Source organism: Macrosteles quadrilineatus, unplaced genomic scaffold (genome assembly GCF_028750875.1).
Source record: "Macrosteles quadrilineatus isolate MER2022 unplaced genomic scaffold, UCM_ALF_1.0 Scaffold_4__1_contigs__length_99947679, whole genome shotgun sequence".
NCBI lineage: Eukaryota > Metazoa > Arthropoda > Insecta > Hemiptera > Cicadellidae > Macrosteles > Macrosteles quadrilineatus.
The window spans coordinates 39256197-39474015 of NW_026542597.1; the positions used below are offsets into that span (position 1 = coordinate 39256197).

Genomic DNA, 217819 nt, shown 5'->3' on the forward strand with positions numbered 1-217819 from the left:
TGTTGACATTTTGTTTTAACAATCACACCATTATGATATTTAAACTTACATTACTGCTATTTAAAAAAACTGTTCTATGTCAATTAATATTATTTTATTGATTTGTTTATGGTAAGTGTATTCAAGCTTGCCAGCAGACAATAACTATAAGGATATTGCTCATATTTTTTTAATCTTGTTCAATTTCCAAATTTTATTTGATTAATTTGTGGAGTTTTCCCCTGTGATGTTTAGCATAACTATTTATTTGTTATGGTGAACTTGGTGTATTATTCGGTACTGTTCAGTGTATGGTGCTTTCGCCTGTTGTATGTTCAAATAAAGTATTATAAATATTTTTTTAAATTTAGTCAAGTCACTTCAAAGTTTCTTATTTATTTAGATTTTTAATGAATATTGACTTATTTATTAATCTTTTGTTTCTTGTATTATCCATCACATTAATATCATCAACACATCTATAGAGGGATAATTTTTAACAATTATAACATGTAACATGTCATGTATTTTATAATTTTTATTCAGAACTAAGAAAGGTAAGATATTAGACGATTTACTAACATTTTACATTAACAACTGAGTAACTATTGTAGATTATTACACATTTAAAAATTGTAATCGTATATCATATAGCATTTCAATTAAGACCCTATCAGAGTAATTAACATATCAGCAATCCAAAATATTTTTTTACAAAACTGTAGTCATGAAGTTTTTAAAATTATAAATCGGAAATAGTCCAGTTTACAATTAGGTACCCTATAGTTACTTGGTGTATGATTCGGTTTAGTTCGTAATAGTTATTGACTACTGTATATAACTTGTGATATTCATTTAAAGGTGTATTTCAGAAATGTTGATGAAAGGAAATCACCCGAAAACCTTTATAGGTATTCAGTTTAAACCTGTGAGTCTAGAGAATGTCACAAAACTTTACCAGTCTTCCTCCAAATCCATTCTGTTCAGATGCATTTAAATTACATTCAATGAATACATTTTCCAATTCATCACATTTTACAACCTTAAACATAAATTATACACAAACAGAATTGTCTGTAAAAATACATACACATGTAATAAATTGTACACATACTTATATTACAAGGCAATAGGGGAATTTCACTTTGTACCTTTTTCTAAACTCCATATTTGTTCATACCACTCAAAAGACTGGTTTAGTCCAGACACTTCCGCAGTTCCTTCAGCTGTTCAAATATTTAACAAAAAAATTATTCAAAAACTTTAATGAAATCATGATAATGTTTTGTAGGAAAAATTTTCGCACACTTAACATTAATTTTTTAAATATAAAATAAAACATTTTGCAAACAAAAACTTAAATATAGCACAATTAAAAAAATAATTGCAAATTCAATACCAGGAACTTTAAAATAAAATCCTCCTCTCATTGTTATATCTTATGAACACTTGATTATGTCTAGATATAATCTCTTCTGAAATAGTAGAGTCAATATAGGTACTTTTACTGTGTACCGTACACATACATATCCTTAACTTATAATATTTGGCTAAATTTTCATATTTTAGAAACTGATTACTTAATCGTTTACTTGGGCTTCTCAAAAATAAAAATGCTATATTAGGTATTATTACAATCACAAATTCAAACAATGTGTATTATTTTTATTTAATTACTCCCCACTCAAACCTAATTTGAGAAAGTGAAAACCAAAGTTTATGCGAGATTCTAGGGTTTTTAATTTGCATTAATTATACTACACATAATAAACTCCTAGTAACGTCTGTTTGATGTTGGATGAAAACTGTTATACAGTATTGTAAACATCAAAATGTACAGTATTTTATTCCATAGCTATATGTTGACCGTAATTTTTTTTGCTGTAAATTTGTACCGGTTTTATTTCTAATGATGATGACTATAAAGAAAAGTCCCCTCCTAATATTCAATTACTATTATTAATAATTTTAAAGTTAACTTTAACTGCTATTTTGCCATGGTAGTGATGTAACAACGCTTATCTAGTTTTATCAGAATTGTGTACTTAAATACAGAGCTTTAGTCTGTATCATCCGTAGTTACCATAAGTGTATTTAAATATTATCATAACAGAATATATGTTTTCTTTATGAGAATATTTAACCTGTGTTGAATATCTTTCTACGTTGGTACTTGTAAAAGAAACAGTATTCCTTGTAAAAAAAGAAATGTAAATATAATTTGGAATTTTTTTCTATTCCTGTTTTTTCTTACTGTACTTCCTTTAATACCTTTAGATGTAAGATGTAGATTCAATGACCTCAAAACTGGTCAAGCGCTGGTTTTATTTCGGAAATGTTGTGAACAACTGGAAAGGAAAGTTTGATTGAGATTAACAATCTAAGCATGAATCGTTTACCCTAATGATCAGACCATAACCTTATTTTAAATTCTGGAAAAACTTTAACTTTATAACATTTAAAACACCACAAAACCGAAAATCGCAGATCCTACACTAGTATATAACTCACAAAACATCAATCAGGAAAGTATACGATAAATTTTCTAGGTCTAACAATAGATAAGCTCCATTGGTGATCGTCACTCAAATCCTGGGATCTTCATGAGATAAACATACAGACAAATGCTTGGACAATTTTTTGTTACAGATTTGTATTACCTTGATGGCACAATGTCCCATGTTGTTTGATGCATTTACAATACAACAGAACAGTGGTTCTATATATTTTTTGTAACAGCAATATTATCAGACATGAAAGAAGATATGAAGATGTGAACTGAGTGGCTGTTGAATCCGCAAGTCACCATTCATTAAAGAGCTGAAGTAATAAGCAAACAACTGCTTGGATAGCGAAGTATTCTGAAAATAACCGGAACAAACATAGAAAAGTCTACATTTTTTGTCAAGATAATGAGTACTTTTTTTAATACTTTTCAATGAAATGGCGACCATACAAAGTAGGTATTTTAAGCCAAGTATGAATGGAGATGAGTGGCGCGATCTTGTAGTCTTGTTAGTGACTAAGGCCAGCATATGCCTTAGACACAGCTGTTAATTAATAGCCCATACAGCTAATGGTAACTAAGGAACCTACAGTTTATAGTGGAATCCGAACCACATTTTTGCCTTTGGTATATACGAATTGGTCTAATTATAAGGATAGTACTGCGGATAGTCGTAGTACTCACCCGTGCGGACATTAATCCACACCGGGGAGTATCGCATCCACAGTGCATACCTATAAATGTCCACAATTCGTGACCTCCTAGCTGGATTACAGGACGACTCCACCCGTCCCAGTAGTAATAAGTAGAGCTGAAGTAATAAGCAAACAACTGTTTCGATAGCGAAGTATTCTGAAAATCACCAGAACAAACATAATAATTTATAAATAAAAAACCTTTTTAAAACAAAACGTTTTTAAACACACTAAAAAGTAGAAAATAATGTATAAATATGTGGAGAGTATAAATACTTGTAAGATTTAAAACGAAAAACGTGGGGTGCATGCAATAGATAATGTATAATTACCTTCACCTATTAAACTAATGTATTATTAGCCTACCAATTGCATGCACCCCACAGTTTTCGTTTTAAATCTTACAAGTATTTATACTCTCCACATATTTATAAATTATTTTCTACTTTTTAGTAAAAAGGTTTTTTATTTATAAATGAATTTCTTCTTTTTAGTATTTAATGTGTGTGGATGTTAAATCTATTTCAAGCATCTATATCAGATTAAGACAGAGGCATGTGGGAAATCTAAGGTTTATTTGAGTTTCTTTTCATATAATTATGTATTAGATTGAATGTATGGCCTACCTACTAACTATAAACGTTTTATCTATGCTATAAATATATCAATCTATTTAATTTATTGTTTACTTTATAGAATACTAAATAAATAACAATTGACATTATTAACAAACACCTTTATATATGCAATCAGATTGTTTATCTTTATTTTGAAACTAACTGTACCCGCGGGCTTTGCCCCGTTTAACTTCACAAGTGAGCTCGTTCGTATGGCTCAAACACGTCCTGGTTCGTACGCTCACTCACCTTTAGATTGGAGCTCGTTCGCTCCGCTCACTTGCCTTCAGGTTAGCTCGTTAGCTACGCTAACTCGCTTCCAGGTTGAAGTTTGTTCGCTACGCTTACTCACCTTTTGGTTGCAAATTGGCTGTAGTCATAAATTAAAAAAAATAATAGTGCTGCACCCTGTTGGTAATCCTTGTAACTTTAATTCTATTGAACATCATAGAACAGAACCAACTTGTTTAATTGAAACAGCTGTGAAGAAAATCCTTTTAAATATGAAAAATCATAAGGTTAACATGGGAAACTCCAGAGCCACTGGGGCGGAGCCCGAAAGCCTGATCAGAATAAAAACTACTTAGTTTTCCTATTTAATGCCCAAAGAATCGGTGTACCGAATTTCAGCCTCCTAGGTAAATGGGAAGTGGGAGAATTAGTGATGAGTGAGTGAGTGAGTCAGTCAGTGAGGGCTTTGCCTTTTATATATTTTGATGTTTGTATAAAGAATATCTTGGGAGCATAACCTGTACCTCTTAACCTCTGCTCTTCGAACTGTCAAATTTAAGTATTTACAGCTGACTTAAATTAATTGATATATTTACATTCTTTTGAAATGTAAACAAGGAAAATTTGGAAGTCCATGGGGCGTAGCCCAAGGGAAATATGAAAATTAAATGATATAATATTGCATTGTCAACCATTTGTGAGCTATGTTTCAAATTTCAAGTCTCTAGCTCGTCGGTAACTTCGTTTAAAATTGATATCAAAATTTGTAGGAAAGCGAGCTATTAAAAACAATCCCATGGGGCGAAGCCCAAGGGAAATATGAAAATTAAATGAGAAAATATCGCATTGTCTTCCATTTGTGAGCTATGTTTCAAGTTTCAAGTCTCTAGCTCATCGGGAAATTAGTATAAAATTGATTGAAAAGTTTGTACCGGACAAGAAAGCAAGCTAATAAAAGAGTGAAAATTTGAAAACGTACGTTTTCATGTCCCTGGCCTTTTACTTCGTAGATACTGGATTTGTAGTTTATTATTATGTAATTTAATATTTTTTGGGACGGGGGCAACATGTTACACACATTTATTTGGTTTTAAATAGGTTCTAGGTATTTTTTTCGTATTTTTAAAGTCTCGAAATTCACGACCATGACGTGTCCCTAGGGTACATTTTCCAACTTTCACGCTGTTTTTAGACTAATTATTCATGCCGAAATATATAAAGCCATATTTTTATGTCATCAATGGTTATTAAACTTACAAAAAAGGAGCATATTATAATTTTATTGTCATTGCAAACTGACTACCATGACAAAATAAGTCTGTCCCTCGATTTGACGTCACGACCATTTGGGAAAAATTTTCAACTTTGGAGCACAACAGTGGCAAGCCTGGCGTCGATGGAGTCAGTTGGTTTTAGAGACTAGTTCGGGGTGTACGTCAGGATTGTAGTGCCGGTCGTTTCGAGTTGAAAGGAGGAATTACAAGATTAATAAAGGAAAGATTGTGTTTTTTGTAATTTTGGTGTGTCCATGACCGTACGTAGTCATTCGATGAAGTATACATGGTGTTAATTTTTGTTTATAAGATATTTCAATTGCTAGATTAACCTAGAAGTCCACTTTGTATCCTCGAACATGAGGTGCAGGGCTACCGCCAGAACAGAGCCAAATAACACGTAATTTCACGACCAAAGTTTCACGACCATCGCGGGGTTTTTCACGACCATCGCGGGGTTTTTCACGACCAATCCAGCCTTATGGATTATAGTGTGTTTGGTCGTGACAATAACTTTTTTTTTTTTTTTTTTTTTTTTTTTTTTTGGGGGCTGGGGTAATGGCATACCCCTGGCTACTTCGGCCTGGAGACCTTTTGTAGCACCCTTTAATTCATTCTGACAGCCCTAGGCTCCTCAAGTAGCCCAGGAGCTGAGAGACACCCAGCTTCCTTATCTCTGTTGGTTCCAGGAATAACCTCCCCAGAGATATAAGCCTTCTATGGGCCAACGCTGGACAGTCCAGCCATAAATGTTCTGAGGTTTCTACCTCGTTCTCACAGAACCTGCAGAGGTCTGTTTGTGACCTCCCTATGGTCCTGAGATGTTTCCTGATAGGACCGTGCCCTGTTAACACTCCTACTAGCAGACTAATGTCCCCTTTCTTAAGGCTCAGCAAGTCTTTCCAGCCTTTATCAGTGGGGTCGATTAGTAATTTGGACGTCCTCATACCTGGGTGGTTCATCCAGGCCAGAGCCTTTTGAACCTTGACCCAGTCTTGGACTTTGGCTACTCCTGAGCTTATGGGGGTACCACAGTAGGGTTCTGGTCCTGACAGTTGGTCTTCCGCACCCTTCCTGGCCAATGCATCGGCTTTTTCGTTCCCCTCATGCCCCGAATGTCCAGGAACCCAAGACAATTTGACTTGGTTTCGCTCTGCTAACTTTTTGAGGGTGTTTTTACACCCTTTTACTGTTCGTGACTGTGTCACACATGACCCCAGCGCCTTCAGTGCTGCCTGGCTGTCAGAGAGAATAAGGATTTTACCCTTTCTTAGATTCTTGCTAATAATATTATTAGCACAGCACTCAATCGCCAGGACCTCTGATTGAAAAACTGTTGTTGTTCTGCCCAAGGCCAGAGATATTTTGGTTTTGTTACCATACACTCCCAGCCCTGATCTCTCATCCTTCCGACTTCCATCGGTGTAATAGACCAAGCATGCTCTGTCATTGCTGAAGTTGCACTGTTGCCAGTTGTCTCTTCCCCCTATTGCAACTTGGTAAGGAATCTCGAAGTCGTATTGACAATAACTTTAATATAATTGTAATTTGAACAGTTTAGTTCAATTGAAACACATATTTTTATTATAACTAACAGTATAATTGAAGGATTGTTTAGAAAGATTTAGATTATTTCAGAAAATTCACGACCGTGCCGCTTGTCCCTGACCATCACGTTTATGATTTCTATCATAAAAATTTCAAAAATTAAAACATCGTCATATTTCAATGTTTTATACACAAAAGAAACACACCTCTGTACAAACATAACGATTTTTCGGGTCTCAGGTAAGTTTTTTCGGAGTTATACAAACTTAAAAAGATTTTATTGGCTTTTTTTCAATTTTTTGAGTTTTTTTATTTTTTTCTAGAAAGACCAAATATACCAAAAGCTCAGTGACCTTTTTATGGTATAATGGTCATAAAAGTAAATTAGTTTATAGCAAAACATAGTTATAAAAATAATATTAACTATTTTTAATATTCATTTAAGCGTCTGTTATGGTCGTGACAGGATTTTGTGTTTTTCCACTAAAGATGCTCTATTAAAAAAAAAACTACCAACGATATTGCGTTACCATGGACATTTTTTGAAACTTCAAATGTTAATGAAATAAAAATAATAATAAAAGTTTTGAAAAAAGGGAAAAAAATTTTGCAAAGTGCTTTTCCTGAAAACGTACGTTTTTAAATTTTCACTCAAAAACGTTTTAAAAAAGTATACATTTTTTGTCAAGATTGTTATGAATCTAGTTGCTAACATATTCATTAAATTTGTATTTTCCTACAGCATTAGCAATTTTTATCTAACTATTCATAATTTTTTCTGATACACCATTGACTTAAGATACACTTGCAGTACACTTTTCATCTTATAAAATCATAGCTATGATTTGATTTTAAAAGCAATACAAGCAAACATATTAAAGAAACTATTCTTAGCTAATTTGTGATATAGTTGCAGAACAGTTTGAAATATTACGAACTAACGTCTGAAAAAAATCCCAGATGTTTAACTATATCCAGACCAACAGTAAAGTTCCTTTTAGTAAAATTATTTTCATTTGCAAAATTTAAATGATCTCTTCATTTTGTAAACGCTAGTTGAGAGATTTTCAAAGCTTCGAGTCTGTAGAGTAAAAGAACTAACTTACATCGATGAAATTTCTGCATCTTTAATACCTTTGATGAGAGCAACAAATTTGATACTTGATATCTGTGTGGTGAGCTGTTGTGATGTGACATTTGTGATTGAGTGGGTGTGACTCGACCTTGAGCTCAGAGTGTTAACAACCCAACCACACAGCTCATGCTCATCACATCACAACATACAGTGCATTTCACAGCTGACTTGTGTATACATTGTTAAAAACTTTTAGATTGTTTGTTTGGTTTTTAAGTGATATGTGTGTGGAACCTAAGTATACGTTGTGTTTATACAAGGTAAGTTGTTTTTGTATATAATTTTTGTTGAACAGATTATAAATTTTTACCCCTAAGAAACTATTTGGTAAACTGAGATATTTCAGTGTATATACAACTCGACATAGGCTTTATTTCATGACATTTTCCTGACTTTTCAGAATGTCTCTTATACTATAGAAATGTATAGACACATAAGAATAAGAATAAGAATCCATTTATTGTCATTTGTCAATTTACATTGCTATAGACAACGTCAAAGAAATACATTAAAGTGCAGTATAAAAGGAGATGAGTACAATGTACTTGTCAGGATAACAGATAAAACATCACAATTAACAATTAGCAACAAATCAATATAAACTATGAAAATTAACAACCAATAAATTACAACTATTCACCAAAGCATCACTGGATCAAAACTCAATAATATTAAGTTAAAATCTATATGCTAAAAACTCATCAAGAGAATAAAACGCTTTATTTATAAACCAGCTTGACAGTTTTGATTTGAATGGTTGGATATCAAGGTTTCTGATCTCTGGTGGCAATTTATTGAAGCACTTGATTTGTAGGTATTTGTGGCTGATTATTGTTTTCCGCAATCTAAAAGAGGGTGGGACAATATCTTGTGCTCTTCTAGTGTTATAATTATGAACTTTCTCAAAACATACATAATCACTCTGGTTTTCCTTTATATATATAAGATTTTGAAATATGAAAATGCAAGGGACAGTCATTATATTGTAATCAATAAAACATTGCTTACAGTCATCTTGATAAGGTAAATTGGCTAAAACCCTTACTGCTTTTCTTTGCCAAGCAAAAACATGGATAGCACCTTTACTATTTCCCCAGAGCATTGTGGCATACAGCAAATGGGAATGAAAATCACTAAAATAAGTATTTAATAACATATTTCTACCAACACATTGTTGTAGCTTACGTAGCAAAAAACAAGCCCTTGAAAGTTTTGAAACTACTGAGTTGGTGTGAGATTCCCATGTAAGCTTCTGATCTAAAGTGACCCCTAGTAATCTAACAGGCTTACAATCTTCCTCTGAGTCTATTTTTTCAAAGTAAAACAGATTGTTTCAGTCTTGTTGGCATTGACTGTAAGGTGGTTAGCATTAAACCAAGAACTGGCTAATTCCATTACTCTGTCACTGTGTGCTTTTACATTTTTTAACACTTTATCGGTAACTACAAAAGAAGTGTCATCCGCATATAGAATGGTTTTACAAGGAATATTGCTAGGCAGATCGTTTATATAGATAAGAAATAAAAGTGGACCCAGAACTGACCCCTGTGGAACCCCTGCAAGGACCTCCTGAAAATAGGACTCAATGCCTGCCGATGAAACCTTGTATAGGAGCATCAGATACACATGTATAGGAGCATCTGTGTCAAGTTACCTTCCTGTATTTTTTTCAATTATGGCTTCAAAAAATGTTTCCAGCATAATTACCATCCTGTATTTATGTACTTTTATTTAGCTTGAAGAAAATTTTCTTACTAAATGATTTGTTATTCTTTTACACAGTGTAGGCTCTATTACAAATAACGTAAAATTTGTTACGATACATCCTTAGTCCTAGATATGATCAAAATTTAGTAAACAAAACACCTTTCAGGTTAAGTGTTTAAGATAACACAGCCTGATTTGTATATCTTTATGCCTCTTGGGAAGGGAACCATCTTAGTACCTATTGAAAATAGATTGCAAAGTTAAATTTTACAATATAGATTACACTAATAGATGATGATGAATGAAGATTTGAGGTTATTTTTTTAAACAAAAAAAAACGACAAGATAAAACTATTTCTAAGAAACAATAGTATATATTTTTACTCTATTAGAAAAATATGAAATGTAAAATTTTTATTGGAAAGATCCCAACTTGTATAATGATTTTGCGCTTTTTCTCATAAAAAATGTCCTCGATAGTTCAGTTCAGCTAATCACTGATCCAGTAATAAAAACTGTTGTCTTCAAGTTTTGTCCCTGGTAACTCGGTAGCTTCATAGAGAATTTGTATTGTTTACTCTACTGTAATTTTGATGTCTGTGCAATAAATGCATACTGTATTGCAATGTACCAATTTTAGAATAAATATTTTAAATGTCTTAACTTAACCCTTCCCAGACGTCCTATAGTATGTATACACACAGCAAAATTATTTTATTTAAATAATAATTTCAATAACTAGCCTTAATTGAACCAGTGGTCCTGGGTGAAGAAAGATTTGCTCATTCTCAGTAATTTTTTTACAAGGTGTTTCACCCATCCAACAACAATTTTGGAATTTTGTTCATTTTTGCGTTGAAATATCCCTTACTGCATCTCATATAACATTCACTTATAAATTCAAATGTGTTTTTCTTGTCTGTGTGCAACTTAATATCTTTCACTATTTGTTAAATTTTGTTCTAGGTTTTCTTTTTGAACTGAAAACCCTTGGATACAAACATGTCATTCCTTACTGGGTCTGTACTGTTTGACATCCTGCTGGGTGTTCTATCGGTATGCTGTGGACTCTACTGGTATATCTGCAGCAACGATGACTATTGGGAGAAGCGGGGAGTCCCGCATTCCAAATATGGGCTACTGAAAGAAACCTTACTGGGCAGAAAGTCAATGGCAGATGCAGTGAAGGAGCTGTACTTCAAACACTGTGACAAACCTTACTATGGAACGTTTCAAATTAACAGACCTTTACTATTTATAAATGATGAAGAGTTAATAAACAAAGTTTTAATAAAAGATTTTACATATTTCCAAGACAGAGGGCAACCAAAGAACGACAAAGAACTTTTATCAAAGAATTTGTTTAATTTGACTGGACAAGGTTGGCGAATAATGCGATACAAACTTACCCCGACTTTTACCACAGGAAAACTAAAGAGTATGCTCCAACAGGTCTCAGCGTGTGGAGAGAACATGGTGAAAAACATCGCGGCCCAGTCTGAAAAAGATACGGATTTGGATTGTAAAGACGTTGTCTTTGAGTACACCACTGAGGTGATCTGCACTTGTGCTTTCGGACTACAGTTTGCTCCGGGTAGTAAAGAATTCAACTTTTTCAAAACAGTTGCTCAAAAAATGTTCCGTACGTCTTTCTCAATGGTTGTGAAATTTTTTGTCCTCATATTATTCCCCAAGTTGGCCGAAATGTTGAATCTTTCGGTGTTTATTAGTAAATCAGCTGGGGACTACTTTTTAAATATTATTAAGACTACTATGAGCTACCGCAAGGAGCATAACATCAAGCGTAATGATTACCTCCAGCTGCTGATGGCTTTGAAGGATCAAGAAGATAACAACCAACTCTCATCACATGCTCTCTTGGCTACAGACACAACAGAAGATGATGCTGTGATCACAGAACAGCTGAAGTACACTGACCACTCGGATCAGCTTCCAGCAGCTGATGTCAAGTGTGAGTTTGATTTGGATTATTTATTTACTGCTTTTAGAATTGGTACAATGGCTAGAGGCAATACATACACTGTTTTCGATCCCCTGTTCAACACAGATGATTCATTTTGGAGCTTTATCAGCAAAAATTGCTCCATTTTCAGATCTGTTTACCGGAGCTTACTTATCACGAATTTATAATATTTAATAAATGAGCAGTTTATGATCAACATTTCATGTTACATGCAAAAAAAAGCTGAAACACTAAATTAGATTGACGAAGAAATGGTTAATACATTACCAATTTTATGCTATTTGTTTGATATTGAAGTTTCTAATACAAATAGCTTATATTTATCTAGTACTTATATTATTTAATTTTCAAAATTGTTCAATCAATCATCCCTTGTAAAATATTATATTTCATACCTGAGGGCTCCCTAATAATATTTGCCCTCCGAATGATTACCAAATGATGTGTAGCCTTATATGTGAAAAGGTTTTGCCGGCAAGTTCGCGAAGAAGTTGAGAACTTAAAACAATCGAGAGCTACAAAGCCCTTTCTTTCAACCCGTGGTAAGAACGCTTTTTTTCACCACACTATACAAAATTGAGAAAATATATACAATATGCACACTAGCAGCCAACACAACTGCAACTTTAAGCTTATGTGGAGACTGGAGAGATCAGTAAAAATATTAATAATAAATAATAAAATAATGATAAATTATTGTTAAGCGGTGGTGACAATAAAACAAGTCTATTGCAATGCATATGGATACAGCTTGTGTATACATTAATGTTTTAAGTAAATAAGAGAACAGCTGATTTTCGGGCCTAGGGCTGCAAAAACCTGCTCGGTCCCCAAATTATGTTAACAGCTGGCATGGACAGCAATACGTAGCTTTCATCCTCCAATCAACGATTGTAAAATGGCTAAAACATTGTAGGTGAAAAATAGTTTACAAAAGGGTACAATGTAATATAAACTGAATTTATAATTTCTTTCTTTCATAAATGCCCTCTTCTAGAAATACCTCTGTATTGTATCAATGAAACATTTAAATTTTGTACACTTAGTCCTTTTTTAGGGAGAGAGAAGGACAAAATGTGTCTACTCAAACATAACTGTTGAAAATGACTGTCTCTAGATGATTATTTACCTATGTATTAATTTAATTCATCAGATGTTTTATTTGTTTACTTTTTGCAGTTTATGTTTTTCCTTTTGATTGATTGTTAGAAATGGTCTTGAATAGTTATGTCTGATTAAAATTGAAGTTCTTTTTGTACTATGTTTTCTTGAGATTATTTAAAAAGTATACCCCTTTTAGAAGAATCAGTATCGCGTTTTAACATTTGGCGACCGTGACAGGACACTAAGATGATGAGTGAAACTGATGTTAGGGAATTTAATAAGAACAAGAAACATAGAACTGTTGTTAGGGCAAACTTTTCAAGACTAGTGAACCATTTAAAGGATGAACTAACACAGGAAACAGATGAATTGAAAGGTAGGTTTCAAACTGTAAGTATCATTTATGAAGAGTTAAAGAATTTAGACACAAAGATATCTGACCATTTATTTCAATTTGAGGAAAGTGAAGCAATTCTTGAAGAAGAAGTGTCTAAAGCTTATAGTTATTTGGAAACCTACAATCAAGTAAATGTTTTGGTACAAAGTAAGTTGAATGAGTCTAGAGATTATGATTTTGTCAGTAGTAATTCAGCTAAGAGTGAAAGTTCAAATTTAAAGACTAAGCTTAGACTTCCCAAGATTGAACTAGTACAATTTAGTGGGAATCTTAAAGAATGGCTTCCTTTTTGGGGAATTTTTAAGAGGATAGATGAAGATCCCTCTATTGATGATGTTGATAGGCCTAAGTTCCACTATTTAGTTCAGGCCACTATTCCAAATTCTAAAGCGAGACAAATTGTAGATAGCTATCCTGCTACATCAGAGAATTATAGAGATGCTATTCAGAGTTTAAAAAGTAGTTTTGGAAGGGATGATCTTTTGATAGAAGTCTATGTTAGAGAACTTTTAAAGCTGCTACTCAATAACTTGAGCCAAAAGGTAGCGATTTCGACTTTATTTGACAAATTAGAATGTCAAATCAGAGCTCTTGACACATTAGGAGTAACTACTGATAAATGTGCGGCTATTCTTTACCCATTAGTTGAGTCATGTTTGCCAGAGGATCTTTTAAGGGCGTGGCAACGTCATTCCGACTTTGATCCAGAAGCTGATTTGAAGAATAGACTCGATGCGCTTTTGAAGTTTCTGCGAATTGAAGTAACAAATGAGGAAAGAATTTCACTTGCTACCTCAGGTTTTGGGGACACGAAGAGGCAATTGGGTAAGTCATCCAAACCATTCTTAAGTAACAAAACAGAATCAATTCCCACTGCAACCGATCTTGTCAACCAAAAGGTCGATAAAACCCCTATGAAATGTGTTTTTTGTGGTGCAAAACATTTGATGGAAAACTGTAAGAGCCATAGTAATCTGACACATTTAGAAAAAGTAAACCTATTGTCAAGTAATAAATGTTGTTATCTTTGCACAAAGTATGGCCATGTCAGTAAGAAGTGTCATGTTCGATTAAACTGTTCTCTTTGCAATGGTCGAAATGCAACAGTAATGTGTAACAAGTCTCAAGAAAAATCTGATGTAAATAATGTTAATGATAACACTTTAGTATCTTGTGAACGTAATTTAGCTAATAATGCACACACTGAAGTATTTTTACAAACTGTACGTGTGAATATTAGAGGAGGTAATAAAGAACGAGCAGCACGTGTCATTTTTGACTCTGGTTCTCAAAGGTCCTACATTTTGAAGAAAACTGCAGAAGAAATGGGGTATGTATCATTTGGTAAGGAAAGCCTTAATCATGCATTGTTTGGTGGATCAACAACAAATGCTGTTGAACACAATCGACATAAAGTAAGGTTAAGTGATTTGGGTAATACTTACTTTTGCAACTTTGAGGTATTAGATCAAGATGTGATATGTAATAACATTTCAACAATCAAAGCGGGTCCTTGGTTAAACGAATTACAGTCTTTTGGTATTAATGTTTCTGACACTGTAGATGGGCCGGTTGAAGTTTTGATTGGATCTGATATTGGTGGAAAATTGTTTAGGTACAGGGAAACGTTGTGTTTTGAAAAATGATTTAGTTGCAATGGAAACCTTACTTGGTTGGGTTTTAAAGGGGAAAGTAAATGTAAAAGGAGCCAACAGTAAAACAAATTCAATGACTGTTACATCTTTGTTAACACCTAACATGTCTATATCTGACATGTGGAGTCTAGATGTTTTGGGGATAAAGGATCCTATATGTGTTAAGTCAGAATCTGATACAAAGTCAGCTGTAATGAATCAGTTCTTAGACACTGTTTCAGTGAACAGTGAAGGGAGGTATGAAGTAAAATTGCCATGGGTTGAAGATCATCCACCACTTCCAACTAATCTGGACATGGCTAAAAAAAGGCTCGATTCACTACTTGTTAAGCTTAATAAAAGTGATAACTATGATAGGTACCAAAATGTTTTGACTGATTGGGAAAATTTAGGCATAATTGAAAAGGTTCCTGGGGCCAATCTTGAAGTAGGACACTACTTACCACATCGTCATGTTTTAAAAGAAAGTAGTGCCACAACTAAACTAAGACCAGTTTTTGATGCCTCTGCAAAGGAGAAGTCTCAACCTTCTCTCAATGATTGTTTGTGGAAAGGTGATAATTTAATAGAATGTATTCCGTCCATTCTGAATCGGTTTAGGTTAAAGAAACTTGGCGTTGTCTCTGACATTGAAAAGACATTTCTACAAATAAGTTTGGATAGTAGTGAAAGAGATTTTCTCCGTTTCTTATGGGTCAATCAACATGGAGAACCAATAGTATATCGTCATGCGAGAGTTGTTTTTGGAGTCAACTGTAGTCCTTTTTTATTAGGTGCAGTGATCAAACTACACTTAGAGAAAACTCTTTGTCTAGCAGAGAGTGGTTTGTCTGACTACTCAATGGACATTATACTACAGCTGATGAAAAGTTTTTATGTTGACAACTGTATGGCTAGTTTTGATTATGTGTCAGACCTTGAGATTTTCATTCATCAGTCAACAAATATTATGAGAGATGCTAAATTTTGTTTAAGAGGCTGGGAATATACTGACAGAAATATTTCTGAGGGAGAAAATGTTGTGACGCCAGTGCTAGGTCTTAACTGGGACAGGAAGACAGATACACTTGAGATAAACACAGACAATTTGAATTTTGATAACCTTAGCCGTGTAACAAAGCGTGTAATTTTGTCTTTTGCACATAAACTGTTTGACCCAATCGGTTTTACCTGTCCTGTAGCACTTATACCTAAGATTCTTCTACAAAAGACATGGAAAGATAACATTTCTTGGGACGAAGAGGTATCTGAAGAAATCAAAGATGATTTCATTAAATGGGCAAAAAGTCTCGATTGTTTGAAACATCTAAAAATACCGAGACATCTTTCACCTCAGATCCAGGGTAATGTTTCTTGGTCCATTCATTGTTTTTGTGATGCCAGTCAAAATGCATATGCAACAGCAGTATATTTAAGAGGTGAGTTGAATGGCCATGTATCTGTACAATTAGTTCAAGCTAAAAGTAGAGTGTCACCTGTAAAGAAAATGAGTATCCCACGCTTGGAGCTAATGGGAGCGACTATAGGAGTTAGACTGACCAAAGCTGTAATCGAAAGTATTGATTTAAAGAATGTAGAAGTATTTTATTGGACTGATTCAACAACAGTATTGTCATGGATCAGACGCGAAAACAATTGGGCTGTCTTTGTCTGGAACCGTGTAAAAGAAATTAGAGAGTTGTCACCGATTGAATCATGGAAATATGTTCCGGGTCCCATGAATCCAGCTGATCCACCATCAAGAGGTTGTTCTCCAAAACAGCTTACAGAGTCACAATGGTGGGAAGGTCCAACATGGCTTATAAAATCATGTGATAACTGGCCTCAGCAGACTTATGCATGTGATGAAGAAGCTGATGGAAAAGAATTGAAGAAATCTACATCATCATGTATAACAATGTTGAATTCGGAAAGATTTGTGGATTGGTATCTTTATTTCTCAAGATATGATAAACTTCTCCGAATGGTTGGGTGGATTATAAGGTTTACAAATAACTCAAGAAGTCAAGAAGATCGAATTATTGGACCACTTGTCAAAGATGAAATAGCAAATGCAGAAAAGACGGTTTTTAAGCTCATACAGAGGGAGTCATTTTCAGGCTTAAAGGATGACAGATTGAAGTCATTTTGTGTTTTTGAGGACTTAGATGGTTTAATAAAGCTCAAGACCAAACTTGTTGAAAGACCTGATACACAAAATTTTCGCTATCCTGTAGTTCTGCCAAGTGATCATCCAGTTGTGCAAAGATTGATTCGTTACAAGCATGAAGAAAACTGTCATATTGGAGTTCAAGGTTTGCTGTCTATGTTACGAGAAGATGTTTGGATAATTTGTGGAAGAAAAACGGTTAAATCAGTAGTAGAAAAATGTGTTACATGTAAAAGATATAGCCGCAAGAGGCTTGATTCTGTTCCAGTACAACTACCTTTACTTAGAGTACGTGATGCAACTGTATTTGAGGTATGTGGAATTGATTTTGCTGGTCCTGTGTTCTTGAAAGGTGGTCAAAAGGCGTGGATTGTACTATTGTGCTGTTTACCGCGCAGTTCATTTAGAATTGGTAACATCATTATCAACTGATACGTTTCTGCAAAGTCTCAGGAGATTTGTTTCAAGAAGAGGTTGACCTTCTGTCATATGTACTGATAATGGAACAAACTTCCAAGGTGCAGCCAACTCACTCAATAAACTGAATTGGGATAGCATTTTGAAGTATAGTTCCATAAAACAGATTGAGTGGAAATTCAATCCACCAGCATCACCCTGGTGGGGAGGATGGTGGGAGAGACTTATAAGACTTTTAAAACAACTTCTTAGGAAAGTACTGGGAAGATCTTGTTTAAATTATGAACAATTGTTAACAGTATTATGCGACTGTGAATCTGTGATTAATGCAAGACCACTTACTTATGTGTCCGAAGATAGTGGTGATATGGAAGTGTTGACTCCAGCAATGTTCCTTCTTGAAGCAAAAGAACATGGAGTAATAGATATTGATTGTGTTGAAAGAACAGATTTATGTCATCGTATGAAACATCAACTAAAATTGAAAGAAGATTTAAGGAAGAGATTTCGAAATGAATATTTAAGCCAGTTGATTCTTCATTCAAATAAAAGTAAAAATCGTCAAGTTAAAGTAGGAGAAATTGTGCTGATGGGAAGTGACAATGTAAAACGTATGGACTGGCCTATGGCGAGGGTTCAGAAAACTTTCAAAGGAAAAGATGGTAATGTGCGTTTGGTGGAGCTGAAGACATCCAAAGGAACCCTGCTACGACCTATTCAACACATTTATACCATAGAAGTTATTAATAACCAGGCAGAAGAAGTTCAAGATAAAGAAAGTTTAGATGAAAAAGTTATAAAGAAAGACAAATTTACAAAAAGAGGAAGACTAATCAAGTTACCAAAAAGACTGGAAGTATGATAATTGTTTTGAGTATTTAAATAATGAAAATTAAGACTCAAAAGGTGGGAGTATGTTGAAAATGACTGTCTCTAGATGATTATTTACCTATGTATTAATTTAATTCATCAGATGTTTTATTTGTTTACTTTTTGCAGTTTATGTTTTTCCTTTTGATTGATTGTTAGAAATGGTCTTGAATAGTTATGTCTGATTAAAATTGAAGTTCTTTTTGTACTATGTTTTCTTGAGATTATTTAAAAAGTATACCCCTTTTAGAAGAATCAGTATCGCGTTTTAACAATAACAAAACTCACCCTGCAGGCTGCCCTCCGTGTGCAAAAAAAAAAACACTTGATCTAATCTAAAAAAAGAGTTTACAGTCTTAAGACCAAAAAAAAGTTTGACATGTCTCTGATTGTGTCGTCTGCAGTGTTCACAGAGGAGGCGGTGGCAGCCAACAGTGTGATTTTCCTAGTGGCAGGCTCAGAGTCAACTTCCAACACTACGTCCCTGGCACTGTTCATGATAGCTAGACACCCTCATGTCCAGGAGAAGCTACAGAAAGAGGTTTACAATACATTTTCTATCCATTTTTAGTTTAGATCATCATTTCAAACAGATGTTCTATATTTCTAAGTTAAATATTATTAAATTTATAGAATCTGCGTACAGGTATTTACTTTGGATATTGGATTAGGCCGGGGCCACACTTGTAATTTTTAACCAGCGAGACTGTTTTTTCCGTTTTCACGTGCGACGCACGTGAAACAGTTTGACCGTGGCCACACTCGTCTTACGAGATAGGTTTTTCGGGAAAACCAGTGGAGACTGATAGAGCATGCCACACTGGCAATAAAAATCGTCCGTGTCCGTGTTCGCCCCCCTCCCCTCCACGCTCACTGTACAGTATAGAAACGTCCGTGGAAAAAATTCAGCGAGATAAGATGAGTGTGGCCCCGGCCTTAGACGTACACCTAGTTATATTCAAACCTTAGACATGTGAAACCAAAACCCAAATGTAAAACTCGGACATGATAACATTTGAACCAGCAGTTATGAATCCTGTGAATGTAATTATTTGACCTAATTCCAGGTAGACAGTGTTCTCTCTGTGCATGGAGAATTGTCCTATCAAGCTCTGAAGGAGATGACTTATCTGGACCAAGTCATACAAGGTCTGTTTAAATTAGATCGGTGTAGTTTATTGAAATCCAGTGCTATTTACAGGCTGTAAATAGTAAAGCACTTTTTTCAAATTTGTCGTTAAGTAAAAATGTGGTTTGTTTCTACTATGGTAACTAAATCCTATTTTTGAATTTTTGCCCATGGATTACTCAGCAACAGGGCCGTATATAGAATCTATGAGGCCCCTGGCGGCTCTCACCAGAGAAGCCCTCTATATTCTGATTCTTCGAAGGTTGAAACTTAAGGGTTTAGAAATACACGTGGTATTGCTTCAATTAGAGAAATTCACCTTTTATTTCAACAATCCGATCGGCAAAAAGGACTAGGAGACTAAATAAGTCTATTATTTTTTTAAATAATAATATTAGAGGTCTTAGGTCGGGGCCTGACACTTTTAATTCCTTTTGGGTTGGGTAAAAAATGTTGACCACCAAGCATTCGATCAAAATCTGGTGGTTTTGGAAATAATTTATGTAAAATATATTAATTGATATACTATAATCATTTCATACAACATCTGTAATAGCGGTCATATTGTAAGCGTCTTCTGCAGTCACAGTAAAATCGTGGATATCTTGCGCGGTCACGGAGAGATCATGAAATCTTCTACATTCATTGCTAATTAGTGTACATCATGCGCGATCACGGAGACATAATCATCGTCTCCTCCGATCATGTTGAAATCATGAATGTCTCCTATGGCCACGGAGAAATAGTTAACATTTTGCGTTAGTCAGAGACGTCATCTTCGTTTCCTACAATCACGGCAAAAACAAAACAACTAGTGTGGAATAGGAAAAATCTTGCACTTGTGCGGAAACATCATCTTCACCTCCTACGATAGCTGCAAAATCATGAAGAACTCCTGTGATCGCGGATAAATAGTTAACATCTTGCGCGAGTGCGGAGATATCATACTCATCTCCTTTGTTCATGACAAAATTGTGAAGATATTCCGAGTTTGCAGGGATATCATCTTCGACTCCCTCGGTAGCGATAAAATCCTGGACATCTTCCGCGATCGGGAATGAACTACAACATGAATGGCAACTCCTATGTTGGTGGCAAAATAGTTAAGATCTCTTGCGATCGCGGAAATTTCATCATCATCTCCCGTGATCCAGATTCCAGATTATCAGTAAAATAAATTCAGCGAATTAATTTTGCCTATTTTAAAATAGGTATTGCTCACTCATCTTATGACATATCATTTCCAATAATTTAAAACATTTTTTTGGTGCAGACTCAGTGAGCACAAGCAAAAGTAGCAAAATGCCTGATTTTAGGTGAATTTACAACTAATTTGCCTGCCCGTTCATCTTCTAAATGAGCCGCCCACTGTTTATTTAACATGGGCCTCTCTCACCAGGCTCTGAACACCATGGCTGACTTGATTGATGAGATTTGAACCCATAATCTCCTAACCAGAGAGACCACTTAGTAATCAGTACAGTTATGATAGTTATCCTACTTGTACTAATCCTACTTATACTGATTACTGACCACTGACCAGTAATCAGTACAATTATACTGATCAAACACAAGCCTAAGCAAAAGTATATAACTTGTGTCAGGTAATAGCTCTCAGCCGTTTTTATTGAGTTAAACCAAAGTCACTAATAAATAGTTGTAAGTGGAAGTTTGATTGTGTTAGTTTTGTGATGTATTGCTGTTGAGGCTCAAAGGGTTAATCTAAAAAGCAAAATCATCAAATCTTTCAGCAGTCGCCATCAATATCCCTGGTATTTGTTCTCATCTACACCCCCTCTTCTGATAGGCTTTTCCTTCATTTCTGCCAAATGTAATTACTTGTTCACTTTTCCAGAAACACAAAGATTCTACCCTCTAATTCCGATATTGCAGAGGGAATGCACCAAATCCTACAAAGTACCCGGTTCTGACCTAGTGATTGAGAAGGGAGTTTTGATATCAATTCCAGTGATCGGACTACAACAAGACCCCCGGGTTTATCCTGATCCGGACTCTTTCAAGCCGGAAAGATTTGAAGGGAACAACTTCAAACCAAACCCACATTTCCTACCTTTCGGTGATGGACCTAGAATATGTATTGGTAAGTATTTAATTTATATAATCAAATTATTAACCTTGGGATGAAGTCTTTGGCTATTCTTAGTAAATTGAACAAACTCAATTGTTTTTAATTGAGAATAAACCCAGGTAAACATAATATCTATATATTAATTATGTAAGCCGATTCTTTGCATCAAAATTGTGGGCGACTGGGAAGTTGTAGAACGACGGGGAGAGGGCTCAAAAAGTTTCGATCCCATGACGGCGGGGAAAATAGTGAAATTCCCAAAATTTTAACACCAAATTAGATATAACCATTGACTATTGGATACAGAAGTAGTATTAATAGTCAAAGATATAACGTAAAATTTTCTCCGTAAGTATAGCATTAGAAGCCATTTACTGCTGATTTTTTTACTTCAATTCACCTGATCGAGATTTATCACTAAGCCAGTGAGCAATACTACATTTGAATTACTCATTTGCCAGTCAATTCTGCAACGTACTGTATACTATATAAAACCAGGGATAATGTTACCTATAATAATTAATCCTTAACTGCACGACAGGGGCATGACATACCCCCACGTACGTTAAGTACGTTAATTTTGTAATAATTTTACAAATATGGTGGCAACCCTGGTGAGCATAACAGTAGTAACTTCCTAAAACGGCATATGCTATCATCTGGCCGCAGGGTTGTTAGTCTTGGACAATCATTGACCTGTTATCACCCCCGTGCGTCTGACATACCCCCGCGCGCGTGCTTGTGTTACCAGTACAGTGTTCATTGGGGTGTCTAGTGTAACCCCGCGCGCGTAGTAATGTCTCAGATTAAATATTATCATAATTAGTATTAATAACTTTATCATTATAATTTTGATAGTATTGACAGTGTACTTTACACTAATGTTGTTAAACCTTAACAAAAGGAGCATAAACAGAGAAATAATAACTGGGTCGGGGTGCTAATTTAGCGGTTTTGACCAAGAAATAATCTTATCTTAACACATCTTTATTTGCCTTTTCATATTTGACGAAGACAATTTCCAATATTTCAATCAGGGAAGCCTTTTTATCATCATTAACCAAAAGACCAAAGCTACCTTAGTTTTTTTTTTTTTTTTTCCTAACGCTAGGCACGAGCCTGGGATTGTTTTTCACATTACTTCAGGCTAGACCTAGGGGTTGCAGCATTATCACTTAGATAAAATCCATTGGTGACTTGGCGGGGATCGAACACAGGACCTCACGGACTGAAGTCCTGCACTCTAACCACTACGCCAGCTCGCTCCCCAAAGCTACCTTAGTAAGCCAATATTTATTCACAAACATGCTTGCTGCCTTTAGCAGAGCAACCTCTGAAGTAATTCATATTATTTATTGAAAATAACATCATCAAAAGCAAACAAAGACAAACAAAAATCTGTTTTTTACACAAAAGATATGTTGTAATGGGATATCAATCCTGACACATAGATAATAATTTGATTCCGAGTTTGTTTAAATATTACAATAATTTGTTTTACATTTGAGCTTTTTAGGGTCTTTTGTCCCTACAAGCCACTAGTTATTATCAAATACATTGATATCTCTTAAATTTGCAGCCAGATGTTAAATTGTTGTCCCATGTTTTACATGTCTAGTGTTTTATAAACTCAAATTATTCAACTGTATAGCTTTATCTTGATGATGTGAAATATTAATAATGGATGGTGACTTATCTAGCAAGGATATTACTTTTGAAAAATATAACCAAAGTCTTTTTCAGCTATGCGTTTCGCAGTGATGGAAATGAAAGCGGCAATTTCAAGGGTTGTGGCTAACTACAACATGACTTTAAGTCCAAAAACCAAGCTTCCCCTCAAGCTAAGCCCTCGATCTTTTGTGCCCACGCCTGAAGGTGGGATTTGGATTAACTTTGAGAAAAGAGTAAAATAAAAGACATGAGCCAACACATTTGAAAACACTCTATGTATTGTATATTTCAAATATGCATATTGAAGTTGTTAAATTAGATGTTTAGCAGCATGATGTAGTAAGGCTATCTTTAGAACCTACTAATAAGAATGTATTCACTTATACAAAACAAGAGTTATCTGTTCTGAAATTCGATCAATACACACTATCTGTGGGTATTAAACTGGTTTTTGCTTCGATATCACTTACAATCAATACTAATTAATGTTTACAAAACTAATACCCATTGTGTAGGAGAAATACGTTGAGGAGTTTTAAATGTTAAACGCTTAGTGATGATGCTTGAAACCACATTAGCATTGGCATTTACACATAAGAGCTCACAGTTGAGTATAGCTAGCCCCTAGTGCTAGTGATGGGCAAGGCAAAAACTAGTCCACAACCAGGCAAGGCTGTAAGCCATCTTGCTGTTTTGGTTGCTGCAGAACAAACCTCTCGCATGTCGTATTTCCAGTATTTTCATTCCATATAATTAAAACTCATAACTCATGTTTGGTTACTTGACCCCATTATTATATTTCAAATTAAAATTCATAAAGGTGGCTTGTTTACTTCTATGGTCATTGTGCTTTTATAATATGTATTAGTCTTTCGCATGCAATGAATATTTTGTAATTGTATTGTATAACAATATACTATTTTTAACAAAAGGTTTGTATTCTATATTTTTATCCTTTTCCTGTCATGGTCTGGTTATATTTCTTTCCAATTTGTTCTTTCAACAAATTAAAAGAACTGAAAAGAAGAATAAACTAAAAGAACGAAAATAATAAAGATTTATATTTAAACTTAAATTAAAAAAAAAAATACTTCATGGTAATAATTTATTATGTTTAAAAAAATCATAAAAATTACACCAAATAAAGTATACGATACTTAGACAATAAATGCACACTTATGTGTTCAACTACTATAAAAATTACTCACAACAACATGTGTTAGCACAATAATGGTAATGACTGTGGCATTATTAACACTTGAATGAGCTTATGAACATCATTACCATTGGCACTTGTTCACATTATCTGTGTTGAGGTAAGTAATTAAAAAACAAATTTAAAATTGCATTTACTTCAAGTTTTAATATGGGTTTCATTGTTTTGTTATTGACCCTTAGAATATCATTCCCTGCAAAACTGAGAGCTGTTTTATTTTCAACTCAAATGATGTTTGGTGAACTTCAAATATTTTACATGATTTCCTTTTGATTATTATTGTTCAAACACGACATTCGTGACATGGAAAGAATTTTTGTCAACAACTTGTCTTCATCAAAAATGTTACTATTTATTACATTAGACTTCCTCTTATCAAGACACCTTTTAACTGGACAACACTCGACAGAAGTGATGCCTTTTTAACCAGACAATTTTTGGTTTAATTAATCGGCACATCGGTTTAACTGGACTGGATTGGCAGGAAGTGGGTGGTATTGAAGCGACTTTTCTCTCGGGAAAGATTTGAGACCAGTGATCACGTGTCTAAATACAATGCTCTCCCAAGTTTCAGTAAAATATTTGGATTGGTTTTCACTATACGTTCCTGATTTAATGAGTTTTAGGAGACGCCGGTTCAAACAGAAAAACCATCACTGTAACCAGTAGGGAGTCTACTGTAGCCTTGCAGTGGTGGAAAAAATGGTCCACTAGTAATTTGGTTTTATATAAATTTAGGATACTTGTGTTCAAATTAATAAAAACTGCATTCTGGATCTGTTCTTATCATATACTGTAATTATAAAACCTGTTCTTAATTATACATATTTTCACAGCTATTGAATGGATACTATTTTAAAAGTATTGACTATTTATTTCAGCCATGAGTTTTGTTACCGGCTCTACACTAATAGATGTTACGTTGGTAGTTTTACTCCTGTCCTATCTCTTACACCGGTTCATCACCAGCAATGATGACTACTGGTACAAGAGGGGGGTTCCTCACATAAAAACTGGCCTGATTTGGACAAACTTCATAGGAAAGAAATCCCAAGCTGACGCAGTTAACAACATATACAAACAGTTTTCCCGAGAAAAATATTTCGGCTACTTCCAGCTTAGGCAACCGATACTAATGGTAAACGATTTAAGTTTGATCAGGAAAGTTTTGGTTGAAGACTTTAGACATTTTGAGAATAGAGGACATCCTCAGAATGAAAAGGAACTTTTATCAAGAAATTTATTTAACTTGAAAGGTCAAGAATGGCGAATCATGCGTTACAGATTGACACCGACTTTCACATCCGGAAAACTCAAGGGTTTACTTGAACAAATCTTGAACTGCAGTGAAAACATGCTCATGAAGATCGAAGAGTTGTCAGAAGCAAATACCGATTTAGACTGTAAAGAGTTTCTCTTTGAATACACTTCTGAGGTAGTTTCAAGCTGCGCTTTCGGCCTCCAATTTCAGCCTAAGAGTAAAGAGTTTGCTATGTTCAAATTCATTGCAAGAAAAATGTTTATACCGACTAACGCAGTTATATTGAAATTCGTATTGCTCATTCTACTACCAAAAGTAGCAAAATGGTTCAACTTTAAGGTGTTTGTTTCCAAACACGATGGTGACTATTTCCTTAATTTGGTTAAGTCAACTTTGAAATACCGGAAAGAAAACAATATAAAACGGAACGATTATCTTCAGCTGCTTCTGACTATGCAAGAGCAGGAAGAGAAAGGGGTTAGCATTGCACTGCCTGCTAGTGGTGTTAGTGAAGAGGATGTGGTCTTGGACCAGATGAAATACACTGACACCAACAATCTCTACCAGTCTCTGGCGATGACAACTAAATGTGAGTATAAACTATATGGTCTAACTTCATATTCCTAACAGTAAGACAGAATGTTAACCTGCCCAACCACATATGGTATGTACCTAAAGCAAGGGTCACACTTCTCTGGTTTTGTACTAATTATGATTTATATGATGGCTCTTTTACTCTTTATCATGTCAAGTCATATAAATTACACATAATATAAACTATTATTATAAAACCCTAGATTATAAACATTTTAAAATGAAAAGTATCAATGTGTCAGCCAATTGAATAAAGGTTACACCGTCTTCAACAATTTGTCCCTTACAATACTAATAGCTATTTATCTTACAAGTGTAGTAAGAGTGTTTTTACATCACGCATAATTCACCTAAGTGATGTAAACACGCTCTTGCGTAACGCACAAGATTTTATCTGACCCGACAATATACAGGGGGTTACGTACAATATTTTTCATTATCCATTTCACTCATCTTCTAACAGTAACGTTCTTTTACAAACAAAAGCTAGGATAGGAAAATACTTTTATGCATAACAATAAAATTCAAGCTCACAGCTGATTTCTAGCGTTGAACATCGTTGGCTCCATAGAGGTATATTTTTTAAAGTTGAGCACTCAATGTTATTTAAATGGGTTTCATTACTTCACCGAGTGAGTTTTTGAAACTTTATTTCACTCATGAAGTAAAGAAGTTGTATACATCACGCTTGGGATAGGGAAGTTTAACATGGCGGGATAGGTAAAATTATTAATTATTCAACAAGCAGGCCATCCTGGCACAATGCTTACAAACATATAATATTTCACTGTCACTGGCAGCATTTTTAAACAACTTAAACCTTCCTTGATTTAAGATGATTTCAGTGACTGAAATATTCTAATTGTTGTGTAGAGTGTAAATATTTGTGTTTTTGTACCAGCATAGACTCTTTCCCATTTATGTAAGCCCACCCATTTATCTTAACTATACAATTAGATAAATGTTATAATTTACCTCAATATTCCAAAGGTACTGTTTTTAAACAAGGACCACTGCAGGAATTTTCTTCAGGAGGGGCAAACCAGTATGTTCCACATGTTGGAAGAAAAGTCCCTCCTCAACAAAAAATTGTAAACCGCTCTAAAATATGATAATTGGTTGTCTAAAAGCCAATCTTTAAAAAATGTTTGTCGCTAAAGTCTATTATTAAAACCTCAGTAAAACCTCAGGAGGGCCATGGCCCCCACTGCCAAAGTTTTTGTTACCACTGCCGGTATTCGGTGTTACCACCTATGCTTTTCAATCAACTTCCGCACAAATTTATTATTTGTTACAGTGTTTACAGATGAAGCAGTTGCAGCCAACAGTATAATCTTCATGGTAGCCGGGTCAGAGTCAACCTCAAATACTATCAGTCTGGCTCTCCTGCAGCTCACTCAGAATCCTCAAGTTATGCTCAAACTGAGAAAAGAGGTATACAGGAGAGCAGAATAAATAAACTCTCAGCTATGAACAACAATATTGACCAAACTGATTATTAATTGTATTTCTTGGACAAAATGAAAAATTATTAACTATTCTTATCAACGGTTTTGTTCAAGGAAAGGCTCTAGGCCAGGATTTTGAATTGTAGAATGAGGATAGCAGCTAGCTTGCCTCAATTGTAGGTAGACCATAGAACACACAGAAGAGAGTGAACAAACAATATTTCATCCCCTGGGGGATTTTGTAAAGTGTAGGATAGAGAAAGTGATAAAGTTTACAAAATGGCTGCTGTCATATCTGTTATCAACTAACTACTTAAAGTCGGGACCACGTGTTTGCAGTTGAGGGAGGAGCCTATTTACCATATGGTTTTGAATGAACCAATGAGAACCGTGCAGTGTTGCCTAATCTAATAATACCAGCTGATTTAAAATATTGCTTAGTATATTTTAATTAGTGTGGTCAACAGGCGATGTGGCAACGTCGCACTAGCCTTGTCTTGTGATTGGCTGCCACCAACTGCAAACTTAAGTGGTTCCGACTATAACACTGCTGTTACTACTGTCTTAACACTTCACTATTCTATTTACAACTAAGTACAAAACATACACACACACACACACATATACGCTACATGACACTTTGTGATCGATAAGGCTTTTTTGTTTTAAGATTTAACCCCACATATTATATACCAAAATGTTCGTCTAGGTGTGTAGATTTGCAAACTGACCTTATATTTTATTAAAGTCCCTTGGTCTCTGTCTTTTAGTGGCTTTTAAAGTTCCCATGTTATTCTTATTAAGAACAAACAAGCAAACCTGGCACACGTAATTGTGCGCAATCTAGACATAGGAGAAGGATTTGTATTGATCTTTTTTATTTGGCGTTTTCTGGTTTTTTGGTTCTATTTTTTAAGGTGGAGGTGGTAAAAGGCCTAATATTGAGTTCGCAGTTCACGTGATTTTGCAGTTTGTTGTTGTTGTGAAAATCACAAAATGAAAAGATTTTTTTAAAATTAATCGATGATAACCTAAATTATAAACCAAAGCCCCTCGTTCTCACCACAACCTCTGGCTTAAGTCTGGGACTTATTTCCTTATTTGCCAGGCCGATTCCCTGTGGAAAATCTTCTTTATTAGGCTTCGGCCACTTTCAATCCTCGTCCAGATACACTATGTGTCCAAAACCCTAACAGTATGTCTCCCCCCCCCCACCAACAACTCAGAGCGATTGGTATCATTGGGATTTGCTCTAACCTTTCCTCTCCACTTCATGGGGAAGTTTTCATTCCTTTTCTTTCTTTGTTTTTGTTTGTTTCTTTTTTTCAATTTATAAGCCTGTATGTATACTTGGTCCTTCCTATTTCCCTAGCTACTTTCCTAATTGTCTCAATTGATTCCTTGTCTCAAATCATGTTTTATTTTCTCATATCTAGACCTTTCCTATCCAAGACTGCTTCCTGTTCTCTCCTGTTTGCCTCATGAAGTGGACAATTCATCAATACTTGACTCGTGGTCAAAACTTTGGGATCCATCCATCCTACCTTCTGAAATAATATTCATTTCGGAGATGAAAAATTTGTTTCAACTTATATCAATAACTTCTTATCATTATTATAGTTCACCTATCATAAATAAATATACTATACCGTAGGCCTACAGAAGAATGCAGGTGCCATCCCTTAAAATAGATAAAATTGGATAAAAAATTATTGTTCCTTCGATATTGATATTCTCCACTCATTAAATAATATCCTGTTATTTAGTTTCAGTAATACAAAGATCTTAAAAATCACAACAAATAGCGTAACTGCTGCAATGTCAGTTGACTTTTTAATTCATTGAACCTTTATGAACGTGTTTTGCAGTGAAACACCAATTTTTAAACCGCAAAAACAGATTTTAGCTAATTTCCCTATAGGGAAGTAGCTATTACCGTAGGTGACACGATAAGACCTGGAGCCTGGACCGATATACTTTTTAATTTTGATGTCCCTAGAGGCCAAACGGACTAGGTACTTGTTAAACCTAATGTTATTTAAATAGATTTAATCTAAAATCAATTCAGGCAAATAGTAATTCGCTTAGTCTGCCCTTATTCTACAATTCAAAACATTCTTAAACAATTTATCAGTCATTTTTGTCATTAGCTAAAAGAATTCTAAGATTCCTCTGAACACTAATGTAGCTGTGAGGTGTCCTCGTTAGAGGATTAAAATCATTATAGAGCCCAACAATCCTTGACTGTGTTTTACGACTAAAATACCAAAATGTGTCATTTCAGGTAGACAGTGTGCTAGCATTTCATGGGGAGTGGTCAAACCAAGCATTGAAAGAGATGGTTTACATGGATCAAGTAATTCAAGGTGTCAAATGATATCATTTATACAAATAATTTTTTACCACGTCTTTTGTTAAACAGGTGCTTTTGGTTTTTTAAACCATGAAGTGAAACAATCACTAAGCAAACTAAAAGACAAGCAATTCAACACACAAAGGAATGTCAGTTTCACTAGGTCTTAAGTACCATTGAGTCTAAAGACAAAATAATAGTGGCACTATGTCCAGAATATCATTTTTTCTGTTGCATTCTCTTCAAAACAGTCAAATTACTCTAGTTCCTAATGTATTGTTTCATTGTAATTTTTTTGTAGGGAACAAACTTAATTTATTCATACCTATGCCTAAAATAACATTTTTACCTTTGCACTCAGTCCAAAGTCCATTGCGTCTAAATAAGGGTCATAAACAATTACATAATTTTTATGATTATCTTTGAAAAGAGCTGGTTTAGCTACTTCACCTGAGACAATTAAGAGTCCAGGACTTTGTAGGTGGTGAGTTGGTGCTCAATGTTAGCGCCAGACTTCAGGCCCAAGACACACTTCACCCTTGTACTGTACCTGCTCACCTCATGCTTTTGCTTGATTCGTTCCTCACACAGATCTGTAGTCCATGAGGACGGGCAAATACAAGGTTAAAAGAGGCCGCCAACCACTTTTGTTTGAATAAAAAAATAGAGATGAAAAAATCATCAATATTGTTATCCGTACCAACTACCAATATTGCTCTAATTGCAGAGACTCTCAGACTGTACCCACTATTACCATTTCTGCTGAGAGAATGCACCAGAGACTACCAAGTGCCAGGTTCAGCTCTAGTTATACAGCAGGGGGTGCTGGTAGCCGTGCCAGTGATTGGACTACACATGGACGTGAGATACTACCCGGACCCTCAACAGTTCAAACCAGAGAGGTTCCAGGGGAACAACTTCAAACCTAACTAGGGGTGTGCGAGTACTCGAACCTTCGAGCTTTTTGGTCGAGCTTTTCATTATTCGGCTCGGCTCGAGGCATTTTGAAAAAGCTCGAAGTTCGAGCCGAGCTTTTAATACTAAGTCAAAACTTAAAAAAAACACTTAATTTGGGTCGTAATTGGAAACAATGTTATCACAATTCTACGTTGTTCAAGCATTCAAGGTTTGATAAGCACGAACTCGTAATTTTGAGGGGATAGTAAAGAGACAAACTACCACCTATCGCGATGTCTTTCTAACACAGCTATTCGTATCGTAATATACAACGCAGTGCGAGTGCGTGATTGGCTCGTCGCTATGACGACACACGGTTGCCGTGGCAACCTACAGTGCGCACTGAGCACTGCGCCTTGTGTGGGAGGGGAGATTATACCAACAAACAATTTCAGGAATTCTATTTTGGGACGGATGAAAGATAAGGAAGAAACAAAAAGTGGTCACGTGTGCAAATGTAGTGGGCGACACAATAAGGCTGTAAACAAGTATCAATCGTCGTGTCGTGTCGTTGTTCCTTGTTTGTTTACTTTTTCAGATTCCTTATCAAACGCCCCTATCTGCTATCTCTCTTTCTCTCTCTGCTCTCTCTAACAATGTACTGATTAAACAGATTGTGGTTGAACACTTTTCTACTTATAAGTTTCCCTGCGGTTATTTTAGTTCAATCAATCCCATAACCTTTCTAATGTTTATCAAAATAATTAATTATCTGTTTTGTATTTTATTTCCTTTAAACCAACCCCTATTTACCATCTGTATTTTATAGAATAAAATGTTTGTTTATAAAGTTTGACTGGCCACACAATTTTGTACCTATTTTATTTTGTATAAAGTAACAGTTACTTTGATGATTATTTAAATATCAATAAGTGGTGCCTGGTGCGTGCTGTAATGAATGCTTTTAATTATCAAAATAAGTAATGGATTATTAATTTTTGATAATACATGGGTCATTGAATACCATAATGTGATGTAGTTTCCTATTTGTAACTTGCAAATAATAATAATTGATAGTTAATTCTGGAAAATGAAAAATAGTGATCGCATTCATAAACCTGTTGTCAAAACAGCAACGCGGGTGTAAGGGTTTATTGTTTCAGAGGCTAGGGTGTTTCAAGGACAAAGTGCTGGGCCTCCCGGCTCAGGGGGGGAGGGGTGGTGGTGAGACTGAGAGAGAAATGGGGGAGGAAACTGGTTTTGGCTATTTATTGATTAGTTCACCGACCCTTCTAGATAACAGAATTTAGTGACAGTGTTAAATCATCGTGTTCATTATTTTATTTCTTGTTTACTTTGTGTGTTATTCTATTAATTTTAGTGTTTTGGCCTATTTCCTCTATATGTCAATTATATATTTTTTAATATATAATTTTACTTTTTACTTTGTCTCTTCACCTTTTTGGATCCAAACCAATCATTGTTCTTTTTTGATTAATACGATTCATAAAACAAAAATATTTTGTGCATGGAAAACAACAAGAATAATCACGTGTTTTTTATATTTATTTATACAAAATGGAATAAAGTATTCATAGTAGTTACAATATACATATTTAATCGACTTGCTAGTTGTTTTGTTGTCATTCAAGATAGCGCTGTTCTGTTATGAAAGACAATCTGATTGGCTCAGTCTGCACTGCATATCTTGTCAGGCCTTCAATCATATCCTTTTATTTCTTGCATCTTAATTTAGTTCAGTTCAGTTCTTATCGTGATTATCTACTATTTGATGTCTTGACAATTCTCAATGTTTTTAGACATATTAAAATAATATTGTGTTTATTTAAAAATTGACTGAACATTATTATTATTATGCACTTTTTGAAGAAAAATGTTTAATAATTTATTTTTTTGATAATGTTCAGAATTCAGAATTATGTTTGAAATTCCAGATAGGGTTAGTTGCAAAACATTTTTTGCTGAAAATAAAATCATGACACTCTCTAATATTTTCATTTTTTACAATTAAGTTTCCGTTAAAGATAATCTGAATAAATTTGTTCCTTGCAACTCAATCCATGGGTATATCACCAGACAATCAAAAGATTTATATATTCCTCAAGCCAGGCTATCAAAATTTATCAAAAGTTATAAATATTTGCAAATAAAACTATTTAATAAACTTCCAATACATTTTAGAAATCAGGAAAGTATTAATTTGTATAGGTCAAAATTATCAGATTGGCTTACAACTTACAAGTCGTGCTTTTTATTCAGTTGATGAGTTTTTGCAGAATGAAGATTTTTTAACGCTTAAATGTGAGGCCAAGCAGTCTTGATGATTCTTTGTTCTTGTTATGGTCTTTTCCCTGTTAATTTTAAAGTTTTTATTATTACTGATGCTTTATCCTTTTAAGATTCTTTTAACTTTATTTTAACATTTTCTGTAGAATATTTAATATTTTATTTAACATATGTAACAAAACATGTTGACCTTGTCTATTGTAATGTTTATATTACCAAACGACAATAAAGATTTATTATTATTATTATTATAAGGTGACGCTAGGAAAAGCTCGGCTCGAAAAAGCTCGAGCTCGAAAATATTTTAAAAAGCTCGGCTCGGCTCGGCTCGAGGTTGAAAATCACTATTCGCACACCCCTAAACCTAACCCGACTTACTTACCTTTTGGCGACGGTCCTCGGATTTGTATAGGTACAATTGTTTTTGTTGTTGATGAGCTATAGATGATCATTCATGTAGTCACTAGGGGAAGTTTTACATGTAGCATGTAAACAATTATTACCCAGCAATGACTGAGAATAACTATGGAGTTTCATAATGTTTTTTAAATTCAGAAACCGGGTAAGTTTTTTTGCGATCTGAAGTTTACCCAACCGGGGTAAAGACATGATTGTGACATTTCAATGTGTGTAGAGATCACTGATGCTGTTCAGGGTTTGCACCCTCTTCAGTCTTGTAGGTTAGGTGTGCACTGTGATTGTTGATACTGTTATTGTGGCTTCAGTTTGACAAGCTGTTTTATGAAATGGTGAAGAGGCTTGGATTGTTTGTGGTGAAAGGGTTGGAGAACTGATAGAGCATTTATGAGGTTCTGGCACGGTCAAGGCTTTTACACAGACAAATAGCTAAATATCAAATAATTGAATCCTACAACAGAAAATGTTTCAATTAAAAAATGTTCACCATTTCAGGATAAAGTATTAAGGTATTAAGAACGAAGAAAAAATTAATTGAAGATCATTACTAGATATTTATAAGTTTTTAGAAACTCAGGAGTCAAAAGGTTTTAAAATCTTTTACAGATACCAGAATGTTGAACAGATTAATTTAGCAACCAAAAAATTAAAAAAAAGTTTGCAAAAGATATCGCTACACCATTTCACAAACCATTGAACTGAACACTATCTTAACAGTTTTAAATTTGTTTAATGTTTCAGCTATGAGGTTTGCTGTAATGGAAATTAAAACTGCCATTGCTGGAATCCTTGCTAACTATGACATAAACCTGAGCTCGAAAACTCAACTACCACTCAAGATGAACAATCGCTCTTTTGTACCTGTCCCAGAAAACGGAATATGGCTGACTTTTAAAAAACGAGAGAAATAAAATCAATTATTGACACAATTTTGTTGTATTTTCCTTGATCTTTCAAATTGTGAACACAACTCCATCGGGTCAATCCAATGATATTCAAATCCAATAACACCAGAAAATTGAATTCAAATAGGCTACAAACAGTTGAAGGTCAATGAATGAAGGTATATTATAAGTATATACCTCATTAATTTTGTGTCATTTTATCAAGATAATAGAACTGTACACATTATTATTTAACTATGAAAATAATATCTTTAGTAAAGTGTGAACCAAGGTTTAAAAAATAGCTTGCAGAAACCAAGCTATTGCTTCACCAACCAAGCTTGTAAACAAGATCTGTCTTTCAGAAATTGTTAACATAATAAACTTTAACTTATTTTACTTTAGTTTTTTTCGTTATAACTGGTTTTACAGCCATCTCCACTGGTTGTTTGAAATAATAATATCAATCAATCGATAAAAGGTTAAGAATTGAAAAAGGGAATATAAGGAATGGAAGCTTTCAGTTTCAGAAAACATGACACAAACCTGTTTCAGGCATAAATTATAAAAGCTTTATTAAATAACCGGGGTTTTAAACCTAAATAAATACTTTAGTTGTTTACCCAGATTGGGTAGTTTGTTGTTGTTCGAACCTGGGGAACTTCTTCTCAACGTCTTCCCAGGAACTTTCTCCCATGGACAACGACCTCAAGAGAGGGGCAATGTCTGTCACCTGGAACATCCCAACATTGATCAGTTTAAACACTTCCACAAGAAAATGTCTTATTGTAGGACCTTGAGCTAAATACTGTAATGGGAAACAGGAATGGGCTGGTACAATACTAAGCTTACAACGGTAAGGTCAAAAGAAGATGAAAATTGGTCTCTCTTTACTGACTTTTTGTCTTATAGAATTATTTTCAAGAATCTGTAATATGTCTTCCTTATTCGTCCAAAATTTCAGGAACCTGAGTTATATTCACAGCAAAATATCATGTTTGTTTTTAAATTTGGGTGGGAGGAGGGTAAAAAAATTAACTGTTTTAGCAGTTAAATTTACGGTCGCTCGGACAAAGCTCCCCAAGATTATATGAAAATCATGCTCAGCATGTCTGACAGAGAATTGCAGAGCAACCATACGAGGGGGTACAAAAAAAACCCCGAAAATATATATATATATATATATATATTTACACTTTAATCAAATCCCCTTCAAAGTAAGACTACTCTCCACTGGAAGCTTTGCACTTGTACCAAACAGTTTTTCCACTATTCAAAACAATTTTTGTTTGAATTCATATTTTGAGATGGCTGCAATCTTCTCCCTCGTTTTCTTCTTTAAATCTTTATTGGTATAGAATCGTTGTTCTTTAAGGCCTCTTTTCATGTGTGTAAATAGATAAAAGACACCTGAAACCAGGTGAAGTCAGGTGAACAAGAAGCGTGGGGTGGCACAACCATTTCGTTTTTAGCCAAAAACTAGCAATCATTAGGGGCTGTGTGTGCAGGTTCATTTTCATGGTGTCCAGTCTCTTGTCTGCTACAGATCGGGACTCTTTTGTAAAACACGTTGCACAATCTTCATAATACTTCAATAGACAAATAGATCTTGTACATGGTCTGACCTAGGGGACCACATTCTGAGTGAACATTACCTTTGGCATAAAAAAATCAGCATTATTTTGATGTTTGATTGGAACTGACAAAATTTGTATTACAGGATGACAATTGTGTCTCCTATTTCCTTGACTTTGTTTTTGTTGTAACCATAGTCATCTTTGTAAGCTGTTCTCGACATTAAAACAGTTTCAGCAGCATTTTTATTCAGTAGAAAACAAAACTTCACAGTCGTTTGTTCACTTTTTTATTTGCCATCGCAAAAACAAAACACTAGAAAAATAGTGCCGATAAAAACTGTCACTACATACGAACACAACTAGCTGAACTGGCAGTGTGTTGCGCTATACACACCTGGCGGCTGAAACTTATAGTAGGTTAGCTCCACCCATGGCAACATTATTCCTGTTATTTTTGGGTAGGCCCTCGTAGGATACCATAATCTTATTTTGAGATTAGTTCATCATCTGACCTTCTACATCGGCTTTAGCGAGGGATAGAACGTTTTTGAGTAAGTTAGTCTGGAGAGTGAAAAGGTTACCGAGTTCGGACAGCGGAATTCGGATTTCAGAGAGGGTGCATTTTTGACAGAGTAAATTAAAAGTGCTTTCAATTAAATGATTGTAAGATTTAACAATGTATAAGATTTTGTAAAACGAGTATATTTATATTAGTATAATATTTTTACTGAATTGAATTATACCTTCCAAAAACCAATTCATAACTATTTCTTACTCTTGTACTTACGTTGGCCCTGATTTGAGTCATCGTATCTCTGTTGCGAACAGTTACGGAAGGAACTTGTTCTGACAAACTGTCAAAGTCTACTGTGATTCCAAAGGGAACGCCGATCTCATCTGTCCTAGCATAGCGTCGCCCAATCGACCCACTGGAGTCGTCCACCTTGTGGGCAATACCTTCTTTGGTCAGGAGCACCGCTGAAATTATAACATTTTACTGATAAACACTTTTAAATATTGATGATTAAAAAATAGTAACAGATTTACATTAATCACTCACATTACATATTTATCTTGCATTACAAACTACTTACAAAGTGTCCTGACAAGCTCGTCAAACTTTTCGTTTGAGCTGAGAGGGAAGATTGCGACCTTCAGAGGAGCAACAACTGGGGGTAGACTCAGGTACTGAAACACAACAGAATGTAAAAACCCGCAGAAGAAATCACTCTCACTATGGCTAGACCAATATGTGCTATGATACTTACTGTTATTGGGGCTCAAAGAATAATAGAATCAAAATCTTTATTGGCATTAACTATACAAGATATCTTTAATTGTCAACCAGTTACCAGATTTTCTTAAGAACTTCTACAATATTTAAGTTTAGGTCACCTCAAAGTAGTGTATCAATAATGAGAGGTTTGACAGATGTTAATTTAGTCAGGTTGGGTAGCAGGAAAATATTTCAGTTCTGGCGGAGAGGCTGCAATTTTAGGTGGTTATAGTATACAAGTTTCTGAACCTAAAACCGCCCAGACCCCAATTTTTAAGGACCTCGGTCGTCCGTAATGACGTCATCAAAATGGCGGCCGTAAGAGGATGCTGGGTCCCCATGAATTGGCTATAACAACCGAACGCCTGAACCGATTTTCATGAAATTTGGCACACAAGTGCTTGAATACATTATCTTGGCCTGGGTTGAAAATGGTCAAGTTTCATCAAGTCATTTCAAAATGGCAGCCGTTAAAAGCTAAAATAAAAAATAATCTTTCAATGTTTTGTGTTCTCAACTCCCTCCAGAGATCTGCAGCAACCTATTCACTTTCCTTGCAATCAAAGGTACGCACTTACGTTTCTTTGTTCATCATCAGGTCTGATATGGAAGTTGTGTTCGAAGACGGAGTACATGATTCTGCCAATGCCAAAGGACGGCTCTATCACGTTGGGAATGATCTCCTCCACGTGTACAAGTTTTTCACCAGAGTTAACAGCGACCAGATCAGAAGTCAGTTTGAACTCACTCCCCCCTACATTTAACAAGTATTCCCTGAAAAAAAACATAACACTGTGACCTAATAGCTCAGGAGTTTGATGAAAGAATTTTCAATATTGTTATATTATGACGTTTTGATAGGTCGTTCAGGAAATTGTAATGACTGATTTTTCATGCACTCTATTATGCCTACTGAATTATGCTGCGGTTGAGGAGAATCTACTACCAAGCTATTTAGGTTTTTATACTAACCAGTAACTAGGTATATTTTCTCTATTGGGTTTAGTAATTTTTGTTTCAGAGCAAACACAACTAGTACAGAAATGCGTATAAAAACTATAAAGCGAAAAAAAATTTTAATTTTGAAGAATTGATATTAAGTTTGGACAAACGGATATAGAAAATAACAACACTTAATGTGACCAACTTGTTTAAATTGAATTGACATTCACGACTAATACGGTAATTAATATTCCAAAACTAACATACATGTATCTAAAGCTGTGAATCAATTATTTAAAATGTTTTGTTTCTATCTATAGTAGAAACAGGCATTTTAAAAGTATTATTATGGTTAAATTCTAATTCTTACCCAGCCTTTTCCAACTGTTGTTTCATGGATGAAAGGGCGTTCTCATCCATAGCTGCTATCGCTTCATTTATAATTTTTGCATCCTTCTTGAAAAGTTTACCGATTGCTGGTTTGTTTGGAACTGCCTCTGAAATAATATATTTTACTTTTAACTTCAAGGCTATCTATATGTTGTCCTATCATAATTAGAGCTAAATGTTTAGGTTTAAGATACATCAGACTAAAATAGCTGAACAAATTAAAAACAATTTGGCACAGAGTTAGATAACAGTCTGGAATAAGGCATAGATTTATTCTTGTTTTGATACCTTGATTTATTATTCCGCTTCAAGCCTTTTGAGTTAACAATAAGTATAATACAGTATTATGTTATGAGCACCAAGGCAAAAAAAAAGAAAAGTGTTAATCAAAGCAATTATATCCTTATATTATTTGATAATGCCTCATTAAAAACACTGGAAGAGCTACTAGTTATAAATTATTTTCAGAGTTATATTTGTTTTTTATGTTATTATGTGTCTCTACACAATTGACATTTTCAAAATTTCTCTGAGTAGTCCACATAAGATAACTTACCAGTAAAATTAATTTTTTTCGGTTCAGCAAGTTTCTTTTCGGCGACCAGTTTTGTTCCGGTGGCTTTGAAGTGTTGGTTCAAGTCATAAGCAGACCTGTCCGCACACCCAACACATTCTATCCATCCCTGAAACACAGCAGTTTGGTGTCTACATCCAAGTACAGTTCACCAGATAAATATTTTTTTATCAGCTACATTTTTCTTGTTTTATGGTATGATCTCAAACAGCATAAATAATTCCAGATAAAATAAAAACAAACACCTCTACTGTAACTGTGAAAAATAAGGTTAAGCAATTGAATCCTGTATTGATATGTAGTACTTAAATGAATATAAAGTTATATTAATTGAATTGAATTGAATGCTCGTCTATTCAGCCACAGGTATACGCTGGGACTGCAACTAGCAGAGAAGTATGCAGGTATAAGGAGTAGGCCTAGACACAGCAACAATCTGAAAGTATAGAGAAGAGCAGGTGCCTAAATTCTTGGCATTAAAGATATTCTGAGAACAATCAAGGGTGGGAAAGGAGTTGTTTCTTGAAACTGTTACTTTTAACAGTTGTGCCACAGAATAATAACACAAGATTTCTTGGTAGGTCAACTCGATTGGCTACAAGAGGATTGGATGGCATGAAAGGTCATACAAATGAGACTGTAATGTGCTGTATCAGTTGTAATTAATCAAAATAAAAAAAAATAAAAAACACACTTCAATACTTTCCCTGTAGCAGCAAACCTAAGTACTCATTAAAACTAATGTTATTTAAATAGGGATTAAATCTGATAATTTTAAGGGAATATTTTAGCAGAAAATCCTCCAGGTAAATGGAAATTTGCTTAGTCTGCAGGTTTGCTGCGGCGGGGGTATTTATTTCTTTAACAGTTTTTTATCCAAACCAGGTCCAGAGCGATTGACTCACATAGGAGGTGAAGCACTCCGCGTCCCAGCAGTCGCAAGCGTAGTGAGCCATCTCGTTGCCCATGTGTTGTCTGAACCTCAGTCTACCCTCGTCCACACCAACTTGTACTAGGAACTGATGTATCCTCGCCATGAAGTAGCCCAAGGTTTCATTGGCCACCAGCCCCTGTAGAAAAAAAGGCAATTGCTATACCATCATTTCCCAAGGCAGTGCAGATCTTGTAATGTAAGACAATAAGACAATCCAACACTGTAAGGTAGCAGGGGGAATGGGGATTGGGTGAGCTCACCACGCTGAGGGACACATAGTTCTGATGCACTACACACACTTTGAAAGGGAGAATTTAGTATTTTTAATCACTGATACAAGAGAAAGAGGTTTTAATGAGGGAACATTTAACCACAAGGTGATCAAAGACCGAGATTGCCAGAAAAATGGCGTGGCACAGCACATTTTGATCGAGGAGGGTTTTAGACGCTAACTGAATAAAATCGTGGTGGGGAAATTTGAGTTTTCCATGAGAGGGAAAGAGACAGAGATATATGAGGGAGGGGAGTTGCCGTGGTGTGTGTGTGTGTGTGTGTGAGTAGAGTGGAAGACTTAAAATAAATAACTAATATACAAATAAATGTTGGAAACCTATGCACACCGTTAATTAAATTAAATGTTAATAAAATTAATGATTATTTATGAAATTACTAATTACCATATTTACAAAACCATACCGAACAGGCAGCATCTTTCTATGAAGAGGGTATAGAAAAGTTGGTTTTTTGCTACAACAAATGTCTAAACTAAACTAATGGTGGAAATTATGTAGAAAAATAGTTAAAAATATCCTCTTTCTTGTAGAAATAAATTTTGTTTAAAAAAATCATCTGAATGTTTTTTTCTAAAACAATACTTACTTTCTGGACAAGTCTCGTATAAACAGAAAATCAAAACAAATGGAAGAAATTTTAATCACCTGTTTTATTTACAGGGTGGGGTGAAAATAAAATATAGAAGTCTGAAGTCAAAAACTCAACCAAAAATATGTAATGTACGTACAGTACATACACACACACACAAAACAATGTAATATGATGGCTAAACAGACCAACTAATTTATACCTAAAAGCAACAAATTGTGGTCCCTTTGAAGCAAATTTACGTGTCCTTCATAACTTGATTAAACTACGAGCTAAATATGGTACCTCTTAATAATAATATATTGTAGTGCTTCCTTTCCTACACATTTCTTTTAGAAAATATAACTAAATCCTACCATTATTTAATACTTTATATTGCGACACATCTTTCATTGTTCAAAACCATTTTGTTTCTAAAAGGGCAACATTAGGCCTACATCTAAAACCATCACTGTCCTAATAATGCACTTTATTTATAATAGGCATTTCATTTTCTTATTTTTATATGTCCTAAAATTGTTGAGAAAGATTGAGTAGGCCTAATATAAAGAATGCTGAGCCAATCTAAATACAAACAGGGCCCATCCCTAGATAATAAGCATAACAACGGTATTGTACATCTTTAATTTAGAGATATTGTTGGTTATTTACCGTAGCCACAGCTTCACCAATCGTGATAGACTCGGCAGACTTCCCATCCATCTGATTGCAAGCAGAATAAAGCATCATCACTGTATCCTTGATACTGGAGAACTTTGGGTGAGATTTGTCTCTCGGGTCACAAAAATGCTCAATCTCAGCCATCGTAAACTCTCTGAAACAGCATAGAAAAAAATATAAATCAAATTGTGTATTACGCATAAAAATTTGTCCATGTTTGTCTCCTCGATTGATAATGAGTAATTATTATTATTATTATTATACAAATTTGCTTACGTTTGAGAATAACTTCATTTCCAGAATACAAGATTTTTTACCCACAGACTTAAATGTTTTAGAACTAAGGTATGTTCTGATTTTGACTAAATGAAATTGCTAAAACAAACAATAAAATGGTTTTTTATAATTTAAAACTGCAGTAAAACAGCATTGAACAATTTTTTCCCTATTTTAGCCTGAACCAGTTGTTCCTTTGGCTATGGCTATTTATTAAAACATTTAAGAGTCCAACGATCACAGACAACCAAGTTCTGTTTCAAACATAAAATATATGCTGACTTAGTTTAGGATAAAAGAGGTGTCCAACCTTTTAAATGCCAAATCTTTTTATGTATTTGGATCAGTGTAATTAAAATTAAACCAATATTTAACTTGTGCTTTTACTATCGCATTACTGACATTGTCAATTGCATTATATAAACCTTAAGCTCAATAAAAATCTTGAATCAAAATAGCACTGTAACTTCTCAGCTGCACAACTATAATCTAACAACATAATGTTCGATTTCTCATAAATTGTAACTTACCTGACTCTTATAAGGCCAGATCTCGGTGAGATTTCGTTCCGGAAAGCGTTGCCGATCTGAGCAGCTGAGAAAGGCAGTCGACCTTGGTTGAACTCCAGCAGCCGTTTAAAGTTGACAAATATACCTTGTGCTGTCTCCGGCCTCAGAAATCTACAGAAAAATTTGTTAACATCTTGTTAGCCACAGATAACATTTGCTAACAAGATTAAATTTGTGATTAATTGTTAATATAACTTAGTAGACCTAAACCACAATATTAGAGTGTATTAGTCTTGCGCCTAACGCCTAAATGTAATTAATACCACAGTAGAGTAACCCCTAGACACAACTTAAATGTAAATATTATAACCTACCCTTTAATAAGCCCAGACGGTCCAATTTGAGTTTGGAACATTAAATTGAACTCGATAGGTTCAGTCAGCTCATTGTTGGTGAGAGGAGAAAGAATATTGAACTTCTTCAAAATTGCTGCCATCTCATCCTTGGTCATGCCATCCAACTAGAGAAAAAACTGAATTACAAAATTGACATAAATATATTTTACTAATTGACATCATAGTTAATTTTATTTATTAGCTCCAGTTTTATTTTTAATCATGTTCAGTGGGGAATTCCTATTTTTAAATCTTACACTGAATATTGACTACAACTTCAAAACCTGAAGAGATCAAACAATTGTGCAATAGCTAAAACTTACCTAAATTTAGTACCTACATTGAATCATCTAGGCTTGACTGAGAAAGATAACTATCCACTTATCATGAATTCTTATCAGTCTTTCATGACAGAAAACTTTATGACTTTGTTCAAGAAATCTACAACTGCGTTCCGATCGATTAACCCTCCCACTTAATCCTGGGCTCCTAAGTCCCTAATGATGGGCGTTTTTGGAAATTGTGTGACATATTTTTTTTTAACAGCATTAAAAAGAGTAACTAAAACCTACTTCTACACTTGGCCACTTTTTTCTCGCGACCTGGTCTCTAGAGGTGGCCACACTAGGTGACAATTTCAACCTGTAATGTGTATAATTCCCAGTTTTCCTGGTTTCCAGATCTAAATAAATGAATTAAATTGCATTTTATGGAAACAAGGGCTTAAAGTTAAGCCCTTTGTGACATTTTCCAAAATTATGTGTCAAAATTAGACTTATGTAGTACCGTACCTTTAAATAAATGAAATAAGATAAATGAAAGACTTTGGTAAGTCCTATGATTCATAACAACAGGTGATGCCAGATCAGAACAGGTGATTGACTGATCATATACTAATGTAAACACAGTCATCTGAAAAACAGCAACACATTTTTCTTTTAAACACAAGTAGTTTTAGTAAAATTTAAACGTGTAGGATGATAGGCCTACCTTTATCAATATATCAGAAATTTCATCCCTCAATTCATTTGTTGTTTTCTTGTCATGAGAGATTTTCTCCAAAGCAGCTTTAATCAGATGATCGAGTCGAAAACATTCACCAGTCTTTGTGTCTTTTACCATCAAATCAGCAAATCGATCAACATGGCCTGAAGCTCTGCAAACATAAACATTGACATTAGGAGTAAGCCACTGCCTTAAGTATCAGGTACACAGCTGTGAAAGGAATGGCGGTAGGTAGGCCTAAGGTTATGCTAAGTCATGACTAAACGTGATACACCCTAATTTTGTAAAACAATTTTGTAAAACCAATTTTGTAAAAAATCTCCAAACAATATTGTTTTCCCTCCCATTAGAACTTGTCGTCGTCTGCAACATGGCCCCAAGTAAAGACAAGTTACTTTGTGGTCAATGCAATGTTAAAGTTAAAAATGACTGTTTTGGTCTACGATGTGATGGATTTTGTGGTAAATTGTTTCATATAAACTGTGTGAATGTTTCCTGTGAAGACTATGAAAAAATTTCGGAACTTCAACAAATTGTAAGGTGGTTTTGTAAACCCTGTGATGATAGGGTTAGAATCAACTTGAAAACTCAGCCTTTAATGGAAGACGTGTGTAGTCTAAACAAAAATATGGACAGATTAATGGGAATCGTCAATGAATTGAAGAATGAAAATAAAACATTGACTGATCGAATAAATTCAGTTACCGTGGAACAAGAAAAGTTTGGTAGCATTATGGAACAGTTGCAACCTAACCTCACTGAGTGCTTAGGTCTAGGAACTGGCAATGTTTACTCTACTACTGTATCTAAGCCTAATGACTCAACCCTTAATGATGTTTGTCAAGTTAAGGCTAATACCAGTAACTTAAACTCTCATAGTACCATGACTCATGCTGCACCCAACTCAAATACTCATAGGCCTAGGCCTACCCCAGACAACGAGAACATTGAACACTCCGCATTGGGTTATGCAGATGTTGTAAAGCGGAATAGGACTGCTGGTAAACCTAAGCCTTTACTTCTTGACAATCGTGCAAGGCCTAAACGACAAGACAATGTTATCATTGGTACCAAGGACTCCAGTGCTGCTTCTAGCCTTAAAGTGGTTACAAAAAAATCTTGGATTTTCATCTCTAGATTATCACCTGATACAACCTGCCAATCAATGAAAGACTATCTTAAGGAGAATGGTGTTTCAAATGTGGAATGTGACGAACTGAAAACCCGGTACACATCTTACCGCTCGTTTAAAATAGGCCTATCCAGTGTAGATCAGCAGAAAGTGCTTTCAAGTGAATTTTGGCCTGAAGGAGTACTAATTGCTGACTTTGTGCATCGTAAAAATAAACACTATGGACAGTCTAAAAGTGAAAGTCTTGAAGAGTCTGTTTTTTTAGGGTTTCCGAGCCCAGCAAAGTGAGTAACCTAGTCAACCGTACCAGTATTATTAGTTCTGAAACTGTTTTATCGTTAATGTTTTTGAATATTCAGTCTATAAGGGACAAAACCCTGGAATTAGATGTAGTCTTAAGTGATATTAAAAATGATATCCTATGCATATCCGAACATCCGAACATTGGCTTAACACTGAAGAGATAGGCTTTTATAGACTAAAAGATTATCATTTGGCCACATACTATGCGCGGGACGATATGGTGCATGGTGGATCAGCTATCTATGTAAAAAATGGACTAAAATATAGGGTCATTCCATATGAAATCAACAAATAAAAAATTATTTTCAACCTGACCATCTTGGATTTTGATGAAATTTTGCATACTTGTAGTATTTTGATTCCTGAATCCAAATATGCTTTTTAAAAAAATCTATCTTTTATAGTTTTTGTGATATAAATATTTGAAAACGGTAAAAATTGGCGTTTTTTACCGTGCGCACAAATCTAAAATGTTGTCTAGGATGAGTTCTATTGGTCCTATCAAGTTGTACAATGGCTCATTTTAAAGAGGATTCAAATGCCTTTAATCTGATACCAAACTCAACCTACTTTAATAAAAAATAATCTTTTTTGAAAATTTCAAAATATGTTTTTGAAAAAAAATTTAAGATAGTGTTTTTTGAAAAAATTGAAAATTACATATGTTAAAGAATGTAATCTAGTAAGTACATTATAAAAATTTCAAAATGGGATGATAATGGGATCAGTAGTTATGATAAAAATACTTGACTATAGTTCGCTGTTTCCAAGCATTTTGGCGCATACAGCGTGTAACTAACATAAATGTATCATTAAATAAGAGTCTATTAATTATATGATTAAAATTAAAAATATCTGCCTATATTTGAATTATGTATGTCATATTTTGCTATATATAAACTAAATCTAGCAAGTAAACAACATTATTCAAGTTAACAAAGTTATTTAAATCCACAAATTAGTTTTCACTATAAATATTTAAATTGTTAAAGTGATAATACATTATTTATACTTATGAGCAGACATTCCTCAAAACTAAATAAATATCATGGAATATTATGTATATGTATCAATAATAAGGTTTCTACAGGATTTAAATAGATTGATCACAGTATATTGTGTGACAAAATTATCAATGCTTTTTTGACATGTCTCTCTCTTGTCCCAAGAGGAAAGACAGACAAACATGGACCAATGGGTTTTGGTCCAGGTTCCTCAGTCTTTTCCAGTTAGTTGTGTTGCAACGATTTACTGTAATCAATCTTTAAGTCTCCCTTTTCACTAGGCTGGAGACTCTAGGCAGCCACTAGATCTGTGCAAAATCACATTGTGAAGCACTTTACGTTTACACTATCAGGTTGCAGCGACCCGGTCTTGAGACAAGAGGAAAGACTGACAAACATAAGTTAGACCTGTGTACCTGTCAAACAAATTACAACTTCTCAAGACCGGGTCGCTACTGCCGAGGTGGGTCGCTGCGACCTGATAGTGTAAACGTAAAGTGCTTCACAATGTGATTTTGCACAGATCTAGTGGCTGACTAGTGTCTCCAGCCTAGTGAAAAGGCAGACTTAAAGATTAATTACAGTAAATCGTTGCAACACAACTGGAAAATACTGAGGAACCTGAGCCAAAACCCATAGGTCCATGTTTGTCTGTCTTTCCTCTCGTGACAAGAGAGAGAGACAAACAAGCATTGATAATTTTGTCACACAATATACTGTGATCAATCTATTTAAATCCTGTAATAACCTTATTATTGATAGCCTACATAGATAATATTCCATGATAATTATTTAGTTTTGGGGAAATGTCTGCTCATAAGTATAAATAACGTATTATCACTTTAACAATTAAAATTGTTATAGTGAAAACTAATTTGTGGATTTAAATACCACAAACCACATACCACATTTCTGTATAACTTCTATTTTGATATGTCAAAAATTAATAAAAGTTACGGAGAATTTTCAAAATGTCCGTCCGGTTATTTTTTAACTTTGCAAGGGTATTTTTTAAATATCATAGCAGTCAAATAAAGGAATTGGATTATGGCTGCTAATAATAACTAAAGCTCAAAACATCTGTTTTCATTAGAAAAATCATTTAAAAAAATAACACTTAAAACCCAAGTATTTTTTTTTCATGTCCGGGAAATTTTGCTCCAGAACTAATGGTCATAAGTAAGGGTCAGCAAATCGGGTAATTTTTTCCTTCTTTTTTTTAAGTTATTCCTGCTTATAAAGTAATCAAAGCAGGTATTTTCTTAATCCCAGTAAGTCATAAATCATAAACTTACTGGGTTTGCTGTAGACATGGAAGTTTGGACGACTTTTTTTTACTAAAAAATTTCAGTGAAAAATAAGTATTTTTAATTTTTTGTAGAACCATAGTATGCACTATTAAATATTTTTTTTAAGTAGAGTATTTATCTGGGAATAGAAAATTATAATAAACATTATCATTTAAAGATAAAATTAATATGAAAAAAAATTAAATATGAAAAGTGGAAAGTTTGTTCAAAGTAGCCCCCATGTTCAAAGGTTGACGGAAACTCTGTTAACTTGAATAATGTTGTTTATTTGCTAGATTTAGTTTATATTATAGCAAAATATGACATACATTATTCAAATATAGGCAGATATTTTTAATTTTAATCATATAATTAATAGACTCTTATTTAATGATACATGTAGGTTAGTACTTACACGCTGTATGCGCCAAAATGCTTGGAAACAGTGAACCATAGTCAAGTATTTTTATCATAACTGGTGATCCCATTATCATCCCATTTTGAAATTTTTATAATGTACTTACTAGATTACATTCTTTAACATATGTAATTTTCAAATTTTTCAAAAAACACTATCTTAAATTTTTTTTCAAAAACATATTTTGAAATTAAAAAAAATAATTATTTTTTATTTAAGTAGGTTGAGTTTGGTATCAGATTAAAGGCATTTGAATCCTCTTTAAAATGAGCCATTGTACAACTTGATAGGACCAATAGAACTCATCCTAGACAACATTTTAGATTTGCGCGCACGGTAAAAAACGCCAATTTTTACCGTTTTCAAATATTTATATCACAAAAACTATAAAAGATAGATTTTTTTAAAAAGCATATTTGGATTCAGGACTCAAAATATTACAAGTATGCAAAATTTCATCAAAATCCAAGATGGTCAGGTTGAGAGCCTAGTTGATTTGATATGGAATGACCCTATAAGGTTATGGATGTTGCTCGTTTTTGCTGAACTCAACATTTGGAAGTTGCTGCCATCAAACTCGAATGCAATATCATTGTAGTCAGTGTGTATAAATCACCTAATGGTGATGTAAATATATTCCTCAATCAGTTTGAAAGGTTATTATGTCTTCTAAGTCTTAAATCGTCTTCCCTTGTCATCGGAGGGGACTACAATGTAGATTTGGTGGCTGATTTTACCAAACCAATCCAGCGTGAACTTGCAAGACTTATGAGGCAGTTCAACTTACATCCAACCAACTCTACGCCTACAAGAGGTAATGCAGTTCTCGACAATATCTTGACTGATCTCAATTATTCAAGTTATATTAATACAGTTATGGATTATGGCCTTTCTGACCATGCTGCAGTTAACTTAGACATACGCCTAGCCTATTCCGAGAAAACTTATCTTGAACAGTCCAACTCCCTTGTATACCATAGGCCCATAACAGAAGCCCGAATAAATACCTTCTTCCAGTTTTTAAGCAGTGTTGACTGGTCTGTACTAGCCTTAGGTACAAACTCTGAAGAAATTTTTAATTTATTTTTTGACCAAATATTGCTTGGTTTCCATGAGTCCTTTCCGCTGCAGAAGAAGCGGGACCCAAATTGCAACTCCGGTGGACAGTTCTCTGGTGGTAAAGCCTGGTACAATGAAGACCTGAAGAAGAGTAGAAGTATCCTCATGGCTCTCCTTGATCGCCACAATGTTCTTAAAACCTCAGCATCCCTTCAAGCTCTAACTGAATATAGAAAGACATACAAACAAGAACTGAGGACTGCCAAAAAACAGTTTGTTGCCGACTGTATTGAAAAATCCGACAACAAGTGTAGAGCAGCTTGGCAGGCCATTCGGAAAGAATCTTCGAGCAAACATCAACCCAATACTTCTGTGGAACCAAACGACTTCAACGACTTCTTCATTGACTCGGTGTTGGAGGTGGCGGAGAAATCTGGTGGCGTTCCTTCGGCTGCAGTGGATCTTCTCAAAACCAAGAGCATTGCAGCACCCGGTTTGGAATGGAAGTTAGTGTCATGTGAGGAGGTAGCGCGGCATGTGCGGCTTCTAAAAAGTTCTAAAAGTCGTGATATTTATGGCCTGTCTAGTGATGTGCTAAAGTCTATTTTACCTGTGATTGTAGAGCCTTTAACCTATTGTATAAATAGTTGTCTTATTGAAGGTGTATTTCCTGCAAAGCTTAAGTTATCTAAGGTTGTTCCTGTTTTTAAGAAAGGGTGCAGAGATCTCCCAGCTAGTTATAGGCCAATAGCTTTAATTCCAGTCTTTGCCAAAGTTTTTGAACGAATTTTACATGACCAGCTGTACAATTATTTTGAAGATAATTCCTTGTTTTCAACTATACAGTATGGTCTCAGAACTGGGAAATCTACAATTCAAGCTGTGACCTATCTTGTAGATGCAATCCTAGCAAACCTTGAAAGCAGAGCCGATACTGGTGTCACCTTATGTGACCTCAGTAAAGCCTTTGATTGTGTTTGTCATGAGACATTGCTGGCTAAGTTAAAGTACTACAAGGTGACTGATACAACTCTGTCACTTCTTAGCTCCTAGATAATAGAGAACAAATAGTCTGTGTCAATAATCAGTATTCATGTAAGAGACTTGTACCCTTTGGCGTGCCGCAAGGTTCGGTTCTTGGACCTCTTTTATTCCTTGTCATGGTTAATGACATTGATGTTAATGTACCATTTGAGACTGTATGTTTTGCTGATGACACTACTTTGTTTAATGCTGGTTCTGATATAAAAACTGTCAATTTGAATTCTGAAAGTGCCCTTAAAAGTGTATCCAACTGGTTCAGTACCAATGGTTTCATACTTAACAATGACAAAACTCAAACCATAGTTTTTAGTAATAAAAATGTCAAGGCTAGTGATTCTCCCTCCTGTGATCAATTAGGGTTAAGTAGGTAATGTTAAACTATTAGGCTTAGTTCTTGATAGAAAATTGACATGGCAATTTCATACAGATTATATTTGTAACAAACTTTCAAGAGTTGTATATTTACTAAGATCTTTAGATAAAAATGTCCCGAAGTCATATCTCAAGCTTGCTTACAATAGTTTCTTTCAAAGTAATTTACTGTATGGCATATGTTTATGGGGAAATGCAGCTGGAGTACATGATGTCTTACTGGTTCAGAAAAAAGCTGTCAGAATACTAGCTTCAGCTGACTACTCAGAGCACTGTAGGCCTATTTTTATCCATGAAAAAGTGTTAACTGTCTTTAGTTTATATGTTTTGTATGTTCTATTAGAAGTAAAAAAACAATCTGTATTCTTGTTGAAACGGCTAAATGTACATAGCCACAACACAAGGCTCAAGCATGAAATTGACATTCCCTTTTGTAGATTGACCAAAGCAGCCAAAAGCTCTAAAGTTATAGGGCTTAAACTGTACAATATTCTACCTCATCATGTCAAGAATATTGAATCCTTTGCTAATTTTAAAACTGTTGTAACAAATGGTCTTCTAAAGCACCCACTTTATTCTGTTAATGAGTTTTTGCATTTGAGTGCTACTGATTTTACAGATTTTAAGTAACATGCATTGTTATTCAACAATTTTTATTTTATGATATTTAATCTCAATTGACAACTGTGATCTCTTATGTGATATAGGCTAAGTTTTACATGTATGTTATATAAGGTCTACTGTGATAATGTTCATGACTCTCTGTTACATTTTCTAGTTTATAGTTTTCTTTGACAATGTCTATTGCACAACTGTGTCTAATGACAATAAAGGATTCTTATTCTTATTCATAGTATTTACTTAATTAACAAATATTTTCTGCTCCCATGGAGACCAATTAATATTTATTTTTGAAAACCTCACCTCAAAACGTTGGACATCCAAGGGTAGTAGCCCGAGAGGAACTCAGGGAAGTAAATAGGTCTATGACATTCCTAGATATGTGGACCATCTTTGCGCTTAATTTTAGCGTTATCGGTTTAGTATTTTAGTTGTGACAGCTGCCCAGACAGACAGACAGACACCACCTCAATTATATAAAGGTAATAGTTTCTTTAGATGAATAAAAATACAGAGTTGCTACAACAACTTTTTATATCTGTGCTAACTACAACAAGAGGTCTACTTACTTGAGAACAGGTTCGGGTGTCAAAATGGAACAGTCTACCTCCAGCATTTGCTCCTCAATTATGAAGAACCTTCGCCAAAAATTGAGCATGTTTACTTTAAAGGCTGTTCCCATTGGTCCAAAATCAAACTGTCCAGTGATACCTGCAATAACGACAGAGAATCAGTAGCAATAAAATTTTTGCCACATTTATTAAGATTTGTTGATCATTACCATATGAAAAATAGAAAGGTGTTTGTAAATATTTAAGGCAAGACTTGAACTAAAACATATTTGACTTTTGAAAATGTCGTATGCTTCATGTTGGCTTACCAGTAACACTTAATTGCGGTTGTCTATGAAAAATCTATGTTGCTACATAAAAAATTACTATAGGCCCTATTATACCCTATCAGCGGAATTTTTATGGTTAGCAGGTAAACCCTACCAAATACTTTACCCAGCCCCCTGGGTATAATACTATAATACTATAATAGCTATTATTATAGTAGCTATTAGGTACCGTAGATGGCACAGTAAGACCTAGTTATCTGAACTTGATCTTCGCTACAATTAACTTACCAACTAAAAACCGTTAGAGGAACAGTTCTTGACTAGCTGATTTTCGAATTGATTTGAATTTTTTATATGGTTTCAGTTCATCGGAGTGTGGTTAAAACGAGTTTTACTGTAATACCACAGAAATGTCTATACAGATAAATAGGCCTAATAATAACCTACCTCCATAAATTGCAAATGATTGATCATAGAAAAATCTTCTCTTGAGAAGATCCTCCATCTTAGATCTGTCAAATGTAGCTGCCGCAGGAGCCAGTTGAAGTTCTTTATCTTCAAGAATCTTTTTTCGAACTTTGAGTTCGGCTACAGCTTTTTTCACATCTAGTTCTGGGGCGCCACTGGCTTTCAAGGATCGTACTAAATCCCCCTGTAAAGTTTAGTAAGGTGGTTAACTTCAATCACGCAATGATGATTCATTTCAGTTTGAACTGTCTGAGTTCTGAAAAGTCAGAACTTTGAACTGCAAGAGGCTTGTTAAACTTTACAGCAAATTTTACACTTTTGCCCAGGAGTCAATGAGCAGTAAGGTTTGATGCAACAAGGAACAACAAATAATAAGCCTAGTCCTGTTAAAGGGAACATTCACTATTATCAATGTTTTATTCAATATATCGATATTTTATTTTTCGATCCGATAACTTATGTCGATATTAACGAATTGAAACATACTAGCTTACAACTACGATTAATAAATATTGTTCAGTAAAAAAAAAATTAAAAAATTAAAAATTATACTGAAATGAAACTGTTCTAAACTAACCTAAATAACCAAACTTGCTGTAACATTTTAAAACTCTGTTTAATATGCCCACATGCCTAGTCTGTTATCAAACGGAATAATGAAATGGTACAGCAAGTTTCGTTAGCTAGGTACGTTCAATATGTTATTTTAGAACAGTTTCATTTCTTAATCCATAGGATAGGCTAGGCCTATATAATATTTTTGCCTAAACAAGATCAGTTTTCAACGTGTAATTTAAAGCAAGGTTTTTATTTGGCTTTAGAATTTCTAATAAAGCTGGGGTTTCTGTTTCCCCTAGCGGAGGTTCACCAAAAAAGTTTATAATTCCAGGACCGTTTGAGAGATTTTGATAGCCTAAATAAAAAATAAAAATTAAGTTATTTTTCCCTCTACTTTCACCAACATCAAGTAATATGCAGTGGAAAGAATTTGAAGGGGGGGGATGTACACTTACCCCAGATCAAGGGGAAGTGTACACCCCAACATCATTTTACAAATACAATTCTCAAAAAGGTAAATATGCATTTTAGGGTTTGCAAGAGATTTTTGAAATTTTTTTTCATTCTACTAGAAATTTAACGCTGATTCGCGTCAGATATATTTTTGTCACTCCTAAACCCATATTGATTTTCCCGTAAAATGTTGCACTGGTGGAGGTAAGAAACAAGTTGGTCTTTAACAATTGTCTCTAAAATCTTAGCGATTACACTTAATAAAGATATCGGACGATAATTATTCATGTCTGTGAAATCATTAGATTTATGTAATGGAATAATTTTTGCTAACTTTAGCATGTTTGGGAATATACCAGATGCCAGGCTAAGATTAACAATGTGCAGGAGAGGAGCACATAGAGCGTGGATGTTTTCCTTAAGAACAAAGGCCGAGATGCCATCATGGCCAGGCGCAGACCCTCCGCGCAGACCCTGGACGTAATGTAATATGTCGGTGTGTGTAATAGTGTTGAACGTAAAGTGTGTGTCAGCATTAAAAATACTGTAAGTAGACATATAAAAATTACATCATATCCCAGTGTAAATACAGTAAATATTTGCCGTTTGTTATTTATAGTTGTTATTTATCTGTTTATGTCTTGTTATTGAAGTCTTGTTTTCCAGTTTTTTTCACTACTTTTGTACTGGCCTGTGATTTTTTTCTGTAAGATAATTAAGTATGTTCTTGTAAAAATAGTGTAACCGTTTACAAATAAATAAATAAGTGTCAGAATAACGTTAGTTTAGTTTAGGCGCATTGACTATTAGATACCAAAGTAGACATCCCATCTATATGGACCAGCTGTAGCCAACTTTTTGTTAAAAAAAGAACGTTTAAGCTTGGGTCTGGGTCCTAAATAAGTAGGCCTACCATAATGAATGTTCCCCTTGACAGGAAAGTATTTAGGGCCTTATATAATTAAAACTTAAATGTTGTTAAAACTATATTGTTATTCATCCGATAATATAGGCCTATCGTTGGCTCTATACGGAACTGAAGCCAAAGTTTCAGTGGAATTTAAATTTATTATGATGGGAATTTTTTCTTGGCAATCCACAACACATTAAGTTAACTTAGGCATAATTTATTTTAGTTGATAGTAAAAACCACTTGTTTAACTTATAATTGACAGTAAGATTACTTGCATAAATTATTGTTTTGACAGTTTGTTTAAATTAAAACAGCTGATAGAAAATTGGACCTCTATGTAAAGTAATGAAAAAATTACATAGGCCTAGGCCCTAATGTAAATGCCTACCCTACATGCCTAATGTTTGGATAAAATGTAGAATTATTACAAGTAGTTTAAGTAAATACAAAATTCTATAGGACAGCAATCATCCATGTTATCATACCTGTTCCTTAACTTTTTCTCTCAAAGGAGCAAGAGCCGCTTCAATTTGTGGATCGCCCATAGTGTGCCAGTCTAGGTTAATCTTCACGTTCCTGTACTTCTTTTTTGATCCCCAATCTGCAAATGATCGTTTTTGGGAGATGGATTTGTTTAATCTCGCAGAACTGGGACGTGTAATATGGCAATTTGCTTTCACTAGCTGACGACACACGAGTGGCGTAAGCAACAACGTGGATAATATCCCTAACCTCACTTCCATTAATTCACGCCGAGACGATCCTTTCGCTTTCACTTTGACACTTCGACTTCTTCCGCCCCAGGGGGAGTCAGTCAGCTGATAGCAGGTACTGATACCAGGCACTGTACGGTGTTCATTACGCTTTTGCTAGAACATAAAAGTTAAAATACCAATAATTTGGTTACAAAAGTGTCTAAACTCTGCTTATAACATCAAGCAAACACTTGTCATGCAAACAAACGTTAATGATCTAATGCTATTGATGATAATTAGTAAATTATTAAAGATTGATTCATGACATGCAAATTAAAAACCCAAATATTTAAAAACACGTGATAAAAATGCATTATTTAGAGGCGATAAATCGAATTTGTTATTCATAGCGATATACACAACAATCGTAGATAAAAGTATGCCATATTTTAAACGTAGTCAGTCTATAAAAATGATAAATACTGTCAATTTTCCTAGAAAAGTAGGAAAAATTCCTGTCTATACTAAATAACAATTTACAAAAGTACAACTATTTAAGAAAATCATTAGGAAAAAAATTTTATTTTTAATCCAAACCGTTTGGAAGCTTTGTCTGACACACAGAAAAAAAATAACGCTGAATAAAGTAACATAAGGGCAGATTTTAATGAGTTTAAAAAAAAACTTATTTTAGGCTAACTCAGAGAAATCCCTTTAAGCTGGGTTTTCCTAGACGCGGAGTCGGCCAGCGGAGAGCGGACAACGGAGAGCGGAATTGAAATTAACATGGCATTCCGCTCCGCTGCTAGGAAAACAGTAACATTAAGTTACCTAAGACAAGCTGAGTCCGCTCTCCGTTGTCCGTTCTCCGCTGGCCGACTCCGCGTCTAGGAAAACCCAGCTTACACGTTTATTTATTTATTTATTCACACATACACACACATTTATTATCACACATTTATTTATTGTCGACGTTATATCACCGAACAAATTCCATTAAACTCTTTAAGTATAAAATATAGAAGATAGTTTTTGCAAACATTAAAATATAATGAAATGTTGTTATGTGAAATATAATTATTTATAATTATTATTTATTATTGTTAGTCAGTGCATTATTGTTAACAATTTGATAATTTATAATTGCTAATCATTTCATTTTATTATTAATTATCATGTTATTATTGATTATATGTTATTGTTAATTGTTATTCATTTCCTTATCTATATAAATAAAATTGGAGTTTTGTCTGTACTTTGCTCAGAATTATATACTTTTAGGTTATTTTTACGTTTTATACATTAAAGAAGCAGAAACGAGTCTTATCTCTATTTCTGTCTGTCTGTCTTTCCCTTTGTCTGTAACACTCAAGATGGCATTTTACGCAATCTTCTCCGTGAAAACCAGAGTACCTATCAAAATCCAAGTCATTTTAATGTATTCACTGGATTGGCGAGAGTGTCTTTAGTGATTTAAATATAAACTCACTACTTTGTAAATAAAATTACGGACGTTCAAAAATGCAGTTTTGTGCGATTTTTGTCAAATTTTCGTTCAATTTTTATCACACAATCGTCTATGAAATAACGAACAGCTGTTCGGATCAAGATTATTTTTTCTAGCTGTCAATGATATGTTTACAAATGTTGTTTACAAATACCGCAACCATTTCGAATCACGTTTTGAAAGCAAATCCCAACCAAGTGAGATTAAAAACGTTTTTCTTACATAACGGATTTAATTAAACGCAAGTGCAATAATATAGTCTAATAGTGTAACCGTAAATGAAATTAAATAACTAGACATCGTCCAAATCGGAACCAGAAATTCTTTGAGTATAAAATGTTTCTTGAGTTTTGACAACCAGAAAGAAGACCTTGAATCAGTGCTGTATAGGGCTGGGACACTGAAATGATAGTCGCCATGCAATAGCTTACAAAAAAGGTTTCCACTCATTGACGGCGCTTCAATGGCGGTTGTGTAAAGTGTAAAGTAAAAAATCACAACTGCAGTGGGTGATTGTAACAGAGGTTTAACAGAGGAAGTGCTAAACTCGCTTTTCCAATGTGTCACTTTCTGTTTCTACTCACCGTGTGATGCAATCGCTGGACCATACAGCCAATAGGCCCATAGCTCATATCTTGGGTACGTAAGCCTACATATTTATTCATAACAACCTTTTTGACGACGATCCTTGATACCGGTACTTTTCCATAGAATACATGGCCTACCTACTTAAGAAATATAATTACAAATGACCAAAACCCCAACATTGTGTGATTTTCGTCACATTTCCTTCTAATGTTAATAGATATACTATGCCTAATCATTGTTTAGAGAATGCGTAATCTATTAAATAACAAAAAGTTGTTTGGGTAAGGTTGCTTTTTTTTTCAAACTGACACCGTTAAGTTTACGCTATAACCTTTTACGAGAAAATCCAAAAGCAAGAGATCTATAACCTCGGGACTAGATATTAATGTATTTTATTGGTCGGATGTACTATAGTTCTTAGGTAGGTTCTTACGTGGGTACTGGTTCTTTTCCTTAGAACCGTTGGTAGCTGCTAGAATCATTTTTACGTAGGTACCAACACATCACTGTAGTTTACAAATTAGTTATCGTTGGTGTTGCACCTTATTTATTAGAGCCGTCCGTATTCAATTTAAGTGATGTCTTAACTCTGTATAAGTTTTGCTTTTTCTGTCTGGATTCCAAATCTTAGCTTACTCGGTATGCTAAGAAAATGATAACCTATTTGAGTAAAACATTTGTTGGGCTAACCATCATGAATTGTTTACGCCTTTATATTGTTTATGTATCAATAGTTCGTGGCCTTTTTTGGATTGTTGTGTGTATGTCTGTTGGTAACGCATTAAGCTGGGTTTTCCTAGACGCGGAGTCGGCCAGCGGAGAGCGGACAACGGAGAGCGGAATTGAAATTAACATGGCATTCCGCTCCGCTGCTAGGAAAACAGTAACATTAAGTTACCTAAGACAAGCTGAGTCCGCTCTCCGTTGTCCGCTCTCCGCTGGCCGACTCCGCGTCTAGGAAAACCCAGCTTTAATGTCCTTATTTCTCAGTGTTTCACGGAATGGACAAGAGCACCTTTGATACTGAAAATGTCAACCGAAATAAAGTGTTAAATGGTGAGGTTGAAGTAGTACTTTAAATACGTTTAAGTTAACCGATGTGGAATGTAACTTTCAATTATAGGCCTACTTTAGGGCTACGCTTCATGGATCTATAAAACATTTTTTAGTTTTAATCATTGGACATATGGACCATAACGATCCGGGTGACATTTAATTGCGATGCATTTATTTTGAATTGAACTGTCAGATACTGTATTTGCGAAGGTTTATATATAATAGTTTTGCCAGCATATCTGCAAATATGCAAACTAACTGCTGTTCTTAATCTTAATATAAGAAGGTTTCAACTGACTACTATACGATCCCCGTGCGTAGAACGGGCACACAGCTAGTTATTATTGTAAACTCAGACACAAAACACTAGCATTGTTCTGTTGTTAGCTGTCAAACAATTATCTATGTAAATTGGTGTATTGCCGTTTGTAAATAACATAAATAAATTAAACTTCACAAATGTCAACAGCTACTGTTTTTATATGTTTTGTTGAAATGGGGTGTACATGTATAGTGTATAGTATGGAACCCTATGGGGCGATAGTTTTCTTTGTTTGAGTTGGCAGTTGGCTGCAGTACTAAGTGAGTTTCTTTTCCACTGCAAAATTTCCAGTCTGTCTGTCTGTCAAAGTTTTGTTTTGTTCATCGTTCATCGTCATATGATGTTCATAGTCAGTCATATTACTCATATGAGTTCAGTCTATTGTTGTGTTGAGTTGAGGGTTGAGGTTAGGGTTGGTACTCTAGTGTTATTGTTTTTATTATTAATTGAACAAGTAAGTGTATTCTTGATCTTTACTTAAATATAAACGTATTACACATAAAAATGAATCTGAAGGCGTTTTTGTAGGTAATCTTGATTAACGAGATATTTTCAGGACTGTGAATCTCAAGTTTTGAAATACTCCCAATTTCATACAGCAAAATTACAATGAATGAATACAATGTAAAATTACATAGCCTAGACGCTTATAATGTCAACAATACTTATAACCAGGATTTTGTAACTTTACCTCTTAACAATTGAACTCATAAAAAAAAATATGACGTTTCACAAAAATGAATGCCTAAATAACTTATATCTCAGGGATTGTTACTGACCTACCAGTTGTCAGTCTATACCTACTAGGGACCACGGTGAGATTCTGCAGTTGGCGGCAGCCAATAGGAAAACTGGACAAGTATAGCGAGTTGCAACATCGCCTGTTCACTAATTCTCAACACTAATTAAAATATAAGTTAGGCCTAAGTTTACTAAACAATATTTTCAAATCAGCTGGTATTATTAGATTTGGCAACACCACACTGTCCTCATTGGCTCCTTCGAAAACACGTGGTAAATAGGCTCCTCCCTCAACTGCAGACTCTCGTGGACCGTACTGTAGTTAACTTACTTAGGCCAAACAATTTATGGAGCGAGTTGCAAATGCGGGTTTGAGGCCTACTAAATTCGCCTGATCGATATGCCAGTAGATTGAGCACAGAAACCAACGAACCAGGTTACTGGAAGTGAAAAAAGTCAAGGAGTCTCGGTTGGAATAGGACAATTAGTATAGGTTAAGTTATTGAAAACTGTTGTTTACATTTAGACCTAGATCCAAAATCCTATATCAAACACTTTGTACAGATTTTGGAGGCAGTTGTACAGGCCAGAATGGAAGTCTTGGCCTTCATTACAACATACTATGTGTCCAATTTTCACACAAAAATCTGTGTGACATGATAACTAGACTACTTGCTATATTAGGTTCCAATGCATACAATCTAAAAGTTAAACGTCCTTTTTCAGAATGTATACACAAAGAATAATCAGTAAAGTACCTGGAAATATACCATCCGAACCAAAAAAAGAGAAACAAGGCTACATTGGCGATTTAGCGCAGCAAACAATTGTGCAGTTGAATGAATTATTAGGCAGGCAGCTTAAACTTCTGGCAAATAAGTAAGTAACTTTATTTATACTGTAGGCTACGTAAGTAGGCCTATTAATACTCTCGCTGTAGCAAACCTGCAGGCTCAGCGAATTTCCATTTACCTGGCTGGATTTCTACTAAAATATTCCCTAAAAATTGTCAGATTTATTTCCTGTTTAATTAACATTAATTTTAGTGAGTACTTAGGTTTGCTGCTACAGGAAAGATATTGAGATGTGTTTTTTTATTGCAATGTTGATAGCTTAGCCTAGTATTAAATAAACAAAAATATCCAAATTTGGTTAAAATATATCCATGAAAAAGCAAACTACAACAAATACAAAAATCTTAACAAATTGTATTTTTGGCCTCTCGAGACATCAAAATGAAAATGTTAATTGGTCCCTGGTCCTGGTCTTACCGTGCCACCTAGGGTAATAGATTCTTCCCTATAAGAAAATTTGCTTATTGGCAAAATAGGCTACATTATTTTACTTTTTCCTGTTTGTTAATTATCAATTATAGATGTGAACGCCATTATGTGCATATTTTAACCCAAATATGAGTGAATGATGATGTGGATGAGTGGCGCGATCTTGTAGTCTTGTTAGTGACTAAGGCCGACATATTCATTAGAAACAGCTGTTAATTAATAGACATTGTATTGTAATAAGGACCACAACTTTTAAGAAAACCGCAACCTAAATTCAAACTGCTAATGGCAACTAAGGAACCAACAGTTTATAGTGGAATTCGCACCACATTCTTGCCTTGGTATAAACGAATTGGTCTAATTATCAGGATAGTACTGACGGATAGTCATAGTACTCACTAGTGCAGACGTTAATCCACACCATGGAGTATCGCCTCCACAGTGCATCTGTATAAATATCCACAATTCAAGACCTCCTAGTAGCTGGATTACAGGACGACGCCAGCTTCCCAATCATCAAATGTCAAAACTTTTGTATTAATGCACCTATGTCTTGTCTTTTCAAATATCTTAAGAGTAGACCAGTATTCAAACTATGTAGGCCTATCTTTCTGACACCTAAAGACATTTATGTTACGGTACCAAATTTTAAACACAGGCTAGTTAGATAAATTTTAAACTATGTCTTTAGATTGGTTTTAATACAACTTTAAGCAGTACAACAACACAACAATTGAAAACATGCTATTTTAAAATGCTAACACTGATTAAAATATGTTTACAAACCTCCCTCCTTAAAACATTAAAATAGCTCAATGGCCAAAATACATTTTTTTTTGTTCGATAGTAAAACTTTAGCAACAAAATTAAAAAGGTGAATAAAACTATATTTACTAACAGAATACTTTACGTACCGTAACTATTTTTCAGAGCATTCATCAACAAACTCGCAGATAAGGGTGAAAAAATAACAGCACTGAAGGAGTCGATCGAGGCGGAGCTGAAGAAGCGTAATGAGAGCGAGAATCTGTCTCGGATGATGTCGGCTCTGTCGGTGAACGGCAAGGAAGACTTGGACGCGTTGGAGTGGACAGGTCGGTGCGCGCCAGGCCATGTTGCTACAACTGAGGAAAACAACGATAGTGATGACGAGACAGATCCCTTCAAGATACTTGCTAATCACTCAGGTGCAGGCTTTCACAAGAAGAAACACAGGTAATTAAATTATTACTTTACTTACTTACTTACTTTATGGGGTGTCACAAATCTCAGTTGACTTTTTGCCTCGTAGATTAGCCTCCTCCACTCTTCTCTATCCTCTGCCATTTAGATTTCTCCTCCACATTGGATCACATCCTTCTTGACTTGGTCATACCATCTTAATTTAGGCGCCTACCCAACGGACGTCGTCTTGTAGGTACAACCTCACAAACCTCCTTCAGTCTTGTGCCATCCTGTCTCCTAAGTAACCTATCCAACTAATTCTTTTGGCTTTTATAAGCGCTATTATATTAGGCTCTTTGTATAGGACCAAGGCCCCACTAGAAAAAACAGGCCATGCTGCAGGATCCATGACGTCACACTATAGTTCAGCCGCTTAGAAAGCGACCTGCGTGCTAATGCTAATCTAATGCTGGAGGACGTCGCTTTCTAAGGGGCCGAACTATAGTGGATGGATTTCATTGATAAATTCATTGCCATCGCCATATGTTTTAGGTAAATAAACATTACCTAGCTGGCTGTTTGTAGGATTTTAATGGTAAGAGTTTTAGTTCAACTATCCACCACTGTGATGTAGTGTTGCGCTGCCCGTGCTGCAGCATGGCCTGTTTTTCTAGTGGGGCCTTGATAGGGCATACAGCTCTCTATTTTTTCTTAAGCGCCAAACTCTTTCTTCATAAACTGGGCCAAATATTTTTCAAAGTACCTTATTTTCAAACACCATAAAAAGATCTTAATTTCTTTTGGAGAGGACCCATGTTTCACTTCCATACAATAACACTGGCTGTATAATGGTCTTGTATAGGCCTAATCTTAATTTTAAGCATCTTGATAAAAGTTTGGATGATAAAAGTTTTGTACAGGCCCCAACACTCTTATTGGCATTTTGCTAGTTTATTTTTTATCTCTAAATCTTCATAATTCAAACTATTAACGGTAACTCCTAAATATTTAAAGCTCTCCACACAATTTATTGAATAGTAGGTCAAAACGCTAACAATAGAGATGTAAATAAAGTAATTTTTCTTTAACAAAATCGGTATTTGTTTTTAGAGTTTACCTATGCCTAAAATTAATTAATGGCTTGCTATAAATGGTTAAAATTTGACTGTTGATTTTAGGAGTTAGTTGTTGCTGTATTAATCTATAAAGCTAATAAGGACCACAACTTTTAAGAAAACCGCAACCTAAACTACCTCATACTTGAATGAAAGGTCTTTATGTAAAACTTCCCCATAAATTAACAGTTTTTCGATAAACTCTCCTAAGGGCACGAACTTCAATGAAAGGGTTGTACCTAATCACAATAAACATTTTGAAGATGCAAAAGCTGTTGTATTTGTTTTATTTTTAATTGTTTGTTTACATTTTCCTGAGTTTACATTTAATTCACCTTATAGCTGTTTACATTAGGATAAAGTCATTAGTTTAGATTCTGCCACCCAATATTTGCAAATACACAAGATATTTCCTATAAAATAAGCAATAGGTACTACTGCTCGTATAATCCATAGTAAGTGTGTTACTGTGTTACATTTATATTATTATACTTTTAGTAGGTCTCAGAAGTGGTCCTGTTAGAAATAATAGCTGGCAGTGGCAGTGTATCAACAAACATTATTTTAAATTTTTCGTCTCATTCACTTAGCATCTTGAGGGAAAACTTATTACCTTCATAATATTTTTACTCAGAACTGATAAGTATTTAATATTAATCAAATTTGGTACAGTTGAACCTCGTTTGTACGAACCTCGATAAAACGAATTCCTCGATAAAACGACATTTTTTTAATCCCCTTGACACTTTCATATAGGTCAATGCTAAAAACACCTCTATAAAACGTAGTAATTAAGTTAAAAACCTCCATAAGACGATTTGTTTGTGACATGGGCTAGGACTGATTAACCTCTATACAACGAATATTCTTAGCACAAAACCTCTACAAGACGAACATGACCTCTATAAGACGAATTTATCATAATCTTAACCTCCATAGTACGTAGTTTTCAAAACAAACAGAAGCTTGTCTCAACATTAAACCCCCACCCATCCCTCCTCCTTCCTCAGTCATTGTTTGGAGAAACCTTGGAGCGAGGAGAAACCTCTATAAGAAGAATAACAGCAGCATTAAACCTCGATAAAACGAACCTCTTTATTAAGAATACCTCTATAGTACGAATTTTTCCCGTACCCCTTGAAATTCGTCTTATAGAGGTTCAACTGTAAATATTTCACATTTATAAAATGAACAAAATTGATTACGTTAATCATATATTTTGTTTATTTGTTTAGAATATTAAAACCTGAAGAGCCTCTGATCAAACCTTCCGATGTGGAGGACATGAAGAATGTTCATCCTATGGATCAAGTTGAAAACCAACCTGAAGAGACAGAAGACGAAGTGCTTGATGAATATGCCAAACACATTTGTGAAAAAATGGACTCGGTGAACGCTAATGATCAGAAAACCAAGTTTATGCCTTACAGAACTCTAAAAGGATCTGTGGAACGCAAGGAGGGGGAACCCAAGAAGGGGAGGGGCAAATGGGAGGTGACAGCGGCCACTCCTCCCCCTCCCGTGCACGGAGATGTCAAGATGGTCAGCCTTCAAGAGTCAATCAAGCTGCAGCTTGATCAACAACACAAGTTCAAGGTAATCACGTTTTCATAGCTAAGGTATCTCCGATGCCACTAAAACTTGGTATTTTGGGTACAACCTCTTTACAAACATCAACTTGAAATTTATTATCCAGCCCCCTTAGTTATAAGTCCAAATATGTCTACCAGTTTTTAAATGCTAAGATTAATTATCTCTCCAAACTACCTTCTTCCGATAAACCTATTTATTCACACTATCGCAGGAGGTGCAGATGAGACATGCAGCAGAGCGGTTGGCGGCCACGGCTGCAAGTTATAGTCGTAGTATAGGCCGACCACCTCAGCAATTGGGCGACTATCGCGACCCCGCCTCTGGGAGCAGCTCTGAGGATGAGGGTAGCGAACATGAGGTGAGGTGAAAATTGTAATGTTTGCCTTAATGATCAAAATAAGAAGGTTACAATACCTGCAGACTGCCTTTAGTGGTCCTTGAATATCCAACAGGATTACGCGTTTCAGGGGCCCTATTTTTGAAATGGTTGACTGTTGAGTTGAGTGTCGAGTCATTCTATTTCCAATCGTTTCGTATTTTTGAAACGGTTGACGGTGGACTTATACAACCAAAACTACTCAACACCTATCGAGCTGTTGAGTGGAGGTTGACTGCACTTTCTTCTTCCTCTCTTTCGGCAAAAAATTACTCTTTTTGAGACGACGCCATATTGTTTTGTTATTGCTTTAATTTACTAATTGCGATTTAGAGGTTATGTATTTGTTGTCAATGTATTAGCACCCAATTATGCGATTGTTTTCTGTAGAAATCGCATTTTAATTTTATTTACTGTGTCAATACTAGACTATTTAATCAAGGGTTTTAATCTTGTTGGAATGTTTGAAATAGACTAGGCATACTAATTGAACTTATTATAAGATAATTATTGTTATTAGACCTATGATTTAAGGTATTAAAGATTGTGGTAGAGAGAAACAATATCATAGTTTGTTTCAATACCATTCACCTAATAAAGGGATCAAATTAATTTAAGTTACGATATGCTTCCAGTGCAATGGCAAATGGCCGCTTTAACCTAAATAAAAAACAATTAAAAATAACATAAAACAAACCGATGAAGGAAACTAAAATAAGGTGATGTGTTCCGAAATAGAGACGAAGAAAGCAATTAATAATGTATTTAGGATGAGTGTAGGACCTAAAGTAAAGTGCAGCCTATGCCTAAACTTATAATTAGCTACACCCTAAAACAAACATCCATAGTAAAATTTATTTTTAATACTTAAGTTTAGCCTATATAAGTTAAGGTACTTTGCAATCACTAAGATTAAATTAAGCAAGACATAACCCATTATAACCTCAATCTCTCAAGAACGGAGTTGACAGTTTACCTCAGTGTCTCGAAATATGGCAGATTGGATTGAGATTAGCTGCCAGATTTTAGAGTAAGAAGAGGTTAAATCGAAGTCCGCAAGAACTCTGCATTGTGATTGGTTCAAAATGACGTCATCTGAATTTTTGACGGTCGTATGCTCTACATTTCCACCACGAGTCTCTCAACTAGTGATTCCCAACTCGCTTCCCAACTGTTGGGTTTCAAAAATACCAAATCATGTTGTTGGTTGAGTTGAGTGCTGACGATTGACTCAACTGTCAACCATTTCAAAAATAGGGCCCCAGTATATTGTCATACCATCATCAGATCCTAAATACAAAACTTGAAGTTTTTCAACTTGATGTCACGTCTCAGTTTTAAAACACAGTTACAAAACATTTAATCACAAAAAAAACTATTTACCGTAGGCCTACTAATTAAAAACGAGAGACAAAAGTGAAGCAATGCATGCATTTTAAGTGTCAAGTCTCGACTCACATATGGATGTTCACATGTTGGATATTCAAGGACCACTATAGGCAGTCTGCAGGTATTGTAACCTTCTTATTTTGATTTGCATGAAGTGGCCTAGAAAAACAACTAGAACATGAAATTTACCTTAATGTTTTCTATGATTGCTATTTCACTACAGCTCTGAATATTTTTTAGGCTGCTCTAGCTAGTTTATCTCCTTTGGTTGTATGGTACAAAATTCATATAGGCCTACCCCTGTATCAGTTTATGATAAGTCTTGCCAGAAGACCTCCCATTCCATGTCAAAGCTGTAGCCAGTTATGAAAATGAATGTAGTTGAATTAGTCACTGTCAGTGTGTATGCTGATAAAAATGAATGATTTCTGGTGTATGTGCTGAACTTCAGAATCATTTACGTCAGTCACTTTAACTATCACAGACATGATAACTAAGGAATAAAATGGAGCCTTAGACAGTAGAACACTTTGTGAGTTGACCTAGGTTCTTTTATAATTAACATTTGACTACATTTAGTTCTTTATGTCTACTTTAGAATTTATAAGTTAATGGTCCTACTCAACACAAAGCCTTGTTGTATGACACAGTGAGATTCCTTGCTTTGAAGCTTTGTTCTAACCTATTGTATTGAGTTTTGACCACATCTAACTAATGCCCAATTTATTAGCTACAAATCCCATCTGTACATTGCCTTACTTTTTATTGATGTAAGTAAATGCAATGAACATGTTAACATTCACATGATGCCTCAATCATGCAAGATACCAGATAATCACTTAATAAGAATGCCGTGTTGAAATTCCACGATTTTGGTGAAAGTCCAAGTGCCATTAACAATAAGCATCAAAAGTTAAAACCACACTGACCAACAAATTTTTTGTCTCGATTTGATTGTCTCGAACTACACCTACCTAAAAATAAAACCATAATATCCAATACCCCTGCCACAGCAAACCTGCAGATTAATTAAATTTCTATTTTGTCTGATTGGAATTAACTAAATTCCAAATTTAACTAAAATACTTCCATAAACAAGTAATTTATTCCCTATTTATATAACATTGGATTCAACTAGTACAGTACTTAGATTTGCTGCTACGAAGAAGGGAAAAGTGTTTTTGTTTAAATGTTAATAGTATGAGATGGAATAAATAAATTTTGTCAAAATACTTCCGGATAAACAAGCAAACTACAACAGTTTTATTTTTCTCCATACTGGTTCGTGATCTTATTCAAGTATATCCCGCTCTACACATTATTGCCAAATTTTATCAAGATTGGATCAAAACTACTTGAGTTATGCATAAAAGAATTAAACCAATAGTATTTTCAGCCTGTGGGGACATAAAAATGAAAAAGTTGATCTTTCCCGGGTCTAGATCTTACCTACAGTAATAGTTTCTTCCCTGTGTATATAATATATAATTTACCCTGAGGTTGTCAAACAAAACATCCATCAGATGCAACATGAACAAAAAAAAGTAATGGGGGAACTTCCTCCCAAACACATAAATTTTTTGAACAGATTGTTATAAGTTGACCGAATGCAAAGTTTCTAATAGGTATTAGAATAGAAAATGTTTTATTAGCTTTAGTTCTTATCCATCTTCTAAGCTTATTTCAATACTGGTTTTATTTAGGTTCACGATGAGGAAGAGCCAGATGGAGGAGGAGTTGTTATATACAATCTTGTTGATGATCATGAAAACACCTGAGCTCATAGATATTCTTCTTATAAGTTATTTATTTCCATGTATATTTCTGTAAATATAAGTTTTTATTTTCTATCTGCCGTGTTGTCCATTGATTTATTTCCAAGAACAATTTATTTAAACTCTACAAACCGTGCTAGTCTTGTGAAAGCTTAAAAGATAAAATGATAAGGTAGATTGTTTGTTTTAATAAATAAGACTTACCTCTAAATTCTTGGTATGCCTTTTGTTTATGCCATTAATGCAAGGCTACGCTAATATTTGTTAAACGTTTGGTATCTATTTAGGTTGTGCAAATCACTGCAACTCAGTTTCTCAGTGAGCAATGGCAAATCTTGGGTTGATGGTCATGTTCTTAGGTATGAAAAGATATCATTATAATTGCAATAGATATTTTTTACATAAAATTATAAAAATAAAATAATCATTCTGATTTGTTCACAGGTTTATTACTGTAAAAAACTTGTTCAAATAATTGAATTTTACTTATGATATTTTTATAATCAATCATAAGTAATAAATATTAGTAGGCGTATCCAGTATAAAAATTAATTACATTTATAACTATGTTGAACATTTTTCCACAGCTCTAGATTTTGAAACTACAAACAACTTAGCATTTCCTCTGTGCATTTGGAAACATGTGGTGAATAAATGTGACCACAGACTAATTTAGGATTTGACTATTAATCAATACAACTAGAGATCCCATCCCCATGTTAAATTTGTAGCCTTATTTTTAGCACAAACCATGTATAATTTAATTTGTTCATCTTCTATGCAAAGATAATAGTAGATATTAAAATTTACTTAATGAACAACACCACCATCAACATATTTTTCAAACCTTGCTCCATATTACACTTATCTGCATTACATGCAGACGTCGATCATGATGGAATCATCATTTAATTTCCATATCATGACCAATAACCAAATGGCTGCCTGTTTTAAGTGGTGATTGGTCCAAACATCTGCCAAGGTTGCGGGGGATATTGTCCCTCTTACTCTTCTCCTGTCTGTTGCTACGACGATGACTTCGGCTTCTACCAGTTCCAGAACATCTGCTTCATGCGACTCGCAAACAAATGCAGAGGCACAGGTTGGTAAACTTATTAGTAATTACACTATGTTTTAAGCCGTGTGCAAAAAGGTAATAAACATTGAAAAAAATACTAAAGAATTATTTTGAAGAATAAGTTATTTTTTTTACCAAGCTCAACTGATTTTTCATTTTTTAAGCAGTGTAGGAGGCTGTAGCAAGATATTTTATATGAAGATATTATAGAGTTTTTATATCTCTTAGCTGAGGAAATCAAGTCCAAAAGACAATTAATACATGTAGGCTTTTTGCTAGAATTTTTTAATTAGAATTTAAAATGTACACTAAACAATGAAACTGCATAAAAAAGTACTTATCCTTTACATAACTATCATTGTTGAAATAAAAAAAAAACACCACAGAATATCACATTGACTACTACAGAAATAAAAATATACTCTTTAACAACATCATTGTGTATGGATTACTTTTGAGTTTGTTCCTCTAGGTAAATGTTTGGCGTAGTCCTTCATAAATAATAGTTAGTTGTCTTTAAAGTTGTTGGTAAAATGTGACATTTAATTGAAGGACTTGTGTGGCATGTAAGATTTTAACCTTAAAATAACACCAAAAACACAAGAAAACAGCATATTATTTATTATTCCCTAATAAGTTACAATTAGGTACCTATCTAGTGCAATCATCTTTCCTAGACTTTAACGGCTATGGTGTTGTCACTATTTTTTTTTTCTGTTGAGCCAGATCAAATCAGTATTTCTACACCATGTACAAAACCAGACGTTACACCCATTCTATGAGCTGAGACTCATAGTGTGGGTGAAATGTCTGGTTTTGTACATAGTGTAAAAAAAAATACTGATTTGACCTTGCTCTAAAGAAACCCGAGAATTTATCCAGTGCAATACTGATTACAGCAATGGTTTAGCTCCAAACCTAGTTATTAAGCCCTTAGTTTGCATGCGACACGCCATGGGCCCAAGAGATAGTTGTACCCTCTCCCCCTCCCATGTGCACCCGGGAAAACCTAAACCTTCTTGTGGGCCCAGGCGCATTTACTAAAGCGGCCCTGCTAGCTATGCAATACATCTTTTTGAGTGTCAATAATTCTATTATTCCAGGATTTTACGTCGTCGATCCCTCTTACTGCGGCTGGTGAAACCACATGTAAATTAATTGTAAATAAAAATATCATCCCATATTTCCTTTGTTACAATTCATTACTTTCAACGTTTCCTACTTCCTACAATATTAGGTAGAATTTATGGTCAAGGAATAGACAATTTCTAAGATAACTGTACAAAAATAAATTTAATTCTGTACAAAAGATATTTACAGTAGTCACCGAGTTAAGGTTAAAATGCTATTTGTTTGGTAAGATCCCGAGAGCTTTCAAACACACTTCCGCGGCCTCGGCTCGAGCTTGCTTCTTCTTGGGGCTGCCGACGGCTGGTTTGTATTCCACCCCATTCACTCGCACCTAGTTAACACCATGTTTCTATAACACATCTATACTTTATAGTTTATTTATTACGGTTGCAAAATGTTGTATGATACAAATACAAGTTGCTAACACTATTCGAATGAAATACTAACTAAAAAACCAGAATATAGTAAAATCTTAAAAAATGTTATTTGAAGTTTAATGAGCTTATCAAACAAATAAACATTTTTATACGCTAAAAACATTTAAAATAAACACATTTTACCTTAAACAAAAAGTTCTTCTTGTGATCTGGCCCTGCCTCGTCCACCAACTCAAACATCGGAGCTCCATACTTCCGTCGAGAACAATACTCGTTCAGCAGTGACACAGGGTGTTTACCTGCATTTGGAAAAACATACATTTAAGTATACTAGACTAGAGGTTGCTCCGAGGTCATAAACTTAACCGAAAATATGTATTGTGCAAACTTCTCTATTTTCATCCTACGCTGTAAATAAAACATGTGATTGGAATATCTTCCATTTGTTGCTGGAGCCACCTCATGAGAGAGAGACTGGGATGAAAGACTGGAATTGACAGGCATAGCAGCATACCATTTTCAAAGTTACTTTAAAGTGGGTTTAAACTTATTTTACTATAAATAAATAATAAAAGTGCTTCTTAATAGTGCTCAAAAGTTTTTTATACAGATAAATAAAAAAAAAAAATAGTGTTTAATACCTGTTAAAAAACTGTTTTAAGGTACTGGTCAAAGTTAACCTATATTGTGCTTTAAAAGCGTCAAAAAGCATTTAGAGTGAAGAAATTAAAAAACCACAATTCTATTAAAGGACTTGTATGAAACAACAATGATACAGAACAGGCAAATAACATATGAATTCAACTAGAAGCATAGTGGACTTACCATTGCATTTTATACACAATTAACTAAAAGAAGTTTTTCTGGTAATAAACAACAATATGAACATCACAATTAGGTAAACTGAAATAAACTGCAATAGGTATCAGAGATAACCACACAACTGCCTAGGTGGTGTATCATAAACTGATAAGCCTCTAGCGCTCAGCCTAGGTCAAAGATCCAGAACTTTATCAGTGATAAGACACTGGTTCTCTTTTGAATCATAGTGGTAATATATCCTTTTTAAAACACATAGCCAAAATAATTTATCTATCCGATTATCAGTATAATTTATTAAATTTATTCATAAAAAAAATGGTAAATAAAAAACAATATCCCTGTGGAAATTGTCGTAAGAATGTTGGAAAGTGTAAAGCTTTGTTATGTAAAGGAATTTGTTGTAAATGGTTCCACTTTAAATGTACTACACTTACAGTAGATGAATTTAATAAAATATCTACTGGTCATAAAAAATGGGTATGTGAACCATGCAAGTCCCATGATGTCACTTTAGGAATTGATCAAGAAACAGACGAGTTAAATGCAGATATAAGTCAAGAATTGGAAACTCAAATTGAAATTATTAAAACGTTGAATGAGGATCTAAACCAGGCAAATAAGGAAATACAGGAACTAAAGTCTCAAAAGGCAGTGCTTGAAAATCTAGTGTTAAAAAAGAAGAGACCATTATAACACTGGAGGAAAAAATCAAGGAATTGAATACTGTTATTAGGAAACCAGTTTGGCCAGCATTAAAAAACAATAATAATGTTTCTAAATCAAAACAGATTTTTCCAGTAAGTCAATCTACACCTAGAAGTATAAATAAACCGAATGTCCTAGCTCAACCATCAATTAGTTTTACAAGTAACTCAATTGTACATGAAGATGTCGAAACCCAAAATCGCTTTGCAAGTCTTGCCGTGGAAGATGAGGCTATTAAAGATGCTGCAAATACTACAAATCTCAAAAAGCACTCTACTAAAAAAATACTTGTTTGCGCTGACAGCCATGGGAGAGATTTAGCATGGCACTTAAAAAAATCCCAAAAGCTGTATGAAACACTAGGATTTATTAGACCAGGTGGTCGAACAAATCAAATTTTAAATACAAATAATATTGAGGGTGAAAATCTTAGAAAAGAAGATGCTCTAGTGATCATTTGTGGTACAAACGATGTGGCTAGAAATGAAGCAGATGAATGTGTTGAGGGTATATCAACTTTCTTGGACAAGTGGAAACAACAAACTGTGTGTATTGTGGATTTGCCAATGAGATATGACTTGCCAAATTGGTCATGCGTGAATAATGAATTACGAAAAACCAACCTACGACTCAAAGAACTTTGTCAAAAACACAACAATGTATTTTTTGTGGAAGCTAGCAAAGCGGAAAGACATTTGCATACACGCCAAGGTCTCCATCTCAACAACAAGGGAAAGAAATGGCTTGCGGATAGGATAGCTGAGGCGGTTGCTGCTAAGGAGTACGACCGTCCAGTGAGTAGGCCTACACACGATGAACAACCTCCCCCACCAGGCACTGAGTCTCAATCGGGAAACGTCTCTCCACCAACGCAAGGCAACGTACCCTAGGTCTATCTAATGAATGTCTTAGTATTTATCATTGTAATGTTCAATCTATTAGAAATAAGTTAAATTTAATTGATGCCTTTTTGACAAATCTTAACTGTGATATTTTAACTATTAATGAACATTGGATGTTCGAAGAAGAATTTGCTTTTTACATTCCTTACGGGTATAACTTAGGTAGTATTTGTGGTAGAAATAATTCTCTTACAAGAGGTGGTGGAAGTGCTATATATTATAAGAGAGGCATTGAGGCTCAAGCGTTAGATGTAACACAGTTTTACCAGGACAATATTTTTGAGGTAACTGCAATTAATTTGCCAGGAATTAATGTCATTATATCCACCTTGTACAGAACTCCAGATTCAAATATCAACCAGTTTCTTAAAATACTAGACACTTTTTTATTACACTTAAATACAAAATATGTTGGTTCAAGACATATTATAACTGCAGATTTTAACATTAATATATTAATTAAATCAAAAGAAAGAGATTTCTTCCAAAATGTATTACGATCCCATAACATTTACTGGTTAAATGAAAATCCAACTAGGGGTGATAAGTGTTTAGATAATATAATAACCAACATTGATAGAAAGAAAGTAAATTGTTCTGTAATTGAACCACACTTATCAGATCATGCAGGAGTGTTTGCAAAATTTAATGAAATGAATGTCAACAGGACAAAGTCCAATAATATCACAACTAAAACAATAAGGGATACAACTCCTAGAGCACTCTCTAACTTAAGGAATGAACTGTCACAAATTAATTGGATGCAATTAGCACAGTTTAACAATGTAGATGAAGCGTTTAACCATTTTAATTTATTATTGACAAATTCTTTTAATGAAAGCTGTAGGTTTAAGGAAGTTAAAATAAACAATCATGGCAAGCCCAAGTTGAAGTGGTATACACCAGAGTTACAGAGGTTTAAGATATATGTCACAACTTTTTATGACAGGTATAGAAGTTCTATGGGTACAACAAACGAAGGAGTCCATAAACTAGGTTACTTGAAATTAAAGAAAATGTATAAAAAAAGGATTAGTTATTTTAAGAAAATTGCAAATGATAGGTATATTGAAAATTCTTCAAACAAATGTAAGGCAGCATGGAGTTTGATAAAAGCTGAATCAAATTGCAGAAAAAATAACCAAGATGTAGTTTTAGACTCAAATACTTAAAATGCTTATTTTGTTAATGTAGTCAATGAATTAAATAAATGCAATGTTAGTGATATGTCTAGTAGTCGTGCAGTAGATTTAGTTAATAATTTTGTCTCAAATAGAAACTTAGGCAATGAGTTTTTCAAGTGGCGAAAAATCAATACTGTTGATGTAATAAGGTGTGTAACTAGCTTAAGTTCCTCACGAAGTGAAGATTATTATGGTTTTTCTAATAGGGTTATCAAAGAAATTATTAATGAAATAGTGGAGCCATTAACATTTCTCTTCAATAAAATGATGGATCAGGGTATATACCCTAAAAAACTTAAACTTTGTAAGGTAATGCCAATTTATAAAAAAGGTGAGAAACAAAACCCATCCAGTTACCGGCCAATCTCTCTTGTACCCATAATAAGTAAGATCTTTGAAACATGCATTAAAGCACAGCTCAATACATATTTTATCAATAATGATCTATTTTGTGATGAACAGTTTGGTTTTATGCAAGGTAGAAGTACATGCAAAGCAGTAGAAAGTATTGTCAGTAAACTTTTAATGAACTTTGAAAATAAACTTCTTTTGTCTGCATTACTAATTGATTTAACAAAAGCTTTTGACTGTATGCAACATGAGCTTCTTATTAAGAAACTGTACAGCTATGGTATAAGGGACCAAGAGTTGAATTTGTTAGCTTCTTATTTAAGTGACAGAGAGCAAATGGTAATTCAGGGCAAAGACAAATCTAGCTTTAAGAAAATTGAAAATGGTGTACCCCAGGGGTCAGTGCTTGGGCCACTACTATTTATCATTGCAGTTAATGATTTCTCTTTCAATATTCCTTGTACCTCTGTTCTTTATGCAGATGATACAACACTCCTAAACAGCCATAAAGATTTAAAGGAACTTAAAAAAATTGAGAGTCAGACTTTACAAGTTGCACAAGAATGGTTCCAATCCAATCATTTAATTGTAAATAACCAGAAAACTGAAAATATCATTTTTACTCTTAACTACTCTATTTATAAGGATATTAAATCTGTGAAATTGTTAGGCATATATTTAGACAGCAGATTAAGTTGGGATAGTCACTTAGAGCAATTGTGTAAGAAACTGGCCAGGGTGGTTTGTCTTCTCAGAAAACTAAGACACTGTGTTACTGCAGATATGCTGATTACTGCATACTATGCTTTTTTTCATTCCCATCTACGATATGGTATAACCTTATGGGGCAACTCTTGCAATGCACAGACTGCTCTTGGATGGCAAAAAAAGGCACTGAGAGCAATCAAGAATATACCACAAAGACAGTCTTGTAAACCAATATTCAAAGAATTACAAATAATGACTTTGCCTAATCTATATATTTACTGTTGTCTAATAGATGTCTATTGTAATACTTGTATTGCTTAATGACAAATAAAGATCTTGAATCGTGAATCTTGTTTTGATTTTCTGTTTTTATTTCGTTGTTAATTTTGTCACCTCATAAGGCCCATGTACCTTTTTTTTAACTTTAAATTCTTTTTTTGTGCATATTTTTAAACCTGTTTTAATTTATTAAGGGATTCTGCATATCTACAGGCTATTATCCTTCAAACAGTATGCGTAGATTACCCCTGCGATACACACAAGATGAGAAAAAACGTTTTCAAGAAACATGCTTGCCTATTAATATATAGGATAAGTTGTGTGATTTTCTTGTACTTAGCAATAACATAAACCTAAGATGAAAAATGTTATACGACTTTTGATGGCTTTATTTGAAGGGAACAAACGTATAACAGCATTTTCCCTAAATGAATCCAGTGGTATATATGTATGTTTATCAATAGGCCTACCATTGGTAAAGTGTATTGCTAGACCCTTGTTTAACTAAGAAATTTGACAGTCCTTAGAATACCTTCCAAGCTGCGAGGTTTGCCTCTCATGACCTGATGAGGCTGTCTAACAGGTAATTCTTCTTGAGCGACCAAACCTACAAAAACAAACATGGTATTATACAACTAGATCAACATTCAACGAATGTGGTGAAACATCTTGGTGGTACAATGTTTCTAAATTTAGTCCACAACCACTAGTGCCCCATCCCCTACCCTATCACTGTCCTACAATCTATGCAAACTGTGCAAGAACATAAAGATTTACATTATGTTCTGTAACTAGACCAGCACGGACCCGATTATATTTTTTTACTCCAAGAAGTATTGGGAATAGAAGTCTCTGATTCCCACGAATGGTCAGCTAAATAAGCCAATTCAAAAATTTAGGGCTGATAATTCAACCTCTATTTTTCCTGTGCAGGGTGGTTAATCTTAACGAATAGAGTACTGTACTGATTCCTTTAGTATTTTACCTTTCTTGTCCATTTTGACCTCCAGCAGCAGGGGTTGCAATGTGCCCTCCTTGTTCTTGCCGAGCCCCTCGCCCGGCCGCCAGCCCATCTTCTGCAGCAGAGTCATTCCTACACCATTGTTGACTGGTGCTGCCACCTGTAGTTGGTCCTGCACACAATCAACACCATACAACACTTCTGACTTTACCAGTGAATCTTTACATAGCAATGATACCCAGAACCATTCACTTTGATTTGAATGCTAGACTTCTCCTATGTAAAATCTGAAGTTATGACGAGCATTTCATGTTAGTTAGGTTTGAGCGGGTTGATGACTAGGACTCCATATTTCTCTTGTGTGGAGATTTTAAAATGTATACTTTGGTTATAATAAGATATGCATTAGGGATTAGTTTATTTAGTTTAAATAGTTTTAACACTGGAACAAGAAATTAATTGTAAACAACAGAAAATTTCAATTTAGAATGGACAAAAACATATGTCTTGACAGCTGATCGATAAGGATGATAAATCTGTAAGGTAATATGTTTCATCAATGCTAGCTATGTCGGGTATAGCTTTGAAAGGGAAATACATTTGACGTACCTTGGTACCTTATAAAAATGACTTATTGAAATAAAATGGAGCATACAAACTATTTTTTTTTTATTTTAATGAAAATAATTCTACTTTATCAATTAAGTTTTTACATATAGGCTTAGTTTGCAAAATTCATGAATGATAGAGAAATTTTAATTTTCAATATCAAATTATTGAATAGTATCTTTAATAATCTCAGTCCTACTATAATTTTACCAGCCAAACCAGCCCACTTTCACTGTGGTTTCATTTTATACAAATAGGACTTATCATTCACTGATTCCCTCAGGTAAAAAATTATTGTTTATGTGAAAAATGTGTCATTGCTCTTAAAAAATGTGATAGAATTAGTGGTAAGTCTCTATACTTCAGCTCAACGTGGAACAATTTAGTATTAATGCAGTTACATGTAACCTTTACCTATTTTATTTATCCCTCCATGAAATCATATAATTAAGATATAAATTATTGAGTTGAAACATTAAAGATGAGATGCATTAATTTTTGCTAACACTTTAACTTATATAACACTATTTTTCAAGAAGTTATTTTAATTGTTTGAACAGACCAAATGCAAAAAAAAAAACATTCCACAGTAATCCTGTATATGATGAGTAATTTTTCAATTACTCTTTGAATGAATTAGAGTTATAAGTGGAAACTGTTTACATGCAAACATGATGCATGTAGGCCTATACCAGAGTTACCTAAATTATTTTTTAAAACTTTAAAAGTATAGAATTTTACAGTTGAATTTTGATGACTTTGACAATTCATTACAAATAGAAATGTAATGTCCTATTTAAGAACATGTTTTGCAAGCGAACAGTATTTTGTTGATAAATAGCCACATTGATATACAAGGGTTTTCTAGAAACTTTAAATAGGGGTTTAAATATAAGTTTGGTTTGAGAGAATAAGATTGGCAATGATTTATTTTCCCATTCATAGCAGCCGGTAAGTACTTTTATTACTTAAACATGCATCAATATGTAACGTATACAAAGGGGAACCTAATTTAGTAAAAAGGAAAAATATACCCTACAGATATTCTGGATTCTTAGAAAATACTACTATTAACTATACTACAGCTGGAAAGAGAAAATGTAAATTTCCTAATGAAAAACATCTTTTCACTACTCACGATACATGGTTGTAGATACTGAGTCAGCTGACGGTGGGAAGGATTCTCTGAAGTCTACTAGCCTGTAACAAATTCTCAGGTGTGGTCCCTAATTGGATCTAGGCTACAAACAGTGCTGTTGTACGTATTCAGGGAGTGACCTATTAAATCATCAAATACCTACACCAGAGCCCTAAAATCAAAACCAAGCTGATCAGAATGACTGGCTAATACAACCCAACGTTTGGGAAAGTTCTGCCAATTGCCTATGGTCAAGTATCTATTCAGTAATGATCCCATTGATTTTCAGTTTGTTGTTCATTACGAAGAATGCGAACGTGAGATGATCACGGGAAATACTGACGGTGTAGTCAAGATTGTGGGAACTATTCACGGGTTATCGTGACTGCGGGAAATCACAGTGTTGCAATGATTGCGGAAGAGCATCAGAGTGAGCAATATTTTGCCCTTAATAGTCATAAAAATTCACTTCTTTCCAGCTAATTCAAACAATTTGGTAATCTGAAAAGGTTCCGTCCCAATTAGTTCTGATCACACTCACAACTATGCATCCGATAATTGAGTATCAGCTTAAGGTTTATTCCCAATGATAAGCCATCCCACATTATGAAAACATTACAACAGCTGTAACGCTCCGCAACTTCAGCTCAGTTTGTGTGCGTTGGCTGAGAGAAAGTGTACTTGTCCCTGATAACAAATTACATTAGAACACGGGAAAATGGCCAAATACTTGTAGTATTGATTCTTTGTACTTTTTAGTGGTGATTTCATCATTCTCACAATCACAACAATTTTTAGATGGCGCTCAGAAATCCCGCACTGCCGGAGTCCTGAATGTACGGATTAGTGACAGTCTATGCTTTCTGTGAGAATTATTCATTAGGCCTAGTTCTATTTTAACTTCCAGGGAAAATTGCAGGTTTAAAGGCTTGAGCGATATCTGGCCTTTATCAGAAGTATGTAACAGCGGCTAGAGAAGAGTTTGAATGTCCAGTGATTAAAACTGTTTTGTTAGTAGTTAACTGTTATGTTAAGCGACAATAGCAAAATTTACATTAAAATCCCTTAATGTACACAATCTCTTACAAAATTATGTATATTTAAAACCTAATCAACAGCACTGGTTGTAGATGAATCAGACAGAACTTCAGAACTATTGGTTGTCTACTAAAACGAGCAATCCTATTGAACAAGATTACTGATTTCAAGTAAAAACAGCTTTTTTTAGAAATCATTTTGCAATTTCTTCAATATATTTCGGTTTCAATGTAACAGTAGACCTCAAATTATCTTGTAAATGTGAATTTGTAACAACTGTTGAAAATTATTGTTTGTTAAAATTTTAATTTTGGATATTTGTTATGAAAGTGTCCCACAAAAAATTGTTTAATAGTGTGTCTTTCGTACAACACGTTGTGGTTGCTTATTGAGTAGTTCAATAAAGGAATAATTAAGGGTTTAAGGAAAAGGAAGGTTGTGAGATTTTGAATTGAAATATATTTTCTAAAACCACAAAGCAACAAAATAATATAAAATGTTCTATTTATTGCTTGGTTAGGCTTATATGTATAAAAAAAATAGTAAAAAACAAATAACTAGGGGTACTGTACTTTTAAAGTTGATTATAACAACCAATTTGACATAAAATACTAAAATTTGTAATTTCAACACTAACGTACAAAACAAAGAGGGGATTAAAAAAAGATTTACCATGGACATAACAGTTCACACATAGGATTACACCATTGATACAGTGGTGTATACTTTGTATTGCACTATTGATACAATGTTGTATGTATACATTGTCTTACACCATTGATACAACAGTGTATACATTGTATTGCACCATGATACAACGTGCATACATTGTATTGCAAAGTGCCACACTCAATTTATAACAAGGTATAGCATGAAAGGAATTGTAAAATGATTTTTTCTCATGAAATATGTGTGTATATACAGTATTTCAAATTTTCAAATTTTGTGGCAGGTTTATTGTCTTACAAATATTTGAACGTCTGTCATCACAGGCCACAATTAAGGTAATTTGAGGACTACTATTTAAAAATTATAATCGCATGCTTTTTGGACCTTGGTCTAAAAAGCATGTCCACCTGAAAATTTGTTACCCAGCATTGTAAATGAAGAGTCTTTAGGAAAAGGCTTTATGTCAACTTCAACAAATATGAGGAAACCAGAAACTAATTACTTTGAGCAAAATTTGTAACTATTTAAAAAAATATTTTTTTTATGTACATTTAAAGATAACTATATCACCATTGTTACACTTAACATTATCAGTAAAATTAATTACTAATTTTGTAAATTTATAAATATAGTGTAACTGTAAAACAAATATGATGTGTTTATAGCTAATGTATATTACTTTCTTATTTACACGTTAAGTAAATGAATAACTCTGAAATGAACTTAATAAACTTAACAAATGAGTGGCCAATATTAATCTAAGATACACAACACAAATTGTTAAGCTTACGTAAATCAACTAAAGTACAAAATCTTCACTGACTCAACTATAACATAATCCAATTAAATTTTCTTACTCTGATGTTCAGATCATAAAAGGTATAAACAAAATGCGAGTGACACAAGCCATTTTCCCTAAGACTCTCAAGTGAGATGTTTTGTAAACCTTAGTCACCGAGTGGCCCCGGGTCACAGCGCCGTGTGGCTCGAGGCCACCCAGCTGGCGCCACACGGTGCTCATCATGTGTCGTCCACGTGCTCTTCCTGTGGTACCTGCTGTTGTGATACAAACAATTTAACTCGGTGCCGACTGAGTTGAGACCAGACAATGTGCGACAACTGCTCAAAACTGACCAACTCTGCAGCCTAGCAGATCGATCTATATTTTGTGTCAAGTTCACCTTTCAGTCTATGAGAATTTGTTTTGGACATGTTACTGAAATTGCAGTTGTCAAGATTTATTCTTAGGTTATGATGGTGTTAGCACACCAGCTTGTGAACTGTATATGTCTCTGTTAGTATCGTTTGTACATTTGTTTTTTGTTATTTACTTTATAAACTTTTGTTATTATTAGTTATTTGACAGCATACCTTGGCTTAATAGGAAGATTATTCCCAGTGCTGAGACTATAACACAAATATGTTGACCGATGGCAACCAATAAGTTACCTTATTGTTGAGGTAGACATTGAAGTACATAAACCCCTTATTAGTTTCCGGTTGCACAATGTAGCTGAAGTCAGCTCTAACTTTTAATTTCCCCCCAAAATATTTTTTTTTAGTTCACATTGCCAGCTGATTAAACTTGTTTATTAGCATTGTTGGTTGTTTATATTGTCAATTCCTGGACAATAATGAGGGCTAGTGTTTCAATTAAGAGTTAAAAAGAGACCAAAAAGTATCAAAACGAAGTGTGAAAGTCTGTTGTCCACGAGCCAATGACTGCAGAATTGGGTTTATAAAACGTACTTTTGGATTTTAAACTTTCTTTCTCAGGCACGAAAAGTAAAACTACAACTGAAAGATTAGTAAAATTTGTTTCCAAAGCAGTTTCATACGTAGCGGTCTTATATATTGTAAGTATGGTATGAATAGTATCAACATATGTTGAAATTCTTGTTTTGGTTTGGTTTCTACAGAGAATGTTATGATAATACTTATATAGAAATTGACTTTTCAGCCATCAGATTGGCCGTCTTTTACAAGACATGAACTGAATGGTAAACAAGAAACAAACTATAGACAATCAAAATACAACAAAACTAAATGCAATTTGAGATCAATACAAAATACAACACATGATCAAATATTACAAGATTGGCCAGTTTTAAGTAATTTGAGTCTCACTGTAAACTAAACTGTCTGAAATCAACTCAGCCACTCAGAAACACACCTTATCATTGTTATTGAAAAAAAGTCTCGCTACAAAATTTGAAACAGTAATAATTGCCAATTTAGAAAAAAACTCTAATTGAGGTAATTATTTAGGTAATTATATTTTAAACAGTAGTCAATAATTAAATTAAAGTAATGTGATTTGGGAACATCACACTTAATTAGTTTAAAAAACAATTTTTGTAAAAATTCCAACATATTTTAAACACATTGTAAAAGTTAGAATAAATTATTTTAAAGTAAACATTTTTAGGATCCAACAAACTTTTTTCAGAATGACAAGTGACTTGATAATGATGTCAACACCTCAAACCTGAGGCGTTATAACCACTTCTCGAGATTTCCAAAATTATAATTGAATAAATTCTACGTGAACGTTCATTCTAACACAAACATTTACAAAACGTATGACTCGTGACAAGTTTACAACAGATTGGTGTATACGCTATGTAAGGTGACGTAAGACTTACTCTCCGAGCCCAGGCCTGGTAGCCGGACGAGAGCTCCGCCTGACTCAGCACCTTGACCCCTGTGGAGCCTGTGAACTGACCCGGAGGCAACTGCTTGGACTCTGCCCATGACTGCATCTGTCAAACCAGGTTATAAAGTAGTAAGAAAATGTCAGAGGATAAATCATGTACCAACCTGTGAAAAAGTAAGAAATGTACAAATTGGGAGTCCCCTACGCTTAAAAATGTATGTCTGATTAATTCTGCTCTTGGGATCCAGTGACGAGCCCGTAACTATTATGGATTAAAATTAAATTATAAGCTTTAATTTGAGCTATTGATCGTTTGAATCAGTTAAGTTGAAGTATTATCAATCAAAAATCATAAATTTTATTATTTTTCGGATATGATATTTATTTCAACGCTGCGGAGCAGCATGGGTCCTCTAGTTAATCTTTCAAACACACAAGGTTATACTCACCATTGTTGCTACTGTAAATCATGTGATCAATAAGGTGGTAGGTCGTTAACTACAGCATTATAATCATCCTGATCACCTAGTCCAACATTAAAATTGTTTTATGTATTTGCCGATGTACAAAACTTACATGCTGTTGTGCAGATTGCATCTGGGAGAGAGCACTAGAATCAGACGGGTTCTCTTGGAGTCGTCTCATTGCTTCTAGTCGCTGGGACACAATCGAACCTATATCCATATCCTGAAAATAAGTAAAAAAATATGTTGATGAAACAAGAAACTTATTATACTTGTACTTTCTAATTGTTTGTTGCAATATGCAACAAATAATCTCACTTGTATATACTAGTACTGTAGTACGTTTATTCTGCGTGTAACGGGATGCGTGAACAAGAGCGCAACATTGGGCGAGTCCACCCGCACTTACCGTTGTCACTGGTGAACACAATGTTATTTGTATAGCCAAATCCACCAAATCTCAGTTAACAAAAATAATAACTGCTCGTCCATTAAATAACTGAAGTCATTTTTGTCTAAAGTAGGCTAGACAACAAAATTGTTGCTTGCAAAATGTAAACAAATAAGAAGAAGGTAGCTTCTAGTGTTATTTTTATGAGACAAATTTAAAAAGTATTTGTAACGTTTTATAATTACACTGAGCGGAATCGTCTAGAATTTTAATGGTATCTTCTCAGTGGTTTAACACTATTCGCGCAACGGTTCTCTATTTTTTTACCCTGACACACAGAAACACAGACAAGCGGACAAGGTTCGAAACTGGACCCAGCTGTTCCTGATCATTGGGCTGATAATAAATGATCCTGCATAAAAAACAGCTGATCTTAGTCAGTAACATAGAAAAATTATCTCACTCTATTTTACACCCACCCTTCATTCATATTCAGCTTGAAATATGCACTAGGTGTGCGTAGCTGTCTTAGAGATACGAATTACAGCCTTAAATAAAGAAATGAAATTTTTTGAGCATATAACTCAATTTAGAAAAAGAAATATTGATGGCATAAATGAAAAGCTGAAAGCTATGAGGGTGGATACATATACACATAAGCCATCTAATAATCTCAAAACAGCATTTCTATTTCAAATAAGGATATATAACTAAGAATAGGCGTCCTACACATTGATGATAATTATAATTATGTGGTACACACCGGTTTTGGGGGAGGGTCTTTAAACACCCGCTTGGTGTTGGGTTTGACTAGCGCCACCTGAGTGGAGGAGGGGGGGTCGGCTTTCTTGGGTGACACTGGGATCCATTCACTCTCTGAAACAAACCAACAACCCGGCCACTGTTACTCTGGGGTTTAAAAATACAGTAATTCAAAATTAATTAGTTTAGGAGCCTCTAAACTGTTAAAGCAAGAAACATCTATCATATGGTAAATCATGAAGGGATGAAGATTTTATCAAAAGAACATAAATCAGTGAGATTAACCAAAAGACATAATAGCAAAACGTTAGAGCACGGTAACATCTTGATAAGCCTGTCACTGATGCTGTGCAGATAAGAATTATCAAACGTTTTGTACTTGAATAATTTTGTATGAGAGTTTTATGGCCAAAGTCATGTCATATACAAGAAGATCGAATAGCTGAGTTTGTCAAGTCAATATTATTGAGATCAAAGTTCTTAAAAAATGCAAAAAATATCACTTTGTCATTCCGACTCACCAGTCTTGCGGTGTTGTTGACCACTGGACACAGGGAACTGCAGTCGGAGTTGTCTGGATTGTTCTGCAGCCTTCTCTTGTAGAGATTTGACAGGAAGAGCAACAGAGTTCTACAAAATGAAATGTTTACTTGTCACATAGAATTTCTTCATGACAATAATTATTAAAGACCTACTAACTAATAGAGCATCACAAATATTCATATTTTACTTTGAACGTCATAAAAACCCTGGAATATTCTGAAATAGTGTAGGCCTAGGCATACAAAAAGACTGAATAAAAATCAGCTGATCTTAAGCCACCCATACACGGGCGAGTATGTTCGCAAGCATGTTGGCGAACATGCTCGCGAACATGCTCGGCGTTGTCAACAGACGGACGAGCATGCTCGCGAACATGCTTGGCGTTTCCAAGAGACAGACGAGCATGCTCGCGAACATGCTCGTCGCTCGGTAGCGGTTCCTAGGCCTATTCTTGCTTCTCTTCTGCTCTGTGACAGTCCAGTTGTGTGTATTTAGCCTACTCCTGCTTTTTTGCTGCAATTACAGCATTTAGTTTTTTTGCAACATACACATTATTTCTTAGACATAAATCAGGGGCGATTTATTTTTGGCCGATTTTGTAATCGGCCTATCTAAAAATCGACCGTGTGTGCCAGGCCTTAGGTTATCGGATTAAATTCATCCGCTATGGTTTGAAAATAACGTTGGTTAAAATTCCATCTTTGTGCAATAACATTTCTCGTAGTTCTGCTTATTCCAGCCTTTCTTAGAATTATTTAATTGTGACAAATTACTACAGAATTGATTGTACACATTTCTGTAATACTGTAATATACAAATTGTAATTGATGAACCCTCTATTTTGGAAACTCATTTAAATTTGTATTTATTGCGTTACAAACACAAATAAATATTTATTTAGCTTCTGTAAACATTGATTCTAAATCTATTACTGTAACTGGAATACATCAGAGTATCAACATCATGATGATTACAAGTGCAATCTGTCTATTGCGGCTACTTTGTAATGGTGGTAACGAAGTAATCGTTAGGAATCGGAACGGTTACTTGTAATGAGTCCACGAGTGTAACTGGAATCATAGTAGCGGCTACATCGATGGAATCATTTAGCCTATCTCTACCCAAGTTGCTGCAACGAACATGCTATCGAACATATGGTCGTCCCCACAGACGGGCGAGCATGTTCGTGTTCGGGCTTGCCAAGTCCGACGAGCCGAACGCCGAGCCCAACATGCTCGCCGCGACGGATCTCACACACGGGCGAGCATGTTCGTCGCCAACACCGTCACGAGCATGCTCGCCCGTGTATGGGGGGCTTTATAACTACATTTCTTTAGCTTCTTCAGCTCTACGTTTTCCATTGTAGTTGGCAATAGTAACCCTTAAATAATAGAAACACCGGACATAAACTATACACAAAAAACCAGCTTCAAAATGTACAATTAGACTAGAAAAGTCTATTTGTGTTTGTTAGACTATGCTTTTGAAAATATAGTTTTTTACTTGTTATTGTTGGCCTACATGCATAATTATGTTTACTTAAATGTAACTACAGTAGACTCCCTCTTATCCGGACTCCTCGGGACCGAGGCCAGTCCGGAAAAAACGGGTTTTCCGGTTAAACCGACGTCCCCAAAATCTCGTAAAAACGGCAATTATATTTAAACGGTTGTTTAAATGCTTATTTGACTTAAATTTAGGAGAGCATTGTATTTATAAATGTGATCACTGGTCTCAAATTTTTCCCAAGAGATAGGCCGTTTCAGTACCGCCGACTCCTGCTGACCTAGTCCCGTTAAACTGATGTGCTGATAAAAATTGTCCGGCTAAAGAGATGTCAATCCTGTCGAGTGTAGTCCGGTTAAACCGATGTCTGTTTAAAAGGTGTCTGGATAAGAGGGAGTCTACTGTATTCATAAAACAATGTCACTGTTATCACTGACCCGAATGTTAAGTACGATGCTGGACGGCCGATCCTTGATCTGGAAAGGATGATGGAACGGCTTCTCAGACTCACTCTCGTCTCCTGATGTGTTAGAGCTGATTGATTCATGTCCGTCTGCATCCTTCTTGGACAACAGCTTGCAGAAATCTGCTCAAAAAGGGATATATTGAAAGACAAACACAGAAACTGCTGCTACTGAGAGACAAATTATACCATGGGTAGTTTGACAAAACCTAACTTATGACAAAATCAAACTAACCTAACAGTACAATTACATCTACTATACTAGACTCAGCCCAACAAAACCAAAACAATCAAGCTGTATGGTAGTAAGGGATAACAATTTTCACCTACCTGGACTTTGTTTATGGTAAGATATCTGCTAGGCCTATTATATTAATGTAGGTATTTAAAAATCACAATCCTAGTCTAGGTTTCCCCAAACAAAATGTATTACAAAACACAGGTGCGGTATGTTAGATCAGACAAATATACATTATATGCAAACTAATCCTGTTTATAGGTGGAATAAATCCACATAATAGAAATGGTTCTACAGTTCTCATAGAGTAGGCCTACTCAATTTTTGCCCTAATTATGTAACTATACATATTCTGATTGTCGCCTCATCACTCGCACACAGACTAGCTCATTCCAAACTTATCTAATTTTTTTTTTAATTAGCCTTCTAAAACAAATCTGGTTGATACTTAATTTCATAAGAAAATAATTTAACAGTGTTACCAATGTTCCCACTCACCTGTAAGCTCATTGACAGTCTTGCCGCCCGACGTGATGGCTAGCTTAGTCTGGTCCACTGTTCCGCCTGGATTTTTTAACATATGTAAAGCATTCTTGCGAGCTATCTCCAGCAACTTCTGTTTGTCAATCTTCTCTTCAGGACTCCTAAAGAAAAAGATGTGCTATAATCAATAACCTCACCACAGCAAACCTGCAGACTAAGTGGATTTAATACAAATTTGAACTAATAGTTTTTTTTGGCCTCTAGGGACATCAAAATAAAAAAGTGTATCGGTCCCGGGCCTAGGTCTTACCGTGCCACATACGGTAATAGCTACTTCCCTATAGGGAAATTTGTTAAAATTTAATAAATCTTTCCATGTAGGCTACAGTTGGATAGTCTAACTCAATTGGTAATCTGACATTAAGATGAATGAGTCTTTGGTTGATACCTTTACTACCCTGGATTATGATTAGTATTGTAAAATAATTTCACGTCTTTACAGTTGTGGTGCAGTGTTCACTTAAGCCTTACAGCAAACATTGTAATTAATGGGAGACGTAAGTACATTACTATGTTTTATCTCATTACTTGTCAACTGAACTTGAGTACTGTACCTGTAGCTCATTTTTACAGTCCCAGGATTGCGTTTAAAATGAAGTAATAACGGCTTAAAGACGTACCTCATCAGACAATCCTTGACATCAGGGTAGTCGGTAGTGTGTCCACTTTTGTAGCCTGATGATGGCAGGGTTCTGTTAACCTGTGAAACATTAGCAAGTTTTACCACACCCTACCCTACCGGATTGTCTGAGGAGGAACATCCAGACTTACCTTTTTTCTCTTTCACGGGAGTGTGCTCGAGTTTTCACATGCCTCCGTCCTTCTCTGTCTCTACTCCTATCTCTTTCTTTACTCCTTTCTCTCTCTTTTGTCTTCTTATCTCTGCTTCGGCTTCTTGTCTTAGCCTCAATTTTAGTTCGATCCTTACTTCTACTCCGGCTTCTGTGTCTTCCCCTACTCCTACTGCGACTTCGAGCTTTGTCCTTGATACGGTCTCTACTTCTGCTCCTTTCCTTGGTCCTGTCTCGACTATTCTTTTCTCTACATCTAATTTTATCTCTTCCTTTGCTCACATCTCTATCCCTACTTCTTCTCTTTTCTCTATCCCTCAATTTATCTTTCTTCTCATCCCTGTGGTGATGCGAGGAATGAGACTGTTCACTGTGTGAGTGAGATCTATGTTTCTCCACACTTCTTGATCTATAAACAATTATTAAATAACCATTAATATTTCAATACAAAGTTGTTGGCTAGCTTTATGTAAGCTAGTATGTGACTAGCTCAAAGCAGATTTGTAAATTTAACATCAAATAGATTGTAAACAGTTTGATGTATGGAAAGTAGCTATTTTAATTAGAATTTAGTATGTTATGGTCCTTTTACCCAAACAAAATAGCATAAATACCAATTCTGTAAAATTTACGGTTTATAAATTATTGTAATTTTTTTATTTTCCCCATAACATATCATAGTTACTCCCACCGCTTGCCCAAGATAAGGGTTGTTGACGCTAATGGGAGAAAGTATGTGTTAGATTGCTGATACCGCTTATTGCCTTCCAACCAGTCTGAGTAAAATTGCTATGAGAAGTTTCCCTGTATGTCTATTAAAACTGGCTCCACAAAGTATTTGATTCCAACTGATAAAATGTAGAGTAGGCCTATATCATTGATTTAAACTCTTAGGCTTATTACTACGCCTATAATTTTAGATAACTTGTGCAGCACTAATGATTTTGCTAATAGGTAACAATAGGTGATGTGTCAACACCACTATGACAAAAGGAACAGAATTGTAATTTGGAAAATTATAGTACTCCATTATCTTCACAACAACCAATCCACTTACCGATGACTGCTTTGATGATGTTTGTGATGACGGCGATGATGGGAGCGCTTCTTCTTTTTCACATCTTCTGATTTCTTTATTTCTTCTATCGACCCTATAACATATGTTCACCATTACAACATCGCCCTCATGTAATTTTTTTTTAAATAATACCTACCTTTTAAAAAGCTATTGCATGAAGTGCCAATGCCTACATCATTTAGGCATTCAGTTCAAAGCTATACGATAATTTTTTGATAAATTCTACATAATTTATAATGATAGGTAAATTATGTAACCTAGAAGAGTAGTTATAAATACATAGAGACTCACTTTAAAAGTTATTCTACAAAAAAGTCTAAGGCCTTGGTACAGGAATGACAAATTCAAACCTAGCATAAACACCAACATTCTAAAGGTTTGGGCTACTTTCCTTTTAAGGCATTTTTGTTCCTTTCATATTGTCTTTCCTTGAAACAAAATGTCATGCCCACTGGTATAATCTTGACAAAGAAAAAAAAAATGACGGGTTGTGGTTGGGCAAAATTTGACCAAGCCAATCTCAAAATGAGATTGGCTTGGTCTGAGCTGCCCTGAATGGATTGTGTTAGTTTTTAATAATTATGATGGTGTGACATGTGGATAATCTAATTAGGTAGCTTTTTTTAATTACCCACTAATAAATCAAACGTTCTATAACCTGAGCTAGACAGATCGGAAGGAGTCGGACTTCTTTCTTCTTCGCTGCTTTCAGATAATTCACCCTCCTCGTATTTTTCAGCTTTTAGTTTTGCCTCCTCTTCAATTTGTTTTACTGTCGCTTCATAAACTTGACTAAACTTCAGGTTTGGAATTTTTATTTTGCTGCCAGTGTGTTTTTGTTTATCTATTAACAAAGAAAACCATGATTTATTGATAAAATAACCTAGTGAACATGTAATAAATAAAGCTTAAAAACTACTTTTTTTTCATTTTGATTTAATTGCATATCGACGGTACTACTTTAGGGCCATTTTAAACTAAAAAATCTTGTTTGAAAATGTCAGTGGACATATACCTATGTAACATATGGGTTCCATTTGAATACCTACCGGTACTTATTAAAAATTAAATCATTTCTTTTAAGTAACGAAAGTGCTGAAAAGCTATATAAATAATCCAAAATTTTCAACTTCCTTACAAGGGGACTAGGAAATTGTCCATAGGCTACAACTCAACTTCATATATTTTTTTAAGATACACAGCCTAAGTTACTGTAGCCTATTTTAAACGTTAAATGTACTGTAACTTTACCTGTATTGGGTTTTAAATCATCTTTTTTGATTCCGCAGTCAATAAGATCTTCTGCAAAAACATCAGCAACAGGTAGTGGTTTATTAGGCTTCTCCAACGTACTTGGTTCTTGTGCTTCGACAGTCACTTTATCTTTTTCCAAAGGCTTTTCAATTTGTTGAACTACCTCACTTAATTTTTCGGCGGTAGTTTTAGATGATTGCTCTTCTTTAGGCTCTTGCTTAATTTGTTTTGGTAGGCCTAGAGAATAAATTTCATTCTCCACCACATCACTATCAGAGTTAATTGGAGTAATCTTTGATCCGTTGATGCTCTTTCGGATTTCTGAAGCCAAATCAGTGCTCTTTATTACTTTATCAACAATTTTGCTAACAGCTTCTTTTAGTATATTTTCGCGTATTACTTCAGGAACAGTTGGAACAGTAGTTGTCCCATTCAACTTGGTTTTCTTTGTATCATTTTCATCTTTAACTTTGATATTTAACAGCTTTTCTTCAATAGTCAACTTGTCTTTGCTGGCAGACTTCAGTTTTTTATTCGACGGTTCTTCAACGTCACTGTCCGAGTCACTAGCACTAAACTTACCTAGCTTCCTTTTTTTCTTTTTTGAATTGACATCAGATTCAGAGTTGTGGCATTTGGAGTGTTTTTTATGCTTTTTACTGCTTTTTTTCTTTGATTCCTTGCTACCCTTCGAGTCAGAACTTGATGATCGTTTTTTCTTCTTCTTTTCTTTTTTGTGCTTCTTTTTACTGTGTTTTTTATGTTTTTTGTGACTTTTGTCAGAAATTGTGCTGTTGGTTTCTAGAGTTTGAAGGTCATCTAGAGGCGGAGGTGTTGCGTCAAAGGCTCCAAACAACTCGCTAAGAATTTCATCAGAAGTCTTCAAAACCTGTTGTTCTGTCGGGACCAGAATACTATTGACTGTCTTTTCATCAGTTACAGTTCCAGATTTTTCATCCGCCATCTTTTTTTAAAATACACTCTGTAAAAGTCAACATTAATTATATTAACTTAAGCTAGTTTGAAGCACTTCATTTAAAGTAATTGGCTTTATCTTAAATACAAGCACAAAAAGCTAGCACTGGGGGATTGGTAGCTTAGCCTAAACAATTTTAGGCCTAAGACATTTTGTGAAAACAGGTAACTTAAAATTGCCTACATAGGAATGGGATTTTTTTTATCAACAGTTAATGTAAAACTTTTAAACTTAGTAGCCTATATCAGATTTACCAGACTCAATTGTATCTGCAAAAAGCATTATTTGCTCAATGTTATAAGTTACTATATCATGAGGCAACCTAGGCCTAGAGAAGTAAGTTACTTAGACCACAGAGAAGCAAGTTAAGGTACAATGGAAGAGCCCGAACGACAAGCACTGTGCGGAAATTCGGTAATTATTCCATAGGCTACAGGTGCCTCCAAACAAATTTTTAATTTTGATATCTTATGGTTTTTTGCCTCCTGAATCCAAATTTCCATTAGTTTTCACCGCTGATGAATATTTCTCATGATATCGCCGTAATAATATACAAAATTACCGGTACAATTAACAAGGTAGGATGGATGACATTTGTAGAATGAGCTATGGGTTAAGCAGGCTAAGCCAACAGCTGATTGTTTTCAATCAAAATGTTTGCAAACATTTTTGAAATAGTAATTTGAAGTGTTTTTATCAGGATTTTAATTTTACAAAAACAGTCTGCAGGCGACATAAACTAACAACTCGATACATTATAACCTAAACTTTACCTTCCTAATCTAACCTAACTTCAAAACACTTAATGCAGTCACCAATTCGCATAAAGCACGACCTACCACCCTGACATGCCTAAATAAGAACTACGAGTAATTAGTCCATTATTCCATCTATATCTCCATAATGTGACGAAATTCCTATTGTAAAAAACATTATTGACTATAGAATCACTTGATTTGTTTCTACAACGATGTTATTATCTTTAGTCAACGATGTTAGCCTATTCTTAATCTCCTCATCAACCATGTTACTCTCTTCACTTAACCTGAACTTGTGATGGCGACGGCGTAGCAGAATAGCACTACGCAACACGTATGAGTATGAACGAGTATTTTTGTTTTGTATTTTATTTGTAGTGAAGTAAAATGACGTCACTAGTATAGGCATATTGCCGGCGACAGAATCAGAGTGAGTTAATGCAGTTCAAAAGTTGTTACTTCCAGTTCTTGTCATGTGGTTGGTTGAAAACAATAGGCTTAATGCTTAGTTAACCTACAGTTCATTCCACTTGTAATGTCATCCATTCTACCTTGTTCATTGTAATGTTGTATATTATTATGGCGATATCATGAGAAATATTCATCAGCGGTAAAAATTAATGGTATATTTGGATTCAGAAGGTAAAAAATTTAAAGTAAGATCAAAATTAAAAATTCGTTTGGAGGCACCTGTACGGAATAAATACCGGAAATTCCTATTTCACATGGCTCAAGGACTTCCTCCACCAGAAGTAGTACATGTGTAGTAGGTTACATAAGTAGTACAAGTGAGCAAGGGGGGCAGTGCGGGACTTTGTCCTAGGCACCAGCACTAGTGCTAGACACCACTTGAGCGTACCATTGAATGTTCCCTCTCAAACTCTTTATTTGCCACAAAAAAACATTACAAATTTGAACTTATCTCATGTAACAGATGGCATGTCAATTAGGTTATAACTACAGTATAAATTATAAGTTAGGTACCGGTATGTAAATTATGCACTCTGTTCCTTACTTTAATCTTATTACCTCCTCCTTGGCTTGATACCAGCATAAGGCCCATTCTACACAAGAGTGAAACCTGCGACGGGATTCCCCCGTCAGGGACACACGCTCGACAGGGATCATTGCGTTAAATTGGCGTATCCACAAGAGCGGGATTCACATCGTGGATGGACGCATCAGAAGGTGGGAGCGCGGAGTTGACATCGATGTCGGCGTCAATCCCGCGTCAGGAATCCTATCAGCCATTCAACACATAACGGTATCACCTCGCGCGGCAGCCCAAACCTCAAAATCTATGTCCAGTTCCAGTTGCTTTTGAGTTCCAAACAGATCTCCCTGGTGTGATGTTCGACACGGATAAATCAGCAAGATAGGCCTAGAGGCTCGGCCTGCACTCTATAATGTGAAGAGCAAGGAGTAGGCTTATTCTAACTGTGAAATAAAGGCCAAAAATTAGAACAAAGTTGGCAAAGCGATGTACAAAGACTGGGAAACACCACAACCTTTTTCCAAGTGAGAAAGATGAAAGAGGTTATGTGATTTTGTACATTTTTAAATTAGAATAGCTGGAGTTGGATAATCACAACTATATAACCCAAGATGCATGGAGTAAAAGAGGTGGGCCAGACAGAGCGCGCCCCTCTCCCCCCCTCGCCCATCGGACTGAGGCAGTGACGTCACTGCAGTCCTCGAGCCGCTACTCACAGCCCGTACACAACACTTTTAGATGTTGTTTTGCGCTGTTTACGCCAGTTTGTACTACGCAATTGTTAAAATTGGTTTTGCTTGGTTTTAAATATATTAATATGTTATTCCTTATTATATTACTACTCAAATATTAGAGTAATTGTTGATTAAATTGATGTCCATTTCAGCAATTGTTGTTATATCACTAAGGATCTACTCTGATCCGGTAAATAGCATCTAATTTTATGATCTATATATTTTTAGGATAGCCTACTTAACTACAGTTGTTCATGAATATATTAGTAACTAAATTAGATACCCTGAACATTTTTAAAATTATTATTTAAATCAAACAAACATTTTTCACTATACAGATATACAAAATAAAAGTAGCTTTTGGTAATGTACAATCATCATTAGATTAGTCTAATTAGGAATGGAGATTTATATTTTTATGAATGGAAAGAAAACACATTTGAAATAAAAAACACTTTATTTACAAAGTGTATCTCTCACCATTGGACATGCAATCAGATATAAACACATTGAGTTGTAGAGTTCTTGAAATCTTTTACTTACTCTTAAACTTAGTACTGACGATGACGTTTCTTAGTTGATTGTTTTTGATTTTTTGTTGCTGTTCATTTGTTTTTGCCTGATTAAAAAAACTTCAATATCATTAGACTCTACTATTCTTCTTTGAGCAAATAGCTCAAGACGGTCTAGAGGTAAACGATGAACTTTATGGCGTAATGGCTTAATGTCTTTACTTTCTTAACAGGGTCATTTATTCATATCAAAGCATTTTAAATAGGCCTAGGTAAAATACCTATTTAATTTTCGATTTTAAAAATTCCTTTTCCAAACTCTCAATTTTCATTTAGCCTACATTGTGGTGTTTTATTATTACAACACAGCTTGCACAATTTTTTTGTTTCCCCGGTAAAGTTTTCTCAATTTTCGTTTTGTAGAACATTCCTCCGCATCACTGCGATAATACTGTGTTCAGTAGACACAAGTTTCATTCAGGGCTCACGAATGTTTAACATTCCCCAAACTCAATAATCATGAAATTAATTCCTTTAAACATCTTCAAAATAAACAAATATAAAAATGATTGAAATCAAAAAATCGTTTCTTTTGCACATTTCAATAAAGACAAAGCATATTTTGTTTGCGAATAAAATATGACTCTTATGTCGGATTGAGTTTTAGTTTTAAAATAGGTAACTGTCATTATATATATAGCTAGCATTTTTTATCTCAGAAAGTAAACTCGTATAAAAACACCGAACAACGTGCACTTACATAAAAGAGAAAATCCTCTTAACACGAAAATAATAAAGTCTAAAATGAAACATATGTTTATACATACGGAATTAATATTTTTCTTTAAAAGTACCTGTGAAACAAGCTTTCCTCGGGGAAAATCATTAGTATTCTCTGAGCGTATTCTTTGGTCAATGCCATTTATCCAAACAGATTTTTGTGGTCTATTTAATTCCTGTAAAATAGTAATACAGTATCGTAGTTGACTTTGATTTGTAAGCAACATTTATGATTCTCATGTAAACTATTAAATAATTGGTTGTTGTTGTTTTTTTTTTGTTTTTTTTTATCAACAAACCCAAATAAGTTTATCATTAAAAAGGAAAAAAAAGAAATAAAACATGAAAAAGGATGGCGTTTCATTTATAACTAACACCAAAAAGCAGTTGAAGTAACTTTTAAACAGGCAACTTTTTTACCTAGTGCTAAAAGATATTTTTTATTAACTGACCTGAAAAAGGGGAGTGTTATATCTTAATCTAAAATAATTCTAAGTGTAATATTATTCCAACTGAATCGGTAGACGCCCGCATTTCATCACTTTCTATGCAACATTCAGGCCTAATTGGTTATTTACTATTGTCAAACTGTTCACAATTCATGTTTAGTTCAAAATCATAAAAATCATTATTTAGTACACAAAGATATTTGTGTCATAACGGTAAATACCTCCTCCAAACCAGCGTAAATCGTGTCTGAAAAAGTAAGGTTTGTGCGTCTAGCATGTATCTAGCGGCGAGGCAGCCGCTGCCGGGACTGCAGTGACGTCATCGCGCGCAGTCCGCTCTGTCTGGCCCACCTCCTTTACTCCATACATCTTGTATATAACCGAGCTCCACAAAGTCCATCCCGCTACTGAGCCGCCTCGTGTAGAATGGCCCCATGGGTTTCACGCAACAGAAATCCCGCCACATGTAGTTTGCACAAAAATTTGGTGCCTTTACACGGGAATCTCATCGTGGTTTTCACGCTCGTGAAGAATGGGCCTAAACTGGATAGGCTGTCACAAATATTTACAATAAAAATAAGTTAGGCCTATAACTTAAAAAACCAATAGACTATTTACAACATAACTTACTTAGAAGGCTTCCATTAGCTTTTGGATTTTTTAAGATCTTTAGACTTGAATCTTTAGACTTAAAAACTTTGAAAACCTTAATGGCGGTGGATTGTAAAGGTCGAGGTCGTCCTTAAAACACGCCTTTATTAAGGGTGTTATGTTTGGCTAACTTTCAACCAAAACTTCAACCTTGCATGTTGAAACCGTTTGTGGTTCAAATAGTTTACTGCAACCGGCAACCTATTGAACAGTTTGAGAACCATGACTGCAAATGCGTCTTTACTGTGCTAACTTAATCCCAAAAATATGCCTAGGATGGGTGGGCCTCAGTTAAATTTACATAGCCTAGGCAAGGCTACAAGTTTATTTAAGACATAAGACATTTATTGATCTTTAGGCAAAATTACATGCAATCGATCTTGTCATGGACGCTTGAAATGCACAAGACAGTCATAAGTACAATAGTAAAACATGCTACACTAAAGCAAACATAAAATACCCCCGCCGCAGCAAACCTGCAGACTAAGCGAATTTCAACTCGTCTGATTACATTTTTACTAAAATATTTCCATAAATAAGACATATTATTCCCTATTTAAATAACATTAGATTTAACGAGTGCTTAGGTTTGCTGCTACGGGGAAGGTAAAAAGTGTTTTTTGACCATACGTCAATAGTATAGGATGAAATAAATAAATTTGCCGAATTTTATCAATATATACCCATAAACAAGTAAACTACAACAATTTTCATTTTCTCCATAAGAATAACATGGGAATTTTTAATTACACTATTTTTGAATTTTCTCCGCGACCGTTAGGCATACAACAGCGCTTCAATATACTAAATTATTTCTTTTTTTAAGCTCTACAAAACGGTTTAGAAAGAAATCGCAAAACTTTTTGTTTTTAGGTTCAAAAATGGGAAAAACCCATTTTTACCCCATAAAACCCCCCATAAACCCCCGTTCCCATGGTCCGATTATGCTGGATCGCGAACTCGTTCGAATAAACGTAGGTTTACACGTTTGTACCAAATTTCATCAAAATCGGATCATTTTTGCTCGAGTTATCGCGCTAACGGACACATATATATATATAGCCTATATATATAAATATATATATAAATATATTTTTTTTGATATTGTATACATCAATGAGGGCTACTTTAAATGTTATCATAGACTAACCAACACAAGTAGACTTCTCATCCCATTGTAAATTTTGAAGCACGTTTTTCGTGTCTAGTTCGTGTACGTGACACATGGGCGCTAGTGTCGACGAAACTTTGTTTCTATTATTTTAGGGTTAATTTCTTGATTTGTGCTTTACTGTTTGGTTATATAACTAGGGGACAAGTTATTGTTTATGATTAGATCGTATTATTTGGTTAAACGAGGTTTTAAATGGCTGTAATAACGGGAAACAAATTGTAAACAAAACACGACATCTGCAGAAAACCGTACAGAACTAACAATAACATTGTCTTCAGCTGTTCCATAAGGATGAGAAATCTACTAAGGGAGTATGTTTTATCTATGATGTTATTAAGCAAATCAAAATACCACAGTACCCTAGAAACATTTTATTTTATATTACTTACATGTTTCGGACATTAATGCCATGATCACCTGTTATCACCTGTTCTTTAATAAGAAATATCTAATAATGTTTGTAAATAAAAGAAACTAATAGGTTATATACTATACTGTGATCATGGCATTAATGTCCGAAACATGTAAGTAATATAAAATAAAATGTTTCTAGGGTACTGTGGTATTTTGATTTGCTTAATAATATAAATATATATATATATATATATGAATTTGAACGGATGGTGTTTTTGGCCTCGAGGGACCTCAAAATGAAAAATTAAATCGGTCTCGGGTCCAGGTCTTACCATGAGTACTACGGTAATAGCTTATTCCCTATATGGGAAATTCGCTAAAATAAGTGTTCATTCTACAAAATAGGACTATTATACAATTTATAGGCCTACGCATTTGAAAAGAGTAAAATTGAGACACATTATTCCAGAAAATTATATCTTTACATGTTTATATTATCTCTAAATAGGCCTTGGCCTAAGTTTGTTTTGAAGAAGCTTAAATTTAGTTTGACAAACAAATTGCCCTAAGCCCAGGTTGGAGTGAATAATATGTCTTTAAGTCAAAGGTTACACATAGCCTACCTTGAAATCAACATAAAAGGTTCCTTTGAACACACAATTGAATAGATGCAAGACAAATCATAAATACCAATAACTTTATATGATTAAAATAATGCAGCAACAAACATGAAATTGAGAAATTGACATAACATCTCTGCTACTGCTACTGCTTGCTTTAGTGCTTCTTCTTCTTCTCTCTTTTCTGCATTTTGTTGGATTTGTACATTTTGGTTTACTCTTTTTTTGTTGCAGCTGGCACGCACTATGATTCATTTAACTGCATATCTTCTTGCATTCGAATTTAATGTCTCTTTAATCTAACGGAAAATGTTATTTGCATAGGCAAATAAACATTAATGCAGCCACACTGGCAACAGACACTAACATGCGATTTCTAATATTTATAAAAGCGGCTGGCCATACCCGTTATTTGCATAACCTAATTTGTTATTTTGTTTCGGGCCACACGCCTGCACGTCACATCCGCGTTCATGTATTTGCTGTATGTGATTACTATTTCCCATAAGCATTTCACTTCTTAGGCCGGGGCCACACTCATCTTATCTCGCTGAATTTTTTCCACAGGCGTTACCCGTGGGTTTGAGAGATACATTACGGTATATGGGGCAGGCCACACTAGATTAAAAACGTCCGTGAACGCGTTTGTCAGTCTCACTGGTTTTACCAGCGAGACTGACAAACGGAATTGCACGTGTATTCTCTACTAACATTCCACGGGCGTTGCACGTAAAACTAGTCGCGGGACATTGCGGCTTATGGGAGTGAACACACTCATCTTATCTCGCTGAACTTTTTCCACTGACGTTTCTAGTTTTAACCTGTACAGAGAGCGTGGAAGGGGGGGGGAGGAGTACGTATCACGGACACGGACGATTTTTATTGCCAGAGCCAGTGTGGCATGCAGTTCAGTCTCGCTGGTTTGCCCGAAAAACCTATCTCGTAAGACGAGTGTGGCCACGGGCAAAATGTTTCACGTGTGTCGCACGTGAAAACGGAAAAAACAGTCTCACTGGTTGAAAATTACAAGTGTGGCCCGGCCTTATAAGGGTTGTACATTCCTTGGTTTTATAGCATAGACTAAACAACACAAGGAGTGTATTTTATCTATGGTTATACCATAGATAAAACCCCAGAGTAATAAAACAAAAAAAATAAAAATAATAGAAAATAAAAATAAAACATTTTTGTTTTATTACTCTAAGCCACAACACACAACCACAACAACACACACAACAAACTGATCACTCGATCACTGGCGTGTGGCGAGTGGCGACATAGACTAACCAACGTTTTATCATTGACTATACACCTCTACTCTTGGTAGAGGTGTATAGTCAATGGTTTTATCTATGGTGGCGATTAGCACTAGCAGAGGTGCAAATACCCCGCTAGTACCGCGCTAGTGGTCACGTGACCACCCGGTCCACTTATTAGCGCTAGTATTATCAAACATGTTCAAAACGACTAGCAGTGAGTAAAATGCTAGCGCGCTAGTATTTTTTTACGTTAATAGACCGTTTAAACACGGAGCGAATTTACTAGCGCTAATCAACTAGCTTCTAATACTAGCCTCGTGTACACGGGTGGGGCTTTTGATAATACTAGCGCTAATAAGTGGAGGGGGTGGTCACGTGCTAGCGAAATAGCACGCAACTAGCGGGGTATTTGCACTTCTGCTAGTGCTAATCGCCATTCGCCACTAGCCACACACCAGTGTCAGTACAGTTGTTGTTTGTCATACAAGTTAAAAGTGTTTGCAAAATAAACTACATCATCATTCTGACACATACTCTTTCTCCCATAAACTTGTCAACAACCTTTATCATAATCAGTGAGAGTAATATGATATGTTATAGTTAAAAATCACAAAAGTTAAAAAAAATACTTTTGAACCGAAATTGAAACACAGCAACAGGGTGTTGTACTATTTTCTTCAGAATTATCAGGACCATAACATAATTTGGATCAAAACCAGCTTTTCTAAAACATCAGATTTTTTTATGGGTTTTAGGGGAAAATAACATAAGCTACAATAACTTTTGAGCCGTAATTTTTACGGAAATGGAATTTGTACTATTTTGTTAATAATTTAAAGGTCTATAACATACCAAATTTCTAAGAAAGTCGTTTGTGCCATTTTTGAGAAAATCCGATCTTCCGTTATTTTACAGGATTTATGGGAAAGTTTCCATTAAGAATCAAAATTTAAAAATTGTTCAATATTTTAATAATTATAACTTAGCCTACTTAGTTCAATCTAAACCGGTTATTTTAATCCTTTGTTTTTGACGACCCCAAACATTTTTTTTGTTATTAAGTTATAGCATAGATAAAACGAGTTGGTTTGTCTACAGTTATAGCATTATCTAATATCATTGACTTTATATCTACACGTGTAGATATAAAGTCAATGATAGTAGCATAGACCAACCAACACAAGGAAGTATGTTTTATCTATGATAGTAGTCATGGACTAAACATGATGGTTTTAGGTTTTAGTCTATGGTATAGTCATAGCTGGCCTTCTTTGAAGGCTTCATGAGGAGTGGGACATGTGTGACTTCGAGTTCATGGAAATCGATAATCCAGGACGACCGATCACTTCCGAGTTTTTACGAACTAAAATCCGAATATTCCGAATTGAGTGAAGTGGTACCTATGGTGTGGTCTGGTCTGTACTGTAGTACTGCATCCTTCTCGGTATGTAGGTGGAAGGAGTAAACGATGATTGTGTCTAATGATTGGTTATCATCAGGGATTAGTAATAACTCTGATGCTATGTAAATTGAATTTCTAGCATTGATTATGGTACTTCAAAACAGGGACATAGACCTACTTCTCCTGGTTTGCAAATTGTATACTAGAAGAGAGACCACAAATATTCCATTACCTGAGAACTTTCTGTAAAAATGCATGTTGACGAACTCCATATATATGCATGTAGCCTATGTAATGCCATAGTACAACTAGATACTACAGATCTACATAATAACCATACATTTTATGACGGAAATAATTGTTTATGTACTTATTCATCAAATTGAATATAAAAATTGTCACATTATTCAATTTTTGAGCCAATGATCAATTCAAATTATGGATGTTATAATAAGGAATTTCAATTATAAATTTTGGATACTTTACAGATTGTCTCAAAATTTTATTTATGATCACATAATTTCCATCATAGTAAAAATTATACCAAGGAGATATAGATATATGAAATATAAACAGTTCTTTGTATTAATATTCATAGTTCTTATCTCGATCCAACTATTTGTTTACGATAACTTCACTCATAAAACGACAACACCCATACCTTCCATTGCCATTCTGAATAAACCTGCGCTTGATGGTAGAAATGGGACCAACAGTTCTTCAGGTCTAAAAATTCCGAGTGAAGCAGAATTTAGGATGAACTGGATAAAAAATAAACTAGAAAGAATAGCCAAACATTCTGAACGTTGGGAAATTATGAAGTTTTTAGATGATGTAGAGCCGCTTCCTGAACCGACTACAAGAATTCATATTTTTTACCAAGTGGGTTTTAGAAACATCGAGATGGACAACGAATGGAGTGGATGGAATCATGATTTTGTTTTTAATAAAATTAAAAAAGATTCAAAGTTGAATTCAAGAGAATCACCCTCGCATAACCCACCGATAAATATCGCATCAAACTTCTACCCTCTGTTAGGCTGTTACAGTTCAAAGGATCCAAATATAATCAATACCCATTTTAAGGAAATTCGGGATATAGGAATAGGTAAAGTATTTTTATAACTAAGAAGATTTCATTTTAACCATTACTCGATAATCTTCACCTTAAACTATACATACTGTGCTGTTGATAACCTAATTTATATCAACCAAAATTATAAATTAATGATTACACTACCTACCCTATTTTTGTAAAGTGATGAAAAGTTGCATTTGAGTTTTAAGATGAATCAATGATGCTTTCTAACCAATTTAAACAACAAATAAAACAAGTGACATTATCATGACAAATGCTGATTAGAAACAAAAGGAGTAATCATACTTAACATAATGGTAATAAAAAACACTATAAATTGTTATTAACGAGTATTTATAAAACACAATATATGTCTAATGAGTTTAATTTGTTACAGGCGTAGTTGTTGTATCATGGCTTCCTCTTCAACAAGAGAAATCTAACGTTGATGTGTTGGCCCTTCTACTCGACGTAGCGGAAAAGTATGGGTTGAAAATTGCTCTCCACATTGAAGTGTATGTTGGCCATAATGTTAGCGATGTTTTTAAAACAACTCAACTGATTATACAAAAATATTCCAATCACAAAAACTTTTACAAATTGTTGAAGAATGGAAAACATTTACCGGTAAGTTAAGAAAGTTATAAATTTGTTAAATGTTTTTAAAAACTATAATCTTAATTTTAGTTAATTTGTTAGCACATTTTAGATTAAGTTTTAGCAGCATAGTCAATGGTTTTAGTCAATACCCTGCAGAAAGCTTATAAAGGACTTTCATAGAAAACCTAGAAATTCTATGGTACATGTAAAGCCATGAGTGTTAGGCTTCCGAGTTGAGTTAGTAAGAGTGAAATATTTTACTATGTACCTTTGTGAAAATCGCTCAACATGTTTATGATATACCCAGTTGTTAGTGATTATCTTAGAATGAATTCATGACATTTCATGCTTCTACTTTGGTTTGTACTCGACAGTTCACATATTTATTTATTTTCATCAATGCCACTATTACAATCAATTGTCAATGTGTTAGCTGATTGCTGATTTCCTCCACAGGTTTTCTACATTTTTTACTCGTACCGGTTTCCGGTCGAGGAATGGAAAGAGCGACTGGCTTCTGATGGTGAGCTAACTGTTCGAGGTTCAAGTTACGATGCCATCTTCATCGGTCATTTACGAGATGCAAACAACAAATTGGAAATACACAGGTCAAATTTTGATGGTAAGACCACCAACAATTAATTATAACTGAGCTAGGAATCTACTTATTTTAAACTTATTTATTCTGACTGAATCTTCTTTATGCATTACAAATTATCCATACAATCACTTATTCAACATATCCTTGGGAAAGTGTCTATTCTATTCTAAAGCTTAAAACTTCGAAGGACTCTACCCCCTGGCTTCCAAAGTAACTTTGTTAGCACTTTTTTTAGCTTTTTTTGTTAGAATAATTTTTTAGCTCGTGAGATTGAAAGAAAATCTAAATGATCCTATTTGTTCACAATTCCTTATATTTCCTAAAGTTGATAACAAACAGCTAGCTGTTGGAATTAAGCAAAGTAAATATTTTATTTTATATAAATATGTGATGATATTATTTTCTATAATATCAGCCGTTGTACTGCTAATTTGTTCTACCATAAAGAAATTATTTAATGAATGATTTAAAGTTAATGATTTCTTTTTGTTCAATGTTACAGGTTTTTACACATACTATGCAAGCAATGCGTACACCTATGGTTCAACATGGAAGAATTGGAACACACTGGCTCAGTTTGCTGAGAAACACAACTTGTTATTCTTCCCGTCTGTCGCACCAGGCTATGTAGACACCAATGCTAGACCTTGGAACTCTGCATTGACCCGGCACAGGACCCGCGGCCATTACTATCAGGTCTGCCATTCAACAATCTAAAATAAAAAACTCACCTATACCACAGGAAACATACTACTATAACCCAGAATGCCAACCGCATGGTAAAAAGCGTTAAGTACTTTGAGAGTGCTTTGCCTGTCATTTTATTGGCAGCGCCACCAGCGTTGCTATGCTGAGTGCATGGCAACGCTGGTGGCGCTGCCTATGAATTTACAGGCACAGCTCTCTCAAAGTGCTTAACACTTTTTACCATGCGGTTGGCATTCTGGGTTACAGTAGTATGTTTTCTGTGCCTATACCCATTACGAGAAACTGTAAAATTACTGATGATTTTACCTTTTTTTTTCAGACTTGGAATTATTACAACATGGTGTCTGTAAAATCAGGTTTGAAAATTTCAATGAGTGTTCCACGAGAATTCAAGACAAATCCTGAATTTTAAAAACTACTATTGGAACCCTACTTTAAGCTTTCTGACGCCGTTTTATATTAAGTAAAAACTTTAAACCCTTCCAGGACGGGCGAAATCGTGACGTAGGACGGGAAAAAATTAATTTTCCTTATTTGTGTTTTGTTATACAAGTATAAATAAAATAAACACAATGGAACACTTCATACTGTCAAAATAATTTTTTACTCGTTTTAACTATGTGGATATATCCGCTACCCGTCTGCGGATGAGTAGAAATACAGCGGATATATCCGCCACCCATCTTTGAAGATATGACCTCGACAACGATAGGCAATAAATAAAGACAACGTAGTGTTGAGCGCGAAACGTCGAGGGGGGAGCGTAGGAGTGGTGGGAGGTGCGCAGCCAGGGAGAGAGCAGGAAAGTGGCGCCTTGGTACCGCGAAACATCTGGTTACTGCTTAAGCACATGCCAGTCTGTCTGAAGAGAAGGCGGATGTACCCGCTTCTCATCCGGAACATCAAAAACAATAAGCGGATATATCCGTCACCCGCGCCAAAGACTTAAGATTTTAAAAAGAAGTAATCATTTTTATCACATTTTGCATCTAACTAATGTATATTACAAAATTTACCTAAGAAATAGTAAGTTAAAAATTATATTATTTATTTGTTCAATAACTGCTAAAGGCACTCTAACTTTGAAACAAAACTTTTCCAAGGAATAATATATTATACAACTTAAGTGTAAAACAGTATTACTGGTAGGTAAGGCGACACCAGTTATCATCTCCCACGATTGCGGCAACACCCGTGAGCATAATTTGTGGTTTCAGCGACAGTGATTATATTCTCTCGCCGTCAACTGCAGGCGGCCTGCCTCCAGTTAGCCTGGCGAGCTGCTCTAGCATCTTTCTCGTACGGTGTGTCTGTCCATAGACAAAAAGAATTAAATATAGACCGTCAGCTGTGCTGCGGTTACCATAGGTTCTGGCGCACACCGCTGGGATCGCCACGGTAGTTACAGCGTACGCGCTACGTAAACTACAGCGGTGTGCGCCCGAACTTATGGTAACCATGGTAACCGCAGCACGGCTGACAGTCTATATTTAATTCTTTTTGTCTATGGTCTGTCACATCATACAACTAGCATGATGGCTCCCAGATTGAGCCTGCTCTACCACACAACTCATACCTAGACTACAAACCAGAGGGACCTCCTTCTACCTAACCATATCTGTTACTCTAGGTGGCCTGGCGAGCTGCTCTAGCATCTCTCTCGTACGGTGTGTCTGTCACATCATACAACAACTGGCATGATGGCTCCCAGATAGAGCCTGCTCTACCACACAACTCATACCTAGACTACCAACCAGAGGGACCTCCTTCTACCTAACCACATCTGTTACTCTAGGTAGCCTGGCGAGCTGCTCTAGCATCTCTCTCGTACGGTGTGTCTGTCACATCATACAACTGGCATGATGGCTCCCAGATAGAGCCTGCTCTACCACACAACTCATACCTAGACTACCAACCAGAGGGACCTCCTTCTACCTAACCATATCTGTTACTCTAGGTAGCCTGGCGAGCTGCTCTAGCATCTCTCTCTCGTACGGTGTGTCTGTCACATCATACAACAACTGGCTTGATGGCTCCCAGATAGAGCCTGCTCTACCACACAGCTCATACCTAGACTACCAACCAGAGGGACCTCCTTCTACCTAACCATATCTGTTACTCTAGGTAGCCTGGCAAGCTGCTCTAGCATCTCTCTCGTACGGTGTGTCTGTCACATCATACAACTGGCATGATGGCTCCCAGATAGAGCCTGCTCTACCACACAACTCATACCTAGACTACCAACCAGATGGTCCTCCTTCTACCTAACCATATCTGTTACTCTAGGTAGCCTGGCGAGCTGCTCTAGCATCTCTCTCGTACGGTGTGTCTGTCACATCATACAACTGGCATGATGGCTCCCAGATAGAGCCTGCTCTATCACACAACTCATACCTAGACTACCAACCAGATGGTCCTCCTTCTACCTAACCATATCTGTTACTCTAGGTAGCCTGGCGAGCTGCTCTAGCATCTCTCTCGTACGGTGTGTCTGTCACATCATACAACAACTGGCTTGATGGCTCCCAGATAGAGCCTGCTCTACCACACAACTCATACCTAGACTACCAACCAGAGGGTCCCTACTTCTACCTTAATCTGACAAGATTCTGGGTGAAACAATTTGTTACTCAAACCAGTGATAAAAGGAATTAAATATTTGATAACATATGATGATTTTATTAACCTAGGTGGCAGTTCTTTGTATGATGATAAAGTTAGTACATTTTTGTATGACATACTTGTTGTCATGTAATAGGAGTCAAATTTTATAATGTGTTACTAAACAAGGTTGATCGAAATAATAATACTGCCTATCACAATAAGTATTTTATTTTTATGTATTCAAAATTACAATAAAATGTTAATATTAAAGATATAAGTAAAGATGGACAGGTGCTTCAGAAATGTGCATGTAAAGAGGCAAGATATTTAGCACATTTGCATTAGATGAAACTGATAGATAACACAATAGATTTTAGGTGTTAATTCCTCCGTATGGAGTTAATCTAAGGCCCAATTCACACCGAACGGACGTCGGGCGGAGACGTGGCACGGACGAGGCACAGACGTGGCGTGTTCAATGCACACCGAAGGGACGGTGAAGGGACGGTACAGTGGCGAGACAACCTGTATGTAGACTAGAAGCTGTGGTTTTTGCTTATTTCTATTAATGTCAATGGTGTTAGTTAATTTCTGTCAACTTAATTAGTACAAACAAGGGAATTGTTCTACTTCCTCACAAAATTTGATATTAAATTCAATGTCGTCTCGCATAGTGAAGAAACAACTCACAATCTACACACAAAAACAACTCTACACAACAAGGTTGGTAAGTACAAGCACACTATACACAAGAAGTTTGGTAAGTATAGTTCAACATTTGCAGTCCGAACAACGGGCGCGCTACGGACATGCCACTTCCGATACGCCACGAGGGACGCCGAAGCGACGTGGCGGTGGCGGGAGGGCGGCCGCCCGCGCCACGTCACTTGTGTGTGCATTGACCAATTTGTTTACATGGGGAGGCGAGGAACGGACATATGTCCTCGCCACGTCTCCGCCCGACGTCCGTTCGGTGTGAATTGGGCCTAATCATGTTATTTTGTTTGGTAGTAATAAATAACCCAGTTTAGTGCGCTTTCATAATCCAACCAATTGTGTCCAACAAAGTAAATCCCTCTTCAACAATAAATTGCAACAATAATGTAACGTTAGTTCAGAAAAGTAAATATTAAATCAATACTACAACTTGAAGGTAATACTAAATATGGTTCGATATGGGCTTTCAAATTTAACAAATCGAAATTTACACTCTTTAGAGTCATTATTATACACCAATAACAGCTAATAACTATTTAACTTTATAAAAATACAGTATCATCATATCTAAGTAGAGTATACAAAATAATAAATCATAATTCTTTAAGTACAAAAAAATATTGTTCATAATGTTCTCAATGAGCCGGTGTATCAAACAACTTCTTGAAACTCCTGTAACAGAATAATAAAATGGGCATATTAGCACGTTCACTGCTAAAGGAAATTATAAAATCGAATCGTATTGCTAAAAAGCTTTATTGTTGTATAACAATCCTTTTTGTGACCTTACTGAAATACAATATTACATAATACGATCGGAAGTGAATATGACGTCAACAAGTAACGTCATACTAATGGGTCAGTACTGACCCACCAGGAGCCAGAGTCAGAAAAAATTGAAATGTCACTGAATACATTATATATGTCACTAAAAATATATGTAGTCATTATCATAAAATAATCAACATAAAATAGTATATCAATTGATTGGAATTGATTATGACTTCATAATGTGACATCATATACATGGGTCAGTGCTGACCCATTAAGAACCGGAGTAAAAAAATTGAATTATTTAACAAAGATGAAAGATGTAAAAGATTTGAAATGTTAATATTATTGAAATAAAATAATTTAAAAGTTAATTTAAATTGAACATGACGTCATATAGCACACAAAAGTAGCACAGCGAGGGGCGTTCACAGTAACGTGGGTCAGTACCGACCCAGCCGCCTCGACGGGAGCGAGACGCGGGAACCAACTCAACGGTGAATAAAGCAAGTCACACACTACATGCTAATGTGGTATAGGTCCACCTTCGACCGACGCTAAGCTCTCACTGAGCAACAGATTGATGCACTGCAGTGTGGGCTAGTACTGACCCGGCCGCGTGAGCGATGCGATTGCCGTGGGTCAGTACTGACCCACCCACAGCAAACTGTTAACAGGTTGTAACATGTATCTGTATTATGACAAGAAGAAAATTATGATGAAATCCATCTCTTAAAAATAACTCACTATCACACAATGGATACTAGATTTGATATACTGATCCATATTATTTATTCAAATTAAGATTGCGATGCTACTGGGTGTATTTTAATCCAAATGTTAATGAATTAGTATGGAGAATGATGTCTTTAGAGAGGGTGTAGCTTTTTTATTGACTAAGATCAGTTGTTTCTCCAGTCAAAACCATTTATCAAAGCCCAATTATCAAGGGCGACTGAGTCCAATTTGATCTACCAAAAATCAAATCAAATCAAATATGCTTTATTCATAAAGTACAGTGTTGTACATTGAATGGTGTCAACTAAATCTATCTTAAATTAATAATTTACAGATTTGCATATCTTGGATCATTATCTAAATCAAAAACCAAGAACCAGGAAATGAAAATAATCAAAACCGAATCAATTATGTACTAACGCTAAGAGGGGAGGTGGAAAAATACTCTTCCAGGGAATAGAATGCTTTCTCTACTAAATATAGTTTTAGTTTTCTCATGAAATTCTTCCTGCTTTGTTCATTTCTGATTTCATTAGGAAGATGCTTAAAAAATTTTAACCCTATATATAGGATGGTTTTTTTCATAGAATTTTAATTTATGTTTACTTGAAATGAGGAATTTTTTATGCCGAGAGTTGTATGGGTGATAATTTGTCTCAGAGGTGCTCAAGCAGTTTTTTACTAGAATAATTGTGTCGTAAATATATTGGCCATATACCGTTAAAATTTTCAGTTCTTTGAATTTGTTTTTGGCTGTTTCATTGTGTTCTAATTTCAAAATTATTCTTATTGCTATTTTTTGAAGTTTAAGTATCCTATCCAAATTTGCTATTGTAGTTGAACCATAAAGGCACAAACCATAGGATAAATGCGAATGGACATTAGCATAATATATGTTTTTTAATGTTTTATGGTTACAAAAATAAGACATTCTAGAGAGTGAATATAGTCCTGAACATAATTTTGAAAGGAGTTTATCAACATGTTCATCCCAGTTTAAATTTTGGTCCACTGTTAGACCTAGAAACTGTGTACTGTGTTTATGTTCAATTTCTTCTGCATTATACATGATATTTGGTTTAATTAGCTTTTTATTTTGATTTGTTTTAAAAGTTAAAAAATTAGTTTTTTTAGGATTAAGCTTCAATTAATTTTGCTCTAGAAAGTTTCCAATGTTTGCCAATTCAACAAAACTCAAAATTTCAACTTGTTGCACTGACTCAGCCGATACTTTGAGATTTGTATCGTCTGCATAAAAACAAAGATTGTTCTGAGGTAAACATGAGAGTGCACCACCAGCATCATTTATATAACATAAAAACAACAGGGGGCCAAGGATTGACCCCTGGGGTACACCACATTTAACCCTTTCAGTTTCAGAAGAAAATGTTGTAATTCTGTTATCATGATTATGTGTGATTTCTACAAACTGACAACGATTATTTAGGTATGACTGAAACCATTTTATTGATTTTTTTGTAACCCCTAAAATGAGTAATTTATCTATCAGTTGGGTGTGGTTGACACTATCAAATGCCTTAGTTAGGTCCATGAAAATTCCAATTGTGAACTCCCCTTTATCAACCGATTCAATTATAGATTCTATGAATGACACTGCTGCTGAAAAGCTACTGACTATTTATATATACTCTATATTGTCTATATATATACTCTATATTGTCTATATATATACTCTAGATTGTTAGATTAGCACCATAACCATAACCACTCAGCTACCCAGCTGTACTACATACCTGGTAGAAGGTGTGCGGAAGTTGCGCGGAGGCTCTGCCAGAGGTGTGCTGTAGATACTAGAGCTGGCAGTGGGCAACACACGATACCAATACTCTGCAGGGACAGACAACAGCTGTTCCAAAACCTGTATCAGAACATGAATATGTTAATTGATAATAGTTTATCATGTCTCTGATGAGACATCTAAGCTTGTCTTTAGATAGTAAATAACTTAAGGTTTAGCATACAAACGTCGATTTTAGATCTAATTAGAAATGTTATTCCTATGTTAGGTAACGCTTTAACCAGTATTTTACTCAATTGGATTGAGCCACAGACCGAATAGGACGAAGTAACATAGGCCTAGTGCTTTTTGTTCAGTACGCCAACTTTTTAAAAAAGCCAAGCTGAGTAGCAGTCAGTTAGAGAAAGTAAAGCTTGTCGTAAAATATAGCATCTTTTTTTGTAAAATCGACTTTGACAGAAATAAAAGCTAAGGGCCTAAGTCAAATTTTAGACAGTAGCAAACCTTGTGAGGGTGCTTAAATTCGTTCCAGGTCCACAGTACTGATAGACAGGTATGCGAAGTTCTACAGGTAAAATACCCAAGTGTCTGTGTACAAGAAGACTATACTGTGTTCTAACTTAAAAAAAATTTAGATGGGGGAGTCTACACTTTTTATTCACCCTGTATGTACACAGATAATCTTCTTGTACACAGACACAGGGTATTTTACCTGTAGAATTTCACATACCCTGCTATCAGTACTGTGGACCTGGAACAAATTTAACTAAGAGATAATCAAGGGGTGATCCAGGCATAAATAAATTGGCTGCTGCACGCAAAAACCACGATATAGCATACTCAAGATCGAAGGATAGTAAAATTAGACCAGTGACTGACAGATTATTAGCTTGGGAAAGGGTAAAAGCTTCAGACTCTAGTATTGGTGACAGGGCTGTGCGAATAGTTCGAAAAACGAATCGAATCCGAATCTTTTTAGAGATTCGATTCGGATTCGAGAACGAATCTACTGTTTCTAACTGGATTCGGATTCGGAATCGATATTCGAATTTACTGGTAAGAGATCCGGGTTCGGATTCGATATTCGAATTTCTTGGAAATAGATCCGAGTTGGGATTCGATATTCAAATTTACTAGATTCTAATTGAATATAATTTAATTTTCAATATAATTTTTTAGACACTAAAAAACTACTTGTGCACTCCGATTTGCTGTTGACTGGTTCATGTTAGGAACCTGACCAACTTGGTGTTAGGCTTTAGGCACATTAGTGTAGGTCGCATTTGAACCCTATCTTGGCTATCAGTAAACTTAACCTGTTAAGGTGTTAGTTGTTACTTGTAATAGTAATGCAGACATAGGCTTGTGTGGAGGATTAACACCGAGGTGTATAATAGGCTGGGCCTATGTTTTAGACTACACAAATTGGTAGTCCATCACTTTTAGCGAGAAACTTAGGCCTAGGTGGTATGCCTAACTTATGCCCAATTTTTTAGTTTCAAAACTTCAAATAGGTAGGCCTAAATTTCATAACTTTTTTATTTGACCCATTTCAAGAATTTTTTTAAGCAATTCCCTAAGTTATTTCAGCCCCAGAAAATGTGGTCTAAAAATGTGAAAATTGGTACTGCTGACTTTCCTCGGATTTGGATTCGACTCTGAACAGGTTTAAATATTCGGATTCGATAACAGCTTTAAATTTCAGATTCGGATTCGATCCAGGTTCGATAATGGCTGTAAATTTGAGATTCGGATTCGACCCAGATTCGACTCGGGATTAATTAAAATATTCGGATTCGATCCGGATTCGATAAAATCTGTTCAGCTATGATTCGGATTCGGATTCGAACCAAAATTTCTGGATTCGCACAGCCCTGTTTGGTGAGAGAGCTGCCCAAAACTTGGTCGGGGAAAAGGGAAGACTTCAAAAATTAAAAAAAAAAAATAAGAAAGAAAAAAACTGTTGGGAAAAAGAAAAAAATCCTAAATGTGCCTGCAAGAGGAAAAATAAAAGTGGATAGTGGCTTTATTTGAGACCTTATACGGGATCTGGTAGTGAAAGTAAAAAAATGTACTCATAGGAAATAATTGAAAGACTTCCAGAAAAACCATTAAGTAGTTTGGATATAATAAAATAAAAAACTTGCTGCTGATTTAAAGTTGCCTTATTTTAGAGGAGTCTTCTTGTACACAGTCACTGATAGTCTTGTATACTGTGAATACAGACAGCTTTGTGTTAGTAAAAAGATTGGGACAAAATCGGTCTTTTACATGGATACAGACAGCTTTGTGTTAGTTAAAAAACTCGGGACAAAATCGGTCTTGTACATGGAAACAGACAGCTTTGTTTTAGTCAAAAAATCGGGAAAAATCTGTCTTGTATATGGATACAGACAGCTTTGTGTTAGTAAAGAAATCGGGACAAAATGGTCTTGTACATGGATACAGACAGCTTTGTGTTAGTAAAAAAATCAGATCCATCAAAACCGGATCCAGCCCAAGATCCGGAATTTTTTGGATCCGATCGGGTGCCAGTTCTAGCTCGGATCCGGTAGTCTGATATCCGGATCCGACCATCACTAATTTTATATCAAATTTGGCTAAAGATGAGATATTTAGTATCTAAAAGTCAATGATACAGCCCAGGTTCTTCAAACCGCTCTTACAGTGTTTTATCAGGAAGTACAGGGAGACTGAGCTTTGCTTGGATTCAATAAACATTTATTAAAGAAGTCTGTATTGAGAGGAGTGGTGGATATTCATGCTTACAGTGTCTGATACCTGATCACTTAGGCTAACTGTGTTAACTGAAGGAGCAAGACGAATATGAGTCAGAGGTTACAATAAAACAATTTGATAACACCTATTTTTTACTTTCCTGATTTTCCTCGTCTTTGAAGTAAAATATTTCAGAAACAAACAAACTATGTATTATCTTCTCTATTCAGGACTATCCGACGCACAACATTCTGGGGACTATCCAACCTACAATTCAGACACAAATTGAAAAAGAAACAAGTACAAATCCAAACAAAATCTACTCACCAGTTTGGCTTTAGCAGTCTGACTGTACGTCTCGCTAGCATTGTACTCAGAAGGGTAGCCAACCACGGTGGGTCCTAAAATTGTAGCTAGGTTACTCACTGTCATCTTGTTTGCCTCTTTGGCCTCTGCCACTCTGAAACAAATAATCCTTTGAGTATTAAAAACCTGTTTGGACTTTCAAATATTCTATTTACCATCTTGTCTATGATTGATTATTATTAGAGAGCTATTATTTTGTGTAAATCTTCAAGTTAAAGTTGATTTTGAGGAAAGTCTTTGTTAATTGCATATATGATAGTAATTTAGTATATTATTCAGTGGCACAACAGTTAGAAATCCGAGAATTTTGGCTATGAGAGGTCAGATTAGGCCTGAAATAATTCAGGTTAGTTCGAGCGGAGTTATCTATTTTTGTCATTGCAGAAAGCATCTGCGAAGATGTGCGATTAAAAATTCACTATCACGCCCCAATTGCAGGTGATGTTCACGGTTTTACCGTGATTGTCAGAAACAATGTTGTTGCCGTAAATTTTACGGACATTTTAGATTTCACCAGAATATTTATGATTTCGCTGTGTCCAGAGATGTTCACAAATTCGCCTCGACCGGGAATTCCACGCAGATAAGGGAGGGATCATGTAAAATATTGTACAACTCGACTGAAGAATTACAATTTCCAAAACAACCAGATGTTTGTCCAAGACTTGAAGCCCAACATTTTTGACTAGGTCAAACTCGACCCAAGGTAAAGAGTCTGGCTTGGGGACCCCTAACTACATTATATTAAAATTTAATCCTTTGAATGTGTCAAACAAAACTTTCCCCCCACCGATATATAAGTCTTTACATTATTTTAGTAAACTTTATGATGAACCAAAGTATTGACAATATAAGTACATAACAATGTGTGGACGGCTACCTCAGCAGGTGCAAAATCAGGTAGGCAAGAGTGTCGCGGTTGGCTTGTGGCAGCTGTGATACAGCTTGGTACAGCTCTGCCTTGCGTTCCTCTACGTCTCGCAGCTCTGACGCACGAGTGAACTGCCACCACAGTGCGTGGGTCACCAGCGGCTCCTTCAGATTGCGCAGGAAGTCCTTGAGACAGCCGCAGATAACATGGATGTCCAGCTCCGTGAGCCGCGGCACACCACGTCCCTTCATGAACTTCTCCTGGAAGACATAGTGACATGTTAAACATGCTACTATCAAGAGAAAAAAAATGTAACAACTATTTTAAGGAAATATCAGTATTATTATTATGATCTTTAAAAAACATATTGGCTCCTGGATTCTAATTTTCTCAGAAGATAAGCAAGCTGAACTGTATCCAATAACAAAATTTAAACTACCAATTAGCTTTCCTTTAAAAAATAGCCATAAGTTCCATAAGGTAAAAGGGAAAGGTAATTCATACAGGAGCGATCTCATACTTAAGTTAAGGCAGAAAAAGTAGTAGGCCTTGTCCTTTTGCCTAATCTATATCAATGACATAGGCTATGTCATCTATAAAGTTTGAATAAATTTACACAAGAATAAAAGGCATTAATAAATTACCAACAACTTTAGTAGGTCTTAAGGTATAAAAAAAAAAAATTGCAAGTTGTTTCATTTGTATTCATTACAGGTATTAAATACCTTACAGAATGGATAAGAAAATAGAAAAAAATTGGGATTGAAAATATGACTAAAATAATTTGAAAACATACATAAAGAAGTGATTACCTTGAGTGCCCTGACCTCCCTGTCGGACCCTGGGACTCTGTATATGCCATGCTCGTTGAGACCTCGAGTCTCTATCTCCTTGATGCAGTGTACGACCAGTGCAGGCACCATGGGCGGTGTAGAAGGTGCGTAATCAGCTACCACCCCCTGTCATCAATGTCAACTTCAGAGATAACTCCATAACATGAACAAACCTTGATCTTAACTTTGGGGTCCATCCAAAATTTAATAGGATGGAAACCCAACAATTAAAACTTGACAAAAGTCAATAATTTTACCAAAAAACTTATTCCAACAAACACAAAGAAGCCTGAACAAGTATTACTAATTACTAAAACAATAAAAAGTACCTATTCAAAATTTGGTTCAAAGCACAACGGTTATAGTTTCAAAAAACTTCCAGCCTATTAACTCAAATGAGTTGAAAATATCAACAGCCTTATGTTACACATACAAAATGACAATTGATAAGCATGGCTAAAACGTATAAAAACTTAGTTCTTGAGGTTATTTTCATAAAACTACAAACATTGTGCAGGCGTCAAAAATGCCTTGTTTAATATTTCACTAGTCTGAGCGTAGAGCTATCAAATTTTTAGCCAGCCATTGTCCAACATAAAGTTAGAAACTGAGATTACCAGTATGAGCTATTTTATAGAGACCTATTGAAAAATTCTAATTTTCTAATTAAGTAGGTAACCATGATTTAACCATTCATCAAGTTTGTGTAGAGTAGTGTTTATACCATGTTCTTGTGTGAAATTGGTGTTGATCCCGGTTCAATGCAGGGTAGCGGCAACAAATCCTTGCAGATAGTGTGACACGAGGATCTGCAGTTTTGGCACTTCATCACAGTGTTGCCAAACTTGATTCTGCGGTAACATAAAACATAATAGAAGTCAAAAATTGATCCTGTGGTGAAGTAAATATAGAGATGTCACAATTTGATCCTGTTACATTGCTACAGATCTTGTATGACACATTGGCAGTACCAAGTTAAACAAACATAATAGTGTCATATTCAACTACTACAGAAACCCACAGAATAATAACTTATTACTCTAGAGCGTTTTAAACTTGAGTAGCCTATAACATAGCCAATTAAAACATATAATACCATAGCCTACAATTACCAACGTTACTAGATCAAAGATGAGGTAAACTTTAAAATGATACAAATTTAATTCCAAACTCAGCTGCCATATTACATTGGGCATACACAGAATTAGTCACTAATCATACCCGAACGAGGGTTTTCTGTAGATAAAAAAATGTTCTCCAGGAACAAACTTGACAAGTAAAAAAAAACATTTGTAGAGATACCAATCTTAGTTTCAGAGAAAAAGATCTTAAAGTCAAGTAAATTAACATTGCGGAGATAGGGACACCTGTATCCCATTAAAGCGTGTACCATAAATTCCCATTGCAGCTAAACGAGATAGTTTAAATCGAACACCAGTACTTTATTCATTGCTACATCCACTAGGCCTACTTATTCAAGCCACTTCCCACCACTATGTGAATATTAGTCCTGGCATAATAACTGATAGCAATGTGAAAGAAAAGCTACACTAACAATTATGGATTGTGTTCTGTTGTCAGATTTTTTATCCATTTTTTGTTCCAGCCAAACAATTTTTTTTTGAAAAGGTGTCAATACCAGACCCGGTTTAAGGGGTAAGTAAAGTACACCAGGGTGTCCACCAGGCCAACCAGAAAAAAATCATGAGTAATTCATGAGTAAAAAAAATCCAGGTAGTTCAGTTCATACTTTTCATACTAAAATTTCCAACGTGATTTGCGCAAACTCTCGCAATGCTGTTTTAGCTCTAACACAGCTCGCTATTTTAGTTATCTGAAAGAGCATTCTTATTTCAAGAAATAATATTTATGATTACTGTAATATTGCCTGACACAAGTATTCAATTTTTATATATTACTGATTAAATAATCCGAAAATTAAAAACTAATCCTTAAACCTGCAATTTATCAATAAATTCTTAAAAATAGTCATATGTCGATACTAAAATTTTTTTAGACACCTGAAAATTTGATTCTTAATACTGATAATTTAAATTTTACCAAATTTTCTGCAATGATTACTACACCAACCCCTGTCTTTATGTACTTTCATATAGTATGTAATTTTGGAGTTATAGGTTGTTTCTCAAGTGACCTACAGAAATGATCAATGCAGAAATTACTAAAATTTCATGTAGCGAATTTAAATTTTAAACCCTTCTAAACACATACCACGTTAAAGGTAAATGAAGATATTACAAAATATAAAAAAAAACTTTCTAGAAGTGTGCAATTTTGAAATTTTTGGTCCAGTCAAACTCTAGGTTATATCATCACCATCTAACACTGTCATAGAGACACCATCATCGTTTTCTGCCATAACTGAAAAATCCTGAACATCTCACTCAGTAACAGAATCATCACCACTGTCTTTCGTGGTCGTGACAAAGTTATGATATTTTTCAGAGATCCTCGTCTCCCGTGGCCACGGAAAATTCCCGGTAAAATACAAAATTCACGCATAATTCCCGGTTTTCCCGGTCGGTGGACACCCTGTACAGATGGATATAAGAGGTTGAAAGTTAATTTACACCTCCATATTGTAGGTGTAAGGCACATGTTATATGGGCAGCTTTAGCGTGTTAGATTGATTGCTGACGTTAATACAAAAAACCGAGCTGACCAAATGCGCAAGGGTAGTGTGTGGTAGGGGATGATGATGTTTCTGTTACTAATGAGCGATAATAAGGATTTTAGCTTGACCGCGGTAGTCAGTCATGATGTATTGGTGACTGGAGAAAATATTCAGGATTTCACAGTGATTCTAAAAGACCATGATGATGTCTCCACGGCGGAAACTGGTTTTTGGGCTAATTGAAAATGTCAGCCTGATAACATTATCTTTTTGATATCCAATCAATCAGTTATGGTATTGACACAACTCTACTAATTACCTTTTCTGACAGACGTCACAGTCCTCTGGCCGTATGATGGTCTTGCTGACCAGGTTGTGGCGACGAGTGGTCAGCTTGTTGGAGCCACTCAGCAATACTCCCACCTGGTGAGGAGTGGCTTGTGTGTATCCTGTGTTGTTGTCTACAGACAGGCCGGACTCCACTGACTCCATGGATCCTACAAAGCAAACAAAGTGGTTGACAGACAACATAAATATACACATTCAGTGATTTCCCTCTTTAGTTTTTAAAAGCGATATGCATTTGAAAATTGAATCTTGAAATCGAAACGACAATGGATACAATAGAATTAGACCCAATCTATCTCTTTTTGTTGATCACCTATCAACTTTGTTGGCAGTTTATCCTGCCATTCTCTTCATTACATTTATTTATAATATTGAACATCGTTGTTAACACTATAGAGATGCATGTAGGGAAATGATCAGGTGGATGTCTAAGTGTTTACAACTACTGACCAGTGCGGGAGGGTGAAGGAGCCGTCGGGAGGTTGAGCAGTGGTGCAGGGATTGTCTCAATGTGAGACTTGGCCTGTAGTGAGCCGTTATGTTCCATCGTCACTGTCGTAGTGGCCACCATGCGTTCTGCTCCGTCTCGCCCATTCATCTATACAGAAATCAAACAAATAATGGATGTAACATTGTTTGTGCCCACAGTTTGTAACATAATCTATAACATTATCTGTAAATCTGTGACATGATTTCCTATGGTTATTTTGGTTTGTCAGGGTTCTTCAGGGATCGGATTTAGGACACATTACTTTTCTTCATTTTTATCAATCCCAAGTTGTCTTACTAACTAAAATAAATTATTATTTGCCTATGATTTATAAATTTGTACGTGAATAAATTCTAATGCTTGCAACTACAGTAGAAAGCCCAATTAACCGAAATAAAGAGGGTAAAGCCGTTTCATATAGTCAATTTTTGGTTTAACCTGTCATATGCTAAAAATAGCCTATGTAATACTACTGCAATGCGTTAACAGCACAATTGTGACATTGACTGATGGTGGGGAACCCAGGTTTCGGTTAAAAGGGGGTTCTACTGCATTACAATCCTGAATCAACCGACTCAATTCCTGGTGTCGGTCTCACACAGGTAACATACTGGCTTAGCTTTATAATTTTTTTCATCTCTGACAATGGTCAGATTAATCAATGTGGTCTATCTTGGACATTAAGATAAGCTAACTAAACTCTAGACCCTTTTCAAGAATAGTTTTCAATCGGTTACATGTCTCTTACTTATATTCTTTTACTTATATACGGTGAAACCACTTTTCACTGCGCAACCCATTAAACCAAAACCATCATAAAAATTCAAATTAATTGGAAAAGCAGCTAGGCAACAGGGACTGTCTGTTGTGGCACAGGTGGCTGGCCCGGCTTGGCCAAAAGAATGTAATGAGGCAAAAAACCACATGGATCTCATGTGTGATATATGCTTAGTGTTCAACAAAAACACTGTAGATTATTTTAAGAAATAGATTTGGTGTACAGTTGTAGATATTATTGTTTAGTTATATTAACTAATCTAATTTTTTTATGCATTATCTAGCACCTTGGACAAATTGCTAAGTTAAAATACTCAGTAAAAGCTTGGTCAATATTTACAAACATCAACAACTTATAACCGAGTAGTATAACGTCTCTCTTATAAGACTCTCTTTAACTTACCTCAAGTACGTGGGACCGCCTTCTCTTGGCAGAAGGCACCTCCTCGTAGCCTGACACGCGGCTCTTCTTGTAACTCCTTCTCTTGCGCAACACAGACTCCACGTCCAAATCATCTTCTGAGCGAGAGAAGCTCAGGTCGGAAAGTATTGACCCTGCAATCAACCGCAGAGTAAAACTTCATCCCCCAGAACTGTTTTTAAATTTCAATGCCTCGCTCAAATTCATTATATTATTTTTATAATACCCTGGAAGACTTGTCAATTTAAAAATACCCCCGCCGCAGCAAACCTGCAGACTAGGAGAATTTCAGTGGGTCAGATTGAATTTTTACTCAAATACTTCCATAACCAGAGGTATTTATTGTTCATTTGAATAACATTAGATTTTAGCAAGTGCTTAGGTTTGCTGGCAGAAGACCACTCTGCAGGCCGAGACTGCGATGGAGGAGTCAGGTCCTGAAGGATGTGGCTCTGTTGGGCACTACTCCTGAGGCAGCAGAGAATAGAGAAGAGTGGAGAAGAATCGTTGGCGAGGCCAAAACCCTTTTGAGGTTTCAATGGAAAAGGAGGTAAGGTAAGGTAAGTTTGGTTTGCTGGTGAAATAGTTAGGGATAGGCCTACTACTAACATCATTATTGAATTTTTTTTAAAGATAGGTATGAAATATTTTATTGTAATATTTTATTTTAGAGAATTTAATTTCAATCTTTGGATTTATACAGGGTGTTTCAGTAAAGCGTAGCGGGCTATGCAGATTCAGATTCTACATGCAAAAATAAGTCGAAAATGTGGAATAACATTTTTTCGATTTCGGCTTAGTTTGGCCGTAATCCGCCATTTTGTATTTTTTGAAAATAATTAATAACTCAAAAACCCTTGGAGATATTTTTATGAAACTAGTTATAAACTTTATGTGTACAGGTATAAACATTCTCCGAAAATATCTTTGATCAGGCTCATCTAGTTTCAAAATAGCGGCCATTTAAAATTTTGTTTTAATGGCCGGTTTTCATTGAGTTTTACTTAAAAAAAATGTAAATGGACGCCATTTTGAAATTTAATGAGCCTGATCAAAGATATTTTCGGAGAATGTTTATACCTGTAGACTTAAAGTTTATACCAAGTTAGGCTACATAAAAATATCTCCAAGGGTTTTTGAGTAATTAATTATTTTCAAAAAAATACAAAATGGCGGATTACGGCTGAACTAAGCGGAAATCGGAAAAAAGTTATTCAACATTTTCGACTTATTTTTGCATGTAGAATCTGAATCTCTATAGCCCGCTACGCTTTACTGAAACACCCTGTATATAAAATGTCCAAAGATTTATTTTTATAAAAATTATGAGGTTATTAGGTTTCAAATTTTTAAGCAAATTTTCCTATAGACAATTACAGTGGAATCTTTACCGTAAAACAGTAGGTACAGTAGGTCTGCTCTGGGACCTCTAAACATTTTCATTTCAGAACATTCAGAAGCCAAAAACTACTTACAAAGGACCTACTTTGTTTTACAGTAGTAACAAATTTATTTTTCTTCAGCTTCTCACAATTTTTCTACATACCTACAGTAGTAAAATTTGCAACAGTTTGTAGCACATAAGGATACAATTCAGAACATTTTTATTTAACCTAAATTCCCGCAGATACCTGTCGAGTCAAGTTCATGAATAGCGCTCAGCCGATCCATACAATCGTAGCTTGTGCGGCTCCTGCTGGTGGTGTCTAGGAACTTGAGCTTCTCTCTCGTCTCATCGTGCAGATGATTGCGAGTGTCAGACAGAAAAGTCCTCACTGTCTGCAGTTGGCGCTCCTGTAATAAAGAAACCATAATTTGTTAAAGAATATGATAAATTGGTTCTTTGATCTATTTATCAAACATCACAGTCAAACATGCAATTAATTCAAGAATAAACCAATCATTAATAAAACACTTTGATTCTGTTTTAAAATTACCTACTGGGACTCAATATATGGTTTAAAAACATTTTATGCAGAGAATTCTATGTAGGCTAGTTAAGTACTGTAACTTATTTGCAAATTTTCCTAACATACGGTAACATAAACTCTACCCTTAAATTTAAATATTCTACAAAAAAATAGGTGTGGCTTGCCTAGTGGCTTTGGAACAATAGTAATATGTTCAATCCCCAACTTGGCAATAACAATTTGTGGAGTGTAGACCACTTTGTTCCTTTGTTGTAACATTAAAAATTACACTGACATAGACACCAACAGAAAAAGAATCTGATAAGCTCAAGACCAATATATAGTTAACTACTACCAGAACTGTAGTTACACTTACTGTTTTCATTCTTTCTTCTTCTGCCTTGTGCCTCATGTTCTTTTCTTGGTCCAACAGCTTCCGAGCAGTGGTTAACCTCGAGTCAAGGTTATTAATTTCCTTCTTTGCTTCATTTAGTGATTTCTTTAGGGCTCTATTTTCTTGCATACATTCAAACCACTTCAAACGGCACTCTTCTTGAGAGGTGACAAAGCGCAAGAACTCTAGAAAAGAAGATATTTAAGTTTAAAAACTTGAGTTTTACTTCTTGTAGGCTAACATGATTCAGTATTTGTTACAAAAAAACATTGCAGGCCGGGCCTACAACATTAGATTATTCTTTTTCAGCATTGAAAATTGTTGTAACTTGAACTGGTAGTCTGGTATTTTTAATGTTTAAATCACGAATTGAAAAGATAACTATTTTTATCTTCTACACATTAAAAATCATTTGCAAAACTATGACAGCTTGCCTGACCATACTACTGGGACCGAATTACTTGCGGTTGGTACCAAATGAAAGATATATTCCTGTAGATGTGCAGAATCCCTTTATAAATTAAAATAGGCTCAAAAATAAGCACAAATAAGGAATTTTAAATTTTAAAAAATTAACACGGGTTTTATGGGTTGCCATGCTGGTGAAAAAATAACAACAAAATATAAACAGAAAATCCAAACATAAGTTATAAATTCCAATCGCATGTTTTATTTACAGCGTGGGATGAAAATAGAGAAGTTTGCACAATACATACTTTTGGTCAAGTTTTCGACTAGGGGCGAGCGCTCGCTGAATAACTAAGAAGTGAACTGCCTTGTATAATAATTTGTAATGAACTAGAAGAAATATAAACATTGAAACAATAAACATCTGTCTTGATCATTATTTGAAATTATACATAGGTACTAACTAAACCATATGTTGTTAAGACAGATTCATGGATATGACAAAAGTTAAATCTTAAAAAATCTCCTCTGGGAACAAAATTATATTTTCCTGGAAAAGCTTCTGCTGCAAAACTTACAGTCTATCGCTACCTTTGTGTGTTGTTTTATCTTTAACAAGTATAGATAACTTAAAAAAAGTAAAATATTTAGGCCTACCTAGGTACTTATCACCCCAGGACATAATTGTATGTTTTAGAGATTCGACGATCTTGAGCATTGTACAGCTATTAACCTAACCTACAGCTACTACCAATAATGGTAGTTTTGAGGTAATGATTAAATAAATTCTTTAGTTTATGATAAGTTTAATTTTCATAGTTTTATTTTTGAGCCCAATAATTTTAATAATAAAAAGTATAAATTGTAAAAGTAATTATTGTGAAAATCTGACGTAATTTAATTAGAAACTATTCAACTTGTTGGCTTCCATTCAACTAAGTAAGAATAGACCTAGACTAGACACATATAACATAACACATCCACTCTGATCCTTTCTAACACAAACTTAGGAGATAAGACATAATTGATGTGTATGCCTATTCAGTTAATGCTGTAAATGTTGTCCAATCATCAGCCCCAGCAGCTAGATTATAGGGGAACACTCATAGTCCAAATTTATGCAATCCTCAACTTGAATCACCACAGAAGACTGATAAGCTAAACAAACACTCATTTGAAGCGTTTTACATCTCTGTGACACAACTAGGATGTCATTTGATGTCCTTCAGTTTTTTATAGGTAAGTTTCATTTTTTTGTGGTTGGATGAAGTAGGCCTATAATGTGCATTTCCTTCAACCAAAACTTGACAAAGTGATCAGATCTATAAAACCAAAATTCAACCGTAAAGGGTTTTTTTTTAGAAGAGGATAAGTTAGTTCAGCTAGCTTAAGTTACCTAAGAAAATTAAAGTCCAAGGCCTAATGGATATAGGCTAAGTTATATACAGTATAGTCCCGTTAGTGCGAAATGGTTGGGACCGGACCCATTTCGGATTACCGAATATTTCGGATTAAACATTTTTTTTTATTTATAAAAATATTTTTATTTTTTAAGACGCTATAGGCACGAGCCTGGGATTGTTTTTCACATTACTTTAGTCTAGACCTGGGGGCTGCAGCATTATCACTTAAATAAAATCCATTTGTGATTTGGCGGGATTGGAACCCAGGACAAAAATGAAAAATGTTAATAAAAAAATGGCAAAATATTTACTAAAATACTCTATAAAACAAGTCTATCTCGCCCGGCCGCTACAGAATAATTTGGAAGAGGTACAGCAAACTGTTAAAAGTTGAATACAAAAATTAAACAAATATATTTTTTGGTTTCGGATTAAGCGGACTTTCGGATTACCGAAGTTCGGATTATCGGGACTCCACTGTACAATAAAATAAATGTTAAAGGCATTAATTTGCAATAGGTTAATCCACATTAGGTAATCTAAACTCTACTAATGATCTGGCTTGGTTTTGAAAGATAAACCTTAAAAGTTAGGCTAGTTTCAAAACTAAATTTGGTATGTTCTTTTTCATATATCATTCTATTAGGTTACTTTTCGAACAATTAAAGATAAACCTTTTTACGTAAGTTAATTTGACTTTAAAGCATTTGTCGGTATTAAGCTCACCTTCCAGTGGAGACTGGTTTAAGGCAGCTGAAAGTCTCCGAATCTCGTCTAAACGAGATACCAAAGACCTGTCTGTAGTATGCCTAGTAGTCATCATTCAGCAATCTTTTAGAATCACCTGTAAACAAATGTACTTTTAGATCTATGAACTGGAGTAGGCCTAACTTATGCCTTTCTTTTTACACAATAGGCAAAGAGCTTTAGTCTAATACCCCAGTAACTTAATAACTTATATGATATTTACTTAAAATAAAAGCTGTGGCCTTTTTTGGCAGGAGAATCAACTTACACAGTACATTTAGACACCCTAAGTACATTTTGTTTTTACTTTAAGTAGCTTAAGTTAGGCCTAGACCTTAGTTTCAAGACGTTGGTGATTGTTTTAAATATCTAAAAACATTTAACTTACCTATGTCATAAAAGCTTAGGTTACAGTGAATTAAAGTTAACCTAACCTTCTGAGTAATGCCATAAAGCAAAATAAGACACTGGTAAGTTACCTACATAACTTAGCCCTTTGAGTGCCGTCGCGTCTCGTGTCTCGCTCCGAGACGCACCATTGTCGTAGTTTGAGTACCGAACGTCTTGTAGCGAGACGGTCGAGATTGCACGAGAAATGCCAGCGTCTCGGAGCGAGCCGTTTAGAAAATCACTTCATATATGGTAGTATCGCATTTCAATAAAGCTGGCTGCAAATTGTATATTTTGTGCGCATAAGTTATGGCTTCTAATAGTATTTTAATAGTAATTTGAATTATTAACATAGGCTAATAATAACAACATGAAATCATTGACTATTGGATACAGAAGACATAAAATAAATACATTTGTCATAGGCCTACATGATTTCTCTTAGTTTTCAATGCTATTTAAAATGAAAAATGTAAAATTGAATGTAAATGAATAATTTTAAATTATGTTATTTTAACTCAAACTTTAAAAATGAGAATAAATTGCACCATTTTTCTGTCTTGTCCATGAATATATTTTTTATTTTAATTTGAATGAATCCCCAACTAAAATTAGTAGCCTATTTTACAATGTACAGTCTAATCATGATCTACAAAACAAAACAAATTTCTAGGCCAAAAATGTTAATGAATTAGTATTTTATGACGATTTTCCTAAACACCTACATTTATGTGGAGAGATTGCTGGCATTCCGAGTTGTAAGCAATACCACATGTAGGTCAGGCAAACCTCAGATAAAATTGTTTCACCCGCTCGAGGCACTCAAAGGGTTAGTAGGCCTAAACATGAATAATACTTTAATACTTTACTTTAATACTTTTTTATGAAATGGCGACCATACATAGTAGGTATTTTAAGCCAAGTATGAATGGGGATGAGTGGCGCGATCTTGTAGTCTTGTTAGTGACTGAGGCCGACATTCCTTAGACACAGCTGTTAATTAATAGCACATACAGCTAATGGCAACTAAGGGACCTACAGTTTATAGTGGAATCCGAACCACATTTTTCGCCTTGGTAGGCTATACGAATTGGTCTAATTACCAGGATAGTACTGTGGATAGTCGTAGTACTCACTCGTGAGGACGTTAATCCACACCAGGGAGTATTGCATCCACAGTGCATGCCTATAAATATCCACAATTCGTGAAATCCTAGTAGCTGGATTACAGGACGACGCCACCCGAAACTTAAGACATGATATTTTGGGGAATTTCTAAAAGACAACCTGGATTAAATTAACATGACGTGTGGTAGGGCAAGGCCTAGCTAGGCAACTGATTATAGCTCAACACTGTTCAATGGCGCGACTAACTTAGCATGCCAGGTCAATCTCACACATATAACTTAGGTTGCACTTTAGTTTAGGCCTACTTACGTCCTACATTTTACTATAAATACATTAACTACCAGCTGATTATAAATTAAAACTATTCTAAACTAAACCACAGTAAACATTAATACTATAACCCAGAATACCAAACGCATGGTAAAAAGCATTAAGTACTTTGAGAGAGAGCTTAACTTAAAATACCCCCGCCTCAGCAAACCTGCAGACTAGGCAAATTTTCATCTACCTGACTGGAATTCCACTAAATTATTCCCTTAAAATTGTCGGATTTATTTCCTATTTAAATATCATTAATTTTAATGAGCACTTAAGTTAGGTTTGCTGCTACAGGGAAGAAAATTAGGGGGGTTTATGAATAGGGAAAATAAGTAGGGGTTTTTTTTTGCTTAGTATGAAAGTAATTAAAAAATTTCATAAAAATATGTCCTACAACAGTTTATTTATTCCATAGGCCTAAGAATAACAGTAGGCCTAGGCCTAATTTTAAATTTACACTTTTTTGGGATTTTTCGTGTAACCGTTAGGCATACAACAATGCTTCAATATAAACATAGTAGGTAGTCAGAAATTGCAAAATTTCATGTTTTCAGGGTGAAAAATGAGAAAAACCCATTTTTACCCCGTAAGCCCCTGTTTCCAAAGTCCGATCATGCTGGTTCGCGAACTCGTTCCAGGACAATAAATGTAGGTTTAGGCCCTATATGTTCATACCAAATTTCATCAAAATTGGATCATTTTTGCTCGAGTTAGCATGGTAACGGACATATTTATATATATATATATATATAAATAGGCCTATACATAAGTTATATAAATAAATATATGTATAGCCTATATAACTTATAAGTTAATATGGCTGCACTTTACTTTAGGTCCTACACTCATTCGAATGAATATATCGAATGAAACAATCGAATAATCGATATTTTCATTCGGTTGTTTGTGTAGGACCTAAAGTAAAGTGCAGCCGTTAATATGAATTTGAAAGGATGGTGTTTTTGGCCTCTAGGGACCTCAAAACGAAAAAGTAAATTGGTTCCGGATCCAGGTCTTACCATGAGTACCCATTACGGTAATAGCTTATTCCCTATATGGGAAATGCGCTAAAAGGCTAAAACAACGATTTAACTCCAATTAGGCCTAAATATACAGCACTTTATCAGAAACAGAAGATTACACAACCTAAAAAATTTGCTAAACAAAACATTTAGCAGAGTTAACTGAAAGTTCTTCCTTAAAGGTCAAGTTACTGCATGTTTTTTGTTAGTTTTGTGCATGATTTGCTTTGATGTTGTTGTTAGCTTAACTTATTTAAGAACTTATAGGCCTATTGTATTGCTATTATTACTTGGATATACTATCTATATATATAATGAAAATTATAAATTTTCATTGCACAACGGTTGAAAGAAATGCTAATATACATAGCCTATTTTTGAACCAAGCGAACAAGAGTAAGGGAGTTACTAAACTTAGGAGTTGAAAGCGATGGAGCTCTTGAGGCTTTATTATTATTACTAATTATCATTACCTACACAATATTCCTGTAATTTGTTAAAATCCGAATGGATAACTTACTGTCAAGTTAATTGCAGTCAGCCGAAAACAATAGTCAACAACATGTATAGATAACACTACTGTCACAAAATATTAAATTGAAATACGAATTACGAATCAGAAATAACCGCCCATCGTATTTTTCACCAGTTCCCCCAAACATAACCCCAAGCCAAATTTTGAAAAAGCAAAAGAACAACGGTAGGCACTAGACAGCCTAACGAGAAACTGCTGAAGCTATCGATGACCGCTGATGAGATATGTATAAAAAATAGGCTATTTATGGTTGTTGTTGACTCAAAATCCTTTAATAATGCTTTTAATAATCCTCATAATACTCTGTATTGCTTTATTCCCTCAAATTTCATAAATGCACTCATTTATTGAGCTTCAGAACTTTATTACTTAAATTAGTAGTATTACTGTACGCCAGTTGCTACTACCATTGAGTATAAACCTAACTTAGGTAACTTAGGTAAACCTAACTTATACTCAATGCTACTACGAATCTAAGCTCACAAATCTTCAAAAGAAAGCTTATGAAAATTATTTTACTACTCAACTTTTTGAGGAAAGGTTGGAAAAAACAATGATCACATGTTTTAATTCATCCTGGAAGCTTTTTCTTTACTATAAATTTTGAACTGCTTAAACTATGTTTGAATTAGTAATAGCAAAGATTACATATGCTACGCAAAATGATTTTGCGTAGCATATGTAATCTTTGGTAATAGACACACTACACACTATATACCATTTTAATGGACTACTCGATTCCAATACGTAGGACGGACCTATAGTTCGTTGCTATTATTTTTTAAGTTTCACTATAAACATAACATGTCCTTTTATTCTTGTTTTTCCAATTCACACATGCGACGGGACTGACTAAGGCCCCACTAGAAAAACAGGCCATGCTGCAGCACAGGCAGCGCAACATTACGTCACAGTTGTACTAAACTCTTACCATTAAAATTGTACAAACAGCCAGAGCTTGTTTATTTACCTAACCTGCCATGTTAAACTTCCCTATCCCAAACGTGACGTATACAACTTCTTTACTTCACGAGTGATGTTAAGTTGAAAAAACTCACTCGTTATGAGGTAATGAAACTCATTTAAATAACATTGAGTGGTTGACTTAAAAAATATAACTCTACGGAGCCAACGACAACGACGTTCAACGTGGTTCAACGCTAGAAATCAGCTGTGTGCTTGAATTTTATTGTTATGCTTTGAAGAATTTTCCTAACTTAGCTTTTGTTGGTAAATGAACGTTACTAGAAGATGAGTGAAATAGATAATGAAAAATATTGTTCAAAACCTCCTGTATATTGTTGGGTCAGGTAAAATCTCGTACGTTACACGTTACGTACGCAAGGGCTTGTTTACATCACTTAGGAAAATTATGCAACTCGCTTCCCGCTCGTTGCACAACATTCACCTGCGTGATGTAAAAACGCAAAACGCTCTTACTACACTTGTAATGTAAATAGCTATTAGGCCGGTATTACACTATCATAGTTCTATGACATATTATATTATCAAATATATGATAATATGTTCTCTCAAGGAGAACATATTATCATAGTTCAAAACCATTATAATAGTTGGTACATTACACTGTAATAATTTTCATCAAAGACATATGATAATAGATGTATGTCATAGAACTATGATAGTGTAATACGGGCCTTACCTAAAACATATAGGAATGGCGATGGCAATGAATTTATCAATGAAATCTATCCACTAGTGACGTCATGGACGTCATAGACGTCATGGATCCTGCAGCATGGCCTGTTTTTCTAGTGGGGCCTTGGACTGACCCTACACACATTCTTCCCGTCCATCTTCAAAACAGGGACATTTATGGTATTTTCAGGTGTTTATTTTTTATTTTTTAGCGAATTTCCCATATAGGGAATAAGCTATTACCGTAGGTCTCATGGTAAGACCTAGACCCGGGACCGATTTACTTTTTCGTTTTGAGGTCCCCAGAGGCCAAAAACACCATCCGTTCAAATTCATATATATATATATATATATATATATATATTTATATATGTGTCCGTTAGCGCGATAACTCGAGGAAAATTGATCCGATTTTGATGAAATTTGGTACAAACGTGTAAACCTACATTTATTCGAACGAGTTCGCGAACCAGCATAATCGGACCATGGGATCAGGGGTTTATGGGGGGTTTTATGGGGTAAAAATGGGTTTTTTTCATTTTTGACCCTAAAAACTTTAAATTTCTAAATTTCTCTCTAGACCATTTTAAAGAGCTTAAAAAAACAAATAATTTAGTATATTGAAGTGTTTTTGAATGTTCATTGACTACGGAGAAAATTAAAAAAATTGTAAATTTAAAATTCCCATGTTATTCTTATGGAGAATAAATAAACTGTTCTAGTTTGCTTGTTTATGGATATCTTTTAATCAAATTTGACAATTTGGTTTATTTCATACTAAGCTATCAATATTTCAATAAAAAAAAAACACACCTCAACATCTTCCCCGTAGCAGCAAACCTAACTACTCACCCTAACCTAACCACACCTACCTACCAACCTACCTACTAACCTAACTACTATTAATGTTATTTAAATAGGAAATAAATATGAAAATTTATAGGGAATATTTTAGTAGAAATCAAGCCGGGTAAATGGAAATTCGCTTAGTATGCAGGTTTGCTGCGACGGGGGTATTTTTATTTATTACTGTATTGATCTATAAAAAAAAAGAAAATGACGGAAAATCTCGGTTTTGGTAAAGATTTTAGTGTGTTACAGTCCTATTAACTCTAAACAAATTGTACACTCTCTAGTCTCTATTGCTATACAAATTATGGTTCAAAGTTATTGTAACTTGACAAACTTGGTATTAAAATGTGTTATTGAAAATGTTTTATTATTATAATTGTTATTAAAACTGCCAGAATAGTTTGTCCTTATGTGTGTTAGTGTTCTATACTAGCTGTTCTCAATTTTATTCAGTTTTAAAATTAACTACTCAATTCCCGTATGTAGGACGAAGCAACATCTCGTTATTTCCCAAAATGTTTTATAGAACATGATTTCTGTAAAACCTATATTATTCCTCGTCGTTACTGGATTTTAAATATTATTTTTCATACCAGTTTGAAGAACTTGAATTATTATTAAGCTTTGCCTTTGCAGTTGGTACCTGAGTTTTTACCTTTGAGAACTCAGGCAACATCAACAATATTATCTGTGCAACTAGTGAGAAAAGTGAGCAATTGACTCACTCGAGAGAAATCCTTACTCACGAGCCGTAGGCGAGTGAAGAATGGTTTCTCGAGTGAGGCAATTGTACTTTGAACTCGAGTTGGACATTATAAGTACTTTTCCGACATGTTACCATAAAACAAATAAATTGGTGAAGAAACATAACCTATTTTTACACAGAAGTAAACTTTTAATATAACATTTAAATTTATTTAATGTGAAGTGAATACAACAGTTCAACAGCGCTGACCAGCTGATTTACAGCCAGTGCTGCCAACGTACTTCGCGCGCATACGACGTTGCCTGCATGTTACGCGCTCACTATTTCGTGCTCACGTTTTTCCTTCCACCATTGGTCTAGGTGGCTGTGGGTCTACATTTTAACCAAATTCAAAGAATGCTTCTATAGTCACTATAGTGTTTTTATAATCAATGAGCACAGTTAACCACGTAATTGCTTTATTGCTGTTTGTAGAAGGAATGCATCTACACAAGCTGCGAAATTAGAAACAACAAACAACTTATACTCTTACTCATAACATAACAGGTGACTGTCTTGTCAGTTGGCTGGCCTTTCCCATTTCTAGGTCATGTCACGTTGATGTTATTAAAGATTACCTAAACATTCAACAACCACGACTTGTTCTTGTCGTCAAGATTTAAGGTATGCTAAAAGCTATATTTTTGCTGAGCTATTGTGGTGAGGTGAACCTATTCTTCGATTGATATTTTAGCTTATCATTTACTACTGTAGTACCTTTTAGGTAACCTCAAAATGTTCTGGTTTAATTTAAATTGCACTATCTTTCAGCCTTGGAATTTAACCCTCCTTACAATACGTTTCTAAAATAATTATTAGCTATCCTATGATGGCTCACAAAGTACTGTTATTTTTTTCAAGAACTTATGATTTCAAAAGCTAAATTAATCAACAACCATACAACTTAAGTAAAGTAATGTATCAGTCATATGTAAATGTAAGGGAGATTGATAATTTATTTTTAAATAGGCCTAATTGCAACCAGCTGTAAACTTGGTAGACTACAATAATGATGATTCTCTTCAATGGAGGTCCTTAATCAAATGATCAGGATGTAACTTTGTTATAGATTAAAATAAATCTATGGGTACGGGTTCAATCAGGGTATATTTAGCCTACTGTATAGGCCTAGAGAAAAAGAGCCCGGTATTTATTCCGTATAGGTGCCTCCAAACGAATTTTTAATTTTGATATCTTACTTTATAGTTTTTTACCTCCTGAATCCAAATATACCATTATTTTTCACCGCTGATGAATATTTCTCAAGATATCGCCGGAAAAACATACTTAACATTACAATAAACAAGATAGAATGGTTACCTTTTCAAGTGATTCTGTAGTCAAATAACTTAATGTTCTCTATATTAGGAATTTCGTCACATTATGGAGATATAGATGGACTAATTACATGTAGTTCTTATTTAGGCATGTCAGGGTGGTAGGTCGTGCTGTATGTGATTTGGTGACTGCATTAAGTGTTTTGAAGTTAGGTTAGATTAGGAAGGTAAAGTTTAGGTTATAATGTATCGAGTTGTTAGTTTAATGTTGCCTGCAGACTGTTTTTTGTAAAATTAAAATCCTGAGAAAAACACTTCAAATTACTTTTTTTAAAATGCTTGCATTTTTGAAATGTAATTTGAAGTGTTTTTTCTGGATTTTAATTTTACAAAAAACAGTCTGCAGGCGACATAAACTAACAACTTGATACATTATAACCTAAACTTTAACTTACCTAATCTAACCTACCTTCAAAGGACTTAATGCAGTCACCAAATCACATACAGCACGACCTATCACCCTGACATGCCTTTTCTGACATCAAAAGGAGATTGCTTACACATTCTAGAGGTTTGGTTAGGTTAGGTTATGTTAGAATAGCACCATTTTATTATGTAATTTCTAAATGGCAAAATATAAATCAATAAATCATTAATAAGGATAAAATACTGGTAACAATAATACATTATTAACTTATTGGTCTTAGGAAGTGAAAAGTGTAACTTAATCATGTGATTTTCATATTGCAGAATCAGAGTTAGCAATTAAAAGTTGTCAATTCCATTTGCTTGACTATGATTGAAAACCATCAGCTGTTGGTTTACTTAACCCATAGTTCATTCCACTTGTAAATGTCATCCATCCTACCTTGTTTATTGTAATGTTGTATATTATTACGGCGATATCTTGAGAAATATTCATCAGCTGTGAAAAATAATGGTATATTTGGATTCAGGAGGTAAAAAACTATAAAGTAAGATATCAAAATTAAAAATTCGTTTGGAGGCACCTATACGGAATAATTACCAAGAGCCCAATTTTATTTTTTCTGAACTTTTCAATTGTCTTTTAGCAAGGTTTAACTTACAATGAACACTCTCAATAGCCTAATTAAAAACATAAGTAACAATTTTTGGGTCAGGGTAACTTAATTGACTGTTATTATTGGACGTGCAAACCCAAAGATGTGTATTTGCAGGACTGCTGAGGGGAGAAACAAAAAGAAGATGGCTGACTGGCCGCCAGTGGCTCCTGTTCGGCCCACTCTTTCACCCCAAGAGAGGGAAAGCACTTATTTAATGTTGGTGGACATGTTTGTCGACATTGTAGAACCGGAAATCATTCAGATGGTGCTACAAAATCGCAACTGGGATGGTAAGAATAAATTTAATCTTTAACTTAAAAGAATATCTTCCACTTCAAGTTAGGGTTTGCAAACAACCCAGCTAATTACTCCACTGTTATAACTGATAGGCTAGGTTTGGTAATGTTGGTAATTCTGTTCAAGTACTTTGTGCTACGCGGCTCTAAAATGCTACGTTTTCAACTTAACTCCATTTTTAATTCTGAAAAAGAATTATTATAAGGCTAACCTAAATGACTTTAACACATTAAGTGGGGTAAATTATATGAGTGGGTCCTTCCCCATGGATTGAAATTGGTTTACATAAACTTTTATTTTTTGTTCCAAGGAGTGAGGATCCAGGTTGGAAATAGTGTTTTGAATTGTCTTTTGAATAAAAATGGCGTCTAAAACTTTAAATTATAGGCCTAATCAGTATAAAATCCTCTTGTTACTATTTCTATTAGCTTAGACGTGTTTAAAAACATCTTGCGTTTCTATTCAAAATACAGGTGTCCCTCAAAAAAAAAATTACTAAAAATAAAGCGCAAGTATAACTAGATATATAAAATTTGGTAATCTTACTTATTCTGTTTAAGGGAAATTCATAAATAACATTGTTATAGCCCTAAAAAGTCAATTATGGGAATTTAGGGGGGGGGGGCGCGTTCACTTACCCTCCTGTGTTAAAACCTGTTTGGGGCATGTGTACTTTTTCCCATGGGAGAGATGTTTCGTGAAGCTATACGAGGGCATCTTCAGGTTAGAACGTTAATACAGTTTTCTCATCCATGAATGAGGCTGTCAGCATTTGTACATTACACATTTAGGACACATAACATGAAACTCATTCAAAACAAGATTAAAGTAATTTACAATAAAAACTTGGCCAAGTAGTCTGAACACTAGGTGCGTAACTGGTTGATGATGAGTCATGACTGACCCTTCGCTCTCCATGTCTTGACTTTGGTTTGTTTTGAGAATGTGGCCAACTTGCAGACAAACACAAACTTATAAACAAACAGAAAAATAAAATAAAAGAAAGCCAAGAAAAAGACCCCAAGAAATATGTCTGCACAGAATAAAGAGTTGTACTTAACAACACCTTGAGGAAAGAAATGGCAAAACATCAAGTACAAGTCGCTTATAAAACACCCAACAAACTCTCTTTTCTCCTTTGGAAAGAACAAAGAGGACGCTTGACAAAGTAAACTGCAATGAAATTGAAATGCGAAGATTTCCCGAGTTTTCACATCGGACAAACTGACCTTTCTTTCACTACAAGGTTTAAAGAACATCTGTCAAGGAAAAATTCCAAATCTTCTTTTGTTAAACACCTCATTAATTCAAACCATAATCACACCAACCTACACAATAACTTAAAAATCATGCATCTGTGCAATAAAGGGAGGTAAATGGATACTATAGAGGAATTTGAGATTTACAGAGCATCAAATCAACCCCCTGATCATTTATTAAATGAACAGTTGTCCTTAAATTCATATATCATTGATAATACGGCTATCCACATTCTTAACCAAAGTCAAGACATGGAGAGTGAAGGTGAGGGGGTCGCCACTCCCAACACGGGTCAGTCATGACCCATCATCAACCGGTTACGCACATTTTTGGACTACATTGCCAAGTTTTTAATTGTAAATACTTAAATGTCGTTTTGTATGTGTTTGTGTCATGTGTCCTAAATGTGCAATCTAGAAATGCTGACGACCTCATTCACGGATGAGAAAACTGTTTTAACGTTCTAACCTGAAGATGTGCTCGTATAGCAGCTTGAAACAGCTGAAGTTTTTTTTAAATACAAGGATAAATTGACACAACAGGTAGTGTAAACCTTGTAAATCTTACTCTAATTGAACTAATCTTACCTGATTATTTTACAAACATCCACTACTTAAAATATTTGGGCATCTAAATTAGTACCTACTTATACCTGATAATAAATTGGTATTAATTTGCATCACACAATGTTCTCATGACCGTAATTTCGGTAATATTGTGACCATATCCTGAAGTCCTGGAAACATAATCTTCTTCCACGATAGTGGTAAAATCTTTAATATATTCTGCGGTAATGGAAACAAACATCATCTGCCACTGTTGTGGCAAAACCCTGAATATCTTGATCAGTCAGGATAATATTATCATAGTTTTCTGTGATCGTGGTCATTTTCCTCAATCCCCTTAACATTTTTGGACATCCCCCAATAGTGTAGACATCTTCCCAGAATTTGCGTCAAAATACATCCCTCACAGTCGCTGAGAAATTGTCATTGTCTTCAAATAGTGGAAATCTCCAGCAGTCGAGCTATCATCATCTCTCACAATAACGTTAATACATACAACAAATTAATAGCTCTTGCGTTCTATTTATTTCTTCACTTTCACTCTTGAGTTCACTTTCAAAGATGCAGTCATACAGACAGACACCATTCGATTTTCATATAATGATATGGATTAAAAATGTTCATTGTATATGTATCAGCTAAACTATAAAGAGTTATTTAACTACCGCAATCAGGCTACAATTATCACTGAAATCAGCTTAGGTTATTTAAAATCCAGTTGCTTAACCTCCTTCTTTTCTTGTTAACAATTTGACTTTGGTTAACTATTCAACCGAAGGATCAGCTGTTATTAAATTACAATTCATATTTCAAACTGCTATAAGGAAAAATAGGCCTAGTTTGTATCTTTGAAAGTGAACTCTAGAAATAAATAGAATGCTTGGGAGAAGCCCCTAAATGATATTATCTTCTTAGTTAACATTTGTCTCTCTGCTAGATCATAAGCTTTAAAGTGACTTTAAACATAGTGATATATCTGACTACGGTATACAGATATAAACATATATTTTTTTGCAATTTGGCTAAAGCCAAAATTTATCTCTTAATTTTATTATTTTTAGTCATTTACAAAATTTATTTAATAGTAAATTTTTTTCAGTGGATGCAGCTCTTGAAGACATAATGATGATGACCAATACTTCTCAACCGAGTTCAACTCAAAATGTTAACAAAACGCTCAACGCCTCCAACCAAACGAAAACTAAAAGGAATACAAGTGTGGCTCTTCAAGAGAAGAATGTGCCATTCGATAAACTTAAATCTTTTCAACCGTACAATTTGGGCAAAATGTCCGCATATCCACAAGACAGTCCACAGTCCAAACCTAGAAAACAAACTCCTGAAAAGCCTTTTCACAATAAAACATCCGAAACAAAAAAGCTAAACCAGCTGCAACTTCAACCGTTTATCGAGCAGTATAATTTTATCAAAACTACAAGGTCTCCTTTTGATAGAGCTGTAATGCTTGTAAAAGATGGCGTGAAAGTGATGATAATACTTAGAGGACCCCCAGGATCTGGTAAATCTTCATTGGCTAAAAGGCTTCTCCTGGAGAGTGGAATAGAGCCACCGACTCATAAAAGACACATTTTCAGCACAGATGACTTCTTCGTACGAAATAGAGTTTACATGTTTGTCCCCGAACTGTTGAGTCAGGCGCACTCGACAAACCAACGAAATGTGGCCGCAGCGATCCGAGAAGAGGTTAGTCCTGTGATAGTAGACAATACCAATACTCAGGCATGGGAGATGAGGGCCTACGCTGATATGGCTGTGTCGGCCGGTTATGACCTTGAAATACTGGAACCTGACACTTGGTGGTTCCGCAAGGGATCTGCAAGTGAGTTGGAAAAGAGGAACATTCACTCCGTGTCAAAAGCAAAGATCAGACAAATGTTGGAAAGATACGAAAAGAATATCACACCCGATTCACTTATCAGGCAGTTTGAATTGAAATACCCTTTGTTAAAAATGCCACCCCAGCCGACCCGTAATTGTAAGTGGAGAGACAAATTAAGCAATCAGAGGAATAATAAACCAAAGAAAAAGAAAATTGATTTTAGTCCACAGCCTCAAAATTTTGAAAATATTAACACAATGTTTCAATCAATTCATCTAAATTCACCCGGGTTTTCACAATTTGGAAATGATTTTGCTGTTCAGCAAAGTAGCTTTCCAAATTTTTCTTTTCCCCCTCCAGTAAACACTACTGAGGCTGTTAAAGAGGGAAGTACAATCTTTTCAAATGGAGTAGCGACTAAAAAGGTCGCTCAAGTTTCTTCTAGTACTAAGAATGGTGATTCTAGCAAAGGTTTGTCCCTTGACGAATCTGATACCAACACTCTGTTTAATGATCTAGTCACAAATTCAAACGGTTTTTTGAAATCACTTAGTGGGTTTTCAAATACTTCACATGATTCAGTCAAACCTCCACAACAGACCAATGGCACTTTTCCAAGCAACATTTTTCACCAAGGAAAAGACAACTTTGATCTCATGGCTGAAACCAAAAAACTACTAGAGGCTTTGAATAGACCAACCTCTTCTCCTCTTAAACAATCCCAAGGTCAAGTAGTGAGTGAAACTGAAAAATATGATGAACATCCCAAGGGGAATGAGAAAGAAACGTTTATGCCACACAGCCAACACACAGAGTCTTGTGCAGCCTATGACTTTGTAGAAAAAAGTAATTCAAGCTCCCAGGAAAACATAAATGTTGCACAAGGCTTGATAGAGTCAATCATAGACAAGGCAGTTGGGCTGGATGATGAGAAAACTTTCAACTTGTCCAGTAGCATCACCAACTCTGACATGGTGGATCAGGCAGAGGAGGAAGGGTTTATGTGGGATTATGTTGTGGTAAATTATGATGAAACATTTACATACCAAAGAACCAATTCAATCCCTATTGGTTTACCAGTCACTATAAAACATAATTTAGGATCCAGTAATGTTACCAGTGAGATAAATTCGGCAATAGAGTATCAAGGTCATAATGTAAACATAAATTCAGAAGAGGTTTATGAAAGTGATGGCACAACAATTGAAAATTACTCTTGTGATATTGCTTTTAGCTCTAACCAAAAAGATCCAACATTTTCTAACTGCTTGAATGATACTCCTGGAGACAGCAACATTTTTCAGTCGGAGCTTGCTAAACAATTAGGCCTCAACATTCATTCAGACATTCCAGACAACAACGAGAACTTAGATTCAGAACCAGCCAAAATATACTTGAAGGAAATGGAAAGTGAAAAGACAGAAAACACAAGAGTTAATGATAATCCTAATCTGCTTGAGGTCATGAAAGACATGATATGCACTTCATCAACAACAACTGTTAATTCTTGCAATTATGACAGTACCACCTTAAGTAGTCTCGGGGACACTAAATCACAAAATATTTCTGAATCTAATGTGATCCCTGCAACCATTGAAAATCCCTTCATATCTGCTTCGTGTGATCCGTTAGTTGATTGGGAACCAAAGGAGAATGCAGGTTCAAATGAGATTAATGTCAATGAAAAGGCACAGCCAAAACCAGCTCGTAATCTTAGAAGACCTAAACTCTTGATTAACGCAGCTGACCATCAGTTTGTTGAAAACGATTTCTCAAAATACTTTGGAAATTGGAATACTGTTTCCAACCCAGCAGATACTTGGGTCTCCGAAAAGCCAGTTGATGATTGTAGTAATCTAAACAATGAAGGTTCGCCTCTTCCTCAGAGATTCAGTCCCCAACGTTGCAAGATCTACAAGGAAGTAGTAGATTCATCAACAAACACCAACTACCTCGATTTCAACCTTGTTAACGAAGATAATGTGGGTGGTGTAAAGATTTTGATAGGTAATATTAACAATTTCTTTTGTGAGAATGTTCCTAACGTGAAACAGAGCATGGCAGAAACACTGTTTCTTGACAAAAGCACGATGACAATTGAAGAGTCACTGGCACCTCTTTGCAGTTATGATACAACTCAGATTGAACATTTGTTCCCGAAAATACCACAGAAATACATTTTAGATGTGGTAAAAAAATGTCAAGGAGATATGGACTGGGCTGTAGACGTCTTGTTGGATTCAGAACACAATATTGCACCTATGAGTATTGAATCTGACGATTCAGACAGTTCAAATGATGAAGTAGAATGTGTTGAAACACCTTGTGAAAATTACCAAATCAAAAGTCCTAAACAAGAACCCAAAATCCCATTCAGTGAACTTACAGAATTGAAGAAGCAACTTGAAAGCTCAGTGGTATTTGATCGGTCACATTATTCTGACAAGGTTTTAAAAGTTGTGAAACGCAAACACCCAGAGTATGTTCAGTTGATAGAAAAGAGTCCAGCACATGACGAAATGATCGTCGACAGACCAGAAACAGCTGATGGCTCACAAAACGGATGCAAAACTGAAGACGAGGTTGATGAGGTTGAAGAAGAGAGCAGCAGCAGTGGTTGTGAAGTTGAAACTGAAGACGACACCATGGACTTGGTCATGAACAATGACTTGATTCTCCAGTTGCAACAGAAATTCGGTTCATCGTCATTACCCAAAATCGCAGGTAAGATGGTGTTTGTTTATGAAAACTCTAAATATGTTATGTTTTACTAATTGATTGTTGTGAAAGAATGTGTGAAATTAGAACTATTTCCAACATTGTGCATTTAACTTCAAAATTATTTTATCTTTTTTTGGCCAGTTTAAAACAAATCATCACTCATTAGCAGTATAAAATTAATTATTCATTGTAGCGAAACATCACCATCTTGGCATGACAATAATGCAAGTATTCCTGAACATCTTATCCCATTGTAAAATTAATTGTACTCTTTTGATGTCTTTAGATGTAGTTTTTATTATTGTCGGGCTTATGAAATAAAAAAAAAATCAATTGGTAAGGGTAGGATTGAATTGGCATTGAGAAAAATAATATAATATTTTTTTTCCTTTTCTAGATATGACTCCTATTGTCAAGCTACCAGTCAAGCTCGCTCGTGAGCTGTTTGGCTACATAATGGACTCACTACAATCCGATATGGACCAGCAGCAGTCTCTAATTGAAGATATGATTGCCAAAGGTATTTTTTGAAAATATAAATGCAACATAATTTCTACATGTGACATCCAAAGACTTAACTATGATTAAAAATTAGTTTAGTAGTTTTTTTATAATACTCATGCTTGATATGATTGTGTGTACATCTGTATACTGGAAACTACAAAAATCCTCCTGCAGTCACCTGACAAAGTGGGCTTCCTTGCACTGATTATAGTGCAGAAAATTGCTAATTGCTGCATTTACTTACTTTGGCCGCACTCCAGTATTCCAACCAATGATCAGTTGTTGCAGTGTTAACTGTTTTGTCCAACGCTTGGTATTTAACTTAACCTAAAATGTGTTGTTTAGTGTTCGAAAGACTAATTATTTCTATGCTTTATAATAGCTGTAGGAAAAATATAATGTGTAACACGAGTGCAAATTGCCTTTGCTGCATTCGAGAAACTTTCCACACTCGCCTGCAGCTCGTGCTATCTTGTGTGCATCAAATTGCCACTTAGCACACTAGTTACACAAATAACTATTGAAACCTGAACACGCCAGAAGTTTTTAAGGATTAGTAGCTTTTTGATTGTTGAAACTGGACCCAGCTGTCCTTAATCATTGGGCTTTTAATAAACAGTGCTGACCAATGGAGCAGCTGGTCTTAGTCAGTAACAAAGCTACACAAGGCATTTATCTGCATTCTATACTCATGCTTCACTTTTATTTGGTTTAAAATTTACCTAGGTAGTGTCTCCATCATTTGGTTGCATAATAATGATTGGAAATCATACCAACCACTTTGTAGCAAAACATACAAGTGATTTATAGTGTTAAGTTTTAACATTTCCACTTAGAATGATACATAAGAGAATCTTGTCTTTGCTTTATTTCTATCACATCATTGTACACCAAACATCATTGCATGCTGTCACACTACTTACTTCTATTGAAATTGAGGTGCTAATTTAAAATTCCTTATATATGGTCTTTATGAGTTTTTCATTTTACGTGTCAAAATCAAATTTGTAGATTGAAATGCATTTATGCTAAGTTGAACAATGTCCTTTGGACTACCAACTAAAACCCCTGCTTGTCTCTTAAGAGGATTAATACAGGAATGTGTACTAGAAGAAATCTAATACAACTATACTTAGGTACACAAATATTTTCATGTAATTCATGCATTGGAGCTTGTATATATTTTCAAGTTATTCATCAGTTAAGCTTGTAAATCGTTACAGTTTATTTGTTCAAATTTGTTAATGTTTACAAGTAATTCGTGCATTGAAGATTGTAAATCTCTTCTAGTGAGTCATGCAACGTTATATTTCCAGATGAGGAAGTGGCCAGGTTCCTTCAATCCCAGGACCAATCCTCCAAACCCCAACTGAGGGAGGTGATGGACATGGAGATAGCACTGGCCATGCAGAGGGCTGACCAGGTGAATCCACCATAAATACCACACAAATTGGAGCAGGCTTATCTGAATGTGAATGAGTTTATCCTGGCCAATAAGCATTAAACACTTACACAATAAACTTTAATTTGTATATTTCACGTTAGTCGGCAGTGTACTGTACCTTGTTCTTTCAATCTCTTTTCTGGGCACCCAGAAGGTTGTATTCCAAAAGGGTTTCTTGTCCAAACATGTTTCAGATAGATATCTTTTTCTCTTCTAATTCTGAAATGCTCAAAAGAGCAATATTACACAAAAAGTTTGGTTTATGTAGTACTCATATAGTGTGCAACAATACAATTATTCTCGATTTCTTCATGCTCTATTAGTTGATGAGGACACGAAAGATGTTATAGTGTCCATAATTTACTCATTTAAGAAAGAACACAATATTAAAAGCCTCTGTTTTACTGCATCAATCGAGTTAACTATTACTGAATTAACAACAATAGAACCTTGTGTGTCAGGAGGAGTTGAACCATACGACCAATGAAGACACACTGGCAGCCAAGTTGTCCAAGAACATCCTGCTAGAGAAGTTCCCGCAGGTGGACCCCAGAATGTTGAAGGACGTTTTGAAGGCCCATAACTACTCTCTGTCTGAAACAATAACCTCCCTTACTCTTACACTGGGGGTGGAACCAGCCACAACCTCTCAGGAACAGCCCAAGGTGATGTGTAGTGACTTTTAGAAATCTTGCTTCAGCAAATAAATTTGAAATGTAATTGAGGAATTGTTTCAGTCACATATTTAAACTATTTAAAAACTGAGCACAAAATAATACTAGGAAGACCTTCTTGATTTGCAGACAAATATATCTGAGTTTGAATTTTTTATGTATTTTAAAATTGAATTCAAAGTAGTAAAATTACTTGATGTAGGGGTCTGCGGTGCACCGAAAAAGTCGGTACGGTACGGTACAAGCTTAATTACCGTCATCGGTTCGGTACAGCATTTTACACGGTACAAATTCGGTTCGGTACAGCCTATTATAATAATAAATTACTTTCAGTTTACTATCGTAGTCAACGGCAGTTGGTTCCAAGCACATAAAAGTCTTATCAGTTGTTTGTTTACGATCTTCATAATTTATTACTAGCGTGATGATGCAATAAAAAACCCATTAGCAGTCCCAAATCCATTAACATTTTATCACGACAATAATTGTTGTATTGAAGTACTTCCAAGAACTGTTGAGTTTTATCACTTTTATTTCTTTACGACTTTCCCCAATTCTGTTTTATCATAAAAATAATAGTTTTATGATGACTGTTAAATGTTATCTCTAACTTAATCAGTATTTTCTTGAATATTGAATTTGCCGCTGGCCATTGCCTACTGCCATAAAACTGTTTATGGCTACATATTAAACTTGTAACTAATCTACAATCTTATTTTATAAATTAAATATTTGTTATGGATATTTTATCTTTCTCTTGACGACCATGGATATATACAAACTTTTGTCGTGATTTTAATTTTAACATCAAAATACAATATTGCACAATTGTGATATTTTAGGCCATTGACCTTTATTATGCATCCGGTATTGCTGTTTCAGAAGAGAAGCACGTTGATAAATTATAAATTGATATTCCCGTAGTTAAAAAGAATTATTTTATAAACCTATAAAACAAAATCATAAAATCTTGCATAAAGATAACAATAACGGAAATTGTAAAAAGGGTATAAAGATAACAACGTCAATCTTTATCTTTGTTCTTCTATTTCTTGGGTTTCCCTTCATCACGCATTCAACAAGTTGCCATGGTTACTAATCACCCATGTCGTTATCAGCTTTTGTGACATAGCGCACAGCAGGGGGTAAAACTTGACGAAAATCGGTTAATTTTTACCTATTATTTAATTACCAATGAATGTACGGTACTACTTTATTAGTATTTAGTATTGTATTAATAATCGGTCCAAATGGCAGATTTTTGTCAAATTTTACACCAAATTTATTGAAATTTCAACAATTATTACCAAATATTTGTATTCATTTAAAAGATTGATTTGTGGTATTGGGTTCCCCACTGAGTGCAGCCGAGCGGCACTAGAGGGTCGGACCTTCTTGGGGGTGAACAATAGACGGCTTATCAGACCCTCCCCTCCCCTCCCACGTGGTCTGGAGAAAGCTTGTAAACAAACTATTGCACAAGCGCGCGTGACTTGACATTGGGCTGCTTCAATTATAATTTTGTCAAATGAACTGTGATGTTTCAAAATCAAAAACAATAATTTGGGACCATACTGCTTAACAATAATGGACTGCAATTATTGTTGAACATACAATCCATGTTTAACAAACTAAGATTATACGATTCAAATACAATTATAAAAATTATTTTGGTATTTTACTTGGGGTAATGAAGTTATGTAGGCTAGTGTAATTCTCGGTTCATCAAGGTTCTACTGAATTATGTTTGGCAGTGAATAAGTGTAGAATGCAATTTATAAATTTAGGGATACACACCTTTTACACAGTTATAAAGTCTAATTGCCCAACATCAAATCTTACTCTGTGATAATCCAAATTTTAGTTTCAGAAAAAAACTTTACAAGAATTGTATCCATCTTATAACTTAACTAGTTTTGAAGCTGATAAAAAAAAAATGGTCTTTGCCATTACTTCATCATAACCTCCAGTTTTTCATTGTCATCTGCTGTGAACAGCTGGCAAAACTACACTGTCTTCTACTGAATGCTTTTATATGTTAAAAAAAAAACAAAAAAAAACAACTAGACATTGTGTTGTTTGGAAATAATTTACCAGTTTTGTGAAATTATCTTGTCAATAAATGTTTCAAACATGTTTATTCATAAAAACTCTTATCCTATTTTTAAACTACTTTATCATGGCTATTCAAAGTATCTCAGAGTAAAATAGGTAAAGCCTTTATCTCAACTGTGATTTTTCTTGACACAATCCTCGTAGTAGTAAAAGGTTTTGTTTTAATAATATGTGGTACAGTAATTGTTGTTAGAAAACCATGAATGTAGGATACTATCCATTTTCATAGTAATGTCTATGTATTAAAGTTAAAAATAATGGTTTAGATACAGTTCTGAGAAGAAACCCGCAAAAATACGGGTAGCCGCGTACCGTACCGATTTTGTACCGAGAACCGAGGTACAAAATATTGTACCGTACCGAACCGTACCGACCTTAAATTTTCTGTACCGCAGACCCCTACTTGATAGTGTAAATTGTTATTAGAAATTGAGGCAGTTGTTCTCACGTGTAAATTAGAATAAAGATGGACAAATAACGACCAATGACAACCATGATTTATAACATGATATAATATGATATTTATAAACATGATTTATAATAAGATTGATTCATAATAATTTTGTGGCAGAATATCTGTGGAATTTTGTAAAAACTATGTGCTCATGCTGCCTTTTATTTTATTGAAACCACCCCAGTTCTAAGCCATGACCGGGTTATGAAAATTTAGCTTATTGAAAAATATGAATTAGGTTCTCCAAAAGAAGTTAACTTTAGTTGTAGTTTTGACTAAAGTATGTTCAGTGTGACACGTAAGAATTGTAGTGTTGATATCTGAAAATTAAATTACAATATAGAAAGCAACCCTTATAGATAAAATAGTCATATTGTATCTATATGTATTACACTCAATTATACATAGCTTATATGCCCTACAAGCTAAGCACCCTTGTGTACTTTAAATTTCATTTTGGTCAGTTTTGTGTTGAACCCTAACTTAGACAGTTTAACCACAAAAATTGGTTTAATTGAAGTGGGTGAAACCAGATAGACCCTAGGAAAAACACGATGCTTAAGGCAGTTTTAGTACCGACGCAAATGAATCCTCCAAAAGTGAAGTATCTGATTGTCGTGTGATTTACAGCAACAACAGGAAGACAAGGAAAGAGTGACATCAATCATAGTCTCGGACGAGGCTGGGGCTGCTTCAGACAGCGCTGCCAACCTGGCTACAGAGGCTGCGGCTCACCGTGCGCAGGCTGCTAGCTACTACGGTCTGCGTATAGATTGTCTCAACAAGGCTCACGAGGCCTTCCGCTCTGGCAACAAAACTGTGGCAACGTACTACTCTCAGCTGGTAAAACAATTTGTCATAATTACAATGTGAAATACGATGATTTCTATATAGATGGACAAGTTTGAAGATCACCTGTTTTGCAATCAACTGTAATAAAAACACCTCGATTGCAGAAAACTTGAAGACTACTTTGATTGCAGCAAACTTTAAGACTAAGTGAATTTTAAAATGATTAATTGAGTTTTTACTCTAAAAAGTTTAAAAATAGATATGTTAGATTTTCAATGTTGTTGTAGGCTCAGATACACAAAGAACGTATGGACCAGAGCAACAGCAAGGCTGCAGCCTGTCTCTTCTCCTCTCACAAGAGTGGAGCCAACACACTAGACCTGCACTTCCTACACATCAAAGAGGCAGAAGTTGTGCTGGACATGTTCTTGGACGAGGTGAGATAAGATTATGTCTTTGTAAACCTTTTAATCATGTTGCTCTATTTTTTAGCTAGACTAATCATCGCGGGGGTCTAAATTCAGCTAGTACCATTATGGTTTAAGTCACACATAGGCAAGCCTGTGGTGCCGTAGTGATAAAATAGAGTAAGTAGTATTTCTTTAACCAATAATATATTTCTTAATCGTCTAAGATTCTACTACAGAGACTATCTAACTGTTTTTAGTATCATTCTTCTCATGAATTCTGAGTATTTCATAATTAATTTATCCAGGATTTTAACGAGAAATTTTGTTGTCTGGGTTTTTATTTATAATCATTTAATTAAGGAAAACACTAATTTAGTTTGAGTAAATTGGGTATTAATATATTGATAATTAACATTTTAAATTCACGTTCTGCTAATGGTAAGCTAACTCATGAATATGTTTTAAACCTGTTGTATAAATCAATGGACTTGTAGGCATAATTTTGCTACAAGAAATCCTTTTTCATTCCAATCACTTTGTTTGGTCTTATGGTATACCACAGATAAGTAAGATACAGAGGAAACATTCAATAGTACACTTAAGTGGTGTCTAGCACCAGTACCTGAAACAAATTCTATTCCTCATCCTCTTCCGCTCTACTTTCCCCCTTCACCTTCACATACTACAGAGCTCACACTGTAGGAAGACCCTGTGCGCAAAATCTGCTGTACATAATGTGGCCCTCGCCGTTCAGGCTCTTCCTTGTTTGGTACAAGTACATTTCTGCCCCACCATACCAGAGCTAAACTGCACGACTGTCCCATAAGCTTGTATCCTCTGTATCTTACTTATCTGTGGCTATACATATACCATGTTATATAGAAGATCATGTAGTATATCTTCATTGCTCCTCCAATGCTTGTCAGGTTACTATTTCAAAACTGATAAAGGGCTCACCAATTGAAGAGAAAGACAAAGCAATAATTTCAACCTGACTTAATAATTAGTTGATTGCATCGAAGTCAGCTGTATGCATCCCAAAAGAAGAAATTGTAAGAATCCGAAAAAAACCACGATGAGCAACCATTCTTGTTACAACCATGTTGAAGGCGAAATAATTGAAGAAAACTTGATTCAAGATGTTATTTTTGTCACAAGGTGGATCAGAATAAATATTGTTGCAGGTGGTTACTTATGTAACCGAGCGTAACAAGCGTCACCAGACGGTGTTCCTGATCACTGGTCGAGGCCTCAGGAGTGTTGGTGGAGTTTCTCGCATCAAACCCATGGTGCAGCGGAAACTACAGTACCGGGGTATTCGGTAAGTATCTCAGAAACGATTTTCAAATTTCACTTAGATTTATGCCGGGCCACTAATGGTACTCATATCGAGTTATACTAAGTTTCTAATAAAACTTGAGAATTTAAGCTTTAAATACATATATAAAACATTTAACATAGTCTCTTTTTTGGTATCAGTATTTGCCTTTAAAATGTTTCAGCTCTTTTTCGGACACCCTATACTTTAGTTTGTTAAGTCCATGGTCTTTAAACATATTCATTCATTGTTGCATTAACTTCAGATGCTTAGGATTTTTTAACTTTTAATAATTAATCCCCGAATAAGAGAGTATCTACTGTTATTGTTTCTGATTTCGTGTTAAGCATTATTACAGTTACTTATTATTATAGTTTTTATTGGTTTTATTTCCAGCTACAGCGAGGTCAACCCAGGGATGTTGAGTGCCATCGTACGTAACGTCACCCCTCTCAGCTACACGCTTTGAATTGGTAGGTGATATTTGGGTTATCTTTATTTATTTGTATCGTTTTAATGATTATTATTTTCTGTAGGATTACTACTCTGTTTTTAGCGAATTTCCCATATAGGGAATAAGCTATTACCGCAGTTTTCGTGGTAAGACCTGGACCTTAGACCGGTTTACTTTTTCGTTTTGAGGTTCCCAGTGGCCAAAAAACACCCTCTGTTCATATGGTTATGGTTCATTTTTTGCATTGCTTGATAAGTTGTACATATCTATTTTGACATGCCAAAATATATATATTGTCCATTAGCGCGAAAACTCAAGCAAAAATGATAATATTTTGATCAAATTTGGTACAAATGTGTAAACTTATGTTTATTTAACAAGTTCGCGAAACAGCATGATTGGACTATGGGAACGAGGGCTCATGGGGGGTTTTGTGGCTAAAACCAAATAAACATAAACGTAAAAAAAGTTCTTCCTACACCATTTTGTAGGGATTACAAAATTTTGTTTATTAAAGCGTTGTTATTGTATGCCTAACAATTATGTAGACAATTTAAAAAATGTGTTAATAAAAAAATTACCATGTTTATTCTTATGGAGAATAAATAAACTGTTGTTGTTCGCTTGTTTATTGATATATTTTAATGCAATTTGGCGATTTTGTTTATTTCATAATAAGCAACAAAACATTCCATTACCTTCCCTGTAGAAATTAATGTTATTTAAATAGGAAATAAATCTGACAAATTTAAGAATATTTTCGTTGAAATCCAAACAGGTTATTGGAAATTCGCTTAGTCTGCAGGTTTGCTGCAGCGGGGTATTTACTGGAAATTATTTGGTTTTCTGTTGGACAAGATTAGATAGCAACCAGCAAAGTTTGGATTGTTCCTTTACAATAATTTTGAAAGTACCAATGGTGTTAAAACATACACACACAAAACTTTGCTACATCTTTGATTGATCTTTCAGTTCGGTTTATCCACAAGTTGTTCCCAGAAGGCTGTTGTAAGCTTGTCAGAGGGAAAAACTTTCATAATATAGCAATCCTATTTGTGATAATTTTGATAAGCAGTGTGGCATTGTTCAGTATTTTTAATTACGTTTTTTACTTATTATTTCCACAATAGAGGCCAGATGTTCTAAGGAGTGTCTTTTTAACAAGAGTTTAGCTTTTAGTTTATTTAGTTTGTCGCCAGCTTGTTTTGCATGTGTTTTCTTTTGTGACTGTTTCTAACTACTAGGAAATAAAAATAATCAATTTAGCCGTTTTAATTTCTCCCAAGTGTGCTGATAAGCTTCTACAATCCTTCCCCTAAATAATTCTTCTCCTCTTCCCCTTACTGTAGATGTTTGTTTATTTATTTATTTTTTCATTGGGTTTTCCAATTTTTCTCTTTTTCCCACCAATTAGCCTATTGTTTTTGAGCCAGATTTTTGCCTACATTTGTATTTGAAGATAATCACGTTATGGTGTTGCAGTTGTCAGATTCTTTGGTGGAGTTTGCGAGAAACCCAAAAAGGACCAGAATAGCATAATCTATTTTTACCAACCCAAACTAGATAATTTTAAGGTACGTTGTATTTTTGGTTGTGAATTTTAATCTTAGTCATTTAAGTAATCATTTATTTTAAATGTCATATTAATTTCATACATGGTATATCAAGTTTATAACAGATTAATATTAAAGCCAAGCTTCATATACCTTTTTAACACGTTGAGTGCGGCATACATTCAAACAGGCGCTCCCCAATGGCGGTGATGCCCGGACGAAGCTCCGGCGCGGCACCAAAACAGCAAACGCAATTGGCATGCAAATCTTTCAATCTGACGAATAACAAAAGAGCAGATTGTACTGCGTAACCCCGATAGTGGACGTAGTTCGCTGAAACACCCAAAGGTAGCAGCACTGCCTGGATCATTAGTCAGTGTCTTTGTGGCTTGAAGAGAGAAAATCCCCAAAACCGGGACTAAAGCATTGTCAGACGGGATTCTACGGGAAATTTTAGTACCAGCCTATACCAAAATGAAGCTCACATTCTAAGCTACAGGCTAGCAACGATTATAACGTTCCCCGGCAATGGCTAAGCTCATACTGAACTAATATAGTGAGGAAGGCGCAACTACATCTATTGATGTAGGCCGTTAGGAGAGCTCGTGGCGCGACTACATCAATTGATGTAGTCAGCACTCAACGTGTTAAGAAATAGCTGTAGTAAATAGCAACGTTTCAAATAAGACATGAATTTATTATTGTGGATATTCAACTACATTTATCATTTACTGTTATAGTTGAAAATTTAGATTAGTCCATTTGGTTTTAATAAAAAAATTAGTACTTTTGACACAATGAAGTTAAAATAAAATGTTTAAAGTAAATGTTTTTTCTTTAACTACTTACTAAAACAGTGTACAAGTAGAGACATGTATATATTTTAAATTATTTTGTATCCATTATAAATTATAAATATTACGTTAAACATGTGGTTGATAGTGCACACAACGTTGATGATTGAAAAAATGCAAAATCAAAATGTGAAATGTTTTTATTTAATCAGAATTTTAGTTAGAATTACGTTGTGTGTTGAAATTCCTATTTAATTTTGATGCAATTCTCCTTAAGTCTTTAATAGCTAGAAGACAATACTCGTGTTTTGTGATTATTTTATTTACCAAATAAATAATCTTATATATTAATTATGTGTTTAATGTGGCTGTCTCTTTTAAAATAAATTTTAATATAACAGATTTTTTTAGTATAAATTTTTAACTATATCATCTCTACCTAAAGTAAGATTATATTAAGTTTACTGATCATTGTTTTCAGAGATTGTTATATATTTTTGTATTTCCGCTTTTAATGCTTAATTTAGAGTGATTTGTCTAGTTATAACTATTTTTACTGCCAACTAATTGGTTATTAAGTGTGTGACCTGATTCAAATAATTAATTAATCATAAACCATATCTTACGCATAATATTGTACACGTTGTTGCAAATGAACTGTTTTGATACTGCTTTACAAGTATCTTGCTTTTAACCCACTGGCATACTTGCACAAACATTTCCGTCATACTGCTAATACGCTTTGGCATTCGTAGACGTAACTGTTTCTTTCTGGGACTTTGCTACTAGTTCGACTTTATTCCAAGAGATCGCAGCACTTGTCAGGTCAATAATTATTTCCCTTCTATCCGCAATAGTTTATTGTGTGTAACCATAGTTTCTTTGGTTGCCTAATCTGTTTTGGAAAATAATATTGTTAAACAACAAGTTCGAGTTTTGAGGTTATGCTTTATTTCAATCTGCCATGACTGTTCGTTCAAGATCGAGTGAAAAAGACCAGTATAGGTCTACAGATAGTTTCAAATTCTTTCCAAGCAAGAAGATAAAGATTTAAGACAGAATACTAATGTATAAGAAAGTTATGATTGTTTTGTAAAAAAGGAATTCCTGTGTGTAGTGCAATAATTAGGTAGTGCAATCTATTTGCCACTGGGTAAAATCAAGAGATGTAATTTTCAAAGATACACTCTATATTGTTTCATCATAACTGTATTTCAGGGTTTAATGAAGGTTTAAAATAACTTACCTGATGAATTGTAAAGCTATTAAATCATTTTATTAAAATCATGTTTGAAACCTAATTTGCAGTTCTTATTCCACCCCCAAAAATGTGTTTAGAATTTATAAAATGAAATGACAGTTTTTCATCAAATAAAATATGCCATTTCGATGAAATCGCACTGTGTCATACTTAGTGATGTAAAATGTCTTTTTAGCGAATTTCCCCAAAAGGGAAGTAGCTATTACCGGTACCGTAGGTGGCATTGTAAGACCTAGGTTCACCATAACTTGGAGTAATTTTTGTCCGATTTTGATGAAATTTGGTTTGAAGGTGTAAGGCAGGATAAACTTAAATGAGTTCGCGAACCAGCACGATCGGACCATGGGAACGGGGTTTTACGGGGGGGTTTTATGAGGTAAAAATTGGTTTTTCTAATTTTTGCCCCTCTAAACACAAAATTTCCCAATTTCTCTCCAGACCTTTTTAAAGAGTAAAAAAACAAATAATTTAGTATATCAAAGTGTTTTTGTAAATTTTGATAACTCTACTAAGCCTAGGTACTCATAAAACCTAATGTTAATTAAATACATTAAATTGAAAATCAATTCAGGCAAATGGAAATTCGCTTAGTCGGCAGGTTTGCTGGTATTTAATAATATGATACACCGGTTGTTATTCAGAATACAATTTAGGCTACTTGTTTCATCAGTGTTAGAGCATCTATTTGCCCATAGCTGCCAGGTTGTGTGTAAATGGTAAAAAATAATAATAATAATGATACCAAAACTCTTTAGTTTAGAAACTTTTGAATCTTGAAAGTGGGCGATCAAATCTCAAAACCGAAACCTATCCTAATATTTGGTGAATTTGGGATTCGGTTTTGACACATAACTACAGTAATAGTAAACCCTGAGACCCAGCGTTATAGTTTGTCTTCCAAGTTTCAGCACATTTCAGACTCAGATTTCTCACACTCTCTATCTCAACGTTTACTGTTGATAGTGAATAGGCCAAAGATCAAATTAATCCTGTTGAAGAAATTTAAATGAAAATTATATTTCATAATTATACGTACACCAGAGCCCCTGTAACTTCTGGCTAATTGGAACCACCTGTTGAGGTAAAAAAGAGCATAAAAAATTATATAAGCAAAATTATGTTGTACAATTAAAGGTCAAGGAGAAAATGTTAAAAAGACTGTACATTTAAAATTCCCATGTTAAATGGAGGAAAAGAAAACTGTTGCAGTTTGCTTGTTTTGCGATATTCATATTCATATTCTTTATTCATATTTTTGTACAAAGGTAATACAATGAATATTCCACCCAACAATATACAAATTTGTTAAGTTGTCAATCAAACAATAGAAATTGGTATAAATGTATTTTTCATCCAACAATGTACAATGGTATTGACATCTTCCACATCCAACAATATAGAATGGTATAGAGATTTTTTTTGCCTATCAATATAAAATCCATAGATGTTCTTCATCGTGAAGTCTTTGAGGTCAGATTACAACTGTAAACAAAAAATATTGACTACCGGTATATATAAATATTACATTATTTTCCTATCGATTCTAGTTACTAGTCAGACAGTTATCTTAACTTAACACCCCATTTGATAGTGGAATGATCCATAACTTCTCACTTATCTGTGTCCAACTATGATTTAAATGTTTGTTTCAAAACTGCATGTTTAATATCTCAGACATGTCAAATTTATTTTGGGAAGACGTTTGAAATTATACTCTTGACTAGTTTGATAAATTGGCACAATATCTGAAACGTCTGTTTTATTAGCCGATGTGATTGAGTTAGGTTATTTTACTAGTTGATGCTGAAGTTTTCACTGTGTCAGATGCTTTTATGTTAGTGGGGATTTTAAGTAAGTTTTAGCTACATAACCTACTCATATGTGGAGCATTGTTTGAAATTTATGAATAATATGTCCTTCATTTAGTGATGATATTTACAACCGTGTATTAAAACAAATATCTACCAAAAAAGTCTGGATTAATAATTATTAACCCTTCCAGGGCTATGGACGGATATATCCGTCAATCTTTGTTTACTTTCCGGGCAGAACACGGATATATCCGTCCCGAGAAATTTCTTTTCTGGGATAAAGACGGATATATCCGTCCAAAAAACAAATTGATATACAGGGTGTTTCAGTAAAGCGTAGCGGGCTATGCAGATTCAGATTCTACATGCAAAAATAAGTCGAAAATGAAGAATAACTTTTTTTCGATTTCGGCTTTGGCCGTAATCCGCCATTTTGTATTTTTTTGAAAATAATTAATTACTCAAAAACCCTTGGAGATATTTTTCTGAAACTTGGTATAAACTTTAAGTCTACAGGTATAAACATTCTCCAAAAATGTCTTCGATCAGGCTCATCTAGTTTCAAAATGGCGACCATTTAAAATTTTTTTTGTAATGGCCGCTTTTCATTGAGTTTTACTTAAAAAAATTTAAATGGCCGCCATTTAGAAATTTAATGAGCCTGATCAAAGATATTTTCAGAGAATGTTTATACCTGTAGACTTAAAGTTTATACCAAGTTTCATAAAAATATCTCCAAGGATTTTTGAGTAATTAATTATTAAAAAAAAATACAAAATGGCGGATTACGGCCAAACTAAGCCGAAATAAAAAAAAAGGTATTCTTCATTTTCGACTTATTTTTGCATGTAGAATCTGAATCTCTATAGCCCGCTACGCTTTACTGAAACACCCTGTATACAATGTTTATAATACGGTAATAAACATTACACTGCATTATAAATGGGTTATTTTGTTTTTGTGGTTGGCAATAATAATTGCCGCAGCTGTTTCGGCTATTTTTTACCACAGAGTGCGCGTAAGTAAATATTGCTGTCACTTCACACATGGTTGTTAGTGAGTGGTGTTTACATTTTGTGTTTTGTACTTTATTTTTATGTTATTGAGCTAAAGTTACTAATGCAAACTATGTGAAATTTGAAGATGTTATTGAGATGCTTAATAAAAGTATGTCTGAGGGGGGTTTTATACTTGGCAGTGAAAATAATAGTATGGAATGTGATGGATATGATAAACCTGAAGAACAGTCTTTACGTAGTGGCAGTCTTGGCGGGGAATGGGATTGAGGGCATAGGAGCGGAACTGAGTGGTTTAGATTTACTTCAGAATGATAGATACATTTTTATGGATAAAAAATAAAACAAGGGAAGAAATAGCCTAAGGTTGACGGATATATCTGTCTGCCGCCCACAAGATTACTCAAGATTATTGGCAGTGTTCATATTTTTGATTATCACTGAGGGCGGCAGACGGATATATCCGTCCACTTTATGTTTTTTGTGGGCCAAAGACGGATATATCCGTCAAACCAAATTTTATTTTCTTCATAACTTTTGTACAAAAATTAGTTCAGCACTAAGGAAAATCTTTTTATGATCCATGAATTATTTCAAGTGAAATAAATACAAAACACAACCACTTTAGTTTTTAATTTAGATTTTTGTCAAAAAATAATTAAGCTCCAGCCCTTCATTTAATTTAGCCCTGGAAGGGTTAAGTATAACTTACATCACTTTACATTTGTATTCAGTTGCAATATTTGCTCTGCCTTATTTAGATTCTGTGTACAGGAATGGAATTGCAAGCTTTTGGCACTGTTGATGTGTATAACAGTGACAGTGATGTGGGTTTGAAAACTTATGTGGCCTGAAATCTTTTGTAACTCCTGTCAATGTATATCTTGGTGAAGTAACCAAAATATGGAAAAAAGAATATTTTACATTGTAACTTATAATTGTCAGGACTATTTATCTACCAGATCAGTCATCATATATATTAAAACGTGACAGGGTTTTTTTATTTCACAATTCTGAATCAACCACTTGACGGATTTTAATGATTTTTGTGTTGAAAGAAAGATAATTAATTTTGAAAACTAGAGAATGTCGAAGCCATAATTTTAGTTTAGGGTTTCAGTACAGGGATCACGATTTTAAATTATTACCAGAACCTCTGACGGATTTTATCCAGGTATAAACAGATGGATGACATAGATTAAACAATGTTATCATAGATCTAAGATACTGTAAGTAGACTTACTATCTATACCTTATAAAAGTCAAATACCATTTACTGACTCACTGATCATTGTCTCTCAAAAACTACTAGCCGTAAGAACTCAAGAATGGAGGTTCCAATCAACCTCTAGGTGTGCAATAAGAACCGTTTTCATGCAATTCCATCAGGGCTCTGTCCCAGTGGATTTTAAAGTTCCCATGTTATGCCTATGGAGATAGGATTTGTTTATATTTGAACACATGAATACTTTTGAATCTGCACTATTAATTAAGTGAACAGCGGGTTATATTTTATTAGGAGAAATTATTTACAATATGGCACATTTTTAATAGTTAAATGAATGAAATAAATCAAGATGTGTTTTTGTAACTACTCTTTTTATTTTCTTGGGGATGTTTAATTATGTGTGTTCTCTATAATTTAATAACAGTATATTATTTAATGTCAATGTCAAAGGAAAAATTGTTGGCTAATGAGTTTAACCTTTTATTTGAAGGGGTGGCTCCTGGCTTCTCCTATCACTTAATAACTATATTTTTTATGAGTTTTACACTATTATTTAAGTTGTATATTAAATAGAAAATGTTATAATAAAAAATTTAATACGCAAGTGTTGTGGATAAAAAAGATTTACTTTTTGTACTTATACAGTACTATCGTATATTATAAAACAAATTTTAATATTGTATGACATAAAAACACGTACTTGGTCTAATAAAAATAAAAACTTTGTTCAAGGACAATTCATTCAATCAAAGCTCTTAGACAAAAGTTTCATCAGTGTATGACATAAAACACCTATTGTTTAATGCAAAAAATGATTTGTTAGAATGATTACACATTTTGTCAAAGCTCCTTTTCTTGGATAAAAAAGGTTTCCGAACTCACGCACCATTAGTTCTTTCTACTAAATGTTGTTCCTCGTCCTCCCTTTCAACACTAGCCAACAGTCTCACTATTTGTTCTTCTTCATCCATTTTATAATATCGCTAAATAAGGTCAAACACAAGGGCGCACACGGAACTAGGCTCCGGGAAACCCGTTGCATCACAGGGCGCTCACGGAAGCTACTTCCAGTAGTGACGCAAACCACTCCCCAAGGTCGACTGACAACTGGGAAAGGGGTAAGAGTATACAAAACCGATTCCGCAAAAGTGGTTCGTGAGGTAAATCAGGCCACAGCCCTGCCAGACACATACTATGGTTTTTATAACGAAAAAAGTAGTGACCTGGAGGTAACTTCCGTGATGCGCCCGATGGAAGGTTAACTTTTTAATTGAAATTTTCGTGAGCAAAGCCACAATGGGTTTGCTAGTATTGATTTAATATAAAATAGACCTAAAACCCTTGTGAAAAAATCAATCTCCCAAGTTAAAAATAGTTATTGCCCTCTAATTTGAAAAAAAAATTGTAATTTCAAAGATGGCTTTAGCTAGGACACTACATAACAACCAAATATTTAATATTGGATATTAATAATATCTCTGAATTTGCCCTTTTCGGTGTTTGCTTGAATGAAAAGTTATGTGAATGGCAGTTATGTCTGTTCAGACACAGAATTTTGTCAACAAACATTTTGTTAGTGAAATTAAAGTGTTCTCCCTTTTTGGTACAATTATCTGACCAAATCTATAATAAAGATAGTTTACTTATCCATTGTTAAAGAAATGTAAATTTTTTTACGATAAATCGATAACTTTACACATCACTAGATGTCTATGTTTTTTGTAAGTTTTACCCATGGAAAGAAATATCTAACCACAGTTATTAACTTGTCAAATTGACAATGACTGTAGTTAGCTGTTAAGTTTCTCTTATCAGCTGTTTTTGTCATCATAAACAGCTGATTGCTGTCCCCTCCCATTGGCCTTGAACTGATTAGTGAGTTTGTGGTCAGTGGACAGTTAACATGTCATAGCATCCTAAGGAAATTTCCTATTTTTATTTTGTTTTAAGCAGTTTTATTGATTTGCACAAGAGTTTGTGATATATACAACATAAAACTTGACATAGGCCCAATTGACCATTGACTGTTAATTTGCTGGATTAGAATTTGATTAACCTTTAAATTTGTTAAACTTGCAATTATAGTTTGGATAGATAAGCAGGATTTATCTTTGCTTTTTTATTGTAAAATTTAGGTTAAACACTGATTTTGTCTGCTAATATTTTTACTTATTATTTAGTAATACAGTATTGAGTGTGATAGTGTTTCCCCATAGGATGAGTTAAGCTTACCTTAAGACAAACTAAATCACTAGTGTTAATAAATACTGACCATTTTTAATACCTACATAAATCGTTAGTGCAACATGATGGAGGATGATGAAGAAAGGTTTGTAGTATATGTTAAGAATTTACTTTTTATCTGTAAGACCCATCATACATACAATTAGTTCTCTGTAATCCATTTTCAATTAAAGGAGGTTGGATGTAAGGCCTCGGATACGATACGAGCGGTGAGCGGCTAGCGGCACGTAATCAGCGGTGGTGGCTACAATAGAAGCGGCACATTTATAACGCTAATAGAATTTCCCCCGTTGTAGGAGTCAGAAGTCAGCACTCGAAGATGGCAAACATGCTGATTCACAAGACGAATTTCAGCTGTTGTATGACAATTCTCTTGAAAACAAAACTTAGCTCCCACTTCGTCCCACAGACTAAAGTGTTCTAAAACCTCCGTGCTATTCATTCACAAGCATTCCCTGAACTGCACCTCACTTATCAACACTAAGAATCACACAACTTCACCTTTTCTTGAGTTTGGCTGGAGGCTTGCACGTTTGCTGCTTTTCCTCCGACATTTTCGGCTGAACTGAGGTATGACTCACCTTAACAGCGAGCGGCATTTTTGCAAAAATCGGTTTGGACTTGGAACCATGAGCGGTGCTGAGCGACGTATTGTAGCCACCCTCAACAAATTTACACTCAAGATCCGATCCGATGTCAGAGCGGCGCCGCTTGTCGCTCGTATCGTACTGGGGACCTAAAGCAGTCTTCTAAATAGTTTAACCAGAGCATTGTTGTGAAATCAGCTGTTTGCATTGTTGCATTCACCCTGAGAATATTGTCTCAGATTGTATGTTAAATAATTATCTTAAAGACTGGCTGAGATAGAAATAAAAGAATTCAGAATTTTTCTCACTTCTAAAATTATTTTTTCTTTACTTTGATATTCAAACAGCAATTCTAATTTTAATAAAGTTTTAGTTAGGCAATGTCAAAAAATATTTGACTAGACTTATTGCTGATGTGTAATTTCAATTGTTGACACTGAAACAGTATGCCTCGATACAACCATTTTGTAATCACACCGGAGTCATGTGCCGAAGACATGCTGAGGGGAGTTGCGGCCACATTTCCATCTCTCACAGTTGACGACAAGTCTCGGATAATACTTTATGCTCAGGTACAGTGTAGAATAGATGTAACTAGGTTTGTGTATGTGCCACACGTTTAAAAAACTGTTTTGGAAGGGCACTGTTTCTTTATTCTTTACTTTTTAATGGTGGATGTTTTTTTTTTCAATTAGAAAACGTCTTCAGAATGTCAGTCAACAATGATAAATGTTCTTTTATCTGCTAGCTCGGAGTTGTGTGATTGGAGTATAATGCATAAGACCTATGTGTAACCATTATACCATGGTTCTATTACCTGATTATCTGATTATCTGATTCTATTACCATGGTTATTTAGAGTCATCCTCTAGTGCTTGTTGAGCTAGAGGCCCACAAAACATAAATAGTGTCAGCTCAGGTGTGTGGTGCACTTCAAATTATTTTTTTCTTTCTTGCAAACTACCAACTATCAGATACATTTTTTAAGTTAACAATGATTCTTAATACATTTGAACTCAGTGTGATAATGAAGCAAAAAGTTAGTAAACCATAATTTTTCAGTTTATTATCATTCAAATAATTAAATATGACATAAGTAATTTCTAGGACACACTAATAATATAAATATAACAGTTTAGGTAACAGCTGTTAACTAAACGGTGGGGGGGTTGATTCACAGGGTGGTCAAAGTCAGAGCAGGGTGGGACTAATTTCTGGAGGAGGATCTGGCCATGAGCCTTTTGCGGCTGGTAAGTTAGCAAACATTAGTTTTGTCACTACAAAGTAAAACTATTCTTCCTTTTAGTGTCCACACCAGTGTAAGAATTTTACGATTAAGAATCACAATAGCTTTAAGGGAATGGCTCTATCCTTCAAGTTGTTTAGTTGGTATGCTGGGAATAATTGATTCTGCGGATTGATTTCCCAGTGAAATTGGGAACATTACTCATTAGGCTACCAATACATCTAAATGTATTTATAAATATTATGTTGATTTGCAATTCTACAGAATACTCCGCTTTTTAAAGCAAAAATTACATTTTCTGTTTTACATTTTAATAGTCTTTAACCCAGTGAAGTGTTCAATGTACTGAATTTTTTGGCATTTTGACCTATCATAATTTAAATTCTAAAAACCATGTGGACAAAATTCCATCAAAAGTATATTCTGGTATTTTTTCTGCAAGCTTTCTGTGTGACGTTGTTTGGAATTAGATGAATGTAAAGTTGTGGAAGAAGATTATATCTCTGTTTTAGTTCCGGCACCTCAAATTCTAGAAATCAAGCTCTGTATGTATTTGTACTGATAAATATAAATGAGAGAATTAATTATCGTAATGATAAACACAAGTGTTGCACCTTTAGCCAGGGGCATAAATAGATAGTGCCTATATCTAAGCCAATAAAGTTCAGTATAATTGGAAAAGGAGTTAATTAATCTATCATCCTAGGGATGAAAATAACATGCCTTAAATAATATTTTGTCAATAATTTATAGAACCAGCGTTGTAAAACACTGTATCATTGTGTTGAAAACTCAAGAGCTCTCCATTGTCGTAGTGTTAAATTTAAGCATTTTCATAAGCTTTGTTTATTGTTTTTATACAAACACAAACAATCGTTACATGTAAATGTTGCACAGGTTTTGTAGGGGAAGGGATGCTGACCGCTGCCGTGGCAGGGAAGGTATTTACCTCTCCTCCCCCCACCACAATCCTCACGACTATCTGTAACGTAGCGGAGATGTGCCCAGGTTAGCTTGTGAATACAAACAAATTATATTTGTTAAGAGCCCCCCATTGGTCGTACATTCACAATATTACTTTCTCCCCTAACATAGTATAAGGAAGAAGTATTGCTTTTATCAAAATTTTAGGGTTTGAGTGGATATATCTGCTTTGGGTCCTTAAACCAAAAAGTGGTTTTTTGAAGTGATGTTTGTATGTGTGTGGATGTGTACAGAGCTTCAGACCACATTTTTACTCTTGAGTTTGATGAAACTTGTTATGTAGGCCTAAGTACTACTAATCCGTGGTATCTCCAGGTGGTTTTATTTTTTGTATGGTGATTTTTCCATAAAAACCCATAAAATAAAATAAATGAAATGTATTTCAAATAAACGGCTTAACTGATTTTGGTTCTAATGTAGTATGATAGAGTCCTTTTAACTCTAAAACAAAAGTGTACAATCCCCATTGCTGTAAAATTATGGTTAAAAGCTATTGCAACTTTCCCGATAAAATATTATGGTTAAAACCATCGCTTACCACACCAGGGGCTGTTTACCAGCTCACGGGAGAAATTATGTGTCAAATTGATAATACCGGTACCCATTATTTATTTATTTTTTTCCAATTTTAATAGAATAACTCAAAAACAATTTTTTTTACTTTTTCTTTTCTTAAAAAGAATTTTCTTCTTTCAGGAGGGGTTTTGGTGTTTATCATGAACTATACTGGGGACGTTTTGAATTTTGGTTTGGCCATGGAGAGAGCAAAACTAAAAGGAATTAAGGTAAGGAATTTGTTGAAGAATTTTGAAGCTGATAATGTGTTTATAAAACAGTTTAAAAATCATACAATAATTAATTTAGATAACAATGGAAGTTTCATATTAAATTGTGTACAATATTACACTGTATTCCTGGATAGCTGATTGGGTAGCTGGCTACCTTAGAAACCAAAAGGTTGAAGCTTTGATCCTTAGAAACGTTTTAACCTGGATTATAAGGCATCATCTGTTATAGTTTTGTCAAATTTGTATTGATGAGCAAAAGACAGCATTTAAGCACTTATTCAGTCTATTACATAAAATGTGTATTTTGGTGTTGACTATTTATTTCTTGTTATTTACTCACTTCAAAACTAGATTGGTAAACAAATATCTCATTGTAAACTAAGGATTTTTACTGTAACCAAAAAGTAAAGCAATAAACCCAAAATTAACCAACATTTTATCTTCACCATCCAAAGTCAAGTGGTTTCAAGTACTTTTTTGACAGTTAGTGATTAAACCCAAGAAAGAAGAACTTGATTTCCTATTTCCTATTAATCCTTTAAGGTCCGAGGGCTGACATATCAGACACAAGCCTGGGAGCAACTCATAAGTTCACCGGTTTGAGACAGAAATTTCCGGGAGAGGCCCATGTAAACTGAACAGTGAATGGCTTGGGTGGAAGTTGATAAGTTGGGTGGATTCTTTTAGTTCATAAAATAAGGAAAAGCACGAGTAGTATAAATTAATTCTTGTAGGTGGAATAATCCATGTAGGTAGTTGCAAGCTTTGAAACTCTACTACGCTACGTGCAATCTGTTTGTTGAAGGTTAGGAGCATATCAGTAGAGGAGGACTGTGCCATTGACTCTCCACAAGGAGCCGGCAAGAGAGGACTTTGTGGATGCCTCTTCATGTTCAAAGTGAGCTATTACTTAGTAATTAGTTGTACACACAAATTTTAACTAAAATATACAATCGTTATACTGTGGAGAAATTAAAATACTGTATTTTGTTACTTTGATTTACCTTTAACAAAAACTCACTTTGTTACTTCCTTACACATTTACATAGGGAAGCTACCTAAAAACCCTGTTGTCCGGTTGTAAATAAAACAAATTATGATTATATTTTTATATATCTGAAAGTTATTGATTTATAAATTACATTTGCATGTGATTTGCTGCAATGTTAGTTAGTGTGGAAGGTTAAAAAAATGTTATTATAAATGTTAATGTTAATGTGTCACATTCACTATCAGGAGCCTGGAGATTCCTCAAACAGAGGAGTGTAACAGTAGTGAATCTGTTATGTTAAAAAATGTTATTATAAGCCCAACGGAGTTATAATACCCAAGTATTCAATCTGAACATTATGTTGTGTTGTATAGCAGTGAATCTGACAACTATATTCCAAATATTTCTACACATAATAGACTAAACAGTAAACACTCTCTCAAATAAGGTAATGGATGATAAATAAAAAACCAGGGATAACAGTAAGTAAAGATTTTGTTACACCTAAGCAATACTTGAAAATTAGACTGTAACGTACAAAAGATGGTTAATGGTGAAATTCGTTTGGACACTCAAACACAGATTAACGTTAATGCATCATTTATAATTACAATTATGTTGAATTAAAATCTTTCAATATTTTAAATGTATATTTTTCTGTGTCATTGGCAACCTTATTTTTAAGGCGGACATTTTGATTTTTAATGATAAATTCATTTCTCTTGTTTTAAAATTCAGAAGTCTTCATTGAACATTTGTGTCTGTTCTTTATTTTTTGAGGATTGCCAATAATTTTTTACAGATAGCTGGTGGAATGGCAGCTCTGGGTAGAAGCTTGGACGAGATTTACGATGAGTGTTCTCTAATTAAGAGACACAACGCAACATTTGGAGTAACGATAAAACCTTGCAACATGCCTGGCTCTGGACCAATGTTTCGGATTGAAGAAGGTTATATGGAACTTGGAATAGGAATACATGGAGAGGCTGGAGCGTCTAAATGTAAGGTATGTGATTATATTGAAAATTGATGAAAGGGATGAAATTAAATTTTAAAAGACAAATAAGTCCTCCCAGATGAAGTTTTGTACATGCCTTTAATTTAAAAAATATATAAAGGTATATATTATGTCAATTAGAGAGGCAAGCGAGATGAACATGCCTACAATAAACGTTCCTCCACCAAAATTACTTTTGTTATTTTGAATAGTTATCTTAAAAATTAATCACAAAGCTTAACCACTCACTATGTTACCACTAGCGTCTAGTGGCGTGACTCTAGGCTAGGTGTGGTGGAAGCCTTTCTCTTGTCCCTCATGGTAATTCTAATTGACACAATCCATACTAATAGTGTTTGTGAACTATTGTAAAGAAAGATGACTATTTTATTCACAACCCGCATGGGAATAAAATATATCAATGTTTTGAGTGATTTGTGTGGAATTAAAAACAGAGAATAGACACTTAAAAAATATTTAATATTAGGACTTAAAAAGGACTTAAATCAGGACTTAATCGTTGTTCAGTAATTCTTTGTAATATTAAATTACGAGTCCCAGGAATGTAAGCCTCTTTGGTGTAAGTTCCGTAGAGCAGGAATAATGAGGAAGTGTCGGCCGAACCTGTGAACAATAGCTGGATTGGGACATAGGCCTCCAACCTCAGGGTCCTAATTTACTTATCCAGGATTACAATTAAGGATTTTGTTGGGAAAGGGATATGCTTCACTAAGCTAACAAAGGAAGTCTAAGAGTCGAGAGGATTAGAAATAAAAAAAATACAATAGTGATAATTTTTTCCAGTGTACAACCTTTGACTATTAAAACAACTTCTGTATCCAATAGTCAATGGTACAACTTATCCAGGTAATAATCATCCAGAAAAAGGAAATTTAATCAATATTTTAAAATATTCCAGTTTATAGTGCTGACAATGTGTTCACTCTCTGAAATAAAATTAATTTCATGTTAAGCTGAATTTTCCTAGGTGCGAAACGCAAAGAGCCGAGTGCAAAGAAGTGATTTTCCGCTTGTCCAGTGACGGTCTGCTCCGCTTCTAGAAAAACAGTATCATTTAATTACCGAAGAGAAGAGGAGAGCTGTGCTCTCCGCGCTTTGCTTCTACGCCTATAGGAAAACCCAGCTTTCTATGATAATGTTAATTAACTAATAACTACAGATAGCAGCTGGGGACGTGATAGCCAAAATATTGGTAGACAAACTGTGTGGGACACTCAGCATCAAGGCTGGAGATAAAGTGTGTGTCATCGTCAACAACCTGGGAGGAACATCTCAATTGGAACTGTTCCTAATCTCAGGACTGGTCCACAAAGAGTTGGGTAATGTTTTTTTCAAACATTTAGAAATTTTAAACTTATTCGATTAATCTGTTATTGTTTTGAAATTAATTACTTATATGACCCCATCTCATCTCATAATTTTAATGTGCAAAACAGCTGTGTGGAATCTATATCTATAAAAGAGGTACTATGTACTCGTATGTATGTATGTATGTACCTTATGGACTCTGAAACCGCTCGACAGATTGTAATGAAACTTTCAGACATTATTAAGCATTATTCAAGGATGGTTTGTGTGAAGTTTGGTGCAGATCCGTCAAAAGGGCTCCGCTCCAGAGGGTTTTAAGAGGTCCAATGTCAGACTTTTGGAACTATAATGTTTACAAATAAATATAATTTAAAAGCAGTTGTGTACTTTCACCACTTGTTGGTTTGAATAATCACAACATTCTGTATTAGTCATGATTTGGAATAGTGCCTCATTGACCCTCAAGTGACAAGTTAGCACTGTAAAAACACAGCTGTGTTCAGTAGCCGAATTCGGCAGCTAGGAAACCCCTCCTTGTCAAATGAAACACACAGTTGACACATTCCATAATTTCATTTTATGCGTTCATGAAAGTTAACTTCATATTTTATAGTTGAGTGCTTTATGATGAGAAGTAAAAGAAACCTCTATTAATTATAGCTTGTTTTTATTTATATTATTATTTATATTTGTAAAAGATGTTTACAACATTTGCTTAAATGTCTAGGAATGAGAAATGTTGTGGTTGAAAGACATTACGCTGGCATCCTGATGTCTTCGCTGGACATGGCTGGAATACAGGTCAGTTATCTTGTTGTATTAACGAGTTCTATTATACTAAATTGTACACCTTTACTTTTTGGGAGATGGTGGTTCAGTCTGTAGCGCTACAGACCCAGATCCATGACAGGAATGCCTTGGATTTGGATCTCTGTGCCCACCGCCATTTTTTACAGATACATTTTAACTCTAGTACTATACCGGCTCACCCCTTGCTTTGCTGGATACGTGCCTCTTCTTTTTTAAAAAGAAAATAATTTGAGAGGCTTTATATGAAAATTATCTGCAGAACTATGTGTGTCTATGGTTATAGGTATCTCTGCTGTTGCTGCCTTCTAGTGATGAAAGACATAGACAGTTGTGGCTGGACACTCTGGATACTCACACCAACGCATTTGCTTGGCCAGCCACCTCCCTGTCTTTACCCCCACTACGGCAGACCCATGTGTTCACTGTGGATGATGTTGAAACCAAGGTCAGAGGATTGTATTTTAACTTGTTGTTTTTTACATAATTTACTATTGCCTCTCATTGAAATTTTATTTGAGAAAATCTTAATTCTGTTAGACTCAAGGTCCGCAGATATCAGATCAACGAGCTGAAGTTCTGAGAAAGTGTTTGCAAGTTTCAGCCAAAGCTCTGGTCACAAACGAACAAAAGTTGAACGAGTTAGATAAAGGTTGCGGAGACGGTGACACAGGAAGCACACTGCGGCGCATGGCTGACGGTGAGTATTGCTGCTAGAAAATACCAAAATGAACCACAAAGTTCATATTGATAACGATTGACAGATCAATATCTAGTTTTTAATATGATTTTTGCTTATCAATGATTGTTTTTTTCATTTATTTCTTACTGATAAGGAGATATTTCCCCCTCTTAATGTATATGCATTTTTCAAAATGTCACTTATTATCTAAACAAACAATTCTAAGATTAGGATTTTATATAAAACTCTTAACCAAGATTAACCTATTTAATTTTCTCTCAGGTGCATTTTTGTCACGTTGCTGCAGATTTCCATTACAGACTTCATTTTATAAACTTTTTCCACATATTATTTACACCTCTGCAAATGGTTGCTTGTCTTCAGCCATTCTGCAGAACCTTGACCAGTTGCCAGTCCGATATCCTCAGCAATGCTTCACACTGTTGTCCAAAATGGCGGAAGACGTCATGGGCGGGACCTCTGGAGCTTTGTACAGCCTTATGTTCGTTGGAGCTTCTAAGCAGGTCCCGGACTGGACGGCAGCGTTGGGAGCTGCACTCAGTACTGCCATGACTTACTCTAAAGCCACCCTCGGCAGCAGAACCATGGTAAGTTCATGTCTCAAACATTTAAAGATTGCAAAAAATAAATAGTAATTTAATGCGTTGTATGTTTATGCCACATCTGGTAGGTACACTGTATAGTCTGAGTAAATTCTGTTTTAAAATTATTTATATCGGATTTAGTACTTTGGTTTAGCTTCTTAAATTTCAATTTTACAGGCATGTGGTGGATGTCTGAACTGCCCAAATTTTTTGAGAGTTAAGAATGATTTACAAGTAACTTCAACGCAAATAAAACATGTGTTTTTCCAAAGCTAGTTGAGATAAACTGTTGGATGAGCTGTTCATTCCTAAACATAGCAAGTAAAACAATAGATAGGTAGACTGCTTCACAACTATTAAAATTCTCCCATAGATGATTGTTCGACAGAGAATTGGATTATCAAGGAACAACTCTCTTCCATAAGTTATTTTCTTTGAATTTATTTCAATTAAGGGGATACGCCACTATCTCCAACTTTTTTTTTATTATTTTATTTTTGTCAACCTAGTTAGTATATTTTGTTTATACTAGACTTAGTTAGAAGATTTAGGTACAAAAATATTGAATTTATAACTTATTTACTAAATTTATATGCGTTTTTAGTTATTTTTACCAAAATTTTTAAGAAGTCGTTATTGAGAATAACTTTTCAACTACTGATCGGAATGACATATTCTATTTATTTCCTGATTCAGGATGAAATAATGAGTAATTCTGTGTATAATCGTTATGGTAACTAAAAAAACAAAATTTTTAGGACACCTTTTATTCAAAATATAAAAAAGCTGAAAAAAATATTTAAAATTTTTGCGTAAACATAAATATTTTTAGTAAATGTAATGCTATAGGGCTTACTATACACACAATCCTTTATTACTATATAAAGAAGGTCTGGTGAAAATTTGAATACTATAAGTATAGTACTAACGGAGTTATTCAAACTTTTGTACAATAATAACCTAAAAAACACGGTATTGAGATAATCGCAGGTGATGTAACAGGTGGTTGGCAGGAGAAAAATTCCCATAACTACACTAATTTATCATTTTATATTATATATAAAAATAGCAAAGTACTTATTTTGTTTTAAATAAATGTACCCTATTTTATACCTTCATAATACATAATTATGATACACAATTAAAAGTGTACATATCAGGAACAAAAAAAAAATAGTTCAAAATTTTGTTAAATTGCTGGTTGCGGCGGTTTATATTTTATTTTTTTTTATACTAGAAGGAGTTGTCAGATTGGCAAACAATTTTAGCTAAATGTTCACATTTAAATGACCTATCTGAAAATGCAACTTTTGGAAAATGTAAAAAAAAAATTAAAATATGGCCTACAGATAGTGGCGTATCCCCTTAAATTGTAACGGTAACTGAGAAGTTAAGAGAAATTCAGAAAGTAAACTTGAATAAAACAACAACCCTAGTGAGGGATTGGGTAACATTAAGATCCTAAGTAGCAACTGAAGATTGTTTGAATTACCCTTGATAGTAATACTAAAATCGTAAATGTCACAGTTTGACGCCCTTATCCCAGCCTGTGAAGCATTCAAGGGAACGTCGGAGTGGACGACGGCGCTGCACCGAGCTGTACAAGCTGCAGAAGAGGGATGTCAACGAACACGACACTACAAACCCTTGTAAGCTTTTCGTCACTTGTTGGAGGATCTTATGCCTGTTTCTTTTCCAGATTCAAAATTAGGAGTGGATTTTTTCCACATTTAAAAATTTCCCCTATTGATATATATATTGGATATAGACCCAATAGCTAATTGTTTAGGTACAAAATAAATATGTGACTTAAAGAAAGGGGGCAAAGAGGGATGGGATTTTTTATTGAGGCTAATATTATAACTACTTCAGGAGGTAAATTGAGTTAGAATGTTGTTACACCTCAAACTATAAACCTTATAGTTTTTTTTTGGGGCTAGTTGTGAATGAACAGTGTTAACTGATTGTTTTCTGGTTTATTTGTTTTTTGTTTGTGTGATCGAAACATTTGTTATTTTCAGCTAACACGACACTATTGTATTTCCCTACCTTGCCCAGTTTGGGCAATAATCTTATCATTTGATCACGATCTAGGTTCTTTCCCACCAAAAGACGGGATTGGATTCCAAATTCGTAATCGTTAAAAAATCTGTGTTTTCCTAATCATTTATGTAAAATGTCTGGAGCAATAGTTTTTACAACATATTAGAACAGTTAAAATACTCTGTTGGATTTTCTGTAAAAGACTGAAATTGGAATGGATGAATAAATAAATAAACTTACCAACACAAACAATGAATTTTATTTAGATAAATATACTTTTGTGTACGTAATTTACTTTAGTTAGGGCCATACCAATATCCTTTGTTTTTGTACATAAATGCTCTACTTTTATTAGTTTGTTACTGAACCAAAAAGAATATGCATTTTGCAAATTTTGTATTGAACCATTTTTTATGTTTCTTGCATTGTACTTTAAGATTTCAATACAGTTTTGTTTTATTTTACGAAATACTTCCAGGTTTGGGAGAGCTTCCTACGTTGGAGCAGACAACATCAAAAGTATGGATGCTGGAGCCTATGCTGTTACTGTGTGGCTTAACGCTATTCGTAGAGAACTATTTTGTGAGATAATGAATAAAACTTACTCAGAACAAAATCCATCCTAAACTATAGGAGCCTCACAGAAAATACGGTCTACAAGTGCAGGTTAAAAAAAAATTAAGACGTTTTTGGTAGAGTATAGTTTTGTTATTCAGTCAATACAATATGTTGTGAAGAATAACATGCGTCTTATAAAAAATGTATTTGGTGAGTCTGCGGTTCAGACGGTAGGGTAAAAGACTCTGAGACAGAGGCAGCAAATTGTTAACTCTCGTCCATTGCCCCCACTTAAAAAGATCATTAGTACAGATGATTCTTGTACTGTCCTGGCTCACCCCCTTCCTATACCTTCAACTCACGCCTCACACAAATTCAAGGCTAGAAGAGGGCACTAACCCCCTGAATAGAAAGTAATTATCTGTACAGTTCTAGTACTTAGTTGATGAGATGGAAGAAGATACTAAGAGGAAAAACTAAAGGAAAATTCAAAGACTCGCCTACTATTGTTGTGAATAAATACCTGCTTTCAGTTATTAATGGTTGATAAATGCAGATAGTTTTAAGAAAGAAATGGCAGTACAGAACGTTTAATGTGCTTCATCTTTAAATTTAGGTTCTTCTGATAACATCTCTAGCATTATATTCACGACCACAAGGAATGCTGCATTTATATTAATAGTTTAGGTTTAGCTTTTACAGACCTTAATTTAATCTTTGTAAAATGTTGCAATAAATATAATATACTCTTTTTTGTGATCAAAAAAGATTCCTTTTCACATTCCTTTTCATAAACTCTTTCCTTAATATCTCTATATTACTCTTAACACTACATTAGTAATTTTATAAAATTATGTTCTATGCATTACAAAATTATTCAAACCTGGATGGATTTTTTTTCTTTAAAACCCCCTATGACAAATATTTCCCCTATAAAAAATATGACAAGAACAGAACCTCATTATTTTATTTGCATGGTTTTTTACTTATAATTTTTTTTTTAGCTTTATTCTGTATGTCTGTTATATTATGTGTGATACTTTAAAACAAACCTGTTCTTTGATTTTAACTCAAGATTTTTTGTTTTAGTTTCCTGGGAGTTTTTGTTTTCAGAGGTTGTAGTCGTTGAAGTTCAGCTGTAATTCATAAAACTGGCAAATTAATTTAGCAAAGTAATGTTTACTTCAGAGGTCGTGATTTGGGAGGAGAGACCGGAAGATGATTCCAGGAACTGAGAACCACAGCCTCCTAAATGACAGTTTCCTACTTGTCTTCACCACAGCCACAGCCTTCTAATTAAACACAGTTCTGCCAACTACGTTCATGACAGGCTTTTTCAAAATGTTACTTTGTCATCCGTGGAGATTTTCTGTGGAATGTTTTGTAGGAACTAGTTAGAGTTTAAAATGTTTGAGTTTATTCTATTCCCATACAACAGTACTATTCTTGTGTTTCTGTTGACGCTTGTTGAATAATAATTGCAATTAGATTATGTGCTTTGTATTAATGGTTATCTGTAAGGACAGGGTTTGGACTGTTCCCTTGATAAAATCAGGGAAAGACTTTTAGGGATTTTTATTTGTAAAACAGTTATTTGTTTTAATGTTTGTTTGTTTTCACGTCCAGTGCCTTTCACAAACAAAACACAAATAAACATCAAAACTGATGGGTCCGTCCACAATAATTTAAGAACAATGAGTTATTTGTTATCATTTTCAGTACAAGTAAAAAAATTTATATTAATTTGAAAATATTTTCTTGCAAGACCTTAGTTTTAATTACATTAACATATATCATCCTGCCTCATATTATTTAAATGCATATTATAGTTGCAAATTTTTTAAGTCTCAATTTTACAACTTATTGGCAAGTAATTGAACCTGTTGTTTATTGTCAATCATACAATTGATCAAACTATTCTTTTTTGTTACTGATTTTACAAACAAGACCTATGGGCTTTATCAAGGATTTTTTTTTACTAAAATTTTTAAGGGGGTTCCTAAATATATCAGCAACAAAAAGAAATTCAGAAAAAAAAAATTCAAAGTGATGCATGATCCTGCACAGTTTGTAAAAAAACCTTATCTTAAAACAAAAAACTCCAAACTATACAAAACTTTAATATTTATTACGCTAATAACAAAGTTATTATACAAAGTCTTACATTAAATATACAAATTAAAACTATACAATTTTCCTCCATCACTTATTGATTCACAGTTTTGTTTATTGTCTTTGATTGTTTGACTCAGAAGCGACGCCCTCGTCCAAAGGTTCTTGCCCTAGGTTGTTCCTGCTCTTCGACCTCGGGTTCTACCGGAGCCTCAGTCGTCTTTCCTCGGGTGGTAAACCTTCTGTTGTTCACTGTTGATTTCTTCTCCGATGTGCTGCCGGTCTGGTCTGCTATCCTGTTACTTCCTGTCGTCTTGCGGCCACCTTTGCCGAAGGTCTTGGGTTCTGAGGGTGCTTGCGTGGTCGTCGTGGTCACAGCGGAAGATCCAGGTCCCTTCTGCTGCTGTTCTCTCCGTCTCTTCAACCTCTCTATGAGATCAGCGTTACTGCGGAAAGGTCGAACTACTCCAGTCTTCAGACCTCCTTTCTTGGGCGCTTCTGTGGTTGTGGTCACCACAACTTCTTCTTCTTGTTCTGCTGCTCCTTCTTCTCCTTCTTCATCCTCATATTCTACAGGAGGTTCTGGTGTCGTCGTCGTCGTTGTTTTTTGTGCCTGTAATCAGAAGTAATGGACTTAGTTGATAATCTATACTAGTTGACCTCGACTATCATAGTCAATTTCAATATTTTGTATTTATTACCATTTTACTGTGGAGTTTTCGACCAAATTTTCTATTACTTTTAAAGGAATCGACATTTTAAAATGCTTATAAATTTAATCCTACTTTGTATGGTTGCCATTTAATAAAAAAGTATTAAAGAAAGTATTAATATAAAAAATCTTAACAAGTTTTATTGTTTGTAGAAAGCAAAGTAAATAAAAGCATTGGGACAAAAGCGAACTGGTTGGTCTAAAAAAATTCTTCTTATGACTGAAGCAGCACCAACCATGTTGGTAATATTTGATTTAAAATAACACACACGCTATTTAACATAGCTGTGTCAGTTATACTTGAGTGTTTTATGAAGTTTTTCTAAAAGCATGCTGACATTTCACATAAAAAAATTTCACATAGGGAATCAGTGGACAGATCAACTTCATTGTTAATTCTGATCAGGTTAAAAGAGACATGCTGTGAATAAGATGATCATATCTCAACTTAGAATTCAACACCTGATTTTAAAACTAAGCTCTGCCAACATTGTAGTAGAGAGAGTGCTTGTTTGTTCAATAGAGGAGACATCAAAACCTAAACATTGACTGACAACTACTGGGGAATACCATAGAAAATAAAATCATTGAAAGTATAATGCTAAATACAAGTTGAATGAATACAAAAGGGTTAACGATTATAATTTCATATTTAAGTAAAGGGAAATTATAACAACATTTAATGAGGCTGGTAATGGTTGTAATCCAATGATTAATGTTTTTATCTGTCAGAATCATTTAGTTTGTGGGATTAACATTCCCAATGACTGCTAGTTATGTCATGAGCACTTCGTGAAACTTCAAGTAGTATAGCATGTATTCTATTTAGACAAACAATCGAATTCACTGTCATACAAGCTATTTTTTTTTTTTTTTAATTCCATAAATACCTTAATATGATTTCAGAATTCCAATCTTATAGCTCCTAAAACCAATAATACTTTCCCATGGAGAACTACTTCAACAAATATGATCATTATTCTTTGAAGCTGTTTGACTTAACCATCAATCTAGGAAGTCAACAAACAGAAATACACAAATAAAAATGAGGAAGTACTGTAAGTCAAGTGAGGAATTATTGAACCTTGAAATATTTCCAAATAATCTTATGCTATACTAGCCATAAGCAAATTACGTACAGAAGTCTTAGGGCTCGGTCGCCCTATGACGGGACCACGGGCCTGTCTAAACAGTGGAGAAGGTCTGGGAGGCGATGGCTTGACTGGAGCGACAGGAGCATCGTCATACTCGTAGTCATCGGCGGCCAGACATAGAGCAGCTAGTCCTAGCAGCACCACCACACATCTACAACGGGAAACAATTATGTGACATTGATTCAAACAAGGAAATATGATGAAAAACTTTAAGTAAAATAATGTATCAGGAAAAATTATTGTAACTTTTTGCTCCAAATTCTCAGCCTCCTATCATTATGGGTTTGCTTCTCTGACTGGTGGTTTAAAGACAATGTAGGCCTTCTGTATAGCTCTCGCCACCAAAAGTTGAGGGAGCCCAAAATAACCTGGGGTCGTTTGGGTCCAGCCGGTAATGAGCCTGCAGGTCTGCAGATTATGGGCTGTCTCAACTTAAGGTGGTGAGAGCTATGAGTCACATGGAAAAGCCAGTGGTGATGTAGCCGGACTTAAACCAGCAATATGTGACATTCAGCCTAAGACACTTTGACTGAGCTACCTAGTTTGGCAAATGAAATAATGAGTTTATTCCTTCAAAACAAATAAATACAAAATAATACATTCTCTTGGAACTACGTTGCCACATTATCGAGTACTCGTGGCAAACATACTTGAAATATATAAGTTTCCGCTCTCTGTAGAGTCCTAAGTATATACATTATAATAAAAATAGTTTACCGGCTGCCACTTTTGACTCAAGTGTCCTTTTTGAGTTTGGGTTTGCGGCAATGTATTCTACTAACTAAGACATTTAATTAGATACCAAACTAGACGTATTCTGCTATTTAAGAATTTTGTCTGACTCCTCGTGGGCCGTCCCCCTTAAGGCATAAAAAGGTGATAGTAGCTTGAAACAGCAAACATTTAAGTTATAGCTATTATTTATATACCAAGTATCATTACTTTATCTATATTGGTAACTTAACTGTTCCGGGACTTTTCTACCACACTGTATGGTTATAATACCGATGATATGTCCAGTTGACATTAACCGTAATGAATTTAATAAGCCACTTAACTTTACAAAATTGAGTTTTTACAACAGCTGACTTTACTCTAAAGGGACCAAAAAGGCTGTTTACTCCTGAGGGAATAAAAACGATGTTTAATCCCTAGGGAGTAAAATTGCTGTATCAGAAAAACGGCTGTTTTTGCTGCAGGGTGGTGTTAAAAATAAATCATTTCTCATCTATATATAAAGCCAAAAGTACCCATGAACTTTTGAGAAAACTACAAGTCACACCTCCATAAACCATATACTTAAAATGTTTGTCATGACGAGAAACCTTGCGCAAAACTATCCATTGAAATTTTTTAAAACCTTCATAAATTTCCCTTTAAGGTCGTAATTCCTTTCTAAAGGGAACTTTCCATATTATAACTAAGGTTAAAAATACCTCAGCTGAACTTATTTGTTTGTATTACCTGTTGTTAGGTATTAGTACCTGGGGACCAAGCTTTGCTCGGGGAAAATCAATCCCCCACTCTTTGATGCCAGCCTTTCATACTTTCTTCACCATTTCCTACGTCATGGACATGTTTCAATCCCTTCTCATAGCATTTCAGTATTTCAATTTCAGATACATAAATCTAACTGTTACAATTGGTTTCCAGTTCCCAGACTCCACAGTGCTCGCCTTTACTACTTCCTTCACCTCTTCCTACGTCGCGGACTTGTTTCCCTCCCTTCCCATTGCATTTTAAGATTGCAGATACCTTAATCTAATCCTCAAACAGTTCCCACACTCCGGACTGCTCGCCTTGACTACTTCCTTCACCACTTCCTACGTCGCGGACCTGTTTCCCTCCCATCCCATAGCATTTTAGGATTGCAGATACCTTAATCTAATCGTCATAACAAGTTCCCACACTCCGGACCGCTCACCTTTACTACAGTATTTCCTTTACCACTTCCTACGTCACGGACCTGTTTCCTTACCTTCCCATAGCATTTTAGAATTGCAGATACTTTTAATCTAATCGTCATAAACAGTTCCTGCACTCAGGATAGCTTGCATTGACTACTTCCTTCACCACTTCCTGTGGACCTGTTTCCTTACCTTCACATAGCATTTTAGGATTGCAGATCCATTACCATCCTTATGGAACAGCTGAAGCCACTTTTATTGTTAGTTTTGTCTGGTTTTCTGTAGATGTGTTTTTTTACAATTTGTTTCTATTATTTTAGGGTTATAGTTTCTCATTATATGTGTCTCACTGTTTGGCTATATAGCCAACGATAGTAATACAGTAATATAGTACCGTAATATAGTGAACGAGTTATCATTTATGATTAAATAGTATTATTTGGTTAAACGAGGTTTTAAATTACTGAAATAACAAGAAACAAATTGTAAACAAAGCACGACACGACATCAACAGAAAACCGGACAGAACTAACAATAAAATTGGCTTCAGATGTTCCATAAGGATGGGAAATCTACAATCTCTGTAGCAAGCATATAAGCAAACATTGCTCGTATTAGAGTATATGATATTTTGTTTATTTCAGCTTAACTTAACCAATCAATAATTTTATTAATACTTATGAAGTCAAACGGTGTGAAGCCCGTGGGTAACAGCTAGTATACAATAACTTTAGTTCTGTAGGTTAATTATAACGATTGATACTCAGTGTTTCAGTAGAGTAAGAAAAGAAAAAAAGGTTTCACAAATACAAGATTGGCAGTACCGGTGCAACATTGTATTATGACGACGGTCAGCGTACAACGCGCTGATGTAAGTCTGGTAACGTAACGGTACCCAAGGCCGCGACCTTGACGACAGAGTTGTATTTCAACCCATTTCTCAAAAACAGCCTCACTTCTCGTCTGGCGGCACCCAAGGTCAGACTACCGGGAGGTCTAATTAGAGAAAGCGAAAATATTTAGTCAAACTTAAGCTTAAGCACTCATCAGCGATGGTTGGTTTTGTGTATTTGTCTCATTGTCGATTTTGTTTAAAGGAACATCTTATTCATGTGTAAATAAATTTGCAAGGCTTCGAATGGGGTTGAAATAGAAATGAGAATTAGGACGTACAACTTTTAAGATTTATTAGTAAAATAGGCCTTCAAAATTGCAAATTCCTTCTCAGCTCACAAAATTGTATAACGGATGCTATATCACCAGATCTCCCGGGTTCAAATCCCACCAACTATCAATGTCTTTAGTTATTTGATAATGCCGTGACCCCCTTGGTTAATCCTTAAGTATTGTGTGTAACACGGTTACGGCCTGAACATAGCGCCTAGGATAAGAAGTTTGACATAAAAGCCATACGTAATAATAATAGAAGGTGGGCTTCTTTCAATCGACATAGTACAGTATTTTCGTTTGCGTCACAGCTTCTTATATTAAGGTCATCATTTACAGGAAATATAAGTGTGTTGTATGTTGATTTTAAGTGGAAAAACAATTTCTTCCCATAAGGATGTATGTATATAAATACAAACATGTTATAACAATCCCAATTTGGAAATGTTGACGTTGATAAGATTGATAAACACACACCATCCACTTTCTTCAAGCTACCAATTTTTTAACTCAATGACTCTATATTGAATTAAGCAGTTTTCTCTGCTACAATCTTGCCTGTTGCTGAGCTGTTCCCGCATACCACCGAGGATATTGCCTAACCTAACCTCACCCGGTCCACTTGGCACGGTTAACGAATCTCTAAATTGTCAACAGGAATAAATGAGGCCCTAATAACCTGTTTTCCTGCAACTGTGACATTTACAATGGTCTATTTGATACAGCGCCGTTGGCGGGTCGAGTAACTGTTACGTTTTATAGACATAATACACTTATTGGACAGTTTCGCAATTGAAGAGGGAAGTGGTTGTTGAACAGTAGATGTTGATTTTTCCAAGTAAACATTATTTTATATCATTGTCTTACAGATGAATATCGAACTTTCTTGTTTACTCCATCGATCTCTATTGAGATCGATGGTTTACTCATACCGTTACCAATTAATTTACGATAGACCGATAGCTCTGAGGCACACAGTTTAGTTAAGTATAGGATTTAGAGGACGAAAGATCGTGCACGCGATATGTAATACAGACTTTTTTCTTGAAAAACGTCGCGCTTGATGTCAACCTTTGGGTCGTATCATATTAGAGCGAAAAGGGCATGAATATATAATTTTGCCAACTTTTGATAACTAGGAGATCCCTGAGATTGAACAATGAACTGATTTTTGTAAGACACCAAATACTGGGCAACTACCATAGTGTTATCCGAATATGAACACCTGCCTTATGGGTCAAAATTGCGGCCAACCACTGTTATTATCATGAGTATTACTTTTACGAAAGAGGCGCGCACTTGAGGGTGTATTTCAAGCAGAATATGAAAGGGCAGGCCGTGGCGAGACAAAAGTGGCAACACTGCAGCCCCGGCCTGCCGAAACGGCTGGTGCACTAAATGGATCTTCTGCTGAGTGCGTAATGTTCATACGTTTAAAATTACTGTTACTGGCCTGGCAATAGACCAGGGGGGACTTGCCCCACACCAACTCCATGGCTTTGTATTAGAGGACTAGGAGGATTGTGCTATGATGCATGTGACTATAGAATTGAATTAGATTATCTGTCTAACCTTGTTGCAAACTATTTTTAGCTGTTTCTTTAGTCAGCGCCATTAGTTAAAAATCAAACGATAAAGAACAGCTGGTACAGCTTTTAACCACCAACTGGGAAAGAACAATAACCAAGCAGCTACCCAGCCTAAACAAGCAATACTCTAGTTTGGACAATGCGAAGATGTATTTACTCAAACTCTAAGATTTGTTTTTCAAATGTGCAATGGCATGACATTTAGTCGATGGTTTAGAATATCGATGCAGAAACAGTCGTGTGTCGTGTCCAGACAATAAGACATTACAGTGTGTCTGGAGGCTGGCATCTGGCATTCACCAGCTGAGCCACGACTGCGGAGCGTGAATGTCGAGGAACGCCTCTCTCCGACACGAGACACGAGGGCTCACTAAGGGCACTGAGACTGAGGCAGGCACTACGGTCGTAAATGGAGGTATTATGTTCTATAAGGTTAGCATGTTGGTGTTTCTATTTGGATATTAACGACGAAAAGAAACCGGCTGACAAAAACATTGACGAAGAGAGTTGTAGGATTCCCGGTAAGAAATTTGTGTTGAAAATTTTACATTCTCTCTTTAGTGGCTTAAAGAGGAGTTGGAATCCTGCAAGTAAGTCATTGGAATTTCGAATTCCTCTAACACTGTCGCCGATTCAATCTTGAGAACAATCCGTAGTTTTTCATGGTTTGAAACGACTCGTATGTCCTTGATCATTGGGTTATAATAAATTAATGATCCTAATAATAATAAATGGATAATGAAACCGCTGATATTGGTTAGGGAATAAATAGCTACACAAGTCATCTAACTTCATTCTACACCTTCATTTACTCGTATCTAAATATTAATAAACAAGCATGTTTCTTAAAAACCTTTTTCTCAGCTCGTGTGCATCGTAGGGAAAATCTACCGATACTGTTAGAAAGATATTTTCCTTTAGGTGTGCAGAATCCTTTTATAAATTAAAATAAGCACACAAAAATGATTTAAAAAACAGATGAACCTTATGGGTTGCCATGCTGGTGACGAAATAACAACGAAATGTAAACAGAAAATCAAAACAAATGGAAGAAATTCTAATCACATGTTTTATCTACAGCGTGGGGTGAAAAAAGAGAAGACGTGCACGGTGACATGTCACCGTTGCCGTGAATGTAACTTGTTTGCTAAAAATTTACCAAGTAAAACACATCTAGTCAACTGGCCTAAAGAAAGTGAACCTTGGAGTCGAATCCATTTAGATGTTGCTGGACCATTTTACGGACAAATGTTTCTCTTAGTGATTGACGCTTTCTCGAAATGGCCAGAAATAGTACCTATGTCCTCTATTACAACAGAAAAGACAGTAGAAGCACTCAAGAATTTGTTGTGTAAATATGGCATACCTAGAACAATCGTCTCAGACAATGGAACTTCATTTACTTCGCAAGGTTTTAAAGATTTCTGCCTGCGCAATAATATAAAACATATTACGACTCCAGTAGCTCACCCAAGTTCTAATGGACAAGTCAAGAAAAATGTAGATACCTTTAAAAGAGCTCTGAACAAATTACAGTACAATAAAGAGCCTAGCTTGTTCACAGACAACTTGAGGACATTTTTATTTCGCTATCGAGCTACACCTCACACTGCAACTGGACAAACACCTGTATTTTTGTTCTTGGGTCGTAATCTGCGAACTACGAGTAAATTAGATTTTATGAAACCTTCACAAGAGATGAACTCAAGAGATAACCCTTCTGAAGTGCTGCGATATAATAAAAACAGAGGCTTTTCCATTGGGAGTAAAGTTTACATTCGTACTTTTGTTGAAGGGAAAGTGAAATGGAAAATATGAACCATACTTAGGCAGTTAGGTAGGAACACATGGTTGATTGATTCTAATGGGCACACTAAAAGACATACAAGTCAAATTCGGAAATGCTACCGAGACAATGAATCGGAAGAGGAAGACGACCCCTGCATTAAACGATTACCACAGCTACTTTTTTCTTCAGATTTCCAAGTACAAAATCCAGAAAACCATGGATCACCAGCTGTATTTCCTAGCCCTAGAGCAATCCCTGCAGTAGCTTCACAACATCCGAATGTTCATCCTCAGCTACGATCTAGAACATCCACTGCAGAAGCTTTACCCCACCCGAATGTACCTCCTCAGCTGCGAAGATCAACAAGGACCTTCAGGCCACAGAGGAGATTAATTGAAGGAGCCTAAACTTGGTGGAAAGATGTGATATGTTTTAACATTGTTTAATTGCAGCTGACTTTAAGTTGTTATTATTATTGTTTTTGTTTTACTAATTATGACTCATGAATAAGTTCAGTTCTATTTTATTAAACTAACTAGCTGTGTACCCGTTCTACGCACGGGGATCTTATAATATTCAGTTGAAACCTTCTTATATAACGAACAGCAGTTGGTTTGCATATTTTAAGATATGCTGGCCAAACTATTATACATAGCTTCATTTTATGTTGTTTTTTGTTGTTCCGGATCGGTATGACAATCAATAAAAGGTTAAATTACCTCTGTGTCTGCCGGTCGATCCTATAACGGTAGGCTTACTTTTATTTTTACTATCTGATCTCGTTTGCATGGCTCAATCACGTCCTGGTTGAAGTTCGTTCGCTACGCTCACTCACCTGTATGTTGGAGCTCGTTCGCTGCGCTCACTTTCCTTCAGGTTAGCTCGTTCGCTACGCTCACTTGCCTTCAGGTTAGCTCGTTCGCTACGCTCACTCGCCTCCAGGTTGCAAATTAGCTGTTGTCATAAATGTAAAAGAAATAATAGTGCTAGTGCTGCACCCTGTTGGTAATCCTTGTAACTTTAATGCTATTGAACATCACAGAACAGAACCAACTTGTTTAATTGAAACAGCTGTTAAGATTCAATAATTTCATTTCTCATAAGGTTAACATGGGCTTCCAGAAATTCCACGTCAAAAATCGACAAAAACTTGATTTTCAAGGGTTTACTGTTAAATATCTAACTGTCTCATATTCGATGAAATACGTCTAAAACCATCTCATATATGTATAGTATTTGGAAAATAAGTTTCAGGCGGGACAGTGCTATAGTTATTGAGGAGTAGTTGTAATAAAGTGCGTATTTTAGCGTTACCAAGAGAATGACAGATAGACAGACAGACAGACAGACAGACAGACAGACAGAAATTGAGATAAGGTTTGATTCGGTTTCTCTGACCTATGAAATGTAAAAATAACCAAAAAGTTCATTATTGTAAGCAATGTACAGACAAAACTCTAATTTTATTTATATAGATTTACCTATCAATTTATGTATTTACTTCAAACATAAAAGTCTAATTATCAGGATCCAGTATACCCATCGTGTTGACGCAATCTCATCACCACAACTGTTAAACAAACACATCTGACAAACTATTTTACTGTTACGTACTAAATATTCTCAACTGTTGAGTGAGAGAGATAGGATGAAGAAGATTACGTCATCGAGAGGGTGGTAAGAGTACTTTCGCTACAACAAGATCACTGTTGAAGATGATGATGTGCAAATCTGCGGTGATTACGTCGATCGTCTTTTGCATTGATCACAACAGCTGATCATCAGCTGTTACGTGTTCAAAATATGATTCCATCCTTGGATACGACTTAACAGCGACAATTAACTGTTGGAACCGTCCAAAATAATTTTCTTGAAGTCACCTGACAAAGTGGCCTTCCTTCGCTCTGATTATAGCACAGAAAGTTGCCAATTACTGCATCTACTTACTTTTGTCAAACACTTTTTACTTTTGCCACACTTTTTCCCGCACACTAGTATTCTAACCAAACAACACAAAAAAGCGTGCTTTTATTAGGCACGTAATACGCGTACGCTTGAAAATCAGCTGTTGCAGTGTTTCCCTTAGTTCAACGCTTGGATTTATCATGTTTAACTTAACCTTTGACTATCACTATCAATAACCTAAAACGTGTTGTTTAGTGTGAAAGTGCCACTTCACCTACTAGTAACACAAATAACTATTGTTCTCAACTAAAGTATGAAATATTTCATACAAACTTAATATTCTGAAAGCACCCACCTCGATATGAACCAGGAAGGTCCAACCTACCCTCAACCGTCGAACGGGCCCAATTCAATCAAATTCCAACACTCCCAATCCAAGAAATTAAACGGAGGAAGAAAGACCTCCTCCCGTGACTACGCCGGGTGGTGTCCGTCATCACGTGGTCCGATCTACCCGACCGCGATACTAGTGACCGCGCGTGTAAATATTTTTGTAAATACAGTATAGACTATAGTGTTAGTGATACGGGAACAACTTCAGAACAACAGAAGTCATCTGTCACAAAAGTTGTGAAATGCATAGGACACAAACATACTCAAGAGCTACAGTCTACAACAACAAAGGTAATCTAATACATTTCTTACTTTGTTTTTCCTAGTTGTTTTCATGAGACCAGTTGACAAAATCTCTTTAGCAGGTAACCATTAAATTCTACCAAGAATGTACCTTATAAAACAAATTCGTTCCTAAAAATACAATTTCGTTCTAATGTTTTGTGATTGACATAACATATAGAAATAGGTTGAACTGTCTTTCGACAAATCCAACACTACACTTTAGACACGAACTCTATTCTCTAAACCCCAACCTCTGTACCTTCGTACCACCAAGTGCCAGACCAGGGTATGCGCAGCTGCAGGCTGCAGTTGACTATTATCTCATCGAGGATGAGTGAGCACAGTGTAGATGCAGAGTTATGTAAGGTTATGTTTATGTCTGGACGCGCCTACAGTTTTGTAACACAAAGCATCCTCGACCTCTCTGCCAACAGACACATTCCTGTCTCCAGGATACGTCTTACCGTCGGGAGGCTGAGTCTCTTAGTTACCGGCTCTCCTACCCATCAGCATTGGTACTATCTCTAAATAAATACTTAGCCTACATTTTCGTTTACTAGGCACTTGTTTTATTTATTCTTCCAATTTTGGCTTGATTTCAAAAATATGACGTTGTCCTTCTCGATTACTGGGTATTGTTGCCTGGAATATGGCACTAGTTTTTTGTGTTATGGTGCCAGGCACTTGTTTCCAAGATCCTGTATTTTCCCTATTTTCTAGGATCTGGAATTTGGTTTGTCGTTTACTTACTCTAGCCACTTGTATCCTAGATCCTGGCATTATCCTTCTCGTTTACTGGGCTCAGGCACTAGCACTCTGGATCCTGGATAGTTTCCTCCCTATTTTCTAGGATCTGGAACTTGCTTTGTCGTTTAATTTCTCTAGCCACTTTTTTCCTAGGTCCTGGTAACATCCTTCTCGTTTACTGTGCCCAGGAACTATCACTCTGGATCCTGGATAGTTTCCTCCATATTTTTTAGGTTCTGGAATTTGATTTGTTGTTTACTTACTCTAGCCACTTTTTCCCTAGATCCTGGCATCATCCTTCTCGTTTACTGGGCCCAGGAACTATTACTCTGGATCCTGGATAGTTTCCTCCCTATTTTCTAGGATCTGGAACTTGATTTGTCGTTGACTTGATCTACCCACTTGTTTCCTAGATCCTGGCATTATCCTCCTCGTTTAATGGGCTCAGGCACTAGCTCTCTGGATCCTGGGTAGTTGTCTCCCTATTTTCTAGGATCTGGAACTTGATTTGTCGTTGACTTAATCTATAGCCACTTGTTCCGAGATCCTGGCATCATCCTTCTCGTTTACTGGGCCCAGGACCTCGCACTCTGGATCCTGGATAGTTTCCTCAATTTTGTTCGATCTGTTACTTGATTTCTTGTTTACAGGTAACTTGTTTTCTAGACCATTGCAATTCCCTCCTTGATGCCATGATTTGTCCTTCTAGTTTACGGGGTTAAGACACTAGTTTCCTTCTTCCCTACTAGTAGATTCTGGCACTTACCTCCCGGGGCCCTGTTTCATAAAGATACTAGTCTAGTAATTACTAGTCTAGTAAATACTAGTCCCGTATTTACCTGTCCTACTAATTTGTGTTTCATAAACGTTTTTATACCGCTAGTAAATACTAGTGTATTTTACTAGTCACGTGACCAAAACTACTAGTCACGTGATCAACTTTACAAGGTAAATTTTCAAAACAAATTTCTAACCTCAATCACGGGTTTTCAAACCCTTTATAAATGGTTTTAATTTTGTTTTCATTTGATACAAAAAGTAAATAGTTGTAGAAACGCAGTGTTTTCTTTTAATTAATAACTATATAGACACATAAGTAAAACAATCACACATTATTTATCAAACCGCTATTATTAATGTTCATCAATGAGCCCGCCGGCGCGGCGCGGCGTCGCGTCGCTGCAATCAACACGGTGATTGTAGTAGCCGGTTGTAGGCCTAGTTGCGGCGCTCAACAGTTAGGTGGAAGTTGATCTGTTGCTGCCGCATTCGCTGTGATTTGTATAGTTTTTGTTTTATTCTGACATATAATACTAAGCTTGCTATGAGTAAAGAAAAGAAGGCTCAATTTTGAATGTAATTAAATCGTCTAAGGACATTTTGTTTATTGGAACGGTCTCAAGTACCCTTACCTATGATTTCAATTATTCGAATGCATAAGGATATTTGAATTAAACGCCATTTGGTAATATTCTTATTTTGAGTCTACAAACCATGAATAATAAGCCTTAACGTTTCTTGATGTAACAAATAATTGCAAAGTTACAAGCAATGGAGTAGGTTTTCAAGTATAGCAAAACATTGCGTAGTCGCTAGGGCAGGGCGTAGCTCAGAGTTAGAGTTCTCGCTAGTCATGTGGCGGGTCCCTGGTTCAAATCTATGCCACTCACTATACTTTTAATTCCATTAATTATACTTTTCCATGTTTTTAACAGCTCTAATCAACATAAATTTTTTTTATTACTTTGAATAACAAATCCAGAATACCAAAATGGATTAAAAGTAATGTTTTTATGATAAGCAGTTCAGTTCAACGCCCAAAAATTGTTAGTATATCACAGGGTTTCAGCTATTTAGGGAAGCAAATAACAAGCACCTCAATAAATAAATACAATGCAACTCCTCTTTAAAATTGTCTTACTATTATTTCCTATTAAAATGTCTTTAAATAAAACCGAGAGCCTTGGGTGTAAAATAATCTGATTAATGTTGCAATGTTGGATACATTTGTTACATCTTTGTATGCAATACGGTATGCGGTTTTAATTTGGTTTCTCTCAAAGCTTAAAAATAATTTCTCTGTGATGGCTAAATAGTTGATATAACCATTAAATTTAACTCAAGTGTAAAATTAGACTAAAATTGATAACTTATAATAATAATTAATTCTAATAGGGCGATTGTATAGACATTACAAAATTCTATTTCTCTCATTTTGTACTACGCCACATCTATTGATTGTAATTTATATCTAATAATTATTATTTTAGCACTCACAGATCTATTTTTATTTTAAATTGCAAACGTGAGCCAATTTGCACTTGCAAAAAGAACTTAATATTTCATTTGTTTAATGATGTGAGTAATGAAATAAATCTCTTTTCAAAAATACTAGTCTACTTCAAATAATACGGGTGAAGAGAGGTTGGTAGAAAATAGCAAGTATTTACTAGTGTAATTTACAAGAGTAAAACTTTATGAAACACATTGCTATCTACACTAGTAAAAACCACTAGTAATACTAGTCCCTACACTAGTAACTAGTATTTTACACTAGTAGGTTTTTGAAACGTAGACTTGTAAAATACACTAGTATTACTAGTCCATGGACTAGTAAATACTAGACTAGTAGTTTTATGAAACAGGGCCCCGGTGTCATGGTTGACATTTGACACTTTCCACAAATGCACTAGGCCCCTATACTACTACCACCATCCACCATGTACAGGTTTTCATGTGACTGGCCCTATCAAAATCACAGAGCATGCTTCAAATGGGTTTAGTTAAATACCTATACTTAAAATATAAAAATATATTGACTAGGCCTACATATTATTACTTGGTGAGATATAATCAAAGTTTCACACACAGTTAATTTCATTCAAAATTTTATATTTTAGCAGTATGGTTTGCCAATTATTAAAATACAGTTGGTTTAATCTTTCGCCAAGCTGGTGAAAGCTTGGTGATATCATTGTCGGTTGCTTCACCCTAGCGTCATTCACAGCTTCTAATAAAACTGTGTAATTATTTTAAACTAGAGGTCTAAAACTTGACCAAATATATGTAATGTACAGACCTCTCTATTTTAACCTCTACACTGTAAATCAAACATTTGACTGGAATTTCTTCCATTTGTTTTGATTTTCTGTTTATATTTAGTTTTCATTACGTCGCCCCAAAAGTTGTTATGACAACCCATAAGACCCATGTTAATTTTTTTTTCAATTTTAAATTAAAGTTTTTGTTCTTATTTTTTAGCTTAATTTAATTTATAAAGATATTCTGCTTGTCTATAGGAAAATATATTTCTAACAGTATGCGTAGATTTTCCCTGCGATGCACAACAGCTGAGAAAAAGGGTTTTAATGAAACATGCTTGCCTATTAGTATATAGAAGACTAGACGTTAATTGAAATAGACGATTGCTATTTTTGGAATCATGTACTATTATAGATAATAAAAGTGTGTGATAACTTAGAGGAAGCGTGTAGTAAAGTGGGGGTTTGAGCATAGCTAATGGACACAGAAACGATTGAATGAAACGTCCGTTTGAAAAAGCAACTTTCTTATAGTTACACTATTACAGGATCGTTGACACACAAATTTACAAGCAAACGCCTCATTTTATTAGTATACTCAATGTTTCACTGAAACGACATATTAATTAGTTAAATATAATTGTTTAAGTTCATGGTTATGGGAAATGTATTGCAGAATAGTTTTGGATTAATGAGCTTTATTAAAATAAGTATCATGGAGACCACTCAAATTGAATTCATTTTAAATAACAGTTTGGTCAGTTTTTTTTACAATATGTATAATTATCAGTGTGCCGAGTAGGCCTACTGCTTGCCTTGAAATCTGAAGGCCACTGATTCGATTCCAGGCGAAAACGTTTCTGGACACATATGCCATAGGCATATCAATTGATAATTGCTATCTAACATAAAGTTGACGTAAGGCAGTGCCCAGGATTTGGACCACGCTCTTACACAAAAAACCTAAAAATGCCAATGTAGATCAAACAAAAACAATACTTAAAATTCAAGATAGGGACGAAGACTATCCTATTATTGTGAAAAACCTAATTTTACTGTGTGTAGTTAACGTAGTTGTAAATGGTCCAGTTTATTTCCACATTCCAGGATCTATGTTAATGAGGATAGCTTATTACCAAGGACGAGGATGCTTATTTTTACTTGACACACTGACAGAATGCCGGAACGTGTTCACTATCAAAACAACAAGATGAACATGTTACACCTACAAACTACAGACCTCCAGGCATAGTTAAACGATGTTTAGACAATTAGCTATTTTAAGATAACTAGCGTATGCATGATAGCTCATTTTAATACAAAATTTGTTCCTTAAATGTTTGAGAATTCCTAATGTTACTAGTTTTTCAGGATCTTAATTGTATTGAATATGAAAAGTCGAAAAATGTTGCAATTTTTAATTGAATTGTACTATGTCTGCTAATAGAGTTGCAGACTATTTAAATTTCAGAAATCTGACCAATATTCCATCTATCTTAGCATAAAATGTAAATTTTCTCAGTGTTTTTAGTTCATCATCAAAGAACTCAACTCAACTTCACATAACTCACGAAGTCGGCAGAATAAAATTTGGGTCTGAAAGGGTTAAAGATCTTTCCAGGAAATAACAACACTTAACAAGAAGTATTTTTAATGAATCGTCCAAAATAAAATAACAAAATAATAAAATAATTATATTAATAAAACGGATTTAATCTAAGTCTTGTCCCGGTAGTTAAGAAACGTATCAAGGAAAGTACGCATTCTTGGGATGGATCTACATATTTTACATGGAAAGATGTCATGATAAATTTGGACCACAGAAAGTTTTTGGGTTGCCTTTTCTGACCTTGTTTATATTCAGGGACCTCCTGACGGAATTGAGATCAAAAATATACATTCTAGAAACCTACTAGGACAATTTTAAGAAAATATGAAAGTCAATATGATTTATTTAGATCGACAAATCAATTTAAGAGTGGCGATGAAGTGCTGTTATGGTCTGATCAACTGTTTGATCAACCTTAGATTAACTTTTAAGTATTTCGACAATAATCACTTATAGAAATCACTGGAACTTGATTTACTCTGCGTTAGATAAATTGGTATCTCCTAGCCTATATAGCATACTGTCCTCAACTGTATAATACAAAACAAATAAAACTTCTATAAATAAAAAAAAATGTTATATTAAATATTAGAATAAACCAATGGGTTTCTTGTCTCGTTCAAGCATACGCTGGGTAAGCAAGTTATGATAAAACCATTAAATGTATACATTAAACATTCCCTGAAACATAATTTCTCTTCATAGCACTCAATAATGATTTAAACTACCATTGTATTCTCTCACTGCTTAGTGTTTAGTTAATCTAATATGGATCCTGATAGGTAAAGGGTATTCAACTATGAAAGAAAATACATTAAATACTTATATTAGAAATTAACTTGATAAACCCCAATCCCTCAATAGTGACTTCAACGCGTGGACTGCATGAAGCTCCCTTCCTAATATCGTAACCTGAACTTAATCTTTGCGAAATTAGCTACCCAATATTTCACTGCATTACATTCTGAACATTGACCCCATTTATAAATAAAAAGTATCCCTCTCATAACCAACGAAATCACAAATTAATGAATGCACGATCTGCGAAACCAACAAATAGGGATATCGTAGTAAAAGTGTTCAGTTAAGAAACTAGCTTCATATCATAGTACTGTATATCAACTATAGTATAGATAAATGCTTTTCAAGTGTCGTTTTAATTTATATTATATTTTATTTAGTATCTAAAGAGAAGTGGCCGAAATACAGTTGATATATTATTCAGTTACTTGTTAATTCATTGTCTTTCGTAAAATTTGAAAAGTAAATTTACCGACAAACTGCTAAAATATTTTAATTTTATCAAAGGTAAAAACACACCGGGTTTTGTACAAAGATAATTTTATCACACAGGGGATTATACATACGGCTTTCGCTTCTAAAAAAAATATAATCGAAACTTTCATACATATAGAAACATGAAACATCGTAGAAATACGATAATCAGTCATAAGCTCACGATAATCATGGTCACGACTCCGTACATATGGCACAGTGTGGTGTTGACAGGGCAGGTGTAGGATATGTATCTAGGTCGGGACATTCCGATACTTGTTACGTAAAATATCAGGTTGCTACGTTAACGTCTACGTACTACAAGGTCGTCCATGGAGTAAAACAGGGAATGTCACTTGACAGTTAATCGCTTAATAAATCAATTAAGCTTTGTCTATAAAGTGGCTTGCGTTGTCTACAGCCTGTTGTGTGAAAACTTTCATTACGGTCGTAGAAAAGAGGTAATTCCACCTATACCTGAATGTGAAATGAGTAGTATGCTACAACAATGTAATACCCCCGCCACAGCAAACCTGGCTAAGTAAATGTCCGTCTACCTGGTTGGAATTCCACTAAATTATTCGCTTAAAATTGCCTTATTTATTTCCTATTTGAATATTATTAATTTTTATGATTACTTAGGTTTGCTGCTACAGAGAAGAAAACAATGTGTGTTTTTATTGAAATATTGATAGCTTAGTATGAAGTTAACACATTTTCCAAATTGCATTAAAATATGTCCATAGACAAGCAAGCTACAAGCTACAAGCTACAAGCTTTTTTTAATCTTTTCCGTAACCGTTAGACGTACAATAACGCTTCAATATACTAAATTATTTGTTTTTTAAGCTCTACAAAATGGTTCATTATGGTCATGGAAAAAAGGTTATTATAAAGAGGCAATACCTGAATTGTAAAATGAATTGCATACTACATCAAAATGTAAAATGAGCTTATTTTGAATTGAGCTTTATCTATAACGTTGCTTGCGTTGTTGGGTGAAAACTTTCATTAGGGGGAAAAAGAGGTAATTCCCCAATACCTGTATGTGAAATGAGTGATACAACAAAAACACATGTAAACATATGTAAAATGAGCTTATTTTAAACAAAAAATATATAAATAACAAAATCAAATTAATAATTTTTTTATGAATTGGCCAAAGATTGTACTATGAAAGCGAAAGGAGCAAAGGAGATAGTAAACGGGTGTTAAATTTGTTTTAAGGAGTTCTCACATAAAGAGAAAATTATAATATATCTTGTTGTTTTTATTTTACAGAAAGAAGTACCTACAGCTTTGGGTAAGCTCCACCCACTGGGTCACAGCTTTGTCTCATAGCTAAAAGTAATTAATTATTGGCCGGATTTAAAGTATTTGAGCCCGGGTCCCTAGGAAAAAAGGCTCGCGTTGTAATCATTAGAAAGACAATTTTACTAGCTATTAAAGACGAACATGAAAAGCGAAAACGTGTAAACCTAATACAAAACAAAATATTACTATAAACAAATTAAAAATGAATCCATTATTCACTTTTTATGTTAATGTATTTTATTTGATATGAATGTGAATTTATTTGAATTCATAAAAATAGCTTTAGTAGTCAAGTTGTGTTCTTGTTATGAAGTTTAAGGTAGGATAGTTTATATTTGTGAATTTGTTTGCTCACGATTTTGGATGAATATCTGTAAGTATATTCCTAAAATATCTTCAAGTTCTTAACGCAATACATAGTAATATACGCCTTTAGTTAATACAATTTCTTACCAAACCACCGTAGTCAACTTTAAATTAATTAATTAGATATGTATTGAGCTACAAACTTGAGGGTTACAATCAATATCTTAACTACTAATATTATTATAATATTCTAACAACTTCTAAAAATTTGAATTTTGGAAAAATATGAGTGGAACACACGAGTTAAATAATTGTCTCGTATAGTTAAGTACAATGATAATGGACCAACTACTACATACTCCCTTTAATTGTAATATTTGTGGAAACACGAAAACACGTATACCGTACTAGGAACTTACCTTTAGGAACTTATCAGTTTGAGAATGTTTGATAGGGGGAAATATGTAAATTCAAAACAAAGATAAACAAAAGATAATTGATTTTATGTTAACAGTAAACTTACTAAGCTACAAATACTCACTATTCAAATAGGTACCCACTGTGTACCCAAAAAACTCTCCAATATTCTATGAATACGGCTTTACTCTACAAAACGCCCCTCTATGATAAACCAATGTCATAAAAACACTTTAATAAATGGCCATAATTACATTGGGTCTGCAAAAAATAGAACAAATATTAATATTCAAAACCCATAGTTGGGTTACATCGATATTACTACGCTAAATGAAACCTAAATGTTACATTAAAAACAAAAAAGTTGTGAAGAGTTAATTGAAAAATTCTTACAATTGAAGTTTACTAAACGAATTTTGGAAAAATAAACCATCTCATGCTGTTAGATTACAAAGAAAAGGACTTACAGTGAGGCGCGGATGTTCATGTTGACTGAGCGAGCTCCAAGGAGAGACTGGGCGTGCGTTGGGCGAAGTCCTTCCACCGCACGCCACACCACCCTACCAAATTGAACGTCTACCTCTCATCACCCTTAGATCTAAACACTACTACCCTGCCACTGTATCAGCTTCTACTATCTTTTGAGACTACTTACAGCAAGTGCTACTACATTTCCTGACTCCCATCCTCCCCTAAACACTACCAGACCAATACAGCTATGCAAGTAACCACATTTATTTTAACTTATACACATAACAATACTTTGCTCATTACACTTTAACTTAAAACGAATCCAATGAAATGAATACTTGGTCCCAGGAACTCCAACGTTGCTATCTTCAAGAAGTGATTTTACTAGAATTTGTATAAGTGACTTCAGATATGAATAAGAAAAGGGAACTGCAGAGAAGGTACTAAATATTTTTGAAAAGAAATCTGAAGGATCATTTCTAAGGTCAAGGTGTGGAATACATGAGAAATCGAGCCAATGCAAACCATCCTCAAGAGAACATTACACTTTCCTTATTTTCTAAGCTGGTTGACACTGGCGCTGACAATCCTGGAAGAGCTTTAAGGGTTAAGATTGGTAGCTTCAGAAGTAACTTCTTAAGAGTATCCAATGAAAAACATTTATCTGGATTTCATAATTCTGGGACTTGTCTGGAACATTGGCGATTCTCAGTTTAATGTTCAGAAATGCTAAACAGCCTTTGGAAGAGACGTAGGGTATATATCTGCTCAAAGAGTAGGCGGCCTCAGATCATCTCTGACGATGAAGATCTATCATTGTGCCTTGAATATGCTTTAGGGGAATCGTTGGATCGGCCCTAACTTATAGTTTTTATTTGCTTTGAAGAGTGAATATACCGTACCTAGTGGCTCACAAAATATGCTCAGACCAAAGAAGTGTTAAGGCCAATTTTACAGCGCTCCTTCGTGCATCCTAGGATGAAGAAGATCAGAAAAAGTTTGCTTTAGTCTTCATGCTTGATATCCTTTGCTTTATTCTAACTGCGCAGGTACAAAGCCTATATGTATTTTCTGAACGTTTATGTAATCTGAAATTCTGCAATTTTTACTCTACTCTGCAATTCATTCTAACTCTACTCATGGGTGATAAACTAATAATCCATTAACGCACTTGGAATATCCAGGACACAAAACAATGATAAACAAAAAGGTGTAAACACAGTCGAAAGTCTTCATACTGTTTATGTAGTAAGATAAAACGTATAATACCTATGACTAGAACCCAAGTAACCGATTTAACATTACTATAATACGGTAATGTTTAAAGAGCTATTTTTGAAATTCCGTAAACACAAAAGCCATGGATAAAAACCTACCCACCCTGCTTTATTAATCACCAAAATAGTTCGGTAAATACATTTTTTTTGTGGTAAAACTATTTTTAATAACATATTGGTAGAATATATATATATAGGTTTCAGAATACGGAATAGTCCGGAATAGTCCTTAAGTTTAATTTATTATTGACGGTTCGAATACTACTCAACAAAATGGGACGCTGAAATGGATTCAAAGTATGTATGAATCTGTTTAACCACAAACAACGGATGGCTTGACCGTAATCTGGATACTGAAGTTTACATCACAATCACATCCAATATCTATAAAACAGCTGTTGCCATTTTTATCAAATAGAAGAATAAGAATAACATAGTTGAATGCGCTAGTCCTACAAGGCCAATGCTGACTATATTATTTTGCCTTTACTGTATTGGTTTTGTTTTACTACATTAGTTATTGTTTTATAAGGGATGCTATAATTTACTTCGGCTGTAGGCCTACTTTCAGTTTGCCCTGTTACAAGTGAGCTTATTTTTCTCCTAAACTCGGTACAACTTGAACATAAGATTTTTATGTGTTCTTCTATCCATGGTTGAAAAGATTTAACTTGGGAACATCCTAAATCACTTAACCAAATCCCATGCTCTTTGCTAGTTGGCTGAAATAAAATATTTTCATATGTGTACTGACAATTTTATGCACCGTATAAGCAATACATCCTTGTTGCCGTTTCGATAACCAAGCTACACTATACATCTTACTACACTCTACAGTCTACTCTATCCTTCACTCATTTTTATATCCAAATACTCCCAATAGCTCAGCTTTCTTAATCTCAAGTGGTAATACAATAATAATTAAAATTCCTGACATATTTTGTTCGCAGTTCCTTGCTGAATGTAGGTCACGTGATTTATCAGCTGTGTGATTAGCTCGACAATATCTAACCTGTAAGCTCGTGGTGTAGTTTGCGAAAGACTGTGAGGGCCCCGGAAGGCCCCACTCGGTCACCTAGAGCCCCGGGTCCCGCCCACTACACTCACAGCTGACGCAACTAACTGCTGCACGGCTGCTGAACCTATCAGCTATCAGCTGTAACAGTGATCAACACAGAGAACAACGGAACTCTACGATACAATGTAAATATTTTACTTTTTATTTAATATAGTTACGATACTGCCGTTGATTATTGTAAGAAGTATACAGGATGTTTGGTAGTCAGTGTAAAAGAAAGGCATAATTATGCACGCAAATTGTGATAACAATACGCAATTTGGATGGCTATATATCAGTCATACTTCCGACAAAAGCCTTTTTGGATTTTTTTAAATTTCTTGACATATTGCCTACCAAATATCATATTTCTCAACTTTATATCAACATAATTAGATTTTCAATGTTTTTTTTAATCAGTATAAATATTTTATCAGCAAAAGTTTAGTTTGTTACAGACAAATCCATATAAAACCTTGTAAATTCGACTTGAATAACAAATTTTGAAAGATCGATAAAAAAGGTACATCTTGCTTAAACACGTTTTTATACGTCGTGTTAAAAACTGTCAAGTACTGTAGTATAAATAACTTTTCCACATGTTAAGCTTTAAAATATACAACATGTGACATTTTATGTCCACCTAGGGGGAGGAATATTAAGCTAAACATAAAATTAACCATTTTAACTAATTCTAAAAACGTATTTAGTGAAAGTAGTGAGCTGTTAATGTAAGCTGTATTAGTTCTCCTCAAGTAAACTTGTAAAATCTAATATCATAGTCAGCTGATCTATCAGCTCAAACCAGTCTAATATCTTAGTCAGCTGATCTATCACCTCAAACCAGTCTAATATCTTAGTCAGCTGATCCATCACCTCAAACCAGTCTAATATCTTAGTCAGCTGATCCATCACCTCAAACCAGACTAATATCATAGTCAGCTGATCTATCACCTCAAACCAGTCTAATATCTTAGTCAGCTGATCTATCACCTCAAACCAGTCTAATATCTTAGTCAGCTGATCCATCACCTCAAACCAGACTAATATCTTAGTCAGCTGATCTATCAGCTCAAGCCAGTCTAATATCTTAGTCAGCTGATCTATCACCTCAAACCAGTCTAATATCTTAGTCAGCTGATCCATCACCTCAAACCAGTCTAATATCTTAGTCAGCTGATCCATCACCTCAAACCAGACTAATATCATAGTCAGCTGATCTATCACCTCAAACCAGTCTAATATCTTAGTCAGCTGATCTATCACCTCAAACCAGTCTAATATCTTAGTCAGCTGATCCATCACCTCAAACCAGACTAATATCTTAGTCAGCTGATCTATCAGCTCAAGCCAGTCTAATATCTTAGTCAGCTGATACATCAGCTCAAACCAATCGTAGTACATAGAATACCAATTATAAGTAAATATTTTTGTGGATTAAAATTTCTGGCTCTTTTCTATAACTTCTTTTGAACCATATTTTTTTACAGCGGTGGGGGTTGTACCATTTTATGTAGAGTTTAGAGGAATATAACTTAGGTACTAAATTTTAATAAAAACCAATTGGGCTGTTTTTTAAATCCTATTTTCCAGTTATTTTATGAGTTTTATAGAAAAATCTCCGTTAAAAATTTAAATTAAAAAAACAAAAATAATGCCTGGAGATACCATGTATTTAGTGCCCACATACCAAATTCAATCAAAATTGGACCACATGTGTGGCCTGTAGCTCTGAAAACATCCACACGCACAGACATCACTCTGAAACCACTTTTTGGGTTCAGGGGGGCCAAAGTGGATGTATCCACCGAAAACCTAAACTCGACAATTTTACAGAAAACAATACTTTCTCCATATTCTAACCTCCATTGTATAGGGGTAGAAAGTAGTCAAATTATTATATACAGGAGATAAAGGAAAAATTAGGTAGAAAATAGTTTTATTTTATTTTATTTTTATTTTATTTTATTTTATTTTGCATGCTACAAAACAGAATACAAATCCCATTAACATTGCAGCACTATTCTAGTTTGTACAAAAATTGAGAACATGCTATGAGTTCATAAAATTGAATAAAGTAAATCGTTCATAGACTAAGAATAATAAATATTAATTATTAAATAACAACAACAATAAATAATAGTAGCAATAAGTAACAATAAATAAGAGTGACTAAGAATTACGCAAATAAATAAGATAAATAAATAAGATAAGAAACAAAACATGAGACACAAGATAACTGATGAAGGTGAGAGAAATACTGCAGCAAAAACAGCCGTTTTAGTACATGCGTTGCAGGTCTAAAGTAGCATTTTTACTCTCTATGGAGTAAAAATCATTTTCAGTCTCTAGGGAGTAAAAATCAGCTGTTGTAAACAGTTGAATATTTTGATTGTGGCAACCGTATCCATCGAAATTATTTATCGATTGATTTATTAGGTAAGGTTTAGGCCTATTGTTGCCAATTGTTCGACATATCGATGGTATAATGTACTGTAATACAATCGTTATAGACGAAATGATTGAATCACTTACTATACAGCTGCTTACAAACAGAATTTAAAACATGCTGGAAGTCATTTTGAGAGGTTATCTTGACATAAACAACTATTTAGTTTTCTAGCTTTGTTTGTTAAAATGATGCTTTATGACGAAAAATATAGTTCACCACACGGGCAAAATGTGACTTTTTAATCCTCGCTCATTTTCCGACCTCGGCTTCGTCGCCTCGATCGTAAAACTTGACCTCGGATGAAAAAGAGTTACTTTAGGCCCTAGTGATGAAATATACTATTTAGTCACTAGCGCATTATATGACTCTCCATTCAACTACAGTATATACTTCTTTTTAATAAAATAAGATAAGATTATATTGGAAGATATAGGGTTAAAAAAAAGATAAAAGTAAAAGATAAAAAATAAAATATAAAACTGTAAGATTTGAATAGTTCAAAGATTAGATGGGACGTATTTTACTGTAGTTTATTTCAGTAGCCTATCAAAAAGTGAATGGTAGTAGTCATATGTATCAATGAATATCCGTTTGTTTTTTATCTGCTGTGATTGTTACAGCTTTGGCTCGATTTATGTACCGGTACTGATGATATGTTTTACTAAAAACTATCTCATCCAAGGACGGTATCTGGCTAGTTCCAGATATCGAAACGTCGCAAAAACTTAGTTTTTTCACTAATCGTGATAGATATTGTCCGCAATAATCGTGTTCTGTTCAACTAAGTAATGTTAAACGCTATTATTTTTTTCCGTTAACAACTAAGTAGCCGTATACTACACTAATATTTAAGACCTTTTCCACACAAACTAATTCTAATCTAGTTTTTTTAACGTACACAATAAGATTCTCATAAGATTTTAGCTTTTACGTTCTTGTTTGTACGTTCTAGGATGGACGGGTGAAATATTCCAGAATGTTTAAGTTAACATTAACTTATAGTCCGGTGGAACGCGGTGATCCGGCGGTGGGGGGTGACCAGTGTAGGGCCACCCTCACGGACTAGAGATGGAAAGTGGATCCGACGCCAAAACAACAACCTGACTGCATCCGTGTGGATCAATTCCAACTGATGTCACTTTCTCTGTCCAGAGGTGCATCCGGCACTGGCATCCGACCTTGCAGGAAATCGGCAATGAATGTAACAAGTTCAAAATATATACAGTTTTTCATGGAAGTGTAGATAAAATTATTGTTTTGCCGGAAACGATAGGGAAAGTCCTGGATTAAAGCTGTACTAGTGTGTGTGTGTTGTTGAAAATCTTGCGGATTTTTCTAGAGGGGAATCAATTTAAGAATGAACCCACTCGTGATCATGGACTGAGATTCATTTGCCCCCATTTGTGGTTTTATCAGATCGAATAAGTATTGCCAATTACGGCCGTAAGGATTACCAATTTATTGTTCTGCCACACTATTAAAATCTATTGCGATACATTTTAAATTCTTGCACACAATAATAAAATGGGAATGTTCTCTGTTTTAGACCATAAACTCCAGTTGACCATAACTCCACTGTGTCTAATATTTTTAATTTTGTTTTACGTGTCCTCAGACATCTAAATAACCCCCATAATCAGATCAATGCCTTCCACATATTATTCCAAAATTGTTTCCTACAGTTTGCATTCCTTGCTCTGGTTTGTTTCCTCATATTATGATCAATCAGCTTACCATTTCCGCGAGCCAGACAAGGCCAGGAGGTTGATCACAAGGTGGTTCACTTCAATGTCCGGAGGGTGTCGGCGGAAGTAAGGCCAGCTACTGATCATTGGGCTCCGTAATGGCATTTTAATTGTAGTAATTCACATTATCAGTTTCCAGTAGACCCAAACCTTTAGTGTATATTTGTCAAAACCATAATAAAATTACTGTAATATAGTGAGATCCTTAGAATAATATATCGTCTTTGGCTCTAATTTAATTAATTGTTCTGGATCAAATATTGCGCAGATCAAATTTTGGAGCATTTTATTCTTGTACAATTTTGCTATATTTTTCCACGACTGTCAGATTCTAATACAACCGATTTGCATGAATAGCAACTCTTTTTAACCTAGTCCAGTAAAAATCTATGTTTGACGTAATAGAGCAAAGGAGATATTTTATTAACGTCTAGTGGAATTTTTACATTGTCTTATACCCAAGATTTCAGCTTAACTTAACCAAACAATAGTTTTATTAATACTTATGAAATCAAACGTACATTGCAATACATTTTATAAACTAAAAACAGTAAAGTTTATAGTAGGCCTACGCCTATATCGCTAATAAAACAAAATATGAAGGTAATCATATTCTTAGTACAGCTTTTTACACTAACTAAGAGAACCCTATTGGTTGTATCTTTTTTCTATAGTTCCTTCAATTTACCTAGATTCAATTGCCTATCATTTTGAAATCAAACTCATTACCTTAAAATGTTGTTTCATTCAAAATTAAAATGTATGATTACTTTCAATATCAGGAGAGGGCGAATTATTTCAAAATACTTTGTATAACAGCTTTCAGAAAATAGAATAATCTACTAAAAGCCAGTTTTTTTACATACGTGTTATTTATTTTTGGAAAGAATGCGTAATTATTAGCAAGTAATCATCGAGTTTACTAAAATGTTAAAAATGCATGATTATATTTACTGTACATACAAATATCATACAATCGTAAAAAGCAGCAGTTTAAAATACCTTCAAAGAAAATGTTCTGCCGACTAGCCGTGTCAGTAAAACCTTAGCAAATATTTGGGCCTGCAATTTGTCATATACCTCATAAACAGCTCCTGGGCTACGCTGTAGTATCGGCAGAGCTGTAGGAGCTATAATATTGCTTAGCGTGCTACGGTAGATTAAAATATTTTAGGAAGAGTTGGTGCATTCGACAGAACTCGGGGATTTACATCAGTTCACTCTCTCGGTGGCTCACTTAACTATGGTAATTTTTTTCTAAAATAAATGGGGATGAAAAGGTCTAGATCTATTTTATAGTTATAACTAACATATTAAATCAGCTGATGCTAATCCTTATATATGTATATAATACGTGAAGGCGATTTCTACGAAACACTACTCCTCCGTTAATAATGGACGGATTTTTACAAACGACGTGTCAAAATGAAGTCTTTTTTGTGTAGACGCCCCCTTTCACCAATTCCTGTAATAAAAATCCTCGGGCTTTGCCCCACGGGCCAACAAAGTTGGAGTTTCTCCCATAAGATTAACATGGGGGAATCTAAATATTTAATTGGAAACTTTGTCCCCGATAATTTGAGAGAACGGTTGGACGTAGAAACTTGGTAGAGGTGTCCAAAGAAAGTTCCTGGTCTGCAAATGAGTTATCAAAAGAAAAACTAAGCAAAATCCCTTAGGACTCTGCCCCAGAAGCCTTTAAAGATCCCTTCACAGAGTTGTTTACATTTTGGCCATGTGAATAATACTTTTTAATAAAACAGCTGTTCACTTTTAAATTGTATTTCAAACAACACACATTTATTGGGAGTTACTGACTTCTACCAAATAAGTATTTGCAATGTTATTTTCTGATTTTCTTCTATATCATGTCATGTTTTGCAATATAACATTCCATTACGAAATGAGTGGAAAATCCTTTTATCACAGCAAATCTTAAATAATTTCTTATTGAACTATCTTATATCTATTGTGCGGGTTGGTGTCTGCCTTTTTCACCACTTTTGCCTAAATGTTATAATAGTATTCATATCAAATATTTATGTAGAAATATCTGCTCTTATCGTGTCTAATAAAATCCAAACATAGAAACCTTGCCTAAAATGGTACCCATCTTGACAAATTATTTGCACCTGCCTATATTACGAACTTCGGCGCACTGGGTTAGTAACATTATTGAAATAACACGACATTTTGGCTCTAAAATATGCTACAAACAGAAAATACTATTTAAGCAGCTACTGTCATGACAGAAAGGTCATATTCCTTTTAAACTAGATCACATAATCCATTATAAGATACGTTGATTAACAATATGTAATTGTCAATATATACAGCCAATTTACAGTATTTTTGCTTTTTGTAAATGTCCCATTGCTATGTCATTTGCATTATTTGTTGCCAATGAAGCCGCAAGACCATATGAACTGGGAGGCCCCTAACAGTTCAAGAATAAAAGCCAACTTCACTTCAAGTATTCCACTACACCTAACATTTCGTAGAGAGATTATATTGACAACTTTATGTTATTGATAAGGCTGAAACAACTAACTGGCATCCCCCATGTCAAATAATTCGAGCTTTAACAGTAACCACACAATCAATTTATCAAAACTATGCTAGAGGGTTCATTCATTGGCACAGAAGTACGATATGAACTGACGTGACGTGACGGAGGAAAAATCAAACTTACACTGTAACGGATATACCTCCCTTTGAAGTTAGAATATGTCTTCCCAAAAAATATTTTAATAATACTATTTAATACTATTTAATATTATTTCTAATACTATTTCTAATACTATATCTAATACTACGATTATAAATAATAAATAATACTATTTATAAATATTAAATAATACTATTTAAAGGTTCCTCCAAAGGAAGAGATACCATATAACATACTAATAATAACTCTGATGACGTACGGTATGGGGAATATTTTATTCATTGAATGATCAACCGAATTTGGCAACTAACGCAATTTTGTTTGTACACTTATTACTCTTTAAACAATACTAAACGCTCAAAATATGTTTATTTCACCCAATGTATCGCAGTTATATGAATTAACGTAAGCCTTGAAAGTAAAGTAGTTACATTATTGTAAGAGTAGCAGGGGACCGAGCCATATAGTTTATTTCGATTGTAAAGGCAATATATAGGAAACTCACGTTTTATTTACAACTAATTTCGGCTTTTAGTTAGTTATATATTGTGTGTGGTAGCAATGAATACAAACATTGGTGGTAGGCTGAGGTAAATGGTGGTAATATAACAATTTCACAGTTAAGTATGCTAACAATTCCCTCATTACTTCGGTGATTACATTTCCAAAAAATAATCAGTATTTGATCGGAACTATTTTCCTCTAGCCAAGTAATCTGATCAATAGTAACAATTGATTTTTCCCTTTGTACTGTATATTGTAATTTGCTGATATACTGTGGATGGCTTGTTATAAGTCTTTTGTATACATTTTCCTTGTTATTTTGTTCAAACAACATACAGTAGTTACTTGGCAACCCATAAGGCCAATGTTAAATTATCAAATAAGTTGTGTAGTGAAATACGAGTTTTCCTGAGGTAGTGGCTGTCGTCAATCACGTTTTTAGGCCAGAAATAAAATTTACAACATTTGAAGGAAATCTTAAAAATTGGAATTCAATCTTATTTAACACAAACATAATTAAAGTTTATTTTTGTGCCAAATTATTTTATGATTTCTATACTTATTGAATACTGTAGTGACGTTTTGATTAACTACTGGAATGCTGTGACAGTTAATCAATCAGTATATTTGGTCTATAAATTAAATAATTATAATTATTGATATTAGGAATTTACACGAGAGTTACCATCTAAAACTAGGCCTATATCTTCCTTTTATCTATACAGTAGGACATACAAATTTTGTTTGTAAAAGAAAGAATGCTGAATAATATTCAAGTTAAATAGTGTAATAAACATTTTCCTAAAGAATTCCTGATAAAGGAAAATGCAGAGTTTACAGAAAAATATTTACTCAATTAAGAAATACTTACTGTAATTATATTTTTCAGTTTGTCAGAGCTGTACATAAAAAATACATCAACCACGAAAGTAGTTTGTTTATTCAAAATGTTCAGGTTATCTAAAGTTAACGAGAAATTAGTATGATCCTGTTTCGAAAAATAAAATAGTTCCTTCATTTACTAATCAACAAAATGCAAAGCAGAATAATTGGTTTAAATTATTTTACATTACGGTATTGTAAAAGCTTCATGGGAGGAACTGTGTCTTTGGTTAAGATTATTTTGTAAAACAGGTTTAAGACTAACTGTACACTATTTAAATACCACCGGAGCTTATTTAAATATTGCTATTCTCTATTATTACTATATATTCTGGCATAGTTGTTACCAATTTGTAAAATGTCTTCGACGTTACAAAAATCCAACCTAATGTTTTTTACTAACTTTTGAGAAGATTGGTCTTTAGTATAGGACTTAACTGGAGTTAAAATTTTACACATGAGCATAGATTAACATTTTTGCATTTTAATGTCATTTTTAAAGTTTTAATTTTATTCTTTGTTATAATATTTAAAAAGGTATATATTAGAGTAGAAAGAATGAGAAGATTAAAAATACAAAATGACAAAATTGCTTAGCTAGTATTATGCACTAATTTTATACATGAGCATAGATTAACATTTTTGCATTTTAACGTCATTTTTAAAGTTTTCAGAATAGACACAAAATTGTATTTAATTTTATTCTTTGTTATTATATTTAAAAAGGTATATATTAGAGAAGAAAGAATGAGAAGATTAAAAATACAAAATTACAAAATTGCTTAGCTAGTATTATGCACTAATTCGAACTATTTAAATTACTATACTGTATATTCCTGCGCATTTAAATTCCTAATTTGAAACAACCAAAACCAAATCCACTTCCGCTTGAGCGGTGCCCGTCCCTTACTTTCTACGCGGCGCGCCAACGAAAGTGAAAGAATTCAAATGTTCAGAGAAAGTATTGCCCTCATCCTTCATCCGATCATAGTTTGGCGATCAAGAGTAACTCAGGGGTCACGGGGTGAAACAGGTAATGGTGCTCTACTGGGACCAGCCTGTGGTAGACCTGACGTTGGTGCTCTACTGGGACCAACCTGTGGTAGACCTGGCATTGGTACTCTACTGGGACCAGCCTGTGGTAGACCTGGCATTGGTACTCTACTGGGACCAGCCTGTGGTAGACCTGGCATTGGTACTCTACTGGGACCAGCCTGTGGTAGACCTGACGTTGGTGCTCTACTGGGACCAACCTGTGGTAGACCTGGCATTGGTACTCTACTGGGACCAGCCTGTGGTAGACCTGGCATTGGTACTCTACTGGGACCAGCCTGTGGTAGACCTGACGTTGGTGCTCTACTGGGACCAACCTGTGGTAGACCTGGCATTGGTACTCTACTGGGACCAGCCTGTGGTAGACCTGGCATTGGTACTCTACTGGGACCAGCCTGTGGTAGACCTGGCATTGGTACTCTACTGGGACCAGCCTGTGGTAGACCTGGCATTGGTGCTCTACTGGGACCAGCCTGTGGTAGACATGGCATTGGTACTCTTTTGGGGACGAGCCTGTGGTAGACATAGCATTGGTGCTCTACTGGGACCAGCCTGTGGTAGACCTGGCATTGGTACTCTATTGGGACGAGCCTGTGGTAGACCTGGAAGGAGTTGACGATGGCGTAGGTTGAAATGTTGAGTTGTTCACGTAAAAAAAGTTACAGTAATTAACCATTCACTGTCCTAGATTCTGTATGTCAGAAAGCCGTAAGGGTTTGACAAGACAAGATCGTGTCGAAATTTATCTGGACTACGTTAAAAGTAGCTGGGTAGCTGAGTGGTTATAGTACTTTCCAACCAATCAAAAGATCACCGGTTCAATCCTGAGAAAAGTCAGTAGCTTTTGTTGCTTTGTAACTAGCCCCAGCGTCATTTATCATGATGGTCTTGGTTAAATAACAGCTGGTCTTAGCCAGTACCTATCAAAGACTATTATACATTATCTCACTCCATTCTACACTACAAAATACGCACCAAAGTGTGTACCAATGTTTTAAAGAATTAACCTGAAGACTTTGTTATTTTCATACCTTTATGTTTTAGATATTAAACAATAAAGACATTTTGCACATAGAATGTTAAATGCCCCAAAGAAAATTCCAAATATTTAATCACCAATCACGATCACCCTCCGTAACGAGGTTATGAAGTGTGTGACCAAGTGAAGTGGAAAGAATGGAGTTACGTCATGTTGTTCAAACTGTGGGTGATACTGTGACCTAGTCCGTGGTATTCCATTTGCACAACCATGGAACTGTTCCATTAGGACTGGAGCTGTATCATGTCAAAGAAAGGTTGATTGGAACTGGAAGTGCAACTGGAACTGTTCATTTAGTCAAGGTACGGTCCCATTGTAAAACAAACAACAGCCGAAGCTATTCAGAGTCAAGCAATAGTTCCATTGGAACTAGAACTAAATCTGGAACTGTTCATAGTCAAGAAATGGCAACATTATCAGTAAAGCAAGAGTCGAGGCTGCTTAGAGTCGAGGGACGGTTCCGTTGGAATTAAAACGTTAGCTGTATCTATAAATTGGGGGACGGTTCCGTTGTAAGTAAAACTATTGATTATACATACTGCACTGTGGGTACAAAGCCTAAGGCCGGGGCCACACGACGCGGATCATCCGCGCGGACGATCCGCGCAAATGATCCGCGTGGTCCGACAACACATTGAATCAAATGAGAGTGGCCACACGGGGCGATCCTAAGCCGCCTGGGCGGATTGTCCGCGTCATGTCGCGGATTGTCCGCGCGATCATAAGCCGCGTTGGAGGGGATGACACACGTAGTCTTATGAGAGTGGCCACACGATACGGATTGTCCGCGCGGTTGGAGCTCATTTTTAAGCATTTGTAGTTGTTTTTTTTTTAGTTTGTGCTTGTGCGTTTCGGTTTATAGGTGTCGATACAGACAAATTAATAGAACTTGTTAAAGACAATGTGGGATTTATCATGTTGTTTTTCACGTTGTACATTTCTCATGAGTGTAGCCTATCTTCCTTAGTTATATGCGGTCAAAGCAATTGAAGTAGCTCGTCAAACGATGCTATCTACATGCGATAGTAACAACAACAAAAAACTCCGAACTATGGTTTCGCATGTGCTCGTAAAAGGTTTGGAACACAAATGGTTTATCGGTTATGAAAGGATGGACCCAATGATTTCGGTTAACCTTAGGCTCTAGCTCACCACACGCTTCTAATGCACAAACTAACATAAGTGTTTCGTCCATGACTACAACGAGAACGAGTGAATTAAACCATTTGTACTACGTAGGCTGGGAAACCTCAACCGGAAGCGGTTCGTCCGCTCCGTGTGGCCGGGACATCGTCGCGCGGCTTATGATCGTACGATCATAAGCCGCGCGGACGATCCGCCACGTGTGGCCCCGGCCTAATGCATTGTTCAGTAAAAAGCTAAGCAGCAATTTAATCGGAAAGGGGGATACTAAAACGTACTATCCGGTATGAACCGGTTCCATCCGGTCCTTAACATTCATGACGCCAACTACTTTTGGTTGGAACTTCTCCGTATTGAGCCGATTTCAAATTTTGTAGCGTCCAAAATACCCTACAGTTAAATTAAACATGCATAAGTCAAATTCTAATTTTGTTATCCAAAAGCCCGTAAGTCATTTTGTAGGCCGCTCTTAAATGTTTAGAAAACCAATGCTGCAATATAGCTGAGTAACGACTTATCTTCACGCCGAACTCTTGGTTCACATCTTGGACCGTGTATCTGAAGCTGGCTAACTAGGAAGTGCATGTTCCATTTGAACGAGATATACGGCTAGAACTGATCAAGGTTGATATTCAGACTGAAAATACAGCTTGAATCGTCCAGATTGGTCCATTCCTCGACATTAATGGTTCCAGAATGAAAATCGGATTTACTCTTGAGAATTTTTAGATTTTAGTATGATATATACTATTTGTACTTATAGTAGGGTGTTTCTGGTCGCGGAATGGTTCAATTTAAATAACAACTCCTAGACTGTGTAAATCATAAATTGATTAGGCTAATAATTGTAAAACGTCGCAAACACGAGACGTTGAGAATTGTTGTTAGTACTCTATTGTTAGTAGAATAAAATTAGTAACTTGAAAGTTTTGTCTCTGACGAAGACCACCATTAGCCATGTTCAATTATTAAAATCTTATTGGTGATTTCGGGCCTAGGAAAAGACCGACCAAGAAATTACAAATCAAACTACCTAGATATGAGGAACAGTTTCTTATGAACTGGAACTACAGTTGGAACTGTTCAGGGTCGAGGAGCGGGAACTGCGACAACGGACGTTCAAAGGTCGAGGACAGACGGGAGGTGATGCACGAGAAATACTTCGAAACCGGTGAATAAGGATCACGACATGACATTATGGTTGGCCAATACCTTCTGATTTGACTACGGAAAATCCTGGGTGAATGGAAGAATTTGTTCACTCATTAAATGTGACATAGTCCTACAGCTGTTTGTGGTTTTTGTCGTGAGTTTATTATTTTTAACCTGTTTATAATGCAAAATTGACAAAACGATTAGAAAATTATAGTCATCGTGTTGATGTCGGCATATATTTGTTTGTGCAATACTTTAATTAAATCCAAACTATTGTAAATTAATTTTTAATTGAACAACACCCTGTCTACTTTGAGTAACTCCTCTCCCTAAATAATACACGAAAGCTTTTTTCCTTTTTCGCCATTCGTTTTTTCTTTGCTCTTTTAACGCAAAGTTTTTCTCCTTCCAGATTGAGTACGAACCTAGTTTTACAGGTTCACTGGAATTTGTTTTTTCAAAGTGCCTTAAAGTATCTACCACTGGAACTGTGTTCCTTAACCCCATTTTCAGATAATAGCAAGAGACTTCAGGGTGATGTGTGACGAGACTAGTTCATGATCCCATAATGTATGGGAACCTGGACATCATAAAATAGACCAATGCTGTTTCTTTCAATATTGAGCTCAAGAAAGTTGTCATGCACCTGGCATTGAGTTAGGACTAGTGGGTGGTCTTGGACAGTATGACATATACCCACTGTACAGACTTGGGACTTTTCTTCAATGCAAGACAGTTTGTTACACAACACACTGTTATGCGCGTAAAGGCTTGGAACCTGTCAATACTGAGACAGTTATATTTCACGCTGAAGACAGTGGGGAAGTGTGACTCCGCTGAGCTGTTGCGGTCGCCGTGACGAACTCTCGCGGCCGCCACCCGCCACCCGACAATCGAAGGAGACGTTATACAATTACTCGGGAAACATCTCCAGGTTAATGCAAATGATGTAATTTAATTGCATTGCGAAACCGGTAGTTCCCGATGACACTGCAGGGGCAATGATCTGGTAGCTGCATCAGACGATCTAAAACAGAACTTTGAAACCTTTTTGATCCCTTGTAAGTGTAAAATCTGGCTAAGCCCACCATGAGATCCGAATATTGAACACGTTCTTTTTAGCACGTCAACCTAAGCACAAGACCACCTTTAGGCTGACCACTTGCCTGGATTAGATTTTTGCAGTAAAGATGACACTTTATAATATTATTAGCGTATGCTTTTCCATAACAGGGAATTTGGTCTGAATCATGTTTTGGGGTTTACAGTAATTTGCTGTTGATAGAAATGTTGAAACTAATGATAATGATGTTAAAAATAGGACGTACTGATTGAGTTGGAATCGATGAACGTTGGGACTACTTGGAATTTGATACGTTACAAAGAAATAATCACTGCCTTTTTGGTTTGTATCAAAAATAGATTTTCTTTACACCACACTCCGAGAATATTCAACAATAGATCTAAATCAAGATGGAATCTTATTGATCGTCATGGAATTTTTGTAGTTTTATTGATGTAGGAGAGGCACAAAAGAATAGTTAAATTATTTTTTTGACGTCCCTTGAAGTAGATGATATTCTTCTCTGGCAGTGTTTTATTCATTAGAAGTCAAATGTTGCCGTGACCCCTTGCAAATTTTTTATAATGATGATTAACTGCGGCGAATCCCTTATGGCCTCATCATTTTATAAATGCCCACTATTTTACATATTCGAATCTAGAATTCTATAGAATTACACTTTGATCAAAAATATTCTTTTTTCATTAAGTGTTTGAAAACCGTAATCAATATTAAGTGATTCCCTTGTGAGCATTCAAAACTGCGTTTGCATAGTTAGATTGTAAAAATTATATTTTTAAAATAACTCCTTAGTTTCTTTTTTTATAAAAAGCATAACAAGGATAATTAAGCAGCATGCTACAAAAAATCAATTACAACTTCATCAGCTGACCCGTTGCATGTCAGCAGCACATTACCGAGAAAAAAACAGAATCCATTCGCCGTAACTACCTTCGCATTAGCTTTAGTCTTATTATGTTGTAAAAACACTTAAACGCCATCTGCAAATCAGGATTAACTTATTGAGTGTTCTGAAACGACTTGTTTACATTTCATCTGCAGTTGTAAAGTTTAAAAGCAGTATCCAAAAAGGGGTGCGACTAGTCTAGAGTTGGGGCTATTTAATGTCGAGTGTGGGCCTACCCTTCAGAAGGCTTCTAAACACACTAATCACCAAATTAAATAAGTGTACGATGAGTTAAGTTATTAAGATTGATACTAGTGGCTTGTAGGGACACGAGTCCCTGAACAGCTAAAATTTAAAGCAAATTATTGTAATATTTAAACAAACTCAGAATCAAATTGTCTACGTGTTAGGATGGATATCCCTGTACACCATATCCTTTGTGTAAAAACAGTCTCTTTGTTTACTTTTGTTGATGCTACTTTCAATCAATAATTTCAATCATTCCAGAGGTTTAACTCTGCAAAAGGCAGCAAAAATAATTGTTTGTAAATAAATACCGATTTACTAAGATAGCTTTGGTCTTGTGGTTAGTGATAATAAAAGGGGCTTCACTGATTAGAATTGGAAATTGTCTTCGTGAAATATGAAAATGCATAACACAATTAGTGTAAAGGCATCCGTGTAAGTTAAGTGGTAGTAGGCCTATTCCTCCAAAAGGTGCGATTGACTTTACTCGTTCTTTCGAAATACATAAATTTGCAAATTACACAGTAAAATAATTGATTTCAACATTCTAAGGCAAAACGACAAAGTCTCAATAATTATTATAGGATACGTTATCCCTGGTTTTCCTATGAACATTACGGAATTGGCTGTCAAATAAGTAATCCAAATGTTAATATTTTGTACTGACTTAATGATAAATCACGATCAGCTGTATTAAAATAAACAAAAACCTGCTGTAAATAGCTTCTAATGCTATTCTTATGGAGAACATTTTACGTTATATCTAATTTTGTGTTAAAATTGGGAAATTTTATTATTTTTTCCGCAGTCAAGAGATCGAGACCTTTAATTCGAGCACCCTCCCGTCATTCTACGACTTCCCAGGCGCCCACTATTTTGACGCCATGAATCAGCTTACGTAATAAAAAAATATACTAGAGGTCGTCCAGTGGTCGGAAACTCGACCAAAAATATCTGGTGTACAGACTTCTCTATTTTCACCCCACGCTGTATATAAAACATGTGATTGGAATTTCTACCATTTGTTTTGATTTTCTATTTAGATTTTGTTGTTAATTCCTCACCAACATGGCAACCCATAAGACCCATTTTTTGTGCTTATTTTTTAGCCTATTTTAATTTATAAAGGGACCCTGCCCACTCACAGGAAAATATCTTTTTAACAGTATGCATAGATTTTTTACCTACGATGCACACGAGCTGAAAAAAGGTTTTACAGAAACATGCTGTTACGGTCTATAATTAAGGATCTGGTAACTCGACCTATCAAGTAAGAAGTATTGCCTTCTTAGCCACGGAGAACTATCTCTGTGGACAACGTATTCTTGGCTCTCAAAGAAGCCATAAGATAATTGTCTAGTGCGCAATTCATATCTTTCTTGTATCATCAGGAAGACTTTTCTTGGCCTTCACATAACTAGCAATCCCACTTGGCTGTTTAGTGGCCAGCCTCAGCCTCTCAGGACTATTCTTGTCTAGCGAGGCGCCTCGTTAGAAGGAAAGAGAGAAACATAAAGTAATGACATGCGACCCTGATCTTTATTGGGTGGCGGAGTTATGCAAGAACGGCTCACAATCGTTTCACCAACACTGGGTGACCCGGATCGGTATTTTGTTAGTGGTTCGAGCTGTACCATAAGCACTATAACGCATTTTCAACGGAATGTGTCAAGATTTGATAGCATTAGTAAATGTTACTAGATTTAGTGGCCTGCGTTAAAGGAGGGATACTGCAGTAATGTCTAAGGTAGTTTTCATTTTCTGAAACTATTCATTCATTTCAGTGATAAGATGGAGATTTGTATTGGATTAAGTTGGCATATTTATGTGTGCTTGTTTTAACTGCAGTATATGAAGGCTTTATTATTAATTGATACAATTTAAACTATAAGATCAGACAAGTTTTGGTTGTGCATTCAGGCCTGTCAAATAATTATACAATATTTGGAAAAGTTTAGTTATGCTTATACTATTTAATAACTTTTTAGTATGGGGTATCTCCCTTCAATGAATTACCTAGAAGGACCTCCTATACTTTGGAAATAGAATACACATTACATCTTCCAAACGGTTTCACAAAACATTGTCTTAAATATTGTTATTACACTGTTAATCACTATTACTACGCCTTCTAAATACATAATTACAGAACATCCATTCTTGTTATCTACTCACTTATAGCTGCGTTTTACGTGATACCTGTTTTAGGTCTACCAGTTAAGAATTTACCTAAGGTTGAAATATGGACAAAGATGAGTTCGAAACGTACTTGAAAAGTTAAAATGGAAACGTTAGCCAGTGACATTTAAGATTACCTTGGACATCAAATGTTACAACACCCGTACACTAATGTTCTCATTTCACATTTCACGGACCTAACGCGACAAAGCGTGGTGGATTGGTCATTATTTGCCAATGAGTCCCATTTACACGGTCCATGAAGAGACTTAGCCGTGACTGTTTTTACCCTTGAGGTCCTGTCATCCTCTCTTTTCCCATCGTTCTAACTTTATCTCTTCAGTCCTTAGACCCTTGATTCCTTAATAGTCTAAATCCTTACCACCCTTACGACATTGTATTCTTGCATATTTACATTATTTTATCTTTATATTCCTACATGTTTTTGCAGTCTAATCATTACATCAATTTAATCTTCTTATCCCCTGAATCATTTAATTGTTATATAAGTAGACCTATATCATTAGACGTTTTTACATCCTTAGATAATTCCATTCTTAAATTCTTAATTGCTTGCATCTCTACATCCTAGGATGCCAGTGTAATTGTTACCACAAAAACTTGTATTGTTGCATTATTACACCATTACGTAATTACATACTCACATACCTTTATATCCTCACAGCCTACAGAATGCTATACTAGCATCCTTTCAATATCATTTCATCCCTACTTTCCACACTCCCTATACCTAGTTTGCTTATACAATTTTGTTCCTTCATCCTGCAATCTTCTTTTGCATCAGAGCTACATACTTCTCTTCAATCTTGCCATATTCCAACCTGAACTCGTTACATTTCTATATGATTAGATCCTTACTTGCTTTCATCCTAGCAACCTTACACCCTTTCTTACTCACATACATCCTCCCATCATCCTCCCCTATAATCCTTCTACAGATCCTGCCAGTAGGCGTCTTTTCAGCTTTTGTTTTACTGCGTCCTTGTTCTTAATGAGTCATTCAAACCTACCTAATTGTAATTGTCTGCTCTTCCTTAAACTATGAAATCGCACTTCCCTATCGTTGGTAGCTTATGATAAATTGTCAATCATTATCCATTAATGCAACAAGAGGCATAGATTTGATTTTTGCAGTAATGATGACATAATTTATTAACAATCTACAATTATTTCAGGGTACGGACTTCCAGTTTCTCGGGGAATTTGATCTGAATCATGTTTTGGGGTTTTACAGTTGAACTGTTAAAAGATTGAACATTAGCTTTAGAGATAAAAGACTGAACCAGAACATTAGCTGTTGATAAATGTTGGAACTAACGACGTGGAAGTTACAAATAGGACGTAGCCTACTGATTCAGTTAAAAGTTATGAATGAGTTTATGAGACCGTCGGGATGACTTTGAATTTCATACATATATTTTGAAGAAATAATCAAACATGCGTATAGTTGATTAAAATGATTTAAATGCTGTGTCACTTATAACCGGCTCAAAGAGCTAAAACCATTGCTTAATACTCCTAGCGCTTATGACTAATAAAACAAATTTCCAACGCACTTGACCTGCATTCTCAGAATATTCGAAGAAAAATCACACTCAGCTTTCTTAATAAGCCATCAAACTAACACAGCAGCTGGCCTCGTAATTTGACCACAGTTAAATTAGGCAAATGTTTAAAAGTTCGGTTTTAACGCCTGTATACATTATTAAATTATTAAGTTCTTGAAGTTACTTATGGCACCATGTCATTGGAAAAATATTTGTCGTATTTTCTTAAAGTCTTAATACGTTTGTAATCTTGCAAGAATAGCACTCCTTGGGAAATATAAAGAAATAAATTTTGACAGAACGATCTATTTTGTGCTTACTCCTACTGTTATTTTTTATTTGTACGTAGTCGAGCCCTTTCTCAGTATCACTATGCAGTTTATGTCATTAAACTGATTCACTATAAAGATGTCCCAACTTCTTTGACGTTTTTCTTTTCAACCCTACAAGGCATCCAAACGTTTACATCACTGATGCAAGATTCATGCAAATTGAATTCACCACGTTTTGCTTGCGATGACAGGAGCAACGCAGCCAAGGACGAGAGAGATTATGCAAAACTGTCGCTCAGAAGCGACAATGCACTTGCCTCACTCCCAGCCAGATCAGTCCAAGATTGGAAAGAGTGTCAGATGAAAATATGTATTTATGAACTGTTGAAAATCTAAACTCTTCGAAGAACATCCAGTGGAAGGCGTATTAAAATATCTGATAGCTATTTTAGGTTGTCACCAACTGGAAACACTCCTAAATTTAAGGAAAGATAGGAAATAATCGAATAATCCCCAACCACGTATTATATATACTCTTCTCCATTCTCCAATCATAACGCTAAATTAGAGACACAGGTGTTTAGAAGATACTTGTCTTTTTCATTTTGAAAAATGTTCAGTGCAATCGGTATGTTGGCTGTATGCACAGCACCGGTATTGTATTGTGAGCAAGGTGTTCATAACTAGAGCATGTATTTATCATACCTACCTAAACAAGAAGTTGGAAGAAAACACGGAAACTAAAATGGGTCAACGTAGAAACTAACGAACCATTGTTGACGGATGCATTATATAGTTTGCACTTTCATTTAATAGTTTCAAAGCGTTCAGTGCAACGTAAATATGTTAAGTAGCTCGTGATTTGACGTAGATGTAAATATTGATCAAGGGAATTGTGTAAACATTATTTGGCCCAATACATTTATATTATTGCATTAATTTACGTTACTAAATTAGCCACCCTTAACATTGCTTAAATATGCTAATTGATGGAAAATCAATTAAAAATAAACCGAATAAATTAAGTACACAAGTAACGTTGGCTTCCTATAAATCCTTACTATTTTTGATCACACAGGTACATCGTGAAAATACAGCTTAACATGTACTTGTTTAAACAATCAATTAAGAGTTAAACTATTCATACATCTTCAAAACCGTGCGTTGGGTGAGTACAAGTTATTTTAACTCATAATATTTCAACTTTCAGGGCTTGGCGTGGCGATCTCCCCCACTATGAAATTAGCTAGTATTTTTAATATGATGGGTTTGTTTGTTGATTATTGAAGTTCATGGTTGAAACAGACTTGACGGTTTACGATAAAGGTTGATGTTGATGGTTGACAGTTGACGTTAATGGTCGATTGTTGAAGGTTAAGGTTTATGGTTGTTAGTTGACATCAATGGTTGTATTTCCAAGTTGATGTTGATTGGTTTGGCTTCTGCTGATTATGTTACCCCAAAAGGTGCTACAGGAAAACAATAGTCGTGTCAGGGGCGTTGTAAGGACGGGTACATGGAGTGGTGTTACATTAATTAACTTGTGAGAGCAGGGGCTATCAAACTTGGTCTTTTAATTGTTGATATTTAACTTAATCGAATAATTTACACGTACCATGTAACTAAGTAATTTTATTCCATCCTAGCTTACACGGTTTTTAAAAGAAAATTAAAAGTATCATTAGTATGGAAGTTGTTGACAATAGTGTTTACACTTATGAAGAAAGGAACACATAGAAATACTTTACATGTTTCTCATATTACGTTATTATGTTCTAGATAGGATTTATTTGTTTTAATTTATTCGTTGACATAGTCCAGAAATCTGTAGTAAATTTCATGTAGTTATCATTGAAGTTTTAAAGCCTTGTATTATTATTATTCAACATATTTTATTTATTGGACACGATTTTTCATCAAAGCATCACTTACTCACAAAGCCGAATACTGTATAAATATAATATCGGCTTCAGTCAAACCACGCGTTGCAGTCTCTAGCTGTCCTTTACTTGGAAGCTACACAAACGTTCTAAATCATCAGGACATCCTTAAAACATGTTCCAATACTATGGTTGATCATAACCTATTGTCCCAGCACGAGTACAGTATTGTCCCAGAGGTTGGGAAAGGTCCTTATTGAGACACAGGATCACGACCACTCCAAGGCTTAGCGATGATTGGCTTCCGCGATCCCCGCGTGAACGCCTCTGCCCTTTGGCGGGTTTGGTCCTAAATTCGTCCTGTTTTGGTGTTTATCGTAGCCTGCAGTGGTATGTGGCCTTGTAATCGCTTTATAAACTACCTGGAGCACGATAATGCTCCACTCACCCATAGAATGTAAGCTTGTCCTGATCTATCCTTTGGATAGGCATCCTATGGACCAAGTGTAGCAATACTTTTTGTAAAATTGAATAAGCAAGTCATTGAGTGTGTTTAATCAAAAACGGCTCTATATTGGACTTTTCTTGAACACTTCTTTACTTTCGTTCAACATTTCATCAGCAACTTTTTCTAATGCTTCACGGCACTGCACACCATTTAAAGATGTTATCAAACACATGCATAAGCATGTCAGTATCAAAGGTATTTAGGTAAAAATATAATTTAAATGCACATCTTTTAACATGATATTTTTAAATCTCAAAGCGTTTTTTTATAATATAAAGAAGAGGTGGTGTCTATGTGTCTGTTCGTACGAGATAAAAGCAAAAACAACTGATCCGATTGGGCTTGGATTTCAAAAATATTTAGCTACAGTACGATTTGTTTAGAACTATTCCCTCTTGGGGCTCTGTCCGGTGGACTTTCAAAGTTCTGATGAGGCATTTACAAGTAAATATTGATTGGTCTCCATATCAACAACTCCCAATTTTTAAATTTCCATAGGAATTTAAATGTAAACAATCAGAACTGTCAAATTCACTTTATTTCACAATTCCACTTCCACACAGCTCATTCAAACAAATTACATTCTAACATTTAGTACAACCATGTGATTGGATTATTTATTCTGTGTCATTAATTTGTACAAAAACAAAAATTAAAATATAATTTGAGAAATAAGTACGATTCCGTACTTAACTGTATCAACCTAGACTCTGGTCCCAAGTTTTAAAGTTAAGCTTATGAAAATTGTTTTATTAAAAAAGTTTTTGAAAACTGTGGACAAATTCCATGTTATTTTTTCGTTTACAATTTAGGACTGCTTGCTAAGGTCTTTAAATATAAGTGTTATTTCAAACAAAGACACAGCCTAAATGTACAATGTTTTTACTTAAGAAAGGAAATATTTACTCTATTTTACCATGTAATTTTTTATCATAGTTTAAAACTGCCACCACAAATTTGGAGGGTATTTATTGTCCAACTATTATTATTATTGGAAACTATTATTGTCCAAGAGTGACCGACCGATGCAAAAAAATCATCAGAGAACCATGATTATACTGGTATATTATGTTTGTCTAGACATAAGGAACAATTTTATATTGCATATTCTAGAGAGTTCCGGGACACCCCTTATATTGACATAAGTAAAGGTAGTTTATTTACCATGGTGTGTAAAGACGTAATTGATTCAGTAAGGTCCAATAGTTCAATACATTTACGAATCCTTCAACCATATAGAACTATATTATCGATATAATGTTGTATTGGAACTATTTTTTACGATTTTCTCTAATGCAAGAAAAATGAATTTAATTAGTATTTATATAGATTCAAACGAATTTACCAAAATAAAAATGCCAATGGGATTTCTCTCAAACTCTATTAATTCTAAATGTTTATTGAAAATTCG

General features: G+C 34.9%; 10 protein-coding genes and 1 long non-coding RNA gene across 17 annotated transcripts; 6 read left to right on the forward strand and 5 right to left on the reverse strand.

Moving 5' to 3' along the window:
- Positions 1-5913: 5913 nt before the first annotated feature.
- Positions 5914-8999, reverse strand: LOC128992861 (uncharacterized). The gene is made up of 2 exons (XM_054416603.1): positions 8994-8999; positions 5914-6810 (listed from the first exon to the last, which is right to left on the reverse strand). The coding sequence occupies exons 1-2, from the start codon at positions 8997-8999 to the stop codon at positions 5914-5916; spliced, it is 903 nt and encodes a 300-aa protein (XP_054272578.1).
- LOC128992862 (uncharacterized) lies at positions 8102-34561 on the forward strand. Its single transcript, XM_054416604.1, has 13 exons — positions 8102-8245; positions 10659-11664; positions 18673-18809; positions 19336-19417; positions 21253-21498; positions 23230-23390; positions 24381-24390; positions 25255-26223; positions 27526-27662; positions 29961-30042; positions 30757-30954; positions 33598-33645; positions 34392-34561. Exons 2-13 carry the CDS (start codon positions 10695-10697, stop codon positions 34559-34561), a joined length of 3210 nt encoding a protein of 1069 aa, XP_054272579.1. The 5' UTR covers positions 8102-8245; positions 10659-10694.
- Positions 34562-35083: 522 nt separating this feature from the next.
- LOC128992474 (glycine--tRNA ligase) lies at positions 35084-55219 on the reverse strand. Its single transcript, XM_054416064.1, has 14 exons — positions 54915-55219; positions 52485-52689; positions 51766-51907; positions 43940-44105; positions 42929-43074; positions 42576-42725; positions 41761-41923; positions 40199-40363; positions 39276-39402; positions 38700-38826; positions 37966-38161; positions 37206-37299; positions 36899-37089; positions 35084-35267 (listed from the first exon to the last, which is right to left on the reverse strand). The coding sequence occupies exons 1-14, from the start codon at positions 55170-55172 to the stop codon at positions 35154-35156; spliced, it is 2244 nt and encodes a 747-aa protein (XP_054272039.1). The 5' UTR covers positions 55173-55219; the 3' UTR covers positions 35084-35153.
- Positions 55220-58977: 3758 nt separating this feature from the next.
- LOC128992385 (DNA-directed RNA polymerase II subunit GRINL1A) lies at positions 58978-68108 on the forward strand. The gene is made up of 6 exons (XM_054415939.1): positions 58978-59051; positions 60065-60217; positions 61552-61836; positions 64136-64496; positions 64705-64851; positions 67962-68108. Exons 2-6 carry the CDS (start codon positions 60066-60068, stop codon positions 68034-68036), a joined length of 1020 nt encoding a protein of 339 aa, XP_054271914.1. The 5' UTR covers positions 58978-59051; position 60065; the 3' UTR covers positions 68037-68108.
- A 198-nt stretch (positions 68109-68306) lies between these two features.
- Positions 68307-70300, forward strand: LOC128991486 (uncharacterized). Its single transcript, XR_008490656.1, has 3 exons — positions 68307-68392; positions 68989-69135; positions 70215-70300. It is a non-coding gene; the product is annotated as an uncharacterized LOC128991486 (long non-coding RNA).
- An 85-nt stretch (positions 70301-70385) lies between these two features.
- LOC128991512 (protein SON-like) lies at positions 70386-98813 on the reverse strand. 4 transcript variants are annotated; one of them, XM_054414451.1, is made up of 15 exons: positions 98680-98813; positions 90672-91656; positions 90079-90264; positions 89400-89493; positions 88323-88751; positions 87507-87652; positions 86745-86893; positions 84780-84888; positions 84260-84372; positions 83218-83328; positions 82631-82747; positions 76556-76703; positions 76103-76177; positions 70803-70918; positions 70386-70573 (listed from the first exon to the last, which is right to left on the reverse strand). In XM_054414451.1, the coding sequence occupies exons 2-15, from the start codon at positions 91636-91638 to the stop codon at positions 70457-70459; spliced, it is 2877 nt and encodes a 958-aa protein (XP_054270426.1). In that variant the 5' UTR covers positions 91639-91656; positions 98680-98813; the 3' UTR covers positions 70386-70456. The 4 variants fall into 4 exon arrangements, 3 of the variants coding, with proteins under 3 accessions (XP_054270426.1, XP_054270427.1, XP_054270428.1); XM_054414452.1 differs by lacking the exons at positions 70386-70573; positions 70803-70918; positions 76103-76177 and adding an exon at positions 78279-78340 and having other exon boundaries at positions 76564-76703; XR_008490658.1 differs by lacking the exons at positions 70386-70573; positions 70803-70918; positions 76103-76177; positions 76556-76703 and adding exons at positions 78294-78340; positions 80932-81041.
- Positions 98814-101380: 2567 nt separating this feature from the next.
- LOC128992305 (glycoprotein endo-alpha-1,2-mannosidase) lies at positions 101381-106980 on the forward strand. Of its 2 annotated transcripts, none has more exons than XM_054415804.1 (5): positions 101381-102445; positions 102813-103042; positions 103472-103637; positions 104119-104312; positions 106773-106980. In XM_054415804.1, the coding sequence occupies exons 1-5, from the start codon at positions 101776-101778 to the stop codon at positions 106977-106979; spliced, it is 1467 nt and encodes a 488-aa protein (XP_054271779.1). In that variant the 5' UTR covers positions 101381-101775; the 3' UTR covers position 106980. The 2 variants fall into 2 exon arrangements, with proteins under 2 accessions (XP_054271779.1, XP_054271780.1); XM_054415805.1 differs by lacking the exon at positions 106773-106980 and adding an exon at positions 106120-106327.
- Positions 106981-107920: 940 nt separating this feature from the next.
- On the reverse strand, positions 107921-128746 carry LOC128993292 (rac GTPase-activating protein 1). Of its 2 annotated transcripts, none has more exons than XM_054417086.1 (13): positions 128613-128746; positions 125214-125331; positions 122659-122861; positions 122004-122166; positions 120355-120506; positions 119135-119282; positions 118656-118833; positions 116426-116552; positions 115681-115827; positions 114878-115128; positions 113959-114091; positions 110909-111033; positions 107921-108317 (listed from the first exon to the last, which is right to left on the reverse strand). In XM_054417086.1, exons 2-13 carry the CDS (start codon positions 125308-125310, stop codon positions 108281-108283), a joined length of 1761 nt encoding a protein of 586 aa, XP_054273061.1. In that variant the 5' UTR covers positions 125311-125331; positions 128613-128746; the 3' UTR covers positions 107921-108280. The 2 variants fall into 2 exon arrangements, with proteins under 2 accessions (XP_054273061.1, XP_054273060.1); XM_054417085.1 differs by having other exon boundaries at positions 128566-128740.
- Positions 128747-132390: 3644 nt separating this feature from the next.
- Positions 132391-152742, forward strand: LOC128991586 (uncharacterized). Its single transcript, XM_054414599.1, has 11 exons — positions 132391-132507; positions 134360-134535; positions 137468-140932; positions 141327-141449; positions 142750-142856; positions 143339-143542; positions 146751-146963; positions 147200-147349; positions 148507-148643; positions 149037-149113; positions 150577-152742. The coding sequence occupies exons 2-10, from the start codon at positions 134388-134390 to the stop codon at positions 149107-149109; spliced, it is 4620 nt and encodes a 1539-aa protein (XP_054270574.1). The 5' UTR covers positions 132391-132507; positions 134360-134387; the 3' UTR covers positions 149110-149113; positions 150577-152742.
- A 1725-nt stretch (positions 152743-154467) lies between these two features.
- On the forward strand, positions 154468-171490 carry LOC128991821 (triokinase/FMN cyclase-like). 2 transcript variants are annotated; one of them, XM_054415022.1, is made up of 14 exons: positions 154468-154553; positions 160034-160160; positions 160769-160838; positions 161732-161842; positions 162515-162603; positions 163412-163504; positions 164400-164603; positions 165775-165934; positions 166651-166724; positions 167017-167178; positions 167271-167430; positions 167797-168020; positions 169545-169666; positions 170539-171490. In XM_054415022.1, the coding sequence occupies exons 2-14, from the start codon at positions 160035-160037 to the stop codon at positions 170684-170686; spliced, it is 1743 nt and encodes a 580-aa protein (XP_054270997.1). In that variant the 5' UTR covers positions 154468-154553; position 160034; the 3' UTR covers positions 170687-171490. The 2 variants fall into 2 exon arrangements, with proteins under 2 accessions (XP_054270997.1, XP_054270996.1); XM_054415021.1 differs by lacking the exon at positions 154468-154553 and adding an exon at positions 158655-159086.
- A 1235-nt stretch (positions 171491-172725) lies between these two features.
- LOC128991822 (DNA topoisomerase 1-like) lies at positions 172726-192909 on the reverse strand. Its single transcript, XM_054415023.1, has 3 exons — positions 192808-192909; positions 174582-174747; positions 172726-173343 (listed from the first exon to the last, which is right to left on the reverse strand). The coding sequence occupies exons 1-3, from the start codon at positions 192825-192827 to the stop codon at positions 172867-172869; spliced, it is 663 nt and encodes a 220-aa protein (XP_054270998.1). The 5' UTR covers positions 192828-192909; the 3' UTR covers positions 172726-172866.
- Between the last annotated feature and the right edge of the window lie 24910 nt (positions 192910-217819).

Bases quoted from the DNA above. Each gene is read 5' to 3' on its own strand.
- LOC128991586 (XM_054414599.1), top strand. From the start codon at position 134,388: ATGGCTGACTGGCCGCCAGTGGCTCCTGTTCGGCCCACTCTTTCACCC. The intron at 134,536-137,467 runs GTAAGAATAAAT...AATTTTTTTCAG, and splicing joins ACAAAATCGCAACTGGGATG to TGGATGCAGCTCTTGAAGAC. The intron at 147,350-148,506 runs GTGAGATAAGAT...ATATTGTTGCAG, and splicing joins TGGACATGTTCTTGGACGAG to GTGGTTACTTATGTAACCGA.
- LOC128991821 (XM_054415021.1), top strand. From the start codon at position 159,064: ATGATGGAGGATGATGAAGAAAG. The intron at 160,161-160,768 runs GTACAGTGTAGA...GTTGATTCACAG, and splicing joins GGATAATACTTTATGCTCAG to GGTGGTCAAAGTCAGAGCAG. The intron at 169,667-170,538 runs GTAAGCTTTTCG...AAATACTTCCAG, and splicing joins ACACGACACTACAAACCCTT to GTTTGGGAGAGCTTCCTACG.
- LOC128991512 (XM_054414451.1), bottom strand. From the start codon at position 91,638: ATGGCGGATGAAAAATCTGGAACTGTAACTGATGAAAAGACAGTCAAT. The intron at 90,265-90,671 runs GTAAAGTTACAG...CTTTGTTAATAG, and splicing joins TGATTTAAAACCCAATACAG to ATAAACAAAAACACACTGGC. The intron at 87,653-88,322 runs GTAAGTCTGGAT...CTTTTTCTTTAG, and splicing joins TCCCGTGAAAGAGAAAAAAG to GAGTCCTGAAGAGAAGATTG.
- LOC128991822 (XM_054415023.1), bottom strand. From the start codon at position 192,827: ATGAACATCCGCGCCTCACT. The intron at 174,748-192,807 runs GTAAGTCCTTTT...TTCCCGTTGTAG, and splicing joins ATGAACATCCGCGCCTCACT to ATGTGTGGTGGTGCTGCTAG. The intron at 173,344-174,581 runs GTACGTAATTTG...TTCTGATTACAG, and splicing joins GACCGAGCCCTAAGACTTCT to GCACAAAAAACAACGACGAC.
- LOC128992474 (XM_054416064.1), bottom strand. From the start codon at position 55,172: ATGGAAGTGAGGTTAGGGATATTATCCACGTTGTTGCTTACGCCACTC. The intron at 38,162-38,699 runs GTAAGAATTAGA...GTTTTTTTTCAG, and splicing joins CAACAGTTGGAAAAGGCTGG to GGAATACTTGTTAAATGTAG. The intron at 37,300-37,965 runs GTAAGTGCGTAC...GTTGTGTTTCAG, and splicing joins CTGATGATGAACAAAGAAAC to TACCTGAGTCTACCCCCAGT.
- LOC128992862 (XM_054416604.1), top strand. From the start codon at position 10,695: ATGTCATTCCTTACTGGGTCTGTACTGTTTGACATCCTGCTGGGTGTT. The intron at 27,663-29,960 runs GTATACAGGAGA...GTGTCATTTCAG, and splicing joins TGCTCAAACTGAGAAAAGAG to GTAGACAGTGTGCTAGCATT. The intron at 30,043-30,756 runs GTGTCAAATGAT...CTCTAATTGCAG, and splicing joins CATGGATCAAGTAATTCAAG to AGACTCTCAGACTGTACCCA.
- LOC128993292 (XM_054417086.1), bottom strand. From the start codon at position 125,310: ATGATGACTACTAGGCATACTACAGACAGGTCTTTGGTATCTCGTTTA. The intron at 115,129-115,680 runs GTAATCACTTCT...TATGTCTTCCAG, and splicing joins GGGAGGTCAGGGCACTCAAG to GAGAAGTTCATGAAGGGACG. The intron at 108,318-110,908 runs GTATGTAGTACA...ATTCTGTTACAG, and splicing joins TTCCGCACACCTTCTACCAG to GAGTTTCAAGAAGTTGTTTG.
- LOC128992385 (XM_054415939.1), top strand. From the start codon at position 60,066: ATGTATACACAAAGAATAATCAGTAAAGTACCTGGAAATATACCATCC. The intron at 61,837-64,135 runs GTAATTAAATTA...TTATTTGTTTAG, and splicing joins TTTCACAAGAAGAAACACAG to AATATTAAAACCTGAAGAGC. The intron at 64,497-64,704 runs GTAATCACGTTT...ACACTATCGCAG, and splicing joins ATCAACAACACAAGTTCAAG to GAGGTGCAGATGAGACATGC.
- LOC128992305 (XM_054415804.1), top strand. From the start codon at position 101,776: ATGGATGTTATAATAAGGAATTTCAATTATAAATTTTGGATACTTTAC. The intron at 102,446-102,812 runs GTAAAGTATTTT...AATTTGTTACAG, and splicing joins AATTCGGGATATAGGAATAG to GCGTAGTTGTTGTATCATGG. The intron at 103,043-103,471 runs GTAAGTTAAGAA...TTTCCTCCACAG, and splicing joins AGAATGGAAAACATTTACCG to GTTTTCTACATTTTTTACTC.